At 41.6% G+C, this 288,358-nt stretch overlaps 4 protein-coding genes across 11 annotated transcripts; all 4 read left to right on the top strand.

Annotated features, from left to right (window-relative positions):
* Positions 1-22: 22 nt before the first annotated feature.
* RAD17 (RAD17 checkpoint clamp loader component) lies at positions 23-45,794 on the top strand. The gene is made up of 17 exons (XM_007538033.3): positions 23-156; positions 1,777-1,880; positions 7,391-7,648; positions 8,314-8,397; positions 15,947-16,103; positions 19,827-19,963; positions 21,128-21,180; positions 21,991-22,116; positions 23,061-23,130; positions 25,263-25,374; positions 29,332-29,517; positions 35,608-35,693; positions 35,794-35,940; positions 37,706-37,855; positions 40,094-40,214; positions 44,312-44,369; positions 45,449-45,794. Exons 1-17 carry the CDS (start codon positions 141-143, stop codon positions 45,714-45,716), a joined length of 2,133 nt encoding a protein of 710 aa, XP_007538095.2. The 5' UTR covers positions 23-140; the 3' UTR covers positions 45,717-45,794.
* A 722-nt stretch (positions 45,795-46,516) lies between these two features.
* On the top strand, positions 46,517-76,147 carry MARVELD2 (MARVEL domain containing 2). Of its 3 annotated transcripts, none has more exons than XM_007538035.2 (6): positions 46,517-46,559; positions 56,139-57,300; positions 65,199-65,347; positions 65,587-65,758; positions 70,877-70,927; positions 74,053-76,147. In XM_007538035.2, the coding sequence occupies exons 2-6, from the start codon at positions 56,152-56,154 to the stop codon at positions 74,173-74,175; spliced, it is 1,644 nt and encodes a 547-aa protein (XP_007538097.1). In that variant the 5' UTR covers positions 46,517-46,559; positions 56,139-56,151; the 3' UTR covers positions 74,176-76,147. The 3 variants fall into 3 exon arrangements, with proteins under 3 accessions (XP_007538097.1, XP_060047228.1, XP_060047227.1); XM_060191245.1 differs by lacking the exon at positions 46,517-46,559 and adding an exon at positions 46,584-46,724; XM_060191244.1 differs by lacking the exon at positions 46,517-46,559 and adding an exon at positions 54,548-54,878.
* A 72,238-nt stretch (positions 76,148-148,385) lies between these two features.
* On the top strand, positions 148,386-218,240 carry OCLN (occludin). Of its 3 annotated transcripts, none has more exons than XM_060191243.1 (9): positions 148,386-148,499; positions 162,027-162,137; positions 165,145-165,823; positions 169,616-169,777; positions 197,101-197,246; positions 210,372-210,587; positions 212,629-212,800; positions 214,124-214,165; positions 217,780-218,240. In XM_060191243.1, exons 2-9 carry the CDS (start codon positions 162,088-162,090, stop codon positions 217,879-217,881), a joined length of 1,569 nt encoding a protein of 522 aa, XP_060047226.1. In that variant the 5' UTR covers positions 148,386-148,499; positions 162,027-162,087; the 3' UTR covers positions 217,882-218,240. The 3 variants fall into 3 exon arrangements, with proteins under 3 accessions (XP_060047226.1, XP_007531318.1, XP_016047264.1); XM_007531256.3 differs by lacking the exon at positions 148,386-148,499 and adding an exon at positions 148,511-148,640; XM_016191778.2 differs by lacking the exon at positions 148,386-148,499 and adding an exon at positions 148,738-148,831.
* A 17,262-nt stretch (positions 218,241-235,502) lies between these two features.
* Positions 235,503-286,068, top strand: LOC103120788 (general transcription factor IIH subunit 2). 4 transcript variants are annotated; one of them, XM_060191251.1, is made up of 17 exons: positions 235,520-235,560; positions 242,569-242,628; positions 248,520-248,608; positions 250,018-250,095; positions 250,757-250,793; positions 250,993-251,079; positions 254,858-254,908; positions 255,601-255,655; positions 263,433-263,538; positions 266,907-266,997; positions 267,395-267,482; positions 268,292-268,399; positions 271,810-271,873; positions 274,641-274,744; positions 275,710-275,812; positions 282,741-282,780; positions 285,438-286,068. In XM_060191251.1, exons 3-17 carry the CDS (start codon positions 248,553-248,555, stop codon positions 285,555-285,557), a joined length of 1,188 nt encoding a protein of 395 aa, XP_060047234.1. In that variant the 5' UTR covers positions 235,520-235,560; positions 242,569-242,628; positions 248,520-248,552; the 3' UTR covers positions 285,558-286,068. The 4 variants fall into 4 exon arrangements, with proteins under 4 accessions (XP_060047235.1, XP_060047234.1, XP_060047237.1 ...); XM_060191253.1 differs by lacking the exon at positions 235,520-235,560 and adding an exon at positions 235,589-235,632; XM_060191252.1 differs by lacking the exon at positions 242,569-242,628 and having other exon boundaries at positions 235,503-235,560.
* The last annotated feature ends 2,290 nt before the right edge of the window (positions 286,069-288,358 follow it).

Here is a 288,358-nt window from a genome sequence, read left to right as displayed (position 1 = left end):
TCGCGGAAGCGCCGCTTAGTCTGAAAGGTCCCGGGGGGGCGGGGCCTCTGAATGGCTCCGCGCTGATCGGGCAGGGCTGGGTGAATGCCATTCTGTCTGGAGCAGAGCCTTGACTTCTTCCCTCCTCCACCCATGAGGGGATGCAGCTCCCGGAAAGTAAGACTGCCGTTGTTGGAGATTATTATGTAAATATTTCCTAGAGATTCAAGCCCGTGTCCGCCTTCACTTCTTCCCGGGCTTTCGTCGCTCCTCCTCTCGACCTGCGCATCCCATCTGGGGGGAGGTGAAGGAGGTGCTGCGGAGCTCGTCTCTGTCCTCCGCGGATAGCAGGATACGTCAGACGAGGGTCTCCACTTAGTATCTGCTGTGTAGGGTAGTGGTGGCTCTGCTGAGAATATTCTGGAGATCTCTCCCTGTCAGGAACTTGGTGTCTTCAGGGCCAGTTACCTCATTTTAAAGGTGGTACTTGTCAGTCTCGTTTGCACAGAGCTACTAGAGAGCCCTGACCGTTACTACAGTCTGCCTCTTTTATTATTTTCTCTTGCTATGTTTTACCCAAAGATGTTCTTTCCACATATCTACCTGTCTTGAATCTCCAAGAAAAATTTTATCGGGAATGATGTGCATATATGTAGGATTTGTTTTGTAGTGTCTACCATTTACAAAGTATGCATCCATACTGTATACGGTCTAACATACCTTCCTACTTTTAACTTTGTAGACTCTTGAAATCTTGCTTTCCCACTAACTTAAAGTTGGTGAATTTCTTGGCTTGCATAAAAAAAACAAAAACAAGACTTATCAAAGTGGGAAATAGTGTGCCAGATTTTTTCTTTTTATTATTTCCCCTTTTTTTTTTACAAAAATTTTATATTATGTATTTATTTTCCCTTTGTTGTCCTTCTTGTTTTTTATTGTCATTGTAGTTATTATTGATGTCATTGTTGGGTAGGACAGAGAGAAATGGAGAGAGGAGGGGAAGACAGAGAGGGGGAGAGAAAGACACCTGCAGACCTGCTTCACCGCCTGTGAAGCGACTCTCCTGCAGATGGGGAGCCGGGGGCTCGAACTGGGATCCTTACTCTGGTCCTTGCGCTTTGCGCCACCTGCGCTTAACCCACTGCGCTACCGCCCAACTCCCTCTTTTTCCTCCTCCTCCTTTTCCTTCTTCTTCAACAGAACACTGCTCAATTCTGACATATGGTGGTGTGAGGAATTGAACCTGAGACCTCTGAGCCTCAGGCATAAGAGTCTGTTTGCATATGCTATTTCCCCCGTCCACTGTTCTTTTTTCCTTAATGTGTATAAATAAAGAATGGTTGTTGTAGAAATTTTTTGCAGTTGGGTGTACAGTGTTCAAAGTAAGTTCACTATGTTGTTGGGAGCGAAAAGCGAAAAAGCTGCATCTGTAATTTGAAATGAGAGAGTATGTTTGGTATGGAAACTACATGGGTATAGTTGCCTAAATTTTCCTTAATGACAACAGGTAAGTACACAAATTATGTATGCTTTTTTCCTGCTTTCTCTGATACAATGTTGAGTTCTTGGGAAAGGTTTACATTTGCAACCTGATAAGTAGATAAGTTGGCAGTTATAGCTAATAAAAGTAAAAGTAAAATTTATTTTAAAAAAGTTTAAAAATTATTCCTTGTTGCACCTGTTTACTATGTTCTCTTTCACTAGTTCTTAAGCCTTTATTATGCAACTGATTTTAATCAGTAAATATTTATTACCATACATCTGCTTTTCTTTAATTTTTTTCTTCTTGCCCTTTAGGTGAACTGTACTTTAATGTAATACAGGTTGTATTCTACGGATGGGAACTTTTAAGGTTTATAATGTCAAAGACTTTTCTTAGACCAAAGGTGTCTTCCACAAAGGTATGACACATTAAGAAGTCCTTTTAATGCCCCCAAAAGATTTATAAATGTTTATATGTTCTTAATGACTTACTGCTATTAAAGTAATGGTGCTTAGTTTTTTGTTTGTTTGTTTGTTTTTTACCAGAGCACTGCTCAGCTCTGGCTTATGATGGTGTAGGGTATTGAACCTAGGACTTAAGAGCCTCATGCATGAGAGTGTGTTTGCATAACCTTTATGGTATCTACCCCACACCCCACTATTTGTTCTAATTGGCCATCTAGGAAAAGTCTAATAAGTTGTCAAGTATGTGTACACTAAAAGCATAACCTTAATTTTAAGCAAATATATACAATCCCAGTTACAAAGGTGGAAGCCTAGTGAATGAAAGAGACGTAGCAGAAAGAGAAACATGTTGGATTGTTGAAAAGTCATGACATATTTTTCTGTTTTTCTATGCAAAAATGTGTCATGAGTTTTCTGATAACCCAGTATTTGAGTTGCAGAAAGCCTGTGGTGAGTACGGTGTGCCAGTTCTCAGCAAGGCTAAGGGGTGGAGTAGGATGACTGTAAGTTACAAGCTTATTTTTTCTTAGTACTTGGATCTGCTTGCCCTCATTCATTTCTCTCTCTCTCTCTCAGAACATTTATTTATGGGGCTTGGCGATGGTCCACCAAGTAGAGTGTGCATATTACCATCCTGTAGTTGTTTCTTTTTCTCTCTCCCTCTCTTATCTCCTCCTTCCGTCTCAAGTTCTCTCATTATCCAAAGCAAATAAGTAAATAAACATATTTCAAAAATGTATTTATGTGAGTGAGAGAGAAGCTGAGAACCTCTCTGGATAGCATATTAGGTGCTGGGGCTGGTCATCAAATCTCATGCTGGCAAATCCTGTACTCTACATGCCATCTCCCAGATCGCACTGCTTTTTCCCTGATCTTTAATTAATTACTTAACCTTGCTGTCCCCCCCCCCCCCCCCGCAGGAGTTCACATTTATGTAAGAAATGAAATGTAGGGTCTGGGTGGTGACACACCTGTTTGAGTACACATGCTATAATACACAAGGACCCAGGTTCAAGTCTCCATTCCCCACCTGTAGGGGGAGGTTTCGTGAATGGTGAAGTAGTACTGCAGGTATCTGTCTCTTTCCCTGTCTTGCCTGCCCTTCAATTTCTCTTGGTCTCTATCCAAAAATAAAAATTAAAAAAGGAAGTAAAGCTAAGAAAAAAAAAAATGAAATGTATAAGTAACACTTAGTTCACAATTGCTATGAAAAAGTTTAGATAATATTAATGTACTCCAAAAAACAGGAGAGAGGACATAATAAGGTAGATGTGACTCAGATATTTACCCAGAACTTTTTACTTCATTACCTACTGCTGATAATGTTCTTTGCCCTCTGTTCATTAAAGAGAAATATGTGGCTTTTACATTAGTAAAATATTTATATTCCCAACTTGCTTCTCCTGAACCTACAGTTAGATTTATCTTCTGGTGCTTTTTCTCCTAGAAAGCATTAAGTGGCTTTTTTTTTTTTTTGACTGCATATTCTTCAAGGAAAATGTAATATTGGCCCCTTATTGGCATACAATTCTCTACATTTATATTGTTGTAATATTTAGTAAAATACTTTAAAATTCCAATTAAGGCTTTTTAATATTTCTAGATATTTTTAGGTTAAAATTGTTTAATTATGTACACAGGTAAAAGTTTTTGGCTTATGGTGGTGCAGGGGATTGATCCTTAGACTTTGGGGAACCTCAAGTATGAGAGTCTCTTTGCATAACCATTATGCTATCAACCCTCCGCCCTAAAAGGTTTTAAGTAGATGGAAATGATGCAAGTAAATGTGAAGAAGTCAGCAGTAGTAAATGTAAAGAAGTCAGCAGTTTCTTTTTTTAAAAATTTTTTTTATATTTACTTATTTTCCTTTTTGTTGCCCTTGTTTTTTATTATTGTTGTAGTTGTTGTTGTTACTGATGATGTTGTTGTTGGATAGGACAGAGAGAAATGGAGAGAGGAGAGTAAGACAGAGGGGGAGAGGAAGACAGACACCTGCAGACCTGCTTCACCATTTGTGAAGCAACTCCCCTGCAGGTGGGGAGCCGGGGGCTTGAACTGGGATCCTTAACGCCGGTCCTTGAGCTTAGCGTCACCTGTTTAACCCACTGCGCTACTACTGCCCGACTCCCGAAGTCAGCAGTTTCTATAGATCAGAATATCATGAATCACAACTCACTTTTTATTATTATTATTTAAAATTTTTAAAAAATATTTATTTTCCCTTTTGTTGCCCTTGTTGTTTTCATTGTTGTTGTTATTGATGTCGTGGTTGTTAGATAGGACAGAGAGAAATGGAGAGAGGAGGGGAAGACAGAGGGGAAGAGAAAGACACCAGCAGACCTGCTTCACCGCCTGTGAAGCGACTCCCCTGCAGGTGGGGAATCAGAGGCTCGAACTGGGATCCTTATTCTGGTCCTTGCGCTTCTCGCCACATGCACTTAACCTGCTTCTCTACCGCCTGACTCCCAACTCACTGGTTTTTATGCTGTTATCCCAGTAGTCTTATCCTAGATAAGTCAAGTCATAATTACAAATTATTTGTGGCATTGGGGTTCTTCAGTTGTCCATTCACAAAGTCTTTAAGTTGATAGGAGTTATTTGGATCTGTAAAGCGATCTTTTTTCATAATACTAGTTTATTATAGAAGGATATGATAAGATTGTGTGGTCTGGGAGGTGGCGCAGTGGATAAAGCTTTGGACTTTCAAGCATAAGGTCCTGAGTTTAACCCCCGGCAGCACATGTACCAGCACATGTCTAGTTCTCTTTCTCCTTTTATCTTTCTCATTAGTAAATAAATAAAATCTTTTAAAAATGTATCTATTCTATTGCTTTTGCTTATTGCTCTACTTTTGTTGTTGTTGTTGTTACACTAGAGCACTTTTGGTGTTACAAGGGATTGAGCCAGGAACCTGGGACTTTGAGGCCTCAGGCATGAGAGTCTCTTTACATAACCATTATGCTTTCTACCCCTGCCCCCCAGTTTTCTTTCTTATTTTTTGTTTTACTTCTGTTTTAGTATGGTTTTATTTTTGCTGGGGCTCTGCGTCTGCAGTATTCCACCATTTCTTTCTAGTTTTTAAAAATTATCTTAATTTATAGGGTAGAAATAGTCAGAAATCAAGAGGGAGGTGGGATATAGAGAAAGAAAGAGACAGAAAGACACCTGCAACACTGCTTCACCACTTGCAAAGTTTTCCCCTTGCAGGTGAGGACTGGGGGTTCAAACCCAGGTCCTTGCACACGGTAACATGTGCACCTAACCAGGTGCACCACCACCCAGCCCCTATTCCACCATTTCTTTCAGATTCCTTTTTCTTTCTCATTTCTTTTCTTTTCTTTCTTTCTCTCTTTTTTTTTTCTTCATCTTTTTTCCTTTTCACATAGAAGTGATGGAAAGGCAGAGAAGGAAGAGGATACAGAGAGAGCAAGGACACCACAGCATTGCTCCATGGATAGGGTGCCCAGGGGTGCAAACTCAGGTCTTTCCATATACAAAGTATAGTTCTACCAGGTGAGCTATCTCCCAGCCCCTATTAGGGTAGTTTTAATATTTATATTTTATTCTCTTTTTATTTATTTCCTTTTGTTACCCTTGTTTTTTATTGTTATAGTTACTATTGTTGTTATTGATGTCATTATTGTTGGGTAGGACAGAAAGAAATGGAGAGGGGAGGGGAAGACAGAGGGGGGAGAGAAAGACAGACACCTACAGACCTGCTTCACCGCTTGTGAAGCGACTCCCCTGAAGGTGGGGAGCAGCCGGAGGCTTGAACTGGGGTCCTTGTGCTGGTCGTTTTGCTTTGCGCCACCTGCACTTAACCCGCTATGCTACCACCCAACTCCCTATATTTTATTCTTTTCTTAATATTTTATTCCCTTTTTATTGCCCTTGTTTTTTTATTGTTGTAGTTATTATTGTTGATATTGATGTTGTCGTTATTGGATAGGACAGAGAAATGGAGAGAGTAGGGGAAGACAGAGAGGGGGAGAGAAGTCGCTTGTGAAGCGACTCCCCTGTAGGTGGGGACCTGGGGGCTCGTTTTTTTGTTTTTTCATTTTTAAAGATTTTATTTATTAGAAAGATAGAAGGAGAGAAAGAAAGAACCAGACATTAGTCTGGTATATGTGCTTCTGGGGACTGAACTCAGGACCTCATGCTTTATCCACTGTGCCACCTCCCGGACCACTATATTTTATTCTTATAGATGAGTTGAAAAAAAAAAAAAAATCTACTCCTTGTCCTATTAAGATAATTAAAAAGAAATGAGTTTGTATGCAATGTTCCTTTATATGACGTATTACCATAGTAGACAAGTATGCATTTGTACACCTTATAAAGTTGAAAAATAACTACACTTAGAGCCTTTTTTTTTTTTTTGCCTCCAGGGTTATCACAGGGGCATGGTGCCTGCACCACTAATCTAATGCACCTGGAGGCTACTTTCCCCCCTTTTGTTGGCCTTGATGTTTTATTGTTGTTGTGGTTATTATTGTTGTTATTGATGTTGTTGTTGGATAGGACAGAGAGAAATTGAGAAAGGAGAGGAAGACAGAGAGGGGGAAAGAAAGATAGAGAACTGAAGACCTACTTCACCACTTGTGAAGCGACTCCTTTGCAGGTGGGGAGCCAGGGGCTCGAACCAGGGTACTTAGGCGGGTCTGTGCGCTTCACGCCATGTGCGTTTAACATGATGTGCTTAACCTGTTGCGCTACTGCCGGACACCCTAGAGCCAGTTTGTTGAAGAACTGTTTTGTGAGACATTCATGTTACATATTGCAAATATAGACCTTTTTCCTTTTTCTTTTAAGATTTTATTTCTTTATTAATGAGAAACATGGGAGGAGAGAGATCAAGAATCAGATATTTTGGTACATGTGCTGCTGGGGTTTGAACTCGGGTCTGTGATCATGCTTGAGAGTACAGTGCCACCTCCTGGACCACACCTCTTTTTTATTTTTATTTTTTTGCTTCCAGGACCAGTTCCATTTTCTTCACCACTGCCTGCCAAACCCTACTGTTGTATTTCTTTTCTTTTTTTTTTTTTTTTTGCGGAAGGGTTATTACTGGCGCTCAGTGCCTACACCATGAATCCACTGCTCCTGGAGATCATTTTTCCCCTTTTGTTGTCCTTGTTGTTTTATCATTGTTGTGGTTATTATTGTTGTTGTTGTTGCTGTCGTTGGATAGGACAGAGAGAAATCAAGAGAGGAGGGCAGACAGAGAGGGGGAGAGAAAGATAGATACCTGCAGACCTGCCTCACCACCTGTGAAGTGACTCCCCTGCAGGTGGGGAGCCGGGGGCTTGAACCGGGATATTTACTCTGGTCCTTGTGCTTTGCGCCACCTGCGCTTAACCCACTGCACTACCACCTCTTTTTTTTTTTTTTTTCTATAGTTAAGTTGTATAGGGAATAAATGCAAAAGAATGTAACTGTACTTACATAATTTGCTTTTTTTCAGGTAACAGATTGGGTACACCCATCATTTGATGACTTTGCAGAGAATACAGGCATCTCCACTATTATTGCCACATCAATAGGTGTGAATAACTCATTTCATAGAAGAAAAAATGTGCCTTCTACATTAGGAAGAAGCAAATTTACTACTAGAAAAAGTGGAAAACTGTCTTCCTCAGAAGAGAATTATAGACTAGCAAATTCAAAAGAACATTGGTGTGAAAATGAACCATGGGTGGAAATGTATAAACCAGAAACTCAGGTATTAAATATTATGCAAACAAGTCTACATAATTTTGTTTCAGGAATAAGAAATGATACCCATTTTCAGAATATTTTTCATAAGAATCTTTTTGACTCTATAAGAAGAAATAATTTCTAGGTTTTTTTTTTTACTGGAGCCCTGCTCAACTCTGGCTTATAGTCAGTTTCTAGGTTTTTTTAAATTTTCCACAATTTGACTTATCTCTATAGTTATTTTGAAGTTATGTCACTGGTAACTTGTCATAAGTTTAATTCACTCAAACATGGAATTAATAATTTTCTGATGTATTATTCTTCCCTGCTTCATCCCCAAGATGTATTTCAGAATTTAAGAGAAAAATTTTTCATAAATTATAAATTATCAAAATTGTAAGCCTGTGCCAAATTATTATAGAATTGAGTCAACTTAAGAACAGAATTTTAGGTTGGGGAGATAGCATTATATTTATGCAAGAAAACTTCCATACCTGAGGCTCATGTGTCCCAGGTTTAAACCTAGTACTAAGCCAGAGCTGAGCAGTGCTCTGGTTAAAAAAAAAAAAAAAAACAATTATCATATTATTTGCTGCTGCTATTATTATTATTATTAAGAATATTTACTCTGTATTGATGTACACAAAGTCCTTGAATTAACATGTTTTATTTTAAATGTGAAATTTTTAGCATGAACTTGCTGTGCATAGAAAGAAAATTGAAGAAGTTGAAACCTGGTTAAAAGCTGAAGTTTTAGAAAGAAAGCCAAAACAGGTAAGTAAAAATGCTCTGGGTAATAAAATAACTCACTCGCATAGTGCACTGTTTTGCTAGGTGTGAGACCCCAGTTAAAGTTCTGACTCCGCTGTGGTCTCTTTCACTTTCTTTCTTTTTATTTATTTATTTTTAATATTTTATTTCTTTTTTTTTTTTTAATTTTTAAGGTTTATTTATTTATTTATTTATTTTTCCTTTTTTGTTGCCCTTGTTGTTTAACATTGTTGTGGTTATTAATGTCGTTGTTGTTGGATAGGACAGAGAGAAATGGAGAGAGGAGGGGAAGACAGGGGGAGAGAAAGACAGACACCTGCAGACCTGCTTCACCGCTTGTGAAGCGACTCCCCTGCAGGTGGGGAGCCGGGGGCTCGAACTGGGATCCTTACGCAGGTCCTGGCGATTTGCGCCACGTGCGCTTAACCCGATGCGCCACCGCCCGACTCCCCTCTTTCACTTTTTATTGCCTCTGTCTCTATCTTAAAAAAAGTAAAAAATTCTTCAACATACTTAACATTAAATGTTTCTCAGACTTTTTAATTGGTTATAAGAAGTTAAGTTCAGGGGGCCAGCTGGTGGTGCACCTGGTTGAGTGCACTTGTTACAGTGTGCAAGGACCCAGGTTCAAGTCCCTGGTCCCTACCTTCAGGGGGAAAACTTTGCAAGTGGTGAAACAGGGCTGCAGGTGTCTCTGTCTCGCTCTCTATCCCCCTCCCCTCTTGATTTTCGGCTGTCTCTAGTAAATAGAGATAATTGAAAAAAAAAAGTTCTTTACAGTGTGTATGTATGTGTATTGAGAGAGAAAACCACAGAAAAATCACTCTGGTATATGTGATGCTGGGGATTGAATTCAGAACCTCATACTCACAGGCCAACTCCTGCTTTGCCAACTCCTGGGCTGGAAGAAGTTAAAAAAATAATTTTTTTCCCTGGGGGTCAGCTGGTGGCTCATGCATGAGGAACCTGGGTTTGAGCTCCTGCTTCTCCATCTGCAAAGGGACACTTCACGAGTGGTGAAGCAGGTCTGCAGGTGCATATCTTTATCTCTCCTCTCTGTCTTCCCCATCCCTTTCAATTTCTCTGTGTCCTAGCACATAAAATAAGGGGGAAAATAAAAAGAAAAAAATGTCAGGAGTGGTGAATTCGTAGTGCCAGCACTGAGCTCCAGTGATAACCCTGGTGGCAATTAAAAAAAAATTGTGTATACACACACACACACACACACACACACACACACACACACACACATAAATTAAAAAAAAACATTTACAATTATTTTAATATCATTTATTTACTTTGGATAGAGTTTGAGAGATAAGAAGGGTAAGTTGAGAGGGAGAGTAAGAGACACTTACTTTACCACTTGTGAAGCTTCCTCCCTGCAGGTGGGGATGGGGCTCTTGCACACTCAACCAGGTGCACCACCACCAGGTTCCAAATATGGCATGGGGTGGGGGGAGATACTCATTTGCACATAAGAGAGAAGGAAGAGAGAACCAACTTTTAGTCCTGGCACATGGGATGCCATGAATTGAACTTGGGGACCTATGCTTAAGAATCTAACACTTTCCACTGTGCCTACCTCCTGGGCCCCAAGAAGTTAAACATTTATTTTGTACTTATTCAGTTAAGTCTGGGTCATCTACAGTGGAAGAATGTGACCTTACTACTTAACCTCTGACTTTGGGGCTACTGAAGTAGCTCAGTTAGATAGTGTGGTGCTTTGCTATGTATGTGACCTGGGTTTGAAATCACTATCCAAGATATAGAAGGAATTGATGTGGTCTTTTTCACTCTTTTTCACACCAATGTTCTTTTGAATTTGCTAGTCTATACTCTTCTGAGGAAGATAGTTTTCCACTTTTTCTAGTAGTAAGTTTGCTTCTTCCTAATGTAGAAGGCACATTTTTTCTTCCATGAAATGAGTTATTCACACCTATTGATGTGGCAATAATAGTGGAGATGCCTGTATTCTCTGCAAAGTCATCAAATGATGGGTGTACCTAGTCTGTTACCTGAAAAAAAGCAAATTATGTAAGTACAGTTACATTCTTTTGCATTTATGTGTCTATTTAAAAAAAAAAGACTCGGACTTTGAGCTTTCATTTTTACTTGTGCTACTATTTGCTGTTGTGTAAAGTCATCAGTTAGAGCACAGTGAATCAGTATTGTGCTAGTACATTTAGCACCTCAGTTTAACTTACTGAAGCAAGCAGGCAAATTACATAGTAGTTTTGTACTAAATATATCTGAAAGTCATCTTCAAACTGATTTTTTTCTGTTTTACTTCCTCCTTTTTTGGGTCATTGTTGGGACTTCACTGCTATGGGATGACTTTTTTTTTTTTTACTGTCTCTAAGACTTTCTTTTTAAAAATATTTTATTTATTTATTAATGAGAAAGATAGGAGAGGAAGAGCCAGATATCACCCTGGTACATGGCTGCCAGGGATTGAACTCAGGACCTCATGCTTGAGAGTCTAGCGCTTTATCCACTGTGCCATCTCCCAGACCACTGGGATAACTTTTAAAATAAAAAAATATATTACTTGCCTTCTAGGTTATTGCTGGGTCTCGATGCCTGCACTATGAATTCACTACTCCTGGCAGCCATTTTTTTCCTTCCCCCCTCCTTTTATTTTTATTTTTTCAACTTGACATTTTATTTAACATTTCTCTGTTGCTTCCAATCTTCTCCATTTGACAATCCTAAAGGCATTTCCTTCAAAAGATAATGAAGTCATATTTTCTATGTCAGGATTGTTAGGGACTCTGTGTATTCCTATTGCAAAGGAAAGTGATTCAGTGTCAGGACTTGAAAGCTCACCAGAGCAGCATAGTCTGCTGACACAGGCAGACCTTCTTGCTGCTCCTTGGTGTTGGGCATGTCCTCAGCTTGTCTGTGGCTCAGGGTCCATGTCTATGTGTGTTTCTTGAGCTTCTTGGGCTTCAGAGAGAGCTTCCTCTTCCAGCATCTGTTGCAGGTCATGAAGAGTCCTCAGGAGAACATGGAATTATTTCTGCCTACATTCCTGTTTTCTGTCCAGACTGTCTTTCATTTGGGATAGAGGTTTGACTTCTCTGTCCAGAAGAAGAGCCTCCAGTTTCTTGAGTATCTCTTGTCTATCTGGATGCTGCTGAATGTGTCTGGCCAAAATGCCATATTGTTGGGCATTTCTCTGCATGTGTTTTGCTTGCAGCCTTTGGTTTCTGCACTGGTCAGTGTGTTTCTGTATTCCAGTGATGCTGCATTCTAGTTCTTGAGAGGTCTTTTCATAAGTGTCCCTCTCACAGGTTCTTCTCATAGATCAACAAGGTCTTGTGCATGGCAAACTCGCACTGAGCCAGTGTGCTTAGAATACCCTGTACCTGGGGTGCCCCTCTTCCTGGGGCCCAGTGTGGCACCACTAAAGAAAGATTTCCCTCTATTTGATAGGTCAGAGAGAAATTGAGGGGGGAGGGGGAGATAGGGAGAGAGAAAAATACACCTACAGACCTGTTTCTTTTTTTTTAAAAAAAATTTATTCCCTTTTGTTGCCATTGTTGTTTTTTATTATTGTAGCTATTGTTGCTGTTATTGATGTCATCGTTGCTGGATAGGACAGAGAGGAATGGAGAGAGGAGGGGAAGATGGGGAAAGAAAGATAGACCCCTGAAGACCTGCCTGTGAAGCGACTCCCCTGCAGGTGGGGAGCCGGGGGCTCTAACTGGGATCCTTAAGGCTGTCCTTGCACTTTGTGCCGTGTCCACTTAACCCGCTGCACTACCACCCAACTCCCATGCAGACATGTTACATTACTCTTGTAGCATCCTCACTGCAGGTGGAGAGTGGGGGAGCCCAGGTCTATGCACAGCTTCTTGCACATTGGTACTGTGTGCACTTAACTGGGTGTACCACTGCCTGGCCTCCTCAGCTACTCAGCTAATATTTTCTTTCCTTTCCTTTTCCTCTCTCTCTCTCTTTTTTCCCACCAGGGTTATTGCTGGAGTTTGGTTCCAGCACTATGAATTCACTGCTTCTTACAACCAGTTTTTCCTTTTTTTTTTTTCTTTTTCTATTTTAATAGGACAGAGAAAAATTGAGAGTGGGAAGGGAGATAGAGAGCAAGAGAGAAAGACACCTGCAGACCTGCTTCACCACTCATGAAGTGTCCCCCTGTAGGTGTAGAAGCAGGGACTCAAACCCAGGTTCCTTGTGCATTACTTTCAGTGTGTGCTTAACAGGGTATACTACCACCAGCTCCTAGCTAATATTTATTCAGGTGTGAATTCTGTCTCATTCTTGATCTTATCCTTTGAATTCTCTTTTTGGAGAGAGGAGGGGAAGACGGGGGGAGAGAAAGACAGACACCTGCAGACCTACTTTACTGCTTGTGAAGCAACTCCCCTGCAGGTGGGGAGCCAGAGGCTTGAACCGGGATCCTTATGCTGGTCCTTGTGCTTTGCACCACATGCGCTTAACCCGCTGCACCACCGCCCGACTCCCATTTTTTGAATTCTTATGACACAAATGTTTTTCCTCTTGATGTCCTATAAATTATATGGTCTTCATTTGTTTATTTTTTTATATTTTTAAATTTTATTTATTTATTTTAGATACAGAGAGAAATTGAGAGGGAAAGGGAAGATAGAGAGGAATAGAGAAAGACATACCTGCAGTACTGCTTCACCACTTTCCCCCTGCAGGTGGGGACTGGGAGCTCGAACCTGGGTTCTTGTGCATTGTAACCAATGTGTGCTTAACCAGGTGTGCCACCACCCAGCCCTTGCCTATTATTAATGTAACTGTAATATACTTGTGACCATATTTTTCTTAACTTATTAGTTTGTCAAACTCATAGCAAGTTGAACTCTTAACTCATGCACTGCCATATTTTAAAATTATAACTGGGGAGCTGGGCGCTAGCGCATTAGGTAAAGTGCACATGGCACAAAGCACAAGGATTGATGTGTGGAGCCCCTGACTCCTTACCTGCTTGGGTGGGGGGATGGGTCCGGTTGCTTCACTGGTGGTTAAGCAGGGCTGCAGGTGTCTATTTTTCTCTCCCCCTCTCTGTCTTACCCTCCTCTTTGGATTTCTCTCTGTCCTATCCAATAACATCAACAGCAATGGCAACAATAATAACAACAACAAGGGCAACAAAATGGGAAGAATGACCTCCAGGAACAGTGGATTCATAGTGCAGGCACCAATCCCAGCGATAACACTGGAGGCAAAAAAAGCAAAACTGGCCTTTATTTATTAATGCAGGTACTTACTAAAGGCAGTCAGCTACCAGAGAGGTGGCTCAGTGAGTAGAGTCCAACGCTTGTATGAAATCCCATAGTAGTATATGCCAGAGTGAGCAGTATTCTGTCTTGCCCTGTTTCCTTCTCTCTCAAGGAATAAATTAATAAATTTAGCAAACAAAAAGTAATTACATGAACATGAACAAAGATTGCAGTTCACCATTTGTGTGTAGGAAATTTGATCGAGTTTTGTTGATGTTTTTAAAAAAAAAAAAATGAGAGAGAAGGATAGAAGCCAGAGTGCCAGTCTGTCAGGGGACTGAGCAGGAAGTCTATTATGAGTGATAGGGCAAGTGATACAAGATACACTAGGGGAGTCGGGCAGGTGGCGCAGTGGGTTTAGCTCAGGTGGTGCAAATCTCAAGGACCTGCGTAAGGATCCTGGTTCAGCTCCCCACCTGCAGGGGAGTCGCTTCTTTCTCTCCCCTTTTCTGTCTTCCCCTCCTCTCTCCATTTCTCTCTGTCCTATCCAACAATGATGACAACAATAATGACTACAACAATAAAAAACAAGGGCAGCAAAAGGGAATAAATTAATTAATTAAAAAAAAAAGATACACTAGGAGGTGAATGGTAGAAAGAAAAATAAGTTTTCCTCGCCAAATAGAAGTTATTGAGGGCGACAGAGTCAGCCTTGACTCTGAGATTAAAAGGATACATTGGGCATATATGAGAGGATACGGGGTGGGGGGGGTGGGGGGTGTGGAGAAAGGCAGACAGTGAATGTATTGTCTGTTTAATGATAACAAGATCTTGTTTCTTTTTTTTCATTAGAGCACTGCTTAGCTCTAGCTTGTGGTGGTGGTGGTGGTGGGGGGTTAACCTGGGACTTTAGCTTCAGGCCCAAGAGTCTCTTTACATAACCATTATGCTATCTACCCTCCGCAGGACCTTGTTTCTTTCTTGGCTGATTACCATATTTGTCCTGTGTAGTGTCAATAGGATATGACCGGGATGGGGGATGTTCATAGGGGCAGCTGTGAAGTGTTTGCTAAATGTGACCATCTGTAGTTTGTCTTTTTCTCTGAGAAGTCCATCTCCCTTTTAAAACTTTGAGTGACAGAACATGCACAAGTTAACTTAATAGAATTCATTTTAGTATCACCCCTATGTATCACTGAGTTCCTTACGTGAGTAACCTTGAGCTCCACCAACCTTAGGCTTTTTTCCAGTCCTTTTTTTGACCAAAGCCTCACTCAGTGAACAAACTGTCTTGTTAGATTTTGTAAGAACTATGGTATTTATTATCAGGAGGGTGGGAGGTACAGAACTTTGTTGGTGGGTACATTGTGGAACTATACTCTGTAATCTTACAGTTTTGTAAAACACTACTAATCATAAATTAATTATAAATATCAAATAATTAAATAAAATTTAGGTTTAATGTATAAGGGTATATTGCTGGAATCTCAGCCTTTAGTCTCTCATTAGAGGCCTGCTTTTATTATTATTATTATTAAATTTTTTAAATATTTATTTTCCCTTTTGTTGCCCTTGTTATTTTTCATTGTTGTTGTAGTTATTGTTGTTATTGATGTTGTCCTTAGATAGGACAGAGAGAAATGGAGAGAGGAGGGGAAGACAGAGAGGGGGAGAGAAAGACACCTGCAGACCTGTTTCACCACCTGTGAAGGGACTCCCCTGCAGGTGAGTAGCTGGGGGCTCGAACTGGGATCCTTGAGCCGGTTGTTACCCTTTGCACCACATGTGCTTAACCCTCTGTGCTACTGCCTGACTCCCTGTTATTATTTTTTAGCTAAAGCACTGCTCAGTTCTGGCTTATAGTGGATCTGGGGATTAAATCTGAGATCTTTGGTGCCTCCAGCATGAAAGTTTTTTTGCATAACCACTATGCTATCTCCCCAGCCCTCTGGTAAATAGATTTTATGATGTAACTTTATGCAATATATAATCCATAGGGCTATGTATTAAGATGAATTCTGTGAGTCATACAGTTTTCAAAAATATTTGTTTTCAGACATTACCTCAGTATTCTAATGAGTGTAGCCGATAAGTAGTCTTTGGAATCAAATTAATGCAAAAGTTGAGGAATTATCAGGAGCCACACACTTAAAGTTCATAAAGTAAGATTCTCTCATATAAAGCAGGTTTATTGTGGATAGCAACATTATGAAATTTTGTCTGACTAAAAAATCAAATTAATAATAATAAAGTATTGTTTGTTTTCTCTCAAGTATTTATGACTTCTGCAAATATGGAATTCTGGTTTAATCTAGTTTAATGTTTGTATTTTGTTTTAGGGTGGTTCTATTTTATTAATAACGGGTCCTCCTGGATGTGGGAAAACAACAACTGTAAGAATACTGTCAAAAGAGAACGGCATTCAAATACAAGAGTGGGTTAACCCAGTCATACCAGACTTTCAAAAGGATGATTTCAAGCAGATATTTAGTCCTGGTAAGGTTTGTTGTGCGTGGAGTGGAAATAGAAAAATCTGCTTAATGGAGGTTGACAACAACAACACTCCTAGTTTCCTGCCTCTGGGGGCAGGGCCTGCAGGCAGGGGCCGTGGCCTGCTAAGCGAAGGGGCTATTCGGCACTGTAGAATCCCCAAGACAGCTGCAAAGTTCATGGACTGCTGCAGTCAGTCTTTGAGAAACCCAGCAGCGTAAAGGGAAGCTGCTATAAAGTTGTGTAAAGTGACTAAGAGCTGTACCAGTAAGTCTGATAGAAGCGTCAGTCCAGTGCCAACGACCTTATTTCGATGGGGGAGGACAGCCACTGGAACTTTGCTTCTCTGTAGAGAGTGAGCTGGAACCACCAAAACGTGACAGGCAAAGCAGAAGCAGGAAGGGCAGACAGCGATGGGTGAGAGAAAGGCAGTAAGTAAGTTCTGTCCTTGGAGTCTGTGAATCGGGTTCTTCAGATCATGTCAGGTCACATCATGGGTTTCAGGGGGTGCGTTGTAGTCATGGCATCTTGTGGGCGATGTCAGAGGACGGGTCCAAATGGATTTCCAGGGATTCCGTATGAGCAGATGCTTCTTCATGTGAAGGCTTGACATAGCTGTTATCACTTACTTGTGAAGAAAAAAACTTGTAACAAATTACAAGTTTACTATAATTGACAACTTGATGATTATAATTTGCTTAAGTACCTTAATAATTTTGGAAGTCCTTTCTAGTATGATTTTAAGGTTGTTTAAAAAATTTAAGCTCAATAAAATGTGGAAAGGTAAACAGAAAAACCATTGTTAGACGCCTCAGGTATGAGAATCATTAGCATAACCATTGTGTGATCTCTCTCTAACCTGGGCTGGTTCTACCCCTTTAATTGAGAAGGTATTTGAGCTTTACATATCAATAGCGTCTTTTCTACCTTTTGTTACACCCATTTAAGATGGAGACACACCCTAGGTATGCGCAGGATCTTCAGACCAGATTTAGGTAAAATATATTGATTTTGAACTAATTTTTACCTTAGACTTAAAACAAACTCAGGTTACTTTTTTTTTTTTTTAACAGAGCACTGGCTCAGCTCTGGCTTATCGTGGTGCAGGGGATTGAATCTGGGACTTTGAAGCCTCAGGCATAAGAGTTTCTTTGCATAACCATTATGCTATCTCCCCCTCACATATTCATACAGTTTTCAAGATTAAACATTTCACATTTATACTAAGATGTAAAAAAATCAAAAGAAAAAAAATTTTTAGGGTTGTTTCTGGACGTCTCCAGAAATCATGGCTGCATCCAGCTTTTTTTTTTTTTTTTTTTTTTTAATAAAGTCAATTAAGTTTCAGAGTACTCAGAGCAAAATGGGTCATACAAAATTTCAGTCATTCAAATCACTCTCTTACAAAACACAACTGAAATCAGACAGGAAACTTTAAGTTATTAGGGAGGGGAGAGAAGCAGTAGGGGTCTTTTTATTTTATTTTATTTTATTTTATTTTATTTTTAGGCACTTTGAACCAGATTATTTAGATCCTGCTATGTCGCATTATGAGTCCCGGAGGACATCCTAGTCCAAAAAGAGCCTCAAAATACCAGTTAGGCTGGTTCTGACTGTTCCTTTGGGATTACTGCAGGCACCCATTCCCAAAAATGTCTTCCCATAGAAGAAAGAATTGAGTCAGTAGGGTAGAACTAACCACGTGTCTCCATTCTTGGGGACTGCCAAGGTTCTGGAGAAGGCTCTGCAAGTTAGAGTCACCCTTCTCCATGGGACACATGGGAGAGGGAGTCCAGGAAGTCCCAGGGAAAATCTCTGTGCATCTCCCAAGCTCTACAATCACAGTCATGAGGAACCAAGATGTGGCCCAGAGCAAAATGTTCCAGAGACAGAGAAACTGTCTCATGAAAAAAGAGTAGAGGGTTTGGGAAACCTCTTCAAAAGGAGGAAGCTTACCCATGGTTGAGGGGTCTCAGAAAAATTAAGAGGGAAAAAATGAATCATGGTGCCTTTGTAAAACACAAGGCTGCAGAGAGCCAAGGCTGTATACTTATCTGGGGGCTGAGTGGGTTAGGCCCCACGTTGGGTGCCAAAATGCCGAGCTAGTGTTGGGGAGAGAGAAGAGACCAGGAACTCGTGGTTGAGCGGGAACGCAATGCAATGCTTTTATTGATCAGAGACAATGCCTTTATATCTTTTGAAATGGAAGTGGCAGGTTGGAAAAGGAAATGGCTAGGAAAAGGGTTGGAGAAAAGAAAAGAGTGCAAATGTAGAAAGCTTCCATAGCAGCTGTTGCGAAGGTTCTAACCAATGGGATAAAACAATACCCTGCAGGCAGGGCAGGTCTCAGGCAAAACAATGATTATGTAAATTGACCACAGCATCAAGCAGTGCAGCATGGAGCAGGGGAGAGCTGACGTAATGCCCAACAGAGAGAGACCTGCAGATCTGCTTCACCACTTATGAAGCTTTTCCCCTGCAGGTGGGGACTGGGCTTGAATCTGGGTCCTTGCGCACTGTAATGTGAGTGCTCTTATCACCATAGTTCTCAAAGTCTTAGAGGCAACTTGCAGTTTTCTACCTTTTCGACATTCTGTTTCAACATTCAGTTTCTGTTTTTCCAGATAATCTTACCTAATTTTGAAAACATTTCTATTTTGAGCTACTTTGTAAGTTGTATTTTTTTTTAACGTATTGAGGAAATGTTATACCAGACTATTGTGGCAGGTACAGCTTCACATCTTCCCAAAATATATGTCAGCACACCCTACCCATCACCAAGTTGTCCTCCTTCTTCTGTCATAGGAAAGGCTCTGGATTCCCAGTCCACTTTTCTCACCCTCTTAATTTCACCCCTTTGAATCTGCTAAAGTAGACCACCATTTTCTCTTGTTTTGATTATTAAGTCATGCCTGTGTAAAACCATCTCCATCCAGTACTTACCCTTCTTTCTGCCATATTCCACTTGACATGATTCCCTCTACTTCCATCCATCTTATTGCAAGAGTCTAGCATCCCTTGTGTGTATATGCCACAACTTTCTTATTTATTTTTTTAATATTTATTTATTTTCTTTTTGTTGCCCTTGTTTTTATTGTTCTTGTAGCTATTGTTGTTGTTGTTATTGGATAGGACAGAGAGAAATGAAGAGAGGAGGGGAAAACAGAGGGGAGGAGAGAAAGATAGACACCTGAAGACCTGCTTCACCGCTGTGAAGTGACTCCCCTGCAGGTGGGGAGTCGGGGGTTTGAACTGGGGTCCTTAGGCCGGTCCTTAAACTTTACACCACGTGTACTTAACCCTCTGCACTACTGCCTGATTCCCATGCCCCAACTTTCTTACTGACTCCTCTGTGCTTGGGTTGTTTCCTGATCTTGGCTGTAATGAACATAAATGTGTGCAAATCTCTTCATATAAGTGTTTTTGTGTTCCTTGGATATCTAGGAAAGGAATTGATATATATATATATATCAATATATATATTCTGTTTAGTAATTTGAGTGTTCTCCAGACTGATTTAAGTAGGTACTGAACCAGTTTTTATTCTCACCATTAGTGTAAAAGAATTTCCTTTTAATTTTTATCCACATTCTCACCAGTGCTTGCTTCTTTCATTTTTATGTATATGTAAATATATGTTTAAATATATTTAACATATACTATATTGCATACATTTGTATGATTTTGGTGTATAATTGGTGAAAATAACTGAAATGTGTTTGCTTTCAGAATCAAGCTTCCATATATTTCCCTATCAGCCTCAAATAGCAGTTTTTAAAGAGTTTCTACTAAGAGCAACAAAGTATAATAAACTACAAATGCTTGGAGATGATCTGAGAACTGATAAGAAGATAATTCTTGTTGAAGTAAGGAGGACTTTTGAAATACTACTGAATAAGAATTAAGTTAATAATTTCAGGATATAATTTACATATTAATAAAGTGATTCTTCCTATAGTATTAACAGTGGTAAATCATCTCAACGCAGAGAAGTAACCCAGTAGTTTATACAATAGACCTTTTTTTTCCTTATTGAGGGATTAATGTTTTGCTGTCAACAGTAAATACAATAGCTTGTACATGCATAATATTCCCCAGTTTTCCACATAACAATACAACCCCTACTAGGTCCTCTGCCATCATGTTCCAGGACCAGACCCTCACTTACCCCAAAGTCTTTTGCTTTGGTGCAATACACAAAATCTAGACCAAGTTCTGCTTAATTTTTCTCTTCTGATCTTGTTGTTCAACTTCTTCCTATGAGTGAGATCATCCCATATTCATCTGTCTGTTTCTGACTTATCTTATTAACATGATTTCTTCAAGTTCCATCCAAGATGGGCTGAAAATGATGAAATCACCATTTTATCAGCCGAGTAGTATTCCATTGTGTATATAGACCATAATTTGCTCAGCCACTCATCTATTGTTGGACACCTGGGTTGCTTCCAGGTTTGGGCTATTTTCTCCCTGCTCATCTTCCCCTCCCTCTCAATTTCTCTCTGTTTTGTCAAATAAAATAAATATTAAAACAGAAAATAAAAAGTTAATGTTGCCTGGGGGCCAGGCAATAGTGCGCTGGGTTAAGTGTACATGGTGTGAAGCACAAGAACCAGGCAGGCACAAGGATCCCAGTTTGAGCTCCTGGCTCCCCACCTGCTGGGGGCTTGCTTCACAAGTGGTGAAGCAGGTTTGCAGGTGTCTTACCTTTCTCTCCCCCTCTCTGTCTTCCCCTTCTCTCCGGATTTCTCTTTGTCCTATCCAACAACAACATAATAATGACAACAAAAAAAACAAAAGAACAACAGAAGGAAAAAATGGCATTCTGGAGCAGTGGATATATAGTGCAGGCACCCAGCCACAGAGATAATCCTGGAAGCAAAAAAAAAAAAAAAAAACAGTTAATGTTCTGATTATAATACTACTGGTTTCTGATTATTATAATTACTGGTTTTTTATGACTTGGTATGTGTAAATCAAAATAAAATTTTATGGGAATAAAATTATTATTTATATTTTGTTTTCCATAGGATTTACCTAACCAGTTTTATCGAGATTCTCACACCTTACATGAAGTTCTAAGGTAAGTTTCAGTGATGTCTTTTGACAACTCATATTAAATAATTATTGACATAAGATTTTTTAAAAAAGTATTTATTAATGAGAAAGATAGGAGGAGAAAGAATGAACCAGAGGTCACTCTGGTACATGTGCTGCCAGGGATTGAACTTGGGACCTCATGCTTGAGAATCCAATGCTTTATCCACTGCGCCACCTCCTGGACCACTTGACTTAAAATTTCAACATTAGGGAGTAGGGCAGTAGCGCAGTGGGTTAAGCGGATGTGGTGCAAAGTGCAACGACCGGCTTAAGGATCTAGGTTCAAGCCCCAGCTCCCTACCTGCAGGGGAGACGCTTCACAGGCGGTGAAGCACGTCTGCAGGTGTCTGTCTTTCTCTCCCCCTCTGTGTCTTCCCCTCCTCTCTCCACTTCTCTCTGTACTATCCAACAACAAGGACATCACTAATAACAACAAGAATAACTACAACACTAAAACAACAAGGGAAACAAAAGGGAATAAATAAATAAATATAAAAATAATTTCAATATTATTGGGAGTCAGGCGGTAGGTAGCACAGTGGGTTAAGCGCAGGTGCCGCAAAGCACAAAGACCTGTGTAAGGATCCTGGTTCCAGCCCCCGGCAGTGAAGCAGGTCTGCAGATGTCTATTTTTCTCTCCCCCTCTCTTTCTTCTCCTCCTCTCTCCATTTCTCTCTGTCCTATCCAACAACGATGATAACAACAATAATAACTACAACAATAAAACAATAAGGGCAACAAAAGAGAATAAATATTTTTTAAAAATTCAACATTACTTGTTTTGTTATTATAGGAAGTATGTACAGATTGGTCGGTGTCCTCTAATATTTATAATCTCCGATAGTGTCAGTGGTGATAATAACCAAAGGTTACTGTTTCCCAAAGAAATTCAAGAAGAGTGTGCTATATCAAACATTAGGTAAGAAATCAGTTCCTACTTATAACCTTCATATACACATTTCGCCTTTAATTTTTTTTTCTTTATTGGGTGGATTAATTTTTCGTCAGCAGTATAATACAGTAGTTTGTACATGCGTAACATTTCTTAGTTTTTTTATATAACAATTCAACCCCCTCTAGGTCCTCCTCTGCCATCATGTTCCTGGACCTGAACTCCCCACCAGTCTTATACTTTGTTGTTAAAAACACCAAACCTGGTCCAAGTTCTGCTTTGTGTTTTCTTATTTTTTCAATTTCTTTTTCTTCTTTTTTTTATTACCAGTAATTTAATAATGATCGCAAGATTGTGGGACAAGAGGGGTACAAATCATGCAGTTCCCGTCACCATAGTTCCATATCCCATGCCCTCCATTGGAGGGACCCAATTCTTTATCTCTCTGGGAGTATGGACCAAAGATCTCTATGGGGTACAGAAGGTGGAAGGTCTGCCTTCTGTAATTGCTTCTCGGCGAGTCATGGGCGTTACCAGGTTGATCCATACCCCCAGTCTGTCTCTCTCTTTCCCTTGTTGGGTAGGCCTCTCGGGGGGTAGGGTTTTAGGACACATTGGTGAGGTCCTCTGCATAGGGAGGTCAGGTTGGTGTCATGGTAGTATATTTCAGCTTCTGTCTATGAGTGAAATCATCCTATATTTATCCTTCTCTTTCTTACTATCTTATTTAACATGATTCCTTCAAGTTCCATCCAAGATGAGGTAAGGAATAGTGAAATAACCATTTTTGATAGCCCAATAGTATTACCATAACTTGCTCAGCCACTCATTTGTTATTGGACACCTGGGTTGCTTCCAGGTTTTGCCTATTACAGATGAACATAGGGATACACAAATCTTTTTGTATGGGTCTCTTTGGTTCATTTAAATTAATTGTTCAACTACTATTTTTCTTTATAAAATTTTGACAGTTTCAACCCTGTGGCTCCAACAATTATGATGAAATTTCTGAACCGAATAGTTACAATGGAAGCCAATAAGGTATGTCTCCTACAAATTGAGTAATTTCAGCTCAACACTGCAGTTACTGAAAGACAAATCATATAGTATAGCTTGAAGGCCTGGAGAAATATGTTATTTTAATATACAGAATTTTAATAATTATATTCAGAAAGCATGTTATTTTGTAAAATGTAGTAATAACAGTTTTTAAGAAATCTTTAAAATTGGGAGTCTGGCGGTAGTGCAGCGGGTTAAGCGCAGGTGGTCCAAAGCGCAATGACCAGTGTAAGGATCCCGGTTCGAGCCCCTGGCTCCCCATCTGCAGGGGTGTTGCTTCACAGGAAGTGAAGCAGGTTTGCAGGTGTCGTATCTTTCTCTCCCCCTCTCTATCTTCCCCTCCTCTCTCCATTTCTCTCTGTCCTATCTAACAACAACATCAGTAACAACAACAATAATAAGTACAATAAAACAATGGCAACAAAAGGGAATAAATAAATATTTAAAGAAAAAAAATCTTTAAAATTATGTTGGTGGCCAGCAAGATGGCTTAGTAGGTAGAGCACCTGCTTTGCAAACTTGATGTCTCAAGTTCAGTCCCTAGCATTGTGTATGAGTGGTTTTTCTGGTTTCAGTGTCTCTTTCCTTTGTCATAAAATAAATATTGTTGTTCCAGCACTGAAATGATTCTAGAACCTCCAACACAGTGTCATTTTTTTATTTTAGAGAGAAAGGGAGGGAGAGGCAGGGGGAGGGGTTGTTGCAGCACTGTTCCACCATCCATGGAATCAGCTTCCATGTTGCCCAACATGCTCCCATGATATGCCAGGGCTTGAGCCCAGGATCTTGCAGGTGGTAAAAGTGAGCAATCTCTTGGCCCAGTTTTTTTTTTCCCTCTTTTTAAGATTCTGTTTATCTATTCATGAAGAAGATAGGGGAGGGGGAAGGGGAAAGGACCAGACATCACTCTGGTACATGTGCTGCCAGGGATTGAACTCAGGATCTCATGCTTGAGAGTCCAATGCTCTATCTACTGCACCACCTCCCAGACCACCTTATTTATTTATTTTTTTAATTTATTGTTTATTTACTTTTACCAGAGCACTGTATAATTCTAAACTATGGTGGTTCAAGGGATTGAACATAGGTCCTCTGGTGCTTCAAACACGAAAGTCTCTTGCTCTGTCAGTGAATCTCCTCTCTCTCTTTTTTTCTTTATCTCCAATTGCCAGGCCTTTACCACTTGGGATCGACTTTCTTTGTTAAGTCAACTTTTGCAGATAAACAGAGAAAGAGATATTACTATAGCACTGAAGCTTAGCCACCCTGTGGTTGGGGGTCAGACTCGTACCATGATCATGTGCACAGGAAAGCTGTGCTCCCAGGTGAAAAAAATTTCTGAGTAATTAAAATTATTTTTATTATTATTTTTAATTCTTTTTTTAATATTTATTTTCCCTTTTGTTGCCCTTGTTGTTTTTCATTGTTGTTGTAGTTATTGTTGTTAATGTCGATGTCATCATTGTTAGATAGGACAGAGAGAAATGGAGAGAGGAGGGCAAGACGGGGGGAGAGAAAGATAGACACCTGCAGACGGTGAAGTGACTCCCCTGCAGGTGGGGGCCAGGGGCTGGAACTGGCATCCTCATTCATTGTAACGTGTGCTCAGTCAGGTGCATCACTACCTGACCCCTGTTATTTCCTTTTTTCAATTAATTTCTGTTTTGCTTTATTTTATTTTCACCAGAGCACTGCTCAGCTCTGGCTTATGCTGGTGCAGGGCATTGAATCTAGGATCATGGGAGCCTCAGGTGCAATAGTCTATTATAAAAACCATTGTGCTATTTTCCCTAGCCCTATTATTTGCTTTTTAAAATCATGTGTATTGTATTTACATCTGTGTATACACATTTGTGTATGAGTGTGATTATAATGAGATGACAATAAAACTTAATCTTAAATTGAATTAAAATAATATTTTGTAGTCTTGAAATTTTACCTTAAACTATGAGAAGTCATTTATATTTGTACCATTAATAGAGTAGTTTATAGCATGGAGGATTTTTAACACACAAATTTTAATCTAGTGTTCTCCATTAAGTTGATAAAATGGAAAGCAGGTATTTTTGGTCTTTCAGAAAATAGTTTTTTTAATTTTAACATTCTCATTTTAGAGTGGAGGGAAAGTTACTGTCCCTGATAAAACTTCACTAGAATTGCTCTGTCAAGGATGTTCTGGTGATATCAGAAGTGCAATAAACAGCCTCCAGTTTTCTTCTTCAAAAGGTACCTATGACTATTCTTACTGCTTTATATAAATAGTGTGCCCCCTCCCGTCTTAGATAGAGACACAGAGACAGAGTGAAAGACTACACAGCACTGAAACTTCTTTAATGCAATAGAGGTTGGGCTCAAACCTGAGTTGGCACATGGCAAAGCAGTACACTATCCAGGTGAGCTATTTTGCCAGTCCTCTCAATTATTCTTTATTTAAAATTTTTATAAAATGGAAATGTTGATAAGACTATAGGATAAGAGGGGTACATTTCCACACAACTCCTACCCCCAAAACTCCGTATCAAATACCATTCCTTGATAGCTTCCCTATTCTTTATCCCTCTGGGAGTATGGACCTAAGATCATTGTGGGATGCAGAAGGTAGAAGGTCTGGCTTCTACAACAGCAATAATAACTACAACAATAAAAAAGAAAAAAAGATGACTTCCAGGAGCAGTGGATTAATAATGCAGGTACTGAGCCCCAGTGATAACCCTGGAAGCAAAAAAAAAAAAAAAAAAAAAAAAAGGTCTGAAGCAATGAGAAGCAATGGGGAAGCAATTGGTAGGTTGATCCATACTCCACGCTCCCAGCCTGTCTTCTCTTTCTCTAGTGGGACAAGGATCTGGGAGGCAGGGCTTCAGGACTCATTGTATGGTCATCTCCCCAAGGAAGTCAGGTTCGCATCATAGTATCATCTGGAACCTGGCTGTACACCTGTAGCAGAGTCACTTCGAAGCAGGTCTGCAGGTGCCTGTCTTTCTCTCCACTTCTCTGTCTTCCCCTCCTCTCTCCATTTCTCTCTCTCTCCTATTCAACAACAATAACAACAATAATAATAACCACAACAACGATAAAACAACAAGGGCAACAAAATGGAAAAAATAGCCTCTAGCAGTCAATTTGTGGTGCAGGCACTGAGGATCCCTGGAGGCAAAAAAAGAAAAGAAAAAAATAGTTAAGATACAAAGCAGAGCAGACTAATCGTGAACCTAAAGGCAAGAATATTGCAGATGAAGATTTGGGTTGTCTGTTTTGGAAAAAGCTAGTAGGTCTATTTTAGGTATGTTCCAAGAGGCCCATGACTTTACTAGTTTTTGCCTGCAACTGACATCTAATATGCAGGTGGACCCAGGTTATTGTCTGAGAAGATAATGTCATAGTTCGAAAAAGGACTAGAAAGCTGGATCAGGGAAGAGAGTAAATATGAGGAAAGTATATAAATATTGTTTTGATCTGGGGCCCACATTCAGCATAGGAGCCTGTGTAACCTCTGCATCCTTATAAGTCTGAGCTTGCATTCATTCTGTGGTCATGGCTAGGAACATTCTAGGCTGCACTATTTTAGGACCCATCTTCCTCGGGTAATAGGTAGAGTATGTTGTTCAACCTCCCTTCAGAGAATGGAACATTCCCTACCTTTATTGATCTACATTGAGGGCAAGGTCCTATAGGGGTCAATTATTCTTAAAAATAAAACCAAGCTAACAGTATTTTAACTTGGGCTGGTGAGATACTCATTGCATAGTGTATTACTTTGTTATGAGCATGGCTCAGGGTTGAGCCTGGCTCCCACTGCATTGAAAATAGCTGTGGTCTTTTACTCTCTCTCTAGGGAGAAAAAAGTTGTTTTTAACTTTAATTCTCTATTTAATATTTTTTAGAGACACCATAAAACTTTGTGTACACATAGGCCAATTAATAGGTCATCATAAGTATATCTTGTGGAGGCAAAACCTGATTCATTTATGTGATTTGCTACTTTAACTTTCAGAGTTAATATGGAGTCAATATATTAGCTCTACCACTGACTAGTCACTTATTAGTGAATTACTCTTACCATACCTCTATTTTTTCACCTTTTACATTAGGATTTATCTCACAGAGTTATATAAAACATAATTCAGGAGCCCCGGCAGTGGCACATCTGGTTAAGTGCACACACTACAGTGCACAAGGACCCAGGTTCAACTCCCTTGCTCTCCACCTGCAGAGGGAAATCTTTGTGACTGGTGAAGCAGGGCTGCAGGTGTCTCTCTGTCTTTTCCCCTCTCTGTCTCCCCTCCTCTCAATTTCTCTCTCTGTCTCTATTCAATAATAAATAATAAATAGTGGTTTGGGAGGTGGCGCAGTGGATAAAGCATTGGATTCTCAACTATGAGGTCCCGAGTTCGGTCCCCGGCAGCACATGTACCAGAGTGATGTCTGGCTCTTTCTCTCCTCCTATCTCTCTCATGAATGAATGAATGAATGGATAAACAAACAAACAAACAAATTCTTTTTAAAAATGAAAGATAAAAAAAAAAGGAAATTAAAAACATAACCTAGGTAGTAAGTACTTACAGTGTTTACTATAGGGCTTGACATATATTAAGGACTCAGTAAATAGCCAGCTGTTAATATATTATGCTAAGATATATTAACTTTTAAACTCATTTCATAATCATTACAGATTATTATGATTAATAAACTCATTTCTTACTATGTTTTTAAACAATACGTAACCATGTTAGATTAAAAACATACCCCGAACTATGACAGTGACTTAAAATTATAAATCTCAGTCTACTTAACATACTTTTCACCACAACATATTTAATAAGTGACCTAATCATAGTCAACACTCAGAAATTGGGCTGAAAATACTAAAAGACATCTTTTTAATTCTCAAAACACACTTGAAATTCCATTTTCTATTTGTCTGTCTGTTAGTAATTTATGATTCTGCTTTTCAAAATAACAGTTTAGGGAAAAATAATCTAACATAGAAATCAGAATTCTGCTTTCTCATATGAAAACATGTTAATGGTACCTTGGCTCACTATTGGAATTATGGGTTAGGAAAACTTAATGTGGCAGTTTGGAATCATATACAATTTTAATATTCTTATCTCAGGAATTTTAGGAGAAAGAAATGAAAGCTTAAGTGGGTCTGATATTGTAGCAGTTGCATTGATTGATTGAATGATTGGATAGAGACAAATTGAGAGGGAGGGAAGGATAGAAAGGAAATAAGAAAGAGAGACGCCAGCAGCACAGCACTGCTTCACTGATTGTGAAGCTTCCTCCCCAGCAGGTGGGAAACGGCAGCATGAATGTTGGATCCTTATGAATTGTAACATGTGCTGTACTGGGTGTGCCATTGTCTGGCCGCCAGTTGAGTGCTTTTAATTAGTTCTCAGACCAGCCTAACCAGATTGGCATTATTAAAATTCAAACTCAGATTTTGTGGTTTCTTTGCTTTTTAAGGCTGCTTTCTGAGGTCATGCATCATCATCATCATCATCATCATTATTATTATTATTAATAGAAAGGTAGGAGGAAAGAGAAATAACCAGACATCACTCTGGTACATTTGCTGCGGAAGATTGAACTCAGGACCTCATGCTTGAGAGTCCAATGCTTTATCCACTACACTACCTCCCGGACCACCTAAGTTTTAAAAATTGTATGCTTGCCAGTGAAACTTTAACACAGGCATATTCATATGTTGGAGACTGCGCAAATCACTAGAGGGGTAATATATTACAGTTGTTAACATGGATTACAGAGCCAGAATGCCTAAATTTAAATCAATTACTAGCTAATTAATCTTGAACCAGTTACTTTGTATCTTAACTCTTTAAACTGTGTTAATAGTTCTCCTCTAATAGAACTGTAGTGAGGAGTAAGTGACTTAATACTTAATCACCTAGAATAGTATCTTACATGCAATAATACTTAAATGACTATATTAGAATTTGTTAGTGTGTGAAGCTTTGAAATTCATGTCATGAGATTTTTAGTTGGCATTTTCTTTCAGTTTAATAATTTCATAACCTAAAAAACTTACAAATCTTATAACCATTGTTTATTGCAGAGATAAATGTTTTAGTTAGGATGTTTAATGTAACTATAACGGAGACTGTACTAAGTTTTACTTTTCGTGTTATTTTAAATACTGTCACTTGGGTGTATACTCTTTAGGAGAGAATAATTTATGGCTGAAGAAAAAAGGAATGTCTTCATTAAAATCTGATGCTGCACTATCAAAATCAAAACGACGAAAAAGACCTGACAACAATTTTGAAGATCAAGAGTTCCAAGCTGTTGGTGGCAAAGATGTTTCTCTTTTTCTCTTCAGAGCTTTGGGGAAAATACTCTATTGTAAAAGTAAGAAAACCATAAACTTTAAATTTTCTATTTTATTAGTTATTAGTCTTACAGTTGAAATAAAATAAATGTCATATATTTGGTTCTATTACAAGAAAGAACTAGGGTTAGATCACATATTGTTTGGGAAGGTCTAAGAAATAGCTTGAAAATGTATTTTTTGGGAGTTGGGCAGTAGTGCCGTGGGATGCGCAGATGGCGCAAAGCGCAAGACCAGAGTAAGGATCCCGGTTTGAGCCCCCGGCTCCCCACCTGCAGGGGAGTCGCTTCACAGGCGGTGAAGCAGGTCTGCAGGTGTCTGTCTTTCTCTCCCCCTCTCTCTCTTCCCCCCCTCTCCATTTCTCTCTGTCCTATCCAACAACGACGACATTAATAACAACAACAATAATAACTACAACAATAAAACAAGGGCAAAAAAGGAAATTAGTAAATAATAAATATTTTAAATGTATGTAACATAAATACTTTAAAAAAAAAGAAAATATGGGAGTTGGGCGGTAGTGCAGCGGGTTAAGTGCATGCGGCGCAAAGCTCAAGGGCATAAGGATCCCATAAGGATCCCAGTTCGAACACCCGGCTCCCCACCTGCAGGGGAGTCGCTTCACAGGTGGTGAAGCAGGTCTGCAGGTGTCTATATCTTTCTCTCCCCTCTCTGTTTTTCCCTCCTCTCCATTTCTTTCTTTCCTATGTAGCAATGACGACAACAAAAACTACAACAATAAAACAAGGGCAACAAAAAAGTAATAAGTAAATATTTTCTAAAAATCTATTTTTTTTCTCCTTTGAATTCTATTAATTTTTTAAAAAATTTTATCAGGGACCTGAGATTTTCAGGCATGAACATCTCTTTTTATAACCATTATGTTATCTCCTCATCCCTCTTTTAATTCTTTAAAAATATTTTATTGAGAAAATACTGAATAATGAGATTATTGATACCACAGAGATAGTTTCACCTTTCACCAAGATAGGTTTCTAGCACTTCTTATCTGCCACCAAATCATTGATAGAAAATGTATTTTGGTGGGGCCAGGTGGTGACGCACCTGGTTGAGCTCACGTTACAGTGCACAAGGACTTGGATGGGAGCTCCTGGTCCCCACCTGCAGGGGGAAAGCTTTGTGAGTGTTGAAGCAGTGTTGCATGTGCCTCTCTCCCTCTTGATCTGCCCCATCCTGTTCTTTATCCCTCTGGGAGTATGGACCCAAGGTGATTATGGGTTGCAGGAGGTAGAAGGTCTGGCTTCTGTAATTGCTTCCCCGCTGAACATGGGCGTTAACTGGTTGATCTATACTCCCAGCCTGCCCTTCTCTTTCCCTAGTAGGGTGGGTCTTAGTAAGTGGAGCTCTAGGACACATTGGTGGGGTTGTCTGTTCAAGGAAGTCTGGTCGGCATCATGCTGGCTTCTGGAACCTGGTGGCTGAAAAGAGAGTTAACATATAAAGCCAAACAAATTGAACAATCATGGACCTAAAGGCTTTCCAGTGCAGATGAAGTGTTGGGGGGTATTCACTGCAGACTATTGTGTACTTTTGCTTTCAGGTATATATCGATGGATGCAATATTATTTGATAAGAATTGAGAGAAGCATGCAGGAAAGTGTGCCCCACCGTAAGGTTCCAGTACTGGGGGAAATATAGGCTCTATAGTGGAAATGTGAGGTTCCTGCTGTCTTAGGGTTCAAGAAGACAATGCATAGATATTGTTATCATCACATTATCTGGTAATTGGGTTAACTTTGAAAAGTCCCTTTGTTAGGATTTACATTTTTATTTTCTTCAGTTAGTACTCTCTCCCCATTATGTCATCCTATTATGCCTTTGATGCCTGCCCTATCCCAGCCCCACTATTCTGCCATTGTCCATCTGTTAGTCCCCTAAATTGTCCTTCCTTTCAGTAAAACCCCAAGCTTCTATTCTCTGTAGAAAATACCAGTTTTCAGTCTTTTGATCTTGAAGAAAGAGAAGTGTGGGGTACTGGGCTGCCAAAATAACTCACATGAATAGATCACAGCCACATGTAAAAGCATATTCAAGCTCAGCCTCCACTGCATTGAAGGAAGCTTTGGTGCTGTAATCTCCTTTTCCCTCCCTCCCTTCCTTCCTTCCTTCCTTCCTTCCTTCCCTCCTTCCCTCCTCTCTTTCTTTTTTTCTTTCTTTCCTTCCTTTCTTTCTCTCTTTCTTTCTAAATATTTATTTATTGGATAGAGACAGAAATCTAGAGAGAAGGGAGTGATAGAGAAAGAGGGGCCAGGTGGTAGCACACCTGGTTGAACACACATTTTACAGTGTGCAAAGACCCAAGTTCAAGCTCCAGTCCCCACCTGCAGTGGGAAAACTTCATGAGGGGTGAAGCACGTTTATAGGCGTCTCTCTTTCTCTCTCCTTCTGTCTCCCCTCTCTGTTCAATTTCTGGCTGTCTTAAAGAGAGAGAGAAAGAGACAGATACCTACTGCACTGCTTCACCACTCACAAAGCTTTCCCCTGCAGGTGGGTACCAGAGACTTGAACCTGGGTGCTTGTGCATTGTACTATGTGCACTCAATCAGGTGTGCCATCTCTCACTGACTTTTCTGTATAAAAAAAGAAAAAGGGAGTTGGGCAGTAGTGCAGCGGGTTAAGCATAGGTGGCACAAAGCACAAGGACCAGCATCAGGATCCCAGTTCGAGCCCCCGGCTCCCCACCTGCAGGGGAGTCACTTCACAGGTCTGCAGGTGTCTGTCTTTCTCTCCCCCTCTCTGTCTTCCCCTCCTCTGTCCTATCCAACAACAACGACATCAATAACAATAATGACAACAATAAAAACCAATAACGGCAACAAAAGGGAATAAATATTAAAAAACGAAGAACAAGGGGGCCAGGTAGTAGCACAGTGGGTTATAAGCACACATAGTGTGGAGCACAAGGACTGGCATATGGATCCCAGTTCAAGCCCCCTGTTCCCCACTTGCGGGGGGGGCTCACTTCACAAGCAGTGAAGCAGGTCTGCAGGTATCTTCCTTTCCCCCTCTCTTCCCCTCCTTGATTTCTCTTTGTCCTATCCAGCAACAACAGCAATACCAACAATAACAGTAGCAAGGGTAACAAAGTGGGGAAAATGGCCTCCAGAAGCAATGAACTCGTAGTGCAAGCACCGAGCCCCAGCAATAACCCTGGAGAAAAAAGAAAGAAAGAAAGAAAGAAAGAAAGAAAGAAAGAAAGAAAATTCTTTTTTATCCTTTTGGGTTATTATTTTTTTTAAGATATTTATTCTCTTTTGTTGCCCTTGTTGATGTTCTTTATTTTTTAAAGATTTATTTATTTGGGTGAAAAAACAGATAATCTCTATGGCATATGGTATCAAGGATTAAACTTGGTCTATCACACATACAAATTCTATGTACTGTCTACTGAGCCCCCTCCCAATTCACAATTCCCTCCCTCCCTCCATTCCTATTTTTTTTTCCTTTTGATAGGACAGAGAGAAATTGAGAGGGGGAAAGAGGGAGAACAAAAGAGGAACTCCTGCACTGCTTCACTGCTTGTGATGCTTCCCCTCTGCAAGTAGAGACTAGGGCTTGAACTCAGGTCCTTGTGCATGGAAACATATAAGCTCAACAAGTGCACCACCATCTAGGACCTTGTTTTGTTTTTAGAGATATATTTAGCAGTGAGAGCATAGGTCAGTGATAAGATATAGGACTTGTATCTGTGAGGTCCCAAGTTCAGTCCCTGACACTTCATTTGCCAGAGAGAGCCTCTGGTTTGTTTCCTTCCTCCCTTCCTTCCTTCCTTCCTTCCTTCCTTCCTTCCTTCCTTCCTTCCTTCCCTCCTCTTTCTTTCTTTCTTTGCTTCTTCCTTCCTTTCCTTTATTTCTTTTTAAATAATTTTTTATATTTATTTATTGGCTAGAGACAGCCAGAAATTGAGAGGGGAGGGGGAGATCGGGAGAGAGAAAGAGACACTTGCAGCCCTTCTTCACCACTTCTGAAGCTTTTTCCCTGCAGGTGGGGACCAGAGCTCGAGCCTGGGTCCTTGAGTGTTGTCACATGTGCACTCAACCAGGTGCACCACGACCCGGCCCCCTGGTCTTCTCAATAAATGAATAATAAACCTTTTTTTTTAATTTAAGATATGTTTGTTTATTGAAAGAATGAAAGGGTGATGGAAGGACCAGAGCATTACTCAACTCTGGTTTAAGGTGGTACCAGGGATTTAATCTGGGACCTCTGGGGCCTCAGGCATATAAGTGGTTCTCTATCAGGCTGAGCTATTTTCCTGGCCCTAAACCTGTTTTTAAAATATATTTATTGGGAGTCGGGCAGTAGCACAACGAGTTAAGCGCACATGATGCAAAGTGCAAGGGCCGGGGTAAGGATCCCGGTTCCAGCCCCCAGTCCCTCACCCTCAGGGGAGCCGCTTCACAGGCGGTGAAGCAGGTCTGCAGGTGTCTGTCTGTCTCTCCCTCTGTCTTCCCTTCCTCTCTCCATTTCTCTGTACTAACAACGATGAAATGACATCAATAACAACAATAAGAATAACTACAACAATAAAACAAGGGCAACAAAAGGGAAAATAAATATTTTAAAAAGATAAAAAATATTTGTTTACTTATTTATGGTAGAGACAAGTTGAGAGGGAAAATGGAGATGACAGAGAGAGATAGGGACCTGCAGTACTATTTCCTTGTTTGTGAAGCTCTTCCCTGTTCCCCCACCTACTGGTGGGAATGTCCGTGCACACTCAGTGTACACTCATCTAGGTACACTGCCGCCTAGCCCCAACACACTTATTTTTATGAACAAGACTGGTACTAGCACACTAATTGGGGGTTAAACCCAGGGACTCATAAGTTCAAAGCACTCCAAAATTTATGTGAGTAGCCGAATACAGAATTGCTGAGCCATCTCTGTGGCCCTTGATGTGCTCTTTTTATAGACTCAGTTTACACAGAACAACACGATCACTCACCTGGACAGTGTGCCTAATTTATCCTACATGCAACACAGGTTGGAGCCAGGCCTCACTGCACTGTGCAAAGTTTCTGATTCTGTAGTGTCTTTTTTTTTTTTTCTCCTTCTGTCTCTCCTATCTGAAAAAGTCAGCCCAGAACAGTGAAGTCACGGGAGTCAGTTGGTAGTGCAGCGGTTAAGTGCATGTGGCGCAAAGCACAAGGACCTGCATAAGGATCCCGGTTCGAGCCCCTGGCTCCACACCTGCAGGGGAGTTGCTTCACAGGCGGTGAAGCAGGTCTGCAGGTGTCTGTCTTTCCCCCTCTCTGTCTTCCCCTCCTCTCTCCATTTCTCTCTGTCTTATCCAACAACGACGACATCAATATCAACAACAATAATAACTGACAAAACAACAAGGGCAACAAAAGGGAATAAATAAATATTTTTTTAAATGATTAAAGATTTCTTTAAAAAAAGAACAGTGAAGTCTTGGTAACAAAAAAGAAAAAAGACAAAATAGTTTACACAAAATGTTGAAGAAAGATTGTTGTTGGTTTATGTAGACATATATACTTATGTATATTTATGTAATATATAAAAAGTTTTCTGTGTACTGTAGCCTCAGTTTTCTTTCAGTTTTGCAAAATCTCTTGTGAGTTAGCATGTCACAAATTGTCTGTGAGCAAATAGTCATTGCAGTTTCATACTTGTCATACCTGTTATTACCTGAGACTCCTTTCAGGCTAAAACCCAGTAGATTAAAAACAATTTTTTTTTATTTTATAAAATGGAGATTATTAACAAGACCATAGGATAAGAGGGATATAATTCCACACAATTCCTACCACCAGAACTCTCTTTCCCACCCCGACCCCTAACCCAGTAGTTTTAAACAGGAATTTGTTTTTCTATCAAGTTCGGTGAATGTCTCTCAATGCTCGTTTCCAGCTTATCTTCCTTGCCTCTTCTGTCATGTTATCTTTGTATTTCTGCCTCATTTTCTCCTCACCCTAGGTGTTCTTGTTTTGGGCTGTTATCTCATCTGTCTTTCTAAGTATCTGAAAATTGAGAATTCTAGAAATCTTCATGTTGTCTGTGGAAAATGAAATAGAAATATGGACACTTACCTGCTTTATATAACTCGAGGAATTTTTTTTTAGGGGCACCTTTAACAGAATTAGACTCACCTCGATTGCCTTCTTATTTATCAGAGTATGAACGGGATACATTACTTATTCAACCTGAGGTAAAATCTTTTAAAACATTATAAGATGCATATTATTTATATACATGTGGCCACTGCATTTGCATTAAAGTGATATACATGTGTGTTCCCTCCCCCACAGGAAATAGTAGAAATGTCACACATGCCAAGAGAATTATTTAATTTATATCTTCACCAAAACTACATAGATTTCTTCACGGAAGTAGATGATCTTGTAAGAGCCAGTGAATTTCTGAGTTTTGCAGATATCCTGAGTGGTGACTGGAATGTAAGACTATTTGACTTCAATGCTTTTGTTGATAATTATCTCCTGAAAATTAAGAAAGTTTCCATTATCTTAATTATATGTCCTTTTAAGTGATTTATTAATAACAATAGCACATCCCAACCATAGTTTGTATTGAAGCTTTAGCAACTGATCTTTTTTTTACTTAGCATTAGTGTTTTATTATTATTATTATTATTATTGTTTAGGAATTCTATATGACTGCAAATTTTAGCATTAGTTTTTTCTGACGTTATTTTATGATCATAGAATTAGTATTTAGAAATCTTGACAATTGAAAAGTAGATACAGAGGAAAGAGCTGTGTTACTTGTTACAGGTTTTGCTAGCTTAAAACATGTTTAGCAGCCTGGGAGGTGTTGCATTGAATAAAGTGTCAGACACTCCAACATGAGGTCTGAGTTCAGTCCTTAGTAATACTGTGCCAGAATGATGTCCTGGTTCTCTGTCATCATGCCCCCCATCAGAAATAATTTTTTTAATTACGTTTTTAAGACAGGGAGATAATTCATTTGATAAAGTACACATTTTTATTTTTGAGCAAACTAAATGCTAAACTACTACAGAAAGTTCTACAATATAATGTTGTTAGGATATTTCTTATTTATTATTTGATAGAGAAATTAAGAAGGGAGAGAGACAAAGAGATAACCACAGTACTACTTCACTGCTCATGAACCTTCCCCCCTTCAGGGCTTGGGGCTTGAACCTGGGTCCCTGTGCATTATAACATGTGCACTCAACCAGGTGTGCCACTGCCCAGCTCCAACATGTTACTTCTTTTTAGGAGTAAAAGAAAAATAATAATAATAATTATTATGTTAACTCAGTAATTGGGTATTCTTAGTTTGAATTTCCCCAGTTGTCTGAAGTATTTAAAGTTGTTTCACTCTTCCCCCATCCATCTAGTTGTTCATATATAACACTTAGTTGTTAAGTCTCAGTTGAGTTAACTTCAAATAAATTTGTTTGTTTATTACCAGAGCACTGGCAAACGCTAGAAGAAGAAGACCAGAGCACTGCTCAGCTCTGGCTTATGGTGGTGTGGGGGATTTAGTTTGGGGCTTTGATGCCTCAGGTATGTTAGTCTCTTTGCATAGCCATTATGCTGTCTACCCCACCAAAACTTCAAATAATCTTATAGCCTTCTTATTTTTAGGACTACGATGGTGAAGGTGTTAAAAAATAAAAAGGACATACAAGGTTGGGATATTGGTAGAGCACATGCTCAGTTGGTAGAGCACATGCCTTCCTATACATGAGGCCCTAAGTGTGAGCTATAGCATCTGGATGGCATTGAGGGATACCCAGGGGTGTAAAGTGAATTGTTAACAGTTTTCCTCCTGTGTCTCTCATCTCAACAAATAATGAAAGGTTGACTTAGTGAGGTTTTTCGGAGGTAGCATTTATATTCATCATCTTGGATTTATTCTGTGGTTTGGCTTTTTTTTTTTTTTTTAAAGTATACTTAATCTTTTTGTTGTTGCTGCTGAACCAGCTTTTCCGATAAAGACCACTCTGAGCCAACTTTTCCAGATAAAGACAGTGAGATAGACCAAAGCTTTCTCCAGTGCAGTGGGGGCCAGGCTTGAACCTGGGTTGTGTGCATGACAAAGCAGGTGCACTATCCAGGTGAATTATCTTGCTCATCCAATATTCTTGCTCTTAGATTGATGTCAATACTATCAATACTTCTTTTTTTGTAAATCTCTTAATTTCTTTATTTCTTATTTTCTTTCCTTTTTTAGAAACATTCTTTACTCAGGGAATACAGTACATCTATAGCTACTAGAGGTGTGATACATTCCAATAAAGCCAGAGGATTTGCTTATTGTCAAGGAGGAGGATCAAGTTTTCGACCTTTGCACAAACCCCAGTGGTTATTAATAAATAAAAAGGTAAAATAAAAACTATCATTAGCTAAATTTTCTGATATGTGACTTATATCTCAAAGCTACTAAGTTAGAAAGAAAATGTTTCAGTTTTAATAAAATAGTTTAATTTTATAATTAATGTTTTCTTTTTGTTTTTCTCTTTTTCTTTCTTTCTTTCTTTCTTTCTTTTTTTTTTTTTTTTTGCCTCTAGGGCTTGGTGCCTGCACTATGAATCCACTGCTCCTGGAGGCCATTTTTTTCCCTTTTGTTGCCCTAGTTATTATTATTGTTTTTGTCATTTTTTTTTTCCTCCAGAGTAATTTATTTATTTATTTTGCTGGGAGATCGGTGCCTGCACTACAAATCTGCTGCTCCTGGAGGCCATTTTTTCCTGTTTTTGTTGCCCTTGTTGTTGTCATTATTATCGTTGCCATAGATGATGTTGTAGTTGGATAGGACAGAGAGAAATAGAGAGATGAGGGAATACAGAGACTGGGACAGAAAGGCACCTACAGACCTGCTTCAGAGCCCTTGAAGCAACACCCCCTGCATGTGGGGATCCAGGGTCTCAAACCCGGATCCTTTACTCTGGTCCTTACACTTTGCGCCACTTGCATTTAACCTGCTGCGCAACCGCCCGACCTCCGCTGTTGTTGTGGATAGGACAGAGAGAAATTGAGAGAGGAGGGAAAGACAGAGGAGGGGAGAGAAAGATAGACACCTGCAGACCTGCTTCACTGCCTGTGAAGCGACGAACCCTGCAAGTGGGGAGCCGGGGGCTCAAACCGCGATCCTTATGTGAGTCCTTGCGCTTCGTGCCATGTGCACTTAACCTGCTGTACTACCACCTGGCCCCCTTAGGGATATTTATTTATTTATTTATTTTGGATAGTATAGGGAGAAAGGGGAGAGAGATGAAGAAAGACGACGGATAACTCTAGCACTGTTTTACTGCTCATGAAGCTTATGTTTTATGTTTCTTTGTGTTTTTTGAGGGAAGGGGATTCAAAATTTGAAAAATACATACTTTTATGCATTTAATATTTTTTAAATCAAGATATATTTTAGTTCTAACTGAAAATAAGTCCTGACTTTGCCTCTAACCATCCAGGTAAGTGGTTTCACCTAATGTGCACTTAGTCTCCAATTATAAATATGAATGACTGAAATGGAGATCAAATGGAACTGAAGCACACATTGAATAAAACAAAAATTATTCTAATGAGTTGAGAAAAGTAATGTAGTAATTAAAACTCAGAAATTAATTTCTGGCTTCAGAATTACCAGAACTTTCTGAATGACATTGGCCCATATTTGTATATGTCAGCACTCAGCTTATCCCTTGTAAAATTTGTCCCTTAAAGATGGTAGTAGCTGGTATCAAGTACTAGTCCTCAACTATTTCCACTGCACTGTTTTATATTACCTGCCTGGCTTCAGTATCATGTGCACTCGTGACCTGGAGGCTAGATCATCATTAAAATGCTTTCCAGTTCTAAAGGCATATGGCTAAATCTGAATCCATAATTTTTTTTTTTTTTTAACCAGAGCACTGTTCAGCTCTGGCTTATGGTGGTGCAGGGGATTGAACCTGGGACTTTGGAGCTTCAGGCATGAGACTCTGTTTGCATAACCATTATGCTATCTACCCTCTGCCCGAATCCATAATTTTTTAGATAATTTTAATTATTAGTGATTGACTACTGGTTAGAAATTATTAGATTTTAAGGGTATACTTTCACATGAGTCCTAATTTGTTACCTGAGAAGTTTTCTGTCAAATTAGGTAGAGAATTTCATGACCTAAGCACTGATGCTCCATATTGAATTGTTCTGCTTTCATAGTGCATATGTTAATTTTGTATTAGAGTGACATGAACTATCTTTGTAAGACTTTAATAAGCTCCTTGACAGCAGAGTTTCTCTCCTTATCAAGTAAACATTGACCCTCTGTTAACTGAAGAAAATAAATTCTTTTATAGTGAAACAGATATCATCATGTAATTTGTGATGTGTTTATGGTCATCAATAGAATTCCTTTTGAGTTTTATTTTTCTTCTGCCTTAGTTCCTTTAAGTTATTTTTGCTACTACATAAATATAAAATAACTATAAAGTAAAATTCTTCATTAGATAAATGCTAAGATAGTTATAAAGGACTAGATAATCTTTTAAAAATATATGTAAACCTACACAGTCTGTAATATATGTCTCATAACACATTTTCACATTATTTTATATTTCATCTTTTGTTCTTTCTGTAGTATCGGGAAAATTGTCTTACAGCAAAAGCACTTTTTTCTGACTTCTGCTTACCAGCTTTATGCCTCCAAACTCAGCTGTTGCCATACCTTGCATTGCTAACAATTCCAATGAGAAATCAAGGTAACGAAGTGGATTGTTTTTTCCCCTAAGTAGTAATGTTTTATAATATCTTTAATGGGTCAAATTATCACGCCAGGACTGAATGTTGGGTCATCCAGTAGAGCTCTTACGTTATCATGTGCTAGGACCCAGATTCAAGCCCCTGGTTCCCACTTGTACAGTGGAAGCTTCATGAACAGTGGAGCAGTGCTGTAGGTGACTACTCTCCTTTGTCTGTCTTTTACCCCCATTAAAAAAAAGTCACTGGGAACAATGGTGTCATGGGCACAATGAACTCCAGCAATAATCCTGATGACTGAAAGAAAAGATAAATTGCCTTCCTTAAAAGCATAGGATGATCCTTGAGACAAATTGGTGTAAGATTTTTCTCCAGACTTCTTTGTGTACATATACAGATAATGTTCACAAGCTTTAATTTGCTTTTCACATGCTGTGGAGAATGTTCCATATCTTATAGATAAGTGCTAAAATAACTCTGGAGACAGAAGCTAAAAATCAAGAAACCAGAAAATCCATTCTGCTGTGGACTTTCCTCCTAGTTTGCAGAGGACCATCTTCTCATTATATCCATGGATGGCAGAGAGAACTTCATTTGAGGTCTCTTTCATTCTCTTCCTCACCATCAGGGCTTCACTGGGGTTTCATGTCTATGCAGTTTCATTGTTCCAGGCAAACTATTTTATTCAGGTTAAGGGAGAGAGAGGGAGAAAGAAGAGAGACACCACAACATTGCTTCACCACTTAAGAGGTTTTCCCCCTGCTTGGCACTCCCATTTGTTGCTCAAAGGCCTGGACCCAGATCCTCCTTGCACATGGTAGTGTGTGTATATTCCAGAGGAACCATCTCCTGCTTACAGTACCCTTAACTCTTAAACTTATTTTTTTAATACAGCATCAGGGAATGAACTTGGAATTTCAAATGTGTAGCATAGCTGTCCTCTTTAGACCAGTATTTTTTATTTTCCACTTAGAGGGCTAGAGAAAGAAAGGAGACTTTACTGCTCCACATTACTGCTTCCCCATCTTTGAGACTCATCTGTTGCTACCCCTGGTGTTCCTTTGTAGTGCTGGGGCTTGAACCCAGGGCCTCATGCATATTACTGTACATGTTCTATCAGGTGAGCTATCTCCAGGTTCCTTCATTTTTTGCTTGTTTTTTATATGAACCAGGAAATTAACTCAGGACTTTGCACATATGCAGTACTGTTGAGTGGCCTCCTAGGCACAATATATAATATTTTGTTTTATTATTTTTTTTAATTGACACCAGAGTTATTGCTGGGGCTTAATGCTGACACTACAATCCACTGCTCTTGGCCATTTTTTTTTCCTTTTTATTCCCCTTTAATTTATATTTGATGGAACAGAGAGAAATGGAGAGGAGAGGAGGGAGAGAGAGAGAGAGAGACAAAGAGAAACCTGCTTCCCCACTCGTGAAGTATTCCCCCTGCAGGTGGGGGTTGGGGGATCGAACCCCAGGTCCTTTTGCATGGTAATGTGTGCGCTCAACCAAGTACACTGCCACCCAGCCCACAGTATATTATTTTAGAGAGAAGGAGAGACAGGAGAGGAGAAACACCACACCACAGCACCACTCCACCATCCATGGAGTTCCCCAGTGGCAGCAAGGAGTGAACCCAGGACCTTCTGCATGCATAGTACCACTGCATGCATAGTACCACTTGGCTTCCTGATTCCCAAAAGTTTTCATTCTTTTTTTAGAGAGACTGAGAGAAGAGATACCACAACAGTGCTCCACTATCAGTAGAGCTCCACTACCACCTCACTGCTGTCCATGGTACTCCCAGGTGCTGGAGGATGAACCCAGGATCACATGCACAAACAAGGCATGTGCTCTTCTGTATGAGCTGTTGCCCAGCCCCCTAATTTTCATTTGAATCACTATAATGTTGAAGTCCAGTATTTCCATTTGGGTCTTCTTATAATCTCTGCATTTATTTATTTATCTATTTATTTTTGTGTAGTGTCAAGAGTTTGAACACTATGACTGTACCATTTCTCCAGTTTTTAAAATATATATGTATATATATATATATATATATTGGGTAGAGACAGCCAGAGGTTGAGTGGGAAGGGGGTGATAGGGAGAGAGACAGACACCTGCAGCACTGCTTCACCACTCTTGAAGCTTTCCCCCTGCAGGTGAGGACGAGGGCTCAAACTGGGGTCCTCGTGCATTGTAACATGCACTCAACCAGGTGCACTAACACCCAGGCCCCCCCTTTTTTTTAATGAGAGGAAAAATACTCCATCATCCATAGAGCTGCAACATGTGATGCCAGGGAATAAAGTCAGTGCTTACGCATTATAGGCATGTACTCTATCCACTTAGCCACCTCCTCATCCTTATAAATTCTCTCTTTTTACCAGAGCACTGCTCAGCTCTAGTTTATGGTGGTGCAGGAGATTGAGCCTGGAACTTTGGAGTCTCAGGCACTTACCCCCACCCTCTTTATTGATATTCTCTACTGATAAGAACATTCTCATTTTAGCTCTCCTTCATTAAACATGATTTCCTTTGAAAACTTGAAACTCCTTTCAACTATTTTTCTGTTGGACTAAGGGGACACCATCATGGTTTTGCATGTCTGAGACTTTGAGGTCCCAGGTTCAATACCTAATACCATCATAAACCAGAGCTGAGCATTGCTCCAGTCTCTCTGCCCATCTCTGTCATTAAAATAAAGGATGGAGGGGAGAAAGAAAAAGTAAAAAAAAAAATATATATATATATATATATATATATATGTGTGTGTGTGTGTGTGTGTGTGTGTGTGTGTATATATCTATGTGTGTGTGTATATATATGTGTGTGTGTATATATGTGTGTGTGTGTATATATGTGTGTGTGTATATATATTTCTCTGCCAAGTCTAACATCTGGACCTGGTTTCATGAACAGTGGAGCAGTGCTGTGGTGTCTCTCCTTCCACTTCCTCTCTAGATCTCTATCTAAAATTAAAAAGAAAAGACCCACCAGAAGCAGTGGAGTTGTGCAGGTATAAAGCCCTCATGCCAAATATATACATTTCTTTAGATCTTGCTTTCAGTTCTCTTGATACTCGAGAGGAAAATTGATAGGTCATATAATAATTCTACTTAACTTCTTGTGAGAAGCTACCATACCATTTTCCTCAACAACCATTTTATATTCCCACTGGCATTGCACAAGGGTTTGTATTTCCCCACATCCTTTCTAGTCCTTGTTTTCTGGAGACAAGACACCTTAAGGGGAGTGAAATGGGATCCCATGGTTTTAATTTATATTTTCCTAGTGATTGGTAATTTTCTTTTTTTTTTTTTCTTTTTTTGTTTCTTTATTGAGGAATTAATGTTTTACATTCAACATTAAATACAATAGTTTGTACATGCATAACATTCCCCAGTTTCCCATTTAACAATACAACCCCCACTATGTCATTTATGATCCTTCATGGATCTGTATTCTCCCCACCCACCCACCCCAGAGTCTTTTACTTTGGTGCAATATGCCAATTCCATTTCAGGTTCTACTTGTGTTTTCTTTTCTGATCTTGTTTTTCAACATCTGCCTGAGAGTGAGATCATCCCATATTCATCCTTCTGTTTCTGACTTATTTCACTCAACATGACTTTTTCAAGGTTCATGCAAGATCGGCTGAAAACGGTGAAGTCACCATTTTTTACAGCTGAGTAGTATTCCATTGTGTATATATACCACAACTTGCTCAGCCACTCATCTGTTGTTGGACACCTGGGTTGCTTCCAGGTTTTGGCTATTACAAATTGTGCTGCCAAGAACATATGTGTACACAGATCTTTTTGGATGGATGTGTTGGGTTCCTTAGGATATATCCCCAGGAGGGGAATTGCAGGGTCATAGGGTAGGTCCATTTCTAGCCTTCTGAGAGTTCTCCAGACTGTTCTCCACAGTGTCAATTGGTTGGACCAATTGACATTCCCACCAGCAGTGCAGGAGGGTTCCTTTGACCCCACATGATTGGCGATTTTCAACATCATTTCATGCACTCATTGGCTATCTGTATATCCTTTTGGAGAAATATCTATTTAAACCTTTAACAAAATCTGTGTTTCAGCTCAGATTTCTTTTATCCAAGATATTGGAAGGCTTCCTCTAAAACGACATTTTGGAAGGTAAGCTGAAGGTAAACAACTTTCAAGAGTAGTTACTGAACTATTCTGTGGATGTTATTAATTCGCTCAGTATACAATCAATTTCTGTTGTCTGTAAAACCCAAGAGATGTATGTTGTACATATAAATTGCATTTTAGACCCATCTGTGACAGCATATTTTCTCCAACTCATAAGAAAATACCAGGTTAAATAAATGTATGGAATCACAGAGGCAGTGAAATACTTAAATTAAAAGTAAATTAAATTTTTACTTAAGGTAAAAAATCTTGAGGGCTGGGGAAATAGCATAGTGGTTATACAGAAGATTTTTTTAAATAGTTTTTAAAAAAATATTTATTACCCTTTTTTTAATTGTAATCATTGATGTCGTTGTTGGATAGGACAGAGAGAGATGGAGAGAGGAGGAGAGAGAAGGAGAGAAACCTGCAGACCTGCTTCACTGCCTGTGAAGGGACTCCCCTGCAGGTGGGGAGCTGGGGTCTTGAATTGGGATGCTTGTATGGATCCTTGTGCTTCTCTCCACCTGCACTTAACCTGCTGGGCTACTGCCTGACTCCCGCAAAAGACTTTCATGCCTGAGGCTCTTAAAGTTCTAAGTTCAGTTTAAATATTTATTTATCTATTATTCCCCTTTTGTTGCCCTTGTTGTTTTATTGTTATAGTTATTATTGTTGTTATTGATGTCCTTGTTAGGACAGAGATAAATGGAGAGGGAAGACAGAGGGGGAGAGAAAGACAAACACCTGCAGACCTGCTTCACCTCTTGTGAAGCAACTCCCCTGCAGGTGGGGAGCCGGGGGCTCGAACTGGGAGGGTTTTATTACTTTAAAAGGTCTTGCAAGATAGCTCACTTGGGTGTGCCCTTCCAGTTGAAGAGTGCACACTTTACCATAAGCAAATAACTGAGGTTGGAGCCCCCACCACCAATAAATGAGGGAACCTGTTTGGGTGTTGTTTCACAAATGATAGAGCAGTGCCATGTGCAGGTACAGAGCTGATGGCAAATGATTATAATCCTGATGGCACATAAATATATCCATCCTCTTAATTGTTAATGTCTCCATTATGAATCTAGCAGATTGAAAATGGAAGCCCTGACTGACAGGGAGCATGGAGTGATAGACCCTGACAGCGGAGATGAAGCCCAGCTTAACGGAGGTCAGCCTGCGAAGGAGGCAATGGGGGAGCCCACTCAAACGGTGGAACCCGAAACCTGGTCTCTTCCTTTGAGTCAGAATAGTGGAAGTGAACTGCCTGCCAGCCAACCTCAGCCCTTCTCAGCCCAGGGAGACTTGGATGAAGAAGACATTGCCATCATAGAAGATTATGACAGTGATGGAACATAAAAACCACTTTGCCTGTCACATTGCTATTCGACAATTCATTCTATTCAGTGGTACTTGGACAGAAATGATATACTTTTAGGTGACTCTCAGTTTTTTAATTCTTATAGTATTTCAGCACCAGGAATTGACTCTTCTGTCATCTTGAAAAGAAGACCAAGCCTTCAAATTATCTTTTTTTTTTTTTTTTTTTTTTTTTTTTTTTTAGTATTTATTTAGCCTTGTGAGTGGTGTTGGGAGGTGCCGTTACTGTGCATTACGTGTGTTTGAACATGATGCCAAATACCAGAAATGTGAAGGAATAAGCCAGACGACAGAAACTTTATGGAGATTGTAAATATAAAACAGTTCAGGATGCAATTGAGTGTAAATAAACTTTGGTGCCTTACAGTTTATGGTCTACAACTTCTCAGATACATTGTACAGTGGGATATTTTAGATGCGTCGGGGAAGTACTTAACATAATTTATATTGAAATTAAAATGTTTAATTTCTGTTTGTTTCTCATCTTTTCACATTTCCTAACGAGCAGTTTGCCGTGTATCTTGGGGCACAGTATATCAGTCTCCACCTAGAATCATATAGTCTCCACCTAGAGTCAAAGCAGGAAAGAAGTGGCAACTTTGCAGGGAAAACTTTGGGGTTCTGGCTTTAACTACCTGGCCCTAACTCTGGAGTGTGGTGTGTAATCTGCCACGAAGAGCTGGAGGGCAGGTCCTTGACTCGCTGGGCCCCTAGCGGGAATGGGAGCCGGGACCTGACAAAGCCGGGCGGGGCGAAGGCGGCTCGCCCCGCCCCGGGAACCCGAGGCTAGTTTCAGTGTGGCTCTTCCTGGCGGCTGCGCAGGTAAGTGGCGGGAGCCGCGGGGGCATGTGACCAAGGCTTGGGCGGGAAGGGACGCGGGGCGCGTCGCAGTGGAGAAGAGGGACCCTAGGGCACCGAACCCGCCGTGAACAGTGGAGGGAGGCCAGACGCCCCGCAGCGGCGGGAAGGTAGAAGAGAGGCCGACAGGTGCGCGCCCCGCCGCCCTTCCGGGTACTGGGTTTCTGTGATCCCGACTTAGTTCCGGCCTCTTTGGGGCAGAATCGCGAAAGACCGAGCGCTCTCCTGGGTCGGCAGAGCCGAGCATGAATCGACAGTGGTGGGGCCGGGCTGGAGCGGACTCGAGGGGACCTTGGTGGCGGCGAGGCCCGGGGTCCCCGCTGGTGGGTTGTTTGGACCCAACCCCCTGGAATCCCAGAAACAGCGGAAAGCTGCCTCACGCTGGGGCCCAGCCCAGCTTGAAAGCCGGTTAAGGCGGTAATTAAGTTTGTGTAAAGGTGACTAAACTCCATTCTTGTGGTGCTTTGCTGCCAGAGCAGTTTCTCCTCCCACCGCGCTGGGAGCTCCCGCAGAGCAAAACAAAGACCTCTGCCTCAACGTGCCGAGTAGCTAGTGGACTCTGAGGGACACACCTGAAAACTACGTAAGTTACGACCAAAGACAACCGAAGCCATTCCCTTCTAAAATCACATTCCTTTTGCTGCGCCATAATTCTTCAAATGTATGTTTTTGCGTTTTATTTGAACATGGGTAAGGGGGTTTGATTTAATAAGTCACTTCATCAGTTAAGATGAAGCCTACTTGGTGAAGCGCACTTTGAACAGTGAATTCAAAAAAGCAGTGGGAGATCCGGAAGATACATAAAGGTATTGAAAGTGACTCGCTAAGGTTTTTTAGTATGCTTCCCCACCGACCCAGCTACTTAGAAAAAAAAAAAAAAAGAATTTTAAAAATTATGGTTGGTTCTCTTACACATTTCTATAATTTCAAATTTTTAAATACTTTTTAATTATTGGATTAACAGACAAATTGAGAGGGTTGGGGGTGATAGAGAGAGAGAGGCACCTTCAACCCTGCTTCACCGCTCTTCCACGTGGGGACCAGGGGCTTGAGCCTGGGTCCTTGCGCACTACATGCAATGTGTGTGCTTAACCAGAGATGCACCACCACCTGGCCCAGTTTCAACTTAAAACTTTTTTTAATATTTAATTATTTATTACCTTTTGTTGCCCTTTTATTAAAATTTTTATTTATAAAAAGAAAACAATGACAAAAACCATAGGATAAGAGGAGTACAACTTCACACAGTTCCCACCACCAGAACTCCGTATCCCATCCACTCCCCTGATAGCTTTCTTATTCTTTATCCCTCTGGGAGTACGGACACAGGGTCATTATGGGATGCAGAAGGTGGAAGGTCTGGCTTCTGTAATTGTGTCCCTGATGAACAGCCCTTTTTTTTTTTTTTTATTGTTGCAGTTATTGTTGTTGATGTCATCGTTGTTGGATAGGACAGAGAGAAATGGAAAGAGGAGGGGAAGACAGAGGGGGAGAGAAAGACACCTGCTTCACCGCTTGTGAAGCGACTCCCCTACAGGTTAGGAGATGGGGGCTCTAACCGAGATCAGGTCCTTGCACTTTGCGCCACCTGCGCTTAACCTGCTGAGCTACCGCCCGACTTCCAGTTTCATCTTTTGTAAGACAGAGGTCCAAATAACTACTAATTGCCATCATTTCTTGTATTCCTGCCTAGTAATAGGTATTGTGCTAGGATTATCACTTAATTCTCTAATGTTGAAGAACCCCGTTAGAGGACCTAAAAAATTAAGCCTCTTTCCCATCTGTCCCATTCTAAGTAATTGTACTGAATGTGTGTAGATTGTCTTCTTATCATCTTCCCCTGGGTCCCTGGCAGTGACCTCAAACTCTTCAGGTTACTTCTCCCCAGTTTGATTCAAAATCATCTGTTGGAAAAGGAGTATGCAGTTGAAACAAGGTTGGTCCTAAATTAGTAATTATTCATATTTGCTGATGGGTAGGTAAGGATTCATAAGACTATTTCCCACTTTTTATGACTGTTATATCTGAAACTTTCTGTAGTTTAAAAAAAAAAAAAAAACAGCATCTAGAATTTGACCTTTTGCTATCCTCATTGCTACCACCATAGTCGCTCTGTTTTTCCCCTTGCACTGTGGGATGGACTCTCCACCAAGCATCCAGAGTGAACCTGTTAAGACAAGTGGAATCATGTCACTCTCTGCATCTTCCAGTGGATTTTTATCTCACGCTTAGTCAAAGCCCAGATCTTTGTCAGTGATTTTCAAGACAGTTGTGATTCAGATCACCTCAATTTTGTTACTCACATACTCAGTCACTCTGCTGCTGCCACACTGGTCTCCATCCTCTAACAGCTCTTGGAGGTGCCAGGCAGCCTGCCTCAAATTTTTTGTATTAGCTGGAACTACCGAGAACACTCCACCTTATACCTGACTTCTGCCTTTACCTCTTTAACTTTTGTATAAAAGGTCACATTCTTAACTATATTGTCCTGCATGACCCAGACCCACACTGTACTGGGGAAATCTTCAATACTGTGTTCTCCCTTCCCTCTCTGTCTTTCTCTGGCTATTAAAAAAATATGTCCCTGTGGTCCGGGAGGTGGCGCAGTGGCTAAGGCACTAGACTCTCAAGCGTGGGGTCCCGAGTTCAATATCCGGCAGATGTACCAGAGTGATGGCTGGTTCTCTCTCCTCCTATCTTTCTCATGAATAAATAAATAATTTTTAAAAATTAATTTATTTTAAAAAAAGAAAGAAAATTATGTCCCAGAGCAGTGATGCTATGTTGTCTGTGACGATTTCCCTAGTCACTCAATTCTTCTTCTTCTTCTTCTAGCGTTTGCCCTTCTTCCGTAGCCAGTCAACAGCGTCAGGTTGAGCCTGATGTAAAGTTTCGAGACCTCCTTTGAATCTGGAGAGGTGGCAGTCGTTGACTATGTGGGTCATTCAATGTAAACATGTAACATCTATCTATAATGTACTCTATCCCCATTCTTTTTTTTTTTTTTAATTTAAGAAAGGATAAATTAACAAATCCATAGGGTAGGAGGGGTACAACTCCACACAATTCCCACCACCCAATCTCCATATCCCGCCCCCTCCCCTGATAGCTTTCCCATTCTCTTTCCCTCTGGGAGCATGGACCCAGGGTCATTGTGGGTTGCAGAAGGTGGAAGGTCTGGCTTCAGTAATTGCTTCCCCGCTGAACATGGGCGTTGACTGGTTGGTCCATACTCCCAGTCTGCCTCTCTCTTTCCCTAGTAGGGTGGGTCTCTGGGAAAGCAGAGCTCCAGGACACATTGGTGGGGTCTTCAGTCCAGGGAAGTCTGGCCAGCATCCTGATGACATCTGGAACCTGGTGACTGAAAAGAGAGTTAACATACAAAGCCAAACAAATTGTTGAGCAATCATGGACCCAAAGGTTGGAATAGTGGAGAGGAAGTGTTAGGGGGGTACTCACTGCAAACTCTAGTGTACTTCTGCTTTCAGGTATATATTTTGCAGTAGTTTATGGATACGTGTGAACATATGCTCTCTCTCACAGAAACTGGTGTATATCTAGGTTTTGGGACTTTGTTAGAAAGTGAACCACCTGGGATGGAATTAGAGAATACTATGAAAGGAAAGGTCTCACCCGAGTAATGAAGCTGAAGGGTTGTCATTCCACACGTGAAGTCTCTGGACACAGTCTGAGCTGAAGCATGTTGAGGTGGCAATCGTTGTGTTGATTAGGTTGTGATCGGCAGATGCAATATTACTTGATATGGCTTGGGAGAGGCATACGGGAAAGTGGGCCCTATCCAATGGTTCCAGGACTGGGGGAAGTAGAGGCTCTATAGTGGAGATGTGAGGTTCCTGCTGTCTTAGGGTTCCAAAAGACAATCGATAGTTAATGTTATCACCACATTATTTGGTAATTGGGTTAACTTTGAAAAGTCCTTTTGTTAGGGTTTGCTGTACAGTACCCAGTGTCTTGTATATATAGCTGCGCCTCTGTCCCCATTCTTACTCCATTGTTCCTTAACATCCTATACACATTCTCACGTCTGGGAGATAACATAATGGTTATGCACAGAGAGATCCCATCCTCCACACCACCATATACCACAATACTCTGATAAAAATAGCAGTAAATAAAATTTATTAGTCCTATATATTTCACTTCCCTTACCTATCACTTGTTCTTCCTTTTACTGGAAATTAAACTTTGTGAAAGCAGGGATTTCAGTCAGCTTTGTTCACTGATACGCCCTCCATGTTCTCAGTATATAGCAGGTGTTTGGTGAATATTGCATGCTAGGTCTCCACTTTGCAAAGTAAAAAAAAAAAAAGTGGGAAATTCAGATTGCCTTAAACTTAATACTTACATTAGCATATAGTTTCCCTCTGTTTGTGTATGTGTCCAAGTCATTGATTTCATTAGGGAAATGAGCAGGGGGGTTTTGTTTAAGAAGAATTTATTTTTTATTTTCAAATTATCTCTTGCATAATGTTTCTTCCTCTTTAATCTATTAGTATTATTTTATTGGCGATTTAATATTTATTTACAAAATTACATATCAGTGGTCTGGGAGGTGGCAACAAAATGTCTCTAGTTTTTATTTTTCCCCCAAACTTCAAAAAAAATTTAATGTTGGTTTGTAATTTTATAGGATTTTAGGAGTACAGTGTCATATATAGGTATATATATATATGTGAATCACCATAACCATTGGAATGTTCCATTATGTTATATCAGAGAGAATTCTCTAACCCATTCTTCCCTTCCCCATTCCAAATCGCCTTTCAGTGATTACTCTGGGGAGAGAGATCTACATGGCTGCTATATATATTGGACTTTAAAAAGGAGGTTGGGTGGTAGCGCAGCCGGTTAAGCGCACATAGCACAAAGCACAAGGACCGGTAAGGATCCCAGTTTGAGCTCCTGACTCCCCGCCTCTGTCTTCCCCTCCTCTCTTGATTGCTTTCTATCCTATCCCACAACAACAGCAATAACAATAATAATAATAAAAACAACAAGGGTTAAAAAAAAGGTGTTAAAGCATTTATTGCAATAATACAATAAAAGCTTAGAAAACATTATTATTCAAACTGCTCTGGAAGTTACAGAGCAATGGGAAATTCCTGGAACATGACAAGGAGATTCTAGGACACTGTAGTTCTTTTTTTTTTTTCACACTTATTTTTTTGTTAATTTCTTTATTGGGGAATTAATGTTTTACATTAAACAGTAAATACAATAGTTTGTACATGCATAACATTCCCCAGATTCCCATTTAACAATACAACCCCCACTAGGTGCTCTGTCATCCTTCTTGGACCTGTATTCTTCCCAGAGTCTTTTACTTGGTGTGATACGCCAATTCCATTTCAGGTTCTACTTGTGTTTTTTTTTTTTTTTTTTTTTTTCCTGATCTTGTTTTTCAACTTCTGCCTGAGAGTGAGATTATCCCATATTCATCCTGTTTATGACTTATTTCACTTAACATGAATTTTTCAAGGTCCATCCAAGATGGGCTGACAACAGTGAAGTCACCATTTTTTACAGCTGAGTAGTATTCCATTGTGTATATATACCACAACTTGCTCAGCCACTTATCTGTTGTTGGACACCTGGGTTGCTTCCAGGTTTTGGCTATTACAAATTGTGCTGCCAAGAACATATGTGTACACAGATCTTTTTGGATGGGTGCGTTAGGTTCCTTAGGATATATCCCCAGGAGAGGAATTGCAGGAGGATCATAGGGTAGGTCCATCTCTAGCCTTCTGAGAGTTCTCCAGACTGTTCTCCACAGAGGTTGGAGCAATTGACATTCACACGAGCAGTGTAGGAGGGTTCCTTTGACCCCACACCCTCTCCAGCATTTGCTACTGTTACCTTTTCTGATGTATGACATTCTCACAGGAATGAAGTGATATCTCATTGTTGTCTTTATTTGCATTTCTCTGACAATCAGAGACTTGGAGCATTTTTTCATGTGTTTCTCAGCCTTTTGGATCTCTTCTGTGGTAAATATTTTGTCCATGTCCTCCCCCCATTTTTGGATAGGGTTATTTGTTCTCTTGTTGTTGAGTTTGGCAAGCTCTTTATATATGTTTGTTATTAAACTCTTGTCTGATGTATGGCATGTAAAGATCTTCTCCCATTCTGTGAGGGGTCTCTTGGTTTGGGTAGTGGTTTCTTTTGCTGTGAAGAAGCTTTTTGATTTGATGTAGTCTCATAGGTTTATGCTTATCTTAGTCTTTTTTGTAATTGGATTTGTTTCATTGAAGATGTCTTTAAAATGTATGTGGAAAAGAGTTCTGCCAATATTTTCCTCTAAGTATCTGATAGTTTGTGGTCTAACATCCAAGTCCTTGATCCACTTGGAATTTACTTTTGTATTTGGTGAAATACAGTGGTTCAGTTTCATTCTTCTGCAAAATTTCAACCCATTGTTTCCAACACCATTTGTTGAAGAGACCCTGCTTTCCCCATTGAATAGTCTGGGCCCCTTTGTCAGAGATTAGATGTCCATAGGTGTGGGGGCTCACTGCTGGGCTCTCAATTCTATTCCACGGGTCAATGTGTCTATTCATGTTCCAGTACCAAGCAGTTTTGATGACACTGGCCCTATAATACAATTTGAGATCTGGGAGTGTGATGCCTCCGGTTCTGTTCTTTTTTCTCAAAATTGTTTTGGCAATTCTAGGTCTTTTCTGGTTCCAGATAAACATTTGTAGCATTTGTTCTATTCTCCTAAAAAATGTGCTTGGGATCTTGATGGGGATAGCATTAAATTTGTAGATGGCTCTGGGTAGTATATTTACTTTGATGATGTTAATTCTTCCAACCCATGAGCATGGAATATCTTTCCACTTCTTTGTATCTTTTTCAATTTCCTTGAGTAGTGACTCATAATTTTCAGTATACAAGTCTTTCACTCCTTTGGTTAGGTTTACTCCTAGATATTTTATTGTTTCTGTTGCTATAGTAAAAGGAATTGATTTCTGGATTTCAATTTCTTCTAACTTAGTGTTTGCATAGAGGAATGCCACTGACTTTTGAATGTTAATTTTGTAGCCTGACACCTTACTGTATTTCCTGATGATTTCCAAAAGCTTCTTGCTGGATTCCTTAGGTTTTTCGTGTATACTAACACTGTAGTTTTTAACAGCATGCCCCTGAATGTTCTTTCCCAAAGTCTATATACAAATCCTTGAGTGACTTCTGTCCACTACACCTAATGTTTACATTGTTTTCCCCCTACCATGTAGGTGTTCAAAACTCTTCCTATATTTCATTACAAGAAAAGAAAAAAAAGAAGAAAAAAGGCTTAAACAGATCATTTTAAGCAGCCTGGCTGTAGATTTTTATTAGTATTACCTTATTTCAGTAAATCATTTCAATATGGGAAACATGGCCAAATTAATATGGCTTTTCATTTTAAAGAATATCAGCTTCAGTTTTAAAAAGCTGTCTAATATTGTTCTGGCACCTTTATGAATGATTTTAATTTGCAACAAAGGTAGTAAAAAAAAAGTGGAAATCTGTGTTTAACAATATTTGCAAGTAGAGCCAAGGCTAAATAATAAAATCCAAAATATCTCAGCAGTAGAAGCCAGTGTGTGATGTTCAAAAGAGGCTTACTTGAGAGAAATCACGAGGGAGGTCTCTTGTTGCCCCCAACCAGCACTGTCTTGCAGCAGTTTGAGATTAACCTTTATTTTTGGCGGTTATTTTCCTCTGAGATGCCAGTGGTCAAACTCAGAGCCTCACACATTGAAGGCTTGTGCTCTACTGTTGAGCCACTACTCTAATCCGAGGCATTCAGTTTTGAAAATGTAATATCAAATGTTAATATTTCAGGATAAATGAAACAGCTTGCCGAAACTGACTTTCTTTGAGAAAGACAGAGTCTCATAACTCCCTGTGTTTAATGGACCAGGCCATTCCAAAGCAGATTTGAGAAAAGGAGGGGGAGTGGGGAGTATTTGCTGCTTCATCAAATTGTGGTCTGCTCAGACTGAAATATTTTGCTTTGGATTTTTGAGAAGATTTGACTTTGGGTCCTGTGTTGTTAAAATTCAGCTTCTTATTCTTCTACTTTTTTTATATATTTTTTATTTATTTATTTTCCCTTCTGTTGCCCTTGTTTTTTATTGTTGTTGTAGTTATTATTGTTGTTTTGATGTCATCGTTTTTAGTTAGGACAGAGAGAAATGGAAAGAGGCGGGGAAGAAAGAGGGAAGAGAAAGACACCTGCAGACCTGCTTCACAGCCTGTGAAGTGACTCTCCTGCAGGTGGGGACACGGGGGCTGGAACTGGGATCCTTAAGCAGGTCCTTGGTCTTCACCAGGTGCGCTTAACCCGCTGCGCTACCTCCTGACTCCCATGTTTAATTGTTTATAGGACTGATAAGTTACACTGTTTGATTGTGGGTAGGTGGGAGAGAGAAGAAAACAAAAACCAGAGCACTGTTCTACTACTTATTCTTTTCTATTTTTTTTCTTGTTTGTTTGTCCACCACTGTTTTGTGCCTCAATGATTCCACTGTTCCTTGTAGACTCTTCCCTTTTGATGTCATAGAAAAGGATTGACTCCCCATTTACATGGTGTTGCCATGTCTTGTTAGGCACTCAAACCCAGATCCTTACCTCCGGTAATGTGTGTGCTCTACTGGTCAGCTCTTGGTTTTGTCTGTGTTGCATTTATGCTGTGCTTTGCGTGCACTCTATCACTGAGTCACTTCCTTAGGCCCTAATAATGTTTCATTCAGTTAGGAAATAAAAAACTACACATTCAGGGAATAGCTCTAGAGTTCATCACTGGAGACATTTCTCCAAATTTGTAAAACACCAGTGAGGAGCAGAAAGTCAATGAAAGTATGACAGGGACAAGTACAGGCTCAGGAATCTACATGAAAAATGAAACTTTTTTGAATAATAAAAGTTTTTAAGTTAAATTTAAACTTTTTTCCTTTTCCTCCTGCTTTTCTTTCTCCTCTTCCTTTTCTCTCTGTGTTGGGAACCTCACTGCTGTACAAATCCACAACTCTCTTTTTAATTTGAGACAGGAGGATTGAGAAAGGAGAGACACCATAGCACTGTACCACTGATTGTGAAACAAACCCTGGTATCCCATGTGGTGCTGGGGACTTGAGCCCAGGTTATATTATATTGTTATATCTGTACTCTTCTGAGTGATCTGTCTCCTAGCCAAGATTGTTTATTGCTCTTAAATTCTCAGTGTTGATTATGCTTGTTATATATATATATATATTTAAAATATGTTATTGTTTTTATATACCATAGTAATAGAGATGATCATATTGGTTTGCTTTGCCTGTATGTAATTAAATTCAGCATCATTGAAAGGATTAGTCGGTAGGGGAGATAGCACAATGGTTATGCAAATAGACTCATCCTGAAGCTCCAAGGTCCCAGGTTCAATCTCCCGCACCACCATAAAGCAGAGCTGAGCAGTGCTCTGGGGGGGTGGGGGGAGGAGGGAAGGAAGGAGATTAGTAACCAAGTATAAATAATGACTGTTCTTGACTGCAGGTGTGCAAAACAAATGTCGTCAAGTGAGAGGAAATCAAGGAATCGGGACAGGCACTATGATGAGGTCCCAAGGGATTTGCCCTATCAGGATGGCACCATAAGAACCCTCCAGAGTCTTCATGACAGTGAGTTGGCCGTGAGCGCTGATCCTTTGCCACCACCCCCTCTCCCATTACAGCCACCATTCGGCCCCGTATTTTACTCAAGTGACACAGAGGAACCAGCTATTGCACCAGATCTTAAACCCATTAGGCGCTTTGTCCCTGAATCCTGGAAGAACTTCTTCAGGGGGAAGAAAAAGGATCCAGGTTGGGACAAGCCAGTGTCGGACATCAGATTCATCTCTGATGGAGTTGAGTGTTCACCTCCAGCCTCTCCGTCGAGATTAAACCATAATTCATCCTCCAACTCCTGCAATGATCCTTACGGAAGGTCAGAAGGAAACTTTAACTCCCGGAAGGCAACTGATGCTATGCTTTCCCCTGATTCCTATGGATCATTAGGCCTACAAATGCAGACAGCCCGCACATACAGTGAAAAAGTGGAGGAGTACCACCTGAAGTATTCCTACATGAAGTCGTGGGCAGGTCTGCTGAGAATTCTGGGTGTGACAGAACTACTTTTGGGGGCTGGGGTTTTTGCTTGTGTCACAGCTTACATTCACAAGGACAGCGAGTGGTACAACCTGCCTGGATATTCACAGTCCTATGGCATGGGAGGCATTGGTGGCCTGAGCAGTATGTATGGGGGTTATTACTACAGTGGCCCCAAAACCCCTTTTGTACTTGTGGTTGCTGGATTAGCTTGGATCACCACTATTATCATTCTGGTTCTTAGCATGTCTATGTATTATAGGACCATTCTTCTGGACTCTAATTGGTGGCCCCTAACTGAATTTGGAATTAATGTTGCTTTGTTTATTTTGTATATGGCTGCAGCCATAGTCTATGTGAATGATACCAACCGAGGTGGACTCTGCTACTATCCATTATTTAATACTCCACTGAATGCTATGTTCTGCCGTGTAGAAGGAGGACAGATAGCAGCGATGATCTTCCTGTTTGTCACTATGATAGTGTATCTTATCGGTGCTTTGGTTTGCCTAAAATTATGGAGACATGAGGCAGCTCGGAGACACAGGGAACACATGGAGCAGCAGGAGGTAAGTGACTTTGCAATCTTCCATTAATTTTTTTATTGACATCCTTATGTGTAAATCTCACAAAGATTTTATACACAGAAAAAAAATTAATGATCTGAAATTTCAAAAGTACTAACTCATGCTAGTATCGGACATGCTTCAACTGGCATCAGCCGTTCTGGTGGGTCACTGCTGTGTAGCGCTGCAAGTAGATACCAGGTGTGTAATCTAATACAGTTTGTTAGGTGCATGATTATGCCTGATAGTTAAGGGAAAACACGATTGCTGAATTTCTGCAAAGGTGTTTCTGTTGCATAAAAGAAATGGCTCACGGTTATACTCTTTCTTTCTTTCTTTCTTTTTTTTGCCTCCAGGGTTATCACTGGGGCTGGGTGCCTGCACTGCTCCTGGAGGCTATTTTTTTTCCTTTTTGTTGCCCTTGATGTTTATCATTGTTGTTGGGTAGGACAGAGAGAAATGGAGCGAGGAGGGAAAGACAGAGGGGGAGAGAAGACTTGTTTCGCTGCCTGTGAAGCGACTCCCCCCCCCCCCCCCCCCCCGCAGGTGGGGACCCGAGGGCTCGAACCGGGATCTTTACGCTGGTCCTTGTGGTTGGCTCCATGTGCGTTAAACCCCTGCGCTACCGCCCGACCCCCTCTTTCTTTTTTTTTTTTTTTAACCAGAGCACTGCTCAGCTCTGGCTTTTGGTGGTATGGGAGACTGAAGCTGGGACTTTGAAGCCTCAGGCATGAGAGTCTTTACATAACCATTGTGCTATTTAACTCTGTCCTCACAGTTATATTCTTGACTCATTAGTATGTTAAGACAATTAAAAATATATGATTTCCTGCTGCAGGAGGCAATTATTCATTTAAATCTATTAGAATGTGTCCCACCTTTATCCAGTGAGTTAAGTAAAGCAGGGATATGGTGAGCCACATTTAATTAATTAATTAATTTATTTATTCATTCCCTTTTGTTACCCTTGTTGTTTTATTGTTGTAGTTATTATTGTTGTTGTTGATGATGTCCTTGTTGTTGGATAGGACAGAGAGAAATGGAGAGAGGAGGGGAAGACAGAGAAAGGGAGAGAAAGATAGACACCTGCAGACCTGCTTCACCGCTTGTGGGGGACTTCACCCTGCAGGTGGGGGACTTTTTTTAAATACCGAAAGGTTGAGTTGCTAAACATACTCAGAGAAAACTTGCTCATTCCTGTTGATGTTTCATACTTATTTAGGGGAGGTAAATTTTCTAAAACTAGAACAGGAGAACAGGAGTCCTGAGCTTTTTTTTTAATGTATTTATTTCTTGGTTTATTCTAATGGAGGGAGAGAGAAATTGAGAAGGATGGCAGCTAGAGAGGACAGAGACACCTGCAGCACTGCTTCACTGTTCATGAATCTTTCCTCTTGCAGGGAGGGAGGGAGGGGGAGCTTGAATCTGGATAATTGTGCTTTTGGGTTTTGTTTTGTTTTGTTTTCCTCCAGAGTTATCGCTGGGGCTCGGTGCCTGCAGTATGAATCCACTGCTCCTAGAGGCCATTTTTTCCCTTTTGTTGTCCTTGTTGTTTATCATTGCTGTTGTTATTAGTAGTAGTATTGTTGTTACTGTTGTTGGATAGGACAGAGAAATTGAAAGAGGAGTGGAAAACGGGGGGGGGGGACAGACACCTACAGACCTGCTTCACAGCTTGTGAAGTGACCCCCCCCCTGCAGGTGGGGAGCTGGGGGATCTAACCAGTATCCTTATGCTGGTCCTTGAGCTTTGCACCATGTGCACTTAACCCACTGTGCCAGTTTTTAAAAATTTCTAAATTATCTTTATTTATTTATTGGATAGAGATAGCCAGAAATTAAGAGGAAGGGAGAGACAGAGAAAGATACCTGCAGCACTGCTTCACCACTTGTGAAACTTTGCCCCTGCAGATGGGGATGATGGACTTGAACTCATGTCCTTGTGCGCTGTAATGTGTGCAAACACCCCCCCCTTTTTTTTTTGCCTCCAGGGTTATTGCTGGGGTTTGGTGCCAGTATTATGAATTCACTGCTCCTGGTGGCCATCTTTTTTTTTTTTTTTTTTCATAGGACAGAGAGATATTGAGAGGGGAGAGGAGACAGAAGGAGAGAAAAAAAGACACCTACAGACCTGCTTCACTGCTTGCAAAGCGTCCCCTCTTCTGCAGCTAGGGAGCCGGGGACTGGAACCCAGATCTTTGAGGGGACCTTGAGCAGAGTACTAAAGCAACACACCTAATAAATTCCACCACCCCCATATTTCCAACTCTGCACTCTGTTCCTGGTTAACAGGGAAATCATACTTACCCCTCCTTCTCTGACTTTCCATTACTCTGGAAATGTGGCCAAGGGAATAGAAATAGGATTCAGCCTCTGTAAGATTTGAGACTGGCTATAAATGCAAATGGATTAAAATATTTGCAAAGTAGCGTCACATACTTTTGAGCAATAATTTTCATTTTGACTCTTTATTCTAAATAAGTGAATCATCACTGCCATCAAAAAGGAAAATGGTAAGGTTACAATTCACATTATGTTTTATCTCTAAACTTGTAAAATACCCTTTTTCTTTTCTATAGGATAGATCATCTGTGAAAGTGTATCTGTTACACTGAGTTTACACCAGGACTTTCAGCTTTTTTCTAGTACTTTTAAAAGAAACAAATGGCAAAGTCCTTTAAATTTTGTTAGATAAAAACTTATGTGAGTAAACCTAGCTGTTTATCTTTATATCTTTATATGGTTAAAATTTAAGTCTTTTTTGGGAGATGGGCAGTAGGGCAGCGGGTTAAGCACACGTGGCGCGAAGCAAGGACTTGAGTAAGGATCCCCACTTGCAGGGGACTCGCTTCACAGGTGGTAAAGCAGGTCTGCAGGTGTCTATCTTTCTCTCCCCCTCTCTGTCTTCCCCTCCTCTCAGTTTCTCTCTGTCCTATCCAACAATGACGGCATCAATAACTACAACAATAAAACAAAAAGGGCAACAAAAGGGAAACTAAATAAATAAATGTTAAAAAATTAAATCTTTTTTTTTTTAATATTTATTTTATTTATTTATTCCCTTTTGTTGCCCTTGTTGTTTTATTGTTGTAGTTATTATTGTTGCTGTTGTTGGATAGGACAGAAAGAAATGGAGAGAGGAGGGGAAGACAGAGAGGAGGAGAGAAAGATAGACACCTGCAGACCTGCTTCACCGCCTGTGAAGCGACTCCCCTGCAGGTGGGGAGCCGGGGTTCGAACCGGGATCCTTATGCCGGTCCCTGTGCTTTGCGCCACCTGTGCTTAATCCGCTGCGCTACAGCCCGACTCCCGAAAAAAAAATTAAATCTTTTTAACAAAAAAGTCTTTTTATTTTATTTATGTATTTTCCCTTTTGTTGCTCTTGTTGTCTTTTATTGTTGTTGTAGTTATTATTGTTGTTGCTGGATAGGACAGAGAGAAATGGAGAGAGGAGGGGAAGACAGAGAGGGGGAGAGAAAGATCCCCAAAAAAGTCTTTTAAAGTTATTTTTTGCTTACAGGGTTATTGCTGGGGCTCGGTACACCACGAATCCACTGCTCCTGGAGACTTTTCTTTTTTTAATATTTATTTATCCCCTTTTGTTGCCTTTGTTGTTTTACTGTTGCAGTTATTATTGATGTTGTTTTTGGATAGGACAGAGAGAAATGGAGAGAAGGGAAGACAGAGAGGGGAAAGATAGACACCTGCAGACCTGCTTCACCGCCTGTGAAGTGACCCCCCACTGCAGGTGGGGAGCTGGGGGCTGGAACCCAGATCCTTACTCCAGTCCTTGCGCTTTGCCATGTGTGCTTAACCCACTGCGCTATGCCCTGCCCCCGACTTTCTTTTCCCTTTTGTTGCCCTTGTTGTTGTTATTGATGTCGTCGTTGTTGGATAGGACAGAGAAATGGAGAGAGGAGGGGAAGATAGAGAGGGGGAGAGAAAGATAGACACCAGTTAACCCGCTTCACCACCTGTGAAGCCACACCCCTGCAGATGGGGAGCCGTGGGCTTGAACCTGCATACTTAATGGCGGCCCTTGTTGCTTTGCACCACGTGTGCTTAACCCTCTGTGCTACCTCTCGACCACCTCTTTTTAAAGTCTTTTTGCCAGTCTTTTCTATCTTTAACTTGCTTTCAGATGCCAAATTCTGTTGTTTTGGGAAATAATTTTTTTTTTAATTTTTTATTACTTTTAAAAAATTTATTTATTGGAAAGAGACAGAAATTGAGAGGGAAAGGGTTGATAGACAGGGAGAGAAACAAAGATACACTTGCAGCCCTGCTTCACCACTCAAGCTTTCCTCCTGCCGGTGGGGACCAGGGGAACATTCCGAGCCGCCCCAATATCATCTTCCTCAGGTGGAGCATAGAGTATGTTGTCCATCCTCCCTTCGGAGGATGGAACATTCGCTATCATTGTTGATCCAAGTTGAGGGCAACGTCCTATGGGGGCCCACAAAGGGGTCTATTTTGTTGTTCCTTTTTAGCTCTATTTTTGTTTTAGATCTATTTATTTATTTTGCAGAGAGACAGAAATTGAAAGAGAAGTAGAAGGCAGAGAGAGAGATAGCTACCGCACTGTTTCAATTGTGAAGCTTTCCCCCTACAGAGGGGGACCAGGGACTTGAACCTGGGTCCTTGTGCATGGTAATATATGTATTCAACCAGGTGAGCCACCACCCAGCCTTTATCTCTTTTAGCTTTTTGGGCCCATCCCCTGATAATTCCTCTCTGGGCTATTTCATCATGGGTCCTTCCCTTCTCCCCTCCTGGATTCATTCATTCACTCATTCATTCATTCATTCATTCATTCACTCATTCATTCATTCTTTTTCTTTAAATGTATTTATTTATTTTTTAATATTTATTTATTTTCCCTTTTGTTGCCCTTGTTGTTTTATTGTTGTGGTTATTATTGTTCTTGATGTCGTCATTGTTGGATAAGACAGAGAGAAATAGAGAGAGGAGGGGAAGACAGACAGGGGGAGAGAAAGACAGACACCTGCAGATCTGCTTCACTGCCTGTGAAGCGACTCCCTTGCAGGTGGGGAGCCGGGGGCTCGAACCAGAATCCTTATGCGGGTCCTTGCGCTTGGCGCCACCTGCGCTTAACCCGCTGCGCTACTGCCCGACTCCCATTCATTTTATTACAAGGGGATCAGAGATATTTTATTTCTTATGGCAGCATGTTAGACTTCACTTACTGGGGTCGGGCAGTAGCTCAGCAGGTGAGGACGGCATAAGGATCCCGGTTCGAGCCCCCCCCCAGCTCCCCACCTGCAGGGGGGGTTGCTTCACAGGTGGTGAAGCAGGTCTGCAGGTCTCTCTCTCTATCCCCTTTTCTGTCTTCCCTACCTCTCTCCATTTCTCTCTGTCCTATCCAACAACAAAACGGCAGCAATAACAGTAATAACAAAGTCGGGACTCAGGCTGTAGCGCAGCGGGTTAAACGCAGGTGGCACAAAGCACAAGGACCGGCATAAGGATCCCGGTTCGAATCCCGGCTCCCCACCTGCAGGGGAGTCGCTTCACAGGCGGTGAAGCAGGTCTGCAGGTGTCTATCTTTCTCTCCTCCTCTCTGTCTTCCCCTCCTCTCTCCATTTCTCTCTGTCCTATCCAACAACGACAACAACAATAATAACTACAATAATAAAACAACAAGGGCAACAAAAGGGAATAAATAAATAAAATATTTAAAAAATAATAATAATAACAAAGTCGATAAACAACAAAGGCAACAAAAAGGGATAAAATAGCTTCCAGGAGCAGTGAATTCATAGTGCTGGCACTTCTTCTTCTTCTAACGTTTGCCCTTCTTCCGTAGCCAGTCAACAGGTCAGGTTGAAAGCTGTCAGGAGCTGCTTGTTGCTGGCTTTGAAAGTGACTGGGATCCATGTGGATTCAGTCCGCTAGAAAGGACCGTCAGTTTCCCCAATGAATGGGTACTCACGGGATGCACCACAAGAAGGTCGATCCAATGCATCCCTCCAGTGATAACCCTGGAAGCAAAAAAAAAAAAAAAAAAGACTTTACATACTTAGATACAAAAGGGTAGATAAAAAAGACTTTACATACTTAGATACAAAAGGGTAGATAAAGAACAAGCCTGACCCAGTGGTAGCACTGTAGGTTAGGTGCACGTGGCGCAGAGCACAAGGACCGCGCAAGGATTCAGGTTTGAGCCTAGGACTTCCCACCTACAGGGGGGTCACTTCACAGGTGTTGAAGCAGGTCTGCAGATGTCTATCTTTCTCTCCCCCTCTCTGCCTTCCCTTCCTCTCTTGATTTCTCTCTGTCCCATCCGGCAACAATAACAACAACAACAACAGTAAGGGCAACAAAATGGGCAAAATGACCTCCAGGAGCAGTGGATTCCTAGTGCTTGCACTAAGCCCCAGCAGTAACCCTGGAGGCAAAAACAAAAAAGAAGAAGAAAATAAAAGAAAGATGAAGCCTAGCCTTTAGGCATCTCATCTTTTTCTTTCTCTTGAATGCATTTTAACTAAAATTGCTTCTAGAGGCTCTCTGGCTTGGAAACTTGGGTGACTTGATTCACATCCAGGATTCTCACAGCCCTCTTCAGGAAATGACAGGTTAAGAACCTAGAGTCTGAGGGGAGTTGGGCAGTAGCACAGCGGGTTAAGTGCACATGGCACAAAGCGCAAGGACCAGCATAAGGATGCCAGTTCGAGCCCCCGCCTCCCCACCTTCAGGGGCATCACTTCACAGGCGTCACTTCACAGGCGGTGAAGCAGGTGTCTATCTTTCTCTCCCCCCCTCTGTCTTCCCCTCCCCTCTCCATTTCTCTCTGTCCTATCCAACAATAATACCTACAACAAAACAATAAGGGCAGCAAAAGGGAGTAAGTAAATAAATATTTTTTAAAAATACCTAGAGTGGGGGGCCAAGCAGTGGTGGTTAAGTGCACATATTATGCACAAGGACCCCACTCCCCACCTTCGGGGGGAAAGCTTCACAAATGGTGAAGCAGGTCTGTAGGTATCTATCTCCCTCCCTCTCTATCTTCCCCCTCCTCTCAATTTTTGTCCTATCCAATAAAAAAAAAAATTATATATATATCAAGGGAAAATGGCTGCTGGGAGCAGTGGATTTGTAGTGCCAGCACTGAACCCTGGCGATAACCCTGGAGGAAAAAAACCCATCAAGAACCTAGAGCAAGTTAAAGACATCCACAGCCATTCCTCAGGATTTGTACCACATTTCCCTTTCTGACCTTCTCAGTAGCTACTTGTAATTAATTAATTAGAAGTTCCAGAAATTTTATTCTCTTTGCACTTAAGTAGCTTTGTTCTGTTTTTCCCTCCTTGAATTTCTTATTTTGTACTTATTTTTTATTCCAGTTTGTTGGAGTGTAAATCATAAATAAAAATGCATTTAAGACCCCACACTTAATAGTATTTCCTCGTATAACTTTGATATATAAATACTTTATACTATATAGTTTCCTCATATACCTTTTGATATATAAATAAAAAAGCTGCTGGTGTTTGACCTACAAAGTATTCCTGTATTTCAGGGTGATCCCTTTAGCTTTTGCAGAAGCATGGAGGATGACTTTGTGACTATACAGAGTGTAATTCTTCCCCATCCCCCCATCCAAGAACACTGCTCAGCTCTGGCTTGTGGTGGTACAGGGAATTGAACCTAGGGCCTTGGAGTCTCAGGCATGAGTCTCCTTACATAACTATTGTGCTAACTCCCCACCCATAAAGCATGTAATTCTGAAAGTGAAATATTAGTTGGTGTTATTTGTTTTCCTTCTGTCTCTCCCATTTTCTTTTCTTGTTTTCCCCTCCCTCATTTTCATCTAAAAATGAATTTGAAGTTTTCTTTTTGCCTCTGTTCATAACTGAATCCTCTTTTTCTTCTTAACTATAGTGTGAAATGGCCGCCAGCTGTGACAGACAGAGAGACCAAGCAGTGAATTTCAGAGAATTAAGAACAACAAAAATGAAACCTGAATTCCTGAGTGGACACATCCCCCCGGGTCACATTCCTAAACCTATCGTGATGCCAGACTACATGGCGTGAGTACCTCTCAGCCTTCTTCACAGTAGGCGTTGAGATTCCATTTGAGCCTTTCATTTTCCTCTTTTTTTTCCCAGATGAATACTCTGCTTAAAGCCATTTGTGTGTAATGTGTTCTTTGTGGCCTGAGAAGTGTCAGTAGTATGTTGAATTAAAGGTACATATAAAGTCCAATAAGCTAAACTGATCCATCTGAATTATCAGAAAAATTAAAACTTGGTTTTCTTTTCTCCCTCAGAAAATACCCTATGATTCAGACAGATGATGAACGAGAACGCTATAAGGCTGTGTTCCAAGACCAGTTTTCAGAATACAAAGAGCTCTCTGCAGAGGTACAGGCCGTCTTGAGGAAGTTTGATGACCTGGATGCAGTGCTCAGCAGATTGCCACATTGCTCAGAAAACCACCAGGTCAGTGTCTGAGGCAGGGTGGTTAAGAGGAAGCATCAGATCTAGCTGCTTTTTTTTTTTTCTGGTGGGAGGGTGATGGTGGTTGAGGAGGATATAAATGATTTAATTAATAAGTCACATATATATAAAATGTGTTGTGATGGTGATTTACAAGGTTATAAGATAATAGTATAATTTCACACCACTTCCACCACCAAAGTTCTATGTTTCCCCTTTCCCCCACCATGGTAATTTCCATAGTTCTCCCAAGGTCAAAGATATGGGTTGCCTGCATGTATATATTTTTTCTTTTTTCAAGTTCTCTGTATTCCACACGTGAGTGAGGTTATCCCATAGTCACCCTTCACTTCCCTAATTCACTAATCCTAAACACTGGTGGCTTTTTAAAAATTTAATGTGATTTTTATTAGTGCTTTAATAATAGTTTATAGGGTTACAGGGGTACAGTTCCACATTGCAGCCACCACACCCTTAGTTTGGCTACATTTTTTTTTCTTTTCTTTTTGCAAGTTCATGTGTTTTATGTCTCTTTTTTAAATATTTAATTAATTTATTTTTGTTATTGAATACAGAGAGAAATTGAGAGGGGTAGGGGAGATAGAAAGTGAGAGAGACACCTGCAGCCCTGCTTCACCATTCATGAAGCGTTCCCCCTGCAGGTGGGAGCAAAGGCTTGAACCTGGGTCCTTGTGCATTGTAATGCGAGCACTTAACCAGGTGTGGCACTGCCTGGCCCCTGTTTTATTTCTCTATACTCCACATTTCACCTCCTTATTTAATTAAACACAATCACTTCCAATTCCATTCATTTTGTCCCAAAGGGAAGCCAGCATCATCCGTTTTAAAATATATAGTAGTATTCCATTGAATATAAGATTTACTTTATTTATTTATTACATGAGAGTGACTTGGGAAGTGGTATGACATTGGACTCTTAAGCATGAGATCGTCAGTTCAGTCCACAGCCCTACTTGTGCCACAGTGATGCTGTGGTTCTCTCCTCCTATCTTTCTCATTAATAAACCTTAAGAAAAAGTCTTAGAGGTAGCATAGTGGCTAGAGCATTGGACTTAAAAGCATGAGATTCTGAGTTTGAGCTCCAGCATCAAGTGTTCCAGAGTGAGTGATAATTTGGTTCTCTCTTTCTCCTTTGTCTCTCCTATAACCAATATATAAATAAATCTTTGAGAGAGAGAGAGGAAGGGAGGGAGAGAGAAAGAAAGAGAGGCCAGACCACTATTCTGATACATACAGTATCAAACTGGGAACCTCAGGCACAAAAGTCTGATGCTCTTCCAGTTAGACCATTTTCTCAACCTCTGATATTTTTTAAAATGTAAAAATGCCATAGCCATCTGTATCTGTGTTTAGGAAAATCACTTGATATCATCAAGGTCAGAATTATCATTCAGGGGAGTCAGGTGGTAGTGCAGCGGGTTAAGTGCACGTGTCGCAAAGTGCAAGGACCCACATAAGGATCCCGGTTCGAGCCCCTGGCTCCCCACCTGCAGGGGAGTCGCTTTACAGGCGGTGAAGCAGGTCTGCAGGTGTCTATCTTTCTCTCGCCCTCTCTGTCTTCCCCTCCTCTCTCCATTTCTCTTTGTCCTATCCAACAACAACATCAGTAACAACAACAATAATAACTACAACAACAATAAAAAACAAGGGCAACAAAAAGGAAAATAAATAAATATAAAAAATTTTTTTAAAAAAGAATTATCATTCAGTTAATATAATTGAAGTGCTTTGTATCCAATTGCTGGGATATTGTGCAGATGCAGTCACATCTGCCATGTTGTCCCCTCAGGCTACTGCTAGTTCCCACTAGAGTTGGGACAGTCTCGGAGTGCCTGTTTCGCCATGTTGTGCCCTCAGGACATTGTCTATTTTCCTGCGATATTTGGAGTGCTTTGGTCACTCCTCCCCCTTCCCATTCTCATGAGAGTTATTATCCTATCCTGGAGTGCTACGGTTCCTCCTCCCCCTTCTCATTCTCGCGAAAGCTGCTCCTATAAAAGCCCTTCTTCTTCCGCACCTTGCTCTCTTGCCAGTGCTTCACTTCGGTGTTCAGACGCAGGAAAGGTTACTGCGTGAGGTGGCCATTTTCGCTACCTCCACGTGGCCCAACCTGCTTCTCTAGCACCCAACTCTGAGGTGCCAGCACAAATAAAGATTTGTGTTCCCTCTTCGCTCAAAAAAAAAAAAGAAAGAAAAAGAAAAAAAGAAATGATTTAATATGTTATCTTGAGTGGGGCTAATGTGGGGATGCCTCTTCTCGGGCGTGTACTCCCTGGGTAGGAGAGAACACAACCTGAGCCAACCTGGGCTGCTATTCAGTCAATGACTCGAGAGAGATGGTTCAGGAACAGAGCTCATGGTGGCAAGGCAATTCAGTTCTCTATTGATCAGAGAGCCAAGGCTTTTAAGAGTCAGACCAGAAGTGACATGTCGGAAACAGAAGTGGTTGTGAAAGGGGCAGAGGAAGGCAAAAAGGGACTGGAAAGGTAGGAACTTCCTTAGCAACTGTTGTGAGGGTTTTAACTGGTAGGATAAATAATACCCTGCAGGCAGGGAGGATCTTGAGGGTAGAAAGAAGATAGATCAAAGGAATGGAATAGGTGGGGATCTTTTAGGCAAAACAACGATTACGTAGATAATAAGGGAGCAGGCCATAGTATCAGGAATGCAGGGTGCTTTGTGAGGCAGGGAGTCTGATAAGATGAAGCAAACCTTGGGGGGTTTTGTCCCTCCTTGCTCGACCTCTCAGTAGAGAGAGACTGACAGGATGGATGTCCCCTTAAGTCAAGTGCCTGCCAAGCTCAACCACATCCTCACAATTTCCCTACAATCTTGTGTATGATTTTATTAAAACTTAGCATAAGGGGGCTGGGCAGTAGTGCAGTGGGTTGAGCGCACATGGCGCAGAGTGCAAGGGCCAGCTTAAGGATCCCAGTTCAAGCCCCCAGCTCCCCACCTGCAGGGAGTCGCATGACAGGCGGTGAAGCAGGTCTGCAGGTGTCTGTCTTTCTCTCCTCCTCTCTGTCTTCCCCTCCTCTCTCGATTTCTCTCTGTCCTATCTAACAACAACAGCTATGACAACAATAATAGTAACAACTACAACAAGCGCAACAACGAGGGCAACAAAATGGGAAAAAATGGCCTCCAGGAGCAGTGGATTCATAGTGCAGGCACCAAGCCCCAGCAATAACCCTAGAGGTAAAACAAAACTTAGCATGATGTTTTCAAGGTTCATATATAATAAGAATCAGTACTATATGTCTTTTCCTTGTGGAATATTTCATTGTGGTATGACTATATGAATTTTTCTTATTCCTTTTTTTTTTTTTTTTTGCCAAGACTTGATGCCTACTTGGTGAGTCCACTACTCCTAGTGGACTTTTTTCTTTTTTTAGTGATTTCCTAATGATCAATAAGATTGTGGGACAAGAAGGGTACAAGTCTATACAGTTCCCACCACCAGAGTTCCACATCCCTCCCCCTCCATTGGAAGGGTCCTTAGTTTTTATCGCTCTAGTATGAACCCAGGATTGTTATGGGGTGCAGAAGGTGGGAGATTTGGCTTCTATAATTGCTTCTCTGCTGGACTTGGGCACTGACAGGTTGATTCATAGCCCTGGCTTGTTTCTATATTTCCCAGCTGGGGTAGGGCTCTGGTGAGGTGGGGTTCCAGGACACATTGGTGAGGTCATCTGCTCAGGGAAGTCAGGTTGGCATCATAGTAGCATCTGCAACTTGGTGGCTGAAAAGCATTAATATATAAAGCAGAACAAATTGTTTAATAATCAGGAACCTATAGGTAAGAATATAGCAGGTAAAATTTGGGGTCTTTATGTTAGAAGAAGCTAGAAAGTCTGTTTTGGATATAATAAGGACCCATGACTTTACTAATTTTTGCCTGAGCCTCACATGTAACATGCAGGTGGGCTAAAAGTATTGGCTAGGAAGATGATGTCAGAGTTGGGAATAGGACTTGAAAGCTGGATCAAGAAAGAGAGTAGCTCCCAAATATGGGAAAAGTATATAAATTCTGTTAACTGCAAGCTCCATCAATCTGATCTGGTGTCCATGATATTCATAGTCAGCACAGGAACCTGTATAACACCTGCATCCCTGTTGGTCTGAGGTCACTTTACATGGTCACAGCTCCCACCTGACCCCCCCCCACACACGCACAATTATTCCTTTTTTTAAAAATATATTTATTTTCCCTTTTGTTGCCCTTGTTATTTTGTACTGTTGTTGTAGTTCTTGTTGTTGTTATTGATGTCATCATTGTTAGACAGGACAGAGAGAAATGGAGAGAGGAGGGGGAAAGAGAGACACCTGAAGACCTGCTTCACTGCCTGTGAAGTGACTCCCCTGCAGCTGGGGAGGCGGGGGCTCGAACAAGGATCCTTATGCTGGTCCTTGCATTTTGCGCCACATGCGCTTAACCCACTGAGCTACCACCCAACTCCCACACACGGTTGTTCTTACTATCTCTTCCTGGCCTTGTCTAAAAGTAGAAATAGTTGGGAGTCCGGCGGTAGCACAGCGGGTTAAGCATATGTGACGCAAAGCACAAGGACCGACATTAAGGATCCTGGTTCGAGCCCCTGGCTCCCCATCTGCAGGGGGTTCGCTTCACAAGCGGTGAAGCAGGTCTGCAGGTGTCTATCTTTCTCTCCCCCTCTCTGTCTTCCCCTCCGTTCTCCATTTCTCTCTGTCCTATCCAACAATAATGACAGCAATAACAACAACAATAAAAAACAAGGGCAACAAAAGGGAAAATAAATAAATTTTTTTTTTTTAATGTAGAAATAGTCATTGTATCACAGAAGTTAACTTCTTTGCAGGAACTGAGATTTGCCATAGCCTGGGGTCTGCCAGTCATGCTCATTCATTTCTCAGAATCCCCCCAGAAGTGCTTCTCTCTTGTTAACTGGCCGATAATAATTATCCAGTGAATTGAATTTTTTTTGCACATGGATATTTTCACTGTTGTCTTACGTAAAAATTTTTTTCTATTCTAAATCCTAGTATGTTTAGAGACTGTCTTGAGATGTGATTTGAGTTAATTCAAGTGATTCAATTCAAATATCAATATATTACTTTTAGGAACACAGGAGAATTTCAAGAATTCATGAAGAGTTTAAGAAAAAAAAGAATGTGAGTAAATTGATTTACTTCTTTTTTAATATTTATTTATTCCTTTTTGTTGCCCTTGTTTTTTATTGTTGTTTTGTTATTGGTGTTGTCGTTGTTAGATAGGACAGAGAGAAATGGAGAGGAAGGGAAACAGAGAGGGGGAGAGAAAGATAGACACCTGCAGACCTGCTGCACCACTTGTGCTTAACCCACTGCATGATTTACTCCCATGATTTACTTCTTCAAATACAAGTACAGTGGGTGACAACTGATAGTCTTCAGACACTTTTAGCCAGATAAATTTTTGTTTTGTTTTTGTATTTCTGTTTTTGAAATGGAAGAAATATTGTTTCACAAGACTGCTGTTGTGCAGCTGGGAAAATAGTTCAACTGAAACATTATGGGACTTGCATGCCTGAGGTTCCTAGTTTGACCCTGAGCACTTGCATGTACTAGAGCAATGCTTTGGCTTCCCCCTTGCTTTCTCTCTCTCTCTCTCTCTCTCCATATATATATATATATATATATATATAGACACACACAGATAGACAGACAGATAGATAGATATTCATGAAATAATTTTTTTTCAAAATACCATTGCTGTCACAGGTGTACAGTCTCAGTTCTCCCCTAGAATTGATATCCATACTTCTCACCCACAGACAGATTGCCATCTCATTGCACCATAGAGCACAGAGTTCCCCATCCCACCCCCAGCCTCCTAACACCCCTAATCCCCAATTTCCCCTTTTAAATTCTTGGATCAACTGAAATAGGCCACAGTTTATTAATGCTCCACCCTGGGTTTTCCCTTTTTTTTTTTTTTTTTTTTTTGAAACAGGGCACTGCTCAGTTCTGACTTATAGTGGTGCAGGGTATTGAACCAACCCTTGTTTCTTAAATCTCACCTATGTGTGAGATCATCTGGAATTTATTTTTCTTCTTCCAGAGCACTGCTCAGCTCTGACTTATGATAGTGCTGGGGATTGAACTTGGGACATTTGGTTTCTCAGACATGAAAGTATTTTTTAATTAGTGATTTAATATTTATTTACAAAACTACAAGATAACACGGGTATAATTCTATACCTTTTCCACCACCAGAGTTCTGTGTCCCCCATTCCCTCCATTGGAAACTGCATCTATGGCCATACCACCCTGAACACACTAGATGTTGTCTGGAAACTGCATTAGTTCTCCCAAGATCACAAATATAGGTTGACTATTATTTATATAGCTATCTCTATATATTTATACACACTTGCTCAATTTTTTTCTAAGGTCCTGCCTTCTCTTCCTTTCTAAGTCACACCTACTACTTCTAAATGTCCTTTTTCTTCTGTTTTCGCTTACAGGTGGGGACTGGGGTCTTGAACCTGGGTCCTTGTGCATTTTAACAGGTACACTCAGCTAGGTGTGCCACTGCATAGTCGTCGTCCCCCCCCCAATTCTTTATGGGGTGCAGAAGGTGGAAGGTTTAACCTCTGCAATTGTTTCTCTGGTGGACATGGACATTGGCAGGTTGATCCATACCGCCAGCCTGTTTCTATCTTTCCCTAGTTCGAAGGGCTATAGAGAGGTGAGGTTCTAGGACACATTGGTGAAGTCATTTGCCCAGGGAGTTCAGGATGAAATCATAGTAGCATCTGCAACTTGGTGGCTTTTAGGCGGTAAGAGATAAAGCAGGACAAAATGTTTAATAAACAGAAACCAAAAAGTAAGAATTGAGCAGGTAGAGATAGGAATTTTAGGGTGAAAAAGAGATTAGGAAGTGTATTTTAAGTATCTTCCTAGGGGCCCATGACTGGTAATTTTTACATGGAGGCAGTCTAAAAATATTGTCTGGGTGGGACCCAGGTGGTGGCGCACCTGGTTGATTGCACATGTTACAGTGCACAAAGACCTGGGTTAGAGCCCCTGGTCCCCACCTGCAAGGGGAAAGCTTTGTGAGTGGTGAAGCAAGGCTTCAGGTCTCTCTCTCTCTCTCTCTGTCTCTCTCTCTCCCTTCCTATCACACCCTTCTTTCTCAACTTCTGGCTGTCCCTGTCCAATAAATGAATATATATATATATATATATATATATATATATATATATATATATATATATATATAGTCTGGGAAGATGCTGTCAGAGTTGAGAATAGCAAAAAATGTTTTTGTATAACCATCATGCTATCTCTCCAGCTCTCGTCTGATATTTTTTAAAATACTATATACATATGGTGTATTTATTTTGGAAAGAGACAGAAAAATTGATAGGGAAGGGGGAGATATAGAGGGACAGAGAGAAAGAAAACACCTGCTACACTGCTTTATCATTCATGAAGCTTTCCACTGCAGGTGGGGGACCAGAAGCCTGAAACCAGGTCCTTGATTATTGTAACATATGGTTTCAGCCAGGTGCACCACTGCCTCCCCTAAGATTCTTCTTGTGACGGGACATAGGAGGCTACCGGATGCCTTTCTTCTCACCTCTGTTCTGAGTAGATTCTGCTGTGTCCAGATTTGGCAGCCTAGGAAGTGAACAACAATACGAACTCCACCCACACTTCTTCAAAAGCTTAGGTTACTTTACATGTTTCTAACACTGTCCTTAGCACCTGTAACTAAGACTGGAGGCAGCTTTTTATTAATCTTTACTGCTATTTATGTATCGAGGCCACTAAACTGCAGTATTTAGAGAACTGAGACATTTAAGGTACCTCAGCTCTTTCTAGGAGCTAAAACTTATAAAAAGTAAAGTTTACACACACAAAATATAGTGCCTGTTATTTTCATTTTTTTTAGTATTTTCTTTCTTTTACTTTATTCATTTTATTGTTTTGAATAAAGTCAGAGGGAAACGAGTAAACAGAGAAGGAGAGAGAAAGAGAGACACCTGCAGCACTGCTTCAGTGTTCATGAAGCCCTCCTACCCCCTGCAAGTGGGGACCAGGGGCTCGAAGCAGGTTCCTTGCACACTATGATGTATGTACTCTACCAGGTGTGCCACCACCCAGCCCCTTAAGTGTTATTCTTATGTAGGCAGACTGGATTTAACTGCAAGAGAATGTGCTATGAAGAATTACTTTGGAAGAAATAATATATAGTTCTATTCTTTGCTGAGGGAAACCAGAGATTGAAATAATTATTGTTTCTTTTCCAGGATCCTACATTTCTGGAAAAAAAGGAACGCTGTGAATACTTAAAGAATAAACTTTCTCACATAAAACAACGAATTCAAGAGTATGATAAAGTGATGAATTGGGATGTGCAAGATTACTCTTAAACCTGGTCTGAAACCACTTTTTTTTTTTTTTTTTTTTTTTTTTTAGTATCAGACTTAATATTTATTTACTGACTTTTTTGTTCTAGTCTCAGAGGGAAAAGCTGAGTCCATTTCTGGTTGGTTAACTGGCACATAGTGTTAAAACAGTGTGATTTTACTAAAACATTCCAAAATAGATTGAGATTTAATAAGGCCTTCCCCCCACCCAAGAATGGAATATGTGCGGTATTCATGTATATGCTTTCATATTTATCAACCTTTGTCAAAATGAAAAGTGACTTTGGATCCCTATAGAGTATCAACCCTGGTGCAACTTTTTCCTTTTTTACTCAGACAAGTTTCTAGGATTTTTTGTGGACACATTTTTCTTCCTAGTCCAAGATGTAATTGCTTCCATTGATAGGAATTTGAGAGCCAGATCAGTATGTTCAAGCCATGTGATCTTGGGCAAGTCTCATCATCTCTCTGTACCTATGTCTTCACCTATAAAAGAGGTTAATGATAGTCCCTATCTTTTTTTAAATATTTATTTATTCCCTTTTGTTGCCCTTGTTTCATTGTTGTAGTTATTGATGTCGTTGTTGTTGGATAGGACAGAGAGAAATAGAGAGAGGAGAGGAAGACACCTGAAGACCTGCTTCACTACAGGTGGGGAGCTGGGGGCTCGAACTGGGATCCTTATGCCATTCCTTGTGCTTTGCGCCACATGCGCTTAACCCGCTGCACTACTGCCTGACTCCCTGATAGTCCCTATCTTATGGGGGTGTTATAAGGATTAAAAGAATTAATATTGATAGCACTAAGAGTGCTATCCCTATTAGTGCCACATTAGTGTTTCGGAAATGAATAGAATTGTTTGTGTAGTGAATAAACTAATCAGAATAATTGAGAAAAGATTTTTAATAGAAAGCCCAACTAGCTAACCAGAAGGCCATGTGTCCCATAAAGATATTTTGTGCTATTAATAACTTACCAGGTGTGACCTTAAGTAGATGCTTCTGTGCCCTTTGAGGTTCAGCACAGCCCTTAACTTTAATCAGTCTCACTGTGCATATACCTCCATGCCCCCACACCCCTGCCATTCCTGTATACATCAAATAAAAGATAGTGTTAATCCTGTTGTCTTTCCTCTCCCACTGGGATGTTCATCTTAAGACTCCATGATGTCACATTTACTTGGAATCACCCTTTGGTTTATGGGGGTGCTTTACCTTCCACTTGTTATCTTGACTGAGATTTTATTCAGTAGATGTTATCTTTTTTTTTTTTTAAATATAAACAGCCTTTAAAAAAATCAGTGCTATTAATTCTGTAGCAGCATCTACCTTGTAAATAATCTCTGAAGTGCAGCAATATGACTTTTGCCTAATATGTTGCCATTCATTGCTTAAAAGATTTTCAGAAATGATGAAACCAAAGAAAAAGAATGGCTTAAAAAATGTTGGTTAATGAAAGAACTTAGTTTTTCTGTGTCAATGAAATCTTACCTAGGGGTTTATTGCTAACATTTCAGTTCTGTGGTGCTGATTGTGCTTGTTGTCCTATGAATTTTAAGAGGTGACACTAGGAAGTGTGGGCTTCCTCTAGAAGCCCCTCATCTACAATAGCTTAATTTCTGTTTTCTATATTGGGATCCCTTGTTCACATTTCACTCTAGTGCTTAGGAAAAGATGAAATGTCACCTTTTTGGTATAAAGTGGACAGTTAATATTTAACTGAAGTGTTGAGAAAATTTAACTGTGTAAAACTTTTTTACTGTATTTGTAAATGCTAATCTCTGGGAAAAAAAACATGATGTAATACTGATTTTTTTTTTTTTTAGTGTTTATGTGAATGCTCAGGCATAGTAAAATGCCAATTGCCTGTTTTCAGACAGCTCCTCATAGTTTGCTTTTCTGGCATTTCTGTGTTGACTGGACATGTTCTGGATAATATTTCTGATTATCAAAAATAAACTGGAGCCTGTAGGTAATGGTGTTCAGATGACTCAGTCTTTCCTCCTCCTCCCCCATTTTTTATAAGAATTCAAAGTTAAAGCCACTGTATTGGTTTCCTCAAAACTGCTGTAACAAAGTACTACAAAATGAGTGACTTAAAGCAACAAATTCCATTGGTGCACCTGGTTGACTACACATATTATGCACAAGGACCCACGATCAAACCCCCACTCCCCACCTGTGGGGGGGGACACTTCAAGAACAGTGAAGCAGGTCTATCTTTTTCTCCTTTACTATCTCCCCACCCCCTCTCAATTTCTCTCTGTCCTTTTTCTTTCTCAGAAGGGGGGGGGGTGGGTATTGGGAGTGATGGATTTGTAGTGCTACCACCAAACCCCAGTGATAACCCTGGTATCAATTAAAAGGGGGGGGGGGAGCTGGGCGGTGGCACAATGGGTTAAGTGCACATGGTGTAAAGTGCAAGGACCCGCATAAGGATCCCAGTTTGAGCCTCCAGCTCCCCACCTGCAGGGAAGTTGCTTCACAAGTGGTGAAGCAGGTTTGCAGGTGTCTATCTTTCTCTCCCCCTCTCTGTCTTTCCCTCCTCTCTCCATTTCTCTCTGTCCTATCCAACAATGACAGCAATAACAACAACAATAATAACAACGGTAAACAACAAGGGCAACGAAAAGGAAAAAAAAGTAGAGGGGCCGGGAAGTGACACAGCTGGTTGAGCACATGTGCAACGACCCAGGGTGAAGTCCCTGGGGGAGGAAATTTCACAAGCAGTGAAGCAGTACTGCAGATATACCTCCCTCCCTCCCTTTATGTGTCTCCCTTCCCTCTAAATTGCTCTATTTCTATCCAAAAGAATTTTTTTTTAAATTAGAGGCAGAGAGAGAGAGTGTGAAAGTGACCATAGCAACAAAGCTTTCTTCAATGTGGTGGGAGCCAGGCTCAAACCTGGGTCTTGTGCATGGCAAAGCAACACACTATCTGAGCTATTTTGCCAGACCCAACCAACAATTCTTCATTGCCTCATAGTTCTTCAGACTAGAAGTCTGAGATGTATTTATCCAAAGGACCAAGGTCCACTCCAAGTCTGAAGAGGAATCTTTCCTTGCCTCTTCCCAGTTGCTTGGTGATTTGCTGGCAATCCCTGACAGTCCTTGGCTAGTATTTGTATCATGATCAATCCTCCATCCTCACATGAATTTCTTCCTGTGTTGCTGTTTTCACATGCCATGTTCTTATAAGGGAACCAGTGATACTGCATTAGGAACTTACCCTCTCAGAATGACTTTACCTTGATTAACCACCTCTGCAAACACTCCTATTTTCAATTAAGATTACATTATCTGGTGCCAGAGGTTAGAGCTTCAAGATAGATACTGTTTTGGGGAGGACACAGTTCACCTCCAAGTACCCACCTTTGAAAGTTAAGAGACTTAGAAATAAATATGGGAGTCAGGCGGTAGCGCAGTGGTTAAGTGCAGGTGGCACTAAAGCTCAAGGACTGGCACAAGGATCCTGGTTCGAGCCACTGGTTCCCCACCTGCAGGGGAGTCGCTTCACAGGCAGTGAAGCAAGTCTGCAGGTGTGCTTCTCTCCCCCTCTCTGTCTTCCCCGCCTCTCCATTTCTCTCCTATCCAACAATGACAACATCAATAATAACAACAACAATAAAACAAGGGCAACAAAAGGGAATAAGTAAATGAAAAAAATGTTGGCTTCAGCATATCTTATAATTCAAAATTTAATATGAAAGCATATCTAAAACTTGAAAACTTCATCTATTTGCATTTATGCAAACACTCATTGAAGAAACAAAAGTGGATGAAACAGGTAAGACCCTGAAGTTACTATTTAACATCTGACTGAAAATGCAGGGCTTGAAAGGAAAGTACATGTTTATTGTATGCATTTCTAGAAAATGGTTTTTGTGGCAAGCCTACACTGAATTATTCCAATGTTCAAATGATAGACAACAGAAGAAAAGCTATTGTGGGGGCCAGGCAATGGTACATCTGGTTAAACGCACATATTACATTATTTAAGGACCCAGTTTCAAGCCCCTGGTCCCTACCTGCAGGGGGAAAGCTTCACGAGTGGTGAAGCAGTGCTGCAGTGCAGGTGTCTCTCTGTCTCTCTCCCTCTTTATCTTCCCCAGAGTCCTTTGCTTTGGTGCAATACATCACACCCAGTTCAAATTTTACTGTGTTTCCCCTCTCCCAGTTTAAGTTCTACCTATGAGTGAAATCATCTGGTATTCATATTTCTCTTTTTGTCTTATCTCAATAAAAATAAACTGATTTTTTTTTTTTTTGCCTCCAGAGTTATTGCTCCTGGAGGCCATTTTTCCCCCTTTTGTTCCCCTTGTTGTTGTAGCCTTGTTGTGGTTATTATTGTTGATGATGTTGTTCACTGTTGGATAGGACAGAGAGAAATTGAGAGAGGAGGGGAAGACAGACACCTGCAGACCTGCCTCACCGCCTGTGAGGTGACTCCCCTGCAGGTGGGGAACAGGTGTCCTTAAGCCGGTCCTTGCGCTTTACGCCATGTGCGCTTAACCCGCTGCGCTACCGCCCTACCCCCAAATAGACCGATTTTTATATAAATCTATAGGGTATTATTATTAACAGGAAAGGACTAGAGCAGTACTCCGGCACTTGTGATGGCTAGGGATTGAATTCAAGACCTCAGGCTTTTAGGTCCAAAGTTCTAGGCTACTGCACCACCTCTCAAACTGTGAGTATATATGTTTTTTTAAATATTTATGGGGACTGGGTGGTGGTGCACCTGGTCAAGTGCATATGTTACCATGTGCAAGGACCTGGGCTTGAGCCCCACTCCCCACCTGCAGGGGCATAGCTTCACAAGCAGTGAAACAAGTACTGCAGGTATCTGTCTCTCTTTATCCCCCCCACCCCCTTCCTTCTCAATTTCTCTCTGTTCGATGAAAACATTTAAATTAATTTTTTTTTTAAAAAAATGCTGCTAGGAACGGTGGATTCATCATGCAGGCATCAAGTACCAGCAATAACCCTTGTGGCTATAAAAAAAATTATTTAGGGGGTCGGGAGGTAGTGCAGCCGGTTAAGTGCACATGGCACGAAGCACGAGGACCAGCGCAAGGATGACTGCTCGAGCCCGGGCTCCCCACCTGTAGGGGGGGGGGGTCACTTCACAAGCAGTAAAGCAGGTCTGCAGGCGTCTTTCTCTCCCCATCTCTGTCTTCCCCTCCTCTCTCCATTTCTCTGTCCTATCCAGCAACAACATCAATGGCGACAACAACAAGGGCAACAAAAAGGGAAAAAATAGCCACCAGGACCAGTGGATTCGTGGTGCCTGAACCGAGCCCCTGCAATAACCCTGGAGGTAAAAAAATACATATATTGTGGTCCGGGAAGTGGCGCAGTGGCTAAGGGACTAGACTCTCAAGCATGATGTCCTGAGTTCAATCCCCGGCAGCACATATACACATACACATGTACATCACAGAGTTATGTCTGGTTCTTTCTCTCTCCTATCATTTCTCATGAATAAATAAATCTTAAAATATATATGTATGTGTGTATATATATATATATATATATATATATATATATTATATGTATTTATTTGGGGGCCGGGCAGTAGCGCAATGGGTTAAGCGCACATGACATGAAGTGCAAGGACCCGAGTAGGAATCCTAGTTATAGCCCTTGGTTCCCCACCTGCAGGGGGTTCATTTCACAGGTGGTGAAGCAGGTCTGCAGGTGTCTATCTTTCTTCCCCCTCTCTGTCTTCCCCTCTTCTCTCCATTGCTCTCCGTCCTATAACAATAACAACAACGATTAAACAACAAGGACAACAAAAAGGAAAAAAATGGCCTCCAAGGGTAGTAGATTCATAGTGCAGGCACGGAATCCCAGCAATAACCCTGGAGTTATTGCACACACACACATATTTATTTATTTATGAAAGCTAGAGAGAATGTCAGATTATTTCTTCAGTCACTTTACTGAGAAGACATTGATTTACATGATTGTTTTCACAGGAGTGCATTTTTACATTTCCCCAAGATGGGTGTCACTACACCTCACCCTTCACCCAACCATCCTGTGCCATAGGTCACTGAGTCCCAAACCCCACTTCACTCTTCTGTGATCCTTCTGAGTTCCTGTATCTGTTGCAAAAGGCCAAAGTCTCTTAAGGCTTCACCTGTATTATTACTTATTTTCTTTCTTAGGTCCCATCCATGAGTGATAGTATGCAGTATTTATTTTCCTTCAGCCCCTAGTATTACTTTGGCATATGCAATGCTGGAAACAACTCAGGACATCACACTAGCAAGTCCTTAGTTCTAACACTGTACCACTTCCTGGCTGCACAATAAACAGTTTTATGTTTTCCATGACATTTTAATACAATTGAGGTATAGTGTCATTGTTTTTTCAGTTAGTGATGTTTGTATTGTATAGTGGAAAGAGTGAGGAGTACAAGTCAGGTCTAGGCTGAATCTGTGTGGTGGAACTAATGAAACTGGGTGAGTAAGAAGTACCTGAAATGATATTGTAAAGCAGGGGGCCGGCTGTGGTTCACTGGGTAAAGCGCATATAATACGAAGCACAAAGACCCAGGTTTGAGCCCACCTTATGAAGGTCTTCAGCCATAATTTTTGTTTGTTTGCTTGTATGATCAATTAAGGTTTCATTAGTAGGAATATCTGTATGACCTATGAGAGAACTCACTGCACTGCCTTACTATGGGCGTGACCCAGGCTCAAACCCAGCCCCTACTACATTGAAGGAAGCTGTGATATCTTTCACTCTCTCAGTCTCTATCTAAATATATTTGTATGTGTGTTATTTTAAAGTGTTTAGTTTATTAACATGAGAAGGAGAGAGAAAGAGAGGGAGGGAGAGGGAGAGGGAGAGGATCAGAATATCACTCTGGTTTGTGATACCAGGGATCAAGCACAGGACTTCGTTCTTGGTAGTCCAGCTGCTCTATCCACTATATCACCTCCAAGTCCACAGATATATTTTTTAAAGATTTATTTATTTATTAGTGATCAGAGAGAGGGGGAGAATGAGAAAAAAAGCACCAATCTGGTACATGTGATGGCAGGAATTAAACTCTGAGACCTCATTCTTGTATTTTATTGCTCTTTGTTTTTACTAGCAGGGGCTTGGTGGATACACAATAAATCCACAGCTCCCAGCAGCTTCTCTCTCTATTGCCCTTCCTGTATTTCTTGGTCATGATGAACAATCTTTTTGATATACTGCTGTATCCGGTTGTCTAGAATTATGTTCAATATTTTCGCATCTATGTTCATCAGAGGTCTGTAGTTTTCTTTTTTGGTTGTGTCCCTGTCTGCTTTTGGTATTAGAGTGATGTTGGCTTCATAAAAGGTGGAAGGAAGTATTCCAGTCTCTTCAATCTTCTGTAAGACTTTTTAAAAAAAAGAAGAGGTATGGGAGTCAGGCTGTAGCGCAGCGGGCTAAGCGCAGGTGGCGCAAAGCACAAGGACCGGCATAAGGATCCCGGTTCGAACCCCGGCTCCCCACCTGCAGGGGAGTCGCTTCACAGGCCATGAAGCAGGTCTGTCTTTCTCTTCTCCTCTCTGTCTTCCCCTCCCTCTCTCCATTTCTCTCTGTCCTATCCAACAATGACAACAACAATAATAACTACAACAAAACAACAAGGGCAACGAAAGGGAATAAATAAAATAAAATAAATATTAAAAAAAAAGAAGATGAGGTATTAGTTCTTCTTTGAAGGTTTTGTAAAATTCATTTGTAAAACCATCTGGTCCAGGACTTTTATTTTTGGGGAGATTTTTGATAACTGTTTCAATTTCATTAGCTGTGATGGACCTGTTCATGTTATCCACTTCCTCTTTACTTAGTTTTGGAAGTTGGTAGGTATCTAGGAAATCGTCCATTTCTTCCAGGTTCTCTAGCTTGGTGGCATATAGTTGTTCATAGAAGCCTCTCATGATATGTTGAATTTCTGCGGTGTCTGCTGTGATATCTCCTCCTTCATTTAGTATCTGATTTATTTGGGTCTTCTCCCTTTTTTTGTTTTGTGAGTCTGGCTAAAGGTTTGTCAATTTTGTTCACTCTTTCGAAGAACCAACATTTACTTTTGTTGATCTTTTGTATGGTTTTCTTATTTTCAATGTTATTGATTTCTGCCCTAAGTTTAGTGATTTCTGTCCTTCTGGTTGCTTTAGGGTTCCTTTGTTGTTCTTCTTCTAGGGCATTAAGATGTGCAATCAGGCTGTTTATTTGTGCTTTTTCTTGTTTCCTAATGTGTGCTTGTATAGCTATGAACTTCCCTCTCTGTACTGCCTTATATGTGTCCCAAATATTTTGATAGCTTGTGTCTTCATTTTCATTGAAGTCTCGAAACATTTTGATTTCTTCCTTTATTTTCTCTTTGACCCAGAAGTTGTTAAAGAAGTGTATTGTTGAGCTTCCACGTTTTGGGACTGTTACTAATCTTTTGTTGATTGTTAAGTGTTAGTTTAATTCCACTGTGGTATGAGAAGATGCTTGGGATGATTTCAATGCTCTTGAATTTTCTGATGCTGTCTTTGTGGCCTAACATATGGTCTAAACTTGAGAATGACCCATGTGGAATTGAGTAAAATGTGTATTCCTGTTTCTTGGGATGAATGACTCTGAAAATGTACAATAGTTCTAGTTTATCTATCTCTTTATTTAGCTCCCTTATGTCTTTATTGACTTTCTTCCTGGATGATCTGTCAAGTTGAGAGAGTGGGGTGTTGAAGTCCCCTACTATGACTGTGTTACTGTTAATATATTGCTGTAGCTCCTTCAGTAGAAGTTTGATGTATTTAGATGGCTTCTCATTGGGTGCATAGATGTTACTAATTGTTAAGTTCTCTTGATTGACTGATCCTCTGAGCATTAAGTAGTGTCCATTCCTATCTTTTTAAATCTTTCTATTTTAAAGTCTATCATGTCAGATATGGGAATAGCTGTTCCTGCCCTTTTTTGTGGGGCATTGGCTTGTATGATAGTTTTCCATCCTTTCACTTTAAGTCTGTGTTTGTCTTGCTGAGTTAGGTGAGTTTCCTCTAGACAACATATTGTTGGGTTGTGTTTTCTGGTCCATCTTCCTACTCTGTATCTTTTAATAGGTGAATTCAGGCCATTAACATTTATTGATATCAAAGATTGAAGATATTTTAACGCCATTCTTAAAGAGTTTTAGAGTGTTCTGATATATGTCCTATTTATGATGGTCTGACTGTTTATAGAAGACCTTTCAGAACTTCTTTCAGGGCAGACTTGGTGATAGTTGATTCCTTCAACTGTTGCCTGTCTGAAAAGGTTTTGATGCCTCCATCTAGTCTGAATGACAGTCTAGCAGGATATAGTATTCTTGGTTGAAAGCCTTTCTCATTGAGCACTCAATAGATATCTTGCCATTCTCTTCTGGTCTGTAGTGTTTGTATGGAGAAGTCTGCTGCTAATCTTATGGGTTTTCCTTTGTAGGTGACTCTTTGTTTTTCTCTTGTAGCCTTCAGGATCCTTTCTTTATCCTTATTCCTTTCCATTCTAAATATGATGTGTCTTGGTGTCTTTAAGTCTGGGTTAATTCTGTTTGGGACCTTCTGGGATTCTTGAATCTTTATGTCTTTGATGTTGTCTAGACTAGAGAAGTTTTCAGATATTATGGCCTAAAGAATGCTTTATTATTTTTTAAAATTATTTATAATAAATTTTTTAAAAAAAGGTTAAGCGCAGGTGGCGCAAAGCGCAAAAACCGATGTAAGGATCCCAGTTCAAGCCCAGGCTCCCCACCTGCAAAGGAGTCACTTCACAAGTGGTGAAGCAAGTCTACAAGTGTCTATCTTTCTCTCCCCCTCTCTGTCTTCCCCTCCTCTCTCCATTTCTCTGTCCTATCCAATAACTACAACAATACAACAACAAGGGCAACAAAAGAGAATAAATAAATAAATAAAATGATTTATTTCCTTTTGTTGCCCTTGTTTTTTATTGTTGTAGTTATTATTGTTGTTATTGATGTCGTTGTTTTTGGATAGGACAGAGAGAAATGGAGAGAGGAGGGGAAGACAGAGATGAGGAGAGAAAGATAAACACCTGCATACCTACTTCACTGCCTGTGAAGCAACTCCCCTGCAGGTGGGGAGCCAGGGGCTCGAACTGGGATCCTTACGCCGGTCCTTGTGCTTAGTACCATGTGTGCTTAACCCACTGTGCTACTGCCAGACTCCCTGAAGAATTCTTTCTTCCTCTCCTTCTCTTTCTTCCTCTCGTAAGCCAATAATATTGTTTCTTTTGAAGTCATCCCATAGGACTCTGTTGTTGTTTTCAGCATCTCTTAGTCTCTTTTTGAGATCTCTTACTTCTTTTTTAATTGTCTCTATTTCGTCCTCGATCTTTCTAATTCTGTCTTTAGCCTCATTGATTCTATTCTCTCTCCCCTCTACTGTTTTCTGGAATTCATCTATTTTTTTACCCTGTTCTGATACTGTTTTATCTTGTTCAGCTAGTTGTGTTCTTAGCTCAGCTATTTCAGCTTTCAGCTTTCTAATAACCTTGAGATAATTAGTGTTTTCTTCCAGAGTTCCATTTATTGTTCCTGTATTTCTGATTACAATTCTTTCAAACTCTTTACTCACTCCTGTGATTATTTCCTTAGCTAGTGTTTGGATGTTGACCTCATTATTTTGTGCTTCACCCTTTGAGGGGCTTTTAGCTGGACTTTTGTCCTCATTCATTTCTCCAATATTTTTTCTTGTTGGTTTAACCATTTTATATATTATGTTATGAGTTCCCCTCCTCAGTTCTTTTCAAATTACTTATCAATAGTGCCTGGACTGACTTGTGTCTAAGTAAGTTAATTAAAGGGTTCACAGTGGTGGAAGTTAACAGTTGTTTCAACAGTATTTTAATCCCTGATTTGAAGCTCAGTGGTTTAAAAGCCTCTTTTGTGCTTTTTCTTCCCTGTAGGCTATGAGAGCCTGAGGACTTTTAAACTATAAGTAGGCTTCTTATCTTAATCACTGACTCCTGACCAAGAGATAAAGCAGGGTGTGGCAGAGATAATCCAGTGGTTATGCAAAGAGACTTTCACAGCCCCACCACTGTGCCACCGAGGTATAGGTCTTCTCCTGAGTTTCCTGGTTAGATCTCTGTCCCCTGGTGTCCCTGCCTGCCGCTGCTCCAGATTCTGAGGGCAGTAGCAATGGAGACTCAGAGTTACACTTGGTTAGTCTCTGGGGGAGTTCTCTCCTCCCTTCAGCCATCCCCTTGTTGGTGGAACAGACTGGAGGTGGTGTCTCTGATAAACTGCTGGACTTTTAACAGCCACTTAATCTCTCCCTAGGCTCCTTTCTGTCCACCAACCACATGTGTTTGCACTCACCGGTGATTTGGTGGGTTCTTGAAGTCGTTCTAGTCCTGTCTTGTTTAGGTCTCAGGTGGTCTCCTTTGGTATTCTTAGTTGATCCGGGAGAGGAGAGAAACAGATCTGCCACTGCTAGTAGCCCCGCCTCTGGAAGTCTCCTATTTTATTTATTATTTACTGGACAGAAACAGAAATTGAGAAGGGGGAGATAGGTCATTTGGTATTTGTCCTTCTCTTTTTGGCTTATCTCACTCAGCATGATGTCCTCAAGTTCATCCAAGATGATGGAAAGGAGATGATTTTATCATTTTAACAGCAGAGTAGTATTCCAATTGTATGTATCTATGCCAAAGTTTTTTTAGCCACTCAGACTTTGAACACCTGGTTTGCTTCCAGGTTCTGGCAATTACAAATTATGCTTCTGTGAACATAGATATACACAGATCTTTATATCTCTCTATATACCCCCCCTTTCTTTGCCTTCAGGGGCTTGGTGCCTGCACTACGAATCTATTGCTCCTGGTGGCATCTTTTTCCCATTGTTGTTGTTGTAGCTGTTATTGTTGTTGGATAAGATTGAGAGAAACTGAGAGAGGAGGGAAGACAGAGAGGGAGAGAAAGATAGACACCAGCAGACCTGCTTCACCGCTTGTGAAGTGACCCCCCTGTAGGTGGAGGAACTGATGGCTTGAACTGGGATCCTTAGCTATCCCTTGCACTTCACACTCTGCGCTTAGCCTGGTGTGCTACCGCCCTGCCCCCAGATCTCTTCAGATAGGTGTTTTTGTTTCCTTTGGGTAAATTCCCAGAAGAGGAATTGCTGGGTCATGGGGTAGGTTCATTTCTAATGTTCTAATAAGTCTCCAGACTGCTTTCCACAATGGCTGGATCATTTTACACTCCCACCAGCAGTACAGATGTGTCCTTTTTTTTTTTTTCGGGAAAACTAGATTGAGACATGCAAGAGAATGAAATATCACTTATCACTGTGCACAAAAGTCAACTCCAGTTGGATCACGGACATGAACATTAAGCTTGAACCTATCAAACACATAAAAGAAAACATTGGCAGGACACTTGATTTATGCTTCAGAAAAAAACCTTCAAGGATTCAAATTGAACATCAAAGGAAACAAAAGCAAAAACAAACCAATGGGACTACATCAAACTGAAAAGTTTCTGCACAGCAAAGCAAAGGGTATCACCACCCAAACAGAAATAGAAGACCTTTACACAACACAAAGGGCTAATAACCAAAATACATAAAGAGCTCTGTAAACTTAGCACTAAAAAAAACAAACAACACCATTAGAAAATGGAGTGAGGACATGGACAAAAATTTCACTGAGGAAGAAATCCAGCGGGCCAACAGATACATGAGAAGGTACACTGATGATCAGAGAAATACAAATAAAGACAACAGTGAGATAAACCACTTTACACCTGTGAGAACGTCATAACATCAGAAAGGACAGAAAAGACAAATGTTGGAGAGGCACACTTATTTATTTATTTATTTATTCCCTTTTGTTGCCCTTGTTTTTTTTTAAATATTCTTTTTTTTTTTTTTGCCCCCAGGGTTATTGCCAGGGCTAGGTGCCTGCACCACGAATCCACTGCTCCTGGAGGTCATTTTTTCCCTTTTGTTGTCCTTATTGGTGTTGTACTTACTATTATTGTTGTCATTGTTGTTGGATAGGACAGAGAGAAACTGAGAGAGGAGGGGAAGACAGTGAGGGAGAGAAAAAGACACATACAGACACATGCTTCACCTCCCGTGGAGCGACTCCCCTGCAGGCGGGGAACCAGGGGCTCCAACCGGGATACTTACGCTCGTCCTTGCGCTTTGTGCCACGTGCGCTTAACCCACTGCACTGCTGCCCAGCCCTGCCCTTGTTGTTTTATTTCAGAGAGGGGGAGAAAAAGATAAGACACCTGCAGACCTGCTTCACCACTGGTGAAGTGACTCCCCTACAGGCCAGAGGCTCCAACCAGGATCCTTCTGCTGGTCCCTGCGCTTTGCATCACGTGCGCTTAACCTGCTGCTCTGCACATCCGCACCCACCCACCCCACCCCCGTCCAGGAGCACACTTCTTAAGATGCTCAAGGACCCAGCTCACCTGGATTGTGTGCTGCTTTTCCATTTGTGCCAGACAGGTTGGAGCCCAGCTCCTACAGCATTGAAGGAGGCTTTGGTACTATGGTCTCTTTCACTCTTTACTTCTGCCACCTTGTCTCTTTATTTAAAAAAAAAAAAAAAAAACTAGGAGGACTAGGTGGTGGTGCAACTGGTTGAGAGCACATGTTACAGTGCGCAAGGACCCAGATTCCAGCCCCTGGTCCCCATCTGTAGGGGGAAAGCTCCACAAGTGGTGAAGCAGTGCTGCAAGTGTCTCTCTGTCTCTCCCTCTCTATCACCCCTACCCTCTTAATTTCTGTCTGTTTCTATCCAGTAAGTAAAGATAATAAAAAATTAAAAAAAAACTGGGGGACCCGTTTCAGCTTACACAGTACAAAGTGCAAGGATCAGGGTTTGACCTCCTAACTCCCCACCTGCAGGGGGGTTCACTTCTGCAGGTGTCTTTCTCCCTCTCTATCTCCTCCTCCTCTCTCAATTTTTCTCTGTCCTGGGAGTCGGGTGGCAGCGCAGCGGGTTAAGTACAGGTGGTACAAAGCGCAAGGACCGGCGTAAAGATCCGGGTTCGAGCCCCCGGCTCCCCACCTGCAGGGGAGTCGCTTCACAGGCGGTGAAGCAGGTCTGCAGGTGCTTACCTTTCTCTACCCCCTCTGCCTTCTCCTCTCTCCATTTCTCTCTGTCCTACCCAACAACGATGACAACAATAACTCAACAATAAAACAAGGGCAACAAAAGGGAATAAATGCATAAATATTTAACAAAAATTTTTTTCTCTGTCCTATCCAATAAAATGGATAGTGATAACTCTGGAAGTAAAAACCAAAACCAAAAATTTACTTGAGGAAGAAGTAGGGAGAGAAAGATCAGCAGCATCACTGGCATATGTGAGGCTGGTAGTCAAAATCAGGACCTCATGCACAGAAGTCGAACACCCTGCCTACTGCCTCACCTCCCAGGCCACAATACCTCTTTTTTTCCTCTTTATATCTGAAAAAAAAAAAGTTGTTACTAGATTAAAACAATGTAAATGTTGAAACTCTATCCTTTGACAAATCAAGAGCCACCTAGTATTGTTGTGGGCTTTAGAGCACATATGAGAACAAAGGTCATTTATCTAGGGTAGCACAACATCTTACAGCTGTTGATTTAATGAGTCATATCTGAAATCCAAGACTGTGTGTGAAACTCTGAGCCTAGTTCCATATCTGAGTTAGTAGATTACAACCATTTATTTTCCCTTTTCCTCTTATGAACACTCTCAAAACAGAAAGCCTATAGTCTACAAATGAATGAACCTGAAAAGCACTTACACCTGTTTCAATGCTTCTGTTCTAACATTATTGTTTTCATGCCTAAGAATGTCTTCCTTTGAGCACAGAGCAGGAGACTCTCTATGAAAGGTGAGAAAAATTGCCGTCCATTTATTTGCAGACTAGGAAGCTTGCCAGCATCGTTACTTTTCAAGGGCATTCAGAAATTTCATTGCCCAGGGGCAAACTGTGTTAGACCGTAGGACAGAGCCATGCAGAACTGCTTTCCAAAGTATTTGGCAAGTGCCCACCACATGACTCAAGTCAGTCAGCTGCATCGTGCAGCTAAAATAGTCTACTGCTGCTACTGTAACTGTGGTGCTGTCCAGGATTTTCTTAGAAGCCCTTGGAATTAAAGGTTTGAAATCAGAGTTTAGAAAGAGAATAAACACAGGCAGAATGTTATTGTAGGTGTCCAATGTGCACATGCCACATCAGTGAATAAATCTTTTTGAGTCACTTTCACAGTGTTGCTCTACCCTCTGGGCTCCTCCCTGAGCTCCACCTGTTCTTATGATGAATCAGGGATGACTTGGTCATAGAAACTTGTCTTTATCTTTGCAACATCCAGGTCCCCAGCCGCTCACATCTAGACTGAGATAACTATCTACTTGCTTTCTCCACCTGTTTTGTGGTACAGGTTGAATATGGGTGGACACCTATGTACAAAGTAGAAGTTTTCCTGTACTCGTCATGAGACTTGACCCTGCCTTTTCTTTCATGGAAGTCACTGGTGTGCTCAGGACTTTGTGGAGACTGTGCAGTAGAGATGTTGAAGAAGGCTTGCAGGATGGAGGAATGGGTGGGTGGTGGAGCACTTGGTTGAATTGCAGGTTCCCACATGCAGAGGGCAAGTTTCAAGAGCAGTGAAGCAGTGTCTTTATCTCTCCCTTCTCAATTTCTCTCTGTCCTACCCAATATAAGAAAATTTTAAAAAAAGGATTATGGGCAGGGGTAGATAGCATAATGGTTATGCAAAGAAACTCTCATGCCTGAGGCTCCAGAGTCCCAGGTTCAATCCCCTGCACCACCATAAACCAGAGCTGATCAGTGCTCTGGTTAAAAAAAAAAAGAGAGATTATATATTTATGTGTATACACACGTACACATATGTACTGCCTACCAGTGCCCCACCTCCCCTTTTTATTTTGACCAGGATGGAAATGGAAGGGGTCATGCTAACTGAAACAAGTCAAGGGACAGCTAAATAGATCACTGGGACAGTGTGCCTGCTTTGTCCTGTGCACAGCCCAGGTTCAAGTCTGGCCCACACTACACTGTAGAAAGCTTTGGTGCTGTGATCTCTTTCACTCTCTCCTCTCTCTCTCTTCCTTCCCTTCTTTCTTCCTTTCTCTCTTCTTTTTTTAAATTTTTTATCTTTATTTTTCTTGGATAGAGACAGCCACAAATTGAGAGGAATGGGGAGATAGGGAGAGAGAAAGAGAGACACCTGCAGTTCTGCTTCACCACTCATGAAGCTTTCCCTCTACAGCTGGGGACTGGGGGCTTGAACCTGGATCCTTGTGCACTGTAACATGTGTGCTCAACCAGGTGTGCCATCACCCAGCCCCTCTCTTCTTTCCTTCATTTCTTTTTTCTTTCTTTTTGATAGAGAGGCAAAGAGAGGGAACCCAAACTTCCTTCAATGTGGTGGGGGTTGGGCTTCAATTCTGGCATATGTTGTGCCATTATCAAACTCATGCTTGGAAGTTGAGAGCTTTCTGGCTGTGCCACCTCTTGTACCTATTCTGTGATTGATTTCAGCAATTATCACAGTGCCCTTTGCAGCTATGTAGCTTGAAGCAAGGTACTTCACCTTTATGCTTCTGGTTCCTTGCTGTATAAAGGAGATAATAATGCCACCCCCAGTCTGGGCTTTTGAGTGGTGGATTAAGTAAGCTGGCATGTACAAAGCATTCAAAAGTATAGAGCAGCTACAAGGTTGTCCAGTGGATAAAGTCTTGGACTCTCAGGCATAAGGTTTTGAGTTTGATCTCCAATGTTACATTCAACAGAGTGATATTCCAGTTCTCCCCAAAAGAACACACACACTCACTCTCCCCCTGCCCTCATTAATATATCCTAAAGAAAAGAAAAAGAAAAAAATTGGAAGAGGGGGTTGGGTATTAGTACACCTGGTTGTGCATACACGTTTAGCATGTGCAAGGACCTGAGCTCAAGCCCCCACTCTCCACCTGCAGAAAGCTTCATGAGTAGTGAAATAAGTCTGCAAGTATATTTCTCTCTCCCTCTCTATCTCCCCCTCCTCTCTGAATTTTACTTTGTCCTATCAAATGAAATAGAAAGAAAAGGGAAGGGAGAGAAAAAGATCACAGCACTGAAGCTTCCTCCAGTGTCATGGGAACCTGGCATGAACTTGGGTAGCACAAAGTAGACACCTTCCTAGGTGAGCTGTCTATGGTATAAATTTGCTTCCCCTTTTTAAAATATTTTATTTATTTGTTAATGAGAAAGACAGAAGGAGAGAGTGAAAGAACCAGACATCACTCTGGTACATGTGTGGCCTCAAACTGAACTCAGGGCCTCATGCTTGAGATGCTTCGTCCACCTCCAGACTGCATTTCCTGCCCCTTTAAGGATGAATTATATATATATTATATATATATAATATACATATTATATATATATGAATGAATTATATATATGAATTATGTATATATAATATATATTATATAATATATATTATATATACTATATATACTATATAATATATATATATATATATATGAATACCTGTCCATTTATTTGTTAATGGATACCTGCGATGTTCCTTTCTCCCTTTCTTTTTCTTTCATTTCCTTTCTTTTCTTTTTTTTTTTTTTTTTTTGCCTCCAGTTGTTGGAAATTCTGCCAGTACTACAAATTCACTGCTCCCAATAGCCATTTTTTCTTTATAATTTTTCTAATTACAACAGAGAAATTGAGAGAGGATGGGGAGATACAGAAGAGGAGAGAGGGACACCTGATGACCTGCTTCATTTCTCATAAATCAGACACCCTCCAAAGGAGGGGAGCTCAAAGCCAAGTCTGTGGGAGTCGGGTGGTAGCACAGTGGGTTAAGTGCAGGTGGTGCAAAGCACAAGGACCGGCGTAAGAATCCTGGTTCGAGCCCCCAGGTCCCCACCTGCAGGGGCATCATTTCACAAGCGGTGAAGCAGGTCTGCAGGTGTCTGTCTTTCTCTTCCCCTCTCTTTCTTCCCCTCCTCTCCATTTCTCTGTCCTATCCAACAATGACGACATCAATAACAACAACAATAATAACTACAATAAAACAACGGCAACAAAAGGGAATAAATAAATAAATATTTTTTTTAAAAAGCCGAGTTCTTGCAATTGATAATATGTGCACTTAACCAGGTGCACCACTGTCTGGCCCCAGGATGTTTCTATCTTTTGGCTTTTGTGGATAATGCTGTTAAGAATATTGATATAGGGGAGGTCGGGCAGTAGAACAGTGGGTTAAGTGTACATGGCACCAAGAGCAGGGACCAGCGCAAGCCCCCAGATCCCCACCTGAAGGGAGGTCGCTTCACAAGCAGTGAAGCAGGCATGTAGGTGTCTGTCTTCTTTTTTTTTTTTTTTTAATATTTATTTATTCCCTTTTTGTAGCCCTTGTTGTTTTACTGTTGTCGTCATTGTTGGATAGGACAGAGAGAAATGGAGAGAGGAGGGGAAGACAGAGAGGGGGAGAGAAAGATAGATACCTGCAGACCTGCTTCATCGCCTGTGAAGCAACTCCTCTGCAGGTGGGGAGCCGGGGGCTCGAAACCAGGTTCTTTACGCCGTCCTTAAGCTTTGTGTCACATGCACTTAACCTGCTGCACAACCACCCGACTCTCAGGTGTCTGTCTTTCTCTCCCCCTGTTTGTCTTTCCCTCCTCTTTCAATTTCTCTCTGTCCTATCCAACAATGACATCAATATCAACGATAATAATAACTGCAACAACGATAAAACAAGGACAACAAAAGGGAGGAAAATAACCCCCAAGGAGCAGTGGATTGGTAGTCCAGGCACCAAGCTCCAACAATAACCCTGGAGCCAAAAAAATATAAATGTATATATTGATATTGATATTAATAATAGGGATGGAGGTAGACAGTGTGATGGTTATGCAAAGAGACTCTCATGCCCAAGGCTCCAAAATCCCAGGTTCAATCCCCTCCACTATACCACCTCCCACCAACACCATAAGCCATAGATAGCTGAGTAGTGCTGGGGGGGAGAATATTCATATAGGGCAAGTACCTGAAGGGGAAAAGCTTCATAAGTGGTGAAGCAGTGCTGCAGGAGTCTCTCTGTCTCTTTCCTTCTCTATCTCCCTTTCTTCTCTCAATTTCTCTCTGACTCTATCCAGTAATAAGTAAGAGATTAAAATTTAAAATATAGAAATTCTGGGAAATAACCTCAACTAGATTATCTCCAGATAGGGGCTGAATGATGGTGGAGCATACTTAGATCAACAGATATTACTGCTGGGCTGGCTAGATGAGGTAAGGACAAAAGGTCAAACAACAAATGTCAAGCAACAAAAGTCAGAATAACTTCTTTCAGACCTGTGGTTTTCTGTGTCCTGTGGGCCTCCTTGCTCTGGGCCTGGGTGTTCACACAATGGTAGGAAATGGAGCAGACCAGTTTCAGAGACTCTCATGCCTGTGGATCCAAAGTCCCAGGGTCAATTAAAAAAAGAAAAAGAAAAGTATTTTATTGTTTTATTTTTGCCACTAGGGTTATGAATGGGGCTTGGTTCCTGCATAATGAATCCATTGATCGCAGTGGCCTTTTTTTTTCTTTCTTTATTTATTGAATAGAGACATAAATCAAGAGGGAATGGGGAGAATGGGGAGAGAGAGAGAGACACCTGCAACACTGCTTCACCACTCGCAAAGCTTTCCCCCTGCAGGTGGGGACCAGGGGTTCTAACCCAGGCTCTTGCATACTGTAATGTGTATGCTCAATCACTGCCCCTCCCTTTTTTCCCTCCTTTTATTTTATAGGACAAAGAGATATTGAGAGTGGAGGAGAAATAGAAAAGGAGAAAGACAGAGAGGCACCTGCAGTACTTGCTTCACCACTTGTAATACTTCCCTCCTGCAGATGGGGAGTGGGCTCAAACCCAGGTCCTTTCACATTAACCAGGTGAGCCATTGCCTGGTCCCTCAATTTACTTTATGTTTTACCAGAGCTCTGCTGAACTGAGCTTCTGGTGGTCCTGAGGATTGAACCTGGAGCCTTTGGTGCTTCAGGCATGAATATCTTCCTGCATAACCATTATGCTATTCCCTTGTATTTGTTTTTGAGAGAGAGAGAAGACCAGATCTGCTCAACTCTGGTGCATGACAGTGCCAGTAATTGAACCATAGCCCTCAGACAGGCAAGTCCCATGCTCTAACTCACTGAGACATTTCCCCAGCTCTTTATTTACAATATTCTAGGATATTTTTAGGATTTTAGTTTGGCTATTATACTACTGAGTGCATATAACTCACTAAATTTCTGGATTTTTACTGACTCATACAATGATTTTCTTAAAAAATAATTAAGAGTGCTGAAGAGGAAAAAGGAGACCACCCAGGACCGAAACAAGACAGGACTAGAATGACCACAGGAACCCACTAAATCACCGATGAGTACAAACATGTGTGGCTGGTGACAGAGAGGAGAGAGGAGCGAAAGGAGAGATTAAGTGACTGCTAACAGTCCAGCAGTTTATCAGTTGAGACACCACCTCCAGTCTGCTCCACTAACAAGGGGACAGCTGAAGGGAAGAGAGTACTCCCCGGAGACTCACCAAGTGCAACTCTGAGTCTCCATTGCTACTGCCCTCAGAATCGGGAGCAGCAGCAGGGAGGGACACTGGGGGACACAGATCTAACCAGGAAACTCAGGAGAAGACCTATGAGTGGTATAGACCTCTCATAGCTGTGGGGCTGTGAAAGTCACTTTGCATAACCACTGGACTATGCTGCCTTATCTCTTGGTCAGGAGTCAGTGATTAAGATAAGAAGCCTACTTATAGTTTAGAAGCCCTCAGGCTCCCATAGCCTATAGGGAAGAAAAAAAAAAGAGGCTTTTAAACCACTGAGCTCCAACTCAGGGATTAAAATACTATTGAAACAACTGTTAACTTCCACCACTGTGAACCCTTTAATTACCTTAGACACAAGTCAATCCAGGAAATAGTAATCAGTAATTTGAAAAGTACTAAGAGAGGGAACTCATAACATAATATATGAAATGGTTAAACCAATAAGAAGAAATATTGGAGAAACGAACCAGGACAAGAGTCCAGCTAAAAGTCCCCCCAGAGGGTGAAGCACAAAATCACGAGTTCAACATCCAAACAGTAGCTAAGGAAATAATCACAGGAGTGAGTAAAGAATTTGAAAAAATTGTAATCAGAAATACAGAAACAACAAATGAGACTATGGAAGAAAATACTAATTATCTCATCATTATTAGAGAGCTGAAAGCTGAAATCGCTGAGCTAAGAACACAACTACCTGAACAAGCTAAAACAGTATCATGTTGTAGAGCCAGATGTTGTAGTGCACAGGCCGCAGAGAAGAGAGAGAGAGGGTCCGGAGCGAAGAGGAAACACAAATCTTTATTCGCACTGGCACCTCAGAGTTGAGTGTTAGAGAAGCAGGTTGGGCCACATGGAGGTAGAGAAAATGGCCGCCTCATGCAGTAACCATTCCTGCATCTGAACACCAGAGCGGAGCTCCGGCAAGAGAGCAAGGTGCGGAAAACGAAGGGTTTTTATAGGAGTAGCTTTCGCGAGAATGGGAAGGGGGAGGAGTAACCATAGCACTCCAGGATAGGATGATAACTCTCGTGAGAATGGGAGGGGGGAGGAGTAACCAGAGCACTCCAGATATCGCGGGGATATAGACAATGTCCTGAGGGCACAACATGGCTGAACAGGCACTCCAAGAATGTCCCAATTCTCCAGGGAACTAGCAGTAGCCTGAGGGGACAACATGGCAGATGTGACTACATTGGCACAATTTCCCAGCAGTATCAGAACAAGGTAACAAAATAGATGAACTCCAGAAAACAGTAGAGGGTAGAGAGAGTAGAATCAATGAGGCTGAAAACAGAATTAGCAAAATCGAGGATGAATAAAAGACAACTAAAAAAGAAGTAAGAGATCTTAAAAGAGATTAAGAGATGCTGAAAACAACAAAGACCTATGGGATGACTTCAAAAGAAATAATATATGAATTATTGGCATACCAGAGGAAGAAAGAGGAGAGGAAGAAAGCATTCTCCACGCCATAATAGCTGAAAACTTCTATAGTCTAGACAACATCAAAGACATAAAGATTCAAGAAGCCCAGAGGGTCCCAAACAGAATTAACTCAGACCTAAAGACAACAAGACATATCATACTTAGAATGGAAAGGAATAAGGATAAAGAAAGGATCCTGGGGAGTCGGGCTGTAGTGCAGCGGGTTAAGCGCAGGTGGCGCAAAGCACAAGGACCGGCATAAGGATCCTGGTTCGAACCCGGCTCCCCACCTGCAGGGGAGTCGCTTCACAGGCGGTGAAGCAGGTCTGCAGGTGTCTATCTTTCTCTCCTCCTGTCTGTCTTCCCCTCCTCTCTCCATTTCTCTCTGTCCTATCCAACAATGACAACAACAATAATAACTACAACAATAAAACAAGGGCAACAAAAGGGAATAAATAAATAAAATAAATAAAATTAAAAAAAACTAATTTCTAAAAAAAAAAAAGAAAGAAAGGATCCTGAAGGCTACAAGAGAAAAACAAAGAGTCACCTACAAAGGAAAACCCATAAGATTAGCAACAGACTTCTCCATACAAACACCTCAGGCCAGAAGAGAATGGCAAGATATCTATTGAGTGCTCAATGAGAAAGGCTTTCAACCAAGAATACTATATCCTGCTAGACTGTCATTCAGATTAGATGGAGGCATCAAAACCTTCTCAGACAAGCAACAGTTGAAGGAATCAACTATCACCAAGTCTGCCCTGAAAGAAGTTCTGAAAGTTCTCCTATAAACAATCAGACCACCACAAATAGAACATATATCAAAACACTCTAAAACTCTTTAAGAATGGCATTAAAATATCTTCAATCTTTGATATCAATAAATGTCAATGGCCCAAATTCACCTATTAAAAGACACAGAGTAGGAAGATGGACCAGAAAACACAACCCAACAATATGCTGTCTACAGGAAACCCACCTAACTCAACAAGACAAACATGGACTTATAGTGAAAGGTTGGAAAACTATCATACAAGCCAATGACCCACAAAAAAGAGCAGGAACAGCTATTCTCATATCTGACATGATAGACTTTAAAATAGATAAAATTTAAAAAGATAGGAATGGACACTACTTAATGCTCAGAGGATCAGTCAATCAAGAGAACTTAACAATTAGTAACATCTATGCACCCAATGAGAAGCCATCTAAATACATCAAACTTCTACTGAAGGAGCTACAGCAATATATTAACAGCAACACAGTCATAGTAGGGGACTTCAACACCCCACTCTCTCAACTTGACAGATCATCCAGGCAGAAAGTCAATAAAGACATAAGGGAGCTAAATAAAGAGATAGATAAACTAGAACTATTGTACATTTTCAGAGTCATTCATCCCAAGAAACAGGAATACACATTTTACTCAAGTCCACATGGGTCATTCTCAAGTTTAGACCATATGTTAGGCCACAAAGACAGCATCAGAAAATTCAAGAGCATTGAAATCATTCCAGGCATCTTCTCATACCACAGTGGATTAAACTAACACTTAACAATCAACAAAAGATTATTAACAGTCCCAAAAAGTGGAAGCTCAACAGTACACTTCTTTAACAACTTCTGGGTCAAAGAGAAAATAAAGGAAGAAATCAAAATGTTTCAAAACTTCAATGAAAATGAAGACACAAGCTATCAAAATATTTGGGACACAGATAAGGCAGTACAGAGAGGGAAGTTCATAGCTATACAAGCACACGTTAGGAAACAAGAAAAAGCACAAATAAACAGACTGATTGCACATCTTAATGACCTAGAATAAGAACAACAACAAAGGAACCCTAAAGCAACCAGAAGGACAGAAATCACTAAAGTTAGGGCAGAAATTAATAACATTGAAAATAAGAAAACCATACAAAAGATCAATAAAAGTAAATGTTGGTTCTTCGAAAGAGTGAACAAAATTGACAAACCTTTAGCCAGACTCACAAAATAAAAAAGGGAGAAGACCCAAATAAATCAGATACTAAATGAAGGAGGGGATATCACAGCAGACACCGCAGAAATTCATTCAACATATCATGAGAGGCTTCTATGAACAACTATATGCCACCAAGCTAGAGAACCTGGAAGAAATGGACGATTTCCGAGATACCTACCAACTTCCAAAACTAAGTAAAGAGGAAGTGGATAACATGAACAGGCCCATCACAGCTAATGAAATTGAAACAGTTATCAAAAATCTTCCCAAAAATAAAAGTCCTGGACCAGATGGTTTTACAAATGAATTCTACAAAACCTTCAAAGAAGAACTAATACCTCTACTTGTAAAAGTCTTCCAGAAGATTGAAGACACTGGACTACTCCCTGCCAGCTTCTATGAAGCCAACATCACTCTGATACCAAAAGCAGACAGGGACACAACCAAAAAAAAAAATACAGACCAGTATCTCTGATGAACATAGATTCGAAAATGTTGAACAAAATTCTAGCCAACCGGATACAGCAGTATATCAAAAAAATTGTTCATCATGACCAAGTGGGGTTTAATCCCAGGCATGCAAGGTTGGTTTAATATACGTAAATCAATCAATATGATCCACCACATCAACAAAAGCAAGACCAAAAACCACATGGTCATATCAATAGATGCAGAGAAAGCCTTTGACAAAATACAACATCCTTTTATGATCAAAACACTACAAAAAATGGGAATAGATGGAAAATTCCTGAAGATAGTGGAATCTATATATAGCAAACCTACAGCCAACATCATACTCAATGGTGAAAAACTGGAAGCATTTCCCCTCAGATCAGGTACTAGACAGGGCTGCCCACTATCAACATTACTATTCAGCATAGTGTTGGAAGTTCTTGCCATAGCAATCAGGCAGGAGCAAGGAATTAAAGGGCTACAGATTGGAAGAGAAGAAGTCAAACTCTCCTTATTTGCAGATGACATGATAGCATACATGGAAAAACCTAAGGAATCCAGCAAGAAGCTTTTGGAAATCATCAGGAAATACAGTAAGGTGTCAGGCTACCAAATTAACATTCAAAAGTCAGTGGCATTCCTCTATGCAAACACTAAGTTAGAAGAAATTGAAATCCAGAAATCAATTCCTTTTACTATAGCAACAAAAATAATAAAATATCTAGGAGTAAATCTAACCAAAGAAGTGAGAGACTTGTATACTGAAAATTATGAGTCACTACTCAAAGAAATTGAAAAAGACACAAAGAAGTGGAAAGATATTCCATGTTCATGGGTTGGAAGAATTAATATCATCAAAATGAATATACTACCCAGAGCCATCTATCTACAAATTTAATGCTATCCCCATCAAGATCCCAAGCACATTTCTTAGGAGAATAGAACAAATGCTACAAATGTTTATCTGGAACCAGAAAAGACTTAGAATTGCCAAAACAATTTTGAGAAAAAAGAACAGAACCGGAGGCATCTCACTCCCAGATCTCAAACTGTATTCTAGGGCCATTGTCATCAAAACTGCTTGGTACTGGAACATGAATAGACACACTGACCTGTGGAATAGAATTGAGAGCCCAGAAGTGAGGCCCCACACCTATGGACATCTAATCTTTGACAAAGGGGCTCAGACTATTAAAAGGGGAAAGCAGAGTCTCTTCAACAAATGGTGTTGGAAACAATGGGTTGAAACATGCAGAAGAATGAAACTGAACCACTGTATTTCACCAAATACAAAAGTAAATTCCAAGTGGATCAAGGACTTGGATGTTAGACCAGAAACTATCAGATACTTAGAGGAAAATATTGGCAGAACTCTTTTCCACATAAATTTTGAAGACATTTTCAATGAAACAAATCCAATTACAAAGAAGACTAAGGCAAGTATAAACCTATGGGACTACATCAAATTAAAAAGCTTCTTCGTAGCAAAAGAAACCACTACCCAAACCAAGAGACCCCCTCACAGAATGGGAGAAGATCTTTACATGCCATACATCAGACAAGAGTTTAATAACAAACATATATAAAGAGCTTGCCAAACTCAACAAGACAACAAATAACCCCATCCAAAAATGGGGGGAGTACTTGGACAGAATATTCACCACAGAAGAGATCCAAAAGGCCGAGAAACACATGAAAAAATGCTCCAAGTCTCTGATTGTCAGAGAAATGCAAATCAAGACAACAATGAGATATCACTTCACTCCTGTGAGAATGTCATACATCAGAAAAGGTAACAGTAGCAAATGCTGAAGAGGGTGTGGGGTCAAAGGAACCCTCCTACACTGCTGGTGGGAATATCAATTGGTCCAACCTCTGTGGAGAACAGTTTGGATTACTCTCAGAAGGCTAGAAATGGACCTACCCTATGACCCTGCAATTCCTCTCCTGGGGATATATCCTAAGGAACCCAACACATCCATCCAAAAAGATCTGTGTACACATATGTTCTTGGCAGCACAATTTGTAATAGCCAAAACCTGGAAGCAACCCAGATGTCCAACAACAGATGAGTGGCTGAGCAAGTTGTGGTATATATACACAATGGAATACTACTCAGCTGTAAAAAATGGTGACTTCACCGTTTTCAGACGATCTTGGATGGACCTTGAAAAATTCATGTTAAGTGAAATAAGTCAGAAACAGAAGGATGAATATGGGATGATCTCACTCTCAGGCAGAAGTTGAAAAACAAGATCAGAAACAAAAACACAAGTAGAACCTGAAATGGAATTGGCATATCGCACCAAAGTAAAAGACTCTGGGGTGGGTGGGTGGGGAGAATACAGGTCCATGAAGGATGATAGATGACATAGTGGGGGTTGTATTGTTAAATGGGAAACTTGGGAATGTTATGCATGTACAAACTATTGTATTTACTGTTGAATGTAAAACATTAAGTCCCCAATAAAGAAATAAATTTAAAAAAATAAAAGAGTGCTGGAGAGATGCTCACCAGGTAAGTCATGTGCCTTGCCATGAGAGTGCCATGACACCAGTGGGGTGCAGTGGTGTCTCTCCCTCTTTCTTTCTCTCTCTTTTATCTGAATGAAAATGCAGTCTGGGATGTGAACTAAGAGGCAGTGCAGTGGATAAAGTGGTGGATTCTCAAGCATGAAGTCCCTAGTCCAGAGATTGGCATTGCATAAGTCAAAGTTCTACTTGGTTCTCTCTTTCTTCCTTGCTTATCAATCAATCAATCAATCAAAAAAAAAAATCCTACTGTCATATGTAAAACATTAATTCCCCAATAAAAAAATTAAAAGAAAGAAAGAAAGAAAAGAAAATAGATTTAACAGGCGGTAGCGTAGCAGGTTAAGCACAGGTGGCGGAAAGCACAAGGACCAGAGTAAGGATCCCGGTTCGAGTCCCCGGCTCCCCACCTGCAGGGGAGTCGCTTCACAGGCGGTGAAGCAGGTCTGCAGGTGTCTATCTTTCTTTCCCCTCTTTCTTCCCCTCATCTCTCCATTTCTCTTTGTCCTATCCAACAATGATGACATCAATAACAACAATAATAACTACAACAATTAAAAAAAAAAAAGGGCCAGAAGCCAGACCTTCCACCTTCTGCAACCCACAACGACCCTGGGTCCATGCTCCCAGGGGGATAGAGAATAGGAAAGCTATTGGGGAGGGGATGGGATATGGATATTGGGTGGCAGGAATTGTGTGGAGTTATACCCCCCATCCTATGATTTTGTTAATGTCTCCTTTCTTAAATAAAAAAAAAAACAAGGGCAACAAAAGGGAATTAATAAATAAATATTTTTAAAAAGAAAATAGATTTTAAAATTTTTTAATTAAAAAAAATCAGAGAAAAGGAAAAGAAAGACAGAAAAATAGGAAAAGCAGCCTAGTAGTAGTGAAATTGTGCATGCATGCATGGGGCCCTGGTTCTTCAAAAATTATAAAAACAATTGAAGAAATTTAAAAAAATAAAACCAAAGGGTCAGGAGACAAAACCATGATAGTGTAACAGATTTTCATGCCTGAGGCCCCTCAAAGTCCCAGGTTCAGTCTCTCTACCCCCAATAAATAAGCAAATTCTTAATAATTTTATTTAAATTATTTACTTATTTATTGGATATAGACAGAAACTGAGATGGAAGAGGGAGAGATAAAGAGAGACACCTGCAGCACTGCTTCACCACATGTAAAGCTTCCCAAGTCCCCCCCCCCAACCAGGTGGGGCCAGGCACTCAGACCCAGGTCCTTGTTCACCATAATATGTGAGCTCAACTAGGTGAGGCACCACCTGGCCCCCCAGCAAGCAGGTTTTTAAAAAGAAAACAAAATCTTTAGGGGCTGGGTGGTGGTGCACGTTGCCATGTACAGGAACTGGATTCAAGCCCCCCGGTTCCCACCTGCAGTGGGGTAACTTCATACGCAGTGCAGTAGGTTTGCAGGTGTTTCTCTTTCTCCCACTCTAACTTACCCTCCCCTCTCAATTTCTCTGTGTCCTATAGAAAAACATGGGGGGAGGGGAACAATGGCCACAAGAAGCAGTGGATTCATAGTGCTAGTGCCAAGCTCCATCAATAACCCTGGAGGGGCTGGGGGGAGGGGAGATGAGAAAAAAATAAAAAAGAACATCCACCAGCAGCATTGTATTTTTTTAAAATTTATTTATTCCCTTTTGTTGCCCTTGTTGTTTTACTGTTGTTGTTATTGATGTCATTGTTGTTGGATAGGACAGAGAGAAATTGAGAAAGAAGGGGAAGACAGAGAGGGGGAGAGAAAAATAAACACCTGCAGACCTGCTTTACCACCTGTGAAGTGACTCCCCTGCAGGTGGGAAGCCAGGGGCTGGAACCAGGATCCTTACTCTGGTTCTTGCGCTTTGTGCCACCTGCGCTTGACCCGCTGCTACTGCCTGACTCCCAGGAGCATTGTATTTGTTGTGCAGGCACCAAGCCCCAGTGGTGACTCTGCAACAATCAAAAGCTGTTTTTTATCTTAAAAAAATAAAAATAGAGCCAGAGGACAGTTTTATGGGTTGGCCCCTTGCCTTGCCATGCACACAGCCCAGGTTTGACCCCTGCCACTGTACTGGAGGTACTAAGACGCAGAAGAAACTCTGATAACATGGCATCACTCCTCCTTTTTGTATTGAATAAAAAAAGTGGCCCCAAGTGGAGAAGTCAATCATGCATGAAGCCCTGGCTCCACAAAAAAACAATGAATGAAATGAAATGAACCTAAATCATATTGTCTATGAGATTCTCAGGTAGAGAGACGTTAACACCGAGGCATAAATGCAGGAAGCAGTGTTTATTTAATGTGGGCATCTTGACTCAACCAGCTTGTACCCAAAAAACTGAGTCCTGAGTGCAGTGGCACTTGCCCTTTCATAACAGTTATCAACTTTTCCATATAACTCAGCAACAAGCTTAACAGGTTGCTTTTTCCTACATGAAGAGAGCGCTTTGTTTTGCTTATGGGGGGGGGGTTGCTAACAGACCCTTCTAGCAGGTGGGACGGAGCATTCTCTGGAAGCTGGCCAAGGTCAAGTTGATTACTTTAGCAGAAAGTCCCTTCTGTGCTGAGGGGAAGAGGAAGGTTGCCTCCAGCTGTGCTTTTCTTATTTAGCTTGAGAAGTTCACCTTTATATGTATTAGTTAAATATGAATTTAAGTAATGTGCATAACAGTAAAAATGCAAGTCGAGAGAAATGTGTGTGTGTGTGTGTGTGTGTGTGTGTGTGTGTGTGTGTATGTTCATAATAAAGGAGCAGAGGGTGTATGCTTTCTTATGAAATCTCTGCCTGAAAAAGGCCAAAAAGTGGAACATGGTTTGGAAATGTTTGTTTTTGTTTCTATTTAAAAAAACCAAATACTGGCCTGCTTTGAAAGTCTGCCTTTTCTGTTCTGAGGGGCTGGGGCAGTGCAAACAGGAGGGTCTGGCCTAGCAATTCAAAAGACTCAGAGGGGTGTGACTTCCTTCTCTTCACAAATGTCTACATCTGTGTGAGGCTAAGGCCAGTCCCCAAGGAGGTCAAAAGGATGTGGCGTCAGTCTTTTCAGAAGCTTCAAGGCAGAACCATTGAAAAAAACAGACATCAGTCTGGTATATGTTCTGCCGGGGATTGATCTCAGGACCTCATGCTTCAAAGTCTAATGCTTTATCCCCTGTGAAACCTCCTGGCCCACAAGAAGACTGCTTTTCTTTAGACCACAACTCTTACATGAGCTTTGGTGGAGATCCTGGGGCAGCACTTACACGTCTAAATCATGGTGGGAGTGTGTGATCCTTCCTGGCTTCAGGAGGATTCTTGACCACCTGCTGTGAATGATGCAACTCACTCAATAATGTAATTTCACATAGAGTTTGGGAGTCACATAAATGTCAAAGACAATGACTTGGGAGAGATATCCCTGATGGCAGTGGTTTTTACTATGTTCTGAATGACAAACTCCATAATGGCCTTGTCCATGCATCACATCCGCAACAGTTGGAGCAGCAACAGCAGCGGATAGGCTGCATGCAGCCACCACCCTTTTTTGTGTGGCTATTGTTCCTTCTTTTCTTGGTCATCTTGGAAGGGAGGATTCGAGAGAGCCAGATATTTTATAATTCCTTTTCTTTTCTTTTCTTTTCTTTTATTTATTATTGGATAGAGTCAGAGAGAAATTGAGAGAGGAGTAGATAGGGAGGGAGAGGCACAGAGAGACACCTGCAAACTTGCTTCAACATTCATGAAGCTTTCCCCCTGCAGGTGGGGTATTTTTAAAATTCTTTACAGGCTATGAAGATGGTATAATGGTTTTGCAGAAGACTTTCATTCCTGAGGCTCTGAGATCTCCAGCACCACCATAAGCCAGAGCCAGTGCTCTGCTCTTTCTTTCTGTATCTTTCATTAAGAAGAAATAAATAAGTACAACCAGTACCACCTTGACATGTTTCACTTCAGACTGTGTCCAGAGACACCAGGGTGGGATGTGAACCCTTCAGCTCCATTTCTCTGGTGAGTCTTTCCTAGCTCATAGGATTCCTTAATTCCATTTTCAGGTGGTGCACTTCATAACAAAGCTACAGGACCAGGCAGGAGTACAAAGTATAATGGTTATGCAAAAAGGCATTCATGTCTGAGGCTCCAAAGTCCTAGGTTCAGTCCTCTGCACCACCATAAGCAACAGTTGAGCAGTGCTCTGGTAAAAAAATTTTTTTAATTTAGAGAAAATTTATTTAGAAAAAAAAAAAAGCTACAGAACCTAGATATAGAGCAGGGCCCACGAAATAGGGCACATGTGTGCATAAGCTAGCTACACCTTAAAGTAAAAGTGCGCAATAGTTTGCAATTACTCAATAAATGCAGCAAGCAAGTACAAAGACCTAAATAAAAGACACCATAAAGTACTAAATCAGATATTTTCTACTTAGACCTAGATACCCTCCTCAGTTAGTTCCTATTTCACATCTCTCAGTCACTCTAAGCCTAGCCCTGTCAGATAAGTAAGGACTACAAAAGCTGGAGAAGAGACTGGCATACTTTAATGATGATTCTTTTGGTCACTGCCAGGCCACCTCATCATCCAGGGCCCTAGTCAGAGAATCCTTGGGCCTAGACCTCTAACAGATCCCTCTCTCTACCATCACTGATGATCTCCATCAATAACAGCATCATAAGCCCTCTTGTGGGTCTCTACAGGACCTACATTGCCCTCAATCTAGAACAATAATGGTAGGGACTGCCCCACTCTCTGAAGGGAGGCTGAGTCAACATACTTTGCCACTCAAGAAAGACTGGTCGTGAAATGAGTGACCCCCCACCTTCCGCACCCCATAATGATCCTGGGTCCATATACCCAGAGAGATAAAGAATAGGAAAGCTTCCAGTGGAGGGGATGGGATGTGAAACTCTGGTGGTGGGAATTGTATTGAATTGTACCCCTCTTATCCTACAATCTTGTCACTCATTATGAAATCAGTAAAATAAAAAGGAAGAAAAAGAAATTAAAAAAGAAAAGAAATATGCTTCCACATTGACATTTAGTTGCTTATGTGCTTCTTGAATTTGTGCTATTTATGTAAGAAATAATATGGGATTCAGGAGGGTCGGGAGGTAGCGCAGCGGGTTAAGCACACATGACACAAAGTGCAAGGACCTGCATAAGAATCCAGGTTAGAGTCCCTGGCTCCCCACCTGCAGGGGGGTTGCTTCACAATCAGTGAAGCAGGTCTGCAGGTGTCTATCTTTCTCTCCCCCTCTCTGTCTTCCCCTCCTCTCTTGATTTCTCTCTGTCCTATACAACAACAGCAGCAATGATAACAACAATGGCAACAAAAGGGAAAAAATGGCCTCCAGGAGCAGTGGATTCCTAGTGCAGGCACCCAGCCAGTAATAACTCTGGAGGCAAAAAAAAAAAAAAAAAAAGTTAATTGATTAATGTCAAGCTAAACTAACACCCCTACTAAGCAAAGCTAATACCAGTCTGAGCCAACATTTTTAATGTACCCTTAACAAAGCCCCAGCTGGAAAACTGAAATTCCAGCTATCTAGGGATTAGCATAGTGGGAGCTTTGAGAAACTGAGGGCAACTCAATTCCTTAGCACAATGCTGAATCAATCTCTATAGAAATATTTTATGTATGTCTATGAGTTAACCCTTAATTACTGGGTTCTCAAGCCGACATACTCTCACTGTTCCCAGATTGTTTTTTCTTCAGAGAGGCAGAGCATGAACTCTACTGCTAAGAGGCAGAGCATGAACTCTACTGCTAATGTCAGATTTTTTAAAGTTTGTTTTCAATTTTCAATCTTTTTAATTTAATTTTATTTCTTATTGGATAGAGTCAGAGAGAAATTGAGAGGGGGAAGGGAGATAGGGAGAGAAAGAGACAAGAGAGGCACCTGCAGCCCTGCTTCACCACTTGTGGAGCTTTCCCCCTGCAGGTGGGGACCAGGGGCTTGAACCTGGGTCCTGGAACACTGTAATGTGTGTGCTTAACCTGGTGTGCCACCGCTGGCCCCCCTATGTAACTTCTATAGAAGATATTAGTAGTTCTTCTGGGACTCAGGTATAGTGGATACACTACTGGACTCTCAGGTGTGAAGGCTCAAGTTCAATCTCTAGCATTAAATATGTCAGAGTGATACTCTGGTTCTATCTCTATTTTTTTTTTTTGCATCCATGGTTATTTCTGGGGCTCAGTGCTGGCACTATCAATCCACTGCTCCTGGAGAGCTTTTCTTTTTTTAACCTCCATTTTGTTGGATAGAAACTGAGAGAGGAGGGGAAGATAGATTGGGAAAGAGAAAGATAGACACCTGCAGGCGAAGCAACCCCCTCTGCAGGTTCCCACCTGGTAGCTTGAACCGGGATCCTTGTGCTTTGTATTATGTGCACTCAACCCAGTGTACCACAGCTTGGCCTCCTCTGGTTCTCTCTCTCTCTCTGTGTCTCTCTCTCCCTCGCCCCGCTCCCTCCCTCTCTCTTCCTTATTTCTCATAAATAAATAAATCTTAAAAAAAATAATAAAATTGAATGTGGGAAATAGCATAATGGTATACAAAAAGATTCTCATACCTGAGGCTCTGGGACCATGTTCAATCCCCTGAACCACCATTAGCCAGAGCTGAGCAGTGCTCTGGTAAACAAACAAAATTTGGAGAATAAAAGCTAAGGTTCAGTGGTTCTGTGGAGTGGAGAAAGGAGAGGGCTGACCCAGAGACCCTTTAAGAAACATGAGGTTGCCCAGTGTTTTCTCAGTCAAAACAGAGCTCTCTTGAGCTAAACTTAAACCCCCGCTCTAAAATAAAAAATCTAACTTCTTAAAAAGAAAGAAAAAGAGGTGGGAAAGATAGTATAATGGTTGTGCAAAGGGACTCTCATGTCTGAGGCTCCAAAGTCCCAGGTTAATCCCCCACACCACTATAAGCCAGAGCTGAGCAGTGCTCTGGTAAAAATAAACAAATAAATTAATAAATAGAAGTAGGAGAGATAGTATAATGGCTATGCAAAGAGACTGTCATGTCTGAGGCTTCAAATTCCCAGGTTCAATCCCTTGTACTACCAAAAGTCAGAGCTGAGCAGTATGTCTGGTCAATAAACCAACAAACAGAAAACTCTTGCATTTTGTACATAGGACTCAATCTGGGTTTGTGGCCAATCTCATATAGTGCACTTCGAGAAAAAGCTAAGCTTGAGTGATTGTGTGGAGTAGCGAGAGGAGAGGGCTGACCTAGAGACCTTTTAAGAAACATGAAGTTTGGGAGTCCAGCGGGTTAAGCGCACGTGGCATAAGGATCCCGGTTCCAGCCCGGGGCTCCCCACCTGCAGTGTAGTCGCTTTGCAAGCGGTGAAGCAGGTCTGCAGGTGTCTTTCTCTCCCCCCTTTCTCCTATGTAGTTTAAGAATGTTTTAGGGAGTGCAGCTGTAGCGCAGCGGGGTTAAGTGCAGGTGGTGCAAAGTGCAAGGACTGGCGTAAGGATCCCGGTTCGAGCCCCTGGCTCCCCACCTGTAGGGGAGTCGCTTCATAGGCTAGTGAAGCAGGTCTGTAGGTGTCTTTCTCTCCCCCTCTCTGTCTTCCCTTCCTTTCTCCATTTCTGTCTGTCCTATCCAACAACAATGACGACATCAATAACAACAACATTAATAACTACAACAACAAAAAATAACAAGGTCAACAAAAGGGAAAATAAATTAATTAATTAAGAAAAAAAGAAACATGAAGTTGGCCAGTATTTTCTCAGTCAAAACAGAGATCTCTTGAGCCAAATTCAAAAGAATGTAAAGGGTAGGCAGGACTGAGAATTATAAAGTGCAATGACAAGTATAATGCTCTTTGGAATTCAAAAACTTGTGAAAAGCATTTTTGACCCTTCAAGGATTTTCCACTGAGCTAAGATGGGGAATGTTTTCATTTAAATAAAAATTCAGAAAATGCTATACTTACACACACACAGTTCTTTTATTATTTTTAATTAAAACTTTGTGTTCTCTTTTAATTTATTTATAGGATAGAGACAGCCATAAATCAAGAGAGAAGGAGGTGATAGAGAGGGAGAGAGAGGAGCCAGCTGGTGATGCACCTGGTTAAGCACACACACTACAGTGTGCAAGGACCCGGTTTCAAAGCCCCTGGTCCCCACCTGCAGGGGGAAAGCTTCATGAGAGGTGAAGCAAGGCTGCAGGTGTCTCTGTTTCTTTCCCTGTATATCTTCCCTGCCCCTCTCTAGGTCTCTCTGTCTCTAACGAATAATAAATAAATTAAATAAAAAAGATTAAAAATAATAATAATAACTTTAAAAAAGAGGGAGAGAGACATCTGCAACACTGCTTCAACATTTGCAAAGCTTTTCCCCTGCTGGTGGGGACTGGGGGCTCAAACATAGGTTCTTGCACATTGGGACATATGCACTCAACTAAATAAAGATTTAAAAATTTTAACATTTATTTATTTATTTATTTATTTTCTCTTTTGTTGCCCTTTTTATTGTTGTAGTTGTTGTTATTACTGATGCTGTCATTGTTAGACAGGACAGAGAGAAATGGAGAGAGGAAGGGAAGACAGAGAGGGGGAGAGAAAGACACCTGCAGACCTGCTTCATCACGTGTGAATCGACTCCCCTGCAGGTGGGGAGCTGGGGACTTGAACCCGGATCCTTATGTCAGTCCTTGCTCTTCACACCATGTGCGCTTAACCTACTGTGCTACTGCCTAACTCCTTAATATATATTTTTTAATATTTTATCTATTTATTTATTTATTTATTTTTGCCTCCAAGGTTATCGATGGTGCTCGGTGCCTGCACTACGAACCCACTGCTCCTGGAGGCTATTTTTTCCTTTTCGCTGCCCTTGTTGTTTATCATTATTATTGCTATTATTATTGTTGTCCTTGGATAGAACAGAGAGGAGAGGAAGATAGAAAGAAGATGGGGAAAGAAAGACAGACACCTGCAGACCTGCTTCACCACTTATGAAGTGACCCCCCCCAGGTGGGGAACTGAAGGCTCGAACCGGGATCTTTATGCCATTCTTGGGCTTTGCGCCTTGTACGCTTAACCCACTATGCTACTGCCCGACTCCTTATATACATATTTTTTTTAATTAAAGGGGCCAGGCAGTGGCACAGCTGGTTGAGCACACATATTACAATATGCAAGGATTTGAGTTCAAGCTCCTATAGAGGGAAAGCTTCACAAGCAGTGAAGTTAGTGCTACAGTGTTCTCTCTTTCTCTCTCTCTTTCTCTCCCCTTTCCTTTTCAATTTCTGTCTCCTAACTAGTAAATAAATAAATAAATTTTAAAATAAAAATTGTAAATAGGGAGTCGGGCTGTAGCACAGCGGGTTAAGCGCAGGTGGCGCAAAGCACAAGGACCGGCATAAGGATTCCGGTTCGAATCCCAGCTCCCCACCTGCAGGGGAGTCGCTTCACAGGCGGTGAAGCAGGTCTGCAGGTGTCTATCTTTCTCTCCTCCTCTCTGTCTTCCCCTCCCTCTCTCCATTTCTCTCTGTCCTATCCAACAACAACAACAACAACAATAATAACTACAACAATAAAACAACAAGGACAACAAAAGGGAATAAATAAATAAAATAAATATTTTTTTAAAAAGAGTTAAATATCAGAAAAAAAATACTTTAAAAAAATTGTAAATAAAAAAGAAAAGAACACATGACCTAATCCAGGTTATCTGAGGAGTGGCAGAGATATGGAGGATTTCTGGAAGAGTCTGTCTTTTTATAATCCCTAGACAGAAGCACACTGCATATTGGATTCATATCATATTGCATATTGAGCCATCTTCCTCAGTTACACAGAGAACAAGTGTAAACAAGAGAACATGAGACTAATGCTTCAAAAAGCAGAGTAGACTGGAGAAATTACCTCAGAGGAAGGAAGTCCTGAGATAACCTAGGTGAAAGTGTTGAAGGAAGGATACAGGCTGGGGGCCGGGTAGTGGCGCACCTGGTTGATAGCACATGTCACAGTGGTCAGGGAAGGGCCCAGGATCAAGACCCTGGCCCCTATTTGCAGGGGGAGACCTTCACAAATTGGGAAGGCACCCAAGTCTGCGTGTCCAGGCAGACTTCAAGGAGTGAAGTGTAGTGAGGCCTAAAGTCCTTAAGAGGCTGTCCCAAGACAAAAAAAAAAAAAAAAACATGTCAGCAGGGCCTACAGAGGTTCTATGTGTGCTAAGTGGTCTGTGACAGGACCAAGTGTGCTGTCCTCATTGAGGAGCAGAAAACAGTCGTCAAAGTTGTTGAAGGCGCTAGCACAAAGTCAGAAAGCTAAATAAGAAATGGAGCGTCTTTAGGAGCCAGGCAGTAGCACGGTGGGTTAAGTACAGGTGGCACAAAGCACAAGGAACAGAGGAAGGATCCCAGTTTGAGCCCCCAGCTCCCCACCTACAGGGGAGTCGCTTCACAGGTGATGAAGCAGGTCTACAGGTATCTTTCTCTCCCCCTCTCTGTCTTCCCCTCCTCTCTCCATTTCTCTCTGTCCTGTCTAACGACGACATCAATAACAACAATAACTACAACAATAAAAAAGGGCAACAAAAGAGAAAATAAATAAATATATAAATATATATTAAAAAATTAAATCTTTATTTGCTTATTGGATAGTAGAGATGGCCAGAAATTGAGAGGGAAGGGGGAGATAGGGAGAGAGACAGAGAGACACCTGCAGCCCTGCTTTACCACTTGCAGAAATTTCCCCCTGCAGATGGAGTCCAGAGGCTGGGACTTGGGTCCTTGCACATTGTAACATATGCACTCAACCAGGTGTGCCACCACCTAGCCCACTAAAAATATATTTTAAAAATAAATTAGATCAGGGAGTCCTGAGATTCCCAAACAGACATGATGGGCCTAGACCTCAAATAAATCCCTCTCCATTGTTACCAGTCATTCCTATCAGGAACAACACAATAGACCTTTTTGTGGGTGCCCATAGGACCTTGCCCTCAACTTGGATCAACAATGGTAGAGAATATTCCATCCTCTGAAGGGAGGCTGGACAATATATTCTATGCTACACCTGAGGAAGATGGGTCCTGATATTGGGGCATTTTGGAACGTTCCTACTTATGACCACAGAATGCAAGCTCAGATATACAGGGATGCATGTGGTCCAGGAGGTGGCGTGGTGGATAAAGCATCAGACTCTCAAGCATGAGGTCTTGAGTTCAATCCCCAGCAGCACATGTACCAGAGTGATGTCTGGCTCTTTCTCTTTCCTCCTATGTTTCTCATTAATAAATAAATAAAATGTTTTTTAAAAATATATATATATACAGGGATGCAGAGGTCACATAGACTCCTAAGCTGAATATGGGCCCTAGACCAAATCAAACTGATGGGGTTTACAGTTAACAATATTTAGACCCCTTCTCTGTTGATATGCTTCTAAATTTTGCTTCTAAGACCCCTTCTGTTTCATTGGTTTAATCCACCCTGCTTGGCATTGTATTCTATTTACATAACCACTGTTAACTAAGCACCCCCTGCCTCCAGGGCATTGGTTTAATCCCCACTGGTTCCTGTGCTTCTTCTTTTCCCCCACCCCCTATGCTACCTACATCCTCTTTGAACCTGACTCTTCCGCCTCAGGATAGAGAAGGACAAGATTGTGATTAGAGATAGCTTAGATTGCCCTGCGTTCCACATGAATAAAGACTGAACTGCGTACCACTCAGCCATGAGTCCCTAGTCATCTCTCTCTCCCGCCCACGAAGCTAGCCCAGCACTTCCCCACATTAGGGAACTATTATCTTCCCTATTTCTAAATAAATAGAAAAATAAATAAATAAATAAATTAGATATGTGGTCCGAGTGGTGGTGCAGTGGATAAAGCATTAGACTCTCAAGCATAGGTCCTGAGTTTGATCCCTGGCAGGACATGTACCAGAGTGATGTCTCGTTCTTCCTCTCTCTCCTCCTACCTTCGTAATAAACAAAAATCTTTTAAAAATAAATAAATAAATTGGAAAGTGAGCAAAAAAATTCTCCCCAAATCCTCTGCCCTGCCCTTGAGAGTGAATATAAGAACAGGAAGTCAGGAGGTAGCGCAGCAGGTTACGCTCACGTGGTGTGAAGCGTAAGGACAGGCATAAGGATCCCGGTTTAATCCCCAGGCTCCTCACCTGCAGGGGGGTCACTTCACAAGCAGTGAAGCAGGTCTGCAGGTGTCTTTCTCTCCCCCCTCTGTCTTCTCCTCCTCTCTCCATTTCTCTCTGTCCTATCCAACAACGATGACAACATCAATAACAACAACAATAATAACTACAACAATAAAAAAATGGGCAACAAAAGAATAAATAAATGAATAAATATTTTTTAAAAAGAAAAAAATAGGGAGTCGGGCTGTAGCGCAGCGGGTTAAGTGCAAGTGGCACAAAGCGCAAGGACCGGCGTAAGGATCCCAGTTCGAGCCCCCAGCTCCCCACCTGCAGGGGAGTCGCTTCACAAGTGGTGAAGCAGGTCTGCAGGTGTCTATCTTTCTCTCCCCTCTCTCTGTCTTCCCCCATCTCCATTTCTCTCTGTCCTATTCAACAACGACGACAACAACAATAACTACAACAAGAAAACAACAAGGGCAACAAAAGGGGATAAATAAATAAAATAAAATTAAAAGAAAAAAAGAAAAAAGAAAGAAAAAAATACTTCAGAAAAAAAAAAAGAACAAAATTGAAGTTCAAGGGAGGCAACATATAGATTATGCAGAAGATTTTCATGCCTGAAATTGTGAAGTTCCAGACACTATACTCTTGGGTTTAGGGAGACAACATAATGGTTCTGCAAAAGACTTTCATGCCTGAAGCTCTGAGGACCTAGGTTCAATCCCCAGCACTACCATAAGCCAGAGCTGAACGGCACTCTGGTCCCTCTCTATATATGTATATACATTTATAAATACATATACACACATACATAAACATGTCTGCATCTATCTCATTAAATAAATCAATTCAAAAATATCTTGCATGCAAAGCTCAAGGACTGACATAAGGATCCCGGTTCGAGCCCCTGGCTCCCCACCTGCAGGGGAGTCACTTCACAAGCAGTGAAGCAGGTCTGCAGGTGTCTATCTTTCTCTCCCCCTCTCTGTCTTCCCCACCTCTCCCCATTTCTCTGTCCTATCCAACAACGACGACATCAATAACAACAACAACAATAATTACAACAATAAAAACAACAAGGGCAACAAAAGGGAATAAATAAATAAAATAAATATCAAAAAATTAAAAAGTGAAAACAAACAAAAAAAGCAAAACCAGGAACAAAATTGAGTGGTTCTCATCAAATGGTACAGTGGATAGAGCACTGGACTAGAATGCCGGAGGTCCTGAGTACAAACCCTCGCATTGCATATGCCGGAATGATGCTCTATAACTCTTACAGTCATTCTCACAAACAAACAAACAAACAAACAAATTATCTAAGAAAAAGTGATGGGGCACATCAGAAAAAGTGTGTGTGTGTGTGTGTGTGTGTGTTGTTGTTGTTGTTGTTGTTGTTGTTGGTCTACCATGTGCAAGACCTGGGTTTGAGCCCAGCTCCCCACCTGGAGAGGGGTAATCTTTACAAATGGTGAAGCAGTGCTGCAGGTGTTTCTTTCTCTCTCCCTATGTCTCTGTTCCCTCTGACTTTCTCTCCATGTCTATCAAACAAATAAAATAAATAAACTCTGCTTTGTGGTGTTGCTAGGGATTGAATCTGGGAGCTCAGAGCCTGAGGCATGAAGGACATTTGTATAACCATTATGCTATCTCCCCATCCCACAAGACTCTGAGGCCTGAGGCTTTCAGGTCCTACTATAAACCAGAGCTGAACAATGCTCTGCTCTCAGTTCCTTCACCTTCTCTCTCTCTCCTTCTCCCTCTCCCTCTCTCTTTAAAGGAAACATTTATTAATTATTATTATTATCTTCATTTATTTATTGGAGAGAGACAGCCAGAAATTGAGAGGGAAGGAAGGGAGATAGGAAGAGAGAGGGCAGGGGTAGATAGCATAATGGTTATACAAAGAGACTCTCATGACTAAGGCTCCAAAGTTTCAGGTTCAGTCCCCTGTTCAACCATAAGCCAGAGCTGAGCAGTGCTCTGGTAAAATAAATAAATAAACAAATAAATAAAAAAAATCAAAAAGAGAAAGAGAGACACCTGTTGCACTGCTTTACCACTTGCAAAGCATTCACCCTATAGGTGGGGACCAGGGACTTGAACCTGGGTCCTTATTCATGATAACAAGTGCACTCAACCAGGTGTGCCAGTCTCTCTCTTTCTTTCTTGCAAATAAAATAAGTAAAATATTACAAATATTTTTAAAACTATTTTTTAGATTCTTATTTTTTTTTCCTCCAGGATTATCGCTGGAGCTCAGTGCCAGCACTATGAATCAATCCACTACTCCTGGAAGCAATTTTTTTTTTCAATTTTCTTATAGGGTAGGACAGAAAGAAATTGAGACGGGGAGGAGAAGATAAAGAGGGAGAAAGACACCTGCAGACTTCATTCACTGCTTGTGAAGTGACCCCCCCTGCAGGTAGGGAGCCCGGGCTCAAACCAAGATCCTAGCACAGGTCCTTACTCTTTGTACTATGTGCACTTAACCGGGTGTGCTAGCACTCGGCCCCTTAAAAAAATCTTTAAGAAGGGGGTCAGGTGGTAGCACAGCAAGTTAAGCACAGGTGGCGCAAAGCGCAAGGACCAGAGTAAGGATCCTGGTTCGAGCCCTGGCTCCCCACCTGCAGGGGAGCCACCTCACAGGAGGTGAAGCAGGTCTGCAGGTGTCTTTTTCTCCCCCTCTCTGTCTGCCCCTCCTCTCTCCATTTCTCTCTGTCCTAGCCAACAATGATGGCATCATCAACAACAACAATAATAACTACAACAACAATAAAAAACAACGAGGGTAATAAAAGAGAAAATAAATAATAATAATTTTTTTTTAATTTTGAAAATCTTTAAGAATAAATAAAATAGTGGTCTGGAGGTGTCTCAGTGATAAAGCTTTAGACTCTCAAGCATGAGGTCCCAAGTTCGATCCCTGGCAGCACATGTTTCAGAGTGATGTCTGGTTCTTTCTCTCTCCTCCTATCTTTTTCATAAATAAATAAAATCTTAAAAAAAAAGTAAAATAAAATGCATCAACTATGTGTGGACCGGGTAGGTGGTTCAGAAGTAAAATGTGCCTCATAATTGTGATGCCCGGGGTTGAATGTTATATGTAGGAACAATGTTCTCATCTCTCTACTGTGTCTCATAAAAAAATTAAAATATTTAAAAATATTTATATATATATATATTTTTTTTTTTAGGGGTACAACTCCACACAATTCCCACCGCCCAATCTCCATATCCCACCCCCTCCCCCGATAGCTTTCCCATTCTCTATCCCTCTGGGAGCATGGACCCAGGGTCATTGAGGGTTGCAGAAGGTAGAAGGTCTGGCTTCTGTAATTGCTTCCTCGCTGAACATGGGCGTTGACTGGTCGGTCCATACTCCCAGTCTGCCTCTCTCTTTCCCTAGTAGGATGGGTCTCTGGGGAAGCTGAGCTCCAGGACACATTGGTGGTGTCTTCAATCCAGGGAAGTCTGGCCGGCATGCTGATGACACCTGGAACCTGGTGACTGAAAAGAGAGTTAACATACAAAGCCAAACAAATTGTTGAGCAATCATGGACCCAAAGCTTGGAAAAGTGGAGAGGAAGTATTAGGGAGGTACTCACTGCAAACTCTAGTATACTTCTGCTTTCTTACTATGGTGCCATACTCCAAACTCAGTCAATTTCTGCTTTGCGTTTCTACTTCTTTTTTTTTTTTTTTACATGCATAACATTCCCCAGATTCCCATTTAGCAATACAACCCCCACTATTTCATTCATCATCTTTCATGGACCTGTATTCTCCCCACCCACCCACCCACCCCAGAGTCTTTTACTTTGGTGTACTACTCCAATTCCATTTCAAGTTCCACTTGTGTTTTCTTTTCTGATCTTGTTTTTCAACTTCGGCCTGAGAGTGAGATCATCCCATATTCATCCTTCTGTTTCTGACTTATTTCACTCAACATGATTTTTTCAAGGTCCATCCAAGATCGGCTGAAAACGGTGAAGTCACCATTTTTTACAGCTGAGTAGTATTCCATTGTGTATATATACCACAACTTGCTCAGCCACTCATCTGTTGTTGGACACCTGGGTTGTTTCCAGGTTTTGGCTATTACAAATTGTGCTGCCAAGAACATATGTGTACACAGATCTTTTTGGATGCATGTGTTGGGTTCCTTAGGATATATCCCCAGGAGGGGAATTGCAGGGTCATAGGGTAGGTCCATTTCTAGCCTTCTGAGAGTTCTCCAGACTGTTCTCCACAGAGGTTGGACCAATTGACATTCCCACCAGCAGTGCAGGAGGGTTCCTTTGACCCCACACCCTCTCCAGCATTTGCTGCTGTTACCGTTTCTGATGTGTGACATTCTCACAGGAGTGAAGTGATATCTCATTGTTGTCTTGATTTGCATTTCTCTGACAATCAGAGACTTGGAGCATTTTTTCATGTGTTTCTCGGCCTTTTGGATCTCTTCTGTGGTGAATATTCTGTCCAAGTCCTCCCCCCATTTTTGGATGGGGTTATTTGTTGTCTTGTTGAGTTTGGCAAGCTCTTTATATATGTTTGTTATTAAACTCTTGTCTGATGTATGGCATGTAAAGATCTTCTCCCATTCTGTGAGGGGTCTTTTGATTTGGGTAGTGGTTTCTTTTGCTGTGAAGAAGCTTTTTAATTTGATGTAGTCCCATAGGTTTATACTTGCCTTAGTCTTCCTTGTAATTGGATTCGTTTCATTGAAAATGTCTTTAAAATTTATGCGGAAAAAAGTTCTTCCAATATTTTCCTCTAAGTATCTGATAGTTTCTGGTCTAACATCCAAGTCCTTGATCCACTTGGAATTTACTTTTGTATTTGGTGAAATACAGTGATTCAGCTTCATTCTTCTGCATGTTTCAACCTATTGTTTCCAACACCATTTGTTGAAGAGACTCTGCTTCCCCCATATAATAGTCTGGGCCCCTTTGTCAAAGATTAGATGTCCATAGGTGTGGGGCCTCATTTCTGGGCTCTCAATTCTATTCCACTGGTCAGTGTGTCTGTTCATGTTCCAGTACCAAGCAGTTTTGATGACAATGGCCCTATAATATAATTTGAGATCTGGCAGTGTGATGCCTCCGGTTCTGTTCTTTTTTCTCAAGATTGTTTTGGCAATTCTAGGTCTTTTCTGGTTCCAGATAAACATTTGTAGCATTTGTTCTATTCTCCTAAAAAATGTGCTTGGGATCTTGATGGGGATAGCATTAAATTTGTAGATGGCTCTGGGTAATATATTCATTTTGATGTTGTTAATTCTTCCAACCCATGAGCATGGAATATCTTTCCACTTCTTTGTGTCTTTTTCAATTTCTTTGAGTAGTGACTCATAATTTTCAGTATACAAGTCTTTCACTTCTTTGGTTAGGTTTATTCCTAGATATTTTATTGTTTTTGTTGCTATAGAAAAAGGAACTGATTTCTGGATTTCAATTTCTTCTAACTTAGTGTTTGCATAGAGGAATGCCACTGACTTTTGAATGTTAATTTTATAGCCTGACACATTACTGTATTGCCTGATGATTTCCAAAAGCTTCTTGCTAGATTCCTTAGGTTTTTCCATGTATACTATCATGTCATCTGCAAATAAGGAGAGTTTGACTTCTTCTCTTCCAATCTGTATTCCTTTAATTCCTTGCTCCTGCCTGATTGCTATGGCAAGAACTTCCAACACTATGTTGAATAGTAATGTTGATAGTGGGCAGCCCTGTCTAGTACCTGATCTGAGGGGAAATGCTTCCAGTTTTTCACCATTGAGTATGATGTTGGCTGTAGGTTTGCTATATATAGACTCCACTATCTTCAGGAATTTTCCATCTATTCCTATTTTTTGTAGTGTTTTGATCATAAAGGGATGTTGTATTTTGTCAAAGGCTTTCTCTGCATCTATTGATATGACCATGTGGTTTTTGGTCTTGCTTTTGTTGATGTGGTGGATCACATTGATTGATTTACGTATATTAAACCAACCTTGCATGCCTGGGATAAACCCCACTTGGTCATGATGAACAATTTTTTTGATATACTGCTGTATCCGGTTGGCTAGAATTTTGTTCAATATTTTCGCATCTATGTTCATCAGAGATATTGGTCTGTAGGTTTCTTTTTTGGTTGTGTCCCTGTCTGCTTTTGGTATCAGGGTGATGTTGGCTTCATAGAAGCTGGAAGGGAGTATTCCAGTGTCTTCAATCTTCTGGAAGACTTTTAAAAGTAGAGGTATTAGTTCTTCTTTGAAAGTTTTGTAGAATTCATTTGTAAAACCATCTGGTCCAGGACTTTTATTTTTGGGAAGATTTTTGATAACTGTTTCAATTTCATTAGCTGTGATGGGCCTGTTCATGTTATCCACTTCCTCTTTACTTAGTCTTGGAAGTTGGTAGGTATCTAGGAAATCATTCATTTCTTCCAGGTTCTCTAACTTGGTGGCATATAGTTGTTCATAGAAGCCTCGCATGATATGTTGAATTTCTGCAGTGTCTGTTGTGATATCTCCTCTTTCATTTACTATCCGATTTATTTGGGTCTTCTCCCTTTTTTGTTTTGTGAGTCTGGCTAAAGGTTTGTCGATTTTGTTTACTCTTTCGAAGAACCAACATTTACTTTCATTGATCTTTTGTATGGTTTTCCTATTCTCAATGTTATTTATTTCTGCCCTAACTTTAGTAATTTCTGTCCTTCTGGTTGCTTTAGGGTTCCTTTGTTGTTCTTCTTCTAGGTCTTTAAGATTTGCAATCAGGCTGTTTATTTGTGCCTTTTCTTGTTTCCTAATGTGTGCTTGTATAGCTATGAACTTCCCTCTTAGGACTGCTTTAGCTGTGTCCCAAATATTTTGATAGCTTGTGTCTTCATTTTCATTGAACTCTCGAAACATTTTGATTTCTTCCTTGATTTCCTCTTTGACCCAGAAGTTGTTAAGAAGTGTACTGTTGAGCTTCCACATTTTGGGACTGTTACTAATCTTTTGTTGATTGTTAAGTGTTAGTTTAATTCCACTGTGGTCTGAGAAGATGCTTGGGATGATTTCAGTGCTCTTGAATAGGCTGATGCTGTCTTTGTGGCCTAACATATGGTCTATCCTTGAGAATGATCCATGTGGATTTGAGTAAAATGTGTATTCCAGTTTCTTGGGATGAATGACTCTGAAAATGTCCAATAGTTCTAGTTTATCTATCTCTTCATTTAGCTCCCTTATGTCTTTACTGATTTTCTTCCTGGATGATCTGTCAAGTTGAGAGAGTGGGGTGTTGAAGTCCCCTACTATGATTGTGTTATTGTTAATATATTGCTGTAGCTCTTTCAGTAGAAGTTTGATGTATTTAGATGGCTTCTCATTGGGTGCATAGATATTAATAATTGTTAAGTCCTCTTGATTGACTGATCCTCTGAACATTAAGTAGTGTCCATTCCTGTCTTTTTTAATCTTATCTATTTTAAAGTCTATCATGTCAGATATGAGAATAGCTGTTCCTGCCCTTTTTTGTGGGCCATTGGCTTGAATGATAGTTTTCCATCCTTTCACTTTAAGTCTGTGTTTGTCTTGTTGCGTTAGGTGAGTTTCCTGTAGACAACATATTGTTGGGTTGTGTTTTCTGATCCATCTTCCTACTCTGTGTCTTTTAATAGGTGAATTCAGGCCATTCACATTTATTGATATCAAAGATTGAAGATATTTTAATGCCATTCTTGTAGAGTTTTAGAGTGTTTTGATATATGTTCTATTTGTGGTGGTCTGGTTGTTTATAGGAAACCTTTCAGAACTTCTTTCAAGGCAGGCTTGATGATGGTTGCTTCCTTCAACTGTTGCTTGTCTGAGAAGGTTTTGATGCTTCCATCTAGTCTGAATGACAATCTAGCAGGATATAGTATTCTTGGCTGAAAGCCTTTCTCATTGAGCACTCGATAGATATCTTGCCATTCTCTTCTGGCCTGTAGTGTTTGTATGGAGAAGTCTGCTGCTAATCTTATGGGTTTTCCTTTGTAGGTGACTCTTTGTTTTTCTCTTGCAGCCTTGAGGATCCTTTCTTTATCCTTATTCCTTTCCAATCTAAGTATGACATGTCTTGGTGTCTTTAGGTCTGGGTTAATTCTGTTTGGGACCCTCTGGGCTTCTTGAATCTTTATGTCTTTGGTGTTATCTAGACTAGAGAAATTTTCAGCTATTATGGCCTGGAGAAAGCTTTCTTCCTCCCCTTCTCTTTCTTCCTCTGGTAAGCCAATAATGCGTATATTGTTTCTTTTGAAGTCATCCCATAGGACTCTGTTGTTGTTTTCAGCATCTCTTAATCTCTTTTTGAGATCTCTTACTTCTTTTTTAGTTGTCTCTAATTCATCCTCAATCTTGCTAATTCTGTCTTCAGCCTCATTGATTCTATTCTCTCTGCCCTCTACTGCTTTCTGGAGTTCATCTATTTTGTTGCCCTGCTCTGATACTGTTTTAGCTTGTTCAGCTAGTTGCCTTCTTAGCTCAGCAATTTCAGCTTTCAGCTCTCTAATAACCATGAGATTATTAGAATTTTCTTCCATATTCTCATTTGTTGTTCCTGCATTTCTGATTACAATTTTTTCAAATTCTTTACTCATTCCTGTTATTATTTCCTTAGCTAATGTTTGGATGTTGAACTCGTTGTTTTGTGCTTCGCCCTCTGGAGGACTTTTAGCTGGACTCTTGTCCTGGTTCGAGTCTCCATTGTTTTTTCTTGTTGTTTTAACCATTTTATATAAGTTAACAGTTTTTTCAATCCCTGAGTTGGAGTTCAGTGGTGTAAAAGCCTTTTTTTTTTCCCCTGTAGGCTATGGTAGCCTGAGGGCTTTTAAACTATCAATAGGCTTCTTGGCTTAATCAATGACTCCTGACCAAGAGATAAAGCAGGGTGTGGCAGAGATAATCCAGTGGTTATGCAAAGAGACTTTCACAGCCCTTCAGCTATGCCACCGAGGTATAGGTCTTCTCCTGAGTTTCCCGGTTAGATCTCTGTGCCCTGGTGTCCCTCCCTCTTGCTGCTCCAGATTCTGAGGGTAGTAGCAATGGAGACTCAGAGTTGTACTTGGTGAGTCTCTGGGGAGTCCTTTCCTCCCTTCAGCTGTCCCCTTGTTGGTGGAGCAGACTGGAGGTGGTGTCTCCACTGACAAACTGTCGAACTGTTAGCAGTCACTTAATCTCTCCTTAGGCCCCTCTCTCCTCTCTGTCACCAGCCACGCGTGTTTGTACTCACGGGTGATTTACTGGGTTTCTGTGGTCATTCTAGTCCTGTCTTGTTTCGGTCCGGGTGGTCTCCTTTGGTATTCCTAGTTGATCCAGGAGAGGAGAGGAGAGGAGAGAAAGCGATCTGCTGCTCGTAGCTCCGCCTCCGGAAGTCGAATCCCCCTAAAAATATTTATATTTTTTTAAAGATCTGTGCCTTTAAATTCAGAGTTTTTCTCCTGTAGCGGTGCTATTTGCAGCATAAACATCTCTGCAATTCAGTTTTCTTATCTACAAAATGGAGCTAATATTTCATTTGTGCAGTCGTGGGGACACAGAGAAGTGACTCATTAAGCAGTGTCTTCTATTTCTTGTCTTACACTGGGGACATTATCAGGGTGTTTCCTCCTCACTAACTTTAGTTCTTCTCCTGGCCCCATAAATTGACATGTTCAGCAAGAGAAAGAGATAAATTTAATTTTGTGCACACAGAGAGACCTGTGTGCACAAAGATAAGGGACCAATGATTTGCTAAAAACACCCAAAGTGCAACATGCTGGGAATGGGAGATAGCATAATAGTTATGCAAAAAGCCTCTTATGCCTGAGGCTCCAACTCCCCAGGTTCAATACCCTGTACTACCATAAGCCAGAACTGAGCAGTACTCTGGTTAAAAAGTAAATAAATAATAATAATTTTTTTTGTTTTGTTTTTTCCTCCTCCAGGGTTATTGCTGGGCTCGGTGCCTACACCATGAATCCACCGCTCCTGGAGGCCATTTTTCCCCCCTTTTGTTGCCTTTGTTGTAGCTTCGTTGTGGTTATTACTATTGCCCTTGTTGACACAATTCGTTGTTGGATAGGACAGAGAGAAATGGAGAGAGGAGGGGAAGACCGAGAAGGGGAGAGAAAGACAGACACCTGCAGACCTGCTTCACCGCCTGTGAAGCGACTCCCCTGCAGGTGGGGAGCCGGTCCCTGCGCTTTGCGCCACATGCGCTTAACCCACTGAGCCACCGCCCGACCCCCAATAATAATAATTTTTAAAATAAATAAACAAAAAGCAATATGCCGGTTAAAGACAAGATAGCATCATTCTAGACTGTTTTGGTTTGGGCAACAATTAATATAATATAGTGAGTTTAGCAGAGCTTGTGCTTTCTAGACACAACTTTCTTACTCTGATTTTAATGCCACAGGTGTCTGTCTCTGTGGAGGCAGGGTAATTTCCTCATAGAAATCTATTTTAAGGGAGTCAGGCAGTAGCGCAAAGGGTTAAGCACATGTGGTGCAAAGTGCAAGGACCAGAGTAAGGATCCTGGTTAGAGCCTCCTGGCTCCCCACCTGCAGGGGAGTCATTTTACAGGTGGTGAAGCAGGTGTCTATCTTTCTCTCCCCCTCTCTGTCTTCCCCTCCTCTCTCCATTTCTCTCTGTCCTATTTAACAACAACAACAACAACAATAACTACAACAACAATAAAAAGACAACAAGGGTAACAACAGGGAAAATAAATTTAAAAAAAAAGAAATCTATTTTATTAATTTAGAAAGAACTGGGCTGGGAAGACATCATAATGGTTATGTGAAAGGACTTTCGAGCCTCAGGCTCTGATGTCCCAGGCTCAATGCCCAGCATGATCATAAACCAGAGATAACCAGTGCTTTGGTTAAAATGAAAATATAGTATGGTCAGGGAGATGGTGCAGTGGATAAAGCACTGGACTCTCAAGAATGAAGTCCTAAGTTCAATTCCCAGTAGCACATGTACCAGAGTGATGCCTGGTTCTTTCTCTTTCCCTATCTTTCTTTCCTTTTTTTTTTTTTTAAAGAATTTATTTATTCATGAGAAAGATAGGAGAGAAAGAACCAGACATCACTCTGGTACATGTGCTGCTGGGGATTGAACTCAGGAACTCATGGTTGAGAATCTAATTTTTTATCCACTGCGCCACCACCCGGACCATCCCATCTTTCTTATAAATAAATTAATTAATTAAAAAAAAATAAATAAGGGAGCCAGGGAGTCCAGAGGTAGCATAGCAAATTTAGCAAATTAACCACAGGTGGCGCAAAGCGCAAGGACCTGCATAAGGATACTGGTTCGAGCCCTGGCTCCCCACGTGCAAGGGAGTCGCTTCACAGGCTGTGAAGCAGATCTGCAGGTGTCTTTCTCACCCCCGCTCTTTCTTCCCCTCTTCTCTCCATTTCTCTCTGTCCTATCCAACTACGACATCAATAATAACAATAATAACTACAACAATAAAACAAGGGCAACAAAAGGGAAAATAAATAAATATTAAATAAATAAGTAAATAAATAAATGAGCCAGACGATAGCGCAGTGAGTTAAGTGCACATAGTGCCAACCGCAAGGACTGGCGTAAGGATCCTGGCATAACGATCCCGGTTTGAACTTTCGGGTGAAGCAAGTCTGCAGGTATCTATCTTTATCTCCCCCTCTCTATTTTCCTCTCCTCTCTCAATTTCTCTCTGTCCTATGCAACAATAATGACAACAATGATAGTAGCAACAACACTGATAAACAACAAGGGCAACAAAAGAGAAAAAAAATGGCTTCCAGGAGCAGGAACTGAGCCCCAGCAATAACCCTGGAGGCAAAAAAAAAAAAGAAAGGAAAAGAAAGAAAAATAATTTTTAAATCAAATCATTGTAGACTATTTTAGGAGAAACAAAGACCAGAAGTGTTAGAGATCACCTGATTTTTAGGAGAAGGGGAATTTTGGACTTCATTCATTGACAACTGCTACTTTAATTTAAAAATCACATGTCCTCGCAGCGGGTTAAGCGCACGTGGCGCAAATCGCCAGGACCTGCATAAGGATCCCAGTTCGAGCCCCCAGCTCCCCACCTGCAGGGGAGTCGCTTCCCAAGCGGTGAAGCAGGTCTGCAGGTGTCTGTATTTCTCTCCTCCTCTCTGTCTTCCCCTCCTCTCTCCATTTCTCTCTGTCCTATCCAACAACAACGACATTAATAACCACAACAATGTTAAACAACAAGGGCAACAAAAAGGAAAATAAATTTAAAAAAAAATCACATGTCCTTTGGTACATCTCCAGTGGTCTGATCTGGGATCCTACAATGTACACTGTAGATGGAGCAGAGTAAAGAAGCTTTTCTTTTTTTTTTTTTTTTTTTTTTTTTTTTTAGTGTTTTAGTGATTTACTGCACTTGCTAGTTGTGGTTATTATTATTGCCCTTGTTGACGCAATTCGTTGTTGGATAGGACAGAGAGAGAAATGGAGAGAGGAGGGGAAGACAGAGGGGGAGAGAAAGATAGACACCTGCAGACCTGCTTCACCGCCTGTGAAGCGACTCCCCTGCAGGTGGGGAGCCGGGGGCTCGAACCGGGATCCTTACGCCGGTCCCTGCGCTTTGCGCCACATGCGCTTAACCCACTGCGCCACCGCCCGACCCCCGAAGCTTTTCTTTTTTAAAAAAAATATTTTATTTAATTATTAATGAGAAGGATAGGAGGAGAGAGAAAGAACCAGACATCATTCTGATACATGTGCTGCTGGGGACTGAACTTAGAACCTCATGCTTGAGAGTCCAACACTTCATCCACTGCACCACCTCCCAGACCACTAAGGGAGCATTTCATCTGCTTGCAACACCAGACCAAAATAAGTGTAACTTCAAGATGATAATTTTGCATATTTGGGATAGCACCAAATTATTTTAAACTTTATTTTAGGGCAGAGGAGACAGCATAATGGTTATGGAGAGAGAGACTCTCATACCTGAGACTCCAAAGCCCCAGGTTCAATCCCCCGCACCACCATGAGCAAGAGCTAAACAGTGTGCTGGTAAAAATAAACAAACAAATAAATAAAAGATAATTCTGCTTTATTAAAAAAAAAACTATTTTATTTAGAAAAAAAACCTAGGTCTTGGAGATAATATAATGGTGATGCAAAATAATTTTCTTTTTCTTTCTTTTTTTAAACCAGTGCTCTCCTCAGCTCTGGCTTATGATGGTGCGGAGGATTGAACCTGGAACCTGGGAGGTTCAGGCATGAGAGTCTGTTTGCATAACCATTATGCTATCTCCCCTTCTCACAAAATACTTTTTATGACTGAAGAAGCAAAGATGCCTGAACCATCATAAACCAGAACTGAGAACTGCTCTTAAAAAACAAACAAACAAAAAAAAAAACTAAATATAAAGGACTGGGGAGAAAGCATAATGGCTATACAAAAGAGTTTCATACCTGAGGCTCCAAAGTCCCAGGTTCAATCCCCAGCACTACCATAAACCAGAGTTGAGTAGTGTTCTGGTATTTCTCTCTGTGTCTTTCTTTGTATCTCTTTCTCTCTCATTAAAATAAAATAAAATAATTTTAAAATTAAATATAAAGAGGACAGGCAGTGATTCACTTGGTAGAGTAGACATGCTACGATGTGCAAAGATCCAGATTCAAGCCCCTGCTCCCCACTTGCAGGGAGGACACTTCATGACCAGGATTGGTGGATTTGTAGCACCTGCACCAAGCCCCAGTGAGGAAACTTCACAAGTGGTGAAACAGTGTTGCAAGTCCTATTTCTATCTCTAATTTTATCTCTATCTATCTCTGTTTTCTCTCTCGATTTTTCTGTCTCTATCCAGTAAATCAATAAATGATATGTGGGCTAGGTGTTGGTGCACCTGGTGAACATACATTACAATGCACAAGGACACAGGTTCAAGCCCCCAGCCCCCACCTGCAGGGGGAAAGCTTTGCAAGTGGTGAAGCAGTGTAGCAGGTGTCTCTATCTCTCTCCCTCTCTATAACCCTCTTCCCCTCTCAATTTCTGGCTATCTCTACCCAATAAATAAAATAAATAAAAGTAATTTTAAAAAGTAATAAATGATACTTTAAAACTTAAATATTAAAATAGAGAAAAATAGTGAAATTCCTAAACTAAAAATCCTTAAAACTCCAAGCAACTTTTATTTCTGTAAGTGTCATTATAATGGCGTAATACAGTGCACTACTTTTCCTGACAAAGAGGAACAAATATTTGATATTTATCTTCTTTGTTTTCTATGATTTGGTTTCCTGTTATTCTCCCCCTCCTCTGTCTAGGGGAAGGGAGTAAAGGAAACTTCCTTGTTAACTTACAATGCAAAGAACATGCTTGGAAAAAAAATAATAAGCACAAAAAGCAAGAGTATCAAGATTATCTCCAGCATAATTCAACTTCAGTAACCTGGAGGTGATTTATGGGAACATTGGATGTTGTTTATTTACTCAGTTATAGTCACAGAAGGGCAAAGTAGCTGCAGGGAGTCACAGGAAGCCCAGATCAATTAGAAAGAGAGTTCATCCTCAGAGCACACAGTCTAAGAAGAAAAGATACAGAATTAGAAGCCACTTTTTAGAGAAGAGAAATTAAAGGAGCCTTGATATATGTTTTTTAATAGCAGAGGTGTAAACTGTCTTGTAAGATTAGCAGAATTTTACTGTATGAGCCTGCATACCTAGAGGTGAAAAAAGATCATTCCAGGAAGAGGAACTGGTGTGAGCAAAGGGCAAGTCACAGAGATAGGAGGGGAGGAGCATCTGGCCATGCAGGTGTGCACACGTCTTATCTATCACTCACCCGGTACTTACTTGTACTTTTATTTTATTGTTTTTATGAGGGTACACTTCAACTCTAGACTTAGGTGAGGAGCTGAGGAAGCAGCATAATGGCTATACAAAAGATTTCCATGCCTGTCACTCTGAAGTCTCAAGCTCAATACCCAGCACAATCACAAGCCAAAGTGATCTAGTATCTTTCTCCCTATTTTTCTATCTTTCTGTCTGTCTGTCTATCTATCTAATCTAATCTATCTTCTATTTATTTACCTATTAATCTCATTTAAATAAAATAGAAGGTGGGCAGTGCCGTACTTGGTTGAGCACACACATGACCATGCGCAAGGACCTAGGTCCATGCCCCAGCCCCTACCTGCAGGGGGAAAGCTTCACAAGTGGTGAAGCAGTGCTGTAGGTGTCTCTCTTTCTCCTCCTCTTCCTCCTTCTTCTTATGCCTCCAGGGTTATATATCATTAAGGTCAGTGCCAGCACTAAGAATTCCCTGCTCCTGGAGTCCTTTTTTTTTTTTTTTTTTTTGAGAGAAAGAGAGAGGAGGGGGAGATACAGAGGGAGAGAGATAGACACCTGGAGACCTGCTTCACTCATTGTGAAGAGACTCCCTGCAGGTAGGGAGCTGGGGGCTCGAACCAGGACCCATGAGCAGGTCCTTGCTCTTTGTATTATGTGTGCTTAACCTGGTGAGCCACTATCTGACCCCCGGTGTCTCTCTTTCTCTCTCCCTCACCCCTCTTCAATTTCTCTGTGTCCTATCAACTAAGAGAAAGAAAAATAAAATATATTTTTTATATTATGTGAGAGAAAAGTACTGTGTGTAAAAATATATTTTGAGGGCTGGGGTGACAGCATGATGGTTATGCACAAAACAAATAATGCCCCCTGGAACATACCTAAAATGGTTTTCCTAGCTTTCTTCTACCCTAAAATCCCTAATCTCATCTGCTCTAATCCTACATTTTGGTTCCTGTTCACTAATCATCTTATCTCAACTTAGGTCATGCCACCTTCCAGACAACAAGTTACAGGTGCTACCATTACTCCACTCCGACTTCTCTGGGCAGACAACCTTACCAATGTATCCTGGACCCTCACACCTAGAGAGCTCTGGTCCACTAGGGAAAGATAGAAACAGGTTGCAGGTATGGATCGACCTGTCAACACCCATGCTTAGCATAGAAGCAGCTACAGAAGCCAGAACTCCTACCTTCTGCTCCCCATAAACAACCTTGATCCATACTCCCTGTGGGGGAGAAGTGATAGGACGAAGATAAGAGGGCTCTGAACTCCAGCTCCATCAGCACCCAGGGAGAGAAGGAAAAGGAGAGGGACATATGGAGGTAGCTATGATGTCATGAGTGGCACAGAGGGGAAGAGAGGCTTAAAATAGAAAAAGAAAGGTTGCAGAAGTTGAAAAACAAGATCAGAATTAAAAACACAAGTAGAACCTGAACTGGAGTTGGTGTATTGTTCCACAGTAAAAGACTTTGGGGTGGGTTGGGGGAAGAGTACAGGTCCAAAAAGGATGACAGAAGACCTAGTGATGGTTGTATTGTTATGTGGAAAACTGAGAAATATTATGCATGTACAAACTATTGTATTTACCATCAAATGTAAAACATTAATCCCCCAATAAAGAAATTAAAAAAAAAAAGGGAGTCGGGTGGTAGCGCAGCCGGTTAAGCACAGGTGGCACAAAGCACAAGGATTGGCATAAGGATCCCGGTTTAAGCACCAGGCTCCCCACCTGCAGGGAAGTCGCTTCACAGGTGGTGAAGCAGGTCTGCAGGTGTCTATCTTCCTCTTCCCCTCTCTGTCTTCCCCTCCTCTCTCCATTTCTTTCTTTCCTATCCAACAACTACAATATCAAGAATAACAACAGTAATAACTACAAAAATAAAACAAGGGAATAAATAAATAAATATTAAAAAAAGAAAATGAAGGGGCAACTATATATAACTGTGGACAGATAGTTGTAGAGAAGATGGTTGGCCCATGTCTACAACTTTACCCCTAAATCTACTGTGGTGGATTGCAGTGGGGAGAGTGAAGATTCAGAACTGACGGTGGTGAGAATGGTGTGGATTTAAACTCCTGTCGCCATGTAATTCTGTAATATAAAAATAAATTTAAGGTAAAAAAAAAAAAGGGTGAAATGCCTCCAGGAGCAGTGGATGTGTGGTGCAGGCACTGAGCCGCCCAGCAATAACCCTGGAGGCAAAAAAATTAAATAATAAATAAACAAACAAATAATCAAACCTTTAATACTTGAGACTCTGTGATCCCGGGTTCAATCCCAGCACCACCATTAGCCAGAGCTAAGCAAGCAGTACTGTTGTATGCTTTACATTGGTTTGGTCTAGCTCTCCCCCTGCCAGGAAAATTGGTTTAGTCCTGCTAGTTTCGCAGCCGCTTGTCCCCGCCCCAAAGAACCCCAACAGAGTTCGAGACTTGTTGGCGCCGCCATGTGAGAAGGATGCAGGAGAGTTCTGTTTGGTGATTAGTTTGGGTTAGTTTATGAATCGTTGTTCGTGAATAAAGAAATACAGCTTCCCGGCCCAGCCGCGTGTCTCTGGTCATCTCACCCATGAAGCCAGCCCGGATAAAACAACACAGTACATCTCTTGATATTGATATATGTTGTTAAAATTTCCGGGGCTCTTGCCGGGCCGGCTAGCTTCATGGGCGGGTAACAGAGACGCGGAGACAATGGCTGAGCAGGGAAGCTGTATTTCTTTATTTAGGAACAACGATTCATAAACTAAGACAAACTAATCACCAAACAGAACTCTGCTGTCTCTTTGCGGCGGCACAAGCACTCTCTCTCTTACTCTGGAACTCAGGAACCCAGGAACTCTGTCTCTCTGGCACTCTCTCTTACTCTCGAACTCCGGAACTCAGGAACTCTGTCACTGGGGAACTCAGGAACTCTCCGACTCCGGAACCCTCTCCCAGGGTCCCTTGGGGCGGGGCCAAGCAGGCCCGCGAAATTAACAGGACTCATCCAATTCTCTTGGAGGGGGAGGGCTAGAACAAGCCAATGTAAAGCATACGACAATTCCCCCTTTTCTTTTTAACTAAAGGAACTGTCACTGGGGAACTCAGGAACTCTCCGACTCCGGAACCCTCTCCCAGGGTCCCTTGGGGCGGGGCCAAGCAGGCCCGCGAAATTAACAGGACTCATCCAATTCTCTTGGAGGGGGAGGGCTAGAACAAGCCAATGTTGGGCGCCATTTGTTGTTAAAATTTCCGGGGCTCTTGCCGGGCCGGCTAGCTTCATGGGCGGGTAACAGAGACGCGGAGACAATGGCTGAGCAGGGAAGCTGTATTTCTTTATTTAGGAACAACGATTCATAAACTAAGACAAACTAATCACCAAACAGAACTCTGCTGTCTCTTTGCGGCGGCGCAAGCACTCTCTCTTACTCTGGAACTCAGGAACCCTCTCCCTTACTCTCGAACTCAGAAACTCTCACACTCTCGCACTCTCGAACTCAGGAACTCAGGAACTCTGTCACTGGGGAACTCAGGAACTCTCGGACTCCGGAACCCTCTCCCAGGGTCCCTTGGGGCGGGGCCAAGCAGGCCCGCGAAATTAACAGGACTCATCCAATTCTCTTGGAGGGGGAGGGCTAGAACAAGCCAATGTAAAGCGTACGACAATTCCCCCTTTTCTTTTTAACTAAATGACTATAGTATCAAGGGTGTGGGGTGAACAGAAACATATATAACCAAAACCAGCATGTTGCCAAGGGAAGGCCTGAGGGGGCCATATCTGAAAAAAAAAACATTTCTTGCCTCTGGGGGGCTACTTGCCTCGACGGGCATTTGCATGGGGGCGGGGAACGGCCTAGGGTCCCAAAGGCAGCTGGCTGCAACTTACTTACTATGAAACAAAACTTGTTATTAGCATATCTACTGCACGATCCAACGTTTCTAATAGAGAAGGAATTTGAGACTTTTACATATCAACAACCGTCTTTTAACCTTTTGTTACACCCATTCAAGATGGAGACACACCCTAGGTGTGGGCCGGAGAGGAAACCTCAGGCATGAGAATAATTAGCATAGCCATTGTGCGATCTACCATTTCTAATAGAGAAGGTAGTGTTTTACATATCAACAAGTCTATTTAACCTTTTGTTTAGACCAACTTAGTTGAAATATATTGATTGTTAACTAATTTTTACCTCAGACTTTAAATGTAAGTTAATTTTTATCTTTATGAGAATTACGTTGAAAACCTTTTTCATTTATCTTTGACTAGTAAGAATTTAGCCTTAAAGCTACTGTTTACCAAACTTTAAACATACACATAAACATAGTCATTAATACACAAGGAGAGAAACCTTTGTTACAAAGACATGTCATTTTAAACACGAATTTAAATCTATATTGTCTTAGTTGTTGGGGGGGGGTTCACCATCCGGAGGTGGCTTCCCGCGCAGCTCCACTTCTAGGAATTGCAGGTTGCGATCTCTGCACAAATCTCTGCGTACTCCAGCTTGTCTGTCTTCAGACCGGACCGGCGGCTGGAGATCTCGTGTGCCCAGTTTTGGCAGGGAGCCCGGGAGTCCGGGAGGCCCGGGATGGTTCCAGAATTCATAGAAAGAGGGCAGGCAGGCCATCTTTGTAGAAGGCGTGAGCCTAGGTGCCCAGGGGTGGCGGCCATGATAGAACGCCGCGGCCCTGCCCCATGGCCCTGCCATGTCTGCTGCCCTGTTCGCAGTGGCCGAGCAGCGTGGAGGGATCACGCGTCCAGTGCCCTGCACCACGCGGTGGAGAGCCGGCTCCTGTGGGCTGGCCTCAGGCTCCAGCATGTTGGCATCGGGCTCCAGCATGTTGGCCTCAGGCTCCAGCATGTTGGCATCGGGCTCCAGCATGTTGGCCTCAGGCTCCAGCATGTTGGCATCAGGCTCCAGCATGTTGGCATCGGGCTCTAGCGTGCTGGCATCGGGCTCTTGCATGGTGGCGTAGGCCTCCTGCGGGCTGCGGGGCTGCGGGGTTGTTGGCGCGGTGCGCGGGGTTGTCTGGGCGCAGCCGGCTGGCTGGCTGTTTAACCAGGTGGAAACGGCAGCTCTGTGCCTCGCCTCCCGCCCGCTGGCTATTCCCGCTGGCTGTTCTAAGTTTGCCCGAGCGAGTGGAAACCACAGAGTGGTCCAGAGATAAATGTTCCAGAAACAGCAAAACAGTCTCGTGAAGAAAGAGCAGAGGCCTTTGGAGATCTCTTCACAAGCAGAAGAGAAGGCCATCGTGCATAGGTAGCCAAATTGTCTTTACTTATCTGAGAGATGCGCAGGTCAGGTCCACGTGGGCGCCATTTGTTGTTAAAATTTCGGATGCTCTTGCCGGCCGGGTTGGCTTGCTTCACGGCGGGTAACAGAGACGCGGAGACAACGGCTGGGCAGGGCAGCTGTATTTCTTTATTCAGGAACAACGATTCACAAACTAAGACAAACTAATCACCAAACAGAACTCTGCTGTCTCTTTGCTGCGGCGCAAGCACTCTCTCTTTTACTCTGGAACTCAGGAACCCTCTCCCTTACTCTCGAACTCAGAAACTCTCGCACTCTCGCACTCTCGAACTCCGGAACTCAGGAACTCTGTCTCTCTGGCACTCTCTCTTACTCTGTAACCCTGAAACTCTCGAACTCAGGAACTCAGGAACTCTGGCACTCTCGAACTCAGGAACCCTCTCCCTTACTCTCGAACTCATGAACTCTCGTACTCGGGAACCCTCTGAAACTCTGGCACACTGGAACTCTCTCTTACTCTGTAACCCTCAAACTCTCGAACTCTGGAACTCAGGAACTCTCGGACTCATGAACTCAGGAACCCTCTCCCTTACTCTCGAACTCAGACACTCTCCGACTCCGGAACCCTCTCCCAGGGTCCCTTGGGGCGGGGCCAAGCAGGCCCGCGAAATTAACAGGACTCATCCAATTCTCTTGGAGGGGGAGGGCTAGAACAAGCCAATGTAAAGCATACGACAGATATAGATATATAGATATAGGTATAAGTATAAATATACCTGTTTCTCTCACTCATTAAAGAATGAATAAAATAAGCCCAGGGGGATTATGTACATGTTTTGTTTATTTTATTTTTTTTTTATTTATAAAAAGGAGACTTTGACAAAACCATAGGATAAGAGAGGTACAACTCTACATAATTCCCACCACCAGTTCTCTGTATTCCATTCCCTCCCCTGATAACTTTCCTAGTCTTTAACCCTCTGGGAGTATGGACCTAAGGTCATTGTGGGATGCAGAAGGTGGAAGGTCTGGCTTCTGTAATTGCTTCCCCCCTGAACATGGACATTGACAGGTTGATCCATACTCCCAGCCTGCCTCCCTCTTTCCCTAGTGGGGTGGGGCTCTGGGGAAGCAGAGCTCCAGGACACATTGGTGGGGTTGTCTGTCCAGGGAAGTCTGGTAGGCATCATGCTAGTATCTGGAACCTGGTGGTTGAAAAGAGAGTTAACATACAAAACCAAACAAATTGTTGACCAATCATGGACCTAAAGGCTGGAATAGTGTAGATGAAGAGTTGGGGGATCCTCCATTTTGTAGATAGCTAATAGGCATATTTTAGTTATATTCCAAAGGGCGTGTGATATACTAGTTTTTTTTTTTCCCTGAGCCTGAAATCTGATATGCAGGTGGATCCAAGTTATTGTCTGGGGAGATGATGTCATGGCTGGAAAAGGAACAGAAAGCTGGATCAGGGAAGAGAGTAGCTCCCTAATATGGGGAAGGGGTGTAGTGTTGACTGTAAACCCCATCAATTTGATTTGGTCTGGGGCCCATATTCAGCTTAGGAGTCTACGTGACCTCTGGATCCCTCTAGATATGAGTTCACATTCTGTGGTCATGAGTAGGAACTTTCCAAACTGCCCCAATATCGACCTGTCTTCCTCAGGTGTAGCATAGAGTATGTTGTCCAATCTCCCTTCGGAGGAGACAAAAAAAAAAAAAAAAGCGTACAGCGGGGAAGCAATTACAGAAGCCAGATCTTCCACCTTCTGCAACCCACAACGACCCTGGGTCCATGCTCCCAGAGGGATAGAGAATGGGAAAGCTATCAGGGGAGGGAGGGGATGGGATATGGAGATCAGGTGGTGCGAATTGTGTGGAACTGTACCCCCCCCATCCTATGAGTTTGTTAATGTCCCCTTTCTTAAATAATAATAATAATAATAATAATAATAATAATAATAAAACATAAATAAAGCCTCCCTTTGGACGATAGAACATTCTCTTCGTTGTTGTTCCAAGTTGAGGGCAAGGTCCTATGGGGGGCCTACAAAGGGGTCTATTTTGTTGTTCCTGATAGAGATGACTGGTAACAATGGAGAGAGGGATTTATTCGAGGTCTAGGCCTATCATGTCTGTTTGGGAATCTCAGGACTCCCCGAATAGGGCCCCAGCTGATGGAGTGGCCTGATAGTGACTAAAGAGTCAATATTAAAGTATGCCAGTCTATGTGGTCCAGGATGGATAAAGCATTGGACTCTTAAGCTTGAGGTCTTGAGTTCGATCCCCAGCAGCACATGTACCAGAGTGATATCTGGTTCTTTCTCTCTCTCCTCCTTTCTCATAAATAAATAAAATCTTTAAAAAAATAAATAAAGTATGTCAGTCTCTTGCCCTTATTCAGCTTTTGCAGTCCTTGCTTTGCTAAGGTTAACTTTGGAGTGAGTGAGAGAACTGTAATAGGAAGTAGGTAAGGAGGGTATTTAAGTCTAATTAGGTACTATTTTGTTAAGAACTTTACACTGACTCACTGCAGACTATTGTGTACTTTTGCTTTCAAGTATATATTCCCCTGGGCTTATCATTCACTGATTTTGTGAAAATAAATCTTCCTACTTAGAGTGTAAAAAAAAAAAAAGAAAGGCCAGGCTATATGTAGACAAAGAATTTGCCACTGGGAAGGTATGTGAACACATATGTGTAACTGTATATGTAACTGAAAAATCCAACTGCTAATAATCTATTTCTGTACTCCCAGCTTGCTATGTACCAATGAAATTGCACCAAGTAGGGAGTCGTGTGGTAGTGCATCGGGTTAAGCGCATGTGGTGCAAAGCACAAGGACCAGTGTAAGGATCACGGTTAGAGTCCCCGGCTCCTCACCTGCAGGCGAGTCGCTTCACAAGCGGTGAAGTAGTTCTGCAGGTGTCTTTCTCTCCCCCCTCTGTCTTTCCTTCCTCTTTGCATTTCTCCCTATCCTATCCAACAACAACTACAACAATAAAATAATAAGGGCAACAAAAGGGAATATATATATAAAAGAAATTGCACCAAGTAACTTGGAGACCTGTGCTATTGGAATAAGTACCCCTGAGAACAAAGGCTGGGGCTGGTGTTCTTGAAGTTATTTAGACACCAAACCTGCTAGCTTAATAAAGTTTCTCTTTTTCTAAAAAAAAAAAAAAAAAAAAGAAAAGAAAAGAAAGAATGAATAAAATATATATATATTTTTTTCCCTCCAGGGTTATTGCTGGGCTCGGTGCCTGCACCATGAATCCACCGCTCCTGGAGGCCATTTTGCCCCCTTTTTGTTGCCCTAGTTGTTGCAGCCTTGTTGCGGTTATTATTGCCATTGTTGACGTTGCTTTGTTGTTGGATAGGACAGAGAGAAATGGAGAGAGGAGGGGAAGACAGAGAGAGAGGGGGAGAGAAAGATAGACACCTGCAGACCTGCTTCACGGCCTGTGAAGCGACCTCCCTGCAGGTGGGGAGCTGGGGCTCGAACAAGGATCCTTATGCCAGCCTTTGCACTTCGCGCCCCGTGTGCTTAACCCGCTGCGTTACCGCCGACTCGGGTTTATCCTTGTTATTATTGTTGTTGGATAGGACTGAGAGAAATAGAGAGCAGAGGAGAGACAAATATAGACACCTAAAGACCTACTTCACCATTTGTGAAGAGACCCCCCCCACCCCCCCCCCCCCCCCCCCCGCAGGTGGGAAGCCAGGGACTCAAACCGGGATCCTTTAGCTGGTCCTTGCATTTAGCGCCATGTGCACTAAATCCGCTGTGCTACCACTCTGCCGCCGCTTATTGTTGTTGTTGTTGTTATTGTTATTATTATTTTAACTGGAGCACAACCTAGTTCTGGCTTAGGGATTGAAACTGGGACTTCTGGTGCATCTGCTTAAGTGCACGTATTACCATGTTCAAGATCCTGGGTTCAAATTCTGGAACCCCACATCCCCAGAGCCCTATCCCACTAGGGAAAGATAGAAACAGACTGAGAGTATGGATCAACCTGTCAATGCCCATGTCCAGTGGAGAAGCAATTACAGGGCCAGGTGGTGGAGCACCTGATTGAGTGCACACACTGCAGTGCACAAGGACCCAGGTTCAAGCCCCTAGTCCCCACCTTCAGGGGGAAAGCTTCATGAGTGGTGAAGTAAAGCTGCAGGTGTCTCTCTCCCTTCCCCCACCCCTCTCAATTTCTCTGTCTCTATCCAATAATAAATAAATAAAACTTTTTAAAAGTTAAAAAAAGAAAGGGGCCAGGTGGTGGCACACCTGGTTGAGCTCACATGTTACAGTGCAGAAGGACCCAAGTTTGAGCCCCTGGCCCCCACCTGCAGGGGGAAAACTTCATGAGTGGTGAAGCAGTGTTGCAGGTGTCTCTCTGTCTCTCTCCCTCTCTATCACCCCCTTCCCTCTCAATTTCTGATGGTCTTTATCCAGCAAATAACTATTTTTAAAAATTTTTTTTAAAAAAGTTAAAAAAAAAAGAGAGAAGCAATTACAGAAGCCAGACCTCGCACCTTTTGCACCCCATAAAGATCTTTGGTCCATACTCCCAGAGGGATAAAGAATAGGAAAGCTTCCAGTGGAGGGGAGGGGATATGAAACTTTGGTGGTGGGAACTGCACCCCTCTTATACCACAATCTTGTTTATCATTATTAAATTACTAATAAAAAAAAGTTGGGTCCCAGGTGGGGATCCTGTGCAAAGACCCAGGTTCAAGCTCCTGCTCCCCACCTGCAGCAAAGACCCTTCACCGCAGTGAAGCAGGTCTGCAGGTCTCTCTCTGCCTCTCTCTCTCTCTCCCTCTCTTTTTAAGATTTTATTTATTTATTCATATAAGAAAGATGGAGGAGGAGGAGGGAGAACCAGACATCACTCTGGTACATGTGCGGCCAGGGATTGAACCCAGGACATCAAACTTGAGTGTCAGTGCTTTATCCACTGCCACCTCTAGGACCACTCTCTCTCCCTCTCTGTCTCCCCATCTTCTCTCAATTTCTCTCTGTCCTATTGAGTAAAATAGAAAAAAAAATAGAAAAAGTAAAGCATAAATAATCATATGATTCTGATACAGTTTTGTTTACTTTTTGCTTATTATATCCCTTTCCAATCCATAGGCATTTTAAAATTCTTTTCCTTTTTTACCAGAGCACAGCTCAGACTTGAAAGTCTTTTGCATAACCATACTATCCCCCTCACCCAGTGTGTGTGTGTGTGTGTGTGAGAGAGAGAGAGAGAGAGAGACGAGAGAGAGACAGAGAGAGAGAGACCAGAGACATAGGGAGAGAAAGTGAAGGAGATGACAGCATGGAAGCTTCCCTCAATGCCTTAGAGGTCAAGCTCAGCATCAACAATTCACCCTCTCTCTCTCCCTTCCTTCCTTCCTTCTTAAAAATATTTTACTTATTCATTGGATAGAGACCTAGAGAAATTGAGAGGGAAAGGAGAGATAGTTGGGGGTGGGGGCTGGCGGTGGTGCACCCTGTTAAACACACATAGCTCTAAATGCAAGGATCCGGGTTATAGCCCAGCTCCCCACCTGCAGGGGGGTCACTTCACAAGTGGTGAAGCAGACCTGCATGTGTTTGCCTTTCTTTCTCCCTCTCTACCTCCCCCTCCTCTCTCAATTTCTCTCTGTCCTATCCAATATAGTGGAAAAAATGGCCACCAGGAGCAGTGAATTCCTGGCATAGGGACTGAATTCCAGCGATAACCCTAGAGGAGGCAAAAAGGAAAGAGATGTCTACTTTAATTAAGCTCCTGTAGGAAGATGCATAGAAGACTTTACATTTTTCAAAGATACTATCTATGGGTGGGGTTTCAAATCATCCTGAATCTCTTTCTCAGGATTGATCTTTTCTATTCTCAGTCCTGTAACTAGTACTTTTTAGGACCCATGATGCTAAAATTAGATATAAGAACACCATTTTTACAGTGTTTGCTTAATGTTTATTTTTTCCTCCTTTTTTTGTTTTGCTAAAAGATTCAGGAAGTACAGTTCCAGAAAAAGAAAAAAAAAAACTTGCAAGGTCAATTTCTCACTATGCTATGCGTGACTCATACACCAAGGAAAAAAGATCTTTGCTTCATTCATGGATTCTGCCCCAGGGACAGGGGAGATTAGTCTAATAGTTATGCAGAAGACTTTCAGCAAAATCTTTTGCAGACGATGATCTTAACTTATTCTGACCCTATTGTTTTTGATGGTATTTGAAAATGTTTTTGTAAAAGAAAACACATAGACCCAGATCTTTAAACAACTTTTTAATATCTTTATTTATTGGATAGAGACAGCCAGAAATTGAGATGAGGGGACATGGGAGAGAAACAGAGAGACACCTGCAGCCCTGCTTCACCATTTGCAAAGCTTTCCCCTACAGGTGGGAACTGGGGGCTTGAACCAGGTCCTTGCGCAGTGTGTAACATGTACAGTCAACCAGCCACACTACCACCCAGCCCCTAAACAACTTTTTTTTTTTGCCTCCAGGGTTATCGCTGGGGCTCGGTGCCTGCACCACCAATCTACCGCTCCTGGAGGCCATTCCCCCCCACCCCCCGCTTTTGTTGCCCTTGTTGTTTATCGTTGGTGTTGTTACTATTATTGTTGTCGTTGTTGTTGGATAGGACAGAGAGAAATCGAGAGGGGAGGGGAAGACAGAGAGGGGGAGAGAAAGAGACACCTGCAGACCTGCTCCACAGCCTGTGAAGCGACTCCCCTGCAGGTGGGGAGCCAGGAGCTGGAACTGGGATCCTTTCGCTGGTCCTTGCGCTTTGTGCCACGTGCGCTAAACCCGCTGCACCACCGCCCTAAACAACTTTTTTTAAAAAAATATTTTATTTATATTTATTTATTCCCTTTTGTTGCCCTTGTTGTTTTATTGTTGTAGTTATTATTGTTGTCATTGTTGTTGGATAGGACAGAGAGAAATGGAGAGGGGAGGGGGAAGACAGAGAGAGGGAGAGAAAGATAGACACCTGCAGACCTGTTTCACCGCTTGTGAAGCGACACCCCTGCAGGTGGGGAGCCAGGGCTTGAACCAGGATCCTTATGCGGGTCCTCCTAAACAACTTTTTAAGAAGCTTCTAGGGAGGCGGGAGGTAGCGCAGCGGGTTAAGCGCATGTGGCGCAAAGCGCAAGGACCTGCATATAAGAATCCCGGTTCTGGGGAAGTCGCTTCACAGACAGTGAAGCAGGTCTACAGGTGTCTTTCTTTCCCCCTCTCTGTTGTCCCCTCTTCTCTCCATTTTTCTCTGTCCTTTCCAACAACAACAGACAGTGAAGCAGGTCTACAGGTGTCTTTCTCTCCCCCTCTCTGTCTTCCCCTCTTCTCTCCCTTTTTCTCTGTCCTATCCAACAACAACAACAACATCAATAATAACTACAACAATTAAAAAAGGGCAACAAGAGGGAATAAATAAATTGAAAAAAGAAAAAAAGAATGTTTCTAGAGGGAGTCGGGCCTTAGTACAGTGGGTTAAGTGCATGTGGCGCAAAGCACAAAGATACAACAACAATAAAAAACAACAAGAGCTGTTCACACATATCCATAAACTACTGCAAAATATATACCTGAAAGCAGAAGTACACTAGAGTTTGCAGTGAGTATCCCCCTAACACTTCCTCTCCACTATTCCAACCTTTGGGTCCATGATTGCTCAACAATTTGTTTGGCTTTGTATGTTAACTCTCTTTTCAGTCACCAGGTTCCAGATGTCATCAGGATGCCTGCCAGGCTTCCCTGGACTGAAGACCCCACCAATATGTCCTGGAGCTCTGCTTCCCCAGAGACCCACCCTACTAGGGAAAGAGAGAGGCAGACTGGGAGTATGGACCGACCAGTCAACGCCCATGTTCAGTGGGGAAGCAACTACAGAAGCCAGACCTTCCACCTTCTGCAACCCACAATGACCCTGGGTCCATGTTCCCAGAGGGATAGAGAATGGGAAAGCTATCAGGGGAGGGGGTGGGATATGGAGATTGGGTGGTGGGAATTGTGTGGAGTTGTACCCCTCCTACCCTATGGATTTGTTAATTTATCCTTTCTTAAATAAAAAATAATAAAAAAAAACCAAGAGCAACAAAAGGGAAAATAAAATATTTTTTAAAAAAATGAATGCTTCTAGGGCAGCCAGGGAGGTGGCAAGGTGAGGGCCTGAATTAGATCTCAAGCACCACATTTGATGTTCTGGCTCTCTCTCTCCCTCTTTCTCTTCATAAATAAATAAAGCTTAAGAGGTAGGTAGGTAGATAGGTATGTAGGCAGGATATATCTAACATCCCTCAAAGTTAAAAAGAAGGAAAAGGAAGACGAGGGGGAGGGGGGACGTGGGAGAGAGGAGGGGGTGGGAGAGGAAGAGGAAGAGAACAACAGAGGCCTACTGGGTTGGGAGGTGACACAACCTGTAGACACATATGTCACAGTGCCCAAGATCTGGGTCCAAGAACCCCCATCCCTGTCTGCTGGGGGGTGGGGGAGATCACACACACACACACACACACACACATCACAAGCAGTGTAGTGTTGCAGGGGTCTTTCTATCTCCCTTTCTCTCTGGATTGCTCTGTCTCTATCCAAAAATAAATGCATTAGGGGCTGGGTGGTGGTGCACCCTGTTGAGTGTACACATTACGGGCTCAAGCACCCAGCTTTAAGTCTCCTGTTCCTACCTTCAGGGTGGAAGCTTCAGGAGTGGTGGAGCAATGCTGCAGGTATTTCCTTCTCCCTCCCTATCTCCCCTTCCCTCTTGATTTTTCTGTCACTATCTAAAATAAAATAAAGATAACAAAGCATCAAAGCCTTCTCCAGTGCACTGGGACCTTATTCGAACCTAAGTAGCTTGCGTGATATAGTGAGTGAACTATATAGGTGAGCTATCTTGCCTGCTCAGGTGAGTAGTATTCTATTGTGTGTACATACCACGTACATACATACTACACCTCCCAAACCTGGATCTTTGAGCATGGTGATATGTGCGCTTCACTGAGTGTACCACCACCTGGCCCCTTGGAATTTTTTTTTTTATATTTATTTTATTTATTCCATTTTGTTGCCCTTGTTGTTTTATTGTTGTAGTTGCCTTGCACTTTGCACGTGCGCTTAACCCACTGCCCTACCGCCCGACTCCCGGAATTTTTTTTAAAGAAACACAAAGGTGGGTCTGGAGGTGACACATCCAATTGAGTGTTCTTGTTACAGTGCACAAGGACTGGGGGTTCAAGCCCCCAATACCCATTTGCAGGACGGGCAGGGCGGAAGTTTAATAAGCAGTGAGGCAGTTTCTCTTTCACTCTTCATCTGTCTCTCCCTTCCCTCTGGTTTCTTTCTGTCTTTATCCAATAAATAAAGAATACAGATTTTTTAAAAAGGAAAAAAAAGGCAGTTCTAAACTGTAGTAAAACTGCTAAGACATTAGTTCTGGAATTAAATACCCTGTCTTTGTTTTGTTTTTCTTTTTTTTTAAAAAAAAACTACCTTAATTCTTCTTTTTAATTGTTGTAATTATTGTTTTTATTGATGTCGTTGTTGGATAGGACAGAGAGAAATGGAGAGAGGAGGTGAAGACAGAGAGGGGGAGAGAAAGAGAGACACCTACAGACCTGCTTCATCGCCTGTGAAGAGACTCCCCTATAGGTGGGGAGCCGGGGGCTCGAACCGGGATCCTTATAGGATCCTTGAGCTTTACACCACGTGTGTTTAACTTGCTGCGCTACCGTTTTGTTTTTCTTACCAGAGGACTGCTCAGCTCTGATTTATAGTGGTGCTGGGGACTGAACCCAGGTTCTTTGGTGCCTCAGGCAAAGGCAGAACCATTATGCTGTCTCCCCAGCCCAATACCTTGTCTTTGAATTCTGATTCTACAACTTAGTAGATATCTACAGTACATGATCAAGCCTTTCTGAGTTTGTCCAAAAATGGGAAATATAATGCATCATGAAATTAAAAAAAAAGTTCATAAGCCACTTAGTACCATGCCTGGCACAAGGTTACTCTGAGGAAACGAATGCGATTGTTGATATATATATATATATGTATATATATATATATATTTTTAAAGGTGAAATCACTATTTATTTATTTATTTAATCCCTTTTGTTGCCCTTGTATTATTGTTGTAGTTGTTGTTGTTATTGATGTCATCGTTATTAGATAGGACAGAGAGAAATGGAAAGAGGAGGAGAAGACAGAGGGGGAGAAAAAGATAGACACCTGCAGACCTGCTTCACTGCTTGTGAAGCGACTCCCCTGCAGGTGGGAAGCCAGGGCCTCGAACCAGGATCCTTATGCTGGTCCTTGCACTTTGTGCTATGTGTGCTTAACCTGCTGCACTACCACCCAACTCCCGATTGTTGATACTTTTATATCACTTGTTGATTCTTGTTAAATATATCTTATTTATATATTGGATAGAGACAGAAATTGAGAGGGATATGGGAGATAGAGAAGGAGAGAGAAAGGGGCCAGGTGGTGGCACACCTGGTTGAGCACACGTTACAGAGCTCTAGGACCTGGGTTCGAGCCCCCAGTCCCCACCTGCAGGGGGAAAGCTTTACAAGTGGTGAAGCAGTGCTGCAGGTGTCTCTCTTTCTCTCTATCTCCCCTACCCTCTCGATTTCTGGCTGTCTCTATCCAATAAATATAATTAAAAAAAATTTTTTTAAAGAGTAGAGAGAGATCCCTACAGCATAGTTTCACTGCTTGTGAAGTTTTCTCCCTACAGGTAGTGACCATAGGCATGAACCTAGGTCCTTGAACATAGTAATGTGGGCACTCAACAGCATGCACAACAGCCCAGGCTCCTTCATAGTGCAAATATTCTAATGTCCTTTTTTTTTTTTAAAAAAAAATATTTTATTCATTTATTAAAATGAGAAAGATAGGAGGAGAGAGAAAGAACCAGCCATCACTCTGGTACATGTGCTACCAGGGATTGAACTCACAACCTCACACCTGAGAGTCTTAACATTTTATCCACTGTGTCACCTCCCAGACCACTCTAATGTCCTTTCTTTTCTCTTCTGAGAACTAGTACTAGAAATAGGGCAGGGGTAGATAGCATAATGGTTATGCAAATAGACTCTCATGCCTGAGGCTCCAAAGTCCCAGGTTCAACCTCCTTTACCAGCCAGAGCTGAGCAGTACTCTGGTTAAAAAAATAAAAATAAAAGAAATGTAAACCTGGAGATGCTATTAAAATATATAAATATATTGGGAAATTTATTTACGTATGTATATATTTATTATTTGATAGGACAGAGAAATTGAGAGGGAGGAGAGGAAGAGAAAAACAGAGACACCTCCAGGAGGTGGGACAATGGTTAAAGTGTTGGACTCTCAAACAAGAGGTCTGAAGTTCACCCCTCCCTGCCCCCCACCCCACCCCCACAGTGGATGTATCAGAGTAAAGCACTGGTTCTTTCTCTCTTCTCATCTTCTCTCACTCATAAATCAGTAAAATCTTAAAAAAAAAAAAGTGGTGGGGGAGACAGCATAATGGCTCTGCAAGACACTTTTATACCTAAAATAGCAGAAGTTCAGGTTTAATCCCCAGGACCACCACAAGCCAGAGCTGAGCAGTGCTCTGGTAAAATAAATAAATAAATAAATATGTGTTTTCATGATGACAAGAGACTGATAGATGCAAAATCATAGCTCTAGTGGACTTGGAAGTCATATCTCTATATATCTACATGACAGGGCCAAGAGGTAGAGCACCCACTTTCTCTCTGCCCTATCAAATAAAAAAAAGAAGGAAAAATAAAAAAGGGAAATATGGGCTCTGGGAGAAGATGGATTCTTGGTGCAGGCACTGAGCCTCAGCTCAATAACTTTGGTAATAATATATAATACTAGGCTAGGGAGTTAGGCTGGGAAGATATCTCAGCAGCAGAACACAAGACTTGCATGCATGAAATCCCAGGTTGGATCCCTGGACATAATAAGCAGAACAGTGTTCTGTTATTTCTGTTCTTGCTCCCATAAATATAAAGATAAGTAAATAAACCTTCCATGTACTATCTAATATGCACTCTACAAGGTAGTTATTAGGAGTTTTGGGCTGGGGAGATAGCTCAGCAATTAACACAGGACTAAATGTCCCTGAGGGCCCAGGTTCAATCCATTACATCAACAGATGCCAGAGATCAGTGGTGCTCTGATCTCTCTGTCTCTCTCTAATAAAAACAAATATATTCAGGGGCATGGAGGTGGTACACCTAGTAAGTGCACATAGCACCATGTGCAAGGACCCAGGTAGGAGCCCCTGCTCCCCACTTGTACTAGGGACACTTCAGGAGTGGTAAAGCAGGTCTGCAGGTGTCTATCTTTCTCCCTATCTTCCCTACCTCTCTCAATTTCTCTCTGTCCTGCAGGTGTCTATCTTTCTCTCCCCGTCTCTGTCTCCTCTCCTCTCTAAATTTTTCTCGGTCCTATGCAACAACAAAGACAACAATAATAGTAACAACAACACTGATAAACAACAAGGGCAACAAAAAAAGGAAAAAAATGTCTAATTTTGGGAGTTGGGTGGTAGTGCAGTGGGCTAAGTACAGGTGACGCAAATCATAAGGACCGGCGGAACGATCCCAGTTAGAGCCCCTGGCTCCCCCACCCATAGGTTAGTCGCTTCACAAGAGGTAAAGCAGGTCTGCAGGTGTCTAACTTTCTCTCCTCCTCTGTCTTCCCCTCCTCTATTTCTCTCTGTCCTGTCCTACAATGACGACATCAATAACAATAATAATAGCTACAACAATAAAACAACAAGGGCAACAACAGGGAATAAATAAAAAGTATTGAAAAAAAGTTTAATTTCTTCTCAACAGATGTGAAAATACATATCCACAAAAAACATGTAAACAAATATTCACAGCATTATTATTATTATTTCTCCTCCAGGGTTATTGCTGGGGCTCAATGCCTGACTACAAATCCACTGCTCCTGGAGGCCATTTTCTCCATTTTTTTGTTGCCCTTGTTGCTATTGCTGTTGTTGCTGGATAGGACAGAGAGAAACTGAGGGGAGGGGGAGACAGAAGGGGAGAAAAAGACACCTTCAGACTTTCTTCACTGCTTGAGAAGCGACCCCCCTGCAGGTGTGGGGGGGTGGCTGGAACAGGGATTCTTTCACTGGTCCTTGTACTTCAGGTCATGTGTGCTTAACTTGTGCTACTGCCAGGACCCCTAGCATTATTTATAATATTTAAAAAGTGGAAATAATTTAAATGTCCATCAACTGATGAAGGTTTAAATAAAAGGTAGAATATTTATACAATGTATTTTTCAGCCACAAAAAGGAATGAAATACTGGCAGAAACCATAAGAACTTTGAAAACACTATGCTAAATGAAAGAAGCCAGACACAAAAGGCCACAATTGTATTAACCAATCATATAAAAAGTCCAGAATAGGCATATCAATAAAGGCAGAGATTAGGTTAGCAGTTGCCAGGGTCTGGAGGGGAAATAGGAGTAACTGCTTCCATTTGGGGTGATGAAAATAATATGGAATTAGATCATTACGACAATTTCATATTCTTGTGAGTATACTAAAAACCACAGAATTGTGCCTAAAATATTTTAAGGTAAATATGGTATATGAAAATATATTTCAGTCTTAAAAAGTTGGGGCAAACAAACCCTCTTAAATTATTTTCAGGGGGCCAGGCGGTGGCGCATCTGGTTAAGCTCACGCATTATAGTGCCCAAGGACCCGGGTTCAAGCCCCTGGTCCCCACCTGCAGGAGGAAAGCTTCAGGAGTGGTTAGTCAGGATTGCAGGTGTCTCTCTATCTCCCCTTCCCCTTACAACTTCTGTCTGTCTATCCAACAGCAAAAATAAATAAGTAAAAACAGTTTAAAAATTCTTTTCAGAAGGTCTCAAGTATACTATAAGATAATCAATGTATTTATAAATCTGGGAGTATTAGGAAATGTTCCCCTGTTTAACTGCAAACTCAATGGAATATTTGAATATTTCAGTAATCTGACAGAAAAAAAAAAGGTTAGCTTGACTTCCCCAGTGCTAACACCAATTTAAACTGTATCATTCATTCATAGTAAAATAATTTCAGGCAATAACTTCTAAGAACAACCAAATTAACACCAATTAAATGATCCACTGAGGCTGCCATCATTTAAAAATACCTTTTATTTACATAATGTTTTTATTTCTAAAAATTGAATTATCTTAAGAGCTAATGCATGGGAGAGTGCATCTCTATCCATTAATTAAAGGTAGAGAAGTGGGTGGGATTGGAAATTTATTAGTTATGCAGACTTTCCAGATTGAAACACAAAATAAAACAGGAGCCCAGATTCTAGCCTTCCATGCAGTTAAATTGCAAGCATATAAGTGCCACATCCTGGAGTGCAATTGTTTACAAAGCACTGAAACACAGCACACACACACAGGTTTATATATCGTTCACTTCTTGGAAACCAACAACAAACACTTCTTTGAAACCAACTTTCAGATCAAGAAACAGAACAGCACACACAACTAGGGCTTGTTGTTTAACTCAGAGAATATGAAACTATTTTAAATCCCCCAAGAGCAAACTCACAAACATACCATAGTTAAATGGGGCGGGGGGAATTCCCGAGGATCCTTAAGTGCTAATAATGGACACAAAGGCAAGCACTTAATTTTGACCACCAATTCACCTCGATGTCTACAGCGCTTCATTTTTCTTTTATCACTCTGGGTAATGGTCGCCACCCCCACCCCAAGATTCAGAAAGTTTCCAAAATTTACGCGGCCTTTTTGAAAATCTCCCACATCTAGATGCTTCTTTCCAACACAACTTTTTTTTTTTTTAGATTTTTTTATATTTATTTATTCCCTTTTATTGCCCTTGTTGTTTTATTGTTGTAACCAACACAACTTTTAACCAAAAATTCGGAGCACCGAAGTGTTCTTGCCGGTTGAAGGGCTGAGCACTTTGTAGGCAAACAGCTCTTTCCACACGTCACCCAGCCTCCCCCGCCAAACTCCTCGGAGGCCGGGGCGCGGGGGCGCGGGCGCGCCGAGGACCACCCGCCCTCCCGGGTCCCGAGCGCTGCCCTGCTCCTTTAACGCGCCGCGCGTTGCTGCGAGTCGCCGGGCTGTGCGGGGCAGGGCCGGCTCCTCTCTCTGCTCTCCTCCTCCCACCCGAGTTTCAGGTGAATGGGTCACCGAGGGAGGAGGCGGCCACACCACACCCCGTCGCCGGCGTCCACCTCCCCCTTTCTCCTTCCTCGGGTGGCGGTGGCTGCACTCCGCAGAGAGCCGGCTGGAGCCGAGACGCCCGCGCGGCGCAGCAGGTGAAGCTGGCTAGCTGGGGCCCGGGGACTCCCGCACCCGGGCGGGGCTGGTGCGCATGTCCGGGGGCGGGGAGGGGCCGGGGAGGGGGCGAGTGCCCCGCGGGTCCCGGTAACCCGCAGGTGCGCCCGCCCGTTGAGCGCGTCCTTGGGTTTCCGCGGTTCTTGTGGGGCGGGCGGGCTGCAGCTGGCAGGTGAGAGCCGGGTGCGGCTCGGGGGCCCCGGAGGGCTCGGGGGGGCGCCGAGGGAGGCCTCCCCGCGCTGGTTTCGGTGGCGGTTTCGGCGCTGGGCTGGGACTCCGGGCCCCGGGAGCGGTGCTGGCCGGACGGCGCGGCAACTTTACTCTTTGTAGGGGGCGGAGAGGTTGAGGAACCGAGAAACCCGTGCTCAGCCCCGCGGGTTGCAGCTCTAAGGGGGCGGGAGTGTGTGTGTGTGTGTGGGGGGGGACGCGTCGTCGGGAATCGGGGCTCCTGGGGCTTCCGAGCTGGAGGCGTGGAGGGTGGGGAGCAGGGCGCTTCTAGCCCCCGGGGTGGGGAGTGGGCACCTCGCGGTTTCCGCTTGCGCCCGGTCCCTTCAGAACCCGGGAGAGGGTGGCCCGCGGTCCACGCACTGCCCCTGGAGTCACGGTGGGGACCGACTGGCCCTGGAGAGCACTTGGGGGCGCGGTGTGGGCGCGTGGATGTGCGCGGGGACGAGGAGAGAGGCCTCGCTCGCGAGGCTGTTCTTCGAGGGAAGCTGCGGCTCTCCCCGACTCTCAACCCCGTCGGGCGTGGCGGCTCCGGCTGGGCGAGCGCGGGCCCCGGGCACTTCGGGCGCTTCCGGGCGCAGTGGGCTCCGCGGCCGGCCGGCGACTTCGAGACCGCTAGGGAAGGGCGGTCCCGCGCTCAGCCCGCCGACATGTTGCCTGCTGGGGAGGAAGTGTGCGGGGAGAAGTGAGTGCAGGGGCCAAGATGGCCTCTGCGCCCCCGGGCCGCCGGAGCAGCTCGAGCCCCTCGGGTCCGGGTGCAGAGACGGAGCCCGGGGAGGCCCCTCGGCATCCCCCGCGGGCCCTGGGGCTCGCTGGGCTAACCGCCCACCTGGGGACGACCTGGGGCGCGGGGGAGGCGGCCTTCCGGGGGAGCGTGTGGCTCTCGTGCACAACAGGTGTATTATCAGGTCCCTGGAAAATAAGAAACCCTTCCCATGAAGGCGCTTCTGGAGATACTTGTGATTGAAAAGTTATTCTTTTTCGATAGAGCTGGATTTCTCAACCTGTGCATTCCCAAGTGTAATCGTGTATTTTGCACTGTACACTTGAATCTTTGTTTTCTCTTTTCAGTATTTTAAAATGGTCTTAAGCGGCTGGGTAGGTAGTTCAGCGGGTAGAGTGCAGAATTTGCATGCTTGACGCCCTGGGTTCCACCTAAGTCTTCAGTAAAAGCTTTTTAAAAAGATATGTTCCCTCAGACAAAGCAGCCCTCCCCCCCCTTTTTTTTTTTTTGTATTTTTTCTTTAGTCATTAGGGGCCTCCTGCATTAGGTGAGGGAGAGGAAGATGACCAAGTGTTAACAGATTTCAGACTTAGGAGAAAGGGTGGGTTAGTTGTTCAGCGTTAGAAGGCACTATGGGGGAGGTTTTGTACTTTTATATCGTTTATTAATCCCAGCTCTGAAAGACAGATCTTGTTATTACCCCATATTATTTTATTTAAAAAAATATGGGAGTCGGATGGTAGCACAGCGAGTTAAGTGCACGTGGCACACGCACGTGGCACAAAGCGCAAGGACCGGCCGATCCAGGTTCGAGCCCCCAGCTCCCCACCTGCAGGGGAGTCGCAGGCGGCGAAGCAGGTCTGTAGGTGTCTGTCTTTCTCTCCCCCTCTCTGCCTTCCCCTCCTCTCTCCATTTCTCTCTGTCCTATCCAAAAAAGACAACATCAGTAACAACGATAATAATAACCACAACAATAAAACAAGGGCAACAAAAGGGAATCAATCAATAAATATTTTTTAAAAAATTACTTAAAGGTATGAGAGAACCAGAGCATCACTCTGGTGCATATATGCCACATTAAACCTAGGCCTTCAATGCTTAAGAATACAACACTTTTTAAAGTACATTTATTTATTCCCTTTTCTTGCCCTTGCTTTATTGTTGTAGTTATTCTTCTTGTCGTCGTTGTTGGATAGGACAGAGAGAAATGGAGAGAGGATGGGAAGACAGAGAGGGGGAGAGAAAGGTAGACACCTGCAGACCTGCTTTCACAGTGAAGGGATTCCCCAGCAGGTGGGGAGCCAGGTGCTCAAACCGGGATTCTTAAGTGGGTCCTTGCCCCGTGCACTTAACCTGCTGCGCTACCTCCTGACTCCCAAGAATACAACACTTTATACCCAGCCACTGCACCACCTTCCAACCTCATTATCTGGTTTTAAAAATGAGCGTATCTGTAGGGGAATCACTATAATTGGGACAACTTGAAGGCAGCTACTCGGGGAAAGTTTACTGGAAAAGTGGAAGTTCTTGATATTCTAGCACCAGAACCAGATTTACAGAGTTTTTTTTTTTTTTTTTTTGGAATTCTTTGCCTTTGACTAGTTCCAATAAATTGCATGATGTAAAGATAAAATCCTTTCTATCTCCTTTTAGAGTTTTTTTATTATTTTTTAATTTCCATTTCAGAATGATAGCAGATTACTCTAACCTTACAGATACTTTCACTGGTATATTTCACCTTTCCACCACTCAGAGGGAAGTTCTCTTCAGTTGAATTTCCAGGCTTACAATTAGTGAATTTTTTTTCATTCAGATGACTGTTTATAGAAACACTAGAGTAAAAAGACTGCAGTCTTTTTAGTTTGTGTTTCAGCCTCAAACTTTCATGTGTTCTATAACCTAGTGCTCCCCAGTCTTTAAATGTGTATTAATAACCTGTGGATCATATAAAAATAAAGATTCTGATCATAGGTCAGACGCCGAGCCTGGGATTCTGATTTTCTAACAAACTCCCAGGTGAGGCCCATAGAACTACAGCACTGTGAGAAGCTTAGCTTTACTTTTCTTTTTTTAATATTTAATATTTATTTATCAAGTAAAGACAGAAATTCTTCTAGCGTTTGCCCTTCTTCCGTAGCCAGTCAACAGCATCAGGTTGAGCCTGATGTAAAGTTTCGAGACCTCCTTTGAATCTGGAGAGGTGGCAGTCATTGACTATGTGGGTCATAGTCTGTCTGTAGCCGCAGGGGCTGTCTCTGGCTCCCCAGTGATGGAACATAGCGGCGCACCGGCCATGGCCTGTTCGATAGCGATTGAGGAGGGCCCAATCATAACGTGCTAGGTCAAAGCTGGGTTGACGCTTGCAGGGGTCTGTGATGAGGTGTTTGTTCTTTACCTCAGCTGACTGCCAGCTCTGTTTCCAAGAGACTGGAACAGAGAAGTTCAGTGTAGGCGTAGGGGACCAGATTGGGTGACGAGACGTCAAGCGTTGGACAGGGTGGGCGAAGATATCCGCGTATATTGGCAGGTCCGGTCGAGCGTAGACGTGGGAAATGAACTTAGATGATGCCGCATCCCGACGAATATCTGGCAGCCATGGAACCGGGGTGGAACGGATGGTTCCAGAAATTATCCTTATGGAGGAATATAATTTGGAATCGACCAAGTGGACATGGGGGCTACGGAACCATACTGGGGCACAGTATTCTGCAGTGGAATAGCATAATGCCAGAGATGATGATCGTAGTGTGGAAGTGCTCGCGCCCACCTTTGCTGCAGTTTTTATGAGATGTTTGTGAAATGACAGAGTGCGATCGAGAGTAACGCCAAGATAGACTGGCTGGGCTTCATGCCGGATTCTCGTATCACCAAGCTGCACATTAAGCTCACGCGAGGCCGAGGCATGGTGTAGATGGAAAACAGATGATACCGTTTTTGCAGTGCTAGGGATTAGTCGCCATTTTTTACAGTAATCAGATATCAGAGACATGCCTTTTGTGAGTGTTTCCTCGAGGATGTCGAACTTGGATGCCTGAGTTGCATAGCAAATGTCATGGGCGTAGATGAACTTCCTTGAAGAAGTTTCTGGGAGGTCATTGATGTAAATATTAAATAGAAATTGAGAAAACAGAGAAATTGAGAGGGGGAGACAGAGAGAAAGAGACAGAGAGATACCTGCAGCCCTGCTTCACTCCTGGGAACCGGGGGTTTGAACCAGGATCCTTGTGCACTGTAGTGTGTGCACTTAACCAGGTGTGCCACCACCTGCCCCCCTTAGCTCTACTTCTTTATCTGAAACTACAGTAGTTATCTCAGAGCAGTGAGACCTCCAGAGTCGGGCAGTAGAGCAGTGGGTTAAGCACAGATGGCGCAAAGCAGCAAGGACCGGTGTGAGTAAGGACCAGTGTGAGGATCCTGGTTTGAGCTCCCTTCTCCCCACCTGTTAGAGGAGTCGCTTCACAAGTGGTGAAGCAGGTCTGCAGGTGTCTATCTTTCTCTCCCCCTCTCTGTCTCCCCTCCTCTCTCCATTTTCTCTCTGTCCTATCTAACAATGACGACATCAACAACAACAACAATAACTACAACAATAAAAACAATAAGGGCAACAAACGGGAATAAATAAATATTAAAAAAGAAAAGAGTGGGTGGCTTAGCAAAATAGCTCATCTGGATAGTGTGCTGGATTTGCCTTGTGTGCCACCCACATTTGAACCCAGATTCCATTACACTAGAGGAAACTTCTGTGCTGTGGTGTCCTTGTTTCTTGTTCTTTTCTTTCCATCCCACTTCTTTTTTGAAAAATCTGAGCCCAGAGTGGTGGATCCCTTCTCCCCTTATCAAAAAAAAAAAAAAAAAAAAGGAACTTGTGTTAGGTAGAGTGCCAGGAGTAGCACGACAGACTTCCTAGTCTAAGGCATCACGGACCTAAGGTTGAATTCCTTGGATCACCAGTAGCCAGACCTGAGCAGTGCTATGGTCTAAACAAAGAGGGAGGGGACACACAAAGATGTCCACTTCAGGACTGAAATCCAACTTGTTTGTTTTATAAATCAAACATTGATTAGCACTTTATCAGGTATCAATAGCTGTAGAGTTGAAGAATATGATTGATCGTCAAGATAAATCTTTTTACTGGAGTTGTATTCTATTGCTAGAGATTTGAACCTAAGGCTTTGGAGCCTCAGGCATGAAAGTCTTTTTACAGAACCATTATACTATCTCCCTATCCAAGATAGTCATTAAATACATGTGAAGCTGATATTGAGGTGAATATGGTGGCAGTAAAATAGAAACAAAACTAGGAGGGATAATTGTTCTGAAAATAAAATAGATGTAAGATGGAATAAGTTGAGACCTGAAGGCAACTTACAAATGTCTTTGGATTGATGTCTTTATCCTAGTCAGGGATTATCTCAAAACAAATGACAATTAAAACTCATTTGGTGGTGGGCTGGGAGGTAACTCACCTGGTCGTACGCACACTTTACCATGCCTCAGGACCTGGGTTGAAGCCCCCAGCATACATGGGAGCACCATGCAAAAGGGAAGTTTTACAAGCTCTGGATTGGTGCTGTGGTGTCTCTTTTCTTTACCTCTCTCTCCGTCTCTGTCTTAACATCCTCTATCTGGAAATAAAAACAGAACAACAACAACAAAAAGCCACAAAAGTCTACAGCGAAACCCCAGTGAAGACTTGATAGCAAAAATATCGTAATCTAGGGAGCTTATTAAAAATATTCTGAGGCTGGGCAGTGGTGCACCTGGTTGAGTGCATAGTCATGTTACAATATGCAAGGACCTGGGTTCAAGCCCCCCCCCACACCTGCAGGAGGAAAACTTCATGAACCATGAAGCAGTGTTGTAGGTATCTCTGTCTCTCTCTGTCCCCATTTACCTCTCAATTTCTGCCTGTCATATCAAAGCAAAAATAAATACATAAAATAAAATTGCATATTCTGTGGCCCAAGAGTTGGCATATGGACACAACATTGGACTCTCTAGCATGAGGTCCTGAGTTTCATCCCCCAGCATCATATGTGCCAGAATGATGTTCTGGTCCTCTCCCTCATGTTAAAAAAAAAAAAGATATATAGGGCAGGGGCAGATAGCATAATGGTTATACAGAGAGACTTCATGCCTGATGATCCAAAGCTCCAGGTTCAATTCCCCATACCACCATAAGCCAGAGTTGAGCAGTGTTCTGGTTAAAAAAAAAAAAAAAGATTTATTATTGTATAGAGAGAGGGAGACACTTGCAGCCCTGCTTCACCACTCATGAAAATTTTCCCTGCAGGTGAGGAACAGGGGCTTGAACCTAGGACCTTGCACACTGTAATGTGTGCACTGAACCAGGTGCACCACTGCTTGGCCCCCAGTAAAATATATATTTTTAAAAATGCATATTCTGGAGCTGGTAAAATAGCTCACTTGGACAGTGCCCTACTTTGCCTTGTGCTTGACCCAGGTTTGAACCCAGACCTGCCTCCCCATCTCAGACTGAAGGCAGATTTAGTTCTGTTGTTTTCTCTGTCTTTAAAGAAAAATGAAAAGCATATTGTGGACAGGGGTAGATAGCATAATGGTTATGCAAAGAGACTCTCATGCCTGAGGCTCCAAAGTCCCAGGTTCAACCCCCTGTACCACCACCAGCCAGAGCTGAGCAGTGCTCTGGTTAAAAAAAATAAATAAATAAAAATCATATTCTTGGCCAGGAGATAGCTTTCTGGGTAGAGTGAGCAGCTTGCCATATGTAATGCTCTAGGATTGATCCTGGTACCACATGGGAACATTGTGGATGGTACTGGAGAAGCTCCATGGATGGTGGTGTGCTTCGGAATTGGGTCTGGGAGGTGGCTCAGTGGTGTGCGAATGCTGGGCCCTGAGTTCATGCTCTATGCTATACATAACAAAAAAGATCTTAGAAGTCCTCCTGTGTCTGTTGTCCTCCGCCCTCCACTCCAAATACCATACAAGTCAAACTTTGCATAAATTATGTGAGAGCAAATTGTTATTTGTTATTTTTGGAGGGTGTGTGGGTCAGGGTGAAGGAGAAACTTCCTAACTTTGAGATGAAATCTGATCCTCTGGTGGTTTTGTTTGTTTTTCTTTTTCTTTTTTTTAAAGAACCATTTCTAGGGTTACAAAGACAGACCTAGTCCTAATGTTGAGTTCCCTAGGCTAAACATTTCCTGTTATTTCAGTCGTTTGTCTTAAGACATACTTTTCCTAGCTCCTTAAACAATCTCAGGCACCCTACTGGAGATGATACCTAGTTAGGTTAGGGCACCATGTACATTTCAAGATGGACAAAGCTTCCTTCCTTCCTTCCATCCTTCCTTCCTTCCTTCCTTCTTTCTTTTCTCTCATTCTCTCTTCTTTATTATTATTATTATTTTTTATTTGCTTATTAGTGTACAAGAGAGGGGGAGTGAGAAAACTAATGCACATTTAAACCCTGGCACATTTGATGTCTAGGATTGAACGCAAGACCTTATACTTGAGTGTCCAACACCCCATCCATTGGGCCACTTCTTGTGCTGGGAGGTGTTTTTTTCCCTGCCCCCAGGGTTGTCACGGGGGCCCCTCTGCCTGCACTACAATCCAACTGCTCCTGAAGGCCATCTTGCTATTTTTTTTCTATTGTTGTTATTGTTGTTGCTGCTGTTGTTGGATAGGACAGAAAGAAGTTGAGAGATGTGGGGGAAAGAAAGACACCTGCAGACCTGCTTCATCACTTGTGAAGTGACCCCCCCTCCCCAGGGGAGCTTGGGCTTGAACCAGGATCTTTGCTCCGGTCTTTGTACTTCATACTATGTGTGCTTTACTTGGTGTGCTATCTCCTGGCCTCCAGGAAGTGTTTCTTTTAAATAACTGTACACCTATCCTACCCAAGAACTTTCTCTATGAATACTGCCCAAGTTTGGTATAACTTGTTACCTCGTGTTGAAAGCGTCACCAAGGAAATAATAATTTAAAAAATGAGATAGTGTCAGGGGTACAGCTCTTGAAGGGGCCCTGAGAAGGGCCTCTATGGGGCAACTCTGAAAAAGGGCCCTTGCTACAGCTCTGGAAGTGGCTCTGAAACGGGCCTGGGTTGGAACCTGCCCGGTTTTGAGGTGACTGCCGTATAGCACAATGATGCTGGTGAAGGTGAAACAGAGCTTTATTACACATAGACCCTGAGTTCAGTTCAGCTCAAGGCCTCCAATGAGGGCACAGTCACAACCTTTTTTTTTCTTTTTCCTGTCATAGGTTTTATACTTTCAAGCTAGCAGGCTTAGCAATAGAAGCAACTGAGCACAAGTGATTTGAACATTACAATTGTAGTGATTGGTTTATTCAAAGAGCACACTTCTAGAATCAGGTAGAAACACACACACAAAGAGCACACTTCTAGAATCAGGTAGAAACACACATACACACACACACACACACACACACACACGGTCCTTGAGTGGGAGCTGCCTACTGAGACGCAAGTGTGTTACTCTAGATGAAGGTTTGTGCCTTGTGCCTCCTCCTTCCTGTAAGGGACCCTTTCCATATTTACAGGGCTCACATGCTAACATATTTCACTGACCATTGCCAATAAACGTTTTAAAGATCTTACTATTTAAAAAAAATTTTTTTAATATTTATTTATTTATTTTCCCTTTTGTTGCCCTTGTTTTTTATTGTTGTAGTTATTATTGTTGTTATTGATGTCGTTGTTGGATAGGACAGAGAAAAATGGAGAGAGAGGGGAAGACAAAGAGGGGGAGAGAAAGACACCTGCAGACCTGCTTCACTGCCTGTGAAGCGACTCCCCTGCAGGTAGGGAGTGGGGGGCTCGAACCAGGATCCTTACGCCAGTTCTTGCGCTTCACGCCATGTGTGCTTAACCTATTGTGCTACTGCCAGACTCCCATAAACCTGTTTTCTTAGGGCTTTACTAACAACTAAAACCTGTCCTAGTTTAGGCACTCTTTGGGGTATCTTGTGGCAACATTCACTGCAACCCCACTGTAACCTCTCTAAGGCAGAACACACTTTTAATTCTTTTTTTTTTTTTTTAAAGTGATTTATTTATTTATTTTCCTTTTTTTGTTGCCCTTGTTGATTTTATCACTGTTGTGGTTATTACTATTATTGTTATTGATGTTGTTGTTGCCAGATAGGACAGAGAGAAATGGGGGGGGAGAGAAAGACACCTGTAGACCTGCTTTACCACCTGTGAAGCGACCCCCCTGCAGGTGGGGAGCCAGGGGCTCGAACCGGAATCCTTACACTGGTCCTCCAGTTTCGTGCCATGTGCACTTAACCTGCTGCGCTACAGCCCGACCTCCCACACTTTTAATTCTTAACCCTTATCAAGCCATATTTTCTCGGAAATTCCTTCTCAATGGAGGCTGGGCAGTGGCACACCTGGATAAGTGCACACATTACAAAGCTCAAGGACCTGGTTTGAGCTCCTGTTCCCCACCTGCAGCAAGGACACTTCACAAGTGGTGAAGCAGGTCTTGTAGGTGTCTTATCTTTCCCAATTCCTCTCTCAGTTTCTCTGTCCTATCTGATTTCTTCCACTTCCCCCTCCTTCTCCAGAGGCCTTTGCTTTGATGCAATACACTATGTCCAGTCCATGTTTTACTTTGTGTTCTTCTCTTTCCCTGTCTATTAAGTCCTGCTTATAAGTTAGATCATTCAGTAGTTGTCCTTCCCTTTTTAGCCTAACTTATTTTTTTGTACCAGAGCTCTGCTCAGCTCTGGCTTATGATGGTGTGGGGGAGTGAACCTGGGGTTTTGGAGCCTCAGGCATGAGTCTTTTTGCATAACCATTATGCTATCTACTCTCATCCTGGCTTATCTAACTTCACATGAAGTCTTCAAATTTCCATCCAAGGTAACATCAAGGAGATGACTTTATCATTTTTTTGTAATAGCTGATAGTATTCCATCATGTATATATACCACCATTTTTTTTAGCCACTCAGCTGTCAGACATTTGAGTTGCTTCCAGGATTTGGCTATTACAAATTATGCTGCTATGATCATATGTATATGTAGATCTCTTCTGACAGATGTTTTTGTTTTCTTTGGGTAAATCCCCAGGAGAGAAATTGTTGGGTCATAGGGTGGGTAAATTTCTAGTGTTCTGAGAATTCTTCAGACTTTTCCATAAGGGTTGGACCAATTTATATTTCCACCAGCAGTGCAAAATTGTCCCTTTTTCCACACATGCTCCCCAATATTTGTTGTTTATGTCCTTTCTAATGTAGGACATTCTCACAGGTATAAATAGTATCTCATTATTGTCTTTATTTATATTTCTCTGGTAATCAGTGACTTTGATCATTTTCTCATGTTTATTGGCCCTCTGGATTTCTTCCTCAGTGAAGTTTCTGCCCATGGCTAGAGTGTTTATGAAGCCCTGGGGCTGAGCCTGGGAGATTCCACTGGGGGATGCAGTGGAAGCAGGGACTAGAGAGAGACCTCACTGGGTAGGGTTTTGCTATACACAGCCCAGCTTTGTGCCCTAGCAACAACACATTCCTATTTGAATGAAAAATCAGCCCAAAAGTAGTGAAATCACATGTTTTATGTCTTGAGAGATGATGTTAAACCAGATATTCCTTATCCAATGGAACTGCTTTTTCTTAAATTGAGTTTATGAAGTAGTATGCAGTAGTGCACCAGGTTAATCACACCTGGTGGGAAGCGCGAGGACCGGCCTAAGAATCTCGGTTCCAGGGGGCTTGGCATTTGCGTAGCAGGTTAAGTGCGCATAGTGTGAAGAGCAGGGGCTAGCGTAAGGATCCCGGTTCAAGCCCCTGGTTCCCCACTTGCAGGCAGGTCACTTCACAAGTGGTGAAGCAGGTCTGCAGGTGTCTTGTCTTTCTCCCTCTCTATCTTCTCCACCTCTCTCAATTTCTCTCTGTCCTATCCCAAAAAAAAATTGAAGAAAAAAAAAAAGGCCACAGAGTAGTGGGTTTGTAGTGCAGGGACTGAGCCCCAGTGATAATCCTGGAGGCAATAATAATAATATAATAGTAGTAATAAATAAAATCATGCTAATTGTGTTGGTATTTCTTTTCCCCATTTCTTTTCTTTTCTTCTCTTCCTTTCTTTTTATTTTTAAAAGTATTTTATTTATTTTAATGAGAGAGATAGAGAGCTACAAAGGGAGAGGTGGTGGTGGGGGCGCGACTGACCCTGACCAGAGTACTGCTCAGCTTTGGCTTTTGTTGGTGTGGAGGATTGAGACTCTAGAGTCTCAGGCTTAATGGTCTTTTGAACAACCACTATGCCTTGCCTTTTCCTTTTCCTTCCTTCCTCCCTTCTTTCCTTCCTTCCTTCCTTCCTTCCTTCCTTCCTTCCTTCCTTCCTTCCTACTTGTGAAAGAACATGGCACTGAAACTTCCTTCATTGTGGTGAAGGATTCCCTTCCTCTTCCTTTTCTCCCTCTTTTTCCCTACCTACCTACCTTCCTTCCTTTCTCTCTCTCTCTCTCTCTCTCTCTCTCTCTCTCTCTCTCTCCTTCTCTCCCTTTCTTTCTTTCTTTCTTTCCTTCTCTCCCTCCTTAGCATGGAAGCTTGCTTCAGTGATCTGGGGTCTGTCTGGACTCAAATCTGGGTGGCACATAAGACAAAGCAGGCAGCTAGGCTTCTATTGCTTTTATTTATTTATTTTGCCTCCAGGGTTATCACTAGGGCTCGGTGCTGGCACAACGAATCCACTGCTCCTAGAGCCATTTTCTTTTTCTTCCTTCCTTCCTTCCTTTCTTTTTTTTTAATTGGATAGGGCAAAGAGAAATTGAGAGTCAAGGGGGGGGGTGCACGGAGAGATAAGAGAGGGAGAGAGACAGACCTGCTTCACTGCTTGTGAAGCGACTCCCCTGCAGGTGGGAGCCAGGGGCTTGAACTAGGATCCTTGTATGGGTCTTTGCACTTCATACTATGTATGCTTAACCTGCTGTGCCACAGCCCAACCCTCTGCTTCCATTGCTTTTTTTTTTTCTTTTTTTAAAGATTTTAAAAAATATTTATTTATTCCCTTTTTGTTGCCCTTGTTTCGTTGTTGTAGTTATTGTTATTGATGTTGTTGTTGGGTAGGACAGAGAGAAATGGAGAGAGGAGGGGATGACAGAGAGGGGGAGACAAAGACACCTGCAGACCTGCTTCACCGCTTGTGAAGCAACTCCCCTGCAGGTGGGGAGCCGGGGGCTTGAGCTGGGATCCTTCTGCGGGTCCTTGCGCTTTGCACCATGTGCGCTTAACTCTGCGCTACTGCCTTTTTAAAGATTTTTAAAATATTTATTTCCTTTTTTATTGCCCTTTTTTATTGTTGTAGTTACTATTGTTGTTGTTATTGATGTCATTTGTTGGATAGGACAGAGAGAAATGGAGAGAGGAGGGGAATTGCTTTTATAGATCAAATTAAAAGAGTTTGAGCTGCGGTAGCGCAGCGGGTTTAGCACAGGTGGCACAAAGCATAAGGACCAGTGTAAGGATCCCGGTTCAAGCCCCCGGCTCCCCCACCTGTAGGGGAGTTGCTTCACAAGCGGTGAAGCAGGTCTGCAGGTGTCTATCTTTCTCTCCCTCTCTCTGACTTCCCCTCCTCTCTCCATTTCTCTCAGTCCTATCCAACAATGATGACAACAATAATAACTCAACAATAAAACAGCAAAGGCAACAAAAGGGAATAAATTAAAGAAAAAGAGTTTGAGTTGATTTACTGTTGTTAATATTAGTAATATAAGATTGCGCTGGCCCAAAGGGGGGGGGCAGTTGCTTATGATGTCAGAATACTTATTTGGATAGTGTGCTGCTTTGCCACGTATGAGACCAAGGTTGAACCTGGCCCCTACCACAATGATGGAAGCTTTACTTTTATTTTTATTTATTTTCCCTTTTGTTGCCCTTGTTGCTTTATTGTTGTAGTTATTATTATTGTTATTATTGATGTCATTATTGTTAGATAGGACAGAGAAATGGAGAGAGGAGGGGAAGAGGGGGGGAGAGAAAGATAGACACTTAGAGACCTGCTTCACCGCCTGTGAAGCGACTCCCCTGCAGGTGGGGAGCCGGGGGCTCGAAATGGGATACTTATGCCAGTCCTTGCGCTAAGTAACTATTTCTTAACAAATACCATTTCTATCTGTGTTGTAAGAGTTTTATGCAGTTTTTACTATTACAACTTAGAATTTCAGGTTTGAACAATAGTTGGATGCCAGCAATTTGCAAAATATGATATAAGGTGTCTAGCCAGGGGAATGATTACTATACTTAAGGAATGAATGGCCCGATGTGTAAAACTGGCAGTGGGGAAGAAAGAAGCACAATGGAATATGAGGTTATTTGAGAGTGGTGTCATTAGCTTTCTGAGTGATGCAAAGAAACTGTGAGCTTAGCAGTAATGCTATTACCCTACTCATGTTGCTTAGATTGTCTTGAGAGCACTGGGCATTGCTCATCCTGAAGATCAGGTGACTGTTGATAGCAGCCATGTCATCAAGACCTTTTGAAAGTCCACCTCCTTACCGACCTGATGAATTGTAAGTAAATAATCTTTTTGTGGTCTTTTTTTTTCCTTTTGTGTGTGTGTGCGCGTGTGTGTAAAAATGGATAGCTGAAACTTCCCTTTTTAAAAAAAGATATTTTATTCTAATGAGAGAGAATACAGAGAGAATAACAGGAGCATTGCTCAGCTCTGATTTATAGTGGTGCTGGGGATTGAACTTGGGACCTCAGAGTCTCAGGCATGAAAGTCTTTTGCATAAACATTATGCTGTCTCCTGAGGCCTATAACTCACTGATTGTTTGCTTTAACAAATAAAATACGGATTTAAAATAGTTCACCCCATAAAACATGTGCCTTAACCATACACAAAAACCTGAGTTTGAAGGGAGGCGTTGGCAGATAGTATGGTGGTTTATGTAAGAAGACTTTAATGGGGGGCCAGGTGGTAGCACAGTGGCTTAAGCACACATAGCTCAAAGTGCAAGGACCTGCGTAAGGATCCCAGTTTGAGCCCCTGGCTTCCCACCTGCAGAGGGGTTGCTTCACAAGTGGTGAAGCAGATCTGCAGGTGTCTTATCTGTCTCTCCTCTCTGTCTTCCCCATCTCTTTCGATTTCTCTCTGTCCTATCCAACAACAACAACAATAATAATGATAAACAACAAAGACAACAAAAGGGAAAAAATAGCCTCCAGGAGCAATGGATTCATAGTGCAGGCACTGAGCACCAGTGATAATAACCGTGGAGACAAAAAAAAAAAAAGAGAGAGAGAGAGAAAGACTTGAACATCTGAGGCACCAGTCATCCCAGGTTAAATTCCAGGTACCCCATAACCCAGAGCGAATCAGTGCTGTGATTAAAAAAACTAAAGGAAGCTCCACAGAAGATGGAAGGATGCTCTGATGGCTGTCTCTCTCCTTGCTATCTGAAATGAAAAAGTAAGTCCAGTAGTGGTGGAAATGTGCATGTGCCAAGGCCCCAGGCTGTGGAGAGTAAACAAATAAAAATTTAAAAATATACATTTATAATTTTAAGTTCAACAAAAAGACATATAGTGAAAAGCTAATGATTCTTGTTGCTCTATGAAATAAGAAACAAAGTTGAGTCTTGATATCCTCACTCATTTGTGGGTTTAATTCATACTTAATATGAATTCCTTTTTTATATAAAATGTTATTAATTTACTGAGAGAGAAAACCAGAGGGGGCCAAGTGGTGGTTAAGCACACACACTACAGTACACAAGAACCCAGATTCAAGCCCCTGGTCCCCACCTGCAGAGGGAAAGCTTCTCAAGTGGTGAAGCAGGGCTGTAGGTGCCTCTTTGTTTCTTTCCCTCTCTATCTTCCTCCCTTTCAATTTCTGCCTCTATCCAATAATAAATAAATATTTTAAAAAAGAAGAAGAAGAACATCACTCTGGCAGCTGTACTTGGGACCTCATGCTTCCAAGTCCAGCACTGTGAGCATTGTATCTCTTCCCAGGCTGCAATGAGTCTTTAATTTTAAATTTGCTATTAAACAACAATAGGGATTTACTCCTTTAATTAGATTAATTATTATTACTATTAAAAACTTTATTATTATTTTGTTGGTGGTGCCAGGGCTTCAACACCCTAGGCAGACTTTTTTTTTATTAGTAATTTGCAAGATCATAAGATAATTGGTGAATAATTCTACACCATTCCCACCACCAAAGTTCTGTCTCCTCCCTTCCCAATGGTAACTACCATAGTTCTCCCAAGATCATAACTATGGGTTGACTATATATATATTTTTCTTTTTTCAAGTTTATGTGTTTTAGTTTTTTCTTATTCTTTTTTTTTTTTTAAACCAGATCACTGCTCAGCTCTGCTGGGTTAGGGGATTGAACCTAGGACTTTTGAGCCTCAGGCATGAGAGTCTCTTTGCATAACCATTATGCTATCTACCCCCGCCCCTGTTCTCAATATTCCACTTATGAGAAAATTTATCTCATAATTGTCCTTCTTTTTTCCTTTTCCCTCTCAGTGATGGTACAAAAATAATCTTTGTCACAGAAGTTCGGGTCTCAGTGGAACCAGGGCTCAGAGCCCTTTTGTCACCTTCCCCTAACATTCCCCCGCCCTGGGAGTATGAACCAAAAATCTTTTTGAGGTACAGACAGGAGTTCTGGCTTCTGTAATTGCTTTATCCGCTGACATGGGCATTGGTCTGTTTCTGTCTTTCCCTGGTGAGTTAGGGCTCTGAAGAGGTGAGGTTCTGGGACACATTGGCAAGGCTGTCTGCCTAGAAAAGTCAGGATAGGATTGTAGTAACATCTGCAACTTGACAGAGATACACATCTTTACTGTTCAGTGGTTTTCTGAGTGAGTTTAAGTTGCTGTGACAAAGGACCACAGGCAGGGTGGCTTATTTCTCACATGTCCAGAGACTCACATGTTCAGGGTCAGAGTGCAAGCCTCGCTGGGTTCTGGTGAGCATCTCTTTTCAGGCTATCGACTTGCACAGCATAAAGACTAAAAGAGCTCTCTAGCAACTTTGTAAGGGCACATTTCCCATCCATGAGGTCTCTACCTTCATAACCTCATTATCTTCCAGGGCTCCCACCTGCCACACATAACATGGCAGGATGGTCGTGGGGGTGGGGTGTGGCTTTAGGATTTCACTTTTGATAGTTGAATTGCGCCAGGGATTGGTGGGTCACAAATTGCTCCTTTGTAGTGGGGCAGTACTAATGATAGTTTTTTAAAATTAATTAATTATATAAAGACAGAAAAAAAAATGAGAAGGGAGCGGGAGATAGAGAGAAAGAAACAGAGAGACATTTGCAGCCCTGCTTCACCACTTGGGAAACTTTTCCTTTTGCAGGTGAGGACCAGGGGCTTGAACCTGGGTCTTTACACCCTGTAGTGTGTGCACTTACCCAGGTGTTCCACTGCCTGGCTACCCCAATGATAGTTTTATTTGCCAGTATTTTGTTGAAGTTTTCCATCTACTTTCTACATTCTCCTGTTTGCCACCCAAAAGAAGTAACCTGAAATTTATTTTTATGTACATTTCAGCAAACCCAGTCATTATGCACCAAGCAATGACATTTATGGTGGAGAGATGCATGTGCGACCAATGCTTTCTCAGCCGGCCTATTCTTTCTACCCAGAAGATGAGATTCTTCACTTCTACAAATGGACTTCTCCTCCTGGAGTGATTCGGATTCTGTCTATGCTCATTATCGTGATGTGCATTGCCATATTTGCCTGCGTGGCCTCCACACTTGCCTGGGACAGATATGGAACTGGCATACTGGGGGGTGGGATAGGCTATCCTTACGGAAATGGCTATGGAAGCAGCTATGGCTATGGTTACGGCTATGGTTACGGCTATGGTTATGGCTATGGAGGAGGCTATACAGATCCGAGAGCAGCAAAGGGCTTTCTGCTGGCTATGTCTGCCTTTTGTTTCATTGCTGCTTTGGTGGTATTTGTTACCAGCGTGATAAGATCAGAAATATCCAGAACAAGAAGATATTACTTAATGGTCATCGTAGTGAGTGCTGTCCTGGGCATTATGGTGTTCATTGCAACAATTGTCTATATAATGGGAGTCAACCCCACTGCACAGGCTTCTGGATCTATCTACAGTTCTCAGATATACACCCTCTGCAACCAGTATTACACATCTGCAGGCTCTACACTCTACGTGGATCAGTATTTATATCACTACTGTGTGGTGGATCCCCAGGAGGTAACGAATGGTTCCCCAATGGGACCCTCATCCCCCACCTCTGGGTTTAAGGTTTTCAACTTGGAATATTTGATGCAGTTATTTTGGAAAGTTATTTTCCCTCTTGTTGCTTTTTTTTTTTTTTTTTTACTGTTGTAGTTACTGATGTCGTTGTTTTTAGATAGGACAGAGAGAAATGGAGAAAGGAGGGGGAGACAGAGGGGGGAGAGAAAGTAAGACACCTGCAGACCTGCTTTACCTCTTGTGAAGTGACTAACCTGTGGGTGGGGAGCCGGGCGCTCAAAACAGGATCCTTACGCTGGTCCTTGCATTTTGTGCCACCTGCGCTTAACCCGCTGCGCAACTGCCTGACTCCCAAAACTAGACATTTTTTAAAAAATTTATTTATTTTATTTATTTATTCCCTTTTGTTGCCCTTGTTGTTTTATTGTTATAGTTATTATTGTTGTTGTCGTCATTGTTGGATAGGACAGAGAGAAATGGAGAGAGGAGGGGAAGACAGAGAGGAGGAAAGATAGACACCTGAAGACCTGCTTCACCACCTGTGAAGCGACTCCCCTGCAGGTGGGGAGCCGGGGTAAAACTAGACATTTTAAAAAATATTTATTTATTTTCCTTTTTGTTGCCCTTGTTGTTTTTATTGTTGTTGTAGTTATTATTATTGTTGTTGATATCATCATTGTTGGATAGGACAGAGAGAAATGGAGAGAGGAGGGGAAGACAGAGAGGAGGAGAGAAAGATAGACACCTGCAGACCTGCTTCACCGCCTGTGAAGCGACTCCCCTGCAGGTGGGAAGCCCGGGGCTCGAACTGGGATCCTTATGGCCGTCCTTGCCCTTTGCGCCACGTGTGCTTAACCCACTGCTCTACCGCCGGACTCCCAACTAGACATTTTTGTACAACTTTTTTCCCCTCATGCTGACTCAGGAATTCCCCCCCTTTTTTTTCTAAAGATTTATTTATTTATTGGGAGGACTAGAAGGAGAAAGAATGAGAGCATGAGTCTGGCATATGCAGTGCTGGGGAATGAATTTGGATCTTTTTTTTTTTTTTTTTTAATTTTTTATTTAAGAAAGGATTAGTGAACAAAAACATAAGGTAGGAGGGGTACAACTCCACACAATTCCCACCACCCAATCCCCATAACCCACCCCCTCCCATGGTAGCTTTCCCATTCTCTAGCCCTCTGGGAGCATGGACTCAGGGTCGTTGAGGGTTGCAGAAGGTAGAAGGTCTGGCTTCTGTAATTGCTTCCCCGCTGAACATGGGCGTTGACTGGTCGGTCCATACTCCCAGTCTGCCTCTCTCTTTTCCTAGTAAGGTGTGTCTCTGGGGAAGCTGAGGAATTTGGGATCTTATACTTGAAAGTCTAATGCTTAACACATTTTGCCACCTCCCGGGCTGTGGAATTCCTACTTTTTTACCTGAATTAGTCATTCCTTTGGGGTTACAGTCTCTCTAGTAACTACCACTATTTTAAATACTGAAATGTCTTCCCTGCTGTGCTGTGTAGGTTTTCAGAATGTTGTCAATGTATCTGTGATCTGAGTTTGTACTCCTAGCGTAGAGTACTTCCCCTTCCCCTCATCAGTCTTAGTCCTTTGACACTAAAAGCTTGTGTTCTTGAAAAAGAATATCACAACTAGATAGAGAGCTGCGAAGGGAGCCTCATAATACCCATTAGTTAAAAGTCTCAAGTGCCTCTGGGCTGATATTCTTATATTTAATATTCTTAAATTAATATTATATTAATATTAATATAATATTCTTAATATTATATTCTTATATAATATTCTTATATTTCTAATATAATTTTATTTACTATTGGGTAGAGACAGAGAGAAATTGAGAGAGGAGGAAGAGATAGAGAGGGGGAGAGAGGGACTGGGTGGTAGCGCACCTGGTTGAGTACACATGTTACAATGCATAAGGACTGGGGTTCAAGTCCCTGGTTTCTACCTGCAGGGCGAAAGCTTCATTAAGTGATGAAGCAGTGCTGGAGGTATCTGTCTCTCCCTTTCTATCTTCCCCTTTCCTCTCAATTTCTGACTGTCTCTATTCAATAAATAAATAGGGATAATGGAACAAAATTTTAGGGCAGGAGTAGATAGCATAACGGTTATGCAAAGAGACTCATGCCTGAGGCTCAAAAGTCCCAGGTTAAATCTCCTGCACCACCATAACCCAGAGCTGCTTTGTGCTCTGGGCAAACAAAAACAAAAAAACAATAAAATAATTTTTTTTTTTTTTTAGAGCGAGGGAGAGAGACACCTGGAGCCCTACTTCACCACTCATTAAACTTTCCCCATGCAGGTGGGGACCAGGGGCTTGAACCCAGGTTCTTGTGCACTGTAATGTGAGTGTTTAACCAGGTGTGCCACTGCCTGGCCCCCCTCCCACTTAACATTTTTATTAAACACGGAGAATTTGTCACAGGGCCCTAGAAAGTATACAAAGGGAGGCTGGGTGGTAGCGCCATGGGTTAAGTGCACATGGTGCAACGTGCAAGGACTGGTGTAAGGATCCCAGTTTGAGCCCCCAGCTCCCCACCTGCAGGGGGTCGCTTCACAGGCGGTGGAGCAGGTCTGCAAGTGTTTATCTTTCTCTACCCCTCTCTGTCTTCCCCAACTCCATTTCTCTCTGTCCTATCCAGCAACAATGACAGCAATAATAATAATAACACCAATAACAATAAATAACAAGGGCAACAAAAGGGAAAAAAAAGCCACCAGGAGCAGTGGATTCATAGTACAGACACCGAGCCCCAGCAATAACCCTGGAGACCAAAAAAAAAAAAGTATACAAAAAAATTACAAACAGAAATCTACCATGATAAATGATTGACTAGTCAATTTTATCAAACTTTTATCTTGGTATCATCTCTGCATAATTAGTGGTGAGGCAAATCTGCTGTAGGCTGAAATTGACACTTGGGCCGGGCAGCTGTACATTTGATAGAGTCCACATGTTACAGTGCACAAGGACCCAGGTTCAAGTTCCTAGTCCCCAACTGCAGAGGGGAAGCTTCACAAGTGTTGAAGCAGTGCTACAGGAGTCTCTCTTTTTCCTTTTCTATCTCCCCTTTCTCTCTGTCCAAAATTAAAAAAAAAAAAAACATTGATATTCAGTCTGAAAAGACTTGCGATGAGTAAGACTATAAACATGATTGCATAGTTAAAGCTACTTCTGAGTATAACAGTTGGTGAACCTTTTAGTAGTATCAGTGAGTTCATTTATTGGCCATATTATTTATTATTTATTTATTTATTATTGGATAGAGACAGAAATTGAGAGAGGAGGGGGAGATACAGAGGGAGAGAGACAGAGAGACACCTGCAGCCCTGCTTCACCACTTGTGAAGCTTCTCCCCTGCAAGTGGGGACCGAGCGCTTGAACCTAGATCCTTGCACATTGCAGTGTGTGCACTTAACCAGGCACACCACCATCTGGCCCCTCATATATATATATATATATATATATATATATATATATATATATATGAGGCCTGCCAGTGCTTAAGCTTTAAAACTTGTTCTTTTGACATTCTAAAATGGTTATAATGGCAGTGTCTAGATTTAAGACTATTAGGATAATGTGTGTTTTACCTAGTCATAATTTAATTGGTATGGGCTGGGTTTTATATATCTAAAATGTAACCATTTGGATCAGTTTTCATTTTCTATCAGTTAAATTGTAGCATCTTGGGTCCATTCAGGCTTGGAGAACTTATAGAGGATGGATTGGAGTACAGTACACAATTAGAACCTGTCATATCTTTTCTCTCTTTTTAGGCTATTGCCATTGTCCTGGGGTTCATGGTCATTGTGGCTTTTGCTTTAATAATTTTCTTTGCTGTGAAAACTCGAGGAAAGATCGATCGGTATGGCAAGTCAAATATTTTATGGGACAAGGAACATGTTTATGACGAGCAGCCCCCTAATGTCGAAGAGTGGGTAAGTGTAAGAACCATTAGCAGACACTGAATGAATCATGAAGGGATGGGAAGGTAGTGGTTATATGAAAACATTCATGCCTGAAGCTCTGAGACCCCAGGTTCACTCCTCAGCACCCTCACAAGCCAGAGCTGAGCAGTGCTCTGGTAAAGTAAAAATAAAATAAGTAGGAAGACATCAATATTTTATTAAACCCCCATATTTCTGTCTCTAAAGTTCGCTTTGAATACTTTGTGAATCTTTGTTATTAGAATTAATGTTTGTATATTTTTCAAAAGTTATAGCCTCATTTTTTACACAAATTTAAAGAAGGTAGAGTAAGTAGACATTGCTTTACTGGGGCTGGGTGATGGTGAACTAGTTGTGAGCACATGTTACCATGCACAAGGACCTTGGTCCAAGTCCCCAGTCTCCACCTACAGGGGAAGCTTCAAGAGTAGTGAACCAGTGCTGCAAGTTCTCTCACCTTCTGTCTCCCAGTCCCCTCTCAATTTCCCTGTCTTATTAAATGAAATAGAAAAAAAAATGTGTTTATTAACAAAAATTGTTTTAATGCAAGGTCAAAGTCAGAACTTGACTTTAATAGAACACAATTGACCTCTTCTAGGCTCCCCCCCCCATACTTTTCTGTTTGTCTTTTTGAAAGAAAACACTATTGCTCAGGGCAGAGTGCTTGCTGTCAAGATAAACAAAACTGTTTTTGTTTATTTATTCACAGACACAAAGAAGTAGAGTCACAGAGACCAAAGGACCAGAGCTTTCTTCAGTGCAGAGGGGACTGGGTTCGAACTTGGGTTGAGTGCCTGCCTTTTACCAGTCCAAACAAAAGGGTGTTTTTAGAGTGGTAGTAGGTAGCAGACCTCTAAACTTAGATAACAGCCTGGCAAAACATATGACTAAGTCAACACTAACATTTACCTATGAAATACTTTAGTGAGGCAGAAAGAAATTGAACAGTTTCTCTTTTTTGTATAACTGTAGATCCTACTGGCTGGTGACTTCCTCTGTGGTGTGATAGTAAAGGCCCAAACATGCCCATCAGCAAAATACCTCCCAGGTGTTTGTTAGGGACACTGACCTGTCTTTGGAGATGTTTGAAGTGAACCTGCTTCTTGGAAATGCACTGTGAAAATGCTGCTGAAAACTGTCTTCAGCCCCTGCAATTGTCACATTCCTTGAGCAGATCACTTTATTATCATGAAACTTAGTTAGGCATCCAGGACACGTGTCCTGGGATCAGTTTGTTTCGTCAAGTGGAGTGAAGAGGGTTCATGCTGATGATGCAGGTTAGGTCAGAGATGAAGACATAACTCAGGAGCCAGGAGATAACTTACCTTTTGGAGCACATCACTGGGAAAACATCTAGAGACTCAGACATATCACCATGTGCAAGGTCCTAGATTCAACTCCCTGGCAGCACATAGATTGCACTGGGGAAGCTGCACAGGCAGTGAGCTATGTTGTGGTGTCTCCCTCTCCTCTCTGTGAAATGAGAAGAATGAAGCAGCCGAGGAGCAGTACAATTGTACATGTCTAAAACCTGAGCACTGTAATTTATGAAAAAAAAAAAAAAGGTCTTACCTGAAGCCTCCTTCAGCTGTGGTGCCCTTTACATCTGATTTTTAAAAAATATTTACTGATTTATTTCCTTTTGTTGCCCTTGTTGTTTTATTGTTGTAGTTATTATTATTGTAGTTATTGATGCCGTCATTGTTCGCTAGGACAGAGAGAAATGCAAGGAGGAGGGGAAGACAGCGGGGGAAAGAAAGATAGACACCTGCAGACCTGCTGCACTGCCTGTGTAGTGACTCCCCTGCAGGTGGGGAGCCAGGGGCTGGAACCAGGATCCTTATGCCAGTCCTTGCGCTTTGCTCCACGTGCACTTAACCCGCTGTGCTATCGCCCAATGCCCCATCTGTTTTTTTAAAAGCAAATTAAGGTACTCTTGATAGAGCCAGAAGATCTGGTGTGTGTATGCTACTGAAGTCCCTATGTCATCCCATTTTCTGTCCTAAGCATGCTTATTCTAGCACACCTCCACCCTCATGAAAAGTGTGACTGTGCTAGGTGTTAGGGAGTGTTCCTTCGACCTTTAGCTCCAGGCAAGGCCACCTGTTGATGGAATAGCAGTCTGTTGTGAACTGTGAAGTAAATGTCTAGATGAGAGTTTCTGGGTGTGTCAGTTTTCACTGGCTGTGGATTCATTTACTTAAGGTTTCGAGAAGGGATACCAGTGCCCTAGTATTACAGTTCCAGAGAACTTTGGCCTCAAATATTACTGTCATGATGATCTAATCAGTTTTAAGTACTTGTGATAACTTGGCAGAAACTAGCCATATTAAATCCTAGAGGTTATGATAATGATGAAACTGTTAAGATTTAAATTTTGAGGGGCTGTGTGGTGGTGCACCTGGTTCAGTGCACATGTTATAGTGTGCGAGGACGTGGGTTCAAGCCCCTGGTTTCTACCTACAGGGGGATAGCTTCACAAGTGGTAAAGCAGGGCTGCAAGTATCTCTGTCTCTCTCCCTTTCTGTATCCCCTTCCCTCTCAACCTCTCAATTTCTGGTTGGCTCTATCCAATAAATAAATAAATAATTTAATATAAATTTAAATAAAATAAAAAATAATAAATTTTGAAAAGGCATTATTATACTTTTTCACTGAAATTCTGGGAATGATTGTCATTCTGTACCTCATGGTTTCTTTCTCTCTTTCTTTGTTATTTTAAAAAAATTATATATATATATATATATATATATATATATATATATATATAATTTTTTTTTTTTTTACCAGAGCACTGCTCAGCTCTGGCTTATGGTTGTGTGGGGGATTGAACTTGGGACTTGGGAGCCTCAGGCTTGAGAGTCTGTTTGCATAACCATTATGCTATCTACCCTCCACCCATTTTTTAAGTTTTTTATTATCTTTATTTATTGGATAGAGACAGCCAGAAATTGAGAGGAGATGGGGAGATAGAGAGGGAGAGAGACACCTGCAGCACTGCTTCACCACTTGCAAAGCTTTCCCCCTGCAGGTGGGGACTGGAGGTTCAAACCCGGGTCCATGCACCACCACCCAGCCCCTCTTCCTTTCTTTCTCCTTCCTTCCCTCCTTTTTTCCTTCCTTCCCTCCTTCCCTCCTTCCTTCCTTCCTTCCTCTCTTTCTTTTTATATGCCAGAACACTGTTCATCTCTGTCTTGTGTTGGTGCTGGGATTGAACCTTATACTCAGGCACAATTCTCTTTGTATAAGCATTATGCTATCTACACCGGCCCTCTTATAGTTTCTGTATAGAAGTAATTTTTGGGGAGTCGGGCAGTAGCATAGCGGGTTAAGTATAGGTGGCGCAAAGTGCAAGGACTGGCACGAGGATCCCGGTTTGAGCCCCCGTATCCCCACCTGCAGGGGCGTCACTTCACAAGTGGTGAAGCAGGTCTGCAGGTGTCTATCTTTCTCTCTCCTTCTGTCTTCCCCTCCTTTCTCTATGTCTCTCTGTCCTATCCAACAATGATGACAACAGTAATAACTACAACAGTAAAACAACAAGGGCAACAAAAGGGAATAAATAAATAAATAAATAAAGAAGGGAGTTGGTGCCTCAGACTTTTAGAGTCTGTTTTACATACCATTATGCTCTCTTCCCTGCCTGAGCATTGGGATGTTTTGTAAGATGCATGTTCACTTGCAAATTTCTTGTTTCTTTTGTCCTTCCCTTCAGTTTCCACAACCAAAATGCCTACATAAGGCTGTTTGAAATAAGTTATTAGAGATTATTTTTTTGGAGCCTCAAGTATATTGCTTTTCCTTCCAACTCCTCCCCACTTGTTAAAATCAAGTTGTTGAATTTAGTCCCAAATTCTCCTTCTTCTATTGAAAAACCAGCTGCAACTGGTTGATGCTTGATGGTATCTATACCCAAATTACTTGACAATGGAGTTGGATTAGATTTATTTATTTATTTATTTTGCCTCTAGAGTGATCACTGGGACTCGGTGCCTGCACTACAAATCCACTGCTCCTAGAGGCCATTTTTCCCATTTTGTTGCCCTTGTTGTTGTTACTGTTATTGTTGGTATTGCTGTTGTTGGACAGGACAGAGAGAGGAGGGGAAGACAGAGGGGGAGAGAAAGATAGACACCTGCAGATGTGTTTCACCGCTTGTGAAGTGACGCCCCTGCAGGTGGGGAGCTAGGGGTTCAAACCAGGATCTTTATGCCGGTCTTTGTGCTTTGTGCCATGTGTATTTAACCCACCTGGCCCCTGGATTAGTTATTTTTGCCCATCCTTTTAGTCAGTAGTAGTTAATACCATAAAAATAATCTCCACTTAAAATAATGAAAGAGGATCTAGAATAGTTTTATCCTCTTTTTTTGATAGAGACAGAAGTTAAGAAGGGAGTAGGGAGAGAAAGAAATACTCGCAGCACTGCTTCACCACGTGTGAAGCTTCCTCCCTGCAGGTGGGGGTTGGGGCATTGAACCCAGGTCCTTGCACACTATAATGTGTGTGCTCTACCAGGTATGCCATCATCCCACTCAATCTATAATCATTTGTACTAAGTGAGATTTAGAATATGAATTGTGTTAATTGTGGAGAACTAAGGTACGCACTTGATAAGGCTTTATTTATTTAATTATTACCAGAGTGCTTCTCAACTCTGATTTATGGAGGTGCTAGGGATCAAATATGGGATCTTTGGTGTCTCAGGCCTGAAAGTTGCTTTGTATAATCATTATGCTATCTCCTTAGGTCCTATCCCCCTGCCATTTATTTATTTATTTATTTATTTATCTATTTATTTTCAGAACACTGATCAGCTATGGCTAATGGTGGTGTGGGGGATTGAACCTGGGATTTCAGAGCCTCAGGCATGAGAGTCTCTACATAACCATTACACTATCCCCACTTTTTTTTTTTTTTTTTTGCCTTCAGGGTTATCACTGGGGCTCGTGCCTGTACTATGAATCTACTGCACCTGGAGGCCATTTTTCCAATCTTTGTTGCCCTTATTGTTGGATAGGACAAAGAGAAATAAAGAGAGGAGGAAAAGACAGAGAGGGGGAGAGAAAGATAGACACCTGCAGATCTGCTTCACTGCTTGTGAAGTGACTCACCTGCAGGTGGGGAGCTGGGGGCTCGAACCAGGATTCTTAGGCTGGTCCTCATGCTTCATGCCATGTGCGCTTAACCCACTGTGCTACTGCCCCCCCCCCTTTAAGATAGATGGTAAGAGACTGATATTACTGAGTTTTTTTTTTATTATTAATTTATTTTTTGCCTCCAGTCTTATCGCTGGGGCTAGGTACCTGTCCTATGAATCCACTGCTCCTGGAGGCCAGTTTTCCTTTTTTTTTTTTTTTTTTTTTTGTTGCCCTTGTTATTATTGTTGTTGGATAGGACAGAGAGAAATGGAGAGAGGAGGGGAAGACATAGAGGGGAGAAAAAGATAAATGACTGCAGACCTGCTTTACTGCTTGTGAAGCGACCCCCCTGCAGGTGGGAACCTGGGGGCTCGAACTGGGATCCTTTTTTTTTTTTTTAAATATTATTTATTTATTCCCTTTTGTTGCCCTTGTTGTTTTATTGTTGTAGTTATTGTTGTCGTTGTTGGATAGGACAGAGAGAAATGGAGAGAGGTGGGGAAGACAGAGAGGGGGAGAGAAAGACAGATACCTGCAGACCTGCTTCACTGCTTGTAAAGCGACTCCCCTGTAGGTGGGGAGCTGGGGGCTTGAACCGGGATCCTTGTGCTTTGTAGCTTGTGCCTTTAACCCTTTGCACTAGCGCTACCCCACCCCCACCCTCCCCTCCCCCTGCTGCCCCTCAGGATTTTTTAAAAAGAGATTAATTAATGAGACAGAGAACCAGAACATCATTCGGGCACATGTGATGCTGGGAGCTGAACTAGGACCCCATGGTTGAGAGTCCAGCACACTATCCACTGCACTACTTCCTGGGCTACCTAATAAGCTTTGTTTTTTCTACCAGGGCTTCATGTTTTTTGCTTGTTTGTTTGTTTTGCTTTCCAGAGCATTGCTTAACTCTGGATTACGGTGGTGCTTGGGGTTGAACCTGAGACCTTTGCTGTATGAAGCGTGAGAGAGAGGAATATATATATTCCTAGAGCTGAAACATGCTTTTGAGTATATAGGCTTCATTTTCTCTCTCAGAAGATGGACACAAAACAGCCACTTTTGAGATTTTATTTTAATTTATTTTTCTACTTTATGAAGTGGGGAGAGGGAGGGATACTAGAGTACGACTCCATATGCAGTGCAGAAATCCTGGGGAGAGTGCAGCAGCAAGTGCATAGGCCTTTTGTATAGGAGGGCTCAGGTTTGATGTCTAGTACCACCAATAAACAGAGCAAAGAGAGCTCTAGTCAAAAACGAAACACAAGGGAGTCGGGCGGTAGCACAGATGGTGCAAAGTGCAAGGACTGTTGTAAGGATCCCAGTTCGAGCCCCCGGCTCCCCACATGCAGGGGAGTCGCTTCACAGGTGGTGAAGCAGGTCTGCAGGTGTCTGTCTTTCTCTCCCTCTCTCTGTCTTCCTTTCCTCTCTCCATTTCTCTGTCCTATCCAACAATGACGACATCAATAACAACAACAATAATAACTACAACAATAAAACAACATGGGCTACAAAAGGGAACAAATACACACACACACACACACACACACACACACACACACACACACACACAGTTAAGCTAAGCTAACAGGGGACCCAACTTCCTAAGTCTCGAGTTTTTTTGGGTTAGTATTACATCTAAAGCTTCTCTGAGAAAAGAGCCCTGGCTGTATCAGCTTGGGCCAGGTGACTTCTCTACACTACCTTTTTTTTTTTTTTAATTTCTTTATTGGGGAATTAATGTTTTACATTCAACAGTAAATACAATAGTTTGTACATGCATAACATTCCCCAGTTTCCCATTTAACAATACAACCCCCACTATGTCATTTATCATCCTTCATGGACCTGTATTCTCCCCCACCCACCCACCCCAGAGTCTTTTACTTTGGTGCAATACGCCAATTCCATTTCAGGTTCTACTTGTGTTTTCTTTTCTGGTCTTGTTTTTCAACTTCGGCCTGAGAGTGAGATCATCCCATATTCACTTCTGTTTCTAACTTATTTCACTTAACATGAATTTTTCAAGGTCCATCCAAGATCAGCTGAAAATGGTGAAGTCACCATTTTTTACAGCTGAGTTCTACACTACCTATTGTGATCAAGAGCAGGGCTCTCCTTATATGATATAGCACATGGCAGCTTTCAGTTACTGTGTGGAATTGGGAGGTGATCTCCAGGTAGTAAGTACTGTTGATACACAAATACATAGCAGCACTCAGTATATACCCCTGATTAATTGTGATTACCTCCTTGTTTTGTTTTTGAAGTCTTACGGTCATCTAATCCCTTTTAAATTCAAAATGCAATTTGACTAGGGTCTTGGAGATAACCTAGAGGTTATGGAAAGGACTTTTATGTTAGAGGCTCCGAGGTATAAGGTCCTGGCACCAAAATCAGACAGAGCTGAGCAGTGCTCCAATTTAAAAATATATGTGTGTGTGTGTGTGTGTGTGTGTGTGTGTGTGTGTGTGTGTGTGTGTGTGTGTGTGTGTGTATGTGTATGTCTTTATTTTACTAGTTCAGAAACAGTTTCTGAGCAGCTTTGAATGTGCCTGTGTTGTCACCCAAGTGCCCCTAGTCTTTGACAGGGACCTGCCATGGGGGATGGCATGCTGCTCTGGTCTCCTGCCTTTAGTTAGATCTCCCTTCCCCAGGGTCCAGGATGTAAAACATGAAGTTTCTAAACTTGTCCCTGGCAGTACATAAACCAGAGTGATGTTCTAGCTCTCTTTCTCAGTCTTCTCCTATCTGTCTCAGTAATAAGTAAATAAGATCGTATTTTTTAAATAATTGGAGGCTGGGGAAACAGCATAATGGTTATACAGAAAGACTTTCATGCCTGAGGCTGTGAAATCCCAGGTTCAATCCCCAGTACTACATAAACTATAAGCAGTATTCTCAGTATCTATCTTTCTCTCCTTAACATAAATAAATAAATAAATAAATAAATAAAATAAAGGAAATATTTTTTCTTTTCCTTTCTCTTTTTTTATAAATTGTCTTTATTTATTTATTTATTGGATACAGACAGCCAGAAATAGAAAAAGAAGGAGGTAATAGACAGGGAGAAAGACAGACACCTGCAGCACTGCTTCACAATTTGCAAAGCTTTCCCCCTGCAGATGGGGACCAGGGGCTCGAACCCCACTCCTTGTACATTGGAACGTGTACTCAACCATGTGCGCCTCTACCCAGCCCCCCAAAAGAAAATCTTAAAAAAATAAATAGGGGTCAGGCAGTAGCGCAGTGGGTTAAACACAGGTGGTGTGAAGCGCAAGGACCGACAGTGAAGCAGGTCTGCAGGTGTCTATCTTTCTCTCCCCCTCTCTGCCCCTTCTCTCTCCTTGTTTCTCTGTCCTATCCAACAAAGATGACAAGAATAACTACAACAGCAGTAAAACAAGGGCAAGAAAAGGGGAAAAAAGAATTTTTTAAAAACTTGAAAAAGTGTGCAAGGACCCAGATTCAAGCCCCTAGTCTATACCTACAGGGGGAAAGCTTCATGTTGGTAAAGCAGTGCTGTAGATGTCTCATATCTCTCATCCCCATTCCTTCCCCCTTCCTTCTCAACCTCTCTGTTTCTATTCAAAATGAAAGTAAAATAAAATAACAAAGCCCATAATTAAAAAATAAACAAACCTCCCATCCCATCTATATTTTCAGAAAATCATATATATATATATAATATATATTTCTTCATTTTCTTTAGAATAAGTACTTACAGTCAGCACCTGATAGGAGCAGCACATCCTTTGTTTTGAGAAGCACAACCTTATAGTAATTATAGTAAATGTTAATTATTGATTGTAAAGCTTCTGTACTTATGATTAGTTTTTATTGATAACCTACAGTATTTTGGTAAAAATAAGAACTGAAATTTAAGAGCTTTGTTTTCAGGCAGTCCCATGACTAGATTTTGATTTGTAAACAGATTTTGGTTTGGTAGAGGAAGGCAGACAAAATCTGAGAGCCCTCTAGGCCTCCAGGGTGTGGTCATCCAAGCTCTCTTGGTGATTTCACCCTCAGGAAGCTGAGGTCTGTGAGCTGGGCACTGATAAATTTGTGGCTTGCTGGTGGCAGTTACATGATTAAATCTGGACTAGAAGATAATCCTTTGCTGTGTGTGTGTGTGTGTGTGTGTGTGTGTGTGTATGTGTGTGTTCATGTGTTCATTCCCCAGAGCACTTATTAGCTCTGGTTTATGGTGGTGGGGATTGAATCTCAGGACTTCAAGGTCTCTGGCTTGAGAGTGTCTTTGCCATAACCATTATGCTATCTATCCCCACCCTATCAAGTGTTTTTTTTTTGCCTGCAGGATTATTGCTGGGGCTTGGTGCCTGCACCACGAATCCACTGTTCCTGGAGGCTATTTCCCCCCTTTTGTTGTCCTTGTTTTTTATTGTTGTTGTAAGTATTATTGTTATTGCTGTCATTGTTGTTGGATAGGACAGAGAAATTGGGAGAGGAAGAGAAAAGACAGAGGGGGGAGAGAAAGATAGACACCTGCAGACTTGCTTCACCGCTTATGTAGTGACACCCCCCCCCCCGCAGGTGGGGAGCTGGGGTTCGAACCAGGATCTTTAAGTTGGTCCTTGCGCTTTGTGCCATGTGCGCTTAACCCACTGTGCTACGGCCCTACCCCCTCAAGTGTTCTTTATAGCATTGCACAACACATCAGATCGAGTTGGGTTTGAAATTTATAACTTGATTTTAGCAACAAAGCTAAACATCACAATAAAAGAAAGGTGCCTGCAAAATAACTCACCTGGATAGTGAACCTGCTTTGCTATGCTTGTGACTCAGGTCTGAACCTGGCCCCCACTGCACTGGAGTAAGCTTCGGTGGTATCTTTCGCTCTTTCTAGGTGAAAAAAATAAGCCCATAGTGACTGACTTTACTAGAGCACTGCTCAACTCTTAAGGCTTAAGGTCGTACTGGAGATTGACCCTGGGACCTGAGGGACTCAAGCATGACAATTGTTTGCATGACCACTCGGGTACAATCAAACATCACATATATAAAAAGTGGTGGAAAATCTTGATGGGGTGTTTTTTTTTACTGTGGTGATGGTGATTATAGGTTGAGGTGGGCTTCATTTTTGCAGTTTCCGTTAACTGATCTGTCTAGACTAGGGCCCGGAGGTATTATCAGTACAAAGGCTTTGTCAGATCAGTAAAAAGAATGTAAGAATGTGGCTGCTCCCAGGGTGGGGTGGATCATCACTTCACTCAATCTGCAATCCTCCTGCATGTTTTTCTTTTATTTCCTTAATCCTAGAGAGTCCATCTCAGTTTTGAGAACAAGGAGAGGATACAGAGTTGTGTAGATTTTGATTATATTTGTCTAAGTGTTTTCTGAGACACTTGCAGCCTTGGTCTTCTTTGCCAATAGAACTAAAAATGGTAGTGGAAAAACTAGTACTTAGTAAAACTCTCATATTGTTAAAGTGTAGCTCAGAGGGGGCGCAATGACTAGACTGTTGGCTTTATTTATTTATTTATTGTTGTAGTTACTAATGTAATAGTAATTACTATTACTAATTACTAATATTAGTAATTACTAATGTAACAGCTGTTGCTGTTATTGAATAGGACAGAGAGAAATGGAGAGAGGAGGGGAAGACAGGGGAGAGAAAGAAGAAAGAGAGACACAAGCAGACCGGCTTCACTGCTTGTGAAGCGACCCCCTGCAGGTGGGGAGCTGGGCAGAGGCTCGAATTGGGATCCTTACACTGGTCCTTGCATTTTGCGCCACGTGGGCTACCACCGGCTACCACCTGACTTCCAACTGTTGGCTGTAAAAGTGTGAAGTCCTGGGGGCTGGGTGGTAGCACAGCGGATTAAGCGCACATGGTGTGAAGTGCAAGGACCTGCTTCAAGGATCCCAGTTTGAGCCCTTCACTCCCCACCTACAGGGGAGTCTCTTCACAAGCAGTGAAGCAGGTCTGCAGATGTCTGTCTTTCTCTCCCCTTCTGTCTTCCCCTCCTCTCTCAATTTCTCTCTGTCCTATTCAATAACAGCAACAGCTGCAACAATAACAATAATAGCAGCTACAACAATGGAAAAATAGCCACCAGGAGTAGTGGATTCATAATGCAGGCACTGAGCAGATGTGAAGTCCTAAAGTCAGTCTCCAGCATCAGTATGCCAGAGTGGTGCTCTGTTTTTTTCCTCTCCTCCTCCTCTGTTTCATGTTAATAGATATTTTGAGAAAGCTTGTCATGTGTAAAGTAACTATCTCTGCTACAATATGACTAGTTCTCAAGAAGTATTTTCTGGCTGTCTCTTTATGTGTCTCTTTTCTTTCTTTTTTATCTATTTTTTATATTTATTTTCCCTTTTTTTTTTTTTTTTTAATTTTTTATTTAAGAAAGGATTAGTGAACAAAGGCATAAGGTAGGAGGGGTACAACTCCACACAATTCCCACCACCCAATCCCCATAACCCACCCTCTCCCATGATAGCCTTCCCATTCTCTAGCCCTCTGGGAGCATGGACCCAGGGTCGTTGAGGGTTGCAGAAGGTAGAGGGTCTGGCTTCTGTAATTGCTTCCCCGCTGAACATGGGCGTTGACTGGTCGGTCCATACTCCCAGTCTGCCTCTCTCTTTCCCTAGTAAGGTGTGTCTCTGGGGAATCTGAGCTCCAGGACACATTGGTGGGGTCTTCAATCCAGGGAAGCCTAGTCAGCATCCTGGTGGCATCTGGAACCTGGTGATTGAAAAGAGAGTTAACATACAAAGCCAAACAATTTGTTGAGCAATCATGGATCCCAAGTTTGGAATAGTGGAGAGGAAGTGTTAGGGAGGTACTCACTGCAAACTCTAGTGTAATCCTGCTTTCAGGTATATATTTTGCAGTAGTTTATGGATACGTGTGAACATAAGCTCTCTCTCACAGAAACTGGTGTATGTCTAGGTTATGGGACTTTGTTAGAAAGTGAACTACCTGAGATGAAATTAGAGTGTACTATTAAAGGAAAGGTCTCACCCGAGTAATGAAGCTGAAGGGTTGTCATTCCACACGTGAAGTCTCTGGATACAGTCTGAGGTGAAGCATGTTGAGATGGCAATCGTTGCTTTGGTTTATTTTCCCTTTTGTTGCCCTTATTGTAGTTATTGTTGTTGTTACTGATTTCGTTGTTGTTAGATAGGACAGAGAGAAATGGAGAGAGGAGGGGAAGATAGAGAGGGGGAGAGAAAGATAGACACCTGCAGACCTGCTTTACTGCCTGTGGAGCGACTCCCCTGCAGATGGGGAGCCTCCAACCGGGATCCTTACACTTGTCCTTGTGCTTCGCGCCACGTGTACTTAACCCACTGCACTTCCACCCGACTCCCTATGTGTCTCTTTTCTTACACCACGTGATTTATATATGAAAGAGGAATGGAGCAAGTTTATAAAGAATATGCTGTAGGGCAGGGGTAGACAGCTAATGGTTTTGCAAACAGACTATCATGCCTGAGGCTTTGAAGTCCCAGGCTCAATGCCCTGCACCTCCATAAGCCAGAGTTGATCAGTGCTCTGGTTAAAAAGGTGGGGGGGTAATACTATAAACTAATTTCTTTCTTTTTTTTTTTTATTTCTTTATTGGAGAATTAATGTTTTACATTCAACAGTAAATACAATAGTTTGTACATGCATAACATTCCCCAGTTTCCCATATAACAATACAACCCCCACTAGGTCTTCTGAATCCTTGGACCTGTATTCGCACCCCAGAGTCTTTTACTTTGGTGTGATATGCCAATTTCATTTCAGGTTCTACTTCTGTTTTCTTTTCTGATCTTGTTTTTCAACTTCTGCCTGAGAGTGAGATCATCCCATATTCATCCTTCTGTTTCTGACTTACTTCACTTAACGTGAATTTTTCCTTTTTTTAAAATTATTTTATTTATTTATTCCCTTTTGTTGCCCTTGTTGTAGTTATTATTGTTGTTGTTATTGATGTCACTGTTGTTGGATAGGACAGAGAGAAATGGAGAGAAGAAGAGAAGATAGAGAGGGGGAGAGAAAGATAGACACCTGCAGACCTGCTTCACCGCCTGTGAAGTGACAACCCTGCAGGTGGGGAGCCGGGGGCTAGAACCGGGATCCTTATGCTGGTCCTTTTGCTTTGCACCACATGCGCTTAACCCACTGTGCTACCGCCTGACTGCCAACATGTATTTTTCAAGGTCCATCCAAGATCGGCTGAAAATGGTGAAGTCACCATTTTTTATAGCTGAGTAGTACTCCATTGTGTATATATACCACAACTTGCTCAGCCACTCATCTGTTGTTGGACACCTGGGTTGCTTCCAGGTTTTGGCTGCTTCCAGGTTTTGTGCTGCCAAGAACATATGTGTACACAGATCTTTTTGGATAGATGTGTTGGGTTCCAGAACAAATGTGTACACAGATCTTTTTGGATGGATGTGTTGGGTTCCTTAGGATATATCCCCAGGAGAGCAATTGCAGGATCATAGGGTAGGTCCATTTCTAGCCTTCTGAGAGTTCTCCAGACTGTTCTCCACAGAGGTTGGATCAACTGACATTCCCATCAGCAGTGTAGGAGGATTCCTTTGACCCCACACCCTCTCCAGCATTTGCTGCTGTTACCTTTTCTGATGTATGACATTCTCACAGGAGTGAAGTGATATCTCATTGTTGTCTTTATTTGCATTTCTCTGACAATCAGAGACTTGGAGCACTTTTTCATGTGTTTCTCGGCCTTTTGGATCTCTTCTGTGGTGAATATTCTGTCCAAGTCCTCCCCCCATTTCTGGATGGGGTTATTTGTTGTCTGGTTGTTGAGTTTGGCAAGCTCTTTATATATGTTGATTATTAAACTCTTATCTGATGTATGGCATGTAAAGATCTTCTCCCATTCTGTGAGGGGTCTCTTGGTTTGGGTAGTGGTTTCTTTTGCTGTGAAGAAGCTTTTTAATTTGATATAGTACCATAGGTTTATACTTGCCTTAGTCTTTGTAATTGAATTCGTTTCATTGAAAATGTCTTTAAAATGTATGCGGAAAAGAGTTCTGCCAATATTTTCCTCTAAGTATCTGATAGTTTGTGGTCTAACATCTAAGTCCTTGATCCGCTTGGAATTTACTTTTGTATTTGGTGAAATACAGTGGTTCAGTTTCATTCTTCTGCATGTTTCAACCCATTGTTTCCAACACCATTTGTTGAAGAGACCCTGCTTTCCCCTTTTAACAGTCTGAGCCCCTTTGTCAAAGATTAGATGTCCATAGGTGTGGGGCCTCATTTCTGGGCTCTCAATTCTATTCCATGGGTCAGTGTGTCTATTCATGTTCCAGTACCAAGCAGTTTTGATGACAATGGCCCTAGAATACAGTTTGAGATCTGGGAGTGAGATGCCTCCGGTTCTGTTCTTTTTTCTCAAGATTGTTTTGGCAATTCTAGGTCTTTTCTGGTTCCAGATAAACATTTGTAGCATTTGTTCTGTTCTCCTAAAAAATGTGCTTGGGATCTTGATGGGGATAGCATTAAATTTGTACATGGCTCTGGGTAATATATTCATTTTGATGATGTTAATTCTTCCAACCCATGAACATGGAATATCTTTCCACTTCTTTGTGTCTTTTTCAATTTCCTTGAGTAGTGACTCATAATTTTCAGTATACAAGTCTTTCACTTCTTTGGTTAGGTTTACTCCTAGATATTTTATTGTTTTTGTTGCTATAGAAAAAGGAACTGATTTCTGGATTTCAATTTCTTCTAACTTAGTGTTTGCATAGAGAAATGCCACTGACTTTTGAATGTTAATTTTGTAGCCTGACACCTTACTGTATTGCCTGATGATTTCCAAAAGCTTTTTGCTGGATTCCTTATGTTTTTCTGTATATACTATCATGTCATTTGCAAATAGGGAGAGTTTGATTTCTTCTCTTCCAATCTGTATCCCTTTAATTCCTTGCTCCTGCCTGATTGCTATGGCAAGAACTTCCAACACTATGTTGAATAGTAATGGTGTTAGTGGGCAGCCCTGTCTAGTACCTGATCTGAGTGGAAATGCTTCCAGTTTTTCACCATTGAGTATGATGTTGGCTGTAGGTTTGCTATATATAGACTCCACTATCTTCAGGAATTTCCATCTATTCCCATTTTTTGTAGTGTTTTGATCATAAAGGGATGCTGTATTTTGTCAAAGGCTTTCTCTGCATCTATTGATATGACCATGTGGTTTTTGTTCTTGTTTTTGTTGATGTGGTGGATCACATTGATTGATTTACGTATATTAAACCAACCTTGCATGCCTGGGATTAACCCCACTTGGTCATGATGAACAATCTTTTTGATATACTGTTGTATCTGGTTGGCTAGAATTTTGTTCAATATTTTCGCATCTATGTTCATCAGAGATATTGGTCTGTAGTTTTCTTTTTTGGTTGTGTCCCTGTCTGCTTTTGGTATCAGAGTGATGTTGGCTTCATAGAAGCTGTCAGGGAACTAATTTCTTTATAGCTTCCTAAGTGAAAATTTGTTTAAGAAGATCCTATTTTTTTTTTTTTAGACTTTTAAATATTTATTTATTTCCTTTTTGTTGCCATTGTTGTTTTTACTGTTGTTATAGTTATTATTGTTGATGTCATCATTGTTAGATAGTACAGAGAGAAATGGAGAGAGGAGGGGAAAACAGGGGGAGAGACACCTGCAGACCTGCTCCACTGCCTATGAAGTGACTACCCTGCAGGTGGGGACTGGGGGCTCGAACCAGGATCCTATGCCTGTCCTTGCGCTTTCCACCACGTGCGCTTAAGCTCAACTCCCAAGATACTATTTCTTTTTTTTTTTTAATGTTTATTTTATTTATTTATTCCCTTTTGTTGCCCTTGTTGTTTTATTGTTGTAGTTATTATTGTTGTTGTCGTTGTTGGATAGGACAGAGAGAAATGGAGAGAGGAGGGGAAGACAGAGAGGAGGAGAGAAAGATAGACACCTGCAGACCTGCTTCACCGCCTGTGAAGCGACTCCCCTGCAGGTGGGGAGCCGGGGTTCGAACCGGGATCCTTTTGCCGGTCCTTGTGCTTTGCGCCACCTGTGCTTAACCTGCTGCGCTACAGCCTGACTCCCGATACTATTTCTAAGTATGAAACATTTAATAATTAATAGCTGACTTTAGTTTAGTAGTCTTTTATCTCTACAAGATTTTTGGACTTTATTGTTTTGACACCACATTATTGTGGTAAAGTTCCTGGCATTTATCTCTCTAGCTTGGAATTAATGTGGGTTAACTGGCTAAGGAGTGAGAAAGCCCTTTGGGTCTGCCTTAGGTAGCTTTTGGTTTCCTTGGGAACTCAAAACTGATAAAACCAATGATTTCTCATTAGGTGGTTTTGCCTGTTGAATAGTTTCTGCATATGTAAATGCAGAAAACAAAAGTTTCCTCTCCAGATCTCTTGGTGCCATGTTGATGAAAAGATTTTAATGAGAGCCAACACACAATTAGTGCCTAGTCATTAGGTAGAGTAGTAAGTGACTGTTAGCATTTGATGAGCTTGACTAAAAGAGCTGGTGTTAGCCTACTTGGTTGAGCACATACCTTGCTATGTTTGGGGCCTTGGTTCCACAAGGAAGCTTTGTGGAAAGCACTAGGGGAGCTTCAGGAGTATAGAACAGTACTGCAGTGCCATGGTGTTTCACTTCTTTCTTACAAACAAAAAAAAAATAGGAGGACTGGGGATGTAGAAAGCCATTCAATAGTATTGTATATGTGGCAGGCACTGAATTCTTTCTCTGGAGTTAATTAAAAGGAGTGGGGGTCAGTTTGGGTCTAAGGGTAAGAATATAGTTATTACTGACCGTAGTTAATTTCATCATCTTGTAAGTTTGTAAGCTTGCTACAAGTTTGGTAAGAATTCCAAATAGATCAAAGACTTGGACATTAGACCAGAAACCATCAAATACATAGAAGAAAATATTGGCTAAAAACTCCATAATCTTTAATTTGAAAATGTCTTTGAAGTATTGAGTCCAACTGCAAGGAAAAACAAACTAGTGGGACTACATCAAGCTGAAAAACTATTTTTCAGCAAAAGGAACCATCACCAAAGCAAAGAGATACCCTACTGAGTAGAAGATGTTTATACACCATGTATCAGACAAAAAGCTAATAGTCAAAATATAGAGAAACAACAAAAAGCAAATAACCCCATTAAAAAATAGGGTGAGGACCTGAACAGAATTTTCTTCTTTTAAATCTTTGTTTATTAGATAGATACAGCCAGAGTAGAGAGGGAGAGAGACAGAGACATTTGCAACACTGCTTCACCACTCACAAAGCTTTCCCCTTGAATAGAATTTTCTCCAAAGAAGGTTTCCGTCTGGCCAACAGACATGGAATAAAGCTGTCTTTCAGAATAGTGAAAGACAACAGAGAGATACTGTTTAACACTTGTGAGGATGTCATTGGTTAGAAAGGGCAGAAACAAGTGCTGATGAAGATGTAGGAAAAAAGGAACCCATCTACACTGTTACCGCCCAACTCCCATGTTAGCTCATTTTAATCTGTTGATCTTAACTACTGTTTTCTCGATCTTTTTTTCATTACCACTACTTATTTATTGGATAGAGACAGTCAGAAATCAAGAGGAAGGGGAGACAGAGAGGGAGAGAGACAGAGAGACACCTGCAGCCCTGCTTCACCACTCACAAAGCTTTCCCCCTGCAGGTGGGGACCGGGGGCTCAAACCCGGGTCTTTCTATTTATTGGGGCCGGGTGGTGGTGCACCTGGTTGAGCACAGTGTAAAAGGACCTGGGTTCGAGCTGCCGGTCCCCCACCTGCAGGGGGAAAGCTGTGCTAATGGTGAAGCAGTGCTGCAGGTGTCTCTCAGTCTCTATACCTCAATATCTCTCCCTACCCTCTCGATTTCTATCTCTGTCAAATAAATAAAGATAATAAAAAATTAAAAATAAATAATTTTTTAAAAGATTATATATATTCATTAGATAGAGAACACCAGATCTGATTTACTCTGATACATACGTTTCAAGGAATTGAACTTGGGACCTCTTGCTTGAGAGTCCATTGCTTTATCTACTGCATTATCTGCTGGGTAATGTTAAGTACTTTTTTCTCCAATTCTTCTGGCACATAAAATAGGCTCAAAATTTCTCAGAGAAAGACAGCATCACCACCCACCATGTTACATGCCCCTCAGTAGTTCTCAAACCAAACCAAAGGGACCTTGAATAAGATTTCCCCCCCCCCTTTTTTTCCTATGGCATCGCTGGGTCTCAGTGCCTACACCAGGAACCCACTGCTCCTGGAGGCCACCTCTTTCCCCTTTGTTGTCCTTGTTTTTTAGTTTTTTTTAATCGTTGTTGTGGTTATTGTTGTTATTGATGTCTTGTTGTTGGACAGGACAGAGAAATTGAGAGAGATGGGGAAGACAGAGGGGGAGAGAAAGATAGACACCTGTAGACCTGCTTCACCGCTTGTGAAACGACCCCCCCCTGCAGTTGGGGAGCCAGGGCTCGAACCAGGATCCCTACTCCGGTCCTTGCACTTTGTACCATGTGCACTTAACCTGCTGTGCTACTGCCCGACCCCTGAATGAGATCTTGCTAGGAAACACTGACAGAAACCATAGGATATGAGGGGTACAGCTCCATCCCATCCCCTCCCCTGATAGCTTTCCTATTCTTTATCCCTCTGGGAGTATGGACCCAGGGTCATTATGGGGTGCAGAAGGTAGAAGGTCTGGTTTCAGTAATTGCTTCCCTACCACAATAGACTGCTCTGTGTGCCCCCATAGTTCCTTGCCCTCAATGTGGATCAACCACGGTAGAGAATGTTCATCCTCCAAAGAGAGGCTGGACAACATACTTTGTTCCACCTGAAGAAGATGGGTTCTGATATTGGGCAGCTTGGAACGTTCCTACTCATGACCATGAATGTGAACAGGGATGCAGAGGTAACATAGTCTCCTAAGCTGAATATGGACCCCAGATCACATCAAATCAGTGGGGTTTGCAGTCAACGATAATATTTATACACCTTTCCCATATTTGCGAGCTACTCTCTTCCCTGGTCCAGCTTTCTGGTCCTTTTTCCAGCCATGACATCAACTCACCGACTCTTAAGGAGCATCAGAATTCATCTTTGCTATTATGTGCTAATGCTTCCTTATGGACGGTGTGTATTTAGTTAGGGAGCATAGTGTTTGTTTAACCCTCAGTGCCATCTGAGCAACAGCAGCTGTCAGGATTGCTCAGACCTGGTGCTCCCTGATCTTTATATTTGTGAAACTGGTGCATTTGGGGACATTCCCCTTCAAGCAATCAAGGGTGGAGAAAAAGTCTGAGGGAACTTTCCAAAGGCTCCTGGGGAGAGGAAGGGAGCATTTGTGGGTGTAAAATGTCAGAAAACAAGAAAAACAAGTTGGACCACAGGTTGTAAAACTGGAGATGGTACTTTGAGATTAAGGTGCTCCTCCCCTGATGTCTAGTGTAGTACTTTAATTGCCACCAGGAAAATCCTTCTGTTTCCTTATTGAGGGTGGTGTTCATAAACTCTCATCTGAACAAAGGCACCTACCTGACTGAAGCACACATTCATAGTAATTTTGTGTCAAAAGCAGCTCTTAGAAATGTTAGTCAAGTAGACAAATTAAACTCCCAAATTGGTTTGAATTGTATCTCTTTAGGGTGTGGTAAGAAATTATGACTAGGAAAATAATTCCTTTAAAAAATAGTTTCATACAATCTAATTTCTTACAGCTGTTCTCAAGATACTTGGGGACAGTGGTTTTATCTTTTCCTGTCTAGGTATTGTCTCGTTTTTCTTGGTTCTAAATCTTTCAAATCTTACTTATTTAAAAAAAAATTTTTTTTAGATTTTATTTTATTTATTCATGAGAAAGATAGGAGGAGAGGGAGAGAAAGAACTAGATACCACTCTGGTACATGTGCTGCTGGTGATTGAATTTGGGACCTCACACTTGAGAGTCAGTGCTTCATCTACTAGGCCGGCCACCTGCAGGACCACTTTCTTATTTAATCTTTTAGAAGAGCTTTAGCAGCATCTTTGAGTTTAGTAGGCTGGCTAAGCATGCTGTCAATAACAATACTGAAGCTCAAATGCCTATTTCCACAATAGAAAACAGTTTGAGAACCCTGAATAAATTACCAATTCCTGGCCACTTCCCCCTGGGACTTAAACTGTCCTTTGAAAGCAGCAGGTTTTATTCATTGTTTTACACATATTTTGCCTCAATCTCTTAAGCTCCTTTCAAGCATAAGCACTGCTTCCTATTCATCTTTGAGCCTGGTCTTCCATCTGGGTGGGGACTAAAAATAGATGTCAAAAATGTGCATGTTATTGTGGATTTACTTGTGTGATTTTTTTTTCTTTGCAGAGGTACTAATATTTGACCTGCTCTGAATTGTTACAATTTTATTTTATTTTATTATTTATTTATTTCCTTTTTGTTGTCCTTGTTGTTTTTGAATTGTTACAATTTTAATGTATGTACTGCCAAAGCAAGTACTGCCATAGAACTATACACATTTACAAGGATTTTTGTAATGAAAGATCTGTACTGGAGGTCAAGGTAGTTGGCTTCTGCTTACTTTTGAGAGAAAGTTCAGCTCAGCAGGTACTCATGGATGAGAAGCTTGGGAATTTAGCTGTAAAACAGTAAGAAACTGAGATAACCTTTATGTAGCAAACTCTGGGATCTTGGTTTGGACCATCTACTTTGCTGGGCTTTAGAGACTCAAAGAAGAAAGTGGGAGACTGCCCCCAAAGAGCTTGTGGATTGTAGCAGATACTTTAGAGTAAACCCTGTATTTAGATACCACATCCCCTGCCTACCTCCCTCAGCCAGAGCTTCCTCATTTCCCTCTCTATGAAAGAGGCCAGAGTTGCCTACCTTTTAAACTTTATCTTAAGGGCGGGGGAGATAGCATAGTGGTTATAAAAAAGATTTTCATACCTGAAATTAAGATGTCCCAGGTTTAGTCCCTGGCACCACCATCAACTCATCTGGGAGGTGGCACAGTGGATAAAGTGTTAGACTTTTTCAGGTCAGGCGTGAGGTCCCAAGTTTAATTCCTGATACCACATATGCCGCGGCAATTCTGATTCTTCTATTCATTCTCTCTCTCTTTCTCCCTCCCCCCAACCTTCTGTCCTCCTTTTGCCCCCACCCCTGTAAACAGTTAAAAAATAAGAAATAAGTTTCCCAAGTTTGAGCCCTGGCTGCATCAAAGGAAGCTTAGTGCTATGATTTCTCTCTTCCCTTCTCTGTCTCCAACTGAAGGGGAAAAAAAAAAAGTAAATAAACTTGGTCCTAAGTGACCTAGAAGGCAGCACAATGAATAAGAAAACATTGAACTCTCAGGCATGAGGTCCTGAATTTGATCCCCATTCAGCATCACATATGCCAGGAATGATGCCCTAGGTCTCTCATATAAATAAAAAGTAAATTTAGGGAGTCGGGCTGTAGTACAGCGGGTGAAGCGCAGGTGGCACAAAGCACAAGGACCGGCATAAGAATCCCGGTTCGAGCCCCAGCTCCCTACCTGCAGGGGAGTCGCTTCACAGGCGGTGAAGCAGGTCTGCAGGTGTCTATCTTTCTCTCCTCCTCTCTGTCTTCCCCTCCTCTCTCCATTTCTCTCTGTCCTATCCAACAGTGACAACAACAATAATAACTACAACAATAAAATAACAAGGGCAACAAAGGGAATAAATAAATTTAAAAAAAAAAACTAAATTTAGTCCTGAATATGATTTAATGTGTCACTTGAAAGCTTGGAGCCTTGCTTGTGTACCATGCCATTAATCAAAATCCAAACCCTGGTTTTTTTTTTTTGTTTTTGTTTTTGTGTTTTGCCTTCGGAGTTATCACTGGGACTCTGTGCCAGCACTATGAATCCACTGCTCCTGGTGGCCACTTTTTCCATTTTATTGGATAGGACAGAGAGAAAGAGAGAGGAGGAGGAAACAGAGGGAGAGAAAGAAAGACACCTGCAGACCTGCTTACTGCCTGTGAAGTGACCCCCACCCCTGCAGGTGGGGAGCCGAGGGCTTGAACCAGGATCTGTAGGCCAGTCCTTGCGCTTCACGCTATGTGCTCTTAACGCACTGCATTACCGCTGGGCCCCCCAAAACCTGTTTTTTAATTTCATGAAGGACAGAAAGAAAGGCATGGTAGAACCACTTCATTGTCCATGGAGGTCACATAGTGCCATCCATAACGTTCTTATGTGGTCCCAGGACTGGAGTGCTATACTGGGCGAGCTATTTCCTGGCCTGCTCCATCATTCTGAAAAGGGAATAGTGATAATTATCTGTGAGGTTGTGCTTATGGAATGATTTATCAGTTCAGTATTTGGCACACTGTAAGTAGCAAATAAGTATAACGAAGCCACCCACATTACAGGAAATGAGACATATAGCAGAGACCTGGGATGCACATCCTGGCTGAATAACAAAGGAACATCTGGGGGCTGGGTGGTGGCACACCTGGTTGAGAGCGCACATTACAGTGTGCAAGGACCAGGCCAGGGTTCAAGTCTGCCAGTCCCGGCCTTTAGGGGGAAGCTTCATGAACGCTGTTGCAGTTAACTCTCCCTCCCTCTCTCACTCCCCTTTCCCTCTTGATTTCTCTGTTTCTATCAAATAAACTTAAAAACACACACATTCACGCATGCACGTATGCACTCTTGTCTCCATGTAACTTGATGGACCTGGCTACTTGGCTGGACCTAGGGACCTATGTGGGGAGAAAGATAGACAGGGGAGGACAGATTTGAGTGTGGTTCCCTCCTGACTCCACATGGTATCATCATTTACTTGGATTGTACCTAATAACGTCTTTCTTCCTCAACACCTGTATTATATCAGACTGTAATTGATGGTAGGTAGATGAACTAAAATGCTCGTAGGTGCTGCTTCACAGTGGTGACTTGAAAAACAGTTCACTGCCCACTAAAGTCAGATATGGGTGCAAGTCACTGCACTGAGTAAATAATTGTTCTTCAGAGTGCAGGTTCTCTAGTAGGAGGTTTGTGTGCACAGGTGCTTGTGGAGATAGTCGGCAGGTGGGTGCCTCACCCAGCAGGGGCATGTGTGGAAGGCCCACAGGAGGTAGCTGGCACTGCTACTGCTTGGTAGTGAGTCATGGTTTAAAGCTGAATTAAGAATTAGCTGACTGTGTAACTGGAGAAAATTTTCAATTGCTAGAACATTGGACTCTCATATCTGAGGTTCCTGATTTGATCCCCAGCACTGCATGTAGACAATGAGTGGTTCTCTGACTTTTTCCTCTCCCTCTCTGTCTCATGTGAAACTCTTTCTGACATGTAGTCAATAAAATAAATCTTGTAAGAACCATGGCCCAGGAGTTGGTGCAATGGCTAGAGCTCGGGATTTGGTGGGCATCAAGTTCATAGTTTAATACCCAGTGTTGCGTGTGCCAGGGAGATGTTTTGGTTCTTTTTTTGTTGCCTCTCTCATTAATAAATAAATGTGGGAGTCAGGTGGTAGTGCAGTGGGTTAAGCGCATGTGGCGCGAAGCGTAAGGACCAGCTTGAGGATCCCCGTTCAAGCCCCCAGCTCCCCACCTGCAGGGGAGTCGCTTCACAAGCGGTGAAGCAGGTCTTCAGGTGTCTATCTTTCTCTCCCCCTCTGTCTTCTGTGATCCTTATGCCGGTTCTTGCACTTGGTGCCACCTGTGCTTAACCCACTGCGCTACCGCCTGACTCCCTTTATTTATTATTCTTCATGATAGGGAGAGTGAGTCAGAGTATCACATGGTGTGGTATAGGGTTCTGCTCTGTGACCTCATATCCACTACTCCCACCTCCCAGGCCTTTTTTTGTAAAGTTATAGTTATACTCCCACCTCCCAGGCCTGTTTTTTGTAAAGTTATAGTTTCTACTTTGCCAGGAACCAGTAGAAAATGAGTGCGATTAATAACTTCTTTTTATTTTATTTTATTTTGTTTTGTTTTATTATTTTTGAGAGAGAGGCAGAGAGAGAAAGACACAGAGAAATACCAGAGCACTGCATAGCTCTGGCTTTTGGTGGTGCGGGGGATTGAACCTGGGACTTCAGAGCCTCTGGCGTGAGAGTATCTTTACATAACCACTATGCTATCTACCCCTGCCTGATTAATAACTTCTAAAGTAACAAAGGGGAGGAAAGAAACCTGTGTAAAATGGCAGGGTTTTATTGGTTTGTTGGTTTTGTTGTTTTGAGGTGTCTTTATTTCTACATAATTTTTTGGACAAGAGATGGAGAGAAAATAACCACACCAGTCATCCTGACACCATTCATGGGGTTTTGACTCTTTGTTGCCCTCTTGAGGTGTTTTGAGGTGTCTGAGATGGAACTCAGTACCTTCTCTGCTAGTAAAAATGAGGTCTTCAGGCTGAGAACAGGCTTTTAGGCTTGCCAGGTCATATGCCTGTGATGGTGTTCGGTTCTAAGGAATCCAGTGAGAGCCAGGCCTGGTTCCCACCCTTCCCTCCTGTGGTGGGCTCTAAGCACACTCCCTGGCATCCCACCCACTGTTTTTACAGCTGCTGCCAAATTCTGCTTTTTGAGGGAAAGGATAACTCACTGGAGTATTAAAAAATTAGAATGCCTCTGTGTACTTAGAGGCGTGGGTAAATATTTTTTGATCTGTGGTATTACAGTGATAGAGGAAAAGGCAAGTAACATTTTTATGCTAAACTGAATGAAAAACAAAAAAGTTAAGGTGTGGCCAGGAATGATGCAGTGTGTATAAAGCATGAGGGCCCAAGTTCAAATTCTGGCATTATATGTGCTAGAATGATGCTTTGGTTCTCTCTCCCCCACTCACATTAATAAGTAACTAAATCTTTAAAAATATTAAGCTATCATATGTAGGGAAATACTATGTTGATATGGAACCTAATTGTAAGGATTTACAATAGCAAAATAATCCAGAGAGTGTAGAGTCACCTTTACATAATTAAAAGTTCTTTGATAAGAGTTGATGACTTCAATTCCAAATCCAGATCCAGCATCTTCTGAGTGTTTAGTTTGTTCAAAAGGCATTGTGCTAAATGTGATACCCCATTTTCATTATTATTATTATTATTATTATTATTTTACGAGTGCTAAGGATTGAACCTGGGCCTTCCAAGCCTCAGGCATGAGAGTCTCTTTGCATAACCATTATGCTATCCATCTTTGTCTTTATTAATTTATTTTAACCAGAACACTAATCAGCTCTGGTTTATAGTAGTGCCAGTGACTGAATTTGGGACATCATAGTCTTAGGCATAAAGTCTTTGCATAACCATTATGCTGTCTCCTTGCCAATGACCCTGGCAACTTTATGAAGTATGTAATTTCCACCATTTTTTACAGATAAGGAGACTGAAACTTCTTAAAACTTGTAGCTGGCAGATCTAAAGTGAGTCTTGGTAACCTCGATGTCATTGTTCTTGTTACCAGATTAAAGTAGTCCCATATGTTTTTTTTTTTTTTTAATGAAAATAAGTTATGCAGTTATTTGAATTTGCCCCATACTTTATTATTTTATGTTGAAGCAACTTATTTGGGCTTAGCATTTTTTTTTTCCCTCAGTCAAGATGGTAGAGTCATTGAAGGTGGAGGACTGACCTCACCAGTCCCATCATTTTTTTTTTTTCTCTTTCTATTTTATGTGACAGGACAGAGAGAAATTGAGAGAGATGGGGAGACTGGGAGAGAAAAAGAGACATACCTGTAGACCTGCTGCTTCACCACCTGTGAAGCTTCCCCTTGCAGGTTGGGTGTGGGGGTCTTGAACCCAGGTCCTTGGTCTTGGTGATATGTGCACTTAAGTGGGTTCGCCACAGCCCTGCACCTGCTTAGTAATTGGTTTTTATTTTTTTAAAAAAACTTTTTTTTAATGAATAATAGAGTCGTAAGTGAAAGAGGATTTACTAAACAAAATCTGACAATATTAGGGATTCATTTTATATTTAAATTTTATTTCCTAAAATTTTGTGGGAAACCTTTTTTATTCTAATCTAATGCTATTTTAAAGATTGATTTATTAATTGGGGAGGGGCAGTTAAAGAACCAGAACATCACTCTGGCATAGTCTTCTAGGGGTTGAACTTGGGACCTCATGCTTTAGAGTCCAAGGGTAACCATTATGCCATTTCCCAGGCCTCTTATAGCTGCTAGTTTCTTTCTTTCTTTTTTTTTTTTACCAGAGTGGGGGAGGGGGGGGTTGAACCTGGGACTGTGGAGCCTCAGGCATGAGAGTCTGTTTGCATAACCATTTATGCTATCTACCCTCCACCCGCTAGTTATTTCTTAAGACATATTCACTAACACATAAGAATAGAGTACAAAAGACAGAGAAACTCAACAATATGGGGTGGGGGTGGACAGCATAATAGTTATGGTTATGCAGAGACTCTTCATTCCTGAGGCTCCGAAGTCCCAAGTTTGATCTCCTGCACCACTATAAACCAGACCCAAACAGTGCTTTAGTAAAAAAAAGAAAAGAAACACAACAATATGTGGAAGCTATTAACTATAGAACCATTGAGAATACACATTAGGAGAGAATAAATAGATCTTATTAAAGTCTAGAAGCTTTGAGCTTCTTAATTTCTTTTTATATTGTATTTATTGGATAAAGACAGAAATTGAGGACCCAGGTGATGGCACACCTGGTTGAACGCACATGTTACAATGCACAAGGACCCATGTTTGAGTTCCCAGACCCCACCTGCAGGGAGAAAGCTTTGTGAGTGGTGAAGTGGTGCTGCAGGTGTCTCTGTCACTCTCCCTCACTTTTTCCCCCTCCCCCCTCAATTTCTGGCTGTCTCTATCCAGTAAATAAATAAAGATAATTTTTAAAACATTTTTTTTTTAAGACAGAAATTGAGAAGAGAGGGAAAGAGCTGCAGCCCTTTGTGTGCTATCTCCCAGACCACACAAAGGGAAGTTTATTAAGCCGTAGTTCACCCTTGGGGGAGGAAGAGCAGACATGAAATGGGTCTGCTCATTCTGGACCTATTAAGATTAACAGTAGCACCATTATATTCTTGTGAAAAACACTGATTTCATGGTTAATATTGATGGCAAAACAGTCATTACAGGTTAGTAGTGTTTGGTGAGACCAATAAATAATATATAATAATTATGATCACTCCACTAATTAAATTGTAGACTAAATATTCATTGTCTTTTTAGGTTAAAAACGTTTCTGTGGGCACACAAGACATGCCTCCCCCACTCTCTGACTATGTGGAGACAGTGGATGGTCCCATGGCATACTCTGTCAATGGTAAATTGAACAACAAGCAGCAGTATCCAGAGTCTTCCTATAAATCAACACCGTAAGTAACACCCTCCTCCTTCTGAGAGAAGACGTTTCTAAAAGTGAATATATTTATACCTGTTTATAAAGCAATACCCAACAGTTTGCACAGTAATCTTTTTTTTGCCTTAGAAGTAGAGGCCTAGGGACCACTGGAAGATGAGGCTAGGTTTAGGAGTTGTTAGAGTACTTTGCCCTTTCTATGTTGAAAGGGCTTCTTTCTTTTGCTGATTTAATAGCGAAAAGGTAGGTTGGTTCTTTTCACTCAGAAGAAGCATTTCTGAGGGCCACGCTGGTTAAACACACACATCACAGTGCACAAGGATGCAGATTCAAATCCCTGGTCCTTTCCTGCAGGGGGGAAGCTTCATGAGAAATGAAGCAGGGCCGCAGATGTCTCTCTGTCTTTCTCCCTCAGTCACCCCTACCCTCTCAGTTTCTCTCTGTCTCTATCCAGTAATAAAAAAGAAAGAATGAAAGAAAAAGGAAAGGAAAGGAAAAAGAAAGAGAAAAGCATTTCTGTTTTCCATTTCTAATTTTAGTTTAAGTGAGAGTGAAAGGATGTTGTTGAGTGCCTATAAGACAGCTCACTTAGAGAGTGCTCTTGGCTTTGTCATGTACACAACCCAGATACCAGCCATCCACACCATACTCAAGGGAGCTTCTGGACTATTGTGTCTTTCCCTCTGTCTCTATTTGAAAAACTCCACCTTGAGTGGTAAAGTTCCAATGACAACAACAAAAGAAGAGGAAGAAGGAGAAAGGATATTATAAACAGGAGAACTTTGTTTCTCCTTTTGCTTCTAGACATTAGACTTCATTTGTAGAAGGGGAAGATTGAGTATTGATTAATTAGGAAACTTGGAAGATGTCCCTTATTAAGCTAGATCCATCATAATGGTTGGGATCAAAAACTGATAAAAGCTCTGAGTTTTGGTTTTTTTTTTTTATATTTTTATATTTATTTATTTATTCCCTTTTGTTGCCCTTATTATTTTATTGTTGTAGTTGTAGTTGGATAGGACAGAGAGGAAAGGAGAGAGGAGGAGAAGACAGAAAGGGGGAGAGAAAGATAGACACCTGCAGACCTGCTTCACCGCTTGCAGGTCAGGAGGCAGGGGCTTGAATTGGAATCCTTACGCTGGTCCTTACACTTTGTGCCACCTGCACTTAACCTGCTGCGCTACCACCCAACACCCTTGGTTTTTGTTTTTTTTTTTTTAAGATTTTATTTATTTTTATCAGAAGGATAGGAGGAGAGAGAGAAAGAACCAGACATCACTCTGGTACATGTGCTGCCAGGGATTGAACTCGGGACCTCATGCATGAGAGCCCAGTGCTTTATCCACTGCACAACCTCCCGTACCACAGGCTTTGAGTTTTGATGTATATGTAGTCTAAACTTCCTCACAGTGAGTTTTTAACTTAGAGTAGGTACTGCTATGATTGTTAAAATTGTGATGTTAATATACCCTACAACTAACGATTTGAATGTAGATTTTGAACATATAATTTGAATTCCTATACTTACTTTTACAACCCCAAATTCTTTTGCAAACCATTTTTTTCCCTTTTAGCTACTTTGATCTTATATGTTAATTGCTAGAAATCTGGCATCTTCAAATTTATTTATTTTTTTATAATGTTTTTTTTTATTATCTTTATTTATTTATTGGATAGAGACAGCCAGAAATTGAGAGGAGGAGGGAGGCTAGAGAGGGAGAAAGAGACAGAGAGACACCTGCAGACCTGCTTCACCACTCGCAAAGCTTTCCCCCTGCAGGTGGGGGCCGGGGGCTCGAACCCGGGTCCTTGTGCACTATAGCATGTGCACTCAACCAGGTGCGCCACCACTGGGCCCCTTCAAATTTATTTGTTTGTTTGTTTATTTATTTTTCTTACCAGAGCACTACTCAGCTCTGGTTTATAATGGTGCTGGGGATTGAACCTGGGACTTTGGAGCCTTAGGCATGAAAATCTCTTTGCATAAATATTATGCTTTCTACCCCTGCCCCTATTTCTTCAGATGTTTACCTCTGATTTTTGCCATCATTTAGTCTGCTTTCTTGTCAGTGTTAATAGTGAAATAAGTGTTACATAGAGATCTGCTTTGAGTGCACCGGATGTTGGGCCTTAAGCCCTGTACGTTTACACCAGTGTATAATTATGGAATTAGTTTGAAGACAACAGCCTTTATTATTATCTTGGAATGGAATTTGCCAATTACCCTCCACATGCTTTGTTTTGTTCTTAAGAATCCACCTTGCTGTTAATTTTAATTGTGCATGATTTGGAAGAATGTCTCCTGTTCTCTGTGGATTTTGACAGAAAGCCAAAGTCCTTGAGGCTAGTTAAGGCAAAGAAGCACAGTAATGAAAGCAGTCATTCTGAAAGTTTTAATCTCTGCTTTCTGGGACACACATGTAAAATAAGTATCTGAAATCAACTTGTGACCAATTGAATTTAACTTGTGTAAGACCTACATGGGTACTCAGCATTCAGACTTACTTTCTCCTCCCATGAATGCTAATGTAGTTTCACACATTCACTTGGAATAATTTTAAGTTTTACCTTATTTGGGATTAAGCATTGGCATACCAGGTTGAGTGTACGTGTTATAGGGTTTAAGCTCCCAGTCCTCACCTGCAGGGAGAAAGCTTCGTAAGCAGCAAAGTAGTGCTGCAGGTGTCTTTCTCTGTTTCCCTCTCTGATTCCCCCTCTCCTCTTGGTTTTTTTCTCTGTCTCTATTCCAACAAAAATAGATGAGTAAAAATATTAAAATCAAATGAAATTTTAACTTATTCTTGACTAAGCTGCCACAATGATAGAGATGACTTTCATGTGCCTTTATAAATACATCGCCATAATTCATGTCTTTTCTTAGTCACATACTTGCTCAGAAGAGTCATTTCCCCTTATTTCTTTTTTTTCTGTTATCAGTAATTATTTAATCACATATATTAAATAGCATTGTTAACCACTGAATAAAAATTAAACAATAGGCATGTCTCTTACACTTGGACTCTTGTCATTTGGCAAGCTTAACATGCATTTTATTATTTCTAGAAACATGATCCTTACGTAGTGTGTAGTTTTTCAGTGTGGCAAAAAAAAAAAAAAACATTTACTAAGAGATCTAGCTATCTTTAGCTTCTCTGTAACAAGACTAAAGTGAACAGACATATGCTCAGTAGTGTTACATTTTATTTTATTTGGAAATTATCTAGATACTTCTATGCTAATTTTTTTTCAGTAGATTTGGAGACCATTTAAATAGACCAGACATAGCTTAAAGCAATTATCTTGGAAAAATTCATCTAGAAATTCTTTTTTTTTTTTTTACTTATTATTTATTTATTTATTTACTTAAGAAAGGATTAATTAACAAAACCATAGGGTAGGAGGGGTACAACTCCACACAATTCCCACCACCCAATCTCCATATCCCACCCTCTCCCCTGATAGCTTTCCCAATCTCTATCCCTCTGGGAGTATGGACCCAGGGTCATTGTGGGTTGCAGAAGGTAGAAGGTCTGGCTTCTGTAATTGCTTCCCCGCTGAACATGGGCGTTGACTGGTCGGTCCTCATCTAGAAACTCTTATCCCACTTATATCTGTTTACTTATTCTTACCATGTTAGCCAACATTTCAAGTTATTTTTCTTGCAAATTTAGTAACAAACACAACTTTATTTGACTTTCAGTAAACCCAGAGAATAAAAGTATTGTACTTAATGCTAATAATCTAAAGACATGTCTTTATTAATTAAACCAAACTTAATTTCTAAAAATTTTATTTTCTGAAAATTACCCTAGACCATTACCACAAACCATGAAAGGCATTTGGGTTAATTTACATTATATTTCTGAGATTTAAAAATACTTTATCAACAGGGGCAACAAAAGGGAACAAATAAGTAAATATTTTTTTTTAAATACTTTATAAGGCTTGAGGAGATAGTTTAATAGTTATGCACAAGACTTTCATGCCAGAGGCTCTCAGATCACAGGTTCAATCCCAGCACCACCAAAAGCCAGAGCTGAACAGTACTCTGGTAAACACAACCTCAATAACAAAACTTTATCAAAACACTAATCTTTTTTCTTTCGTTGATAGTACAGATAGAAATTAAGATGGGTGGGGGAGATAAGAGAGACAGACACCCACAGCACTTGCCTCATTACTTGTGAAGCTTTCCCCCTGCAGGTGAGGAGAAGGGGCTTGAACCTAAGTCCTTGCACATGGCGATGTGTGCACTTAACCAGGTGTGCCGCCACCTGGCCCCAAACACTAACTTTTTTAAAAAGACTTATTTTGGACTGAGAGGAATAGCTCATCCAATAAGGTAAAGAGAGGTCCTGGGCTTGCTGGGCCGGTAGCATAGTAGGTTAAGCGCACATGGCCCAAAGCACAAGGACTGGCATAAGGATCCCAGTTTGAGCCCCTGGCTTCCCACCTACAGGGGGCTCACTTCACAAACAGTGAAGCAGGTCTGCAGGTGTCTATCTTTCTCTCCCCCTCTGTCTTCCCCTTCTCTCTCTCGATTTCTCTCGGTCTTATCCAACAACAACAACAACAGCAACAATAACAACAAAATGGAAAAAAAAATGGCCTCCAGTAGCAGTGGATTCGTAGTGCAGGCACCCCCTGGAGGCGAGAGAGAGAGAGAGAGAGAGAGAGATATTCTGGGTTTGTACCACCACCACACCAGACTGGAGGACCACAGATAATAAAGTAAATAACATGATATCTTTCCTCTCCCTCTCCCTCTTCCTCTCTCCCTCTCTTATTGAGAAAATTGGCTTGGATAAGTCTGCTGCATAGTGATTAATAGCAAATTTTTACTAGGGCTTGGAAGATAACTGCTGACCTCTTAGGGTAATTGCCTTGCTATGTGTGCAGTCCAAATTTGAGCCCATAACACCAGGGAAAGTTCCAATGCTATGGCTATCTCTATATCCGGGAGACAGATGTGGCAAGAATTCTTTCTTTCCTTTTTTTTTTTTTTTTTTTTTTGTTGTTATTGGATAAAGACAGAGAAATTGAGAGGGGGGGAGATAGAGAGGAAGAGAGACAGAGAGACACCTGCAGACCTGCATCACCGCCTGTGAAGTGACTCCCCTGCAGGTGGGAAGCTGGGGGCTTGAACCGTGATCCTTCTGCTGGTCCTTGCGCTTTGCACCACATGCGCTTAACCTGCTGCGCTACTGCCCAACTTCCATGGCAAGAATTCTTATCTTCTGCTGGCACTTGACAGGACTCTGGATCTTTTAGCTACAGAAGCTCTAGAGTGAGTAGTTTCTAGCCAGTGAAGGTCCTATCCTGTTCTCTTGGTAATCTTTCTTTTTTTTTTTTTCAAGACTTTTTTTAATGTTTATTCCCTTTTGTTATCCTTGTTGTTTTATTGTTGTAGTTATTGTTGTTATTGATGTTGTTATTGTTGAATAGGACAGAGAGAAATGGAGAGAGGAGGGGAAGACAGAGAAGGGGAGAAGATAGACATCTGCAGACTGCTTCACTGCTTGTAAAGCGACTCCCCTGCAGGTGGGGAGCAAGGGGCTTGAACCGGGATCCTTACGCAGGTCCTTGTGCTTTGTACTGCCTGCACTTAACCCGCTGCACTACCACCCAACTCCCTTGATAATCTCCTTTCTAACTAAGGTTCCCTACTTTTTTTTTTTCCTGCATACTTAAGAGAGAGAAAAAAAGTTTTTCTTGACTCTGCTGGATTTTAGTTGCTTTCATTCAGATTTATCTAAATGTTAAAGTGGCAAATTCTGCCCTAGTGCCTGTCACCATCTATTATTTAGATATTATTAGAGATCATTATAAAATATAATCATATGGGGCCAGGCAGTGGCGCACCTAGTTGAGCACACACACTACAGTGCACAAGGACCCGGGTTCAAGCCCCTGCTCCCTACCTGCAGGGAGAAAAGCTTCTCGAGTGGTGACGCAGGGCTGCAGGTATCTCTGTCTCTCTCCATCTCTGTCTCCCCTTTCCCTCCCAATTTCCATCTTTATTAGATAATAACAATAAATAAATAATTAAAATATATATTTAAAATACAATCATATAGTAAATTTTGTTTGTATCTGATTCTTTTTGCTTCTCATAATTCCCTATGCCCTAGGCTTTTTTAAAATACTTATTTATTCCTTTTTGTTGCTTTCTTTCTTTTTTTTTTTTGTAGTAGTTATTGGATATGATAGAGGGGGAGAGAAAGAGAAACACCTGCAGACCTGCTTCACCGCCTGTGAGGTGACTCCCCTGTAGGTGAGGAGTCAGGGGCTCAAACCGGGATCCTTATGCCGGTCCTTGCTTTGTGCCACGTGCACTTAACCGGCTGCGCTACTGCCCTACTCCCTGCCTTAGACTTTTTTTTTTAATTGGGGAATTAATGTTTTACATTCAACAGTAAATACAATAGTTTGTATATGCATAACATTCCCCAGTTTCCCATATAACAATACAACCCCCACTATGTCTATCATCCTTCATGGACCTGTATTCTCCCCACCCACCCACCCCAGAGTCTTTTACTTTGGTGCAATATGCCAATTCCATTTTGGGTTCTACTTGTGTTTTCTTTTCTGATCTTGTTTTTCAACTTCTGCCTGAGAGTGAGATCATCCCATATTCATCCTTCTGTTTCTGACTTATTTCACTTATAACGTGAATTTTTCAAGGTCCATCATCCAAGATCGGCTAAAAACGGTGAAGTCACCATTTTTTACAGCTGAGTAGTATTCCTTGTGTATATATACCACAACTTGCTCAGCCACTCATCTGTTGTTGGACACCTGGGTTGCTTCCAGGTTTTGGGTGCTTCCAGGTTTTGTGCTGCCAAGAACATATGTGTACACAGATCTTTTTGGATGGATGTGTTGGGTTCCTTAGGATATATCCCCAGGAGAGGAATTGCAGGGTCATAGGGTAGGTCCATTTCTAGCCTTCTGAGAATTCTCCAGACTGTTCTCCACAGAGATTGGACCAATTGACATTCCTACCAGAAGTGTAGGAGGATTCCTTTGACCCCACACTCTCTCCAGCATTTGCTGCTGTTACCTTTTCTGATGTATGACATTCTCACAGGAGTGAAGTGATATCTCATTGTTGTCTTTATTTGAATTTCTCTGACAATCAGAGACTTGGAGCATTTTTTCATGTGTTTCTCGGCCTTTTGGATCTCTTCTGTGGTGAATATTCTGTCCAAGTCCTCCCCCCATTTTTGGATGGGGTTATTTGTTGTCTTGTTGAGACTTTTTAAAAAATATTTTATTTATTTATCTATTTATTTTCTCTTTTTTGTTGCCCTTGTTGTTTTTCATTGTTCTTATTGATGTCGTCATTGTTAGATAGGACAGAGAAGTGGAGAGAGGAGGGAAAGACAGAGAGGGAAAGAGAAAGACAGACACCTGCAGACCTGTTTCACCACCTGTGAAGTGACTCCCCTGCAGGAGGGAAGCCAGGGGCTTGAACTGGGATCCTTAAACTGGTTCTTGCGCTTTGCGCCATGTGCACTTAACCCACTGCACTACCACCCAACTCCCTCTGCCTTAGACTTTTAAGACAATTAGAATTAATTCTGGATTAAAAGACAGACAACAGGATGTATCTGAAGAATGTTGCTTCTCTACTCTTCCTAAGTGAATTTGGGAGAGCTCTGTTTGGTACTCTGTTATCTTGTTTGCACCTCAGGTAAATTAAGTTTTCTAAGTCAAGGAAATTGAATGGCCTGGAAGGTATTGCAGTAGCTAGAGCACTGGACTCAGAGTCTGCAGTCCTAAGTTTCACCCCTGGCATCGCATATGTCAGTAATGCTGTGGTTCTCTCTTTCCCCCCATGTTAATAAGTAAATCTTTTAAAAAATAAATCAAAATTAGCCACAGTTGGTACTATGCAAATCTTTAAAGGCAGATTGGTTCTTAGAGTGCCATATGAGACCACTCTTCATTATGTGGTACCAGGAATGTACTCAGGGCCCCAGAGGCACACATACCACTTTGCTGAGAGGCCTCCAAGGCCTGATTTTTTTTTTTTTTTTAGAAGGAGTAAGGGAGAGAGAAAAGACAGATGCTTACAACACTATTCTACCATCCATGCTCCCATGTGGTTCTGAGGCTTGAACCCAGGACCTTGCTGCATAGTACAGTACACATTGTACCAGCTGAGCTATCTCCTGGTCTCCAGATAGGTGTGCTTGATGTTTTCTTGGTTTGTATTCAGTTCAGCTTCTGTTGTAGCAGGATGATCATTCACATTTCCCAAGGTGCATTCCTTCCCATGCTGGGATTCAGGAAATAGAATTTAGTAGAAACTTACCAATCAAATCTATTGGAAATATTCTAACTGGACACTCTTCTGTCTTTGCAAGACCAGAAAAATGAAGCTCTATAATTGATAAGACTTACATATTGTCCATCCCCCTGCCCCCAGTAATGGTGGCCATTCTAAAATACTATGTGTGTGATGCACATCATTCTGACAGTGATGACACTGATATTGATGGTTGTTTCTCTTTCCTCGGTGATACTGTGTGTCCTTAGGAAAGAGGTTTCTGATGAATGTGTTTTCAGTGCAGTAATTACCTTGAACACCTGCCATGTATGTAAACAGGACTGTGCCAGATGCCCTTGGGAATACCAAGTCCATGCTACCAAGTCCATGCTCTCATGGAGGGTGGAAGAAAATGTATAATAACAGCAGAGTCAGGGCAAAATGAGCAGCAAGGGATCATGTGTGCACTTGACTGTCTTATGTGCACCTGTGTGTAAGACTGAAATTGTGAGGATGTGGTAGATCCTGGCAGGGCTTGACCTGAGAAGTGTGTCTATCCTGTCAGTCTCTCTCTACCAAGAAGTTGAGCAAGGAGGGACAGGAGTAACCCCAAAGGTTTGCCCTGTCTTACCAGACTCCCAGCCTTACAAAGCACCCTGCATTCCTGATACTATGCCCATTAGATAAAAAGAAAGGGGGAGATGTCAGGAAATTGTGAGGATGTGGTTGAGCTTGGCAGGGCATGACTTGAGGGGACATACATCCTCTCGTCTTATCAGACTTATTATCTACATAATCATTGTTTTGCCTGAAAGATCCCCACCCATTCCATTCCTTTGATGTATCTTCTTTCTACCCTCAAGACCCTCCCTGCCTGCAGGGTATTTTTAACTGGTAGGACAGTTAAAACCCTTGCAACAATTGCTAAGGAAGTTCCTACCTTTACAGCCCCGTTTTGTCTTTCTCACCCCTTTCCTAGCCATTTCTGTTTCTAACTTGCCACTTCTGGGTCTGCCCTTTAAAAGCCTTGGCTCTCTGATCAATAAAGAATTGAATTGTCTCTCCACCACAAGTCTGTTCCTGAGTCATCTCCCTCGAGTCGCTGAGTAAGTAGCAGCCCAGGCTGGAGTTCTCTCCAACCCAGAGAGTACACGCCCTGAAGAGGCACCCCCACGCTAGCCCGACATAAGACTAAAAATATTATTTTGGTTTAGAAAAGAGGAATTAAAAGGGAAAACTTTAGAAGCTGCAAAATGATGAGACTGAGGACCTAGAAGACTTCTAAAGGGGTTGAGAATGCTCTTCTGATTGAAGAGGGAAGCAGCTGGGGGTTGTCAGTTGATAGGGATGACAGTGGGGTTAGTTATCTCTTGTGAATTAATAGTATAGGTAAAAATAGGTTTGATGATTATTGAACATATTATTATGTTCCCAAGCTCCTGCTCTTCTCCTCCTCCTCCTCCTCCTTCCTTTTCCTCTTCTCCTCCTCCTTCTTTCTATTGCCACCGGGGTTATCAGTGGAGCTCTGTGCCTGTTGGATGAATCCACTAATGCCTATAGCCACTTTTCCTTTTTTTTTCTTTTTGATTGAGACAGGAATTGAGAAGGAAGGGGGGGACAGGTAGAGAATTAGAGAGGAAGAGAAAAGCCTGTAGCACTGCTTCACTGTTCATGAAGTTTCCCTGCAGGTGGGGTGCGTGTGCTTAGTGAATCACCACTCAGAACCTCATTCCCAAACTCTTAAGTTCATTTATAATTTTCTTGCTAAGTATTTTGCTTTTAGCTTCATACCATGCCTTGTATGTTTTAATGGGTCTAGGAAAATAAAAGATAGGAACGGGGGTTGGGTGGTAGCGCAGCGGGTTAAGCAGGAAGCACAAAGAGCAAGGACTGGTATAAAGATCCTGGTTCCAACCCCCAGCTCCCCACCTACAGGGGAGTTGCTTCACAAGTGGTGAAACAGATCTGTAGGTATCTTTCTTTCTCTCCCCTTCTCTGTCTTCCCATCCTCTCTCCATTTCTCTCTGTCCTATCCAACAATGACGACATCAATAACAACAACAGTAACTACAACAGTAAAACAACATGGGCAACAAAAGGGAATAAATAAATAAATTAATTAATTTAAAAAACCCAAAAAGATGGGAACATCAGCATTTAACATCATCGAATCATAGCAGGATGCCTTATTATAAGTAGATATCTTCCCCCTTAAGCTTCTTTCTCCTCTGGCCCAACGTTAGCTCACTGACTTCTAACATCCCACTGTATTCAGTATTCTAAAGGTTTGTTTGCTAAATCAAAGCATAGTACCTGGCACTTTTGGCAGAGTATCTGGGAACTTATTAATCATTGACTCAGGAGAAAGTCACATTTTCACTCCTTTAAAAGTAAAATTAACATAGCACACAAACCATTCTAATCTGTGTAAGTTTAGAAAGAAGTAAATAAGACCACACCTCCAGTGACATATTTGAAAACTTTAGCAGTCTACAAGAAACTATAACACGATTCAAAATCTAAGACCTTGTTAGTAGTTAGAAGCAAGTAGTACTGGATCACTTAGCCAACTATAAATAAGTTCAGGATTACATTTTTCTGTATAAGTACCGCACGCTAACAGATTGTGCCACTGGAGCTCCCAGGACTACATTTTTCTATAAATTGAAAATAATAAGAAAAAGTACAGATATTTTTAGTAGTTGATTCAGACCCACTTTCTGGTATTTCATTTCTGTTCTTATCTTTCTCTAGCTCTGCTACAGAAGAAGGTTAAGCTTGCTTCTGTTACTCAGAAATGTTTATAGTTGCCACCACTCGTCATATTTTATTCTTCATTATGCTTCTTTTTCAGTGTGTCGCAGAAATATATACAAATGAAAATCTGGTACAACAGTTCTTCTTCTAGCGTTTGCCCTTCTTCCGTAGCCAGTCAACAGCGTCAGGTTGAGCCTGATGTAAAGTTTCGAGACCTCCTTTGAATCTGGAGAGGTGGCAGTCGTTGACTATGTGGATCATAGTCTGTCTGTAGCCGCAGGGGCAGTTCGGGTCGTCTCTGGCTCCCCAGGGACTAGAGCCCACATATTATACTATGCAAAGTACCCTGGTTCAAGCCCCTGTTCTCCACCTATAGGAGGGGAAACTTCATGAGTGGTGAAGCAGTGCTATTTCTCTGTTTCTCTCCCTCTCTGTCTCCTCTCCCCTCTCAGTTTCTGTCTCTATCAAAAAGAAAAAGGAAAAAAATGACCACGAGGGGAGGTGAAACTATATGCAGACACTGAGCCCCAGAGATAACCCTGGTTGCATTAAAAATATACATATAACTAAAAGAAAAGAAAAATAAGTGTAATGGCATGAGAGTCTCTTTGCATAACCATTATGCTATCTACCTCTTCCCTCCATTCACTCTTTAGGATTAACATAGAAATTTAATAAACAAGGCTTATGGGACCTGGTGGTAGCACAGCTGATTGAGCGCACATGTTACAGTGCACAAGGACCCGGGTTCGAGCCTCCAGTCCCCACCTGCAGGGGGAAAGCTTTGTGAATGGTGAAGCATGTCTGCAGGTATCTCTCTGTCTCTCTCCCTCTCTATATCCCTTCCTCCTCTCAATTTCTAGCTGTCTCTTTCCAATACATAAAGATAATAAAGATTAAAATAAATAAATAAACATTTAAAAAGAAGTCTTAGGAGTCAGGCAGTAGCATAACAGGTTAAGCGCAATTGGTAGAAAGCACAAGGACCAGCAGAAGGATCCTGGTTCGAGCCCCCAGCGCCCCACCTGCAGGGGAGTTGCTTCACAACCAGTGATGCAGGTCTGCAGGTGTCTGTCTTTCTCTCCCCCTCTCTCTCTTCCCCTTCTCTCTCCATTTCTCTCTGTCCTATCTAACAATGATGACATCAATAACAATAATAATAATAACTACAACAATCAAACAACAAGGGCAACAAAAGGGAATAAATATTTTTTTAAAAAAAAGAAGTCTTATGAACTCTACACAATATAAAAGGTCTTAGTGTTTATAAATCCTGCCTAGTTTCCTAGTTTAGATTTTAGTTTGATTTTTGTCTTGAAAAGACAACTGATATATAGTAGTATAAAATTTGTTATCAGGAGCTCACAGCTGAGACTCAGCTTCCAGAATTGGATATGTATGTGTACCCCACTTCCCCGCTCAGCATTCCTGGGAACTGGAAGAACATGTAGAAAAGAAAATTATGGGGAGTCGGGCGGTAGCACAGTGGGTTAAGTGCACGTGGCGCGAAGCCCAACGATCTTAACGATCCCAGTTCGAGTCCCTGGCTCCCCACCTGCAGGGGAGTTGCTTTACAGGGCTTTAGCAGGTCTGCAGGTGTCTATCCTTCTCTCCCCCTCTCTGCCTTCCCCTCTTCTCTCCATTTCTCTCTGTCCTGTCCAACAGCGATGACATCAGCAACAACAACAAAAACTACAACAATTAAAGAACAAAGGCAACAAAAGGGAACATATAAGTAAATAAATACTTAAAAAAATTATGACCATTATATTTCCTGAAAATCTTGTGAAGGTCAGGTAAATACTTCCTTTAGATTAGCCTGACCTTCCAGATAGACACATTTTACTTAGGTTTATAAATGGGCTCCTCTTACATCAAGGCTACTTAAAGTTACCAATGTCTGTTAGAGGGTCTGAGTGAGCGCTCAGTTGAATGTGGGAAGTTTAGACATCTGTTTGGTGTTGAGCATAGGAACCACCAGAATGAGTGCATCTGCACGTTGATGCTTAGTGCCTATTGTTGATGCTGTTTGAGATGACAGTGCACTGGCAACAGCTTGTGATGCTCACTAATCTAATCATTGGAAAATGATTCCTGTTTTATTAGGGTGCCTGAAGTAGTTCAGGAGCTTCCACTGACTTCACCCGTGGATGACCTCAGGCAACCTCAGTACAGCAGCAGTGGTAACTTTGAGACACCCTCAAAAAGGTCTGCCATGAAGGGAAGATCAGGAAGGTCAAAGAGAATGGAGCAAGACCATTACGAAACAGACTACACGACTGGTGGCGAGTCCTGCGATGAGCTGGATGAGGACTGGATCAGGTACTGGCTGGCTGTCTTCTCTGGAACCCCTTGCATATCTGATGAGTAGCACTGACCAGGTTTTACATTTTTGCCTCCTAAACTGGACTTGGTGATTAAATTAATTCCAGTTTTACCAACCAGGCCTGAAGATAGTAGTTCTGTTTTTGTTTTATCCTCTTTAAATACTCTTAAAAAAATTTTTTTTACTCCCTTTTGTTGCCCTTGTTATTTTATTGTTGTTAATTGATGTCATTGTTGGATAGGACAGAGAGAAATGGAGAGAGGAGGGGAAGACAGAGTGGGAGAGAAAGATAGACACCTGCAGACTGCTTTATCGCCTGTGAAGCGACTCCCCTGCAGGTGGGGAGCCAGGGGCTCGAACAGGGATCCTTATGCTGGTCCTTGCGCTTCACGCCACGTGCACTTAACCCATTTCACTACCGCCCGACTCCATCTTTAAGTACTTTTATGTGGTAGAGATAGATATTAAGAACTGGGAAAAAAATTTCAACACAAACTTTCTTAGAAAAACAGAACTAGAAGGGGCTGGCAAAATACTGTCACCTGGATAGTGTACTGTTTTGTCATGTGCATGATCCAGGTTCAAGCTTAGCCCCCACTGCATTGAAGGTGCTGTGGTCCCTTTCACATTATCTCTCAAAAATGAAAGAGGGAGTGGAAGAGTGAGAGAAGAAAAAAAATGACTCATTTTTTTCAGACAGATTTTTTTTTTTTTTTTAACCAGAGCACTGCTCAGCTTTGGCATGTGGTGGTAAGGGGGATTGAACCTGAGACCCTAGAGGCATGAGAGTCTGTTTGTATAACCATTATGCTATCTACCCCTGCCCAATTTTTTAACTTATAAACTACCTGTTCTTTATTATTTTTTTTTAATCTTTATTTGATAGAGGCAGCCAGAAATTGAGAGGAAAGGGGAGAGATGGAGAGAGATGGAGAGATACCTGCAGCATTGCTTCACCACTTGTAAAGCTTTCCCCCTGCAGGTGGGGACCAAGGGATTGAACACACAGTGATGTTTGTACCATCCAGCCCCTCTACCTGTTCTTTAAAAAAAAAAAGAGGGGCTAGGCAGTAGTGCAGTGGGTTAAGTGTACATGGCGAGAAGCACAAGTACTGGGGCAAAGATGCCAGTTTGAGCCCTCTGCTCCCACCTTGGGGGGGGGGGGTCCCTTCAAAAACGGTGAAGCAGGTCTGCAGGTGTCTATCTTTCTCTCCCTTTCTCTGTCTTCTGTTCCTCTCTTGGTCTGTCCTATCTAACAACAATAATGGCAATAACACCAGTAATAGTAACAACAACAATAAGCAACAAGGGCAGCAAAGGGGAAAAATAGCCTCCAGGAGCAGTGGATTCATAGTTCAGGCACCAAGCCCCAGCAATAAACCTGGAGACCAAAAAAAAAAAAAATCTGTTCTAGGCACTTAACAATTGAATTAACAATTCCTTATATCCTCATATCCCACAATCTTAATCTGTTTAGGAGAAATCGTCCAGCTGCCCAATTTGAGGGACATTCTATAACATCTAACTAGTACTCTTTTAAAAGAGATCTTAAGGGTCTTAGAACCATATCTTAAAAATATCTTCTTTATTTATTATTGATTGGTTGAGGACGAGAGAACCAGCGTATCACTCTAGCACATTTGATGCCAGGGATTGAACTCAGGACCTCATGCTCCCCCCCCCCCCAACTTTTTAAACCTTTCATATTTTACTCTTAAAAACTGCTGCTGGGGAGTCGGGGGGTAGTGGAGTGGGTTAAGCGCACGTGGCATGAAGCGCAAGGACTGGCGTAAGAATCCTTTATATGTACAGACTGTATGCAGCTCCCCCTCCAAACATGACTAGTAGTGTATCATCTGTGCTAAGAAAACCTTTTTTTTTTTTCATCCTGTCTTATTCTTCTCTATAAATACCAAAAACAAAAAAAACACCAAGAGACTATTCTCCACATCCCACCAACTTTCTTTAAGGAGGAAACATTGGGTTTTATGTTGATTGTGTATACAGAAGCAGTCATTGTTTTCTTCCAATTTTTAGGGAATACCCACCTATCACTTCAGATCAACAAAGACAACTCTATAAGAGGAATTTTGACACTGGCTTACAGGAGTACAAGAATTTACAAGCAGAACTTGATGAGGTCAATAAGGAACTCTCTCGTCTGGATAAAGAATTGGATGACTATAGAGAAGAAAGTGAAGACTACATGGTAAACTCAAACTTGGTCCTTATAGAAGGGATGGGGCAGTTCAGTTCAATTGTAAAGAAAACTTGGTAGAAGTCTGGCAGCATTAACTAGTTTAAAGGAATTGCAAAAGATGGAAACTTAGACTGAAAAGGATGACGAGGAAAGAAGTAATGGTGTGTGGGGAAGAGGGGTTATCAGGCCAGTTTTGATCAGATCTGGGCTTTCAGATTTTTTTTCCTCTGGTGTCAGTGTAGTTCATTAACTCTGCCATCGGGAGAGAGAAGAGACGAGAACAAACAGTTACTTATCTGCCTATATGAGAAATATCCCGAGGTCCAAGGTCTCTTCAATCTTCACTTTAAACTCCTCTTGATGGCTCCTATGTGGGGTTTTTTTGTTGTTTTATTTGCTTGTTTGTTTTCCCTTTCTCCTATGTAGTTTAAGAATGTTTTAGGGAGTCCAGCTGGAGCGCAGCGGGTTAAACACCTGTGGTGAAAGTGCAAGGACCCGCATAAGGATCCTGGTTCGAGCCCTGGCTCCCCACCTGCAGGGGAGTCGCTTCACAAGAGGTGAAGCAGGTCTGCAGATGTCTTTCTCTTCCTCTCTCTGTCTTCCCTCATCTCTCTCCATTTCTCTCTGTCCAACAACAATAATAATAACTACAACAATAAAACGACAAGGGCAACAAAAGGGAATAAATAAATAAATATTTTTTTTAAAAAGAATGTTTTAGGTGGTCCAGGAGATGGCGCAGTGGATAAAGCCTTGGACTCTCAAGCATGAGGTCCTGAGTTCAGTCCCCAGCAGCCCATGTATCAGAGTGATGTCTGGTTCTTCCTCTCTCTCCTATCTTTCTCATTAATAAATAAATAAAATCTAAAAAAAAAGAAGAAGAAGGTTTTAGTGGCCCAGGAAGTAGTGCAGTGGATGAGGCATTGGACTTTCAAGTATGGGTCCAACTTTGAGTTTTCTGGCTTCGTGTGTGCTCTGGTTCTCTCTTCCTCTTTCTCATAAACAGATTAAAAAAGAAAAAAAAAAGAGAACTTTTAAACATTGTTTAATGTTCTATATTATTGTTGTAAGCTGACATTTTCACTCCAAAATAGAACATCAGTGATAACTATTTTAAAAAGCTAATGGTGTGGCCTGGGAGGTGGTGACACAATAGATAAAAGTATTGAACTCTGAAGCCTGAGGTCTAGGGTTCAATCCTTGGTACCACATGTACCAGAGTGATTTTCTGGTTTTCTCTCTCTCTCTCTCCTCCTCCTCTTGTAAATAAGTAAATATTATTTAAGAGTAAATGCTTCATTAAACATTTTCCTTTGTGTTTCACATTACTAGGCTGCTGCTGATGAATACAATAGACTGAAGCAAGTTAAAAGAGTGAGTAGTAACTTTTATATGCTTTTTATTTAACCTCTAGAGTGACTGTGATCCCTTATTGTACATACACTGGCTCTGGTTCTATTGTAAGATGAAAACGATAGGTAAGGTTTGGCACTTACAGTCTCACCTTGGATCTTCCAGTGAGGGGAAAGGGCCTGGATGTTGAATCAGTCACCAGTATCTAAAGATTCACTCTGTGGTGTATTCAAATTGGACTTGGAGACTCTATACAGATGTTATTAGGATAGTGGCAGAAGTCAGAATAATAAGGACTAAGCAGTGATGCACCTGGTTGAATACACACATTGCCATGCACAAGGACTTGGGTTCAAGCCCACAGCCTCCACCTACAGGGAGAAAGCAGTGATACAGGTGACTCTCTTTCAGTGTCTCTAGCTTCACTTCCCTTCTTAATTTCTGTCTTCCTTTTTTTTTTTTTTAATTTCTTTATTGGGGAATTAATGTTTTACATTAGACAGTAAATACAATAGTTAGTACTTGCATAACATTTCCCAGTTTTCCATATAACAATACAACCCCCACTAGGTCCTCTGTGATCTTTCTTGGATCTGTATTCTCCCTACCCACCCACCTCAGAGTCTTTTACTTCTGTCTTCCTTATTAAAGAAGATAAATAACCCTTAAAAAATAAAGGAAGAAAAGTCTAGGAAATCTGGGAACTAATTGCTGCCGAGTTTCCTCCCCGAGGATCTCATACTGTGCCGGTGGATTTAGGTGAAGATGGCTTGTGCTGCCGCGAGGTCCCCAGCGGACCAGGACAGAAAAATAAAATGTACTCTAGAGAATGGAATCGTGATGCTCAGTATAGGGGTCGAGTCCGTGTCCAGCTCAAGCAAGAAGATGGCAGCCTCTGTCTTGTACAGTTCCCATCACGTAAATCAGTAATGTTGTACGCTGCAGAAATGATACCTAAACTGAAAACAAGGACACAAAAAACAGGCGGCGGTGACCAAACTCTTCAGCAAGGAGAGGGAAGTAAAAAGGGGAAAGGAAAGAAGAAGAAGTAACCATGCCTGAGTCATGTATGTTATACTACTCTAAGAGATAGGAGTGTGGGCTTCTGATTTGTATCTGAGAGGGACAAAGGCTTTTTGTTTGCATCATTTAACTGAACTGTGAATATTTGTGCCTCTCAGCTTCAGCAGCAGAGTTGACAATGAAATCTACATCAGAAGTTTGCATCTAGCTTTTACTCAGTATAAAGGATTTTTTTCTTTTTGGCCTGTCAACACATTTTTATGAAAGAAGCATATTTTTAAACAATGGACTCTGCCATACATTACTTGAAAAATTGTATCTGTTTGTCCTCTAGGCACATTTCAGATCAATGAGTTAAGATTTGAAATTTATGTCTTGTTCACCTTTCAGTTAATGAAATAAAATTTAAAAATAAAAAAATAAATAATAATAATAATAAAAGAAGAGGGGCCAGGCAGTGGCACACCTGGTTAAGCACACACATTATAATGCACAAGGACCCAGGTTCAAGCCCCTAGTCCCCACCTGCAGGGGGAAAGCTTCAAGAGCAGGGCTACAGGTATATCTTTGTCTCTCTCCCTCTCTGTTCTCCTTCCCATCTCAATCTCTTTGTCTCCAATAATAAATAAATAAATATATTTCAAAAGAGAAAATAAATCAGAATGGTGGCAGTTAGAGGTAGAGGAATAACTCACTGGTAGGCTGTGTGCCTTACCATATGTGGTTGAGAATACCATGACACCAGGGGAAACTCCAGTACTGTATTGTGTCTCTCCTTATCTTCGTTTCTCTATTTGAATGAAAAAAATCAGCCTAGGAGTAGTGAAATGTATTTGTATGAGGCCCTGTATGGGGGGGGCGGGGGGATAGAAGGAGGAGGAAAGGTGGCTTTCAAATGACAAAAGGTGAGTGATCTATAAATAGCAGTATCAGCTAGAGCCCAGGCTCCCCACCTGTAGGGGAGTCACTTCACAAGCAGTGAAGCAGGTTGCAGGTGTCTTTCTCTCCCCCTCTCTGTCTGTCTTCCCCTCCTCTTTCCATTTCTCTCTGTCCTAACAACGATGACATCAGTAACAACAATAATAACTACAACAATAAAAAACAACAAGGGCAACAAAAGGGAATAAATAAATAAATTTTTAAAAATATAGGTAGTCCAGTGGTGGCACAGCAGGTTAAGCACACGTGGCACAAAGTGCAAGGACCAGCGGAAGAATCCTGGTTTGAGCCCCCTGGCTGCCCACTGCAAGAGTCACTTCACAGGCAGTGAAGCAGGTCTGCAGATGTCTATCTTTCCCTCCCCGCCTCTGTCTTCTCCTCTCCATTTCTCTCTGACCTAACAACAATGACATCAATAAAAACAACAAGGGCAACAAAAGGGAAAATAAATAAATATAAACAATTTTTTTTTTAAATAGCACTTTATTACTGTGAAGCATTGGCCACGTGTCAGTGCCAGTGGTATACATAGCAACAGCGTCCAGTAGAATCAGCGATGATGGAAAAAGCTCTGTATCTGCATTATTTAAGCCACTCGTGGCTAATGAATCCCAGGAATGTGACAGGTATGACCAAGTAGTTGAAGTGTTTCAGACAGGGAGAATGCTGGGCATGGGTAAGGCTTTGGGTTCAGACAGGGGTGAATATAGCTCATCCTGCTGAGCATATACTAATTTATCATGCTTGGGGTCCCAGGTTCAAGTTCTCAGCACCACATGGGAACATCTGCATCCGGGAAAGCTTCATGAATGAAAGAACAGTGCTGTGTGTGCCACCGTACCCCCACCCCCTTCTCTGATTAGTCCTCTAACTCTATCCAAAATTAAAGGGTGGGGAAGTGCTATGGAATCATGGCTAAAATAAATTGATTAAATAATAAGAGTTAAAACAAAGTGTCACAAGTGTGCAATTTGGTAAATTTTCATGAAACAGCCACATCCTTTGTACTGGGCACCCAAATCAAGAAATTTCCTCAAAGATTGAAAAATACCTTACTGGCAAGTGCCTTGCCATTCACACTAATATAATAAACAAAAACAAGATTTTTAAAAAAATATATTTTATTTATTTTCTCTTTTTTTTGTTGCCCTTGTTGTTTTTATCATTATTGTTATTGATGGATAGGACAGAGAGAAATGGAGAGAGGAGGGGAAGACAGAGAGGGGGAGAGAAAGATAGACACCTGCAGACCTGCTTCACCGCCGGTGAAGTGACTTCCCTGCAGGTGGGGAGCCGGGGGCTCGAACCAGGATCCTTAAGCCGGTCCTTGTGCTTTGCACCACGTGCGCTTAACCTGCTGCGCTACCGCCCAACCCCCAAAAACAAGAATTTAAAAGGGTATATACTATTTTTTATTGTCCTTCCCTAGTTATTCATTTCCCTTTTACAAGTTAATATGTGTGTGTGTGTGTGTGTGTGTGTGTACACACACACACACACACACACACACATACATATCCTCCAGGATAATTGCTGGGGCTCAGTGCACAGTGCCTGTACTGCAAATCTACTGCTCCTGGAGGCCATTTTTTCCCCATTTTGTTGCCCTTGTTGTTGTTGTTATTGTTGCTATTGATGTTGAATTTACCTGGTCCATTTTTTTCCCTTTTTAGTCTGCAGATTATAAAAATAAGAGAAATTATTGCAAGCAGTTGAAGAGCAAATTATCACACATCAAGAAGATGGTTGGAGATTATGACAAACGGAAAACATAGAAGGCAGATAATCCACATTGTTTGAGATTAAGAAGAATCTGACATCTCTTCATTATCATCAGAAGGCAAAATGACTTTGGACAGTAACCTGGGAGGCCAAACCTTTGTGATCATTACAAAGTTTTGGTAGTTTTATTATCATCAATTCAATTATCAGTATTGAAGTATTTTATAAATAGCTTTTGTTGATCAGTTAGCCTGAGCACTCCAATAAAGGATTTTTTGCTTTGATCATTGGTTTTTGCAATAAGACCAACTGTATTTTGAGGTTTTTTAACCTTTAAGGAAAGTCCTGGAGTGAATTGTGCTGTCAAGTTTCACATTGTAGATGATGATGTCTTAATACAAAAATGATCTCATTTAATCCTTCCCAGAATATTCCCATCAGATCATTGTTATTTATAATTTCTTTTAGGATAGGGAAATTGGCTTCCTGTAAGTGAAGTATCTGACTAGGAGCTGCTTATTTGTTTCCTGGCTTACAGTTTGGGTTAAGTCTATTTTATGATTCCTATACAACAGTCCCTGTCTTATATATTTTAGATACTGTGGATATTGCATTCTGCTGACCTCCTACTGATTTTGAATATAAATGATTAAAAGAACTTTTTATTGTTTTTATGCTACCCGGGAAATAAGGATCATGTAAAATTAACAAATGTATGAAATTTAAAGATTGTAAATATACATTTACTTTTTTAAAAAAATCTAATTTTAAGCCTACTGGTTAGAATTTTGTTGTATATTTTAAAATATTTTTACCATTTATGGTTTACATGTGTTCTGTTTTTTCCTTTTTTAAAACCAGCTGGGCTTTTTCATTTAACAGTCTCCTACTACATTTATAAGTCAGTGATGACTTGAATTGTATCCTACAGAATTGTTTATGTTCTGTACATATTTCATAAGGTATTAAACCTGGTGTTTTCTTTTTAGATATATTTGTTTGACATTATTAAGCTCTGGGAAACTACACTCAATATTTCTGTCAGTTATTGTCTAAGTATTTTGGGTGCTGTACTAATTGGTAGTTTCATAGTCCCTTGATTCTAAAAAGGCTGATTTGTTTGGAGCTAGAATACACTACCATAAAACACCAAGTTATTTCAAATGATGCCTTTAAATCTCAATAATTTTTAATTAAAATTTTTAATAAAGTATTAATAGCTGGTAATACTTAGTACATAGCAAACCAAATTTATTATAATTATCACCACCTTCCTCCCATTTAAACTTTATTTCCCTGAAAATTTTTGAACAATCTCAATCTTCGGTATGGAATTCAGACATATAAGTACATTTTTTATCATTGTCCAAAGATGCTTTTTTTTTTTAGTCCTTGTTTTTATTATGAAGGTTCATTTCTTCAAATTGAAGAAATTCTTTATTATTTACATGTTTTACATACCACAAAAATAGTTCATCTCATGCCTGATTTTCTTAACTAGTTTAACTCAGTTCTGTGTGGGTTAAAACTCAAAAGTTCTGGTTTTGACATCAGTATATTGAGTTTATGGAGACAAATTAGTCATTGTTCTGATAAGCAAGGTCTTGATAAGCAAGAACTTACCCAGCTGAGTGCAGAAAATCAGGTAGTATGTGCTTCTTTTAAAAAATTGTGCCATTAAACAGAAATTCAATTTTTTATTCAAATCTGCTTACATTATAGACTATGTCTGGGGGCCAGGTACAGGGTGTTTATGGTAGAGTTGGTATTAAGTAGATGTTTGTAACTTTGAAAAGCTTTTCAGGCAGTTTTCTGTTCTGGAAAATTAAGAGGGTTAGATTAGATTTCCAAGATCTTTGTCTTGTCTGTGATTTTATAGCTGTGTACTGCTCTCTGTTATAAATAATTGTCCCAAAGACTTTATGAAAGCCTTTGGTCCACATGGAAAAGGTTTTGCTACATGAAGCGATTCCCTCGAATGTGTAAGCCTGTACTAAAAATAGATACTTGTGGCCTGGGAAGTGCCACTGTGGATAAAGTGTTGTGACTTTCAAGTTTTATGTCCCAAGTTACAAAGATAATTTCAATATTTTAATTTCTCTATCTGAAAGTTTTAAATAAATATGGGAAATAGTAAATATAGATAAATCTACAACACAGAAATAACAGGTGTTTTGTCATGTTTTGTTTTTGAAATTAATTTGTCTACTAGTGTAACATAGTAAATGTTACACTATGTATGCACAGAATACATGAAATTTTTCATCACAGTAGTCTGTTGATATGTAACCATTTTACAAATAAATTATTTGATAATTGTTGCATTTTAAAAATAATTACTTGTTAACTAACTGAACCATAGCCATACATTAACAAGTGATTAGACTGTGATTGGAATTAATCTGTTGAAACATTAATTTGAGGGCCGGGCAGTGGGATACCTGCTTAAGCATACGTACATCTGAGACTCAGACATGAGAATCTCTTTGCATAACCTTTATGCTATCTACCTCCACCCTTAAACGATTTATATGAAACATCTGGATGGTAGGGAGTCAGGCAGTAGGCTGCATTAATCACTCCAAGGCACTTTTTTAGTTTCCGTTGGACTTGTGGGAGTTCCCAGAAACATTCTCCTTGCTTACACATAGGAATCAGAAGTGGTTTATCTGGATACTTCATATGCTCACCTGGAGGAATTTCACTCAGTCTCTTGACAGCTCATCGTTTGACAAGTCATTATGTAACTTCTTGCAGAAAAACATTATGTAGAGGACGTTATCCTTGTGTTTCATATTTTTCATAGGAAGTTTTCAAAAATAAAAATGCCCAAATTACTTGGGAGATTTTTAGAAAACATTTTAAAATAATGCCAGGTTGAGTGATACCGTAGCTGTTATGCAAAAAGATTTATTATGCTTGAGGCTCTGGGGGTCCCAGAGTCAGTCCCCAGTACCACCATAAACCACAGCTGAGAAGTACTCTGGTGAAAAAAAAACAAAAAACAGAAAAATGATGCTCTTTTGAAGTTAGAACATGAATATGAGTAACTGATACTTTTAGTAAATACAATAAAATGTAGAATGCTGTCCTCCGAAACTACCAGAGCACCGCTCAGTTCTGGCTTATGCTGAGCTGGGGATTAAACCAATGACTTTGGAACCTCAGGTATGACAGTCTCTCTACATAACCATTATGCTGTCTCCTCCATACTCCACCTAAATTTTTTTTTTAAAGGTTTTATTTATTAATGAGAAAGATAGGAGGAGAGAGAAAGAACCAGACATCAGTCTGGCACATGTGCTGCTGCTGGGGATTGAACTCAGGACCTCATGCTTGAGAGTCCAAAGCTTTATCACAGCGCCACCTCCCGGACCACAACTCCACCCAAATTTTAATTGCTGCCAACAGGAATTTCTTGTTCTTATGTTCTTACTTTGTCCTCTATTAATGACTTGCTCTGTGACCACAGCCTGTCACCTTACCTTCCCATGCTTATGTGTGCTTATTTTCACATGTGGGACTTAGAATAAAGACTTGTAATGAGTGGCCTGGGACGTGGCGCAGTGATAAAGCTTTGGACTCTCAAGCATGAGGTCCCGAGTTCAATCCCCGGCAGCACATGTGCCAGAGTGACGTCTGGTTCTCTCTCTCCTCCTATCTTTCTCATAAATAAATAAAATCTTTAAAAAAAAAAAAAAAGACTTGTAATGAGATGTTTATAATTAATCTCATGATTTCTATAAAGGTAGTTAATATGTGAAAGAATAGTTCTGGTCAGAAAGAAAATAGTCAATGGGGAGTCGGGCTGTAGCGCAGCGGGTTAAGCGCAGGTGGCGCAAAGCACAAGGAACGGCATAAGGATCCCGATTCGAACCCCGGCTCCCCACTTGCAGGGGAGTCGCTTCACAGGCGGTGAAGCAGGTCTGTAGGTGTCTATCTTTCTCTCCTCCTCTCTGTATTCCCCTCCTCTCAAGAAAAAAAAATGTGTAAAAAAAAAAAGAAAATAGTCAATGTTTTTTGTTAATGGATTTTGCCATTACCAAGGCAGACTCCTCTGACCCAATATTTTCTGATAGAAAAAAGAGGGAGAAGTCTGGAGATGACACACTGGATAAAGACATGGAACTTTCAACCATGATGGCCCAAGTTTGATCTTTAGCATTGCATGTGCTGGTGTGATGCTCTGGTTCTCTCCCTCTCATAATTTTTTTTAAAAAAGATATTTATGAGAAAAATAGGAGAGAGAAAGAACCAGACATCACTCTGGCACATGTACTGCCGGGGATCGAACTCGGGACCTCATGCTTGAGAGTCCAAAGTTTTATCATTGTGCCACCCCCCGGACCACATAATTTTTTCTTTTAAGAGATGGAAACCAGGAAGATAGTATTATGGCTATATAAACAACTTTCATGCCTCAAGCTCTGAGGTACCAGGTTCAATCCCCTGCAACCTCATAAGCCAGAGCTGAGCTGTGCTTTGGTTAAGAGAGAGGAGGGAAAGACCACGGCATCTGAGCTCCTTCCAATGCAGCAGGGACTGGACTCAACCTGGGTGTACACAAAGTATGTATTGGGTTAGAGAGGTGTCAGGTTAATCCCAGCACTACCATCTGCTAAATGCTGAAGGGTGGGGAGAGATAGCATAATGGTTATGCAAAGAGACTGTCATGCCTGAGACTCCAAAGTCCTAGGTTCAATCCCCTCCACCACCATAAAACCAGAGCTGAGTGGTTGGACAGTAGCGCAGCACAATGACCAGCGCAGGGATCCCAGCTGGAACCCGAGGCCCCTCATCTGCAGTGAGGGTCACTTCACAAGTGGTGAAGCAGGTCTGCAGGTGTCTTATCTTTCTTTCCCCCTTTGTCTTCTCCCTCCTCTCTTGATTTCTCTGTCCTTTCCAACAATAACAACAACAATGATGATAACAATGGCAACTAAGGGGAAAAATGGCCTCCAGGAGCAGTAGATTTGTAGTGTAGGCAATGAGCCCCCAAAATAGCCCTGGAATCAAAACAAAACAAAAAGCTGAACAGTACCATGGTTTTCCTCTCTCACAGAAGTAAATCTTGGGGACCAGGCAGGGGCATGCCCAGTAGAGTACACACATTACTTTGTGCAAAGATTCAGATTCAAGTCCCTTGTCCCCACTTGCGGGAGGGGGGGAGCTTCAAGAGCAGTGAATCAGCACTGCAGTTATCTCTCTCCTTATCTTCCACTTCCTCCCAATTTCTCAATGTTTGTAGGCAGAAAGAAAGATACTACACTTGATCTTAGCCAAAACGCTGAGAAGCACTTAGGAAGAAAGGAAGGAAGGAAAGACTACCAGGGTTGGTGGGTGCTGTACTGAGCCCCAGAGATAACTCTGGTGGTAATGAAATAAAACTATTTTTTTCCTATTTGGAGACAGAAGGGAAGATAACACTGAAATTTCTTCCAGTACAATAAGGGTTGGGCTTGGACCTGGGTGGCTTACATAACAAAACAGGTGCACTGTTTGGATGATGCTATCTTGCTGGCCTGAAAATATTTTCTTTTATAGGTATTTTTGAATCACCCCAATCTCCATTAGTCTGCACTATGCTGAATGCAGATGTGGGTGTAAGTTCTGAATTGTAGACACATAGAATAAGGGAATAGTGGTCCAGGAGGTGGCACAGTGGTAAAGCTTTGAACTCTCAAGCATGGGATCCCCGGCAGTACATGTGCCAGAGTGATGTCTGGTTCTTTCTCTCTCCTCCTATCTTTCTCATAAATAAATAAAATCTTAAAAAAAAAAAAAAAAGAATAAGGGGATAACTTACCTCACTGTGCATATGTACCTAGGCTCAAGCCCTGGTACCATGAGCACATAATACCGTGGAGGTACCAGGGTAAGCTCCATGGACATGGAGTAGCACCTATCCTTCTCTCTATCAGAAATAAACAAGAAAAGTTGGCCTGGGAGCAGTGCAATTGTTCCTGTGTGAACCCCTGGCACACACATTAAAAGAAAATTCTTTGCCAATAGCTGCATTTGCCATAATATTGTGGTTATTACAGACAAGCAAATCCTGTAAAAGAATGACTTCACATGTCAAGGGTTATTAACAACTGTTAGTAACAATTCTGGAGGCATTCTCTGGGATAATACAGGTCCCATCAAAAGATATTAGAATAGGTAGGTTTACTTCTCCCAGTTTTGAAGTTCTACAATTAAAATTTTCAGCGTGATTACTTACTGGCTGAGCTGCTCACAAATGCCCTAACTCCATGGACTGCATCCAGCCACCCATGGGCAAAGAACAGATTGTTCTATTTTTCTTATGTTGTCCCTTGGTTTCAGTTGAAACTTTTGGCTAGGTTAGACCAGTTCTTTGTTCTTCCACTTTGTACACAAAATATTGTCAGTCTTAAATATGGCAAGAGATTACCATGAATTTATGCAAATTCTTTTTTGTATTCACACTATTTCTAGCTGTCAAAAATCTGTCAAGGAGAGTAAATTTAAAGTTGGCAAGAATTTGCATACCTCAACTTCCTCAGCATAAATATGATTTAGTTTACTGGGGTGTATTGTGATCTTTTCTTCATTTCTTATATTTAAAAAGAAAAATCCAACTTCCCAAACTAATGGATAAAAAAATAAATACAATAAAATAAATACAGGCAGGGGTAGATAGCATAATGGTTATGCAAAGAAACTCTTATGCCTGAGGCTCCAAAGTCCTAGGTTCAATCACCTGTACCACCATAAGCCAGAGCTGAGCAGTGCTCTGATAAAAAAAAAAAGTGAAAAACTTGCACTTTGGGGTTGTGACTGTTGGTCCCATAGGAATGCATCCCATGCTGGAACGAGTTAGCCAATGGGATAGGAAAGAAACAGCATGGAGTGTGTGTAGGAGACCTACAAGGCAGTGCCACTTAAGGAGAAGATAAAGAAGGAAGACTGGCACATAGAAAGAATCTGTAATTCTTTTCTTTTCTTTTTTTTTTTTTAACCAGAGCACTGATCTGCTCTGGCTTATAGTGGTGTGCGGGATTGAACCTGGAACTTCAGAACCTCAGGCATGAAAGTCTCTTTAAAGCATAAACATTGTGCTATCTACCTCTGCCCTATTTTGTTTATTGTTGTAGTTATTATTGCTGTTGTTAGACAGGACATAGAGAAATGGAGAGAGGAGGGGAAGACAGAGAAGGGGACAGAAAGACACCTACAGACCTGCTTCACCACTTGTGAAGCAACCCCTTTGTAGGTAGGGAGCCAGGGGCTCGAACCAGCATCTTTACCCTGTCCTTGCACTTCGCACCACATGCGCTTAACCTGTTGCACTACTGCCCAACTCCCCCTTTGTTTTTAGACTTTTTTTCCCTTTTTGTTGCCCTTGTTTTTTATCGTCGTTATTATTGTTGTTGTTGGATAGGACAGAAATGGAAAGAGGAGGGGGAGAGAAAGACAAACACCTACAGACCTGCTTCACCACCTGTTAAGCAAACCTCCTGTAGGTGAGGAGCAGGGAGCGCAAACGAACCCGGATCGTGATGCCTGTCCTTGTGCTTTGCGCCATGTGCGTTTAACCTACTGCGCCAGCGCCCGGCTCCCTCCCTTTTTTGGTTTTGTTTATTGAGTGTCTTTTTTTTTTTTTTTTTTGCTTCCAGGGTTAGCGCTGGGGCTTGGTGCCAGCACTACAGATCCTGGAGGCCATTTTCCCCATTTTGTTGCCCTTGTTGTTGTTATTACTGTTGTCATTGCTGTTGTTGGATAGGACAGAGTGAAACGGAGAGAGGAGGGGAAGACAGAGAGGGTGAGAGAAAGATGGACACCTGTAGACCTGTTTCACTGACCATGAAGCAACCTCTCTGCAGGTGGGGAGAGGGCTCAAACAGGATTCTTATGCTGGTCCTTGCGCTTTGCACCATGTGCCTTACTTAACCTGTTGTGCTATGGCCCAAGTTGGGTGTTTTCTTTTCTTTCTTTTTTTTTTAATATTAATGATTTACTAATGATTGACAAGGTTGTGGGATAAGAGGGATACAATTCTTTTTTTTAAAGACTTTTAAAAAATATTTATTCCCGGGAGTCGGGCTGTAGCGCAGCGGGTTAAGCGCAGGTGGCGCAAAGCACAAGGACCGGCAAAAGGATCCCGGTTCGAACCCCGGCTCCCCACCTGCGGGGGAGTTACTTCACAGGCGGTGAAGCAGGTCTGCAGGTGTCTATCTTTCTCTCCTCCTCTCTGTCTTCCCCTCCTCTCTCCATTTCTCTCTGTCCTATCCAACAACGACAACATCAATAACAACAACGACATCAATAGCAACAATAATAACTACAACAGGGAGTCGGGCTGTAGTGCAGAGGGTGAGAGAAAGACAGACACATACAGACCTGCTTCACCTCTTGTGAAGTGACTCCCCTGCAGGTGGGGAGTCAGGGGTTCAAACCAGGATCCTTATGCCGGTTCTTGCGCTTTGCGCCACCTGCGCTTAACCGGCTGCACTACTGCCTGACTCCCAGCTAGGAACATTCTAAGACCTGCTTCACTGCCTGTGAAGCAACTCCCCTGCAGGTGGGGCTCCGGGGGCTCGAACCAGGATCCTTTCGCCGGTCTTTCCGCTTTGTGCCACCTGCGCTTAACCCGCTGCGCTACTGCCCGACTGCTCAGACCAATTTTTATAGATGGAAGAATCAGAAGGAAAGATACCACAACACCGCAGCTTCCTCCAGTGGGGTGTGGCTTGGTCTTGAACCTAGGAAAGTAGTTTGGCTTTAGTGCTGTCTTTAAATGAGAGAGGAGAAAGTTAGAATTGCAGATTCTCTCAATAAGTACAGCAAGTAAGTAGAATGACCTAAAAAAGACAATATAAAGTATTTAATCAAATGTTTTCTACTAAGACTTAGACATCCCCATCACCTACTTCCTATTTCACTTCCCTCAATCACTTGAAGTCTAACCGTTACATAAAGTGAGGACTACAAAAAAAACTGGATAAAGGCAAGAAATCAGCAAAGTCCAATGATGGCCCTTTTGGCCACTACCAGGCCACCCCATCATCTGGGGCCCTAGTCAGGGTATTCTGGGATTCCCACACAGATATGATGAGCCTAGACCTCTAACAGATTCCTCTCTACACCATCACTGGCCATCTCCAACAGGAACAGCATCATAAGGTAAGATCCTGTAGAGGCCCACAAGAGGGTGTTTATGATGCTGTTCCTCTCCTTCCCTTACTGTAACCAGTAATTTGTTCTATGGCTAACAAATGAGTATTGATTTAATTTAGATAAACTTTTTGGTTTCTCAATATATACCTCTTCTGGGGGAAATCATGCACTGTTTATCTTACTTCATTTCACTTGTTTTGCTCATCATGATACCCACAAAATTCCATCCATGTTGCAAATTTCATTCTTCTTAAAAATTATGTAACAGCCCAGAAGGTGGCTAGAGTATTGGATTTAGGATCGTGAGGTCCTGAGTGAAATTATGAGGTCTTTGAGCATATGTGTGTGTGTGTGTGTGTGTGTGTGTGTGTGTGTGTGTGTGTATGTGTTCAAGTGTGTATAGATAGATGTATTCTGAGTAGTACCACATTATGTATATATACCACACCTGTTTATCTAATCTTCTGTCCATGAGCATTTATGTTGTTCCCAGCTGTTGGCTATAAACCTGAGGTTGCTTATTTTTTATATGTAAATTTTTTAAATATTTATTTAATTTATTCCCATTTGTTGCCCTTGTTGTTTTATGCTGTAGTTACTGTTGTTATCGTTGTTGGATAGGACAGAGAGAAATGGAAAGAGGAGGTTCAGGGGAGAGAAAGATAGACACCTGCAGACCTGCTTCACCGCCTGTGAAGCGATTCCCCTACAGGTGGGGAGCCGGGGCTCGAATTGGGATACTTATGCCAGTCCTTGCGCTTTGCACCATCTGTGCTTAACTTGCTGCGCTACCGCCCGACTCCCTTTTTATAAATAATTTTAAAATCATTTTTGTCATCACGGGGGCTTCTCTCTCCCTGGAAAACTTTTTCTTTTAATTTATAAGGCCAGCAAAATAGTTCACTTGGATAGTGCTCTTTGCCCTGTGAACAATCCAGGTTCAAGTTCAGCACCAAATGCATTGGAAGAAGCTTTGGTGCTATGGTCTCTTTTTCTCTCTCTCTCCTCTTTGTCTATCTGAAAAAGTTGACTAGGGCTCCAGGGTGGTGTGCCCGCTTAAATGCACAAAGTACAATGTTCAAGGTCCCTGCCTCGAGCACCTGCCCCCCACATACAGTGGGGACACTTTACAAATGGTGAAGCAGGTCCGCAAGTGACTCTCTCTCTCTCTCTCATCTCCCCATCCCATCTCAATTTCATTCTGTCCTATTGAATAAAATGAGAAAAAATAAAGTTGGCCCAGAGTGATGAAACCCCAATGACAACAACAAATTAGAAATGGGGGAGGAGGTGAGATAAAGAAGAGATAGTGAAAGAGACAGAGATTAAAGCACTACTCCACCTTCCATAGAGCTCCCTTTTGTGCTATGCTCCTCTCATGTGGTGTTGGACTTGGACCTAAGGCCTTACATGTGCAACTTCCCTAGTCTCTCTCTCTCTCTATATATATATATATAATTTGCCTCCAGGGTTATTGCTGGGGCTCAGTGCCTGCACCATGAATCCACTGCTCCTGGAGGCCTTTTATCCCCCTTTTTTGTTGTAGCCTTGTTGTGGTTATTAGTTGTTGATGTCGCTTGCTGTTGGATAGGACAGAGAGAAATCGAGAGAGGAGGGGAAGACAGAGGGGGGGGGAAAGACATCTGCAGACCTGCTTCACCGACTGTAAAGTGACTCCCCTGTAGATGGGGAGACAGGGGAGCCGATGAGAGCCCGGGATCCCTATGCCAGTCCCCGTGCTTTGTGTCACATGCGCTCAACCCGCTGCACATCACTGGACCCCATCAACATATATTTTTTACTTGTCTAGTGTTTCTTCATTTCTTTTTTTTTATATTTATTTTATTTATTCCCTTTTGTTGCCCTTGTTGTTTTATTGTTGTAGTTATTGTTGTCGTTGTTGTTGGATAGGACAGAGAGAAATGAAAGGAGGGGGGAAGACAGAGAGGGGAAGAGAAAGACACCTGCAGACCTGCTTCACCACCTGTAAAGCAACTCCCCTACAGTTGGGGAGCCAGGGCTCGAACCGGCATCCTACCGGTCCTTGTGCTTTACGCCACCTGCGCTTAATCCGCTGCGCTACAGCCCGACTCCCTCTTCATTTCTTTTTAAAGCCACTTTTAAATTGTAACTAATAGTAGTTTACAAGGTTGTAAGATTATAAGATATAGTTCCACACCACATCCACCACCAAAGTTTTGCACTCCCCCTCTCCAACTATAACTACCATAGTTCTCAGAAAATCTTATAGAGTTTGCTTGCTTCTTTTTTCCAAGTTTATGTGTTTCACACTGAGTGAAACTACCCAATAGTTGTCTTTCATCTCTACTCATTTCACTAAGCACAATAACCTCCAGTTCCATTTATTTTGTCTCAAAGGACAGAATATCATTTTTTTTCCCCAGAGTGGTGAACCACTGCCTTCTGATGAGAACGGGGTTTGAACCTGAAGCTCTATCTGCCTCAGAGACCATGTGCAGAGCCACTACACTAGATCAGCACTCTGAGAGAATATCATCTTTTAATTGCAGAGTAGTAATCCATGGAATATATATGACATAACTTCTTTAGCCAGTCACCTGATGGTAGGCATTTATACTGCTTCCACTCTTTGGCAAAATTTGAATAATGCAGCTATGAACATAGGGGTACATACTTATGTCCCTTGGAGTTAGTGTTTGAGTGTCCTTTGGATAAATTCCTAAAGAGTACTGCTAGATTATAAAGTAATTCCATTTTTATTTATTTATTTATTATTGGATAGAAACAGAGAAAATTGAGAGAGGAGGTAGAGGAAGAGAGGGAAAGAGACAGAGAGACACCTGCAACCCTCCTTCACCACTCATGCAGCTTTCCCTCCTACAGGTGGTGACCAGGGGCTTGAACCTGGGTCTTTGTGCACTGTAATGTGTGCACTTAACTAGGTGCACCACCACCTAGCCCTCTAGGTAACTTCATTTTTATTTGTTTAAGGACTTACTAGTCTTCCAAAGGGGCTGTACCAATTTGCATTCACAACAGTAGTGTAGCAGAGTCCTTTTTCCTCCACAACCTTGCCAACACTTGTCACTTCCTGTTTTGTTGATATAGGCCATTCTCACAGGTTTGAGGTGGAATCTCAGTGTAGCTTTAATTTGCATTTCTCTAGTAATAAATGAAGGGAGCTCTTCTTTACATGTCTGTGGGATTATGCAGGATTTTTTTTTTTTTAGTATGCTGGGGCTTCATGCCTGCCAGTCTACCACTCCTGCCAGACTACTTTTTCAGGTAGAGAGATATAGAAGGGGACAGACAGGACTTCATGTTGAGAGCCCAAGACTTTATCTGCTGTTCCACTTTCTGGGCCATGACACCCCCCCCCCTTTTTTTTTTCCTCCAACAGGGTTACTGCTTAGGTTCATTGCCAGCATGATGAATGCACTGCTCCTGGCATCCATTTCTCCTTTAAAAAAATATTTTTTTAGTTTCTACTTAGACATAGATACCCTCCTCACCTACTTTCTATTTCATGTCCCTTAGTCACTCCAAGGCTAACCTTGTCAGACAAGGTAAGGACTACAAAAAACTGGATAAGAGCGAGAGACGGGCTGGGAGTATGGATTTACCTTCCAAAGCCCTTGTCCAGCAAAGAAGCAATTATAGAAGCCAGACCTTCTACCTTCTGCACCTCATAATGATCCTGGGTCCATGCTCCCAGAGGAATAAAGAATAGGAAAGCTCCCAGTGGAGGGGATGGGATGCAGAACTCTGGTGGTGGGAATTGTGTGGATTTGTACCTCTCTTATTCTATGGTCTTGTCGATAATTATTAAATCAATCAATAAAAAAATATTTGTTGGGGGTCGGGTGGTAGCGCAGCAGGTTAACCACACATGGCGTGAAGTGCAAAGACCAGTGTAAGGATCCCAGTTCGAGCCCCCGGCTCCCCACCTGCAGAAGAGTCACTTCACAGGTGGTCTTTCTTTCACCCTGTCTCCCCTCCTCTCTCAATCTCTTTCTGTCCAATCCAACAACAACAATGACAACAATAATAATAACAACAAGGGTAACAACAAGGGCAATAAAATGGGAAAAGTAGCATCCAGGAACAGTGGATTCATAGTGCAGGCACCAAGCCCCAGCAATTAACCTGGAGGCTATATATGTTTTATTTTGAAGATGGAGACTAGAGCCCTGCTCAGCTGCTTCCAGTTGTGCTAGAGACTGGACCTCAGAGCCTCAGGCAGGAGAGCCCTTTTGCTGAACCACTTTGCTATCTCTTCAGCCCCTCCTCCTTTTGTCTTTCTATTTTTATTTGATAGGAACAGAGATAAATTGAGGGAGGGGGAGATAGGGAGAGAGAAAGATAGACACCTGCAGCACTTGCTTCACTGCTGGTGAAGCATCCCTCTGCAGGTGAGGAGCAGAGGCTTGAACACAGGTCCTTGAGCATGGTGACAAGTGGGCTTAACAGGTGTGTCACCGCCCCTGCCCCCACCCCTCCTCTGCCCTTGCCTTTCCTACTCTCCTCCTTCTCCTCCTGTAACACACATCCAACATACCAGAAGATGGCAGTGTTTTAAGGCCTTACGTAGGACCTTCTTTCCTTCCTTCCTTCCTTCCTTCCTTCTCTTTTTGCCTCCAGGGTTATCGATGGGGCTCCGTACCAGCACTATTAATCCACTGCTCCTGGTGGCCATTTTTTTTCTATTTTATTAAATAGGATAGAGAGAAATTGAGAGAGGAGGGGGGGATAGATTGGAGAAAGATACCTGCAGACCAGCTCCACTGCTAGTAAAGCCTCCATCTACATGTCGAGAGCAGGGGCTCGAACCTGGATCCTTGTACTTAGTACTATGTGCCCTCAACTAAGTGTGCCACCACCCGGCCCCAGGCCTTGGGTTCCTGAACATAAGTTTTCTGAATTCAGCATCTGGCATTGCCAATGCCAGAGTGATGTTCTGACTATATTACTGTAAGATTTATTTTCATAGGGGTGGGGCAGAAGCAGAGCTTCCCTCTGGCACTGTGAGAGATAGAACTTGGAGTCTCTCATGTGTAAAAGTCTTGCACTCTGGGGGCCGGCAGTAGCGCTGTGGGTTAAGTGCACATGGCGCAAAATGCAAGGGCCAGCACAAGGATCCCAGTTAGAGTCTGCTCTCCACCTACAGGCAGGTCGTTTCACAAGTGGTGAAGCAGGTCTGTAGGTGTCTTTCTCTGCCCCTCTGTCTTCCCTTCCTCTCTCAATTTCTTTCTTTTTTAAAAAATATTTTATTTATTTTATTTTTGAGAGAAATGCATAGAGACACAGAGAAACACCAGAGCACTCCTCAGCTCTGGCTTATAGTGGTGCGGGGGATTGAACCTAGGCTTTAGGAGCCTCAGGCATGAGAGTCTGTTTGCATAACTATTATGCTATCTCCTCCGCCCTCGATTTCTTTTTATTTAATTTTTTGTATTTATTTATTTTTTCCTTTTGTTGCCCTTTTTTTTATTGTTGTTGTAGTTATTACTGTTGTTGTTATTGATATCTTTATTGGATAGGACATAGAGAAATGGAGCGAGGAGGGGAAGACAGAGAGGGGAAGAGAAAGATAAACACCTGTAGACCTGCTTCACTGCTTCACTACTTGTGAAGCAACTCCCCTCCAGGTGGGGAGCCCGGGCTCAAACCTGGATCCTTATGCGGGTCCTTTGCTTCGCACCACGTGTGGTTAACAAGCTGCACTAGCGCCGACTCCCCTTCTCTTGATTTCGCTCTGTCCGGTCCATCAACAATGACAACAACAATCATAACGATAAATGATAAGGGCAGCAAAAGGGGAATAATTGCCTCCAGGTACAGTGGATTTGTAGTGGAGGCACTTGTTACAGGGCAAAATCAAACCACCATCCACTAAGAGGAAGCAAAAGATGTTTATTCACGAATTGCAATCAGGGCCGAGATGGTGACCGGCGGCAGTCCACCAAGCTCGACCCTGAACAAGGCTCAAACCACACAATTTATAGGAATTCAGACTACACTCAGAGAGGGGGAACACATCACCTTATCAACCTACATCCAATAACAGGCTATAGCAAACACAAAATCCAATCATTTCAAACTTAGCAAAAGCATGATCCATTCAAAGCAAAGCGTGTGCTAATTTCAAACATTGCAAAGTCACACAACCAATAGAATCTAGCCAGGTAGGGTCACCACACACCCCCCCCCCCCCCCCCCCCCGCCATCAGTGGCCCCTTCCTAGAAAATAATTTCCTAGTGCAAAGGCCCTGAAAAGCTTTGTCTGTTTGCAGGGTCTCAGTAAACATCCGGTGGCTTACTGATTAGGTCCTGTTCCTTTCAACCGGTGGCTTACTAATTAAGTCCTGTTCCTAAAGGGACAAAGGGAAAGGAATTTTCTTTTTTTTTTTTTTCCTCCAGGGTTATTGCTGGGCTCGGTGCCTGCACCATGAATCCACCGCTCCTGGAGGCCATTTTTTCCCCCTTTTGTTGCCCTTGTTGTTGTAGCCTCGTTGTGGTTATTATTATTGCCCTTGTTGACGCTATTCGTTGTTGGATAGGACAGAGAGAAATGGAGAGAGGAGGGGAAGACAGAGTGGGGGAGAGAAAGACAGACACCTGCAGACCTGCTTCACCACCTGTGAAGCAACTCCCCTGCAGGTGGGGAGGCGGGGGCTCGAACTGGGATCCTTACGCTGGTCCTTGCGCTTTGCGCCACATGCGCTTAACCCACTGCGCCACCGCCCGACCCACGGAAAGGAATTTTCTATCTCTCACCACCAACAACTTATACTAAAAGCACTTAACGAATAACTGCATGAAAGAGAACTTTTCAAACTACTTCTAACATTCCTTAAAACTACTGCTTCTAACAGCACTGAGCCCCAGGGATAACCTTAGAGGCAAATATATATATATCTTGCAATCTCTCTTTGGAATCATCTGCCTGGCTCCTTGTTTTCTTTTACTTTTTTAATCTCAATTATATGAGATAAGGAATTTCACATGAGAGAGAACATAAGTCAGATGACCACTCTGTACATGGAGCACTGGGGATCAAACCAGGAACCTCAGCATGCAAGTACTGTTCTACCAGCTCACTATTTCTCAAACTCTTTGTTATTTTATTTTATTTTGGGGGGTATTTAAAATATCTTATATACAATAGTTTGTACATGCATTGTCTTAATTTTTTTTAAAATTATTATTATTTATTTTCCCTTTTGTTTCCCTTGTTTTATTGTTTGCTGGGAAATTGTGCAGATGCAGTCACATCTGCCATGTTGCCCCCTCAGGCTATTGCTAGTTCCCACCAGAGTTGGGACATTCTCAGAGGAGTGCCTGTTCTGCCATGTTGTGCCCTCAGGGCATTGTCTATTCCTGCAATAGTTGCAGTGCTCTGGTTACTCCTCCCCCTTCCCATTCTGGTGCGAGCTACTCCCATAAAAGCCCTTCTTCTTCCTCACCTCATTCTCTTGCCTGCTTTTCACTTCCTGTTTCGATGCAGGAAAGGTTACTTCGTGAGGCAGTCATTTTTGCTACCTCCACGTGGCCCAACCTGCTTCTCTCACCCAACTCTGAGGTGCCAGTGCAAATAAAGATTTGTGTTCCCTCTTCGCTCCAGATCTCCTCTCTCTCTTCTCCGGGGCGCAGCACGACAGTTGTTTTAGTTATTATTGTTGGTGTCGTTGTTGGATAGGATAGAGAGAAATGGACAGAGGATGTGGTCCAGGAGGTGGCCCAGTGGATAAGACTTTGGACTCTCAAGCATGAGGTCCTGAGTTCAATCCCCAGCAACACATGTACTAGAGTGATGTCTGGTTCTTTCTCTCCTATAATTTCTCATGAATAAATAAAGAAAATCTTTTTTAAAAAATGGAGAGAGGGGAGACAGAGAGACACCTGCAGACCTGCTTCACCGCCTGTGAAGCCGACTCCCTTGCAGGTGGGGAGTCAGGGGCTGGCACTGGGATCCTTACAGGGTCCCTGCGCTTGGTGCCACGTGCGCTTAAACCACTGTGCCACCACCTGACCCCTTTATTTTTAACCAAAGCACTGTGCAGCTTTGGCTTATGGTGGTGCTGGGGATTGAACCTGCGGCTTTGGAGCCTCAGGCATGAGAGGTCTTCAGAACATAAATAAAACTTCCCAAGGGCAAGGCTCTGTCAGTTTTGCACTGCAACATCCTTCGGCTCCAAAGTCGGGTGCTCTAATTCTTAACACGAGCAGCTGGGCGGCAGGGCGTCCAGGAGGTCACTGTGCATGCAGCTCTGGTTACTGCTGCTGCTGCTGCTGCTGCCAGTCTTCACGCCAACCTTGCAGAATTAATCAATCAAAATCTATCTCCTCGGATTCCAGCCTCACAAAAGTGAGAGGCAACCACTTCCCGCTTCTCTTTACAAACAGGTGGAAAGAAGATTGATGGGTCCTCCCCCAACCTTGTGCCAGCACAGGTAACGCGGACACTCAGCGCCCCACACAGGCAACTGCATGCGACTCACTGTCTCCGGAACGTTTCCGCGTCACATGCCGCGCGGCGGAGGATTTCTGTGTTGCACAGAGAACAGGCTGGGCGGAGCTTCCGGACGTAGCGACATCTGGCAGGGCCGGTGAGTTGGTGGTCAGGAGTCCAAGCTGAGCGGACCACGGGACTGGTTTTCCCGGATCTTGGCGGCTAGAAGGTGCCACCGGGGCCTGGGGTGGAGACCGAGTGGTCCCCACCGGCGTCGTAGTGAATGAGCCCTTGAGGGAGCGCCGAGGGGGAAGAGGGCACCTTCCATCTAGGAAGCTGCCTTTGGCGCTGCAGTCCAGGGATTGATTCTCCTTCCTTAGGACAAAGCGCGAGTTTGGGGAATCGTGGCCCTAGGTTCGAGTTTGTGATGGGTCTCCAGCAGTGTGGCTTCGAAGAGTCACTGACTGAACCCGGAAAGCAGGAACTGTCACCCCGCCTGTCCGCGGCGCGCGGCCATAGTGCTGCTCTCGTGGGACTGCAGGCAGCGGCGGGCCGGGCTGGGGTCTCGAGACGAGGCAGCGCCAGTTATAAAAGGGGCTACTGGGGGCTAGGGAGGCGGCATAGTGACCTGCAACATGCTCATCCCGAGGCTGGAGAGAATGAGAACTGAGAGGTGGCTGGAAATCCTGGCCGAATAATCTGCTGTTCACAGCGCACACCAGACATCTGCAGGTCTACTGCACCGAGTCTCCTCTCTCTGTCTCTTTAATTATCTTTATTGGATAGAGACAGCCGGAAATCCAACGGAAAGGGGGTGGTAGAGAGGGAAAGAGACAGAGAGACACCTGCAGACATGCTTCACCACTTGCAAAACTTCTCCCCTGCAGGTGGGGAACACAGGCTTGAACCTGGGTCCTTGCTCACTGTAACATGTGCGCTCTATCAGGTGCATCACCACCCAGCTCGTACACCCTTCTCACCCATCTCTGCAGTGAAAAGTAAACTAAAAATATACTTACTATTGATGTGACGGATGGAGGTGGCCATGGTTTCAAGAATTGAAGTTTTTTTAAAATTTTTTTTATATTTATTTTATTTATTTATTCCCTTTTGTTGCCCTTGTTGTTTTATTGTTGTAGTTATTATTGATGTTGTTGTTGGATAGGACAGAGAGAAATGGAGAGAGGGAGGGGAAGACAGGAGGAGAGAAAGATAGACACCTGCAGACCTGCTTCACCTCCTGTGAAGCGACTCCCCTGCAGGTGGGGAGCCGGGGTTCGAACCGGGATCCTTATGCCGTTCCTCGTGCTTTGTGCCACCTGCGCTTAGCCCCCTGCACTACAGCCCGACTCCCAAGAATTGAAGTTTTAAGAGGTTGAAACCAGGGCCGGGTGGTGGTGCACATGTTACAGTGCACAAGGAACCGGGTTCGAGACCCCCCACCCACCCCCCCCAGTCCCCACTTGCAAGGGGAAAGCTTTCTGGGGGGTGAAGCAGGGCTGTAGTGTGTCTCTCTCCTCCTCTCTATTTCCCACTCTCTTCTCAGTTTCTTTCTTTTTTTTAAAAGAATTTATTTATTTATGAGAAAGACAGGAGCGAGAAAGAACCAGACATCACTCTGGTACATGTGCTGCCAGGGATTGAACTCGGGACCCCATGCTTGAGAATCCAGTGCTTTATCCACTGCACCACCTCCTGGACCACTCCCTTCTCAATTTCTGACAGTCTCTATCCAGTAAATAAATAAAGCTAATAAACATTTTAAAAATGACAAAAAAAAAGACATTGAAACCATATAAGCTTTTGATTTTTTATTTATAAAAAGGAAACATTGACAAAACCATAGGATAAGAGGGGTAGAACTTCGCACAATTTCCACCACCAGACCTCAGTATACCAACCCCTCCACTGATCGCTTTCCTATTCTTTAACCCTCTGGGAGCATGGACCCAAGATCCTTGTGGGATGCAGAAGGTGGAAGGTCTGGCTTCTGTAATTGCTTCCCAGCTGAACATGGGCGTTGACAGGTCCATTCATACTCCCAGCCTGTCTCTCTCCCTAGTTGGGAAGGGCTCTGGGGAAGTGGAGCGCCAAGGCACATTGATAGGGTTGTCTGTCTAGGGAAGTCTGGTCGCATCCTGCTAGCATCTGGAACCTGGTGGCTGAAAAGAGAGTTAACATACAAAGCCAAACAAATTGTTGACCAATCATGGACCTAAAGGCTGGAATAGTGCAAATGAAGTTGGGTGGTCTTCCATTTTGGTGATAGCTAGTAGGCATATTTTAGTTATTTTTCAAAGGGCCTGTAGCTATACTAGTGTTTTTGTTTGTTTTGTTATTGTTGTGTTTTTTGCCTGAGCCTGAAAGCTGATATGCAGGTGAATCCTAATTATTGTCTGGGGAGATGATGTCATGGCTGGGAAAAGGACCAGAAAGCTGGATCAGGGAAGCGAGTGTTGTTGTGGTGGTCTGGTGTCGGGCTGCACCGCGGAGAAGAGAGCGGATGTCCAGAGCAAAGGGGTACACAAATCTTTATTATAGGATGGGGGGGGGTTTGGTTCGGACCACGTGGAGCCAGCCGGCAATGGTCGACCACGGGGGGGGGGGGGGGGGGGGAGAGCAGGGGGGTGAGGGGGCTTTTTATTGGGCGACAACCAGAGGTGACGTGTAGGGCCAGGATTGGTTGAAGGGGGCAATGCTAGGGTTTTGCGCGGCTTAGTAAAACCTGGGGGTGGAGACTGCATCAGAATAACTCCTCAGCAACAAGCGAGTAGCTCCCTAATATGGGGAAGGGGTATAAATATTGTTGACTGTAAACCCCATCGATTTGATGTGATCTGGGGTCCATAATTAGTTTAGGAGCCTGTGTGACCTCTACATCCCTCTAGATCTGAGCTTACATTGTGTGGTCATGAGTAGGAACATTCCATGCTGCCCCAGTATCGACCCATCTTCCTCAGGGGTAGCATAGAGTATGTTGTCCATCCTCCCTTCAGAGGATGGAACATTCTCTACCATTGTTGATCCAGGTTGAGGGCAAGGTCCTATAGGGGCCCACAAAGGGGTCTATTTTGTTGTTCCTGATAGAGATGACCGGAAACAATGGAGAGAGGGATTTATTTGAGTTCTGGGCCTATCAAGTCTGTTTGGGAGTCTCAGGACTCCCCGATTAGGGCCCCAGCTTATGGAATGGCCTGATAGTCATCATTAAAGTATGCCAGTCTTTTGCCCTTATTCAGCTTTTGCAGTCCTTGCTTTGCTAAGGTTAGCTTTGGAGTGAGTGAGAGAACTGTAATAGGAAGTAGGTGAGGAGGGTATCTAAGTCTCAGTGGACACTGTTTCATTATGAACTTGATACTGACTCACTAAAGACTATTGTGTATTTTTGCTTTCAGGTATATACTTTGACCTAATTTATGGATACATGTGAATATATGCTCTATCTTACGGGTCCTGGCCATTATCTAGGCTTTGGGACTTTGTTAGGAAGTGAACCTCCTGGAATGGAATTAGGGACTACCATGAAAGGAAAGGTCCCACCTGAGTGATGAGGGTAAAGGGTTGGCAATCTATGCCTGATGTCTCTGTACACAGTCTGAGGTGAAGCATGCTGAGATGGTACTTGTTGCATTTATTAGGTTGGAATCAGCGGATGCAATATCATTTGGCCTGACTTTAGAGAAGCATGCAGGGAAGTGAGCCCCACCCCAGAGGTTCCAGGATTGGGAGAAACACAGGCTCTATAGACGAAGTGGGAGATTCCTGTTGTCTTAGGGTTTAAGCAAATAGATAGTTATTGCAATAATCACATTGTTTGGCAATTGGGTTAACTTTGAAAAATCTCTTTTTTAGGATTTGCTGTATCATACACACCCTCACCATATTTTATGTCCTTTGACGTTATTTGCATATAGCTGTGCCACCAGTTGCTTCTGTTCTCCCTGGACTAAGCTTTTAAGAGAGTCAACCTATCAGAGACTCAGCCTATGTATTAAAAAGACTCAGTCCGTGCTTTAAAAAGTTTGAGACATTCAATTTTCCCCTCTCATACTGATTAAATAGTGATTTATAAACTATAAATTGATAGGAGTGTACATAAACACCATTCCCACCACCAAAAGACTGTGTCCCATCCCCCTCCCCCATGAAGCTGAACATCCACCCTCACCCTCTACCCAGGGTTTTTACTTTGGTGCCCTACTCTAAAGCTTTTGATTATTGGCATTCACAATGGCAGCAGAAACTTGGAAGATCACAGTGTTATATTCTTGGTAATTTATCTACTAAACCTACAAGGAACCAACATAGTGTCATGTTGAAATAGTGCAGGTGTTAAGAATCAAGTCACTCCAGGATACTCAAGTGAATCGTCAGATTTCCTGAAGAAAACCAATCTCTCCCAGTGCCACAGAGGGATTTGTTAATTCAGTGAGACACTTCACAACAAGAACTTCAATAAGCAATACGTAATTATGTAGTCACAGAAAACAGGCCATAAAAGCAGCTATCAACTTCTCAGTAGATTTTAATTCCAGAAATCCATTGATCCATGGATCAGTTCTCCTCTTCTTCCTCCTCCTTCTTTCTTCCTCTTCTTTTTATTTCACTGATATCAAACTTTTTTTTTAAAGTATTTTATTTATTTTATTTTTGAGAGAGATGCAGACAGAGAAAGACACAGAGAGAAATACCAGAGCACTGCTCAGCTCTGGCTTATGGTGGTGCAGGGGATTGAACCTGGGACTTCAGAGCGTCAGGCATGAGAGTCTCTTTACATAACCATTATGCTATCTACCTCCGAGATATCAAACTTGGCAGAGTCATACATACTCTGTTTCTCTATGCTAAAGTGCATCATGACTTTTTCAACAACCCAGTATTTCCCTGGGCTGTCAAAATAAGCTCTCTCTCTGACTCAGATGGAATTGTTTTGTCCTTGATATGTTGCCAGTTATGATGCTCTTTTACCCTTCATTTGTAGAAGAAGCTAGGAGTAACTGTGTGGGGGTGGAAGTTCCAGTGGGGAGGATGAAGATGCCAATAAGATGAGGATATTTGTTAAACTTGCTCTCAGCCCCCTATCACTAATTTATCCCTAATTATTAAATAAATATATGTGCATATTGAAAATAGAAAAAAGAATAGAGTAGTTCCTTACTAGATGTACTGCCCAGGTTAAAGCCTTTTCTCTACTACTTTGAAGGAACCTTTGGTGCTCTGGTCAGTCGATAAATCTCTTTCTCTGCCTCTCTTTGCCTGTCTTTATCTTTCTTTTATCTTTCTTTTTTCACAAGAGCACTGCTCAGGGAGTCGCGGGGTAGCACAGCGGGTTAAGCGCAGGTGGTGCAAAGCACAAGAACCAGTGTAAGGATCCCAGTTCCAGCCCCCGGCTCCTTACCTGCAGGGGAGTCACGTCACAGGCGGTGAAGCAGGTCTGCAGGTGTCTATCTTTCTCTCCCCATCTCTGTCTTCCCCTCCTCTCTCCATTTCTCTCTGTCCTATCCAACAATGACATCAATAACAACAATAATAACTACAACAATAAAATAACAAGGGCAACAAAAGGAAGTAAATAAATATTAAAAGAAAATAGAAAAAGTCATGGTGTATTAAAAAAAAACAAGCACTGCGCAGCCCTGGTTTATAGTGGTTTGGGGGATCAAACCTGGGACTTGAGCCTCAGGCATGAGTGTCTCTTTGCATAACCATTATGATATCTGTCCCCACTCTGTATCTAAAAATAAATAAAATTAAAAATTTTTTTAAAATATTTATTTATTTTCCCTTTTTGTTGCCCTTTTTTTTCATTATAGTCATTGTTGTTGTTATTGATGTCATTGTTGAATAGGGCAGAGAGAAATGGAGAGAGGAAGGGAAGACAGAGAGAGGGAGAGAAAGATACACACCTGCAGACCTTCTTCACCACTTGTGAAGTGACTCCCCTGCAGGTGGGGAGCCAAGGGATCGAACCGGGATCCTTATACAGGTCCTTGTGCTTTGCACCACGTGCACTTAACCCGCTGCGCTACCACCCGACTCCCTAAAAATAAATAAAATTTTAAAATTTCTTGCCCTATAGGAAAAAAAAGGTAAAAAGCAAAAACTCAGTTACCTTAATCTTGTCACCAAGAAGAAGCCATTGTCCTACTGAATGAATACATATTTTCCATTTTCTTTTAATAGTTGAGTCTGGTAAGACAGGACCGTTTGCCTGCTTTTTCATGTACACCAATCTGGTTCAAGCCCAGCACCCACCACACTGGGGAAGTTTCAGTGCTATGATCCTTCCCTGTATCCTTCTGAAAAAGTTGGCTTGAGTGGTAAAGTTTTGATCATAACAACACCAAGAAATAGTTGAGATCATAGTATAGGCCTAATATTGTGTTCTTTTTCTGAATCATATATTTACCATTTTTAAATATTAAGACGTTTCACTGAGAACCTCTGTTTATGATAAAAAGCCTCAAATACATGGAGTGCAGAGTTAGTACAGTAGTCTGCCCAACTTCAGAGGATACTTCCCAGGATCCTCAGTGGATGCCTGAAACCAGGGGTAATACCAAACCTTATATGTTTTCTCCTACTGAGGCATACCTGTGACTAAGTTGAATTTATAAGATAAGCACATTAAGAGATTAGTACTAAAATAGAACAGTTGCAATAACATAGTGATGCAGTTGGGAGGTGATAAAATACTGAATTCTCAAGAATGAGGCCCCCAGTTCAAGCCTCCCCCCACTGCATGTGACAGAGTGATGCTCTGGTGTTCTCTCTCTCTCTTTCATTAATAAATAGATTAAAAAAAAACAGTATAGGGGCCGGGTGGTGGTGCACCTGGTTGAGTGCACATATTACAATGCTCAAGGACCCAGGTTTGAGCCCCTGGTCCCCACCTGCAGGGGAGAAGCTTTGTGAGTGGTGAAGCAATGCTGCAGGTTTCTCTTTCGCTCTCCCTCTGTCACCCTCGTGATTTCTGGCTGTCTCTATCCAATAAATAAAGATTAAAAAAACAACAGTATAATAGAGTAATGTGCTATTTAGTGGATTTGGGTCAGTCCTGGAATACATACATATATATATATATATATATATATATATATATATATATATATATACACACACACACACACACACACACACACACACATATATATCCCTGTTATAGCCTAGGTATGCACCAGACTACCTACGCTATCTGACCTTGGTACAGCAACATCACCTAATGGTATGTGTCTCAGAATGTATCCCTCTCGTCAAGTGGCACATGACTGTAAATGTTATGTAAATATGAATTTTCTGTCTCAAAATAACTTATATGATATTTTCAGATGATGGTTGATGGCAGGTTATTGAAATTCTGGATAGCAAAACCAAACTAGTGAAGATTATTGTATGAATGAGTTGCCATGTATTTGTCACTATAACAGTCATCAACTGAGTTGTTTTGTCTTTGCCAGTACCCCTTTCCGTAATTCTATGTTTCTGTTTTGTGACAATAATATACTAAAAATATTATTATTTATCAGTGAGAGAGAAGGCAAAGAGAACCAGAGCATCATTCTAGCACACTTGATGCTGGGGATCAAACTGGGGACTTCATGCTTTGAGATTCCAATACTCTATCCACTGTGTCATCTCACATAATTTTTATTTTTTTTGCCTCCAGAGTTATCTCTGGGGCTCGGTGCCTGCACTAGGAATACACTGCTCCTGGAGGCCATTTTTCCCATTTTGTTGCCCTTGTTGTTGTCATTATTGTTGTTGTCATTGCTGTTGTTGTTGTTGGATAGGATAGAGAGAAATCGAGAGAGGAGGGAAGACAGAGAGGGGGAGAGAAAGATAGACACCTGCAGATCTGCTTCACCACTTGTGAAGTGACCCCTCTGCAGCTGGGGAGCCGGGGGCTTGAACTAGGATCCTTCTGCCAGTCCTGTGATTTACGCTATATATATATATATATATATATATATATATTTTTTTTTTTTTTCCCCCAGAACACTGCTCATCTCTGGTTTATGGTGGTGTGGGGGATTGAACCTGGGACTTGAAAGCCTCAGGCATGAAAGTCTCTTTGCATAACCATTATGCTATATCCGCACTGCGCCATGTGCGCTTAACCTGCTGCACTACCGCCCAGCCCCCTGTCCCATAATTTTTAAGATTTATTTATTTACTTATGAATAGAAAGGAGGAGAGAGGGAGACAGGCGGTAGCGCAGCAGGTAGTGCAAAGCGCAAGGACTGGTGGAAGGACCCCGGTTCTAGTCTCCAGCTCCCCACTTGTAGGGGGTTTGCTCCACAAGCAGTGAAGCAGGTCTGCAGGTGTCTTTCTCTCCACCTCTCTGGCTTCCCCTCCCCTCTCCATTTCTGTCTGTCCTATCCAACAATGACGACATCAATAACAACAACAATAATAACTGCAACAATAAAACAACAAGGGCAACAAAAGGGAATAAGTAAATAAATATTTTTTTAAAAAAATTTTAAAGAGAGGAGAGAGAGAACCAGAGCATTACTCTGGCACATGTGGTGCTGGGGTTTGAACTTGGGATCTCATGCCCTAGATAGAATACAGTGCTTATTCACTGTGCCATCTCCCACATCTCAGTGCATTTTTTTCCCTTTTTTGTAAAAACTTGACCCAGGAGGTTAAGAAATAACCCCTAGTCCTTTATCCTCTCTCTATCATGAATAAACCAATTTGAAAAACTTTCTGAGGCTGGGGAGACAGCATAATGATTATTCAAAAGACTTCCATGCCTGAGGCTATGAGATCCCAGGTTCATTTCCCAGCACCATCATAAGCCAGAGCTAAGCAGTACTCTAGACTAACTCTCTCTCATAAAAATAAAATCACCAAACACATCCATCCAAAAAGATCTGTGTGTACACCTAAGTTCATAGCAGCACAATTTGTAATAGCCAAAACCTGGAAGCAACCCAGGTACAACAACGGATGAGTGGTTGACCAAGTTGTGGCACAATGTGCTCACATTGTGCTCACATTGTGTCACATTTCATTGTGACACAATGAAATACTACTCAGGTATTAAAAATGGTGAATTTGGGAGTCAGAAGGTGTTAAGCGCAGGTGGCCCAAAGCATAAGAATCTGCATAAGGATCCCCACCTACAAGGGAGTCGTGTCACAGGCAGTGAAGCAGGTCTGCAGGTGTCTGTCTTTCTCTCCCCCTCTCTGTCTTCTCCTCCTCTCTCCATTTCTCTCTGTCTTACCTAACAACGACAGCATCAATAACAACAATAATAACTACAACAATAAAATAAAAAGGGCAACAAAAGGGAATAAATTTTAAAAAGTGGTGAATTCACCTTCTTCACCTCATCTTGGATGGAGCTTGAAGAAACCATATTAAGTGAGATAAGTCAGAAGCAGAAGGATGAATATGGGATGATCTCACTCATAGACAGAAGTTGGAAAACAAGAACAGAAGAGAAAACACAAAGACCTTGAACTGGAGTTGGTGTATTGCACCAAAGTAAAAGACTTTGGACTTTAGGGGGAGGGTTCAGATCCTGGGACATTATGGCAGAGGACCTGGGGGGGGGTGGATTATGTGGAAAACTGGGAAATGTTATGCATGTACAAGCTACTGTACTTTACTGTCAACTGTAAGTCCTCCAATAAAGAAATTTAAAATAATAAAATCAATAGAATACTTAAAATAAGAAAAAAGGCTCACGCCTGAGGTTATAAAGACCCAGGTCAAACTTCAGCATAACCATGAGCCAGAGTGGAGTAATGCTGTACTTGGTTGTTTTTTTGTTGTTTTTTTCCTCCGCCAGGATTATTGCTGCGGCTGGGTGCCTGCCACTGCTCCTGGAAGCTTATTTTTTCCCCTTTTGTTTCCCATGTTGTTTTTATTGTTGCTGTAGTTATTATTGTTGTTATTGCTGTTGTTGTTATTGGATAGGACAGAGAAATCGAGAGAGATGGGTTAGAGAAGGATAGACACCTGCAGGTCTGCTTCACCACTTGTGAATCTAACCCCCTGCAGGTTGAGAGCTGGGGGCTCAGACGGATCCCTGCGCTGGTCAGTGTGTTTTGTGCCATGTGTGCTTAACCCGCTGTGCTACCGCCTGGCCCCCATCTACTTGGTCTCTATTCTCTGTTTCTCCTATCTTTCTCACTAAAAAATAAATATAAAAACCTTTCTATTGACAAATTTGTACATAAATATTCATATTATTTCTGAGTCATGGAAATATGAGGTCCATGAGGATTTTGCAAAGTGTTTTCATTAAACAGTAATGACTGAATAAACTAAAGAATATGAAAAACCGGGGGCCGGGTGATAGCGCCCGGTAAGCGCACATGGAGCAAAGCACAAGGACTGGCCTAAGGATCCCAGTTCAAACCCCAGACTCCTGACCTTAAGCAGGGGGTCACTTTGCAAGCAGTGAAGCAAGTCTGCAGGTGTCTTTCTCCCTTCTGTCTCCCCTCATCCCTCGAATTCTCTGTCCTATCCGACAACAGTAACAACAACTATAAAAAACAAGGGCAACAAAAGGGGAAAAATAGCCTCCAGGGGCAGTGAATTCGTGGTGCCCGCACTGAACCCCAGCAATAACCCTGGAGGCAAAAATAAATAAATAAAAAGAAAAGTGTTGGGGAGATAGCATCATGGTTATGCAAAAAAAAAAAAAAAAACCTCCCCTGCCTGTCCAACCTCAAAGACCAGGGAATCGGCGGTAGCTCAGTGGGTTAAGTGCACATGGCTCGAAGCGCAAGGACCAGCGAAAGGATCCCGGTTGGAGGCCCCGATTCCCCACCTGTAGGGGAGTCGCTTCACAGGCGATGAAGCAGGTCTGCAGGTGTCTATCTCTCCCTCTGTCTTCCCCATCTCTCTCCATTTCTCTCTGTTCTAACAATGACATCAATAATAATAACTACAACAATGAAAAACAAAGCAACAAAAGGGAAAAAATAAATAAAATTTCACGTAATAGTGCATATTTGCTTCTAGAAGTTTAAGCATTTTCAGTTATAAGAATTTACTAATCAAAGATGTATTTTCTCTAGTCTAATTCTAATTTAGTATACTATTTTCTGTTGCTTTAAAAGACTCTAAACACATATATTTTAAATTATTTTCTTTCTTTCCTTTTTTGTTGCCCTTGTTTTGTTATAGTTATTGTTATTGATGTCGTCATTGTTGGATAGGACAGAGAGAAATGGAGAGAGAAGGGGAAGACAGAGAAGGAGAAAGAAAGAGAGACACCTGCAGACCTGCTTCACTGCCTGTGAAGCGACTCCCCTGCAGATAGGGAGCCGGGGGCTCGAACCGGGATCCTTAAAGTGGTCCTTGTGCTTTGCCCCACATGCGCTTAACCCGCTGCGCTACCGCCCGACTCCCTCTAAACATTTTGATGAGATGTAGCTGACAAAAAAATAATGTTTTATTCTCTTTTATAGCCATAATTTTCCCCCAAATTTTGCTTCCCTGAAGATATTAAAACTTAATCTTCGGGCGGGGGTGACAGCATAATGGTTATGCAAACAGACTCTCATGCCTGAGGCTCCTAAGTCCCAGGTTCAATCCCCCGCACCACCATAAGCCAGAGCTGAGCAGTGCTCTGGTGTTTCTCTCTGTGTCTCTCTCTCTGCATCTCTCTCAAAAATAAAATTAATAAAAAATTTAAAAAAAAACCTTAATCTTCAAGAATTTCCTGATACGGAAATATCTGAAAAAAGTTAGTAAGCTTACAAAATAGTAGCTTTGTTCATCATTTCCTGCCTCTCACCTTTCTCTTCTTGTGCATTAATTCGAAGAAATGATTATTGTTAGCTGTCTCTGCTCTTCAGGAGAAAGGGACAGTGGTTCGACCCCCCCCCACCTGCAGGGGAGTCGCTTCACAAGCGGTGAGGCAGGTTTGCAGGTGTCTTTCTCTCCCCCTCTCTGTTTTCCCCTCCTCTCTCCATTTCTCTCTGTCCTAACAACAATGACATCAATAACAACAATAAAAAAAAAAGGCAACCAACCTCAAAGACAAGGTTGATCCCCAGGACTACCACCATTAGCTAGAGCTGAGCAGTGTTCTGATCTCACTCTCTCTGTTTCATTACTAAAAATAATAATTAAATAAAATACAATTATATGTAAAAATATGAAAAAACAATAATTCTGAGTTTATTTTCCTTATATGTTTAATTCCCTGTATTAATTTTTAATTTATTTATTTTCCCTTTTGTTGCCCTTGCTGTTTTTTATTGTTGTAGTTATTGTTGTTGTTGTTGTTGTTGTTATTAATGTCGTTTTTGTTGCATAGGACAGAGAGAGGAAGGGAAGACAGAGGGGGGGGAGAAAGATAGACACCTGCAGGGGGTCGGGCGGTGGCGCAGTGGGTTAAGCGCATGTGGCACAAAGCGCAGGGACCGGTGTAAGGATCCCGGTTCGAGCCCCCGGCTCCCCACCTGCAGGAGAGTCGCTTCACAGGCGGTGAAGCAGGTCTGCAGGTGTCTATCTTTCTCTCCCCTTCTCTGTCTTCCCCCCCCCTCCATTTCTCTCAGTCCTATCCAACAACGAATTGCGTCAACAAGGGCAATAATAATAACCACAACGAAGCTACAACAAGGGCAACAAAAGGGGGAAAAAAATGGCCTCCAGGAGCGGTGGATTCATGGTGCAGGCACAGAGCCCAGCAATAACCCTGGAGGAGGGGAAAAAAAAAAAAAAGACACCTGCAGACCTGCTTCATTGCCTGTGAAGCGACTCCTCTGCAGGTGGGAACCCGGAGCCCAGTTCTGGAACTGGGATTCTTATGCCGGTCCTTGCTCTTTGCACCACGTGCGCTTAACCCGCTGCTCTACTGCCGGACTCCCTAGAACTGGGATTCTTAATCCGGTCCTTGCGCTTCCGGCCACAGTGCGCTTAACCCACTGCACTACTGCCAGACTCCCTATTAATTATTTATGAGAAGGATTGGAGGAGCGAGAAAGAACCACTGGTACATGTGCTGCCATGAACTCAGGACCTCATGCTTGAGAGTCTAATGCTTTATCCACTGTGCAAACCCTCCCTTTTTTTTTTTTTTTCAAATTTGATTGTGTGCACTTGAAAAACATCTTTAGAAAATTTACAACCCAATGACTTTTGCAGGATATTGAATAGTATAATTCAATTAAGGAAAAAATGGATGATGAACCTGAAAGAACTAAACGATGGGAAGGAGGCTATGAAAGGACATGGTAAGTAGAGAATTCTCTCCTGTAGACTGTGTGTGTGTGTGTGTGTGTGTGTGTGTGTGTGTGTGTGTGTGTGTGTGTGTGTGTCACTGGGAATAAAACCAGTGTATGTGCTCTACTACTTCCACGACCCAATTTCTATATTATTAAGAGAGAGCAGAGGGAGAGAGAGGGAGACACCAAAGCAGTGCTTTATGATCCATGGAATTCCACATTCTAGCATTGGTGCTCTCATGTGGTGGTGTCAGGGATTGAACCCAGTACTTCCTGCATGAAAGGCGTGCACTCTGTCCACTAAACTACATCCCTAATTCTTATATTTTTCTGTCCTTTACAACTTTATGAAAAAATATTTAACATATGCTACAGTTCACTAGTTTCCAATGTATAACTTGGAAATTTTAACAAATCGGTGGGGGAAGGGAAGCTAGGCTGTGGCACAAGGACCCAGGTTGGACTTCTCTCTCCCCACCTGCAAGGGGGAAGCTTCATGAGCAGTGGAGCAAGTTTACAGTAGTCTGATTTTTCTCTCTCCCTCTCTGTCTCTGCTTCTCTTAATTCCTCTGCTACCTAATAAGAAAGGAAGGGGTGAGAGGAACAAGAAAAAAATAAAATTTGGGAGGTGTCTTAGTAGTAGAGCTTTGAGCTTATAAGCATAAGGTCCCAGTCCCCAGCACCACATATGCCAGAGAGCTTTTCTGGCTTCTCCCTGTCTTCTCTATCTCTCTCATGAAATAAATACAATAAATATTTCAAAAATAAAATTTACCAAGTTGTATAATCATCACCATAAATTAGTTTTAGAGCATTCCCACCACCCCTGTAACATTCTTCATGCCCATTCATTTTTATCTCTATCCCTAGAGAACCACTAATCTACTTCCTGTCTTTATAATTTTTCCTTCTAGACATTTCATGTCAATGTAATCATATGTGACTAATTTTGTGTGGCTTCCTTTCCTTTAACATATCTCATTCACTTAGTATTGTGTTCTAATTATATGGCTACTCCTTATTTTTAGCCATTCACCAATTGATAGACACTTAGATTGATTATAATTATTGACTATTATGAATCATGCAGCTATGAACATTTGCATGCAATTTTTTCACATAGACTTTCATTTATCTTGGATTATTAACTTTTAGCTTATCTTTTTTGTTTTATTTATTTATTTTCCCTTTTGTTGCCCTTGTTGTCTTTTTATTGTTGTAGTTATTATTATTGTTGTTAATGATGTCGTCGTTGTTAGATAGGACAGAGAGAACTGGAGAGAGGAGGGGAAGACGGGGGAAAGAAAGATAGACACCTGCAGACCTTCACCACTTGTGAAGCAACTTCCCTGCAGGTGGGGAGCCGGGGGCTCAAACTGGGATCCTTACTCCAGTCCTTGTGCTTTGTGCCATTATAGGGAGATTCTTAAAGAAGATGAATCAGGATCACTCAAAGCAACAATAGAAGACATTCTTTTCAAAGCAAAGAGAAAAAGGTATGTATACTTTTTCTACATGTATTATAAAATGGAAAATATTTTATTTTCATCTACCTATATCCATTCCTCAGTACTTCAGTTCAGGGTAACTACCCTGGGGCCTTCAGACAAGGAATAAGGAACAGCAAGATAGCACCTCAGCAGGGATTATTCAAAATGCCTATTATTGTGTGAACCCCATAAATTGATCATTTAGTTGTTGAAAATGATGAGGTCATCTTCTTTGCATCATCTTGGCTGGGACTTGAAGGAGTCATGTTGAATGAGATTAGCCAAAAAGAGGACAAAAGTACTGGATGCCATTATAGGTACAACTTAAGAAACAAGGACAGAAGAGAAAACACAAGGTGGAACTTGGACTGGGTGGGAGATATTGCACTAAAGCTAAGGACTCTGGGGCAGGATGGGGTAGAGCAGGCATTGGGGTCCTAGGGCATGATGGTGGAAAAAGACCTACAATGGAGGTGCAAGAGTGTTTTGCACTCATCTATCTTGGGGAGATGAGAAATTGTGCCATGTGTCAACAGCTGTACTGTAAACCATTAACATCAAAATTTGATTATGAAGTGATTAAGAAAATGTTGGTCAGTTGACAAGCTGTGTTGATTTTTTGGTTAGTATATGGTATTCCATTAAAATTTTTGCATAATTTTAACAGAGTTTTTGAGCACCATGGACAAGTTCGACTTGGAATGGTATGTAATTTTTTTCTTTTATTGGTACAGAATTAACTTGGAAGAACAACGTTTTGGGTTGATGAAATAAGCAATATGAAAACAACCAAACTTTAAAATATTATGTTAATTATATATACAGAATATGTAATATTAAATATCATTTTTATTTTAGAAAATTGCCCTTCTTTGTGTGTGTGATTTTTTTTTTTTTTTGTAGATGAGACATCTTTATGTTGTAGTAGATGGATCAAGAACAATGGAAGACCAAGATTTAAAGCCAAATAGACTAACATGTACTTTAAAGGTACAACAAAATTATCCTAAATTATAGAATTCTGGTGGTGGAAATGGTATGAAATTATACACCTCTTATCCTATAATCTTGTCAATCATTATTAAATCAATTTTAAAGGATCATCCTAATTTATATTAAATATGAAAAGGACACTGAATACACACACACACACACACATACACACACACGGTGTTTTAAAGTTTGTTTTTTTTTTAACCACAGCACTGCTCAGCTCTGGCTTATGGTGGTGCTGGAGAGGGAGGATTCAACCTGGGACTTTGGAGCCTCAGGCATCAGAGTCTCTTTGTGTAACCATTATGCTATCTACCCTTGCCCTAAATGATATTTTTTAGAGAATTCAATCCCCCCCGTCCTTTTTTATAGTTAATAAAAAGTGTAGTGAAGTAGAATTCATACCAGAGCACAAAGGAAAATGGTACACCAACATAGCTAATTATTTCTTTAATTTTCACCCTCCCACCCCAGCACCTAATTTTTTTTCCCCTTTTGTTGCCCTTGTTTAACATTGTTGTGGTTATTGATGTCATTGTTGGTGGATAGGACAGAGAGAAATGGAGAGAGGAGAAGACTGAGACAGGGAGAGAAAGACAGACACTTTCATCGCCTGTGAAGCGACTCCCCTGCAGGTGGGGAGCCAGGGCTCAAACTGGGATCCTTACACGGTCCTTGCGCTTTGTGCCATGTGCGCTTAACCCGCTGCACCACTGCCCGACTCCCCTAATTTTGTTTTTATTAATTACCCTTAAAAAAGAAAAAAAAATATTTATCAGAGGGAGAGACACACACAAACAGAATCAGAGTATCACTCTGGCATATGTGATGGTGGGGATCAAACTTAGGACCTCTTGCTTGCAAGTCCAATGCTATAGCCACTGCACAACTTCCCAATCCAGAGTTCTCCTTTTCGTTAAATCTTTATTCTCCTTTGACTTACTTAAATCAAAATGTCCTTAATTTAGAAACCGGATTGGAGAAACAGCTCATGTGGATAGTATGCTTTTTGCTATATATATGACCCAGATTTGAGCCCAGCCTCCACCACATTGAAGGCAACTGTGGTGCTGTGGTCTCTTAACTCTCTCTCTACCTCTCTGTCTCTATCTAAAAATAGATAATTAAAAGGAGTAAAGTGGGGGGCCGGGTGGTGGTGGTGCACCTGTGTACATGTTACAAAAAGAAAGGACCCGGGTGCAAGCCCCCAGTCCCCACCTGCAGGGGAAAAGCTTTGCAAGTGGTGAAGCAGTGTTGCAGGTGTCTCTCTGTCTCTCTTCTGTTGTTTTCGCCGGGCTGGCTTCACGGGCGGGTAACAGACGACCAGGGACTCATGGTTGAGCTGTAGGCAGTATCTCTTTATTCATGCAGGACGCAGCACAATCTAAACTGAGCTAAGCTAAACTCAAGGTACTGTAAAACTCACAATGCTGTCTTTATATATATACTTGCCAAGTAGGGTGGAAACAGGATGTGACATAGAGAGGGCGGAGAGAAAAGTGACTGGTGAAAATCAGAGTGTGACTAGGAGAGGATCAGGGTGTGACAAGGAGAGGGGGTGGAGCTGGCGAGAATTCTATCACTGAACCACTAATGCCCTGGAGAGAGGGTGGTGCTTGTTAACAGTTATGTAAATAGAATGAAGTGGTTATGTAAATAGAACAGTGTTAAGCAGGGGGGATTTAAACCAAATGAAACAGAAGGAGTCTCATACATACCAACACTCTTCCCTCTCAATTTCTAGCTGTCTCTATGGAATATCCAATAAACAAATAAAAAAATTAAAAATAAAAAAAGAAAGAAAATAGTAAAGTGGTCCAGGAGGCAGCGCAGCATTGGACCCTCAAGTATGAAGCTCCTAGTTCAATCCCTGGCTGCACATGTACCAGAGTGATGTCTGGTTCTTTCCTTTTCTCCTCCTTTCTCATTAATAAATAAATAAAATATTTTTTAAAAAGAAAGTAGTAAAAAGAGGCTGGGCAGTGGCGTACCTGGTTGAATGCACATGCTGCAGAGCACAAGGACCTGGATTCAAGCCTCAGGGAAGCTTTGGAATGGTGAAGAAGTGCTGCAGGTGTTTCTTGGTCTCTCCCTATCTATCTCCCCCTTCTCAATTCCTCTTTGTCTCTAACCACTAAATTATATATGTGTGTGTGTGTGTGTGTGTGTGTGTGTGTGTGTGTGTGTGTGTGTGTGTGTATTGCCTCAAGGGTTATTGCTGGAGCTCGGTGCCTGCACTGCTCCTGGAGGCTTTTTTTTCCCTTTTGTTGCCCTTGTTTATTGTTGTTATTGCTGTCATTATTGTATAGGACAGAGATGGGGAGAGAAAGATAAGACACCTGCAGACCTGTTTCACTGCTTGTGAAGCAACCCCCCTGCAGGTGAGGAGCTGGGGGCTCGAACTGGGATCCTTGAGCTGGTCCTTGTGCTTCGAGACATGTGTGCTTAACCCACTGCACTACCACCCAGCCCTCTAAATAATCTTTTTTTTAAAAAAAAAAAAAAGTAGTGGGGGTTGGCAATAGTGCAGGCACAAAGTACAAGGATCTGCGTAAGGATCCCATTCGAGCCAGCAGCTTACCACCTTCAGGGGGGGTCACCTCACAAGCGGTGAAGCAGGTCTGTGGGTATCTTTCTCTCCCCCTCTCTGGCTTCCCTTCCTCTCTCGATTTCTCTGTCCTATCCAGCAACAACAATGATGACTACAATAACTAGGGCAATGGGGCAAAAAAAAAAAACAGTAAAAATATATTATTCCTAATTATCCTCATTCTCATTTTTGTCTTCATTTTCCCTTTTCCTTGATTTCTTTGTTTATATTGTTTCTATCTTCTGTGCCTAATTAAAAAAAATCTTTTTAATTTATTTTAATGAGAAAGAGTAGGTACAGAGGGAAAGATATTATGAGAGAGAGAAAGAGACCAGAACACTGCTCAGTCCTGGTTTATGGGGGGCTGGGGATTGAACCTGGTACTTCAGAGCCTCAGGCTTGAAAGGCTTTTGCTTAACTGTTATGTTCTCTCCCCAGCCCTCTAAATGGTTTTGTAAAACATATTTTCTTTTTTTCATAATATTTATTTATTTATCCCCTTTTGTTGCCTTGTTTTTTATTGTTGTAGTTATTATTGTTGTTACTGATGTCGTTGGATATTTATTTATTCATGAGAGAAAGAGAATCAGAACATCACCGTGGCATATGCAGTGATATAGATTGATCTCATCACCTCACACTTGAGGATTCAGTACTTTATCTACTGTGCCACTTCCTGGACTGCCTAATTTTTTTTTATTGAAGTAAGATTATGTAAGTTACAGGTATACAGCATTGTAATTAGATACATGAATATACTGTGTTATATTTACCACTAGAAATCTAACTTCTTACTACAGTTGTGCAATTTACTTTCCTTACACATATGTCTGCCCCCTCATTCCTCTTCCCCATTAATGATCACCATTTTGTTCTTGTAATTGAAGATTTTAAAATTCATGTGTATAGACATCTGTCACAGGGAAATAAGAAACTATTTATATGATAACTGTCTTGTAAATCATTATTTCTCCCAATAAAGTGATTTGAGAAAAAAAAAAATATCACTTTAAGGGGCCAGGTGTTGGCGTACCGAGTTATTCCAGTTTGTAGTGAGCTCCAGCGATAACCCTGGAAGCAAAAAAAAAAAAAAATCACTTTAAAAATAGCTTATTTTGATCATTGTTTTGTTTATCTTCTACATATAAACGAAATCACGTGGTATTCCTTTTTTGTTTTCTCTAGCTTTTGGAGTACTTCGTAGAGGAGTATTTTGATCAAAATCCTATTAGTCAGGTATGTAAATGACTGATGAAATTCAGAATTAGAGTCCTACTATTACTACCAAGTTGGTTTTTTTTTTATCTTCTTATCACTATTATTTGTTAGCACTGGGACTTCTCTGCTCTGGGCCAACCAGAGAGAGACAGAGGAAGAAAAGCAACAGATCTTCCTCCAGTGCAGTGGGAGCTGGGATCAATATGGGTTGTACACATAGTCATCTACTTTGGCCTAGAATTTGTTTCTGTTACATACTTTTTAATGTGATGCTCAGACCGTGTACATGCACTGCCCAGGCCAATTTTTTCATTCTTTTTTTTGGAGAGAGGGGAGGGAGAAAAGGGCTATTCATTGCTCTTCATCTGTCCCTGAAATTTGAACATAGGGCTTTGTGCATGATGTAATTCCTGGGAGAAGAATCATTAAGTCCTTAGAATTTGTTTTTAAACCACTGGGCATATATTCTAGGAAAATAATGATGTAAATGTTTACCAGCTTCTGATACTCATCAGTGAAAATCAAGATAACCTAAATGCAAATTTATTTACCAAAAGTTAAATAACCTAAGTTAAATTTATTTACCAAAAGCATCATGGGAAAAAATTCCTCACATCATATTTTTCATTTTGTAGTTAGTAATTTGTTATGTATATCCTTACTAAGAAAAAAACCAATCTGTTAATAATGATTTTTGTTTTTATTTTGAGGTTGGAATAATTGTAACAAAGGGTAAAAGAGCTGAAAAACTGACAGAACTGTCAGGTATGTATAAAACTACCTTTAAAAGACTCATGTCTCCACTTCATTTATCCAGCTTTAGAAACCTTCATAAGGTTGACTGATAAGGAAAATGAAGCCTTCCTGGGTGTTTTTTGGGTGGTACACTTAAACCCTTCATTAAATTTTTGGTATTGGGCTGGGGAGATAGCCTAATGGTTCTGCAAAAAACTTTCATGCCTGAGGCTCTGAGGTCCCAGGTTCAATCCCCAGCACTACCATAATTCAGAGTTGAGCAGTGCTCTAGTTTGTTTCTCTATATATTCTCTCTATATTTCTCTCACTAAAGAACATAAAATATTAATTTTTTGTTTCAAAGATAAACTGTTTTAAATTGAGTAGTGCAATGCAGGCAAAATAGCCCACTTGTATAATGCACTGTTTTGCCATGTTACACAACCCCAATTAAGCCCAGCCCCCACCTCACTTATGGGCTATTATTGCAATGAATATAAATGTTTTGGGAGGTGGTAAGGAGATAGTGCATCAGTAATACTTGGAAGTTACATGTTAAAGGCCCCTGGTTCAAACCTCATAATTCTTCTTCTCATTCCTCTTCTTCTTCTTCTTCTTCTTTGTCTTCGTCTTCTTCTTCCTCATCATCCTCTTCCTTTTCTTCTTTTTCTTCTTCTTCTTCCTCTTCCTCATCATCCTCTTCCTTTTCTTCTTTTTCTTCTTCTTCCTCTTCTTCCTCTCTTCCTTTCTCTTCCTCTTCTTCCTTTTCTTCTTCTTCATCGTCGTCCTCTTCCTTTTCTTCTTCCCCTTCTTCTTCCTTTTCTTCTTCCTCCTCTTCTTCTTCCTCTTCTTCCTCGCTTCCTCTTTCTCTTCTTCTTCCTCTTCCTCCTCTTCTTCTTCCTCAAATATGAGGTCCTGTGTTCAGTTCAGTACACTGCTCTCCCCAGACCAAGTAGGATGCTAGACTTGCAAGCAAGAGGTCCCAAGTGATGCTCTAGGTTCTCTGTCTCAATCTTCCTTGTTAATAAATGCATAAATATTTTAAAATACATTTAATCTTAAAATGAATTTTAAAGATTTATTTATTACATATCAAAAAAAAAAATTCACAAGAGGCAGAGAGAAGAAATGAGACAAGCCAGAGCACTGCTCCAGTACATATAGTGCCAGGTATCAAACTGGGAACCTCAGCCATGAAAAGTCTGATGCTGGTTGGGCGGTAGTGCAGTGGGTTAAGCTCATGTGGTGCAAAGCTCAAGGACTGGCCTAAGGATCCCAGTTCAAGCCCCCAGCTCCCCACCTGTAGGGGAGTCGCTTCACAGGCGGTGAAGCAGGTCTGCAGGTGTCTTTCTCTCCTCCTTTCTGTTTTCCCCCTCCTCTATCCATTTCTCTCTGTCCTATCCAACAACAACGACATCAATAACTACAATAACAATAAAAAACAGCAAGGGCAACAAAAGGTAAAATAAATAAATATTTTTAAAAATTATTTTAAAAAAATTCTGGGGTATTCAACTTCCGGAGGCGGAGCTACGAGCAGAAGATCGCTTTCTCTCCTCTCCTCTCCTCTCCCGGATCAACTAGGAATACCAAAGGAGACCACCCGGGACCGAAACAAGACAGACTAGAATGACCACAGGAACCCAGTAAATCACCCGTGAGTACAAACATGTGTGGCTGGTGACAGAGAGGAGAGAAGAGCCTAAGGAGAGATTAAGTGACTGCTAACAGTTCAGCAGTTTATCAGTTGACACACCACCTCCATTCTCCACCAACAAGGGGACAGCTTAAGGGAGGAGAGGACTCCCCAGAGACTCACCAAGTGCAACTCTGAGTCTCCATTGCTACTACCCTCAGAATCTGGAACAGCGACAGGGAGGGACACCAGGGGACAGAGATCTAACCAGGAAACTCAGGAGAAGGCCTATACCTCAGTGGCATAGCTGAGGGGCTGTGAAAGTCTCTTTGCATAACCACTGCATTATCTCTGCCACACCCTGCTTCATCTCTTGGTCAGGAGTCACTGATTAAGCTGAAGCCTATTGATAGTTTAAAAGCCCTCAGGCTCCCATAGCCTACAGGAGAAAAAAAAAAGAGGCTTTTAAACCACTGAGCTCCAACTCAGAGATTTAAATACTATTGAAACAACTGTTAACTTCCACCACTGTGAACCCTTTAATTAACTTACTTAGACACAAGTCAATCCAGGAAATAGTGATCAATAATTTGAAAAGTACTGATAAAGGGAACTCATAACATAATATATAAAATGGTTAAAACAACAAGAAGAAATATTGGAGAATCGAACCAGGACAAGAGCCCGGCGAAAAGTCCTCCAGAGGGTGAAGCACAAAATAACGAGTTCAACATCCAAACACTAAGGAAATAATCACAGGAGTGAGTAAAGAATTTGAAAAAATTATAATCAGAAATACAGGAACAACAAATGAGAATACGGAAGAAAATACTAATTATCTCATGGTTATTAGAGAGCTGAAAGCTGAAATCACTGAGCTAAGAATGCAACTAGCTGAACAAGCTAAAACAGTATCAGAGGCTGAAGACAGAATTAGCAAGATTGAGGATGAATTAGAGACAACTAAAAAAGAAGTAAGAGATCTCAAAAAGAGATTAAGAGATGCTGAAAACAACAACAGAGTCCTATGGGATGACTTCAAAAGAAACAATAACGCATTATTGGCATACCAGAGGAAGAAAGAGGAGAGGAAGAAAGCATTTTCCAAGCCATAATAGCTGAAAATTTCTTTAGTCTAGACAACATCAAAGACATAAAGATTCAAGAAGCCCAGAGGGTCCCAAACAGAATTAACCCAGACCTAAAGACACCAAGACATATCATATTTAGAATGGAAAGGAATAAGGATAAAGAAAGGATCCTGAAGGCTGTAAGAGAAAAACAAAGAGTCACCTACAAAGGAAAACCCATAAGATTAGCAGCAGACTTCTCCATACAAACACTACAGGCCAGAAGAGAATGGCAAGATATCTATCGAGTACTCAATGAGAAAGGCTTTCAGCCAAGAATACTATATCTTGCTTGCTAGACTGTCATTCAGACTAGATGGAGGCATCAAAACCTTCTCAGACAAGCAACAGTTGAAGGAATCAACTATCACCAAGCCTGCCCTGAAAGAAGTTCTGAAAGGTCTCCTATAAACAATCAGACCACCACAAATAGGACATATATCAAAACACTCTAAAACTCTACAAGAATGGCATTAAAATATCTTCAGTCTTTGATATCAATAAATGTCAATGGCCTGAATTCACCTATTAAAAGACACAGAGTAGGAAGATGGATCAGAAAACACAACCCACCTAACTCAACAAGAGAAACACGGACTTAAAGTGAAAGGTTGGAAAACTATCATACAAGCCAATGGCCCACAAAAAAGGGCAGGAACAGCTATTCTCATATCTGACATGATAGACTTTAAAATAGATAAGATTTAAAAAGATAGGAATGGACACTACTTAATGCTCAGAGGATCAGTCAATCAAGAGGACTTAACAATTATTAACATCTATGCACCCAATGAGAAGCCATCTAAATACCTCAAACGTCTACTGAAAGACCTACAGCAATATATTAACAGCAACACAGTCAGAGTAGGGGACTTCAACACCCCACTCTCTCAACTTGACAGATCATCCAGGCAGAAAATCAATAAAGACATAAGGGAGCTAAACGAAGAGATAGATAAACTAGAACTATTGGACATTTTCAGAGTCATTCATCCCAAGAAACTGGAATACACATTTTACTCAAATTCACATGGGTCATTCTCAAGGATAGATCATATGTTTGGCCACAAAGACAGCATCAGCCAATTCAAGAGCATTGAAATAATCCCAAGCATCTTCTCAGACCACAGTGGAATTAAACTAACACTTAACAATCAACAAAAGATTAGTAACAGTCCCAAAATGTGGAAGCTCAACAGTACACTTCTTAACAACTTCTGGGTCAAAGAGGAAATCAAGGAAGAAATCAAAATGTTTCGAGAGTTCAATGAAAATGAAGACACAAGCTATCAAAATATTTGGGACACAGCTAAAGCAGTCCTAAGAGGGAAGTTCATAGCTATACAAGCACACATTAGGAAACAAGAAAAAGCACAAATAAACAGCCTGATTGCACATCTTAAAGACCTAGAAGAAGAACAACAAAGGAACCCTAAAGCAACGAGAAGGTCAGAAATCACTAAAGTTAGGGCAGAAATAAATAACATTGAGAATAGGAAAACCATAAAAACATAAAAACCAACAAAAGATCAACGAAAGTAAATGTTGGTTCTTCGAAAGAGTAAACAAAATCGACAAACCTTTAGCCAGACTCACAAAACAAAAAAGGGAGAAGACCCAAATAAATTGGATAGTAAATGAAAGAGGAGATATCACAACAGACACTGCAGAAATTCAACATATCATGCGAGGCTTCTATGAACAACTATATGCCACCAAGCTAGAGAACCTGGAAGAAATGAATGATTTCCTAGATACCTACCAACTTCCAAAACTAAGTAAAGAGGAAGTGGATAACATGAACAGGCCCATCACAGCTAATGAAATTGAAACAGTTATCAAAAATCTCCCCAAAAATAAAAGTCCTGGACCAGATGGTTTTACAAATGAATTTGTAACCTTCAAAGAAGAACTAATACCTCTACTTTTAAAAAATCTTCCAGAAGACTGAAGACACTGGAATACTCCCTGCCAGCTTCTATGAAGCCAACATCACTCTGATACCAAAAGCAGACAGGGACACAACCAAAAAAGAAAACTACAGACCAATATCTCTGATGAACATAGATGTGAAAATATTAAACACAATTCTAGCCAACCAAGTACAGCAGTATATCAAAAAGATTGTTCATCATGACCAAGTGGGGTTTAATCCCAGGCATGCAAGGTTGGTTTAATATACGTAAATCAATCAATGTGATCGACCACATCAACAAAAGCAAGACCAAAAACCACATGGTCATATCAATAGATGCAGAGAAAGCCTTTGACAAAATACAACATCCCTTTATGATCAAAACACTACAAAACATGGAAATAGATGGAAAATTCCTGAAGATAGTGGAGTCTATATATAGCAGACCTACAGCCAACATCATACTCAATGGTGAAAAACTGGAAGCATTTCCACTCAGATCAGGTACTAGACAGGGCTGCCCACTATCACCATTACTATTCAACATAGTGTTGGAAGTTCTTGCCATAGCAATCAGGCAGGAGCAAGGAATTAAAGGGCTACAGATTGGAAGAGAAGAAGTCAAACTCTCCTTATTTGCAGATGACATGATAGTATACATGGAAAATCCTAAGGAATCCATCAAGAAGCTTTTGGAAATCATCAGGCAATACAGTAATGTGTCAGGCTATAAAATTAACATTCAAAATTCAGTGGCATTCCTCTATGCAAACACTAAGTTAGAAGAAATTGAAATCCAGAAATCAATTCCTTTTACTATAGCAACAAAAACAATAAAATATCTAGGAGTAAATCTAACCAAAGAAGTGAGAGACTTGTATACTGAAAATTATGAGTCACTACTCAAAGAAATTGAAAAAGACACAAAGAAGTGGAAAGATATTCCATGTTCATGGGTTGGAAGAATTAACATCATCAAAATGAATATATTACCCAGAGCCATCTACAAATTTAATGCTATCCCCATCAAGATCCCAAGCACATTTTTTAGGAGAATAGAACAAATGCTACAAATGTTTATCTGGAACCAGAAAAGACCTAGAATTGCCAAAACAATTTTGAGAAAAAAGAACAGAACCGGAGGCATCACACTCCCAGGTCTCAAACTATATTATAGGGCCGCTGTCATCAAAACTGCTTGGTACTGGAACATGAATAGACACACTGACCAGTGGAATAGAATTGAGAGCCCAGAAGTGAGCCCCCACACGTATGGACTTCTAATCTTTGGCAAAGGGGTTCAGACTACTAAATGGGGAAAGCAGAGTCTCTTCAACAAATGGTGTTGGAAACAATGGGTTGAAACATGCAGAAGAATGAAACTGAATCACTGTATTTCACCAAATACAAAAGTAAATTCCAAGCGGATCAAGGACTTGGATGTTAGACCACAAACTATCAAATACTTAGAGGAAAATATTGGCAAAACTCTTTTCCACATAAATTTTAAAGACATTTTCAATGAAACGAATCCAATTACAAAGAAGACTAAGGCAAGTATAAACCTATGGGACTACATCAAATTAAAAAGCTTCTTCACAGCAAAAGAAACCACTACCCAAACCAAGAGACCCCTCACAGAATGGGAGAAGATCTTTACATGCCATACATCAGATAAGCGTTTAATAACCAACATATATAAAGAGCTTGCCAGACTCAACAACAAGACAACAAATAACCCCATCCAAAAATGGGGGGAGGACATGGACAGAATATTCACCACAGAAGAGATCCAAAAGGCCGAGAAACACATGAAAAAGTGCTCCAAGTCTCTCATTGTCAGAGAAATGCAAATAAAGACAACAATGAGATATCACTTCACTCCTGTGAGAATGCCATACATCAGAAAAGGTAACAGCAGCAAATGCTGGAGAGGGTGTGGGGTCAAAGGAACCCTCCTACACTGCTGGTGGGAATGCAAATTGGTCCAACCTCTGTGGAGAACAGTCTGGAGAACTCTCAGAAAGCTAGAAATGGACCTACCCTATGATCCTGCAATTCCTCTCCTGGGGATATATCCTAAGGAACCCAACACATCCATCCAAAAAGATCTGTGTACACATATGTTTTTGGCAGCACAATCTGTAATAGCCAAAACCTGGAAACAACCCAGGTGTCCAACAACAGATGAGTGGCTGAGCAAGTTGTGGTATATATACACAATGGAATACTACTCAGCTGTAAAAAATGGTGACTTCACCGTTTTCAGCCCATCTTGGATGGACCTTGAAAAAGTCATGTTGAGTGAAATAAGTCAGAAACAGAAGGATGAATATGGGATGATCTCACTCTCAGGCCGAAGTTGAAAAACAAGATTAGAAAAGAAAACACAAGTAGAACCTGAAATGGAATTGGCGTATTGCACCAAAGTAAAAGACTCTGGGGTGGATGGGTGGGTGGGGAGAATACAGGTCCATGAAAGATGATGAATGACATAGTGGGGGTTGTATTGTTAAATGGGAATCTGGGGAATGTTATGCATGTACAAACTATTGTATTTACTGTTGAATGTAAAACATTAATTTCCCAATAAAGAAATAAATTAAAAATATATATATATGTTTTAACATTGATTTATTAAAAAAAAAAAGTCTGATGCTCTACCAGTTGAGATATTTCCCCAGCCCCATAGAATTAGTTTGTTTGATTTTTTTTTCTTGTTGTTGTTAATTAATTTATTTATGAGGAAGGTAGGAAGAGAAAGAAGCAGACATCACTCTGGTACATGTGCTTCTGGGGATTGAACTCAGGACCTCATGCTTGAGAGGCCAGTGTTTATCCACTGTGCCAATTTCCGGACCACTGTTTGATTTTTTTTTTTTAATTAAACCTGAAGTATCTCTCTTTATCTGACATAATAAAAGGAATAAAATGAAAAAATTGGCCTGGCACTGATAAAACCAATCAATCAATTTTATCATTTATGATAAAATGCAAATTTCTAAAATTATATATCAAAGGGTTTTTAACATAAAATATATGTAAATTTTAGGAAATAAATTTCCATAATGTATATATAGGTTTTATGAAAGTAAAAGATTAAAAGTTATTATACTTTTGTAATAGGAAACCCACGGAAACATGTAGTGTCATTGAAGAAAGCTGTAGATATGACCTGCCATGGAGAACCATCTCTTTATAATTCTTTAAGCCTGGCAATGCAAACTCTAAAGTAAGTATTTAAATTTATTATTTATATTTATTTCAAAATTTAAGTTGAAATAACATGGTAAGTTTAAGTTGAAGTAATACCAGGAAATAACATTGTAATATACATTTTTGTATACCCAAATGAAAATGATCATTATCAAGAGAAATGTGTAATGTCTATAATGTTTAGTGTCATGTTAGTAATTTCTATTTTATCATTTAGTTAGTTGGATAAATGAATTTTTTTCTAAATATTTTACTTAGGGAGTCTGACAGTAGCGCAGTAGGTTAAGGGCATGTGGTGCAAAGCACAAGGACCAGCATAAGAATCCGGGTTCAGTGGTCCAGGAGGTGGCGCAGTAGATAAAGCATCGGACTGTCAAGCATGAGGTCCTGAGTTCAATCCCTGGCAGCACATGTACCAGAGTCATGTCTGCCTCTTTCTCTCTCCTCTTATGTTTCTCATTAATAAATAAAATATATTTTTTAAAAAAAAGAATACCGGTTCAAGCCCCCAGCTCCCCACCTGCAGGAGGGTTGCTTCACAGGTGGTGAAGCAGGTCTGCAGGTGCCTCTCTTTCTGTCCCCCTCTGTCTTCCCTCCCTCTCTCTTTCTCTCTGCCCTATCCAACAACGGTGACATCAATAACAATAATAACTGCAACAATAAAACAAGAGCAACAAAAGGGAATAAATAAATTTAAAAATATTTATTTTATTTATTCCCTTTTGTTGCCCTTGTTGTTTTACTGTTGTAGTTATTGATGTCGTCGTTGTTGGATAGGACAGAGAGAAATGGAAAGAGGAGGGGAAGACACAGAGGGGGAGAGAAAGACACCTGCAGACCTGCTTCATCGCTTGTGAAACGACTCTCCTGTAGGGGGGAAGCTGGGGGCTAGAACCAGTATCTTTATGCCGGTCCTTGCGCTTTGTAACACCTGCACTTAAACCGTAGCGCTACTGCCCGAGTCCCGGATAGATGTATCTTCACTGTTTCAGAAATACTTAATTTAGGGGCAGGGTGGTGGAGCACCCAGTTGAGCACCCACAGTCCCATGTGCAAAGGCCTGCAGCTCCTGCTTCCCACCTGTGGGGAGATGTATCATTCTCTCTCCATCTCTCTCATTTTTCTTTAGTATATGTGCTGCTGAAGCGATCACTTTCTCTCATTTTTTAACCAAGCTCAGCTCTGGTTTATCATAGCGCAGGGGATTGAACCTGGGACTTTTTTTTTTTGCTAGAAATTTATCTCTCCGCGGCATTCGGGTGGTAGCTCAGTGCTTAAAAGCAGGTGGCGCAAAGCGCAAGGAGTGGTGTAAGGATCCCGGTCTGGCTCCCCGCCTGCAGTGGTGTCACTTCACAGGTGGTGAAGCAAGTCTGCAGGTTTCTATCTTTCTTTCCTCCTGTCTGTCTTCCCCTCCTCTCTCCATTTCTGTCTGTCTTCCCCTCCTCTCTCCATTTCTCTCTGTCCTATCCAACAACGACGACATCAATAACAACAACAACAATAAGTACAATAATAAAACTACAAGGGCAACAAAAGGGAATAAATAAATACTAAAAAAAAAAAAAGAAATTTACCCCTCTCCGAATTCTTTTTTTTTTTTTTTTTTTTGGCTCCAGCTTATTGCTGGGGCTCGGTGCCTTCACTACAAACCCACTGGAGGCTTTTTAATTTTTCCCTTTTGTTACCTTTTCGTTGTTGTTATCTTGTCTTGTTTATCGTTGTTCTTGTTTATCGTTGTTGACAGAGAGGGGGAGAGAAAGACAGACACCTACAGACGTGCTTCACCGCTTGTGAAGCGACCCCTCTGCAGGTGGGGAACCAGGGGCTTGAACAGGGATCCTTAGACTGATCCTTGTGCTTTGCTCCATGTGTGCTTAACCCGCTGCACTACTGTCCGGCCCTCGAACCTGGGAATTTTAAAACTCACCATGAAAAATTCTTTTTGCATATGCCATCTCCTCTGCTCTATGTCTGTAAATTTATTTTAAAGGGGCAGATTTACCAAGGAGATTCACAGAGGCTAGGAAAGCTGCCGAATATCATAAGCTGGGCACACATGTAATAGCATGCTTATTTGTTTGTTTGTTTTTTTGCTTGTGTGTTTTACCTCGTTCAGTGCTGGCACTACAAATCCACTGCTTCTGGCGGCCTTTTTTTTTTTTTTTCTCCCACATTTCATAGGCTAGAGAGAAATTGGAAGGGAGAGATAGAGAGAGGGAGGTAAAGATAAGACATCTGCAGATCTGCTTCATCTCTTGTGAAGCGTCCCGCACTGCAGGTAAGGAGCGGGGGTTGTACCCTGATCCTTGCACATATCCTTACACATTGTTATGTCTGTAAATTACTAGCACTCTTCAACTATGTAAAGTATACTAAGATCCCATGGGAGCATTAGATAATTAAAATCAATATATTTTATCCCCAGATAGTCTGTTCTAATTCAGAATTTTGTACCTGAATATAGTAAATATCTTTTTAGTCTTCAAGTAGATGAGAAAGTAATACACATTCTACTAGAAGGTAAGTTTCGCGGTGTTAGGAAGCTTGTCAGTCGTGCTTTTCACTGTATCCCTAGAATTTCATAGTATTCAGTAAGTATTTTTAAATTTTTTAAAATTTAATTAAATTTAATTTTTTCCCTTTTGTTGCCCTTGTTTATCATCGTTGTTGTTATTGTTGTCGTTGTTGGATAGGATAGAGAGAAATAGAAGAGGGGAAGACAGGGAGAAAGACACCTGCAGACCTGCTTAACCGCCCGTGAAGCAAACCCACTGCAGGTGGGGAGCCGGGGGCTGGAACTGGGATTCTTAAGCAGGTCCTTGCCTTCAGGCCATGTGCGCTTAACCTGCTGAGCCACCATCGGCTCCCTATTTATTTAACTAGAGCACTGTTCAGCTTTGGCTTATGGTGGTGTGGGGGATAGAACCTGGGACTTTGGAGCCTCAGGCATGAGAGTCTACTTGCTAACCATTACACTATCTATCCTCTACCATATTCAGTAAATATTTATTTATGAATGAGTAAAATAATCTATTTCAAAGTATGTAGCTAATTTTAGAAGAAAAAAAATTCATTTACTGGCACCTATCTTGGAGAATTGTGGAAATTTACCCTCGTGACAACAATCCTGTACACCAGCATTCCCTCATTAAAGTAATACTGAAGCTTGGGGGTGGGGTTAAACAATAAAGGGGAAAAACTATAAAAAATAATTAAGAGCTTAAGAATATACTTAGAATTCGTTCTTATGCAGTGCTGAAACTAATGTGGTATTCTATTCTCTAAATGTGTTAAGAATTTGTATACTATTCTTTCTGGGTAAATTTTTCATTAGTGTAATTTGTTATATCTAATTGGAGTGTATTTTATGTATCTACTTTGTAGACACATGCCTGGGCATACAAGTAGAGAAGTTCTGATCATCTTTAGCAGTCTCACCACTTGTGATCCATCTAATATCTATGATCTAATCAAGGTATAACCAAAAATTTATTTTATTTTAAATAATTAATTTTTATTATTGGATAGAGACAGAAATTTAGAGGGGAAGGGGAGATAGAAAGGGAAAGAAACAGAGAAACACCTACAGATCTGCTTCACCACTCGTGAAGCATTCCCCCTACATGTGGGGACCAGGGGCTTGAACCTGCGTCTTTGCACACTGTAATATGTGTGCTTAACTAGTTGCGCCACTGTCTGACCCCTAGCCAATAATCTTTTTATAATCAAAACTAAAGTTAAAACTCCAAAGAGAATCATATAATGATTTTACTGCTATTTTTTTAAAGCACCCTATTTTTCAAACATACTAATAGTTAAATTTATTTTTTTATTTCCCTCAAAACACACCTTTTACTTGGATTTCTATGAAGACTCTCAAGGCAGCTAAAATCAGAGTGTCTGTTATTGGACTGTCTGCAGAAGTTCGGGTTTGCACTGTACTTGCTCGTGAAACTGGTGGTATATATCTAGAATATTCAATATTTATTCATATTTTTAAGTAAGAAATAACAATTTGTTACTTAAACTAAGATATATCTTCTGTGCTATCTCCCTGGTCAAGTACATCATTGATTTTTAAAAAATATTTATTTATCCCCTTTTGTTGCCCTTGTTAATATCACTGATTTTATAAGGCAGCATCTCAAGGGTCAGTGAACTAGTGCAGTGGTACTACATGGGATTTGTACGAATGAAGTCCTGTGTTCAGTATCTGATACAACCAATAACCGGGGATGAAAAGTACACTGGTTAGAGAAAAAAAAAAAAATTGGGGCCAGGCTGTGGTGCACCTGGTTAAGCGCACACATTACAATGTGCAAGGACCCAGGTTTGAGTCCCTGGTCCCCACCTGCAGGGGGAATGCTTCACAAGTGGTGAAGTAGTTCTGCAGGTGTCTCTCTGTCTCTCTCCCTCTCAGTCCCCCCCACCCCTCTCGATCTCTGGCTATCTCTGTCCAATAAATAAAGATAATAATTTTGTTTTTAATTATGTCAAAACACCAAGAATTTTCTTTCAGTATTTAGAGGAAACACTAAATCTTGAAAAAATCCTACTATATATAATACTTTGTAAGGGTCTTACAACTTGATTTTATAGTTATTCTTTGATAATCCAATTTAGAGAAGCTATTTAGATATGTTTTAAAAGAGATAATTTAGCTTAAATATTTATTTTGGAGTTGTATGATCTATCATGGTAAAGTTATACAGAACTACATAGCAATTACAGTTCATTCTTATGTTTTTCTTTTATCTTCTTCTTGTTAGGTACCTACCATGTTATTTTAGATGAAAGCCACTACAAAGAATTGTTGACACATCATGTTAGTCCTCCTCCTGCAAGCTCAAGTTCTGAATGTTCACTTATTCGTATGGGTAAGTATTTATTTTGTTTTTAAAGAGATATTTAAAAACTAGATAAATTTTATGTGGTGCTAATCAGTGAACTAAAGGTCTTGTGCTTGTGCATGCATGTATGCTGACACTGAGCAACCTGCTCCCATGTGGTGTAAGGAGTGAACCAAGACCACACACACACACACACACACACACACACACACATACACACTTCCCCTCCAGTGTTATCAGTGGGGTACAGTACCTGTACTACTAATCCTCGGCTCCTGGTGGCCATTTTTTAATTTTCATTTTATTGGATAGAATAGAGAGAAATTGAAAGGGGAGGGAGAAATAGAGAGAGGAGAGAAAGACACCTGCAGACCTCCTTCACCATTTTTGAAGCGACCCCCCATGCAGTGGGGATCCAGGGGCTCAAACCAGAGTTGCACGCTTAACCTAGTGTACTACCACCTGAATTCCCAAAAGTACATATTTTTGACTCTAGGTTTTCTTTCTTCCTTTCTTCCTTCTTTTCTTTCTTTCTTCTTTTCTTTCTTTCTTTCCTTCTTTCTTTCTTCCTTCCTTCTTCCTCCCTCCCTCCCTCTATTTCTTTCCTTCCTTCTTTCTTTCTTTCTTCCTTCCTTCCTTCCTTTCTTTCTTTCTTTCTTTCTTTCTTTCTTTCTTTCTTTCTTTCTTTCTTTCTTTCTTTCTTCCCTTTTGCCTCGGGTTATCCCTGGGGCTTGGTGCCTGCACTACCAATCTACTGCTCCGGGAGGCCATTTTTCCCATTTTGTTGCCCTTGTCGTTAATGTTGCAATTGCTATTGTTGCTGGATAGGATAGAGATAAATCAAGATAGAGATGGGGAGAGAAGGATAGACACCTGCAGACCTGCTTCACTGTCCGTGAAGCGACCCCCCCCCCTTGCAGGTAGGGAGCTGGGGGCTCAAACTGGGATCCTTGTGCCGGTCTGGTCTTTGAGTGGGTCCTTCCACTTTCCCATGTGAGCTTAAGCCACAGTGCTACTGCCCAGCCCACTCTGGGTATACCTTCTGTTTTCATTTGCACATGGTATCGTTATCGTTTTTTTGGTTTTTTGTTTCATATGTATTATTAAGAGACGTAGAGTGCCTCCCTGCTATATGTTATGCTGGGAATTGAATTAAAGACCTTCTGCTAATAAGTCCTGTACTCAACACACTGTACCACTTCTCAGGCTGTGCACATGTTACCATTTTAGTGTTTAAGAATTTTTCACAGGACTAGGTGATGGCACACGCAGTAGAGCACACACATTACCGTGCATGAGGACCCAGGTTCAGCCTCCCAGTTCCTACCTGTAGGGAAGAACCTTCATAAGCAGTGGAGCAGTGCTGCAAGTGTCTCTCTCTCTCCCTTTCTGTTTCTGTCTCTCACTCTCTTATCAAAGAAAAGAAAAGGGAGAAAAAAGAAAGAAAAGAAAATTTGGGGCTGGGCAGGGAGGTGGTCCAGTAGTGGGGTCATGGCTTGAATCCCTTTGGTTCTAAGTTAAATACTTGTCACCAAATATGCCATATTGATACTCTGGTGTTCTATCTCTCCCTCCCTCTCCTCCCTTCATGTTAAATAAACAAATATTTAAAAACAAATGAATAGGTAAATTTATATTAGTATATATTAAGTTTTTTGTGTTATAAAGATTGAATTAATACAGACAAAACACATAATACTTAATATAACAGTCAAGTACATGCAACACATGTTATAATGCACAAGGACCCAGGTTCAAGCCCCCAGTCCCCACCTTCAGGGGGAAAGCTTCACAAGTGGTGAAGTAGTGCTGCAGATGTCTCTTTCTTTCTGCCTCTATCTATCTCCTCCTTCCCTCTTGATTTCTCTTTGTCTCTATCTAGTAAATTATAAGTCATGACCTGTCTTTACTGATTTACTGATGTGTGTTCCTAGTCCCCAACTCTTTTACTTGATTAGAGAAATCTAAGCATGTGCTTTACCACTGGACTACACCACCAGCAAAACTTACCCATGATAAAGTTTTCATTAAAACTTAAAATAGTTTGTTCCTCAAGTCAGTTTGTTAAGGAATGAGAAGATAGCATAATGGTTATGCAAAAAGACTTTCATGCCTAAGACACCAAAGTTCCCATGTTCAATCCCTAGAAAAATCATAAACCAGAGCTGAGCAGTGCTCTAGTACAAATAAATAAAAAATAAATTATGGGCGGAGGAGACAGTATAATGGTTATGCAAACAGATTGTCATGCCTGAGGCTTCCAGATCCCAGGTTCAATCTCCCGCACCACCACAAACCAGAGCTGAGCAGTGCTCTGGTGTTTCTCTCTTTGTGTGTCTCTCTCTAAAATAATAAAAAAAATTTTTATTTTAAATAAATAAATAAATAAACAAACAAATTACAACTGCAAGTACAAATTGATTTGTTTAAGTCCGTAAAGAATATCAACCTATTCTGACAATACTGTTTTCTCAGTTGGTCATTTGTCTTTACTATCTCTCATTTGTTTTGAGTTTCTTCTTCTTCTCCTCCTTTCTTTTTTCTTTTCCAGAGCAGTCTTCAGCTCTGCCTTATGGTGGTATGGGGGATTGAACCTGGGACCTCATAGCGTCAGATGTGAAGATTCTATTTGCATAACCATTATGCTATCTACTCCAATCCTCATTTATTTTGATACATAGATTTAAAAATTTTATATAATGACAACTCTCTCTTTTTGGTGGATTTTGCTTTTCTTGGGTTCATTTTCAGAATTTAAAGAGAGAAACAGAAAACAAAGTACATAGCTTTGGACAGTCCAAAGTTTTAATCATATCAGTATATTATATAAAATGGAAATGGACTCCATTGCATCAGGAAACTATTAGAAGTTATAAACACATTCTTATTAAAAAGTAGTGTGTTGTTGGGGGGGGGGGCTGGGTAGTGGCACAGCTGGTTGAGCACACATGTTATAATGTGCAGGTTAATGCCCAGGTTCATGCCTCTGATCCTCGCCTGCTGGGGGGGAAACTTTGTTATTAGAAAATATAGATATGATGGTTCAAGAGGTGGTGCAGTGGATAAAGCATTGGACTCAAAAGCATGAAGTCCCAAGTTCAGTCCTTGGCAGCACATGTACCAGAGTGATGTCTGGTTCTTTCTCTATCTCCTTCTTTCTTATTATTAAATAAATAAAATCTTAAAATATATATATATATATATATATATATATATATGAACATAAAATATAGGTGTGTGTATCGTTGGACTTCTCACCATTTCTTGTTGCCTGAAATTACTGTGAGTTAGAACATTCCATAAACATATTAAAAAGACAGGAAAGATTTTTTTTTTTCAACTTTGTGAACTCTATGGTAGGAACATTTTAAAATTCTCAGATCTTTCTCTTGTTTGCTTGACAAAAGAAAGTAATACCTTGATGTTCTTCTATAAAGGCTTTCCTCAGCACACCATTGCTTCTCTGTCTGATCAAGATGCAAAGCCTTCTTTCAGCATGGCGTAAGTAAAGACTTTAAAGCTGTCAATGATGACTTTCTTATATTTTTAATTCCTTTCTATAAGCTAAAAATTATTGGGCTTTGGAAAAAGTCATGATGTGTTTTTCTATGAAAAAATGTGTGACAACCCAATAAAAATGTGAGCTTAAAAGTATAATAATGGGGCTGGGGAGATAGCATAATGGTTATGCCAAAGACTTTCATGCCTGAGGCTCTGAAGTCCCAGGGTCAGTCAACAGCACCACTATAAATCAGAGCTGAGCAATGCTTTAGTCTTTTTGTATCTCTCTCTCAATAATGTAGTGATCCAGGAGGTGGTGGAGTGGATAAAGTATTGGATTCTCAACCATGAGGTCCTGAGTTCAATCCCCGGTAGCACATGTACCAGAGTAATGTCTGGTTCTTTCTCTATCTGCCTACCTTTCTCATGAATAAATAAATTATTTAAATAATAATATAATATAAATAATATATATATATGTTTTTAAAAAGTGTAATAATGGGGCTGGTGCACCTGGTCAAAGGCACATGTTTATGGTGTACAAGGACCCAGGTTCAAGCCCCCAATCCCTCCAAGGGGAAAGCTTCACTATGGTTAGCGGTGCTGAGATATCTCTCTCTTTCTCTCTGTCTCTCTCCCCCTCTCTGTTCTTCTCTATCTCCCTCTTCCTTCTTGATTTCTGACTACCTTCTATAAAAAGGCATGAACACTAGCTCTTTAGACTCCTATAAATTATGTAACGTTCAAATTAATTTACTAAGTTAAACCATAAGAAAAGTGTAGAGTGATGAAATAGTCACCTTGTAGGACAGCTATCTTGCCAGGCTTATGACCCAGCTTAGAGCTCTATTACCAAATGGGGGGAGCTTTGGTGCTCTGGTGTCTCTTCCTCTCTCTCTGAAAAAGTCATCCCAGAGTGTGAAGTCCTGGAGAAGTAATTGGGTATACATACTTATTTATGTTAATAATAATGTAAATAGGGGCTGGGTGGTGGCACAGCTGATTGAGTGCACATATTACAATGCTCAAGGACCCAGGATTGGGAGTACGGCAGTAGCACATCGGGTTAAGCGCACGTGGTGCAAAACACAAGGACTGGTCTAAGGATTCCAGTTCGAGCCCCTGGCTCCCCGCCTGCAGGGGAATTGCTTCACAGGCAGTGAAGCAGGTCTGTAGGTGTCTGTCTTTCTCTCCCCCTCTCTGTCTTCCCCTCCTCTCCATTTCTCTCTGTCCTATCCAACAACGACAACATCAATAACAACAACAATAAATAATAACTACAACAATAAAACAACAAGGGCAACAAAAGGGAATAAATAAATAAAGTATATTAAAAAAAAGAAAAGATAAAAGGACCTAGGATCAAGCCCCTGGTCCCCACCTGCAAGGGGGAAAGCTTTGTGAGTGGTGAAGCAGTGCTGCGGGTGTCTCTTTGTCTCTTTCCCTTTCTGTCTTCCCCCATCCCTCTCGATTTCTGGCTATCTCTATCCAAAAAATAAAGGTAATAAAAAAAATTTAAATAATAATGTAAATTAAAAAATAAAAATTTTACCGAGGCAATATATAGAGCAAGACTCTAGACATCTCTTAATATACCTTGCTTTAATTTGGGGGCTTTACATTTTACATAATTAGGAGATAAAATTAAGTTTAGGAAAGCTATTGTTTTTTTAAATATTTATTTATTCCCTTTTGTTTCCCTTGTTGTTTTTTATTGTTGTAGTTCTTGATGTCGTTGTTGTTGGATAGGACAGAGAGAAAAGGAGGAGGGGGAGATAGAGAGGAAGAGAGACAGAGAGACGCCTGTGAAGAGACTCCCCTGCAGGTGGAGAGCTGGGGGCTCAAACTGAGATCCTTAGTCCTTGCACTTTGCACCACGTGCGCTTAACCCACTGTGCTACCGCCCAACTCCCAAGTTACTGTTTTATTAATGAGAAAGAGACATACAGCACAAAGCACTGCTCCACATTCCATAGAGTTCTGATTTGTTTTTTTCTTTGTTGTTCTCATGCAGTACTGGGAATAGAATTTAGGAGCTCAAATCTACAATCAAGTACTCTACTACTGAGCTACTTCCCTGTCCCCAATAAAGTAATTAATTATAAACTAATCGCTTAGATGTCAAGTAGACCTTAACCATTCACATCTTTATTTTTAAAATTTTTTATTATCATCACTTATTTATTGGATAGAGATAGCCATAAATTAAGAGGAAGAGGGAGATAGAGAGGGAAAGAGACAGAGACATACCTGCAGCACTACTTCACCACTTGCAAAGCTTTCCCCCTGCAGGTGGGGGCCAGCAGCTTGAACCCAGGTCCTTATGTATGTGTGCTCAACCAGGTGCACCACCACCTGGCCCTGTTTTTTAAATTACAAAAAAAATAATAATGTTTTGTGGTCCAGGAGGTGGCACAGTGGTAAAGCTTTGGACTCTCAAGCATGAGGTCCCAAGTTCGATCCCCGGCAGCACATGTGCCATAGTGATGTCTGGTTCTTTCTCTCTCCTCCTATCTTTCTCATAAATAAATAAGATCTTTAAATAATAATAATAATATTTTTTATTTATCTTTATTTTAGAGAGAGAGAGAGACTGATCAAGAGCATTGCTCAGCTCTGGCTTATGGTGGTGCTGGGGATTGAACCCGAGACCTCAGAGCTTTAGGAATGAGAGTCTTTTGCATAACCATTATGCTATTTCTCTATGCTATTGTCCACTGTTCACATCTTTATATAGCATTTTTTGAAATTAATTTCTCTTCTACAGGCATTTGGATAGCAATACTGAGCCAGGACTTACTTTAGGAGGTTACTTCTGTCCACAGTGTCGAGCAAAGTACTGTGAGCTTCCTGTTGAATGTAAAGTCTGTGGTAAGAAGCCAGCTGTTCACTATCTAATAAATTAGTCTTAAAATTTTTTCCCATAATCTATTAAAATTAATATAAATATTGAGGCCTGTGTGTGTTTCTGGATTTATTCTGTGAGAAGGAAAACATTACTTTTCTCATCAAGTATGTCATTTCTAAGAATAAATATGACATTCTAGAAAAGTTTACTGATTTCCTTTATAAAAAAGGGGGGTATGTTCTTTTAAAGTGATGTAATAAATCTACTTTTGAAGTGCATATCTTTATAAAATAAATACACATGGGCAGGGGGTAGATTGCATAATTGCTATGCAAAGAGGCTGAGGCTCCCAAGTCCTAGGTTCAGTCCTTGTACCACCATAAACCATAGCTGAACAGACAAACAAATATACCTAAGGAATAAATATACCTAAGGAATAAATGTATATTATTATATATTTTATTTCACTTATAAGTAAGCAAATAGATCAAGAAAGATCACACAGAGATGGAACTAAGATTCCATTCTGGAATTGCCACGGATAAACTGAAGATGTTAATACCTGCAGTTCTAAAACAACAAAAACAGAAAATCCTGAAAATATTTAGCTTAATTAATTTTTTAAAATATTTATTTATTCATTTCCCTTTGTTTTTGCCCTTGTTGTTTTATTGTTGTAGTTATTATTGTTTTTGTTATTGATGTCGTCATTGTTGGATAGGACAGAGCGAAATGGAGAAAGGAGGGGAAGACAGAGAAGGGGAGAGAAAGATAGACACTTGCAGACCTGCTTCACCGCCTGTGAAGCGACTCCCCTGCAGGTGGGGAGCCCGGGGCTTGAACCGGGATCCTTAACAGCAGTCCTTGCGCTTTGCGCCACCTGAGTTACCGCCTGACTCTCCAGCTTAAATAAGTTTTATTCTTTCCATTTCAGTCACTGTCTCTATGAGTTTTAGACTATTAAGCATGTCTTTCTGCTTTGTGTTAGGTCTTACTTTAGTATCTGCTCCCCACTTGGCACGATCTTATCATCATTTATTTCCCTTGGATGCTTTTCAAGAAATTCCCCTAGAAGAACATAATGGAGAAAGGTATGAGTTTTGATTAATTTATATTTGTTATAACTGCAAAAGTCAGATTCATATATATTGTTACTACACTTAAAAACAATCATATTAACAGGCATAGTTACTCCTTTTTAAAAAAATTTTGTTCTGGGGGCTGGGTGGTGACACACCTGGTTGAGCGCATGTATTACACTGCACAATGACCCGGGTTGGAGCGCCCGGTCCCTACCTGAAGGGGGAGAGCTTTACGAGTGGTGAAGCAGGGCTGCAGGTGTCTCTCTGTCTCTTTCCCTTCTATCACGCCCTCCCTCTTGATTTCTGTCTCTATCCAGTAAATAAAGATTTTTTTAAAGTATAAAATCTAAAAAGAAAGTTTTAAAAAATTTTTTGTTCTATTTTATTTTTCTTATATTTATAGGACAGAGAGAAGTGCAGAGGGCAAGGGTAGTTAGAGAGGGAGAGAGAAAGAGAGACATCTGCAGCAGTGCTTCACCACTCATGAAACTTTCCCTTACAGGTGGGGACCAAGGGCTTGAACCTGGGCCCTTGTGCATGGTAATGTGTGTACTCAGCCAAATTCACTGCCACTTGAACCCTCAGCACAGTTACTCCTAATTGTGGGAAATGAGATATAGAATCCCCTGGTTGTGACTGAAATAATTTGCTTTTTTAAAACATTTATTTATTTATTCCCTTTTGTTGGCCTTGTTTTATTTTTGAAGAGCAACAGAAGGGAATAAATAAATATTTTTTAAAAAACTGGATTTCTATCAATTCACTTAAACCTAACTATGAATAGCAAGAGTAGTGATATGCTGGTACATGAGCTCTTCAAAAAGGCAAAAAGCCCTCATTTATATCATTTTCTAATTTCTGTGCTTTGGGGGGGGGAGTAGCTAGAGTTTTTTTTTCCTTTTGTTGCCCTTATTGTTTTATTGTTCTAGTTATTATTGTTGTTATTGATGTCGTCGTTGTTGGGTAGGGCAGAGAGAGAAATGGAGGAGGGGAAGACAAGGGGAGAGAAAGACACCTGCAGACCTGCTTCACCGCCTGTGAAGCGACTCCCCTGCAGGTGGGGAGCCTGGGCTGTAACCGGTATCCCTACTCTAATCTTTGCGCTTTGCACCACGTGCGCTTAACCCACTGCGCTACCGCCTGACCCCCGATTTCTGTGTTTCAAAAGGATAGAACTAATCTTGAGGGAGTTGGGCAGTAGCTCAGCGGGTTAAGCGCACGTGGCACAAAATGCAAGGACCGCCATAAGGATCCTGGATCTAGCCCCCAGCTCCCCACCTGTAGGGGAGCCGCTTCACAAGCAGTGAAGCAGGTCTACAGGTGTCTTTCTCTCCCCCTCTCTGTCTTCTTCTCTTCTCTTCATTTCTCTCGATCCCGTCCTGTCCAACAACGACTACATCAATAACAATAATAACTACAACAACAGCAAGGGCGACAAAAAGGAAATAAATAAATAAATGAATTAAATATTTTTTAAAAAGATCTGAGGGGGTCGGGCGGTGGCTCAGCAAGTTAAGCGCACGTGGTGCAAAAGGCAAGGACCGGAGTAGGGATCCCAGTTCGAGCCCCTGGCTCCCCACCTGCAGGGGAGTCACTTCAGGGCCGTGAGGCAGGTCTGCAGGTATCTATCTTTGTTTCCCCCTCTCTGTCTTCCCCTCCTCTCTCCATTTCTCTCTGTCCTATCCAACAACGAACGACATCAACAATAACAATAATAACCACAACAAGGCTACAACAATAAGGGCAACAAAAGGGGGAAAAATGGCCTCTAGGAGCAGTGGGTTCATGGTGCAGGCACTGAGCCCCAGCAATAATCCTGGAGATTAAAAAAAAAAAAAAAAAAAAAAACTGATCTTGAAAGTTAAATATTGGAATAACATTAAAAATAAAGATCAAATAAAGAGTAGAAAAGAAATAGTTCAAGAAAGTTTTCTACTATGGAAGGACAGAACTTTCTAGACTGAAAGGGGTTGTCAAATGACTAATTATCAAAGGAAGAGAGTATGTCATTGTGATATTTCAGAATATACAGCAAAATATTAATCTTAAATATTTCTGGACATGAAAAATTATGTCATGTACCAAGAATCTGAAATTTAAATTGCTTGGCTTCTTAGCATCAACAGTGGATGTGATAAAGAGCAACATTCTTCAAATTTCAGGGATGGGAATTTTTTTTTAATATTTATTTTTATTTATTCCCTTTTGTTGTCTTTGTTTTATTGTGTAGTTATTGTTGTTGTGTTATTGCTGTCGTCGTTGTTGGATAGGACAAAGAGAAATGGAGAGAGGAGGGAAAGACAGAGAGGGGAAGAAAAAGATAGACACCTGCAGACCTGCTTCACTGCCTGTGAAGCGACTCACCTGCAGATCAGGAGCCAGGGGCTCGAACCGGGATCTTTACGCTGGTCCTTGGGCTTTGCGCCACCTGCGCTTAGGGGATGGGAATTATTACCAACCTAAACACACTCAAGCTACCAATTAAATGCTATTAGAATAAAGATATTTTCAGATTTACAAAATCTCAAAAGAGGACTTTTTGGGGAAAACTGTGAAAAATAATTCAAAGAAACTGAGCGAGAAAATGAATGAAAGGGAATTGGGCGGTAGCGCAGCGGGTTAAGAATTTACGTATTGGGTGGTCGGGCGGTGGCGCAGTGGGTTAAGCGCATGTGGCACAAAGCACAAGGACCGGTGTAAGGATCCTGGTTCAAGCCCCCAGCTCCCCACCTGCAGGGGAGTCGCTTTACAGGCGGTGAAGCAGATCTGTAGGTGTCTACCTTTCTCTCCCCCTCTCTGTCTTCCCCTCCTCTCTCCATTTCTCTCTGTCCTATCCAACAATGAACGACATCAACAATAACAATAATAAACACAACAATGGCAACAAAAGGGGGAAATGGCCTCCAGGAGCAATGGGTTCAAGGTGCAGGTACTGAGCCCCAGCAATAACCCTGGAGGCAAAAAAAAAAAGAATTTACGTATTTATGTAGTTCAGTAGTTGTAGAAGAACACTTGAACTAGATATTTGATGACTTCAGATTTAGTATATACTTGATACCTAACCTAGAACCTTGAAGGACTCTGTTCCCAGTAAAGTTATCTGCAGGCTTCTCATACATAAGAGTCATCGTGCAAGGGCATCTAGCATGCAGTGGCACCTGAATTAGATTGACTCTGATACGGATGTGGAGAATGAGTAACTTACTGAGAAAGTTTTTTAGATGCTGATACAAGTTCTAGAATATTTAAGATTCAGTTACTGACTCCTGTATCCTAAAGCTGTTTACTCATGCACCCCACTGTTTGACCTGTTTCCTGCTGAATCAACTCCTTTGTAACCTAAAATTCTTGGTGTATTGTAAAACTTGCTGTAAAAGACCCATATAAGAGGGTGCTCCATTGTCCGTCCCCCTCCTTTAGGGGTACATGTTCAGTGGAGACCCCTTTAGGGTCTCAGTCAGACACATAGTTCGTTTCTGAGTAATCTTTAGAGTTCATGTATCACCCTGTCCTGCGGCTGGACAGCACAAATAGTGACTAATGAAACCCCTGGGATGATGGTAAGAGAAGGTCCCATAGTGACATATTTGTGTGTCAGCTATGGAAATCAATTCAGTTGAGAGAAGGACACAGTGCTCCAGGCGAGATGTTAGCAAGAAGATAGAAACTAAGCAATTCCTGAGGTAGTTGAGCAAATCAAGAGGCTATTTAGACTACTTAGAGGCAGGCTGCAAGTTGCTAAATAACTAGTCAGGAAAAGTGTTTTGAGGAGAGTAAATTCTGCATTACATGGCTCAGCTGAATATGTTTATATATTATCTAAACATCAATTATTGTATATTGTTCTTTCCAAAATAATGGTTTAGTTACCTAGAATTGAAAATTTCCCGTGGTCCAGGAGGTGTGCAGTGTATAAAGCTTTGGACTCTCAAGCATGAGGTCCCGAGTTTGATCCCCGGCAGCACCTGTGCCAGAGTGATGTCTGGTTCTTTCTCTCTCCTCCTATCTTTCTCATAAATAAATAAAATCTTTAAAAAAAAAAAAGAAAAGAAAAATTCCCAGAAGGTTGAAAGAGAATGAAATTTTCTGGAGTCAGGCAGTGGCGCACCTAGTTAAGTGCATAGATTACGGTGTGCAAGGACACAAGTTTACACCTACAGGTGTAAAACCAAGAATCTGAACAAAAGACAAGACACCTGGGATGCTAGAAAACAGAGTTGACAAAATAATGATTCACACTATGCATACAAGGACTAAAAGATGGGCAGAGGTCATAAAGGTTTAAAGTTGTCAGGACTTTTACAAACACCAGAAGCTGGCTTTAAATCTGCCAGGGCTTTTACAAACACCAGCAGGATGAGGGGCTTAGATGTAGGATTCATGTGTGGCTTAAAGGAGCCTGGTACAAGCAGCAGTTGCCATTAATTTCTCTACACTAACAGTGCTGCAACTGTCTTTCTGTCTCTCTCCCTCTCCCCTCTCAGTTTCTCTCTGGCTCTGTCCAATAGTAAAATAAACAATTTAAAAAAATTTAAAGAGAGAAAATTAAAAGTTTTGGAATGGGAGCTGGGCAGTAGCACAGCGGGTTAAGTGCACATGGCGCAAAGCAAAAGGACCAGAGTAAGTATCCTGGTTCGAGCCCCGAGGTCCCCACCTGCAGGGGGTTGCCTCGCAAGCAGTGAAGCAGGTCTGCAGGTGTCTTTCTCTCCTTCTCTCTGTTTTCCCCTTCTCTCTCGATTTCTCTGTGTCCTAGCCAACAACAGGTATGACAACAATAATAAAAACTACAACAAATGCAACAACAAGGGCAACAAAATGGAAAAAATGGCATCCAAGAGCAGTTGATTTGTAGTGCAGGCACTGAGCCCCAGTGATAACCTTGGATGCAAAAAAAAAAAAAAAAAAAAGATTTAAAGTTTTAGAATGAAGTGGTATGTATGTGAAGGGAACCACTATTGTTTTCATAGGAAATACTGAGAATTTTTAACTATTTAATCAAGTCCTTGAAAATTAAGCTCTTAGGTATTCAAAAATAGCAGTAAGTTCTTTCCTGTCTATAATTGTATCAGATATCAAAAAACTGAAAAAGACAAAGTGCAATGACCCGGGTAAGGATTCCAGTTCCAGCCCCTGGCTCCTCACCTGCAGGGGAGTCACTTCACAAGCGGTGAAGCAGGTCTGCAGGTATCTTTCTCTCCCCATCTCTGTCGTCCCCTCCTCTCTCCATTTCTTTCTGTCCTACCCAACAACAACAAGGGCAACAAAAGGGACTAAATATTAAAAAAAAAAAAAAAAAAACTGAAAAAGGCACTCAAACAATTTTATGTAGGAATTAGTTTCCTCCCAGAATCTCACTTGAGAGAACATGCACATTTAACCTTGATGAAAATAATTTTTTTAACGTTTTTATATTTTATTTTCCCCTTTGTTGCCTTTATTGTTTTTGCATTGTTGTTGTTATTGATTCCGTCGTTGTTAGATAGGACGGAGAGAGGAGGGGAAGACAGGGGGAGAGAAAGACACCTGCAGACCTGCTTCACCGCCTGTGAAGCGACTCCCCTACAGGTGGGGAGCCGGGGACTTGAACCAGTATTCTTACGCCGGTCCTTGCGCTTTGCGCCACGTGCGCTTAACCCGCTGCTACCGCCCGACTCCTGAAAAAAATTTTTTTTTAATTTTTTTATTATTATTTATTTTTCCTTTTGTTGCCCTTGTTTCGTTGTTGTTGATGTCGTTGTTGTTGGCCAGGACAGAGAGAAATGGAGAGAGGAGGGAAAGACAGAGAGGGGGAGAGAAAGATAGACACCTGCAGACCTGCTTCTCCTCCTGTGAAGCGACTCCCCTGCAGGTGGGGAGCTGGGTCTCATACTGGTATCCTTCCGCCGGTCCTTGCGCTTTGTGCCATGTGCGCTTAACCTGCTGCACTACCGCCAGACCCCCCCAAAAAATTTTTTTTTAAGTTTAAGTAGAACTTTAGGCTGTTAGGGGACCTTGGGGTATACTGTGGGGGTTTTCTTCAATTAATGATTTTTTTTTTTAAGATTTCATTTATTTATTAATGAGAAAGATAGGAGGAGAGAGAAAGAACCAGCTATCACTCTGGCACATGTGCTGTGGTGGATCGAACTCAGGACCTCCTGCTTGAGAGTCCAAAGCTTTATCATTGTGCCACCTCCCGGACCACAATTAATGATTTTTTTTTTTTAATTTCAAGAAGGCTTCACTTTTTTTTTCTTTCTTTTCTTAATATTTATTTTTTTATTCCCTTTTGTTGCCTTCGATGTTTTACTGTTGTAGTTGTTATTGTTATTGATGTTGTCGTTGTTGGATAGGACAGAGAGAAATGGAGAGAGGAGAGGAAGACAGAGAGGGGGAGAGAAAGATAGACACCTGTAGACCTGCTTCACCGCTTGTGAAGCAACTCCCCTACAGGTGAAGAGCCTCCTTATTCCAGTCCTTGCGCTTTGCGCCATGTGCGCTTAACCCGCTGCGCTTAACCCGCTGCGCTGCCGCCAGACTCCCAATTAATGATATTTTTTAAAAGGTTTATTTATTATTTGTATGAGAGGAGAGAGAACTAGAGCCTAACTCTGGCATGATAATGCTAGGTATCAAACTCAGGACCTCATTCTTTCAAGTCTAAGCCTTTATCTACTGTGCCACCTCCAAGACCACAATTGATAGTAATCTTAATTCTTTCTCCTGAAATTCATGTGTAGAGTGAGGGAGACAGTAAAAGTGTTATGCAAAATGACTTTCATCTTCTGGGTCAAATCCCCTGCATCACCATAAGCCAGAGCTGAGTGGTGCTTTGGTGAGGGAGAAGAGGAGGAAGTCATGTATAAGGATACTTACTTGTTGAAGGATGTTACTTGAGGTAGTATTGAATTATACTAATGAGTGAATTCTAAGCAAAACATCAAATTTTCTTTTTCAGATTTTGCTATGGATGTCAGGGGGAGTTGAAAGATCAACATGTAAGTTCTTATGCTTTCTAAATATTAAGCACTATAAAGAAATAATAGGGGGCCGGGTGGTGGTGCACCTGGTTGAGCACACATGTTACAATGGTCAAGGACCCAGGTTCAAGCCCCTGCTCCCCACCTGCAGGGGGAAAGCTTTGCAAGTGGTGAAGCAGGGCTGTAGGTGTCTCTCTGTCTCTTTCCCTCTCTGTCTGCCCCTTTCTCTTGACTTCTGGCTGTCTCTATTCAATAAATAAATAAAGATAATAATTTAAAAAAATTTAAAAACGTGACCTCCCTAAAAAAAAAAAAAGAATGAATGAATAGGATATGGTGTCATAACAAGCTGTCAAATGGGCTATTGAAGAGTAGACTGGTAATTGTAGGCAGGAATAAAATAAACGAGATTTAATGCAATTACTTTGTGATTCTGCATTTCTGTTTTGCTACAAAAGTATTTTAGTAATTAAAACTGCCTTTAGTTTACAATGTAAACAATTTTACTTTGGAAGTATTAAAAGTTTTTTCCTCGGGAGTCTGGCTGTAGCACAGCAGGTTAAGCACAGGTGGCCTCGCAAAGCACAAGGACCGGCGTTAAGGGTCCCGGTTCAGGCCCCTGGCTCCCCACCTGCAGGGGAGTCGCTTCACAAGCAGTGAAGCAGGTCTGCAGGTGTCTATCTTTCTCTCCCCCTCTCTGTCTTCCCCTCCTCTCTCCATTTCTCTTTGTCCTATCCAACAATGATGACAACAACAATAAAATAACAGGGGCAACAAAAGGGAATAAATAAATATTTTTAAAAAGTTTTTTCCTCTACAATTTACTTCACACGCTCTGTCATAGCTTATATTTATTTGTCCGTCCCCTCCCAGCCCCCCCCACCCCCCAGCACTGCTCAGCTCTGTTTAACTGTGGTGCTAGTTCTTATTTTTTTTTATAAATTTATTATTATCTTTATTTATTGGGTAGAGACAGCCAGAAATCGAGAGGGGAGGGGAGATAGAGAGGGAGAGAGACACCTGCAGCCCTGCTTCACCACTTGCAAAGCTTTCCCCCTGCAGGTGGGGACTGGGGGCTCAAACCCAGGTCCTTGTGCACTGTAATATGTGTGCTCAACCAGGTGTGCCATCACCCTGCCCCCTTCTTCTTATGTTTTGACTTTGTCCCCATGTAGTATCAGAAATTATACCTATGGACTCACACACGCAGTGTTGAAACTTCAACTTAAAAGGGGCTTTGACAGTGACATGTAAAGGATTGACTGTGGGATGCTGGGAACAGGTTTAAACAATTCAAGGCTTAGGGGCTGGGTGGTGGCACACCTGGTTGAGTGCACATGTTACAGTGGTCAGGGACCCAGGTTCAAGATAATGCAAAAAAATTTTTTTTTTATTTTAAGGCTATATACAGGGGTGCAGGGCAAATATATAGGTACTGCAAAATAAGCAAAAGTGAGCTTTAGTCATAAAATCATGTGAGGAGATTTTTACATGTGAGGAGAGGAAATTTACATGTGAGGAGAGAAGTCTAGCTAGGAAAATAGGCAAAAGTCCCAAGTCTGAAACAAAGTTACCCAAAATCACCATGTGACAAGACCAGGGTCAATCCGGAGCCACACCAAATGGAGAATGTCATGACGAGGGTAATCCAGGCAAGAGAGTGAGCTGCTGCAAGTCCTTGATTTCGTACTTTCCTTGTCTGTCTGCTCTGCCTCATATGCTAATTGACCCAAACTCCTGTTGGGGTCACAACAGTGCAGGGTCATCACTCTGCTGCTGAGTCACTTCCTGGGCTCTGTCATTGTTTGACTTGTTTGTTAATGCAGCTCCCAGAAACAAACCCAGGGCCTTAAGCATGTGTGATACCATGTGGCATAGCAAATTTCCCAAAGGGGAATTTATATTGGAAAAGCTAATCTCTCTCCCTCTCTCTCTCTCTCTCTCTCTCTCTCTCTCTCTATATATATATATATATATATATATATATATATATGATTTTTTAATATTTATTTTCCCTTTTGTTGCCCTTGGTTTTTTATTGTTATTGATGTCGTTGTTGTTGGATAGGTCAGAGAGAAATGGAGAGAGGAGGGGGAGACAGACGGGGAGAGAAAGACAGACACCTGAAGACTTGCTTCACCACTTGTGAAATGACTCCCCTGCAGGTGGGAAGGAGGGGGGTTGGAACCGGGATCCTTATGCTGGTCCTTGCGCTTTGCGACATGTGCGCTTTACCCGCTGCACTACCGCCCAACTCCTGGAAAAGTTAATCTTTGTTGCAGACTGATTGTGTTTTAACTAAGACTCACTGTGCCCAAGCACATAAAAAATAGTTTCTGCTAATTGATGAATGATTATTCCATTTATTGATGTCTTTTGACTGACAGAAATTCAGCCCAGCACCACATGAGAGTGGCTGTGATCTTTTCTCCTCTCTCTTTCTATCCCTCTCTTGTGTCCCTCCCCCCCATCTCTGTCTTTATATACCTGACATAAAAAAGAATGGAGAACTTGGCTTGGGAGCAATGGACTAAATATACTTGAGGCACTGGCAACCACCAAAAATTAAAGTGAAATAAAATAAAAATAAAATGCAAAGCAACTTGAATGTCTGCTAGTTATGCTGTACTTAACAATCAGAATTTACTTTTAAATTTTACTTTTCTTCATTACAGGTCTATGTTTGCAGTGTGTGTCAAAATGTTTTCTGTGTGGACTGTGATGTTTTCGTTCATGACTCTCTCCACTGCTGCCCTGGATGTATTCATACTATTCCAACTCCTTCAAGTGTTTGATTCCAGCATATAATACACATCAGATGTTTTTTAAAAACTTTGCAACTGAAAATACAATGATTTTTTTTTTCCAGAAGAGACTCCAGTTAATATGAGGAACAATTTGAAAGGACAACCTGATTTAAGAAACTTTTTTTAAGAAAACATTTTTATGACATTTTAAAGTTTTTGTGTCCTGTCACCAGAATGCCTGGAACTCAGTATTACTTAATTCACTTAATTTTTGTGTTCTGTTATTTTGAGTTAAAATGCTTTCAAAGTTGCTATTCTTATTACATTTCATTTACCTGCAATGATCAAATGGTGTTGATTACAAGATAGGGGCCAGGTGGTGGCGCAACTGGTTAATTGCTCACTTTACACTGCAAAAGAACTCAGGTTTAAGCCCCTGGTCCCCACCTAAAGGGAGGAAACCTCACAAGTGGTGAAGCAGTGCTGCAGGTGTCTCTCTCCCTCCTTATCTCCCCCTTTCAACTTTTCTCTGTCTCTATCCAATAATAAATAAATAAATAAATTTAAAAAGAAAAAGGATATTTAAAAAAAACGATTAGAATATTACAAAATGATGCATCCAAAGTTATTTCTGACTGTGATCAAATAGGAGTCTTTTCCAAATTTAAACAGGGGCTGGTTGGTGGCGGACCTGATTGAGCACACACATTACCAATGAACAAAGCACCATCGTTCAAGTTCCCATCTGCGGGGGGAAGCTTCACAAGTGCTGAAGCAATGCTACACGTGTCTTTCTCTGCTCCTCTCTCTCTTTTTTCCCCTCTCAGCTATCAAATGAATACGTTAGTAAATTAAAAATAAATATTTTTAATGTTTTCTTTTATTTATTTATTTATTTATTCCCTTTTGTTGCCCTTGTTGTATTGTTGTTGGATAGGACAGAAAGAAAAGGAGAGAGGAAGGGAAGATAGGGGGAGAGAAAGATAGACATCTGCAGACCTGCTTCACCGCTTGTGAGGTGGAGAGCAAGGGGCTCGAACCAGGATCCTTACTCCGACCCTTGCGCTTTGTGCCACCTGCGCTTAACATGCTGTGCTACTGCCCGACTCCCAATAAATACCTTTAAAAAGGTTTAGGGTCGGGGTAGATAGCATAATCGTTATGCAAAGAGACTCTCATGCCTGAGGCTAGAACACCCCAAGTTCACCCCCCACACCACCATAAACCAGATCTGAGCAGTTCTCTGGTTAAAAAAAATAATAAAGGGAGTCGGGTGGTAGCGCAGCGGGTTAAGCGCATGTGGCAAAGCACAAGGACCGGTTAGGATCCCGGTTCAAGCCCCCCGCTCCCCACCTGCAGGGGAGTCGCTTCACAGGCGGTGAAGCAGGTCTGCAGGTGTCTCTGTCTCTTCCTCTCTATCTCCCCCTTCTCTCTCAATTTCTCTTTGTCTCTATCCAATAACAAATACAAAAAAATTTTAAAAAACATTTAAAAATTAAATTTTTTTAAAAAACTAAGAAATTCATTCACATTCAGAAAAGGCCAAAAAAAAGGAATCACTTCACAAGTGGTGAAGCAGGTCTGCAGGTGTCTATCTTTCTTTCTCTCCCCCTTTCTTGTCTTCCTCTCCTTTCTCTCCATTTCCCTCTGTCCTCGACGACGACATCAATAACAACTACAATAAAACAACAAGGGCAACAAAAGGGAAAATAAATAAATATTTAAAAAGAAAGAAGTCAGGTGGTAGCGCAGCGGGTTAAGCGCATGTGGTACAGAGCGCAAAGACCGGAGTAAGGATCCCGGTTCGAGCCTCAGGCTCCCCACCTGCAGGGGAGTCACTTCCCAAGTGGTGAAGCAGGTCTGCAGGTGTCTATCTTTCTCTCTCCCTCTCTGTCTTCCCCTCCTCTCTCCATTTCTCTCTGTCCTATCTAACAACAGTGACATCAATAACAACTACAATAAAAAACAAGGGCAACAAAATGGAAAATAGATATTAAAAAAAAGTAATGGTCTGGGAGTTGGCACAGTGATAAAGCTTTGGATTCTCAAGCATGAGGTCCTGAGTTCGATCCCCGGCAGCACATGTGCCAGAGTGATGCCTGGTTCTTTCTCTCTCCTCCTGTCTTTCTCATAAATAAAGAATATTTAAAAAAAATTTAAAAAGGAAAGAAAAAACCAGGAAGTCTTTCATCTTCATTAATTTACAACCTTCTAAATGGTCAGCCTATGGCTTAGCTGATAAAGGTGGCATCTGTAAGAGTTGTGTATGGCATCATTACTAAAATAGCCTTCCAAGAAGTGCACAAATTACCTTGTGTAAGGACCTGGCTTTGAGCTTCTGCTCCCTACCTGCAGGAGGGATGCTTCACAAGTGGCGAAGCAGATCTGCAGCTTTCTTTCTCCCTTTTCTCTTTCCCTCTCTGTCCTTTCAAATAAAATAGAAAAAAGAATAGAAAAGAAAAAGGTTTGTTTTGTTTTAAGAAAAAGTTTTTTTTTTAATTTTAGTCTTTATTTATTGATTGGATAGAGACAGTCAGAAATCGAGAGGAAGGGAGAGAAACAGAGAGACACCTGCAGGCACTGCTTCACTACTTGCAAAGCTTTCCCCATGCAGGTGGGGACTGGGGACTCAAACCTAGGTCCTTGCACACTGTAATACATGTGCTTAGCCAGGTGTGCCACCACCTGGCCCCAAGAAAAAGTTTTAAACATTCACTTCACAAGATTACCATGACCACAGTTGGCACCAGTTCATTCAGAAGAAGTTAAAACAGGAACAGTCGGCTGCCAGCAGGTCATCAGGCAGTTAGCAGTGGAAGTGAGCTATTTCACTGGCCTGCATACTACAT

The sequence above is a fragment of the Erinaceus europaeus genome, chromosome 5, assembly GCF_950295315.1.
Source record: "Erinaceus europaeus chromosome 5, mEriEur2.1, whole genome shotgun sequence".
Classification (NCBI taxonomy): domain Eukaryota; kingdom Metazoa; phylum Chordata; class Mammalia; order Eulipotyphla; family Erinaceidae; genus Erinaceus; species Erinaceus europaeus.
The sequence above is the reverse complement of the archived record's forward strand: the minus strand, read 5'-3'. Positions and strand labels throughout refer to the sequence as shown.

Coding starts and splice junctions, on each gene's coding strand:
- RAD17 (XM_007538033.3), top strand. Junction 8,398..15,946: donor TAGAAAGAAAGCCAAAACAG/GTAAGTAAAAAT, acceptor ATTTTGTTTTAG/GGTGGTTCTATTTTATTAAT. Junction 44,370..45,448: donor CTAAAACGACATTTTGGAAG/GTAAGCTGAAGG, acceptor TGAATCTAGCAG/ATTGAAAATGGAAGCCCTGA.
- MARVELD2 (XM_007538035.2), top strand. CDS start 56,152: ATGTCGTCAAGTGAGAGGAAATCAAGGAATCGGGACAGGCACTATGAT. Junction 65,348..65,586: donor GTGATGCCAGACTACATGGC/GTGAGTACCTCT, acceptor TTTCTCCCTCAG/AAAATACCCTATGATTCAGA. Junction 65,759..70,876: donor ATTGCTCAGAAAACCACCAG/GTCAGTGTCTGA, acceptor TATTACTTTTAG/GAACACAGGAGAATTTCAAG.
- OCLN (XM_060191243.1), top strand. CDS start 162,088: ATGTCATCAAGACCTTTTGAAAGTCCACCTCCTTACCGACCTGATGAA. Junction 162,138..165,144: donor CCTTACCGACCTGATGAATT/GTAAGTAAATAA, acceptor TGTACATTTCAG/CAAACCCAGTCATTATGCAC. Junction 169,778..197,100: donor CCCCTAATGTCGAAGAGTGG/GTAAGTGTAAGA, acceptor TTGTCTTTTTAG/GTTAAAAACGTTTCTGTGGG.
- LOC103120788 (XM_060191252.1), top strand. CDS start 248,553: ATGGATGATGAACCTGAAAGAACTAAACGATGGGAAGGAGGCTATGAA. Junction 254,909..255,600: donor ATCAAAATCCTATTAGTCAG/GTATGTAAATGA, acceptor TTTTATTTTGAG/GTTGGAATAATTGTAACAAA. Junction 266,998..267,394: donor ATATCTATGATCTAATCAAG/GTATAACCAAAA, acceptor ATTTCTATGAAG/ACTCTCAAGGCAGCTAAAAT.